This window comes from Calonectris borealis, chromosome Z (genome assembly GCF_964195595.1).
Source record: "Calonectris borealis chromosome Z, bCalBor7.hap1.2, whole genome shotgun sequence".
Lineage (NCBI taxonomy): Eukaryota > Metazoa > Chordata > Aves > Procellariiformes > Procellariidae > Calonectris > Calonectris borealis.
The window spans coordinates 56,079,824-56,368,181 of NC_134352.1; the positions used below are offsets into that span (position 1 = coordinate 56,079,824).

Genomic DNA, 288,358 nt, shown 5'->3' on the forward strand with positions numbered 1-288,358 from the left:
AGGTATTAAATAAGCATTGGCTGTTCCATTTTGGAAAATGTTGATAGATTTTGGAATTTAGTTTTGTAGATAATCTTTCCAGTTCAATGGAATCAATCAGGCAGACTGATACAGATGTAAGCTCCTTTCCAAATATTAATTCTACAGGCTCTCTCTAGTATGATTTGCTTCCTTCTTAATGTGGATTATGAAACTAAATTGGATAATGAATTGTTTTACACCCAAATCATTACGGAAAAATTCAAACTGATTCATCCAGGTGCACTACATACAAAGATAAGAGAAAGAACTCTTGCTTTCTTTCAAACATTTCTTCTGGTTGTTCTTCTATGTTCCTTTTTCTTTCTTGTCATGAAAAATCACATTTAACTTATCCAATAAACATCTGCATTGGCACAAGTTACAGATATTTCCATTTTTAGGTTACTTTTTTTTTTTCCGGTTAATTACCACAACCAAAATTTCTAAGATTTAATTTTTTTTGGACCAACTATTTGTGGAGAAAATACATTTTATCATTTAAAGCTTTTGAAAAAGATGACAAGAATGAAGGAGACATGACTGCCTGGCTAATGGCTGCCAGTTTTGCATTACTACAAAATGTCTTTATGACTGTGCGAGGGTCTTCTGCAACGACAGCAATCCCTATAGCTTTCTGGACTAATGGAACACTGCCTGCCTTCAGAAATGCCAACGATCCAACAGCACCATGCAATATGTGGCGTTGTCTGATTTTTTTCTGTGGACTCCATATCATGACCTGACAGATTGGTGGTCAACAGACCATAGCCTGGAGTGCTGGAACAAGAGCCTGTGCCTAAGCCTAGGTTTTATACTGCTGTACTCCACAGGACGACAGTTCCCAGCTGATGATGTGCCAGCACATCATGAATAAGGCACTGTACCAAAGTAGACTTGGCAGCACCACTGAACCCAGCTCTTGTTATTCATTATGCATTTGAAACACAGTGGCAGCAAGACACTGATGGAGGGATATCAATCGGCCAAGCGGGACAGAGATGCTGGATTTGATTGTGGCTTACCAGAGGCATTTCTGATTTCCTGCGGCAGTCACTCACAGGAAGAGCAGCAATGTGGCTGGGGGTGTGGGAACTGGAACAGGACAGCCACTGTCGCTGGTGAGGTGCCATGAATATTCACAGTATCAGTGAAATCACACGGTTCAGTTTGTATCTGAAGCAGCAAGCAGGTATCAGCAAGGAGAGGCAAGAGCTGCAGCCCCTGTTGCAGATGGACTCCTCCCCAGTGTCTGCTATAGCTCCCCCCATGTCAAACCTGCCTCCCCTCCACATGCATAAACCACGCTGGCTCTTTATGTCCTATGCGAAACTAGCTTCCGTTCTCTCTGCTACTTCTTAAATCCTTAATCCTTTCTTCAGAATCTTGCGCCATTTCCCTAGCAATCAGCCACAGTTTCCCCCCTGTTCTCCATTCTTGTATTATTGAAATCTGCTGCCCCATCATAGAATCACAGAATCATACAGGTTGGAAAAGACCTCTAAGATCATCGTGTCCAACCGTCAACCCAACACACCATGTCCACTAAACCATGTCCCTAAGCGCCTCATCTACACATCTTTTAAATACTTCCAGGGATGGTGACTCCACCACTTCCCTGGGCAGCCTGTTCCAAGGCCTGATCACTCTTTCAGTAAAGAAATTTCTCCTAATGTCCAATCTAAACCTCCCCTGGCGCAACTTGAGGCCATTTCCTCTTGTCCTATCGCTGGTTACTTGGCAGAAGAGACCAACACCCACCTCGCTACAACCTCCTTTCAGGTAGTTGTAGAGCACGATGAGGTCTCCCCTCAGCCTCCTCTTCTCCAGGCTAAACAACCCCTGTTCCCTCAGCCGCTCCTCATAAGGCTTGTGCTCCAGGCCCTTCACCAGCTTCGTTGCCCTCCTCTGGACACGCTCCAGCACCTCCATGTCCTTCTTGTAGTGAGGGGCCCAAAACTGAACACAGTATTCGAGGTGCGGCCTCACCAGTGCCGAGCACAGGGGCACGATCACCTCCCTGCTCCTGCTGGCCACACTATTTCCGATACAGGCCAGGATGCCATTGGCCTTCTTGGCCACCTGGGCACACTGCCGGCTCATGTTCAGCTGGCTGTCAATCAGCACCCCCAGGTCCTTTTCCTCTGGGCAGCTTTCCAGCCACTCTTCCCCAAGCCTGTAGCGTTGCCTGGGGTTGTTGTGGCCGAAGTGCAGGACCCGGCACTTGGCCTTGTTGAACCTCATACAGTTGGCCTCGGCCCATCGATCCAGCCTGTCCAGGTCCCTCTGCAGAGCCTTCCTACCTTCGAGCAGATCAACACTCCCGCCCCGCTTGGTGTCGTCTGCAAACTTACTGAGGGAGCACTTGATCCCCTCGTCCAAATCATTGATAAAGATGTTGAACAAGACCGGCCCCAGTACTGAGCCCTGGGGAACACCGCTCGTGACCGGCCGCCAACTGGATTTAACTCCGTTCACCACAACTCTCTGGGCTCGGCCGTCCAGCCAGTTTTTTACCCAGCGAAGAGTGCACCTGTCTAGGCCGTGAGCCGCCAGCTTCTCTAGGAGAATGCTGTCGGAGACAGTGTCAAAGACTTTACTGAAGTCCAGGTAGACCACATCCACAGCCTTTCCCTCATCCACTAGGTGAGTCACCTGGTCATAGAAGGAGATCAGGTTGGTCAAACAGGACCTGCCTTCCATGAACCCGTGCTGGCTGGGCCTGATCCCCTGGTTGTCCCGGACATGGCTCGTGAGCACCCTCAAAACCAACCGCTCCATGATCTTCCCTGGCACCGAGGTCAGGCTGACTGGCCTGTAGTTCCCCGGATCCTCCTTCCAGCCCGTCTTATAGATTGGCGTCACATTGGCGAGCCTCCAGTCATCCGGGACCTCCCCAGTTAACCAGGACTGCTGGTAAATGATGGAGAGCGGCTCGGCAAGCTCCTCCGCCAGCTCCCTCAGTACCCTCGGGTGGATCCCATCTGGCCCCATAGACTTGTGAGCGTCCAGGTGGCGTAGCAGGTCGTTAACTTCTTCCTCTTGGATTATGGGGGGTTTATCCTGCTCGCCGTCCCTGTCTTCCAGCTCGGGGGGCTGAGTACCCTGAGGATAACCACTCTGAGGCAAAGAAGGCGTTGAGTACCTCAGCCTTTTCCTCATCCTTGGTGGCAACGTTCCCCCCTGCATCCAACAGAGGATGGAGATTCTCCTTGGCTCTCCTTTTGTCATTAACATACTTATAAAAGCATTTTTTGTTGTCTCTCACGACAGTGGCCAGGTTGAGTTCTAGCCGGGCTTTTGCCTTTCTAATTTCCTCTCTGCACAACCTAACGAGATCCCTGTACTCTTCCTGAGTTGCCTGCCCCTTCTTCCACAAGTGATAAACTCTCCTTTTTTTCCTGAGTCCCAGCCAGAGCTCCCCGTTCAGCCAGGCCGGTCGTCTTCCCCGCCCGTTCTTCTTGCGGCACATGGGGACAGCCCGCTCCTGCGCCTTTAAGCCTTCCTTCTTGAAGAACGTCCAGCCTTCCTGGACCCCTTTGCCCTTCAGGACTGTCTCTCAAGGGACCCTCTTGACCAGTGTCCTGAGCAGGCCAAAGTCCACCTTCCGGAAGTCCATGGTAGCGGTTTTGCTGGCCCCCCTCCTTACTTCACCAAGTATCAAGAATTCTACCATTTCATGGTCGCTAAGCCCAAGCCGGCCTCCGACCACCACATCTCCCACCAGCCCTTCTCTGTTCGTGAACAGCAGGTCAAGCGAGGCACCTCCCCTGGTGGGCGTGCTTACCAGCTGTGCCAGGAAGTTATCCTCCACACTCTCCAGGAACCTCCTCGACTGTTTCCTCTCTGCCGTGTGGTATTTCCAGCAGACGTCCAGAAAGTTGAAGTCCCCCACGAGAACAAGGGCTAACGACTGGGAGACTTCTGCCAGCCTCTTGTAGAATATTTCGTCTGCCTCCTCATCCTGGCTAGGTGGTCTATAACAGACTCCCAGCAGGATATCTGCCTTGTTGGCCTTCCCTCTCATCCTTACCCACAAGCACTCGACCTCGTCATCACTACCATCGAGCTCCAGACAGTCGAAGCACTCCCTAACGTACAGGGCTACCCCACCACCTCTCCTTCCTCACCTGTCCCTTCTGAAGAGCTTATAGCCATCCATTGCAGCACTCCAGTCATGAGACTCATCCCACCACGTTTCTGTGATGGCAACTAAGTCATAGCTACCCCGCTGCACAATGGCTTCCAGCTCCTCCTGTTTGCTGCCCATGCTGCGTGCATTGGTATAGATGCACTTGAGCTGGGCTGCCGATTTCTCCCCCGAGATTGGCGTGCGGTCCCTAGGCTCTTCTCTAGAGAGCCTGGTTTTATCCCCGTCCCCCTTCGAAACTAGTTTAAAGCCCTCTCGATGAGCCCCGCCAACTCATACGCAAGAATCCTTTTCCCCCTGTGAGACAGCTGAACTCCATCCGTCCCCAGCAGGCCCGGTGCTGTGTAAACCTCCCCCTGGTCAAAGAAGCCAAAATTCTGCCGATGGCACCAGCCCGTGAGCCATGTGTTGATCCGATGAGTTTTCCTGTTCCTTTCAGTGTTCCGCCCTGCCACTAAAGGGATCAAGGAAAACACTACCTGTGCTCCCGATCCTCCCACCAGTCGCCCCAGCGCCCTGAAGTCCCTTTTGATCCCTTCGGGACTTCTCTCTGCAACCTCCTCACTGCCAGCCTGTATAACCAGTAGCGGGCAGTGATCGGAGGGCTGTACCAGACTAGGGAGCTTCCTAGTAATGTCCTTCACCCAGGCCCCAGGGAGGCAGCAGACTTCCCCGTGGGATGGGTCTGGCCGACAAATTGGGCCCTCCGTCCCCCTCAGAAGGGAATCACCTATGACAATTACCCTCCTTTTTTTCTTAGCGGAGGCAGTCGTAATTTGTGGGGCTGGCTGCCTCGCCTCGGGCAACCCCCTGGATGGGCCTTCATCATGTTAACCCCTCCACAGAAACCAGACCTCTGCGCTACAGAGGTCTACCAGACCTGCAATACAGAGGCCTACTGCACTCTGGAATATCTTTCTGCTCAAGAAAAGACGAAATTTGCGCAGACCAAAATGGTTGCTTGGCTGCAAGGGGCTCGGTGGGTGGGGGTGGATGCTATCTTTGGTAACCTGCTTTGAAGGAAAATTACATTCTCTCAAATTTACCAGTGAGAGACCCATCAATCACAATTTCCTCTGAGGAAGCCTAATTAAAGAAATACCTCACTGGCTGCCAGTGCAGTACTGCCATCTTGCGCAGAGCTGGCGTGTAGCAGGAAATGTCTCCCCTGGATCTCTGCTGCACCACCAGCAGGCAAGACCTCAGGGAGCTGCCTGCCATCTCCGTGTTCATCACACAAGCCACTGCTCCAACGCTCTTGGAGGATGGAGTCACGGATGGACAGGTCTGTCATCAGCAGTGCGTAATTTCATCTATCAGTTATAATTTTTTCTGTCCTACTCTGCCTTCTCACTCTATGATCCTTTCTTACAGCATTTCTCTCTCCCTCCTTCTCAGTATACCACGTTATTAATCTTTTCAGTTCCTTCAGCTCCTTCCCTCTAATCCTTCCCCTCCTCCCATGCTAATCTCCATTTTTCATAACATTTTATACAACAACTCATCACGCATGTATCTAACAGACTTCCATGTATCCCTCCACAAAACCTTACCACCTTCTTGGATCGCAGGCAATTAGAATCAAGTACACGTCGTCCAATGCATCCTCCAGTTCTCTGCGCAGGATTGCCGTTTTGTGAGTCAGCTTCCCTGCTTCCCCCCTCCCCTGGTTGTTGCTGTCATTCACTGTATCTTTATGACAGAGAATGTTTTGATTCTAGATACAACCTTATGCACATATTAAAACCCAGAGAAGTTTGCCAGAACAGGGCTTTTCAATGTTCCTTTCCTACGATGGACACCTAGTTATTTTAGATGAACCAAGACTTATGCAAGGATTTTTATTCAAGTGAGCAATATAATACCTAAAACTACTACTAACTGTGGGCAAACCCCTCGCTTTCAAAGGTGTATGGAGAATCTTGGGTCAGATGCCTTCATCCTTGTAAGTGCTTACATCTACGAGCAGTTAAATCAACGCTTACTCTGTACTGTAAATTGACAGTGGAAGTTTGACATGGGCTAGTCTGTCAAACCTCTGGAGCTGAAAATACATCCTACCCTCATGTTTTTAAAGTTTGCATCTCCTTACAAACTAAAACCACGTGTGGTCAGGAGATTAAATACTTTTAAAAGAAGTCACAGGCATTTTCAAAATATCACAAAAAAAAATTCAAGTTCTTGGAAAGACTTGAAGTAAAATGTTAAGCAATTTTCCACAATAGAAAAAAATGTGGTTTTTCCTTACTTTTCTTCTATTTTTGCTATGCCATGGGGGGGGGGGGGGGAGGAAAAATGGGAAGATAGCTGTCTTCTCAGACATTTTTTTCCAAAAAAACCACTTTTGCAAAAATGTGTGTGTTTAGCAAATGAATTAATAGTAACAACAATAATCACTTGCAGGTCAAGACATTAGCAGAGGTAAGTATTTGAAAATGACACTCACTACATCTGAATCTTGAACTAGAAGACTCTTTCTGGAAAAAGATGATTAATTCTTGTTGTAAGGTGAGATGTCAAATTCCACTATGAGGTGCTGTTTGAGATGCCATATATTCTCATGGACTGGTATTGGAAATTTCAATGAGATGTTCTTCAGTGCCAAAAGAATCCAGGGAATCCTATCCAATATTTGCATCACTGTTTAAAAAGCCAACTGACAGCATAATTTTTGGCTCAACACTTTTTTAATTACGAAAATTTAATTTCTTTGGATTTCAAAGTCATCCTTTAATTATGGATGATGGTGCCATAAAAACATTCCGACACATGATGAAAGGCAGAGTAGGACAAGAAGCCTAAGTGTCAAAGGCACTTAATTCCTTTCTTTGCTAACTTATACTTGGTACCTGGTTGCATCACGCCCGAGTTGTGAACCTGCCAGGGCCTCTGTATACATCTAACGTGGAGAAGAGCCCCTGGAAGTTTCTTGGGACAGGTTCTATAGACAAAACAAAAGGAGGAAAATGACAGGCAGCCCACTGCAGGACTGGCACTTCCCATCCAGCGCGTTTTTAATACCCGCCCAAGCCCCAAGAACCAGCGTGAAACGCACCGCTTCGTCACACCTTTACGTTCTGAAGTTGCCTGAAACCCCTAACGTCATCTCAGCGCCGCGACGCTCCTCGGTTAAAAACACACGTGGTACCAGTCCCACTTGAATGGAACCGCATTTTCGCGGACTGATGGAGGATTTAGGGGGTTTACTTGAAATTGGCTTAAAAAAGAAAATTAAAAAAGGCAAAGCGTTCCAGGTCACGACATGAACCAACGGCCCCGGCACACCCGGGCGACGCCGTTCCGCTCCCCACGGGGCGGCGGCCGCTCTCCCTCAGGAACACCCGCGGGCCGCGCCCCGCCCCGCTGTGCCCCCCAGGAGGCCGCGGAGCAGGCGGCCGCCAAGGGCCCCGGCCGCAGCGAGGCCAGACGGCAGGCGCGGGGCGCAGCGCGGCGGCCGGGAGAGCCAGCCCGGCGCCGGCCCTTTAAACCCCGCCCGGCCCCTCCAGCGCCGGCCAATCGCCGGCCGCGGGGGGGCGGCCCGTTGCCTGCCGCGGAGCAGGCCGCTCCGTTGCCCTCTGCCCGTGGCCGATCGGCGCCTTTCCCGGAGGTGAGGCCGGGCCGGGCGCCTCCGCCTGGCCGGCAGGAGCGGGATGGGGGCCGCCCGCTGGCAGGGAGGCGGGCGCGGCTGGCGCAGGCCCGCTGGGCGTGAAGGGGCGGCCCGTGCAGCCGAGGCGGGCGCGGAGGGCCGGCAAGAGCGGTGGGTCCCCCGCGGGGGCGGTCCGACCCGCCCGCCGCGCTGCCCCGCGGCCTGCCCGCCGCCCCCGCCCCGGGGCAGGCTCCCGCCGGGGGCGGGCGAGGGCGAGGCCGAGGAGAGCCGCCCGCGGCACCGCCGGCGTTTCCCGCCCCGCCGGCCTCACCTGCCTCCTCTCTTCTGCGCTCCAGGGCACGATGGGGTTCGTCTTCTCCAAGTCCATGAACGACAGCCTGAAAGCTCAGCAGGAGTTTATGCTCATGAACTCGCGGCTTCAGGTAACGCGTGCGGTGTGGAGGAAGGTCACCCGCGGCCCGCTGTCCGCACGGAGCTGGGCTTGCGGCTTCACTGCTGAGGTTTGCTCCCCTCCCAGGGTTAAAGGTGCTCCGTTGCCACACGCCGCCAATTCCGGCGTGGTCATCTAACACAGCAGGTTCAGATGTGTAAAGCACCTATTCTCTGGATCTGACAACTTCCTCGGAAGTCTGTGTTAACAAGTTGTGGAGGTGGAAACTCTCCTTACGGTAGCCGGACCCTAAAAATACAGTTTTGGAAACAGTCCCCTGAAGCACAACTGGGCTTCTCCAGTATTAAGCAACATGTATATGTTAAAGTGAATCAGTAACAGCATGGTTACTAAAACATGGATACTGTTCTCCTAAAATACATGAGTTACATATGTTTCAACTCTTCCACTATACAAAATCTTTCAAACAACTCTTTCTTTAGGTTCATTTAGGTAACCCACGTTACTAGGAAGGCACTACACAGCTGTTCATTATTCTAGAAACCTCAGACTAAATAGAGCATAGGGATTGTTTATTCTCTCTCATAAAATAACATCAGAGAAAGAGAAGGAAAACCGTTGGACTAAGGTTCAGAAAGTTGTGCTGAACAGAACTTACAGTGTAGCACTAATTATAGCTGTCCTGGTTCCAGCTGGGACAGGGCTAACTTTCTTCCCAGTAGCTTGGGGGTGTGCTGTGTTTTGGGTTCGGTGTGAAAGGAGCGTTGATGGCCCATTGATGCTTTGGCTGTTGCTGGGTGATGCTTGCACCGGGAGGGGGGAGCACAGCCGGGGTGGTGGACCCAGCTGGCCAATGGGGTATTCTATACCATGTGACATCATGCTCAGCATAAAAACCAGGTGTGTGGGGGGGCTCGCCCCCCGTTCGTGACACGCGGTCGGCGGTCCGTGAGCGGTTGTGTTGTGCATTGCCTGCTTTGTGTATTCTGTTATTGTTGTTGTTCTCATTGTTATTATTACTGTTCTACTTCGTTTTATTTCAATTATTAAACAGTTTTTATCTCAACCCGGGAGCTTTCCTACTTGTGCCCTCCCGATTCTCTCCCCCATCCCACCGGGGGGGGTGATCGAGCGGCTGCGTGGCGTTTATTTTTGCTGGCTGGGGTTAAACCACGACAATAGTTTTCTGATTTGTTGTTAGGTATCTTGTGATCTGTAACTTGTTTCTATACTAAATGCTAGAATGCAATCTGAAGAATTTAGCTGGAGTGTGTCCTTTTAGTTTTGCATTTAAATTGAATACAGGTAAATTTGAAATGTTTAAAGTAGTGATGGATGAACTTCCAATTTATTAAGTTGCCAGTAGATGGCATATTCTTGTTTTCAAAGCAGTGTGCAGATAGTAGGTTTTGTAAGATCACATGTAAACTGAACTCTGGAGGTGACCCTGGAAATGTGACTAGGAAGGAGAAAGGTAGCATAAGGAAAGATGATATAATAAATACTGGATAGCTCTTAACTGTTTAAAGAAAACCAACTTTTTGCAAGGTTTGTAAACATCGTTTTCTGTCTGCTCTGGGTTATGTGTTTCTCAAATGCAACCGCAAGTTTTGTGTACAAACGATTTAGATTTTTTTTTTTCCTATACAGAGGGGCTCCTCCCAACCCCAAAGTTTTTGGAAATCCAAATGACAGGAAAGTTTTCAGTTTGAGGGAAAGATGATGAAATTGAAGTGGAGGGCTTCATGATCTGCTTCTCTGCTGTGCAGAATGAAAGAGTTGAGGAAACAGCTTGAATTCAGGCTAGCATTTGTAGGGTGCTTCAGGCTGTGAATGGCACAGAGTCTTTGGCCTCTTGACCCCAGATGCCAGTTCTAGCCCAAATGCTCAGGCTAACGTCAACAATAAACTTCTCTGAGGACAGTTTATTAAAGCCTTTTAAAGACTGCATACAAAATTTTTGCAAGTTGCTCTTTAGGAACAATCCCTGTGTTGTATTTCTTTTTGACAATAGTAATAGTCAACGTAGTAGGTTTCTTTCTAACACTACAAATGCCTGATCATATCTGATTTGTACTACGTTTGCAGACATAATGGCCGTGTTAGAAAACCTGCATCTTTGAAAAATGCATAAAGTGTGCAGTTATGTTACGTGCGAAAGGCAGTGGGGGCAACAGGAGGACTAAATTTTGTGTCATAAGGGGGTGGAAGAAAATAGCTCTGTTCTAAGCTTAGCAAGAGTGTAGGGAAGAGAACACTGCCCGTTGTCTGTGATGCCTCTGGAGTCTAGTGTTAGACAAACTACTTTCAGGTTATTTGCGGAAAATGGTATAGCCTGATTTATTTGCTTTTAAACAGAAATTATAACTAGAAATACCTGGATAAGTTAGGTCATGCTAGGACCAGAATGAAATAGCTTAACGTAAAGCATTAGATATTCTCTTACTGGGATTTGAATGCTATCAGTTCTCCCATCTTCCTCTAAATATTTATTAATATTTATTAATAAAATAGAAGCTTCCACTTCAAGCAATATGATGTATTTGCTCTGAGAGATTAAAAAATACTAATTTGTTTTAAACGTAAATCTATCCCAAAATAACATGGGGAATCAAAACCTCTTGAGGCTTTTCATAGCTTCTGAATGTACGTTGGAGTGCCCCATGATTACAGTCGCAAGGGAGTAGGGTACTATTTTTACTCCAAGCCAATTGGTGTGGATCAAGAAGTCATCAAATTGTTTCTCCTAGAATGGCCTTCCTAGTAGCAATGATGGTGTGACACTGCTCAGAAATGAACTAGTAAGCCTTTGGGTTGACCTGGAGCAAAACACAGCAGGTGTTGGTAACACAGTCAGAATCTGTGAAGGCTTCTCCTGTTCCTCTTTCTAGATGAAGACGAGTCATAAAGTTACTGTAAATTGTTAGGAATAGGATTTTTGTGCTATCAGTTTCCATGCCAGAACATTTTTTTTTTTTAAAGCAAAAAAAATTAGGTATATGCTCTCTCTGAATGGAGGGAAGATACAAAGCTGTTCAGTCACTGACTTATCCTCTGTGGAGGATTGTAGTTGGAAGGAGACCGTTGCAAAACTAGGAAGGCGAGTAACATGACAGAAGTTGATAAAGACCCCTCCAAATTCCAAGCCTTGGTGCATGCTAAAGCTCGGTCAGTTTTAGAGTCGCTGTGATGTGTGCTAGACACCCAAACCAGCTCGTCTACTTCAGAATAAGAGCATGTTAAAAGGTATTGTAAAGTTGTGTGCATATTTTTTTCTTTATACCCTTCTTGGGATAAGTCTGAAAAGAAGGATTGTGGCCTTGTAAATTGTATCTTAATGCTTTTTGGAAGAATAATAAAAACTCAACTGTCAGTTTGCCTTGATGTTGAAGGACTTGCCAGTTGTTTGTGTTGTCTTGGTATGGCTCCAGAATGAAATACCAGTCTGTATCAAGTGGAGACTGTTTATGGTAGAAGTTTGTTGAGGCTTCATTTTTATCATGAGCCCGCTCCTTAAAGTGTAACTTGCAAAATTCTTTCCAAACACTTGATATATCAGATCTACAGCTCAAGCAAGTAAACGGCCTTGCTAAGTGCTTTTAGCGTGGCTGAATGGATAAGAGGAGGTTCCAGGTCTCAGAGCATTTATAGCAGATTATCTATTTTCATGAGCTATGTGGGTATCCTTAACACAATTAAAAGCAGGAATTTAATGATGTCTTTTGTAGAAGTGCTATATTCTGTACTTTCTATTATGGCTAGACTTTTATTTCTTGCCATTTTTTTCAGCAACCCAAATGTATACCTTGAAAAAGCTATTTCAATAACTATTTACTAAGAAAGCCATTTTCAAATGAACAAAGCAACCTGCGAAAAAATACACATTTTGAAACGGGCAACTAAGAATGCAGCAATATTTGTGGCTGATCGTTCATTCCTCAGTATGGAATAGAACACTTTAAATATAACTTGGTTTATGTGGTATTTCTAGACAGTGACATTCCTTGACCAACAGGTGGGTCTCTTCATAAGAAATTGGCTGAATTCACATACTTTGAAGCTGGCTAAAGACGTTATTGTGATGAGACAGGCTTAACTATGATTAGTGCATAATATAAGGACATTATCTTAAAATAATTTTAAAAAAATTTAAAACCTTGTATACTCTATAAGTAGTGTTATTTAGAGTGATAGGCAAAATCACGGTAGAAGGTCATGGCACAGTACAGATTAAAACTTGAAATTTAATTTCTTACTGTTAATAAATTTGATTCTAGGACTACATAGAGCAAAGCTTACTAAATTAACTTTGCACCACAGAAGAATATTTCTGTGCTGATGTGTAAAAGACATTCTAAGTGCAACTTAAAAATTTTTACTTTAGGGTATAGACAAAAAGCCAAAATTCTCCTGTGAAATTTTTGCCAAGCTTTCTCATGCACATAGAGGAATCAAAAACGCTTTCTTTTGTTTTGAATGGAACCCCACCAACTCAATACTATGCCACTCCCTCCTCATCCCTCTCCCCACCCTACCCCCACCCCAGTTAGATTTTAGTTTATGCCCTGCTGTTACTTTTATAGAGGTAATACTGCTTTTGGCTCTAAAAAGTTGCTTTTCCTTGCTTTGCTTGAGAAACTCTACACAAGGGAAATCAAGTAAATTCCCAGGTTTCTTATATATAATCTGTGTGTAAGTAGTCAGTGAACTACCTGAAAGGTAACCCTTCAGATGAGGAGGCTGAGATCTTGTTTTATAAGGGTTTTTTTGGATTATTTTTCCAGTGGTATTATGAGAGTTGAATGACATGAAGATATCTTGATGTGTGTGTGAATAATACTGCATAGTAAACAGTGGTTTCTAGTCTACAAAATTAAAAAATTTAAGTCCTTGTAGCATTTGAAATCCTTGGTACCTGTTTTCATTAATATCTCAATGTATAAGGTGTTTTCTTACTTAATGAGAAGAAATTTTTAATTGGAACGAAGAATTGGTGGTACACTGAGTCCTTTAATGACTAACCTTTTTACCCTTTCATATATTAGCTTGCAACATCATTAATAATGAGATCCGAATTGATGACTAGTTTATGGTTTTGTTATATCACTCTTTTTTTTAACATGGGATGATCAAAATGGGAAGGCAGTATCTGACTGATTTGTTTGTGATATCTTTATGTATAACAATCATACCTAAGGGATTAAGCACTCTCTTTATGTTGCCTAGTTATTGAAGTTTTCACCGAGATACTTGTGGGAAAACTGTACAAAAAAGCAATGAGGAGAACGAGAACACTGATTTTGGTCAGAGAATGGAAGAGAAAAATCTGTTGTATAGGGGATTATAGTGAAGTGAAGTAAATGAAGGCAGGTCAGCTCAAAAAGCAAGAATTGTGTGGCTAGAGTTTAAGCCATGTGGAAAAGATTAACTCCTAGTTTTTGAATTGTTAAATGTGATACTGATCAGGTTCTAAATAATTAACTACTTTCTCCAATAATTTAGAGCACAAGGAATTCTCTAAACTATCGCAGAGCATTTTTACTCTGTTTAAAGAAAAAAAAAACACAACAGAAAACGAAAAACCTCTGTGTTTTCTCCAAATGAAACAATAAATCCCATTTCCCCATCCTAAAAAATTGTTCCTAGTATAGTAGCACAATAGGAGCATTTTGCTGCCATGGCAGATATTAAGTAAACAAGTCTAGAACACATCTGGTCCTTGCAGAAGCTTTTATGAGTGACAACATGCTGGAGTTTCTGCAGTGTTGATGGTTCTGGAGAAAGGAGGTCTGTACATGCGCAAGTACACATGTACACAGCCTGAGAAACAAGCAGGAAGAACCAAGAGCTGTTTCTGGTCACAAAACTGCAACATCACGGGAATGACAGAGACGTGGTAGGACAGCTCATGCCACTGGAAATCTGTAATGGGCAGATACAAGCTCTTCAAGAAAGACAGGTAAGGAAGACAAGGAGAAGGGCTGCCCATGATGTGAAGGAGTAGCTTGTGGGTTAAGGTCAGAGGAGGGGCCACAAAACATGACACTGGTGGGAGTGTGCTGCAGGCCACATATCAGGGTGATGAAGTACATGAAGCCTTTGAACAACTGAAGAAAGCCTCTGGGTTACTGACTCTGGCTCTCATGAGACTTCAGTCTCCCTAACATCTGCTGGAAGGGCCATAAAGCAGGACATAAGCAATTGAGTACATTTCTGGAAAATGTGAGCTGTAACTGATACAGGGAGGTACTGGATGAGCCATCCAGGGCTCATGCGCAGTGGGATTTGTTACTCACAAATAGGGAAGAACTGATTTGGGGATGTAATATCAAATACAGTCTTGGTTGTGGTGGTGAATCAGGGTCCTGAGGGGACTGAGGAAGGCAGGTAGCACAGTGCAGAACCTGGACATTGGGAGAGGAGGTTTTGTCTTATTCAGGGAACCGGTAGGTGAGGTGCTATAGGAGGCAGCTCTGGAGTTCAGGAAAGCTGACATGTTTAAGGACAGCCTCGTCCTAGTGTCCCTGGCAAGACAGAGCCCCTGGCAACAATACAGGCTGGGGGCTGACAACTAGGGAGCAATTCTGTGGAGATGGAGGGGACACTGGAAGACAGCAACCAGAGCATAAGCCGGCAGTGTGCCCTGGCAGCAAAGGGAGTCAAAAGGACCAACAACAAGGGCTTTATAAGCAGTAGTGCAGCCAGTATGTTGAGGAAAATGACTGTTGCCTTCTGCTCAGTGCTTTGTTAAAAGCATTTAAATACTGCATCCAATTTTTGCCCCTCTTCTCCTCCCCTAATACAAAAAAAAGGTAGATGAAAAGGGGCAAGTTTAGCAGCAGACCATCAAGATGGTCAAGGCCTGGAGCACTTCTTGAGAGGAGGCCAAGTGAGCTGGACTTACTCAGCCTAGAGGGGGATGCCTGCTGGGGTGCAGGATCCAACAGCAGCCCCCCAGCAACTGTGAGGAGATTATCAAGAAAGCAGAACCAGGGTGTTCACATCAGTGGATTGCAGGAGGGTGAGAGATAGTGGGTATACATTGAAACAGGATGGTGGGAGCAGTTCAGACTGAATATAAGGAGAAACCTTTTCTCCAGCAAGAACAACCCAGCAGTGGAGCAGAGGCCCAGTGAAGCAGTGCAACCTCTGACCTTGGAGGTTTTCAAGACCTGACTGGATAAAGCCCTCAGCAACCTGGTCTGATCACATAGCCGACCCAGTTCTGAGCAGGACCCGATGAGGTCCTGTCCAACCTCGGTTATTCTATGATGATGTGACCACTATGGAAGCAGGTGCAGACTGTGGCCCCCTGTATTTTGTGGATCCTGTGAGGTAGGATTTCTTCAGTCTGCTTCTTCCCAGACTGAGAATTATGACAAGTTACCACTTGATGTCTGCACTCCTGTGGAGCACCACATGCACAGCAGCAACCTGTTGAAACAAGCTGTGACTTGGTCTAACTTTTAACTGACAATTGTTAGATAGACTTCAGGTATGTGTGAGTGATACTGATACAGAAGTAATATTACAAGGCAGGGAATTCAGAATTGAAGCCTCAGTGTGCCCTGCACGTCAGATTGCAAAAACTAAGCAAAAATCTGGTTGTCTGTGGGAATAATTTGCTTGAAAAAGAATTGTACAATTTCCTGTATATTTTGAAAGTTTTATAATATATATTGCTGTATTCACAGGTAAGTTTCCCAAGCACTGCTTAATATTACGTATACAGCAGTAGCAGTCAGTCAAAATCAGCAATTCCAGTAAAAAGCTATAACCATTATTTAAGCAAAACTCGTTACAAAAGTCTTGTTTTAAGATTACAGCAGGTTGTCTCTGCCAGACTTTCAGGGGCAGATCAGACTGATAAGAGTGGAAGACTGGAGGACTGTAATTCTTGAAAAATGTAAGTTTTAGGAGAAAGTAATACAGGAGGAGCCAAATATCACTGAAAGTGCTGGAAATAAAAGAGACTAGTTAGTACTTAGGGTGTATCATCGTTTCTGTGGCTAACAGATTTTTTTTGTTGCTGTTGTTGTTTTGGGATAGCAATTCAGCGTGATTTGGAGTTTTGTTCGGTTGAGTTTTGAGGTTTTTCTCCCAGCAAGAGAATTCCTTATCAGACAAAAGGATAATCTTCTCTGTAGGAAAGCATAATTGCATTCAGGAGTCAGAGATAATCCTCCAAATTAATCTTTGATGGGAGCCACATAACATTTGAGAAAATAAACAGGCTAGGAAAATAATATACTTCTGACAAATCTTGTATTTACCCATAATAAAAATGTTTGATTATAACCTCCTGTTTGCAATATGAATCTCTGGATAGTCTCAATCCCCTTCTCCTGCCATCCCTCCTCTCTCCCTATTTTATTATGTCAGACTGTAAAGTGCATTCTTCTCCCCAGGTAATATTGGATAGCCAGGAAACAGTCATAGATCTGCTTTCATAGCAGTTAGTCTTTGGGAGTTTATAGACTTGCTCCCTATGTGGGCATGGGAAAGGGTCCATACTCCTTGATGAAAAAAATGCCAATATTAAGTAAAGCTGGAAAAGTAAGGGGTTTATTTTTCTATTTTGACAATGCAGTGCAATTACATCTTCTTTTCTGAAAATCCATGCCAGCCTAGAATCATAGAATCATACAGTCCAACCGTCTGTAAGATCGAGTCCAACCGTCTAAGATCATCGAGTCCAACCGTCAACCCAACACCACCATGCCCACTAAACCATGTCCCTAAGCGCCTCATCTACACATCTTTTAAATACTTCCAGGGATGGTGACCCAACCACTTCCCTGGGCAGCCTGTTCCAAGGCCTGACCACTCTTTCAGTAAAGAAATTTCTCCTAATGTCCAGCCTAAACCTCCCTTGGTGCAACTTGAGGCCATTTCCTCTCGTCCTCTCGCAGTTACTTGGCAGAAGAGACCAACACCCACCTCGCTACAACCTCCTTTCAGGTAGTTGTAGAGCGCGATGAGGTCTCCCCTCAGCCTCCTCTTCTCCAGGCTAAACAACCCCAGTTCCCTCAGCCGCTCCTCATAAGACTTGTGCTCCAGGCCCTTCACCAGCTTCGTTGCCCTCCTCTGGACACGCTCCAGCACCTCCATGTCCTTCTTGTAGTGAGGGGCCCAAAACTGAACACAGTATTCGAGGTGCGGCCTCACCAGTGCCGAGTACAGGGGCACGATCACCTCCCTGCTCCTGCTGGCCACACTATTTCTGATACAGGCCAGGATGCCATTGGCCTTCTTGGCCACCTGGGCACACTGCCGGCTCATGTTCAGCCGGCTGTCAATCAGCACCCCCAGGTCCTTTTCCTCTGGGCAGCTTTCCAGCCACTCTTCCCCAAGCCTGTAGCGTTGCCTGGGGTTGTTGTGGCCGAAGTGCAGGACCCGGCACTTGGCCTTGTTGAACCTCATACATTTGGCCTCGGCCTCTCCTTGTTTTTCAAATCTTTTCCCTCTTTTGGGGTCCCCAACATCATACAGGTTCATTTTGAGCCATGGGAAGACTAATTATCCTATTCCTTTCTCTTTTTTTTTCTCCTTGGTGGTGTTCCCTTCCCCCCCCCCCCCCCCCCCCACTTTGTTTTAACAGCTGCTTTGGAAGCTTTGGCAGTCATGCAAAATAATAAGGGAAATAAAAATTGGAGGCATTTTTTCCCCAGTTAGTAAAAATTGTTAAGTTGAATAGCTGATAGTATAAAACATTGCTAGGGAAACTCATCCTCCAGTGCAATAATGCATAGTCTGACTATGAAACGTTCTTTTGGACACAGCACAGAAATGCCAAAAACATATTTGACTTTTTCAGATTCTGTACCTGTCGAAATAACTTACTTAATTCATTCAAATTATAAATTACAAGATTTCTACTTCTGAAAATGACTCTTAAGTGTTCTGTGCTTTCATCTGTTCTTCAGCTCTCGCCTATAGAGAAAGATGTATGCATTTTACACTATATGTACAAGCTATGGCACATGCATTCATGATTCAGCTTGAAGTGAAACTGCTGTTGAGTGTTTTCCATGTCTGCAAATGGCTCTAATGCTCTCGGTCTCATAAGAAAATGCGTTGGAACATTATTTCATCATAATGTTAATGTAAATGTTAATTTCATTTAGACTGTAATTTGATGTTATAATAGATGTGTGACAAAAGTATTTGTATTTGGAAAAATTATCAAAAACTCAGTGAAAGCATAGGTAAATGCAACTTAATATCTTATTTTTTTCTTTCCTCCACACTGTCAGCACTTGGTTAGAGGCAGAACAGCATGATTGCATTACTTTTCTGCCCAGGGTTGTATTGCCTTAAGAGGTTTGCATTGAATGGCAATAAATGAAAGGAATGAGGCAGTTTTCTCTCTATATTCAACAATTTGTCCTTAAATCTGAAATGAAAGTCTGGAAGTACCCTGTAGCAAGCATCTTAATAGACCATGTCTTATGGCTAAATTATATTGGATTTTTTTCTGAATTAAAATAATAATAATAGTAAAAAAATAAAGTCAGACCTATTATAAGTGACGGAAAAGGACCAGAACATTTCAATTTATATCCAGACACTCAGCAGTTTCTCAAAATAAAATCTGGCCATAATTCAATGAAATGTTTGTGTAAAATTTTAGATTGGAGGATTGGTTTAGTATTCTGATTGTCTTGATGAATTGGAAAATGCCTGAAATAATAGACAATGGTATAATAGGTAATAGAATAAATACCAGTCCAGAGCATTATATCCAAGAAGGAAATGTTAAATAGATTAACCGAGTACAAGTAATTAGACTTCAGGAGCTTAAAGACGACCTAGGTTTTATATACTTGTGCATAAATATTGGTGGGGTTTGTGTTTTTTTGTTTGTTTGTTTGTTTTTTTTTTAATATATATATACTAATATATAAGCTGAGTCAACAGCACAGATTCTTGTAAAAAGCAAATGTAATTGTGGATTTATTAACCAGGGAATAAAATTACTTAATTTGCACTACTGAAGGCTTTGCTGGGAAAAAGATTTTGATACTTCTTTTAATGAACAGACAAGCTGTGAAAAGTTCAGAGGATGGTAGTAAGAATAATAAAGGCATTAGAACCTATGAGGAAAGAATGAAGAAATCATATTTGTCTGATGCTATAAACACGTCTATTATGAATTTTAAGTTTGTGTGTGTTGGTGGTGGTTATTTGATCCACCTATTTTGCTCATACATCCTTCTAGAGATATTGAGTCTTTTCCATTGCAAAAGCAAGCAAGCAAGAATTGGGATGAAGGTTAGGAGACCTTGAGTGCTTAACTGTCATTATATGGGTTACTAAGAAAGGCAGTGAAATCTGTCACTGGTAGTCCTGATTGGAATAAATAAATGTCTAGTTCAGCTCTCTGCTTTCAGGCTAACTTTAAAGGACCTCTGAGTCTGGTTTTTAGCCTTATCCTCATGACTAAGCAAACACAGAAGCTGAAGTACCTGAACAGAATGCAGGTCTAGTTAACTGAGGACTGGCTAATACGTAACGACTCTTTCTTCTACATTCACTTTGCACTTAATACTCTTTCTTCCTTGGCAGCATCTCTTTCCCAACCTCACAATTTCTAACCAGCTCAAACACATAAGTGAATGTGATAATTTTTTTTTATAAATACAGAAAATACCTGTTTTTCAGGACTTAATATGGATTTCTGTGTGAACGCTATTATATTATATTGTGTTACCAGTAAAATTTTTACCTAGCAAAGATTACAAGATGTTGTAACTTCAATTATACAGCTGTTTGTTATTGGTGTTTGGTTTTCATTTCAATGTCTTTTTGAAAATGTACACAATAATCGTAAGGTTTATATATGCCCAGTAAGACATAAGTTTAAAGCTTTCAACAGGAGTTTTAAGTCTGTTTCTTATTGGGAAGTATCTGATAATCTAGTTATCCTCCTACTGTTTTTTTAAGCTCTTACTTTTTAAGAAACAGAAGTTTCTGTGGTAACATATGTGACAGGATATAGTGAAAGAGACAGCTGAAGCATTTTAAACATTCGTTCAAGTGAAAAATGAGCTTACTCACTTAGTGTAGATAACGTACAAGCAGTATTTGTACCTGCATAGTTAAGAAGATAAATGTTTTTTATACAAATACAACTTCCTTAAGTTATTGTTTTTGTGAGATTTGAATTGAATAATGGATTCTACTGTCCTTAGGATATATTAAGACATAACGCTTTGCTGAACTTCCTTTACTCCTGCAGATACTGAGAATTTTGTGAGGGAGAGATGAGGAAAACCTGACTTATTTATCAGGCAGCTTGATGATCTCCTCTGCCCTCCTCTCCCCAGTTAGTTTTAAACTGGGAGAGAATTTGTATTTCAGGTGAAGGTTTTAGATGCCTAATTTTTATTTCAGTTAAATTAAAAATGTATTGAGAATGTAAAGATGCTGTTACAAAACAGGTCAGTGAGAGTTTTATGACTAACTAGATATTGGGCCACATTCTGTCTTAGTAATTCAACTTAAAGATAAAATCAAAATGTTAATGAAAACCAGAGGAGAAGAAAACAAAACTTTTGAAAAGGGAAAATATTAATGTCTGTTCGATATGTAGTAGACTTAGAGTACTCCATCTTAGACAGGTAAGACAAATTGACCTGATAAGCCTATCATTTTGTAAAAGTCTGTATCTTTTACATGTTCTTGTCCTTATCCTAGGATGCTTTTTGAGTGATGAGCTAAAAGTAGGAATGGAAAAGAGAGTATAAGAAAGTATGAGTAAGGGCAGGGGGAGATGCTTTCTGTTCTATTTGAAGTATATTTGCAAATAGTGTTGTGGAATTCTGGTGGGCTTTTTCGTAATAAATTCAATTAACCCATTACTCAGTCAACATGCTATTGATGATTTATCAGTTGTTTATAAAACGAGGCCGCTGTTGAAAGGCATACGTGTGCTATGTTTTGACTCTTGGCAGGAAGAAGAATGGCTAATGTTAAAATGCCAATGAGTTTCTGAATAATAAAACTTATTTTCATGCTTTATCACTTTCATTGATCAAAAGAGAACTGACACATGCTTCTGCATAGGCTGCTTTCCATAGAGTCCTTCCTGTGCCTAATAAAACTTTGTGTGATGACATTCTTTCCATCTACAGATTTGCCAACTTATCTGTGTTAGTAAAAGATCAGCCACCTCCATGATGATGCCTGAAAATTTTAATTTTTGCTAATGTCTTAGACACTGAGTAATTTTCAGCAGGGTTCTGCAAGTCCATAACCTTTTCCTCCCTAAAGTTTTCACTGAGAATTAGTCAAAAGAATTTTTTTTTAAGTTCTATTACAATGAAAACAATTGTTCGCTTTCTTCCGTATGAAGTAAAATGTAAGCAAGCTTTCTCTTTCCTGACTACTACCATCCTTTTCTGTTTGGGGTGGGAAATAGCTAGATTTGTTTTCTATTGACAAGATATTAGTAGCGCTTATGGCATCTCTAATGCATTTGTCTTGAAGCATTGGAAAAATTGTTTTGCCCCTTAGGTGATCTGGGCTTAATTCAGGAAATAAATGCTCTCTGGTAACAATTCTATATCCTTATTAGTTTGCGTGCATCAAACGGAACAGAACAAGATGAATGATATCTGTACTGAGGAAGATTAGAACAATCTATCTCGCAGGAAAAAAGCCAGTTTGGTTGGTATTAGCTGGGAGATTGTATACTCTGGGTGATCACTGTAAAGAAACAAATGCAGTGGTTTACAAAGAGCAGATTTTAATAGCTATTTCTAACATGCAAGCACTACCAGCAAAAGATGCAAAACAGACTGATTGCTCCACCAGTAATGAGACAAACATTAATTAAATCCATTTAGTGGAATCAGTTCTACCAGTCTTTTTGCTGGGGAATATCTGTGACTAGTACATATCATTGTGAATGCAGCTTGCTTAAGTAAAACTTTTGTCTTGCTTGGAGGTGCACCTGCAGCTAACCCTTACACATTAGTTAGGTGTAGTTTGTTGGGGTCATTTAACTGACTTCAAAGGAAAAATGCCTTCTGAAGCTGCCTCCTTTAACATTATGAATTTTCCATAGTTTCTTCCTTCTTAGTAGAGCAAACCTACCATTTTAGTCTTCTGCTGTTAAGTCCAGTGAAGTCGAATCTGGCCATTTTTTAATGAAATACTGTTTCTTGAATGCTAAGTTTTAAAAAAAAAGGGGGGCGGGGGAGGCAGGGGAGGAGCCCTGTATTGAGCAGAACTCACAAGAACCCAGGAGGTACAATGGATAAGTGAAGAGATCTTATACCTATTTTAATTCATAACAAAAATGGTGTAAGGAGAGCCACAGTAATTTTGCAAGTCAGAATCTGAAATGGATAGAAAGAAACATCATATTTGCAGGTTTTGTTGGTATTATAACACCCTTTCATACTGCAGTATCATTTTACAGCCATTTCTTCTCATTTACATTTTTGATTCAATGCTCTGAGTCTTTATTTCTTTTTTAAAAAACAGGTTTATGAGGTGCACAAGGAGCATACCTAGAGGCATTATTGGGGGATGGAAATAACAAATTGAATAGTTCTTACTTATTCAGTTATTTGTCAAATTTCAAAATTACTTGATATTGTAATGATAACTTTTTGTCTTATACTGCTTGATCTATTTTACTATTCCTACAGCATGGATACCTGATTTTTACATAACTGGCTATCCAATTACTTTGGTTTGTCTTTATAGAGCTTGTATAAAAGTCCTGAGAATTCTAAACACTGATAACAGTACCTTAAAACTTTGCTTACTCTGTAGATAAGATTATTAAATGCAGGTGGGGGACACCCTTCTTTACTGTTGCATGTTCGTTGCTCAACAGCCACACAGCAGAAGCATGGAAATGCTAGGTTACTGCCAAGAAATCTTACTTTCATACCACAGTCCATTGGACTGAGCCTCTCCTTTGCTCAGCTTAAAACATCAAATGGGTTTAGGTGCTTTTGATGTTATTTTCCTTTTATATGGCATGTAATGCCAGTAACTTATGACAACAGGAATATAAAGGATTTTTTTTCAGTGCAGTTTACATTCTGGCTTGTGGCTAATATTGTAAGACCACTGTTTTTTTATGATAGCTCTTAGCTTGTAAATATTTTGTAATGTGTCTTTGCACTTGGAAGCTTTAAAAATTGAGTTTTCTTTTTAGGGAGTGTAGTTTTCTTGCAGTGGTAATAATTTTAATTGCTCTGTGTACTTGATTTGAAAAATATTTGCAAACAAGCTTTGAAGCGGCAGGATAAAATACCTAAGTCTGATTTATTTTAACTGTTTGATCTAGAGGCCCATTTCCTGACACTTCTGTGTGCATGCTGGTCATAGAACCAAGCAGACACTGCGTAATTATTACAAGTTATCATCTCTGTATTGCACCCTGGTGGCTTACAGTGGAGGTGTAAACATAGGTATCACTATTCTATTTTCCATTTATTTTTGCTAAACAACCATTTGCAGCAGCTTCTGGTTTTGCACATTGATTAGGAAGGATGACACCTAGGACGAGTCACATAAGCCTTTAATCTTTCGTCTGTTTATGAAATGCTGGGTGCGTTGCTACTGCAAGGGGTTTGTGCAGTTACTTAGCTATACTACCTGCACACCAACTTTTATATGTTTTGTAGGTGATTTGCAGATTTTTGTATGTGTGACTGTCACATTTTTGAAAAATTAAGCCTTATTTTCGTTGTGCATCTGAGTACTCAGAAGTTAGAAGTACTAGTTGTTTAAAGAATGCTTTCAAATCTCTGATCACTGAAAAACTGTAAGTGAAAATAACCTTTACTATAGGCAGAGTAGCCGAGGCCTGTAACGGATGTGCAAGAGATTAGCTTGTGACAAAACTGGAGGTTCTTTTAACATGAGTGTAAGGATATTCCAACAGTTTCTTCATGTTTCTCTTTTCTTAGATTTAGATAGTGAGTTTCAGAATTTAAGCAGAGACGGTGTGTAGTTATTCAGCTGATAATTCCTTCTAAGGTAGATTAATTCCTTTTCTGTCTGAATATCTGTTTACCAGGCTATCAGCATAATTATGTCTTAATATCGGTAACATGAAATACAGTTACCTAAATAGGCTTATTGCCACGACCATGCTCAAGCCAAGTGTTTGTCCTGCCCGCTATTTCAGAGGGGTTGGGGAAAACAGCGTATCTGCCAGGAGAGCCACTAAAAATACCAGGTTGCAAACAGAGGCTTTATCCAGGGGTCGTTACTATGTCTTCCCCTCTCCAGATACATCTTGACCTGCATGAAATACATAAAAGAAATTGTATTTAATGTATATGGACAGTGAAGAGAGAGCATTTTCCATTTCTGTTGAGCCTTTGTACACCACCTTGCATCCCACTTGTTTTGCTTTGTGCATCACCTTAATACAAAACCAAAGTAGCACCTGTTCCTTCCTACAGGATCTGAACATGAAACAGAACTGTTTCTGTCAGAACTGTTTATTTTTTTGCAAGTTGTCAAAGTTGATTAAATTATTTCAGATTATAATTTTCTCATTGGACTTTAATCAATGAAATGATGGTATAATTGCTCTTTTCTATGGTTTGACATCATTGTGATAGCCTGAAGAATAATCAATAGAAAGGATAAGAATGGTCACCACTGACTAGTTTATTACCATTATCAGTTTCACAGTAACTGACCTTTTCCCTCTCCGCTTCACTTCTCTTTATCTGTCATGTTTCATTTTGTCAGATCGATTTCTTTTTACTATAACAGTTGGTATGTGGCAGACCTCAAATGCTAATTAGCCGTTAAAGTTTCTCACACGGTGTTGAGAAACTACTAGTTGTATTTAAAGAAAGATGAGAAAGTTATTTCTAATTGGATCCTCCTGAGAGTGTTATGAAATATAAAATGTTACTTGCTACTAGTACCCATTTTATTTTGAAATACTAAACTTAAATTTTAAAATTACGTGATCAATATTTATTACCAGTAAAGAAGTTGCTACTGTCATTTAAGAAAATCTGTTCATTATGAAATTAAACTCGCAGAAATTTATGTAGGTTTTTTTAGATTATGATAATAACTGTACTTGTATATGCGTCTCTAAAACATGATCTGATTGTTGTAGGACGTGATTTCTTAACAGTAATAGAAAAGCATGTTTGGATGTGTACCCATGCATCCATATCACAGCTTCAGCTCTCTTGTGCTGTGCGCAGCAACCTGGCTGGGAAAACTACAGCATCTCCCTTCCTCCCATGGTAAATCTGCACCTGTGACCCTTTGCCTATAGTTTTTATGCAAGCATAGTCGTGTAAATAGTCCCTATTGAAGTTTTTATGGCTATATAGATGTGAGGCTTATGTATTTAAAATGAAATAGAATTTATTCCCTAAGACATGGCACTTGGATGGTGAACTGTTGTTCACCTGATGGGTATAATGTGCACCTGTGGCTTGTTTCCTCAATAATCAACTTCTTCCATCAGTGAGATTATTCAAAATCAGCTACAGCACCCCTCTGCTAAGTTTGAATGATACACATTTTTTTATCTTACCACCTATAAAGTTCTATGTGTAAAGTTGCGGTTTGCAGTAAAATGAATACCTACTGTTCTTAATTCTTGCTCCTGATCTGCCACAATGGGAGAAGAGGTAATCTTAAACGTCATTGCAAAATAAGCCTTAAGGGAGTAGGATTTGGCCTTTGTCATAAAATCTGCATGTTAATAGGTGAAAAGTCTTCTCCACCCTTTCCCTACCCCAGTGTGGCTGGCATTTTCAATAGAACACATGTGGAGGAAAATAAGACACAATTACTAAGAAATTAACAGCTGAAAATGGGATATTGATTTGAACTGCAGTCAAACATGATTTGGTTTTCTATCTTTCATCTAATTTGGAATCGTCTTTTGTGGTGGACTCCTGAGTCTTTCCCTATATAGAACTGCTTTCAAATCCTGACTTGCTTAAGGTTAACGTAATCTTAATGTAATAGTTTCGCCTTATGATTTACCAATAGTTGTTTGCCAGTGTAAGGTCAGCGTATCAGGCTATCCTGGTTGTTCAGAACTGTCAGAGCGCAAGATGTTCAATTCAGATTGGCATGTTAAATGGGTAAACATAAGGATATTGCCCCTGATGGGTTTTTTTGAAATTTTGAAAGATTGAGGTACATAGGAGTTGATTGAGTGCCCGTGTAGGTGCTTCATTTTGCAACTTAGGGCATCCAAAATTAATTTAAATGCATATACTCTTTTAGTGTCAAACATTGCTCATAAACCTATTTAGCTGATCAGATGTCCAGTCTGGACATGTTAAAGCAGTCTTTGATGACACAGGGTAGGTAGGTGCCCTGCCTTATATCTGCTCTGTCAGGGTCTGCCAGGGGCCCACGTGTGGAACGTGACGGCAGCATTGGCCCACGTCATTCAGCAGCGCAGTGGCTACGGTGCTCTCTGAAAAGAGCTCAGGCATACTCCAAACTGTTTTTTCTACAATTATTCCAGTGAGTTTAAGTTGTGCAATGAAACAGTACGTTCTGGGACAACTTTGGCCATAATTGTTGCTCAGTTTCCCCTTCCCTTTTCCTTAAGAAAAGCTTGAAATTCAGTGAAGTCAGTGTGGCATTGCCCTGGAACACTTTGACTAAAATGAAGATTTTTTTTTCAGAATAAAGGAGGACAGAAAAAAGGGCATTTCTGATGTTTGGGAGAGGTATTCCTGCATTTGGCATAAGATTGCACAGGTTCAGAGAGATTTTGGAGCACATTTAGTGATGTTTGTGTGTTGTTATTAGATTTTCTCCATATAACTTATGACGAAATAAAAATTGATTTAAAAACAAACCCCTGCAGCAGTACTGTAGATTACTTAGCATCCCTAAAAACATCTCAGTGCTTTTTTGGTGCTACATTGTAAGTTTATGGACAAAATAGATCTTGTATAGTAAACCGTTCATTGTAACATCATGCAACTTCAGTAATAGCAAGAATGAAATTATTAAATTAGCTAAATATCATTACATATACTTTTTACTGCCTTTTCTGCATCAAGATTCTTCTGAAACCTCTTCTTCTTGGCTATGCCACATTTCCCCATGTACACATACAACGCTTATCTTTAAGATTCATCAGTCTAAAGCTTCCTTCCAACACATCTTTTTTTAAAGGAATTAATTTAAATACAGTATTGTGTTTCATCTAGATAAGATTTTACATCCACATTGAAGAAGTTTGCTCAAAGGAAAGGAATAATGAGCATTTTTCTATGCATTCCCCCCCACTCCCCCTTATTTTTGGATGGAGTACCATGTAGAAAGTTGAGGGTTGTTTTTTTTAAGTGAAAAAAAAAATCCTTCTGGTTAGAAAAGAATATGAAAAATTGTTTGATTATGTTATCTGGCTGCTGTTTATAATACACAAAACAAGTTGTTTTCATTTATACTAAGTTATTTATATAAATTACTTGTAGATATACATGACAGTATCCTTGGGCTTCTGAAATTTGATATGACAGGCTCCTACAGAAAGGTATTTGTTTGACCTTAGTGTCTGTGACTTAGTAATTATCTTTTTCTTTGGGTTTTAAAGAGCTATCAAAGTATAACTTGTGTGAGGGTTTTTTGTTGGGTTTTTTTGTTTGTTTGTTTTTAAAGAAAGCATGTTAGGATCCTTTAGTTTATTCTTGTAGATTTAAAATTACAGCTTTCTTTTTATTCTGTTTTTCTCTTCTCCATTAAGTTTCCTTTTTGCAAGACCTATATTCATCAGTGTATTCTTGTCCCACTTCCTCCCCATGTACTTCTTCAAATTGAAGCTCTTTTAGGGTAATACTGTGCATCTTGGAAGCGTAGGCTCCTTATCTGTGCTGACAGGCAAACAAAGGATCTCTTAATACTTTTCACACGTGTGCAAACTACAGACATAATCAAATTGAAGGGGAAAATAGAGGTCATTAAATTGATATTACCTATCATTATTTTATCTTGTCACGTCAACCCTCAGCAATTTACCAGGCTTAGGATATTGGGGACCGCAATGGGGCTAATTAACAGACAGTGTGCTTGTTTATTTTAGAATTTCCAAGTGTCTCATAGGTTACAAAATCTAACTCTTTTGATATTTCATTAAGTGGTTTGTCAGCCATTATATAATTACTACTTCTGAAAAAAGCGATCTGAAAATTATGGATATCAGGAAGGTAGAGCCTGTTGATATTTTTTGTGAGAACAACAATTGCAATGTAAGTCTTGAGGAAAGAGAAACAGATCAAACAGTATTGTGAGACTACAGTGAATGTTGTTTTTCCTACTGTGTACAATTATATGTAATTAGATTTGTCCTTTTTTTATTATGCTGTCTAAAAAATTAATTCTACCTATCTAGGTACTGAATGAGCTTGTAAATAAGATAGCAAGATCAACATAGTCTGAAGAAATAATTAGTAACAATTTAACAGAAATTGTTCTGTTCAGGCTAAATCAATAGTAATGGAGATGAATAAATAGGTGGAAACCTTAAATAATTACAAATCCTTTAAATTATTCTTGAATTAGAAAGCAGGAGAAAAGAACAGATTTAATTACTTTTGTAGATGCATGAGAAGAGAACTTTCTGAATTCTCTTTGTTCTTTCATTTCTAGAATACACTTTTTTAGGCAGCTGGTATTCTGTTTCCTGTAGCTTGTTGGACTTTTTATGCAACTCAGTTAGCTAGGCTAGACATACCAACTCAGGTACTCTGTTTTTTCCCAAAAAATGCGTTACAAATATTAATGGGAAGAAGCAGATTTCTTATGGCATTAACTAACTTCTGTACTCTGGTTTCAGGCTGCTTATTTTTGGCACAATTCTGATTTTTTGCATCACTCTAAGGAGGAAAGACCATTGTTCTTTTTGGTGCTCTGTACAATAGAGAGGAACTTTTAAGAAATACTAGATTTACCTTTATTTAATGGAAATGTACAAGTATGTTTAGATGGGGCATGTAATTTAAAAAAAAAAAAAATCTAATAGTCTGCTTTTTTATTCTTATGCACCAGAGAAAGTTCTTTGATATATGACTATACTATGTAGATTGTTCTTTTTGCATTATTGTTTTTAATTTTAATTACAGAAGTATTTTCTCATGGACTTTTGATATGTATTCCAGTATCTTTTAAAAGATCTGATATCTTCACAGCGTTTTTTCTATATTTGTAAACAATGGTGTTTTCAAAAGAGTTATTAGCTTTATGATGCGTCACAAAGAAGAGAAATCCTCAAACGGCAAAGAGGTATCAAGAGTGATACCTATCTAAAGATACTATCAGATAAATTAAAATCAAGCAGAATAAATTGGAAAGCAGATAGATGGTACCCTTTGGATCACCATGGAAATGCAAAGGTCAGAGAACTTTAACCTAGGGAGTGCTGCTCAGATTTGGGGACCTCTCAAACACCTAATGCTGGTATTTTGGTTTTCTTGACCTTGAGAAGCAGCATTAGAAAGATTTTGCATTGAGGCATTTGCTAATTGACCTAAATGCTTTCTTGGTATAAACTATTCTGAGTTACTACTGAAGAAGACCATTCTCAATCAAAAGCTATGAATGACTGAGGTAAAAGAACAAAAAAGAAACCTTCTCAGTTAGTATTTTGGATTTATAGACCAATGAGAGATTGACTCAGTCTTTAAAATAAATGGATGACCTAATTTTGTTTAACCTCTCTCCCTTTAGCTGGAAAGGCAACTACTGATGCAGAACCAGATGAGAGAGAGACAAACAGCCATACAGATTGCTTGGACACGGGAATTTCTCAAATATTTTGGGACATTTTTTGGACTTGCTGCTGTAGGTTTAACAGCTAGGTATGACGTTTATTTCCTAACAGAAAATATAAATATATTATGTGTATAATTCTATGATGCAGGATCTTCCTTTTGCATTATAACAAGTAGTTATTTTTATCCAGTAACTGCTCAGAGGTTGATTAGATGACAAAGTGACTCTGATTTCTGTCTGCTTCCAGATATGTTTTGGTTATGTCTGTACTGCAGACTTACATAAAAGCAGAGACATGTGAGCTGACAATAAAATGATACAGCTAAGGTACCAAAAGTTCAGTGTAAAATAAAAGTTGTGTGTGGAACAGGAGGGATTGTTTAAAAGAGATGCTATTTTCTTGTCTGTATTGTAATTTAATGAACTATTAATGAGCAACAAATCCTCCACCATTTGGGTTTTTTAATATGTCAGTGAACAAGTGGACATATTCTGAAATCTGTTCACTTAAAATTTGAATCAAGAAACTCACCCAAGGGGAAAAAAAAACTGGCTAATAAAGCTATATTGCATGGGGAAGAACTTGTCTTACAGGATTTTGTTTGGTAACATGTTTTTCTTGTGGTATAACATGATTAGATGGAATGTAGGAAATATTTGTGAGTTTATGTACATAGTACAGATTAAATGCACCTTATGCATTATGTGTTCTCTGTGGACTCAGATGCATTTGGAACTGAACATAATATCCTGATTGCTACATGTTGCATGTGGCTGGATGGATATATGCATGTGCACATGCATGCTACATGAGTTAGATAATCCCATTTTTGTTAGATATATTCAAAACTCACTTGAAGCATTTTTTTTAATACCCTTGGGTTGAGAGTGGAGCAAGAAGGCAACCAGAAGACAAATTCTTCTGAGGAAATTAAGACTTGTTTTTGTTTGATTAGAGAGTGTAGAAGGATACACAAGTCCTAGACAGTCAAGGTCAACCTAAACTAACAGTGCCGATGTGCCGAATGTCCTAAATAATCTTATTTCTTCCTTCTTTTTTTTTTTTTTTTAAACAGGGCAATAAAAAAGAAGAACCCAGGACTTATACTGCCAATAGTTCCCTTAAGTTTTATATTTGCCTATCAATATGATATGGGCTATGGGACACTGTTGCAAAGAATAAAAGGTATGTATATATAAGTCTGTCTGGTTCACACATAGAACTAAGCTTAATATTTCAGATAACCTCTTATCTTTTTAGAATGGCTGGGAGAAAACTTCTGATTTTCTCTTTTTTCTGGACAAGATTTTCTCTTTTTTTCTGGACAAAAATCTTACTCTCTCATTTCTTTTCTTCTCTGTTACAATCAGATACTTTCTCAGTCAAGAGTACTCACTCTACTTTTACAGACTTTCCCTCCAATTAAGACTGTTTGTTAATTTCTCCTCTCTTGTTTCAAAAAATGTGAATTCTAAGGCTATAAATACAGCTGAAGTAAGCACTGCATATTTGGGAGAAATGACAGATCTAGTGATTTCCTTCCATATTCCACTCCGATGCTGCTGTTTTGGCAAGAGGTAGGGATGATAAGAGCAAATAAAGGGATAGAGACAGGAATCATGCCCTTATACCTTCATGACCAAACACAGTCGTCAGCTGATCATCTTGCCACAGTGCTCTGCTAAGATGGAAAAAAGAAAGGTGAGTCCCAGAAAGTGGGGTCTCGCCTCATAGTTGCCAGTGGCGGATCTGATTAAGTGATGGGTGTTGAGGATTACGGAGGTGCATTTATGTTAGCTCTGATTCCTAGTGAAGGAGACATGCTAAGAGAGTGTTCACTGTAACTGAAGACAGCATTGGGCCATGGCTTTTCACCTTCACAAATCATCTTAGTTAACTAGCTTGATTTTCCTGTCTGCTACTGACACAAACATACTGAAACAAAATAAAAATTTGTTTCAGCTCTTGGTCTTAGCCTCCAGATCTAAGAGCTAGGTTTCCTAACTGTGTACTCCATTGAAAATAATGATAGATTAATTAGACAAACTCTGAGATCAAGTGCAAATATATTTAGGTGATGCAGCAATGTATATCTGCGAACATTTCCCAAATCCCACTAAATACATTTCTTTGGATTTTAGTATGAAGAGGCAGCTAAGCACAGGGAGAAAAACTGGGTGGCTCTTGGAAATCAGTGTTTTGAAAAGGAGATTAGTACATACAATGCAGAAGGAATGCTTGGAATTTAAGATTTGTTAATAATTTTCTTTTTAAAAATGAGTTCATTTTCATGCCAGAATTTTGAAAGAGTAAGCATATCATAATGCAAATCCTATGGCGAGAGTATGTAATGTGTTTACTGAGGACCATGTGGTCGTGTATAGGTTGAAGAGGGGCAATGTGGTATCCTATTGCTTTCCAAATAGGAATAGTCATCTTCGTAACTTCAGATCCACTAGGGCAACTGCAGCAGTATGCAAGGCTTGTAAAAACATTCCGGAGAATAGAAGCTATGCAGCCAAATGGACAATAAGATAAAATGAAATATACCAACTTAACTCTGTCTTTTCCAGGAAAATAATTTCTCTTTTCCAAAAGAAACGTGGTAGATCTACTACAAACTCATTTAGTGTGGTATCACATGAAGATTAAGTTAGCATGAAGCACATGGAAATTAGTAGACAGGTAAGCATTGGAGTAAAGAGAAGATGTCAAAGGTTTGTGCTTAAAGAGGAAGGCTAGGCTTTGGCAGGGTTAATAGCAATATTCCTCAAGATTTGGTCTGGATCTGCTTTTGTTTCTTATTTGAAATCATGAGCGAGTTATACCAATCAAATCTGTGGATGACAAACTTGATTGGTGTCATCAACAGAGAAGAAATAAACTGTAGTACAAGAAGAACTGATGACCTGAAAAACTGAGATAATAAAATAGGATTCAATTTGATAAGAAGGTCAACGAGAAGGTAGAGACTAATAGGGTTTTCTACCATCAGAGCTCACCAGCTGGAAATGATAGAAAAAGGGAAAAACGTGAATGTATTAGGTGATCACAGAATTAATATAATCCAGTAGTGTGATGAAATTATGAGAGTCAAGCAAAGTCTAGAAACATCAAGTGAGGTTTCCTAGGATCACAGCATGGTTGAGGTTGGAAGGAACCTCTGGAGGTCCAATCCCCCTGCTCAAGCAGGATCACCTAGAGCCAGTTGCCCAGGAAAATGTCCAGATGGCTTTTTAATATCTCCAGGGATGGATATTCCACAACCTTAGTAAAACTAGAGAGTACAGATAGGAAGGTATTGATGCAGGAAAACAGTGCTACCTTCCTTGGAAATTTATATATAATTTGGATCACTTCTGTGTAAGGAATCTAGAATTACCAAAAAGTTAAAATTATCAGGGAATGCTGAGCTGCTTTGCGAGAGAAAACGAAGTGATTAGTCTTGTAAAAAGACCTGAGACATTTGGGTTTACAGATCTTACTTACAGGGTAGGATAAAGGAAAGTAAGAGAAGGAAATTAAACTAATTACTAATATCAGCACTAGAATAAAAGGCAGTGGACTAGCCTGAATGAATCTGGGCTGGAAATCAGGAGAAGGTTCGTAATTACGTGGAAATCGGGTTCAGGAGTTTATTTTTATTTTAAGATTAAAATTAAGTAGTTGAAGAGAACATTTTATGACACAATTGACTTGCAGCCATAATGCTTGTTCTTATTACTGAGCTGATCCCTGTGTCCACTCCCATACTACTTTCTCAACCACTTCTCTGCTTGCCCACGTGTTCTGTTGGTGCATGTCATGCTTCATCTCTGTGGTGTAATAATGAACGTATACACCATTCCCTTTATTATTCCCACTTTAACTGGTCTTTTTCCTCCAGGGTACACCTATCTCCAGCCTCAGGGCCAATTCCCTAATCTAATCTGCAGTTATGTCTGTGCTGCACAATCCTCCTTGTATCTGAACCACCTTGATCAAATAGCCCTGCATCTGCTGTCCATTTTTTGGAATCAGCTTACACCCCTGGAAGGTTTTTCTCTTTCTCTTTCACCAGGCATTTTGTCTCTGATCTTGCTTACAGTTCATTTTTTCTTCTGCCTCTAGTCTACTTGTCGAAACATTTCTCATGACTTGCTTATTCTCCCATGTTGAAATTGGAAGGGTTTTTTCGTGCTTTATAGCTTGCACTAATTAAAGCAAAAACTGGGGACATAGGGGGAAATACCTGTTTTGAGTTCTGCTTGTGCTGCTGAAAAGCCGTAAGTGTGCCAGGGCCATGTGTCAGAAGTGAATCTTTTGGGGATGGCAGGGTTACAGAACAGCCCTCAGGTGCGCCGTCTTTTCTGAATGGCTGAGGACACTAAGAATCAGTCATGGACCTGCTATCTGTGTTCTTGGCCTTGCTGTTTTGCTTTTCCTCCCAGTCCAGGTACATATTTCTAGTGTTTTCAGACAAATTATTAGAGGAGGGGAGGGATTATGCACAGAACTTCTCCACTAAGCAATGAAACTCTGGCTACCGTTTCCAAGATTCAGATAGCTCACTGCTTGTATCCTGAGCAATGTGAGAAGGATGGTGACTGAGCAATCTGCTCTAGTGCATGTGAGTGACAAGCATGGAGATTTGACTATCTATAACATCTCTCTGTCACCTAAGATCTCTTGCTATTCCATAATCAGATGCTATATGCAACTGACTGATATTGTGTTATTTCCAGTTATTGGGAGTTGTAACCAGTGTCGTCCTGTTGGATATTATTGGTGTGTGGAGATCCCAAGCACTGTAATATTACCAAAATTGCAGTTGGAGACTTCAACATTCAGGCTTGGTTTAAAGAATAACCACAATCTTGACTGCATTACAATATTCAGTCAGGTTTTTTGCACACAAATACAGTTTCAAATCACTGCCGTAAGGTTCATTAAGCTGGGAGTTAAGGCACAGGTAAACAAGGTTGTTGGCATTGTAGCAAATGGCATCAATCAAAACAAACACATTCTTTGCCTAATCTTCATCGTTTCTTATATCACAATCAGACCACCACATAGTTATGTATGATGTTCAATCTGTATCTTTGTTTTTTGGGTTTTCTGTCCTAGACGTTTTCATTCCAGCTTTACCCAGAGCATTCTGCACCCCACAACTTTTCCCTGTTATGCTGTTAAAACTGCCTGTTTAGGTAACTGTCTTAGCAAATCTTTTTGTGAGCAGTATGCTTTGACCAGTGCTTCTTCAAGTCCTGTGCTACCCACTTTCTGCCTGTAGCCTGACATCTCTTAGCGTAGGCCTGAGACAAGAAGAAAAATTGTGCCCAAATATGGCATGTCTAGGATACTGTGTAGCGGGAATTGTTAAAGCTTATGTATGCTTTTATGCGTATGTTTGATCTGCCCTCTTCTCAGACTCCTAATTGGTCAAATACAGTATGGGGTAGGTACAAAATATATGGTGATACTAAGTCCTTGCTGTGTCTCATGCCTCCATTCCAAAGCATGTGTGTAATAAATGTCTAAACAAAACATGACTATAACTCAGTGTAGTTTTTAGGCTAACAGAAATGGCAACAACAGCAGCACAATTGATTGTTTTGGGCTGAAGTTCTTTCAAACAAATACAGCCTGAGGCAGATATTCACTTCAGAACAAACACTTCCGTGTGCAGTTATCCCACCAGTCCAAAATTCCTTAAAGACAACTTTAATGCTAGTGGCTCATTTGTAAAATACATAGTTGTGACCTGGTATTTTGTTGTTCTGGCCCAAACAAGAATAGCTTAATCAGTTTCTTTTTTTTTTTTTTTAATTCCTTTGCTTTCTCACAGTAAGGGTGAGGAAATTTATTTAATTTCTTTATTTTTTTAAGGTGAAGCAGAGAACATATTGGATACACAGAGCACTTTGCTAGAATTGCCGAAAGGACCGCTCACCTATGAAGACCTGGAGAAAATCAGAAGATCTCAGAGCAAGTTCTTCATAGAAAAATAGGGAGATGGTATTAAAGCTTAATATCTGAAATTGATTATAATACTGGTTTTGGACATAAATGAATCATTAAAATTTTGAGAAAATTATGAGCTTTTATAAAATCAAAATATAATTCTTTTTTTTAAATCAGTACTTTCTAAAGCAATGATTTTCATATTATATGTATCTCTTGAAAATATCCATTGTTGCTGTAGTATATTTTTCTTGTTTAGAATGAAATACTGAATTTCCACTGTCTATTTAGAGTCTGAAAATAACTTTCACCTGTAGTAAAAATGGCTGGTACTGACCAAACTCACTATAATCAACAAAAATAAGTTAATTGGTAGTTACAAATTTGTATAAATATGGTCATAATTTTCAAATCTATTTAAGGATGCACAGCTCAATTTGAAGTCAGGAATAGAGAGTCAACTTCTTTGAAAAATAAGACTTTTTATTTGCTGTTCTTTACGCAGTAAACTCACCATCTCTGCTTCAAATTCTGAAATAAACAGCTTTTATCAGAAGTAGGTTCAGAAGTAAACACGTCACTTGCTAACTGTGTGTTTTACTCCTAGGAAAAACTGTATTAAAGTATGAGCAGAGATAATTTCTCAAAAAGAGAAAACAAATTATGTAGCTATTTCCTGAATCTTTTTCATGCTTGTCTGACATTCTGAAACTCAGGATAATTTGTTTACACGAAATCAGAGTTTCACTACTAAGATGAATATTAACTTAGGCTAACAGCAAGCAAAATTATTAATGTATGTTTTTGTAATGGGTAGATCCAAGGGGCCTTACAAGTACTGAAAAACTGAGGGATTTTTTGCATGCCTTTACTCTAGCATGGTATATACTGAGAATATAATTTTAGTATATTTTAGTGTTCTGATGTTACACTTGGAAAAAAAAATACATCTTTCTGTATTGGAAATCTTCTTTAAAAACGGATTATTTTGTGTTTTGGATAGAAACTTTTCTAGCATTAGTCTAATTGTGGAATGAAAAACAAATGCTCAAAAAGCATCCAATAATTAATTAAGCCAAGTCTGTATTTACAATTTGTTGAGTTAAAAATTAAAATTCCAGCTGAAGATAATGCCACGAATCTGTTTTTGAAGACTACTTGACTAAAATTAGAATATTGTTACAGTTATAATATATAACAGGTTACAGGTGAATATATAACAAAAAAAAGCTTCTCAACGTAGAAGAAATTAATAGCACAGTTTCCATAGCTGTGTAAGGTTGATTTCTGAAAGTGCATTCACTTCTGCATTCAATCACTTCTGTAATTGGTTCTGTCATCTGCATACTAACGATGCATACAATCTGTAACAGATTTCAAATGTGATACATTTTAATGTGCAGAGTGATAAAACAGGTTATAATAGCTTGTTTGGTTATAATAGCTTGGTCTACACTTTGGGTCTTTAGGATTTAAGGCAGTGATTTTAATTGTCTTGGAAGGTGTGCCTCAACTCAGCCTATGGTGCTACCCATGTTCTGCGAGCTCACAAAATGCAGCCCAAGACCATCTTACGTTTTCTGCCTGTCCTATAACATAATCCCTCACCACTTGCTGCTATATTATGTACTACTCTAAGGGCATATGTATCCCTGCTTCCTTGTTTTGCCTTGAATAACAGATCATCTACTACCTTTCCTCCAAGTTCTGAAGTCTACCTTGCTTTAATTTTGAAGAAGTTATAATAGCTTTCTATGCTTTGATCTCTGCCATCTATTGATACTCTTTCTTCCAAGGAAGAAAAACAATTAAACCAGCTTGTTTTGTTATTTGTATGTCTCCACCTGTGCCTTTTAACCCACCTTTTAATCCTATGAAGGACATTTTTACAAGAGGGCGGTTTTAATAGTCCATACAGCAGTTTTACTTACAAATCCTAGAAAATTAGGAAATACCCTAATCCCGTCCACTGTGAATTAGGAATTAGTGTCTGTGTTTTTGCAATAGATTGCTGGCTGTGGTGTTGGATCAGGAGGCAGTTAAAAGAAGCAAGCAGGTTAAGCAAAATCATGACCCAGATAGCCGTTTTAGGAGATAGTAGGATAGCTATTTATTACTCCATCCTAGCAAAGTTTGAATTTTTTTTTCTCCCAAAGGTTAAACTTAAATCAATAATGTTAATCCATTGCAAGACTCCACACTAAAAAGTGATGGAAATGCGGCGGCAAGTTTAATTCAGTGTTACACAGTGAGTATCAGTGAAATTTATAAGGGAAAAGCAACAGGCTCTAAGTAGGACAGTCTAATGCCAAACCCAGAAATGGATTTAAACAGGCACATAGAATGTGCCAAAGATCGTCAAGAAGTTAAGGGTTAGTCACCTTTACTGCCTTTATTTTTTTACTGTTTTTTGTTTTGAAGACGCTCGTTCTTTGTTACTGAGTAATTATTCTACTGCCGGTGTATTAATCAAAATGCTTGCATGTGCCAAGCCCGGTCACATAAATGCAGAGCTACAGAGTTGAACTGTATGATTTCCTTCAGAGAACAATGAAGGAAGGCAGGAAGGCTTACCTCTGACAGGGTCTACTTCAGGGAAATAGATGTTTACAGCACAAGTTGCCCATAATCATCATACCAGTGACTCATAGAAATAAATAAATAAATCCCCTAAACATCCTGCTCCCTTCTGTCATTGGTGCTCAACTGGCTTCATCTGTAAGAGTTACTTTAATGTATCACAGCAACTGTCTTTGTTTTCATGAATCATTGGGGAAGAGAAGGAGAATAACTGCAGGGGGAGCTTGTTCTGACATGAGGGCACTACTCTTACCATCTTAATCTTGTTGGTTTTTCTGGTCGTGATGTCTGATAGCCATGTATCCTGAATCAGTGTCACTGAAAGCAGGATTCTTCTGGGAAAGTGAGAAGTCAGTCATGATTAGGATGTCAAAATTAAACTCCTTGTGTTCTCATTATGGGTATGTCTCATTTAGAATCCAAGAAAGTGCACGCTACTTCCGAGCCACAACTGCCTGCCCCACACTTCTCTTAATCTGTTTTTGATAGGATACGTGAGTGTTGTTGAGAAAAGCAAGCAAAGTTACTTTGGGGAGTCCATTTTGGGCCCCTTCCTTTATTCCTTGGATGAATGATTTAACTTTTCTGAACCTTTCCTTATGATAGGGAAAGTTAATTCTTACAGCCCCTTCCTAAATGCTTTGAAGTTATGACTATGACTGCATATCACTGCTTTTAAAAGAAGGGGAAAGCACTTACGTGGACACACACAAATGAGATCATTTCTGCATTATTATTTAATTGCTTAATCAGTCTTGGAATTCATTATATAAAAATGCTTGGATTCCTTTATTTTTCAGCTGTTAGCTTTCTTAAAGGTGAACTACTTTCTAAAACCCATAATCATCTTCTGATGAAGCCCTGCATAAGGTAGCTGGATAACACTGGTACTTAGTCACCAATCACATGCATGCAGTGGTATTTCACATTCTTGCAGAATCCTGTCTAGTCCTAAGCAAAATTAAGAAATATTTTAAATTCATGTTTGGGCAACTTTCAAAAACTAAGTAGTTCTTGCAGCAGTGAATTGCATGAATTTGAAATGAAGTCTCTGAAAAAAGACTAATGAAGTCTGTGCATTTCTGTCCTACATCTGATCTTCTGTGTAGATTGTCTGACATTTAACATATGAATAAGCCTTTCAATCAAGGTATTTGAGGCTATCAAAGTATTATTAAAGTGTATCTTTTTTATTTAGCCACCTGTTTTCATGAAACATCCTCTACCCTCTATAAACTTCGATTGCTATTGGCCAACAGATTCAAAATTTAGTGCCAGGGAGAGAAACAGTACAATCATCTTTACCTTATTTTAGTAAACTAAAAAATAGAAAATACTTGCCTTGAGACAGTACACTGGAGGTACCCATCTTGCGAGATCCTGCAGATCACGAATGGAATTTCACTTCTTTGCTGTGCTTTTGTGTGCTCTTTATAATTCAAACAGTAAGAAGGTGGATAGTTACTTCGGACTGGTTGTATTTAAATTATTTATTTTCTTTTGCATGTATTGTTTTGAACAGAAGTAGTTTTTCTAGCTATTATGAACAGATAAACAAACCTGGCCTCTGACTTGATTTAAATTCATGGCAAATTACTGAGAGATTGCCAGTTAGGCTTTTCTGTATAAAATCCTGTATGATTTAAAGTTATATGACTAACATACTATTCAAATCACAGTAGATGTAGTCAAAAACCCTAGATGCAAAGGCAATGTTACTGAAATATGGCTGGAGGAAAAATACTGAGCAATACACCCTACAAGGGAAACTGCATTAAGCATAGTAACATTAAGCAATGTCAAACTACTGCCAGCTCATTCAGATATGATCCTTAATAAAACTCATTAACTCGCTGCCTGTTGTTGCAGTCTTTAATCCTAGCAAGAGAGCACTTGTAGCCTATGCTTTTCAACAAGAAGAGTGATAAGAGTGCTGCAGTGTGGGCTCCCCTGAGGAATTAAGAATGTCTTGAAAAGATATTCCCTCCAAGGCCTCTTTGACAACTCGTGCTCTATCCCTTACCAACAAGTACGACGGAAAGCACAGAAAGTATTGTTTTTCATATTCAGTAGCCCTGATAAAGAAGCACGTGAGGTCAGGAAAACTGTTTTGAACTACTCGTTTTCCAGTCTCTTCAGCACTTGCATTTAGCAGCTGTAGTCAGGAATTATGTGCTTCAGACAGTTGCAAAAATTATGTTCTTACAAAAAAAAAAAAGGTGGCCATCATAATGCCTGCTTTTGCTTAGGGAGAGTTAGATGTGGTGCCACAGTAACAGATGGTCCAGTTAAATTTGAAACTAACGCATGTGGAGAGTCAGGAGTTTTCCAGCTAGACTGACAAATCAGCCTGCTGCTTGGGGACCTTTCTCGAAATTCCCTGATAAAAACTCTGAGAAAGACATATCTGACGTTTTGGTGCTTTTAAAGACCGGATCCAATATTGGGCATGGGCATCGAAGTAGGGTATAAAATAAATTATGTAAGTTTACACGCTAAATAAGTCACCAGGTCAGTCACTGCCCAACTCAGGAGGCACCTTCCTTATTGCCCTGAAAGTTCTGGTAGTGCTCTTGCACATGACTACAGCTCTCCAGTCACCGAAAACAATTCCCTTGCCTAGAAGACTACTTGCAGTCCACGAGTAAGTTCACCTGATGTGGTGGGTATTTTCAGAAAAAGTCCACAACACCAACAAGATCAAGCTGCTGCTCTCTTTAAAAATGCAAGTTGTGATCACCCCTGCGCAACTTGTTTGTAACAGAATAGCAGTTAAGACTTTAACTGCAGGAGAAACAGATTGAGGTTTTGTTCTTCAGGATTGGCAGCCTCCGCTTCTGCAGATTGCATCCTAGTAAATATGGATGATAGTTGGTGTCTACTGTTGAAGTGGTACCACCATCTAAAACATTTAAGACTGGACCAAAAAAGAAAGTTCCAGTATAGACAACTTTGTAGTTGCTCACTATTCCAGCTTTCCACGGCCTCTTTCTAGATCCAGCTCAGTGTAAAACACCAAAGTCCTCCTTGAAAAGGTGATTGGAGTCTATGTCTTCTTTGCCAGCACAGGTGAGTCATTTACCTTTGTACACTAGGGTGTCGACCCATGTTTTCTTTGTGTTCTCCTTCTACATTGAGTTCTGAGGGTTTTTCTCTATACACAAACAGTACTCAAGGGATAGAAAGCATAGCTCTGATGCAAAAGGATCTATAGACAACAGCTTCATGGTATTTTTAGAGAGATTAACTTTTCTGGTTTTCCACAGCATGACTGTTTATGAAAGGGGGCAGCAGCCACTTCTTGTCCTATTGTGCTGGAAAAAAAGCCCAAAAGCAAAGTTTACTTTCACAGGGCACAAAGTTCTGCTTGGTGACTCCAAAGAACGGCAGCTTTGGTGGCGAGAGCCTGCTGGGGGCTGCTGGCGAAACACACAGGTGTGGAGCTCCACATCCCCAGAACGCACATGTCGGAGCCGAGGTGTCTCTGATGCTCGGGTGCCTACAGCGGCCACTGAGCGTGGGTCTCAAGAACGACAAACTTGAGAGGAATTTGGGCTTTTAAATCCCACCTCAAGTGTTCACAGCTTAAGTAGGTCTGCGGAAGTGTGTTTACTTCACTTTCTTCTGTCTTTTTGCTTCAGCCAACGTTTTTAGGATGTAGGAGTACTTATGCAGATTCTAGACCTGCAAGAGCAAAAACAGATGAGCAGAAGCGTTTCACATTTTAAGAGTCATTCGGGAGGGCACCGGCAACTGGTACTTGACCACAAACAGGAAAAGCCGAGGCGGAGACGCCGTGCTCGGCGGCAGGGACAGAGCCTGTCCCCGGGTCGGTGGGGAACCGGCAGCCGACGGAGGGAGGCCGAAGGTGGGGTGCACCTTCACCGAGGCGTGAGGAGCCGCGACAGCAAGCAAGGGGCAGAAAGAGAAGGGAATCCTGCCCCAGGGAGCCTCGACGCCGGTTTCAGGCAGAGGGACGGCCCGGCGAGGGAGCTGGCGGCGGGTCCGGGGTGGGGGTGGGGGCTCGCCCCGGCGCGGGGCGCCCTCGCCGTGGCCGAGGCCGGGGCCGGGTCGGTGACTCAGCGCCGCCCTCAGCGCATAAAAGGCGGGAGGCGGGCAGGCAACGGCAGCAGCGCGCGCGGCACGCGGGGCGGCGGCGCTTGGGCTCGAGGCCGCGAGCGCGAGCGGTTGGGCGGCCGGCGGGTCCGCCTGGGAGTGCGCCCGCGGGAGCGGGACGGGGACGGGGAGGACGGCCGGCGCCATGGGGGCCAAGCTGCGACTGCTCTGCGCCGCGGCGGTGCTGCTCTGCGCGGCGCCGCCGGGGCAGCCCAGCGCCCGGGGCGCGGCGGGCGAGGGGGACGGGTACGGGGTGAAGCTCTGCGGGCGGGAGTTCATCCGCGCCGTCATCTTCACCTGCGGCGGGTCCCGCTGGAAGCGGCTGTCCCTGCTGGCGATGGAGCCGGCGCCCGCGGCCGGTGAGTGTCCGAGGAGCGGGTGGGGACGGACGGGGCGGGGCGAGGCCAGCGGCCGCGCCGGGCGGACGGGGCAGTCCTCCCGGGCTGCCTGCCAGCCCCACGGGTGGAGGTGGCTCTCGAGGCGCCTCGCCTCGCCGAGCCCGGGAGAGGTCCTGTCAGGAGACATGGGGGGAAAATGGGAGGGAGCAGGGAAGGGCGGGCGCCCCGCGGCGCTTCTCGCTCCCGCCGCCCTGAGCCGCAGTGGGAGCGTCGCCGTCCCTCTCCTTCCTTCTCGCTCCCGAAGCTGGTCGGTTTTCCCGTGACTTCTGATAGGAAACCCGCAAATTTAAGAGGAAAAGACACGGCAGCCGCTGGGGCGTTACTAGCCGGGATAATCTGCGAAGTTTTTGGTCTGTTCAGAGAGGTTGCTCTGCACAGGGCTGAGCAGCCCTGCCGGCGGCCGAGGCTCACTGAACTCTTTTTATTTAAAAAACCCACAAACAATAAATCACACTTCTTGGCCATGCAGGGAGTCGTGATGCACCCTTAGAAGCGGTAGGGAGTGCCTTTCCCTATGGCTTCGCTCCCTTCCCAAAGCTCGGTAACTCTTCGGGCTGAGGAGATCTGGCTTGGTTTTCCCTCTGCCAGGCGCTTCAAAGCTGTGCTCCTCGCCTTTCTGGGCTGTGCTGGGGGCGGTGGTGGACGTGGAATCGTTTGGGTTTTTTGTCAGTCGCTTGTGCTGCTCTGTACAAAAGGGGTGGCACATTGGAGGACGGATGGGACGCTGGTGCTTCAGGTTACAATTTGAACAGCAAGAACTGCTTTAGGGATCTTTGGTGAAACAGTTAATAGGTAAAATATTCCTCAGAGAATTCTAGTGTCGCGTGTTCCGATATACTAAGAAAGTGTAAGCAGATGTTTTTTGGGCTGTGTTCTCAAACTACAGTAATGTAACAGTAATTTTAAGTAATGATTCTCATTTGTGTTGATATTTGGAATAGTGAAAATAACATTTTTAACAAGGACAAAAGTTGGAATTATGGCTAAAATGTGCAATGGAAGAGATTCTTTTTTCTTGCTTAAACATGCTGTTAATGAAATAAGATTGGACCTTAGGCAGTTAACGAAGCCAGTATTTTGGGTTTCTTGGGAGTTTTTTGACCGGTTGAGTAGAAGATAAAAATTACCTTTGTAATTATGACAAATTACATATGTACAGCCGCTGCTGGGATTGTGTTCTTTCCCAGCAAACTTTTCCTTTTTATTAACAGTAGCTTCTGAGAGCATCAGTCACCAAGGAGAACCCACTGTGCCGCATGCTGTCTAACTAAAGTCTTCCCTGCCCCAAAAGGCTACTAAATAGCAGTTACTGTCTAATTAGTAAAGTAGCTACAACTGCTTTTATTTTTGTACATATTCAGGCAGCTGTTCTACCTGAAAGTTATCTTCTATATATTAATTAGCCATACTAAAGTAAATATAACATTCACTGGATGTTCTCATGTTCTTTCAGCTTTCTGAAACAAAAAACATTAACAGCATTAAGACCACAAGACAAACATTTGTTTTGGATTTTTTTAACTTAAGAATTGAAGGAGCTGCTTTTCTTCACATTAGCTGAAGTAAGCAATGCCACTTGCCTTGCAGAAATAAAACCAAGAAAAACGGTATGAGGTGAAATGAAGTAGAGCTGGATTTTTGAGAACACTTCAGTCAGTGAGACAAAGTGTGTTTCCAAGTAAATTCTCCAAGCCTCTGCTATGCCTTGAGAAATTAAAGAAATGAATGGAAAGCATCATCTGAAAATAGCTATAGAAAAATACAATCTATAAGAAGCAGTTGACATACAATATTTGCTTATTTAGTCCAATATTTGGTCCTCCCTACATTTGTTCTTCATATGATGCTAGTTTGTGTGATTGTGCATGGGAGAGGAGTGGTCTAATCTAATTCATGAGCCACATCGCATAGCTCTGTGTGGTTTCTGGGTATGTGTCTTTACAACAAAATTTTGTTTCTATAGAAATTTTGAGACTTCTATATCTAGAATCTACTATATCAGTAACACTGCAGTTGTGATAGGATGTCTATACCTCAGTCATGGTTGTAGCTGCGTACTCTCCGTGTCTAGCAGGCAGCATAGCCTTTAAAACACAAAGATTCCTCTAAAAGTAACTTACAAGTAAGTCATGGGGTGGAGACTGCAGTAGTGACAGTTCTCCTAGGTAACAGTGCTTTGCTTATTACTAACTGAGTGGGTTTTATTGCTATTTCTTAGAGCTAGGTGCTCCTTTTGATACTCCTTCTACAGTCTGAGCTTAAAAAAAAGTCTTCTCTTTAAACAGATTCTGCACTAACAGCAAGTAACAAACTACTGGGAAACTTCAAGCTGCAGTCAATTTTGGGTCCTGAAGTGGAGCAGCTGCAGAGAAGCAGCCCGTTTCTTGGATGGGAGACGTTTAAGGACTTGTATAGTTTAAATGACAATAATGAATATGTACCTGTGGCAGATGACTTCAAAGAACTTCTTCGCCAGGTAGAAGAAGCTGTTCAGAAGGACAGGGGAGGAACAGGAATTGCAAACCCCATGGGATCAAACAGTTATCTTTGGGCCAGGTATCCCAGAAGCAAACGGGAATCTCTGGGTTTGGCAGGAATGTGTTGCAAATGGGGCTGTACAAAAGCTGAAATTAGTACTATATGCAGAGTTTAAAATCCTCTCTGCACTTACGCATGAAATCAATGTTTGTTGCAGTGCTACTTGATTGAATACTGTATGGAGGAAGAAAACTCTCACTGTATTTTATTTTGTCTGTATGTGCCAGTCAATACTGCCGGTTTTTTTGTTTCGTTGGTTGGGTTTTTTTAAAAGATCCACAAGTGTAATTGTAGTGACTTTGTTTTGCTGCAGTAACTTTTAATCTATATTTTTTACTAATTTCATTTTAATGTCGAGCCTTTACACATATATTACAAATGTATTATATCTTTGTAACACTTTAGGAAGAACTTCAGTGTTTCATTAAAGTGTAATTATACTAAGCGTTACCGAATTGTTCTTTCTCTGTCAACAGAAAGAACATCCAGCGATGTTCTTGAAATGAGATTCAGGGTACAAAGCTGTACAGAAAGGATACTTTGCCAGTTGAAACTCCACTCAACACTGACTCAGCTTGCTGATTATTTTGAACACACTTTTTCCATTTCCTTGTAATTGCAGAATTGTTTTATGCAATATTGTCTTTCTAGAAACTTTACCACAATACAACACTTGCAGCCTAAATATTTCTTCATATTCACAGATGGACTTAAATAATCAGCGGGTGAAGTATTAACACTTTTATTATTCCTTGTTTACCTTTCTTCCCCATTTTTTTTTTCCTACTACTGCCAAGTGAGTGTGTTGGATGTGCCTCCAGTTAACTTATTCTACAGACACTCAGACATCTTCCTGTGTGTTCTTATGGTATGCTGGTCTACACTACAGATGTATTTCTAAGTTGCCAATTGCTACTGTATTTATAAATAGCTAATTTAAGCTTTGTAGTTTCTAAGCTTTTTGCCTTCCTGGCTGTTTTTCTCAGCTGTAACAAGTTATATTTCTAGCTATGTTGTTGATGACTTGCGGTTTTTGGGTTTTTTGATCTTTTATGATGCTTGTAGTAACTTAATGTAGCTTTGTAGCAGAGGTTGACTCAGAGTACACTTCATACCTTAGACTATACCGTTGTTACCTTTGGCTTCATTCTTCAAATTATCTTTTGAAAAGTGTTCTTTGATTGAGCTACTGCTTAGTGACATTATTGCATCATTTCTTTATCCCTTTTCCTAAGATATTATTGTTATTTCAGCAATTAGGTATCTATCAATCCTTTTTATTTTTTAAAACCATGTCAATTTTATTCAGAATGGGCAGAATAGGCATTCACTATGAATGCTGTTACCTTCCAGCTGAAAAGCATCATGTCTTCTGTCATTGTGACAGTAATGTTTAGCAAGAAATTAATTGTCATCTTCCACACCATTGTTGTAGTGACGGTAAGATGCTTTTTGTCACTCTGAGTGCAGAAGGTAACTGTGTAAAGCTCTGCTATAGTTTTCTTTGCAACAGGCTAGCTAAACTTCTATAGCTTAGCTTCCAGCAACTTCACCTCACAAATAGCTTTGGTTTTAGAGACTCAGTTGAGATCAGGATTTCCTAGAAGAATACAGGAGGAGTTTGAGGGGAAATATGCCGTATTTTTGAGTAGTAAGGTGAAGACTAAATGCTACATAGAATCCCTAAGAAAAGGGAAAATGTGAAAATGCCGTGCTTGATGAAACTGAAAATTAGCCTGTTAGCATTGTTCGTTTTGCTAGAAAACTTCTTGCCAAGCTTTTGAAAAGGAATACTGGGAAATGCGACTATGGTGTTTATTCTGCTTGCTTGCTGCAGTAGCGCTCGCCTGTCCAGGGACACAGCTTGCATGTATAGCAAGTAGGCTTTCTTATATCCTGAGTGAAACAAAGACGTAGCTAAAACCTTAAACTTGTGAGCTTCAGTCTTGAACAGAACAATCTGGAGTTTAACTTGCCAGGTTAGACCTATCCCGTCGGTAAAACTATAAATAGTTTAAGTGGAAGTTAGTGTTCGAGATGAACCATTCCATGCTGAGACAGAATTATAAACAAATATCAGTCTTTATCTGACATAAACAGGCGTTTTTCAGAGGTATGAGTCAAGATACATCAGTATGCATAACTAAGAGAAATGGTGACATTTGTGTTTTCATCTGGTTTCTTAATAGGCCTCATCATAGTCTGTAACGGCTTTAGCAGGTCAGCCATGACACAGATACATGGCACAAACTGAAATTCAGTCTGAATTTTAAAGTAAGGAAGTATTTGACTCTGGGTATACACTAAAGAGTGTGCAAAGGTTTTCTTTGTTTTAAAGCAAATGGAGTTTTCAAAGACCTCTAAGGTTTTCTGTGTGGCTAGGCCATATAATGGTTTCTTTGCAATGTAGCCAAAGGTGACAATTACATGTCACTCAGTTGCAACAGGTCTAGAGGATGCAATCTGCTCCTGCTCACATGACGCAGTGTCCAAACACACTTTTTTAAGACTAGAAGCAAACCTTTTACGTAAAATGAGGTGTCTGACTAGTTACATGGGGGAAGCAAACACGTTTTGGAGCAGACAGGTCAAAATGTAAGATAATTACTGAGTTGGCATATTGATCCAAATAGCAGACCAAAGGGACATTGTCTCTGCTGAAAGCTCCTCTGGGAGTACGTGTGCCATATGTGTATAGCAGCATAAACATGAGCGCAGCAGTAAAAAGCAACACACTGTGCTTACCATCACAACTGTTCAGAAAAATACACTTTTTCACAAAAAATAAGCTGCTTTTTCCCCATTTCATTCACAGAGCAATTAGCTATTGAGAAAAGCATTGTTTCAGCAGCTTGAAATTGCTGTCCCCTTGATGTAGTCTTAACCCACAGGAAGTGTCCAATTTCTGGGTAATCTATTAAGATGTGTGAGCCATCTTCTGAACAGTTGAGTTCGTGAGTAGAAAATGATACATCAGCGTGTTCCCATATTAACACTAATATTTGCATCTGCAAGAGTTTATTATTCTGGATGGTTTGAGGATTTTTTTTCGCTGTGGGTGTAGCCTGATTCAGGTCTGACTATGAACTCCTCGAACAATGCCCAAAGACATGGGAATAATCCACAGCAGTATTTACAACAGGTTTTCCAGCTCTATTCCCTGCTATTGCCTTATTCAAAACCTGACAGAACTCTTCATGTAAAACATTAAGCAATGTGAAGATGGTGATATAGCTAGAGCTGAGTGCCTCAAATGATGATAAGGTGGAAGTTTGACCATACGTAGAATGCTAAATGTGCTACAGAGAGCTATCTAACAAATCCCAGGGACCTAGAAGACACGGCTCCCTTCCATGCCTAGTCCTATTTGGTCAGTTGCTTACTTTGCCAGTTGTTTAAACCATACAGGAAAAAATCTGAATTACTGGAGTAGATGTGCTCTCCTCTTGGTTTTTTACCTCTGCTGATAGGCAGGGAAAAAAGTTAACCTTTACTTCTACATTCTGGCAAAGCCAGAGACAGGCCTGGAGTTAGCACTCTGAGTTTTTGGAAGACTTTCTGAGACTACCCTCTTTCCTCCTCAGCAGGCAGCAGAGACCCAACAGTAAATGCAAACTCCTTTCCTACTCAGCAGGACAGAACCTGAATAGATTTGTATCCCATCTGCTGCTCTGCAGTCACTCACCGGTATCAGCAAGTAGCTGAAAGAGGGTCCTTTTCTCATTTGTGCCACGTTGCCATCACACGTGGAATGAATTTTTTCTTCACACCGTTTTTCTGTGTCGTCGGAGCAAACACCTGAGCTGTTGGCTCCTTTCCCTGGATTTTAGCTCCAACACAGTGACTTGACTGTTACTCTGGCTGCTTTGTGCCACCTGCTTTGTGGTCAGGTCTTGGTATCAAATACTGCACCATCACAGTGTGCTTGTCCAGTACTGCTTTTTGACCTATATACTCTAGAGAACCAGCACTAATAGGAAGGAAAATAAATTCGCTAGTCTGTGCAGAGCCTCTTTTCTAACCTCCCTGCTATCTACGTTTTTCCTGGAAGTTTCCTATACTTGATTTGCAATGCTCAAAGTTCCTCAACGGCAGCCTACTCTGATGTTTTAACCTTCAAGAGTGTAAAGCCAGGTGTGTATCTATGACTCTTCAAGAGCATATCATTGTTAGGTCAGCTGAGTGAGGTAGCATATTTCTCACATATAGAAACTTGAGAACCAAAACCCAGCTTCCAGCCTTTGTGCTTTGAAAACTTCCGGGTACTGCCCTTCAAAGTAGGCCAGCCAAACAGGCCCCAGCAAGATAGGCCTCTTTGCCTTCTCCGGATCGCCTTCTCTGGATTATACTCTGACCTGACACTCTCCAGGTCCTTGCAGTTTCTGTGAAATCTCAGCCAGCAAGTGATGCGTCCCTTCTGGCACCGAGGAACTGTTCTGTCCAGACAAGCTGAAAATGAGGTGCAACAAGATCAAGCTTTCTGCCTCTGCACCAGAACTGGATCACCATGGTTTCAGCTCTCCCAGTATCATTCTTCAGTAGCTTATTCAATGCCAGCATGAAGATGTTCCCCATGTCAGCAACCTGGTGTAAAGTTTGCCTGCAACTATATGCTGCTGGCACTGCAGAAGTTATTGGGCTCAGCAGCAACTAGTCTTGGCACCAAAGGTCACTGTTTTAAGTCCCTCTCTCTAGTTTTGCATTTTTTGTCCCTGTGCCAAGAGATGGAATCTCCTGAGGTGTTTCCCATGCAGCGACACAGTGTGACGACACGCTTTTTCCTCCTGCCCTTTTCTCATTTGAGCTCACAACGCTGGGCTGAGAGCTCCAGTGCAGCGCCATGTTGATCCCAGCAGTCTTCTGCCCTCTGTGCAGAGTTCCTGAGAGGCAGAGACATCAGTAAGCCGGTCAACCTTCCTGTCCTGCTGACATGTGATAGCTGTTGGTCTTGGAGTTTTTCAGTAACATAAGTAAGGGGCTGGTGTGTTCTACAATGGGCTGATCATAGCTGACATTTTGCTGGTTTGAGGAGTGGGAAGATTCATCCTGCAGATCCTTCCAGCCCTGATACAAGGAACAATGTGGGCCAAATTACCTGAAAAACTAGGCACCTTTTCAGAACCTCTTAAGGTTTGTAGCAGTATTGCTGCACAGAATCACAGAATCATTAAGGTTGGAAAAGACCTCTAAGATCATCGAGTCCAACCGTCAACCCAACACCACCATGCCCCCAGCTGTTTGTCTGCATTGCCTCTTAGAGATGAGGAGTGCAGATATCTTCAAAGACATACACTCATCTTGGAGAGTACTTTTTATTCATTGGAGCCTCATCCTTTAAGGTCCACACATCCTCTTTTCAAGGATTTTTAGACTACCCTGCAATTCCTGGAAATCTTTCCAAAATTTATGTGAGGAAGCACACCTTCCAAATTTTTGCTGTCCCCCTCAGACGCTCCTTTTGGCAGACCCTCAGTAATTACAGCTTTGTCAATCCACCTTCAAGCACACACAAGCTTTTTCTCTTACTGTGGTTCCAAACTTGTCCAAAACTTTACTCAGGCACCAGCGTCCATCTCAAAATTTGTCAGTAAGGTGGGTTTGAGCTTGCATAGGGTCTCAGGCCACACAGGAAGGCCATATTGGAAGCTAAAAATCATTGTCAGTCAGGAGACAATCTGTTAAAAAATAGACTCCAGCAATGATCAGAGCTGTGTACCTATTCTAAATTCAAGCCTTAAATCACAGTGACTTGGGCTTCAAAAAAGTACCTGTCCTGCTCATAGTAGAATCCTTTTGCTTGGATGTGTGTGTAAGTAAGTGAACTTCCACTGGTGTGCCTAACTCGACTTAACTATTCCCTCTTTCACATTTGCAGCATCCAAAAATCCCTTAAATTTTTCCTTTGAGACTAAATTTAACCATAAACTTAGATTATAGCTAAACTAAATTAGTTGACCTGACTAGGTAGTTGGAGGATCCAAAAGAACCCCATGACACAGCCCCCTGCTATCTCTGAAGGGTCACCAGGGAGCCAGGCTTTTCACAGCAGTACCTGGCGAGAGGATGAGAGACAATGGTGATAAAGTGAAACACCAAAGGCGCAGGCGTGAGATAAGAAGCCGTCTGTTGCCCATGAGGACAGCTCGGCAGTGGGGCCAGGAGACAGAGGGGTGGTGCTGCCTCCAGCCGACCTGTGTTCCCCTGGGATTTCCCCTGCAGGAGTGCAGCCGGGACTGGCTGCAGAAAGGATAGGAACCAAGGAGTCACGTACAAGAGAGCAGTCGGTATAAAGACTTGGATGTGGAAGGAATTCTTTTCCTGTTGTGCTATTGAAAGAGGTAAGCAGAAACATCTTAGTTCATTACATAGAAATATATATACATCATATGCTATTGTTCATTATATACTAATATATAACTAACATATATATACACACACTATAATTGGTTTACTACATAGTAATGCGGAAGGATAGGAAACAGGAATGGCTAGATGTCTTAAATCATATTCAAAATCATGTCTTAACTGGCATGATAACGATTTGGTTGGATAGTTCATACAGACAAGTATGGTCTGTTCAGGGAAGATAGCTAAGATTAAAAGGCTATTTCAAAGATGTGTATGCTTATTCTTTAGTCCAGAAGGGCTGTCGGAGGCTAGAGTGACTAAACATTTCTCAGTAAAAGCAATATTGCTGTCATGTACGGGACTACGGTAAGCTGTAAATAAAGAAGATAATGGAGATGAGTCTTTCTTTGGGTGACCAAAGGACTTATCAAAAGCATAAAAACTTCATACTAATGGGAAATTTCAGTTATCATTTTGATGAGAAAGCAATATAGAAGGACACAGACTACCCAGAAAATTTTGGAAAGGTCTTGAAGCACTCTGCAGAAGATGGAGAAAACAACTGCAGGGGAACGTGCTGTTTAATTACAACCACTACAAAAGATCTGGCTGAGAATGTGGACACAGTGGGCATCATAAGAAAGAATGAACATGATATAGTCATCATTTTTAGAAAAGAAAGGAGCATTAAAATCATGACATAAAGACGAAAAAAAAATGTATCTCATGCCTCCCCCCCATGCTCCAGTCTTTGCTGACATTACCAAGTGCAATTGACTAGCACAACCGCACCAGTGATCCAGGGCTGAGAATTGCGATCAGCCTTGTGTCACGGACGAGTGGAATGCACCTCACTCAGAAGAGAGAAGCAGCAATGTGTTCTGTTGAGGTAAAATAATTGTCAGATTTCAATAAATTAGATGGAATTTAACAAAGTTTAACTGTGGTTTGACAAGGTTCAATAAGTTTGATGGCAAGGTTGACCTTATTAATTACTTCATGGAAGAAACATACAAAGGAAAATCGAGTTAGAATGATTCACACGGAGACAGGAGATGCAAAGAGTAAGGAGGACCCTCCTGTTGAGTCATGAGGTTCGAAGCAGATCCCCTTGCTTTTTAAACTCCTTTCGAAGCCTAGGCGCGGCTAGGTCCAATCTTGGTCTCAGACTTGGACAACGGTTTATGCCTAATGGAATTATCTATACAATGTTTATAACAATATTGAGTAGCTACATGGATTAGTAATGTTTCATTAGTATTAATCCAGCGTGCTATCAGTCACTCACCGAGGATCTGTCTCAGGTAAGGGATCTCTCCGCCTTGGGTAAGGAAGGATCTCTTAGCCTCAGGTAAGGAACCTCAAATCTTGAGAGGTGTCCCTGCTCCAGGGGGGAGTCACCTGGCATGCAGTCCAGCTGCAATTCAAGGACAGCTCCAGTTGGGCCCATCCTGATGGTAATATTCATAGGGTGAAGTAGTTGGCTGCTAGTCAGTATTATAGACAAGATAGATCTTCATTTTAGCTCTGGAATCTTGTTCTGTACCTTGCTTATCTTGCATTTTTGGGTTTCGAAACCACCTTTCGAAATATTTTTCCAAGGCACCTTCATTCCCTTGTACGTGAACCAGGAGCTTTCCAGCTTGCCAGTTCACCACAGGGCATGAGGCCTGTGGCTCCTTAGTCCGCCCGAACCGAAGTACGGCGGGGGTCAAGTGCGTCCCTCACAGCTAAGGAAAGAACGATTCAGAGCAGGCTTGTTAAGCTGGGTGTTTGCATCCCCCAGCCTGGGACCGCAGAATCATTGAGAGTTACCTGTGGGAATTCAAAGAGAACAAGAGACCTTTCAGGTAGTAGGAAAAAATATATAAACTCTGTTTAAAAAGTGGAGAGAGAATTACAGATCAGTCAGTCTGACTGTAATCCAGGAGGCAAGAGGAAATGTAGCAAACAGTCAAATAAACAAAATGCAGGTACTTAGAAGATGATGAAGAACAACCATCATGGATTTAAAAAAAAAAAAATTATCAAATCTTGTGGTTAGGTAAGATGTTATATATCTTGGCATCAAAACTGACAATCCTTGCAAATAATCCAGGGTAACACAAACTGATCTAAACTATTAAGAGGAGTACTGTCAGACCCTCTTAGTATGGTGTTCCAGCCATTTACCAAAGGTGTGCTGTCAAGGAGGAGAGACAGACCAAACTGAGTTGAGAGCATCCTCTCTTTGGTCTAGTACTAGTAGACATTTTCATTAATTGCTTGCATAAAGGAAGAGAGACAATGAAGATGCAGAAAGAACTAGAGGAAAGATGCAGAGGAATTTGCAGACGGCATTAAGGAGGAAGGGACTGGAATTATTTTGGAAGAGATCAGACTGATCTTCAAAAATTAGGGAAATTATTTCCTATGTTTAGTAATAATCAAAAGCATAAATACAAGTTATGCCTGGCTATACAGAAGAATCTGGCATTGTAGATGATCACAGAATGAGATAACAATATTGTAAAAACAGGCAAACATCATACAGGGATATATAAATGAGAATTTTAACTGTAAGGTATGTGAAATATTTCTTCTGCTTGGAACAAATAAGGCCGTAGTACCATGCCCAGTTTTGGACACCAAAATTCATCAAGGAGGAAGTCTGTAAAAGAGTAACAAGGATTATCAAAGATGGCTTATAAAGAAAGAATGTAGAAATGGCAGTTGTTTTATATAGAGCAAATAAGACTGAGGCAAGAACTTGCAGAAGTCTTTAGCTATGTAAAGGTAGCAGTAAAGATGAAAGACAGAAATTTTACACAACCAGTGTAAGACAAGGAGCAATGTGTTTAGACCATAGAAATGTATTTTAGAGTCAGAAAAGACTTTTTAAGAGCAAGGAAAAGTAATCACTGGAATACACTTCCCATAGAGGTTATGGGATCCTCACTGCATATTGGATAAAAATCTGTCAAGAATAACTTCAGTATGGCAGGAGAGGTAGATCTGCAAAGATACAACGCCCCCCCTAGTCCATTTTACAGGATCTCATAATTATGACCTCTTTATAAACAGCAGAAAACTATCAATTTGGGGTGCTTAGTAAGTGGTATGTGGTATGATAAAAGGACTTGATTGTGATCACCTGATTCAATCTCCCCATCCATTAGTCTAAACCATACATTTATACTGTTCCTTTAAAATCCACTTGACAGTCCTCACATCCAAGGAATTTGGTATTCTCTCACCTTAGGAACTTTCCTGTGATTTCTGAAAGATTTGCCAAATTTTTCCTTCCTCTCTCCCATTTAGGAATTCAGTCTGCAGGGGGATTCCAGCCTGTTCAGTCCTTACTGGAGAAGTTCTTTTAGCCTTTGGAAACCATTTTTTTTTTCATCTGCTGTCAAAATATCCTTTAAATAGCAATATATTTGGCTAAGTGAATAGAGGGATTCATGTCCTTATGTCAGATGCTCTTCTGTTGAAGGCTGAAGCTTAGGCTTAACCTTAAATTTTATTCAAGGTCTTTTCAGAGATCTGTTCAGAGGTAAGAGGTAAGAACTTGCATGTGCTTATTTGTAAGCTCCACACTTCCCATACAGAAGCTGCTGTACATGGACTAGATGTTGATTTACCTTTTTAATTGATAGATCATTATTTCTGAGGAGAAGCCACTTCTAATAGTGACCTAACTGAGAGTTTTTAATGATATAGTTAGAAAAGCCCATTGAGCTGATCAGAGCTCAATCAGCTGTAGCTCAGGCAACACATCTATCCACGTTTAATAGCTGTTCTTTTCAACGCCTCTTGATGTAATTGATTAGCTTTTGTTGTTTAATCGTTCAGGCTAGATGTACTCAGTAACGCACTAGATGATTTCTAACTGGAGTTCTTGTTGAGGGGAAATTACTGCAATTTTAAATTAATTGCAATACACTTGAGCTATATACTCAGTTATATTTATCTTATTTAAATATCTGATTTGTTAATATTTAATTTATTAATACAGTTTTACAAAAGCTCTATAAAAACTGTTATATAGATATAAAGACTAAAGTGAAAATGAGTTGTCTAGATTTAGTAAAACAGTAGACAAGATTATAGCGGCAAGGCAAAATCACTAATAGCTATTACATTTGCAGGATATTTTTTTTTTTCTTTTTAAGAAATCAGCAATATGATGGCAGCTGTATTACAGAGGGAATGAAATACGATGTTAATTTTCTCCCACCATGCAGCATTCAATCACACACCACCCAGCTAAAGTTGATTGTATGTACCTAAAATATATACTGATCACACACTTTGAACTCGGATTTTTTTGCTATGCTTGTTTAGGTAGTCTGACTTGTGGCAATTCTGATACAACTCTGCAATAATATCCTTTTTTCTTCTGGCGTACTTAATCCAGCTGTTGATTATCCTCACATGTGCCGGGTCCTGCACTTCGGCCACAACAACCCCAGGCAACGCTACAGGCTTGGGGAAGAGTGGCTGGAAAGCTGCCCGGAGGAAAAGGACCTGGGGGTACTGGTTGACAGCCGGCTGAACATGAGCCGGCAGTGTACTCAGGTGGCCAAGAAGGCCAACGGCATCCTGGCCTGTATCAGAAATAGTGTGGCCAGCAGGAGCAGGGAGGTGATCGTGCCCCTGTACTCGGCCCTGGTGAGGCCGCACCTCGAATCCTGTGTTCAGTTTTGGGCCCCTCACTACAAGAAGGACATGGAGGTGCTGGAGCGTGTCCAGAGGAGGGCAATGAAGCTGGTGAAGGGCCTGGAGCACAAGTCTTATGAGGAGCGGCTGAGGGAACTGGGGTTGTTTAGTCTGGAGAAGAGGAGGCTGAGGGGAGACCTCATCGCGCTCTACAACTACCTGAAAGGAGGTTGTAGTGAGGTGGGCGTTGGTCTCTTCTGCCAAGTAACCAGCGATAGGATGAGAGGAAATGGCCTCAAGTTGCGCCAAGGGAGGTTTAGATTGAACATTAGGAAAAATTTCTTTACTGAAAGAGTGGTCAGGCCTTGGAACAGGCTGCCCAGGGAAGTGGTTGAGTCACCATCCCTGGAGGTATTTAAAAGACGTGTAGATGAGGCCCTTAGGGACATGGTGTAGTGGGCATGGTGGTGTTGGGTTGACGGCTGGACACGATGATCTTAGAGGTCTTTTCCAACCTGTATGATTCTATGATTCTATGATTTCCAGTTCTTCTGAGAACCTTTTACAAGGTGGCAGGTGTATTTATTGAAGTCATCTGACAAGTCTTTCAGTACTTAAAGGGGGCTTATAAGAAAGGTGGGGACAGACTTTAGCAGGGCCTGTTGCGACAGGACAAGGGGCAATGGTTTTAAACTAAGAGAGGGTAGATTTAGACGAGATATAAGGAAGAAATTTTTCACAATGAGGGTGGTGAAACACTGGAAGAGGTTGCCCAGAGAGGTGGTAGATGCCCCATCCCTGGAAACATTCCAGGTCAGGTTGGATGGGGCTCTGAGCAACCTGATCTCGTTGAAGATGTCCCTGGCCATGGCAGGGGGGTTGGACTAAAAGACCCTTAAAGGTCCCTTCCAACCCAAACCATTCAATGATTCTATGATAACTACATTCTTATTATTGCTTATTACAAAGAAACAAATTCTTTGAGATCTCTGTATAATCAGATTTATCTCCACAGATGCACTAGTTCAAGACCCAAGATTGACCGAAAATTTTAAGTTTTCCGTTCCATCATTTGTGATGAAGCAGAGTATGTTTGACATCTTCCTCTCTGTTCAACCATGCAATTGAAGATCTGAAAATACAGACAAAAGAAAGCAAGGTAAAGATGATAATTTCAATAAAAAGGTGTTTCAGAGAGATCCAAAAGTTTTGCCTTGGTGCCTGAGGGAAAGGTACTTATAAAAGATTGGTAGAGTTTTCAGTCTAAACTTAAAATCTTTAAAACTGGTTCTTAGTTGAATCTTAATTTTAGCCATCTCAGTTTCATAGGCAGTCCTGTTTCTTAAGTGCCTATGCACTCCTGTGGCTCTTGTTGATGCCCCTTTTATTAGTGAGTGGCCTGGTGGCTGTTTCAGATGGCAAAGCCCAATTCAGTGCCAGGGAAGTGTTTGTTTTCCTACATGGCACCTGATGGGTGTGCCTCAGTAGGCCCTCAGTCTGGTGGCTGAGGTTGGTAATGGAAAACTGTTCGGGTAGAGGTAGGTAACGTCAAACCATCTGACATTGCTAAGCTTAATGTGTTAAGCAAACCAAGCATGGGGCAGGCTTTTCACTCGCTCGTCTCACACACCCGTGACCAGCCCTGATTATCACCCCCATGCGCCAGCAGTTAAGCCCAGGGGACCCTCACTCCTTCCCCTCTGCCTCACTGTGGGACTTCTAAGCGGCAGCTCAGTTCCAAGGCGGAGCAGCTCCATCTCAGCCACACCCTGCCTCTGTGCAGTGCGGGACTTCCACATTCCCTTCCGTACGCCTCTGTGCTGGATCACAGCCCAGCGTGCTCATGCGCTGCTCCCCTCCCACCCTAAAGCAAGGCTTCACTGTTGCCAGCGCGGTCACAATCCTGGCTGGCCTGCTCCAAATCTTTGTACACTTACCAACCGACCACACTAGTGGGAGATGCTGATTGACCACCTCCGTAGCCACAAGTCCCCAGGGGCCCAACTGTCCCAATACAGGAGGCAAAAGCTTGTCTAGGGCAGCCTCTTTCCTACCTATCGTATTGTTCCTGTAACAGCATGGTTGCCCAGACACTTGCAGCATGGGCTATCTCAAACGCCTTTGTAAAGAGGCCGTGATATCCCCATATCAACTTCCTTGTAGCGTTACTTCAAATGTAGCTCAAATACTTTTATGAAGGCATTTAAGTAGTACTACAGTTTTACAGATACTCTAAGAAGGAGGAGTTAAAAAAATGACCTGGTTTATGACTGGGTCACGTCTTTCAGATCTTACTGCTTATTGCAACATTTTCCAGATTTAATTCTTCCAGTCCTTTCTTTTGACCTGTTCACATCAGCAGTATTTGGCTCTGTGAATTGCATGCATGGGGTTATTATACACCCGGATTTCCCCAAGTTTTATCTTGCAGTCCAATTTTGTTCGGCTTTAATATGAGAATTTTTGCTTTCTAGGCTGCTGTTTGCCTTCAAATGCCTGTTTTCTGGAGTTAATACTGTGTAGTACATCACATGCTTCACACAAGTGCGAGTCAGATGTGTAGTGCAGTCACAAACAGGTTGTATGGCTTTCTGAGCGCAGCTACCTCCTGTACAAACACAGGAATTAACACAAACAGGTATCACGCCTGCCTGTAGCACCAAGCTTGTTACTCATGTGCTACACAGTCCCTTTATACATTTCAGGTGAGAAACTCTGGAAAATATATGGTAACTCAATGTGTGCATGCACGTACCTTCTCAAACCAAAACCTTAATCTAGTTTAACCCCAGAATAGGAATAGGATTTGACAGTTTCAAATCTGTCAGGGCGCTCAGCTTTTTTTCGTAGAGTCTCAGAATAAACTTGACAAATGGAATAAAGTTGCATTGGCTGAAGAATTCCCCTGAGTTAAATCTTCCTCTAGAAAAATAGTGTAATTCAGAGGAAAGGTAGGTTGCTTAAACAAAAACAACAACAACAACAACAAAAAAACCAAAACCATGTCTCAGGTAAGACTTGGGCAGAATGCAAATGTCAAAATTGGATCCTAAAATAACAGCTCCGTGACCAGCCAGACTTTCAGTAGTGATCTTACTTTGTTGCAGAGACCACTATTTGGCTTTTTTTTAGTCAGCTTATATGGATGTGACCTCCTTTTTTTTTGGAAGTTCACTAGAAGTTTCACATCTTTATAACATGGAAGGGAAAAATACTTAGAGGAAATGTAAGTGATGCACAGTTGTTTTTACATGAGTTGCTATGGTTTTTTTGACTGATATTTTTCAATGAGCTGAAGTTTTATGGCACAGGTCCATGTGGAAAGTGCAACTGAATACACAGAAAACCAGATACACAGCAAATTAGCAACTGCAGCCTTGCAGAAGTTTAAGGTAATAACTCAGTTTAGTATGTTATTCAGTCTTTCTCATTCCCTGGAAAAAAAAAAAACAACAAACCAAACCCAACCCAACACAGTTCATCAGAATTCAATACTTGCTGTGCTGCAGTATTAATTTAGCTTAAAGTTCTTGAATTCTTTCCACTCCTGGGTGTTTCTGCATTGCTCAAAATAATTAGTCACATAAAACTTGAAGCATTTTAAGCTTTACCTTGTTCTTCTGCTTTTATTAGTATTAATTAGCTATAACTTTAACGTTTCTGCACTTGCTCCTAGTGATTGGCGTTACAAGAATATCTATTCATTTGTCTGCATTTCTAGGGCAGACTCAACTGTGTCAGTACTCTACAATAGATAAATATCTGAACTAGTATCTGCTGCCTTCGTTGCTTTATACAATTAACATGATTAGTTTCTATTAATTTTTTCTTTCAAATGCCTTCCTGAATCCTTCCTAAAATTATGACATAATATTTTGGGATTATCTTTGCAAACACCGGACATTCTTATTTCTTTTCTTCTTACTGTCCACAAATAATGTTTCACTTAGTCTGACTGCAGTTTGACAGGTTTTTAAACCTGAATTTCAAAATTCATTAAAACCACTATGAATATTTATCACAGAGTACAGGCAGAGCATCACACTATTGCATAACATGACAACGAATTGAAGGCTATATTGTCCCACACTTTATGACACGGGGACAACATGCTTAATGACATTATTACATCTCCTACAGTATTTTCTGCTTCAAACTTCTTCATTTTCCCAGAAATTTGTTCTCTAGAACAATTAAAGATCCCCAATTATGTCAGGAGGTGTTGGGAGGAACAGCAGGAACACTACCTATAATAACCTTTAAACTTCATCGGGATGGTATTTTGTCACATAAAAGAAAATAAAATCTTCAGGCCATCTGCTCTGAGAATAAGATGCCTTTTATGTGCAGGAAGTGTAACTGAACTAGCTTAATTTTTACTTCCACCACAGTAGAGCAGCTTAAGTATATATTTGCATGCTCATATTTATACACATATTTTCCGTTTTGCCATTGTACTTCTCAAAATTAAATAACAGCATTCAACTCTGTTCAAGGTAAGTGGTGGTAATTTTCATGTAAAGTTACAGGAAAGTCATATGAAAAGACGACAAAGTAATGCAAATCAAGAAGTGGTTTCATAAGAGTTTGTGTTAGAAATTCTAAAGAACTGTAGTCTGATAACAGGCAATCTGTTAGTGGTCCCTGTCTTACAGACTTGCTTCTCTCTAAATACTGAGAGGAAAAGGGGAGTGCTTCTTCATCCCAAAATAATTAGCTTAATGAAAACTTAAAAAAAAAAAAATTAAAAACCCCAGTCTTATCATTAGGAAGCACCCAGTATACCCAATACTTTACTTTGGTACATGTACTTTCCTTCCAAAAAATAAACGCTACATATGGCCCTTCTGGGAAGGTCACAAAGTTGTATGCGCTGTATTCTATCCCTTTAAACAGACCAGCTCTCTTCAGTAGCAATTTAAACACCAGTAACTAGTTTTAGGTATTATATAAAAGAAAATCTTGGCAGGCATGTGCCATTCATTGTATTTAGTTATTTTATTTTCACTATCCAAACTCAAAAGAAACGCGCAGTTAAGTTTCAGGTATCGATACAGAGTTTTCTGAAAAATATCCCTTTCATGTTCTCTTCAATAAACCATGTGTTCAAATGTTTGCAGTCCAACCATAAGTAGCAGGTGTCATTTTTTTTATCCCCCCTCCCTAAAGGGATTTTTTCTACTTTAATATAAAGTATTGTAAACCTCTTATTCAAAAAGCAAAATTCAGAAAAAACTTCTTAGCCAAATGCAAATTGCTGTCTGGCACGGCACACCTTAAGCAATTTCTTTTGGTATAGTAATTCTTGTATTTTTCAGTCAGGCTAGGTCTCTGAGAGTATTTTAGATTTAAGGCAGACAATACACAGTTTAGAAATATATCAGCACATATTTGTCATGGTATGGCATTTTCAGTAGACATCAGTTTTTCATAAATCATTGTGCATTTCACATTTCAGAAAGTTTCTTCAGTGTTGAACATCAGCCTTTTTCCATCAGTCTTGTTATTCTACGCTTCTACTTTTGCTCTCAGAACTCTATCCTCCAGGCATTTGTGACCATACATTCCTGAAAAGCTTGCTTTCTTTACACAAGAGTTACATTTCTTCATACTTCATACAATAACATCTTTTCCCACACATTTCAAGGCAATTGGTCAACATCTCAACTAAATGCAACAATTAAAAACTTAATTTCTGGAACAAAAAAATACATATCTTTTCACAGTTATATTCATCTCTACGTTTAGGAACAATTATCTCAACTATGGAAGCTTTTAATCAATCCTAGGACTTGACAAGAACATGGGTTTCTTTTCCTGAAAATTCATTCCTCCTCTGGCTTATTACATGACTATTGCAAGGTTGTGGAATACATATTAAAACTCATTTTGAAACTTAACATATTTATACTAACAGACAACAAAACAATATTATACTAGACAATACTTGTTTGCAGAGATTCTGTAAGATATATTGTGCACTTACAGAAAAATTATTTCAGTTCAAATATAAGTGCAAAGCAGTAGTTAATATTTTAATTCTACATTGTAGCAGCAGTCATGTATGCATAAAACTAGCACTTTTTCTACAAAAAAAAATCACAGCATTTTGAGTGGCATAATAATTACACTAAAGTAGGACAAATGCAATGCCAACTGAAGAAAGTTCCTGAAACAAAGAACTAAGTCTGTTAACACAAAGGCTATACAAAAATATGGCATTATACAATGCTGCTGTAGATCTGAGAGCTTTCGAAATGCAGTGTTGTTTGTTTGTTAAAAAGGTTACTACAATTAGCAGTAGCAAATTCAGCAAAATCATTGCATTTACATCCTCAACAGCTTTTTGGGAAAACCATTTGGTCTGCTCCAGGACCTAAACATTGATGCTGCAGAGGATCACACATCCCCAAGAGTCCTAAGCTCTACTTGGTCCTACTCACCTAGCTAAGAATACTCATCCCCAATGATCAAGCCCTTGGCACAGACAGACTTGTTACAAAAGACTGTATGTTCCTGACCAACAGCACAAAATTATACTGCAGTGTAAAGATATGGCTTTCTCAAAAAATTAGAAAGTATTAAAAGTAAAAAAAAAAATCCACAAGACACTTAAAAATTATCCTTGAGTTCAACACTATATTTATGCAATCAAATAGACTAGGTAATCAGTCATACTGTAGTAGAACAAGAAAAAGACTTTTTATTCACTTGAAAAAATAGCAGACTGGAAGATTTCTTCATTGCATTACGCAAACTTCCCTGAGATTTTTACATAAATTATGTTTAGTCTACTATATATTGGAACCCAGTTAGCTACTGAGTGTCATACACTGCAAATTTTACATAATTCCTGCATATGTTATCCAGCTAAAATGCTGTTTCAATGCTTTAAAGCTTTATCTTCTTTTGTTACAAAAAACACGTACACACAATTAAGACTACACATGCAGAGACATTTTTTGCACAAAATTTTAAATCTTAGAGCAATGTATAGAAATGGAGAAAACAGATGTTAAGTTGAACAAAGCACTTTAAAGTTCTTTGCAGCTTAAAAACTGATTGTAAAATTAGTTTTAAAAATTATCTATGCAAGTGCTTGGTGGCAAGAAAGTCAACAGAAATATTATTAAATGCAACGGGCAGAAAGAGGGCTGATGCTGCCCTCCCTATTTAGCAATCTCCCGTATTATAAAATCATAATTTTGTATGAGCGGTTGTGGGAGAGAAACATTATAGTGGTACAAAACGTTGCTATACTGGCACTATGTTACACTAAGTAAGGATTTTTTTATTTTTTTATTTTTTAAAGTTGAGGTACTTAAACTTCTGATAAGATGGATATAGTTAACCACAAATCTTAAGGAGGCCTCACAGTGAAAGTAACTCCTCTGTTTCACTGACACACTGCCACAAATTTTAAAAATGAACACTTGATTTTAAATACAAATCTGGATGTCAGGTCAGTTTGCCAAGTTTATATCCCCTTAATTGAACTTTCAGCAAAAGTCCAAGAAGAACAAGCATTGTACTTTGCAAAAAATAATGCTGAATAAGTAAAAACAACAAAAAAGATTATTTGAACTAAAAATAAACAAAACCTGCAACTTTACTGCTTTGAGATATGAGATTATCCCCAAGTTTTATGCCTGGAGGCATAAAGAGTTGTCTTGTCCATGAATTTTTGTTAGACTTATTTCAAAAGCCAAATTATACAGCATAAGTAACCTGTTCAGGTAGCTCTGATATCTCCTTCCGGTTCTCAGTAACTGGGATCATGCCCTTGCCCTCCGCTGAGGGTGGAGCAACTGCATTTGTAATTCCTCCTTCCAAAGAGTCTTATCTTGGGTATTACCACAGAAAGAAATAGGAGGTAACTTGGGCCACTTCATTACAAAATAGACATGATGTGGTTGTGACTGGCCATATCAGACACTAGGCCATAAGCATTCTTTTCTGTGTACTGGAAGGAAGGTATAAGGTGACCATCTTAACAGGAAAGTGAGGAACTGTGAAATGGAGGGCATTTTCTAGATTTTTAATTCTGCTTTAAAAAGTTCCCAATTTATAAATACACTTATGACTGCATGAAAATTACAAAAATGGAAAGAATAAAAGAGCAGCATTTAAAAGCAGTATGTTTAGCTTTTTCATACTCAGAAACAAACTGAAGACAGTGTCTTGTATAAAATGGCTTCGTTTCTACTTGTTATCACCGTATCTTCAATTATATAAAGGAAATCTAATACTTACTCAACAGAGGAAAAGAAGAGTAAGAAAAACTGGACAACATGTTTGCTTTTTCATTTTAAATTAAAGTTTTCACACAGATGAGTAGGTTTTCTGGCTCTCCAAATTAAGAACAATTTGCTCCCTTTTCCTCAAAATGCTTACAGTACATCACACAGCCTACTGTATCTCTTTGCATATATTGCTGGCTGATAACTGATTCAGACAGGCACATTAAAAGTTTCTGGGTTACATAACCACTTCTATTTTGTTATACAGAGAAGCCATTTCTGCATCAACAATGAAAAAATTATAAAACTGTATTAACAAACACAAGCCCTTATGCAACACACAAAACAGGGTGCCAAGTCACTATATACTCAGTGTGAAAAGACTTCTAGAAATCTTTTCTGTGCATCTCCATTTCAACAAGGAAACACAGTGTCTTTTCATCTCTTAATCTCATGACATTTTAAGTCACCTCTTTTTTGCATTGCCAAGTAAGGCAAATAATGGTGTTGTAGACTGACCATATATTAGGTTATTTTATTTAGAAAAATAATTTCTCTCCCTATTGAGAATTTCAGCATGTTCTCATAGTAACAAATATATCCTGATAAAGAAAACCAGCAGAATTCCTCAGTATGCAGATTGAGATAGGATATTTGCCACACAGATTTTACTTCCAGCAAAGGTAAGATGCACATGTGTACATATGTCAATTATACACAGCAGACCAAGTACATTTTGTTCTGCATTCCAACGCATCCTCTGAAGGAGGGACAGTCTTCTCATCCACCCATGTTGTCCCTTAAATGATCCACTCGCTGAGCAAGATCCCTGAAGGTGGGGCGCTGGGTAACATTATTGTTCCAGCATTCTTTCATGATAGCATAAATCTGGAGAAGAAACAAAGAAAATTGGTAGTAGGTAAACAGATGCTACAAATAGTTAATAGTTACTTTGAATTGGTCCAAAGAACATCCAACTTAACTTCATGCTTCCAAGCAACAGTGGCACAAGAGTGTGCCTAAAGTCTTGCTATACCAGTCAGTTTATCTGCTTGATCCCAATGACAGCAAGAAGTGAGGATAGCTAGCTCTGCAAAAGCCCTTATTATATAAAAGGAGATTTTTTTTTTTCCCTAGTATGGAAATTCAAGTCAACTAGTTTTTGAAACTTTCAAGAGACTTACGCTATTTTGCTAAGTTTTTATCTTCTTGCTTGCTCTTATTTTTTGGAAAGCTCAAAAATGTTTAAAACGACAAATGCTTTACAAGTCTGACCAAAAATCAGATTTACAAAGACAGCAATTCTAAATTAAGCTTCCCCTGCAATGTTAACATACACTTCTCCACATTTGTATATTAAATTCTTAATTATTCTTCATATACAATCAGAAATAAGCCAGAAAAGTTACTGTGCAAACTGAACCCACTTCTAATAGAAGTGGATTTAAATGATTTTTGGAAGAGATTTCCATTACAATAGGCATTTGGCAACAGTTTTCTCTTTTTCTCCTAGGAAAAAAAGTAGCATCAGTTCCTTATTTTTCAGCAAATCTAAAACTCCTGCATTTTCCACGCTGCTTTAGACCCAAGCCTCAAGCAGCTTGTAAGCCACAGACACCTGCAAGATTTAATATCTGTGATAACTGGCCTTTCAGAATCAAAACAGGAAGAGCACAGTTACTGACAAAAGAGAGACATTTCCATCTTGCTTTGATATCTGAAGAAATGTCAGACATTGAAACCTTTGCATTAGTTTGGACACAGTTTCAGTGAAACAAATTATGTATTATCTTATACCTATGACATTCAGGTTACCTACAAAAAGCCAAACCTTTGCAATTCAACAATTGTTGTACTCATACATATAATGCAAGAAAGGTTACTTCAGAGACTTCTGATTCTCTAGAGATTATTTCTTCCCCTGAGGCTTCCCCGCCCCACCAGTACCGTTCTTTCTCTTCTCTGCTAGACTACTTGACCCTGATCTCTCCTCTGTCTCCAGGTTTGAATGGATTATTTCTCAAATTATTGCCAAGTGTGCTTGATTTTAAAGAGAAGCAGTAATTGATCTGAGCTGGAAGTTGTACATGTTAAAAAGCATAACTATTTTACTTACATTCTTTCCCTACTGATTCACCTACCCAGCCCTACCAGTTTGGCTTAAGCTGAAGTGCAGAGAATAGAGAAGAATAGAGAACTGAATAGAGAACAAGACTTAAAACTAGTATGAAAGTATTTTTTAAAACACCTGGAGTATTAGCAAAAACCAAAGAACACTGAATTGATTTGTGTGCTCTCAGGATGGCTTTACATATATACACATTTCAGTATCTACGAACAACGTGATACAAATCTGAAGGCCCTGAACATACAAAATCTGATTCATATACTTAACTGTGCCTACAGTCTGCAGGTAGCTCTTGGCTGAAAATGCTTGACAGTGAATAATACACATAATAAACATGGGTATCCCTATGCTTAAGGAGGGAAGAGCAAGAGAAGGAAAATAATCAAGATAAGGAGTTATTTAAATCTTGGAATTAAATGTGAAAAACCTTACTTAGATATTAAGATACTTCCACTAAATGTTACAGCCCTCAAAAGAATCCACAGTTCACAGCTTTGAACAAGAATCTCTATATAGGACTTCCATGGAACAAGTTCTATATACTAATCTCATTGCCTTAATAAATTTTGAGATAGAAGCCTGGGTGCCCCAGTATAGCAGTCAGCCATAATAGTCCTACTTCATATATTTAGAAAGACTACACTCTAGGCTCCTGAGGGAATGCAGTCTAAAGAATCAGAAAAGAAATGTGATTATACTCATCATGCAACTGATAAAATAACAGCTCAGCCATCCTGCTTGTATAAATACTTCAGTAATCCAAGCACAACGAAACACAAGGTTTGCATTTACCAGGTACTCACCCTGACTGAGCACCTTTCAGACTATAGTGACATATTAATACAATACTTCACCTCATCAGGGCATCCATCTGGTCTCGGTAGTCGTCCATTATTCTTCAAAAGCTCTATCAAATGAAATACAATCATCTGCCCTTGTTTGTCATTGCCAATCATGCGCATGAATTCCTGAAACAGAAGGCCGACTATCGTAAATAATTTTTAAAGGAAAAAAAGATGCTGCAATATTCTTACCAAGGGAAATTTTTTTATAAGAATAATAAATAATAATAATAATAAATAGAATAGTATATAACAACGATAAAATTATAAACTACAAGTCCAGAGAATACATCAATAATTACAGATTTTTTTGTGTGTGTGGATAATAGGATGATACATACACAATTTAAAACAATAGGTGAAAAAACTTCTTAAAAAATACTGATCATCATCTGATGATTAACTAGTTTTAGAAGGATAAACCTCACAGCTAATTCTAAAGAGATCCCTGAAACATTTAAACAAGATCTTGATGCTTTGAAAAATCCCAGTCAAACAGAAAACAGATATCATCATACAAAAGATTAACAAGATTAATCAGTAACTACAGGCCAGAAACAGCAGCATAATTAAAGCCAGCAAAAATGGCTTAGATAAATCTTGCTATCTAAAAATCAGCATAACCCAAAGACGTGATTAAAATCTCACTCAGATTGCCAGAGATCAAAAGTAAATGAGGAAGTACTATTAACTGAAAATAATTTCCAAGCACAACATAAAGGAATTGTGTTTCCTCCAATGCTACATAAATTTCTTAAATGATCCTTGACATGAAAATGTGAAACAACCGTTGGCAGAATGTGCAAATGGCCAAAGTTGGGGAAACAATGTATAATTATAAAGACCATGACAGCTAAACAGACCACTTTCGCTAATTGGTAAAATTAATTTTTCTTGATACATATCAATAGGATAACCAACCTGATGAAGTGGTGAATGCAGATGTAGAGTTGATTTATATTCCACCTAAGCCCATGACTTACTCTATCACTTTCCATTTCATAATCCTTCTGATGAAGAACTCCAGGTGTCTGCAATGTTTATGTTATTATGCAGGAAGAGCTGCCCCTACCTTGAGAGTTCTTCCTTGATAGTAATTTGATACAATGATGAAGCTAAGAGGTCCACTGAGGTCAATGCAGAGATCTTCCAAGTACATTTTTGCCTATCATCGTTGTTCAGCTCTTAAAACTACATTTGCCAGGACTGAGATACTGGCCAAGGGTGAGGACAGCTCCAGTAAATATATAAGGCTCAACTCTCCTCTGTTATGCCTGCAGAGGACTGCTAGATATAAGTAAGATCGTGAATCTCATTTCCAATTGGAGAACTGTTGTTCAGTGTGCAAGTAGTATTTATCTTTAAAAGTGCCTGTCAACAGTCTGCAAAAAGCCACTCCCTTTCTTTCTTGAACTTCAGTAACTTACTAACTTGGGTTTTGGTAACATAACAAAATAAGTTACCTTATTTAAATCAACTTAATGTTTACGTATTTGTTTGGCTCAGCCTTAGATTTGGAATAGCATTAAAAATACATGTCGTGTTGCAGTGAAGCTGTTGCATCTGGGATTACTCTCCACCAGAGATGAGAAAGAACAATCTATAATGAGAGATTTTAAAATCTTTTTCAAACAGTTAGGAGTTACAGGATGGATAAGATCTGTACAGACTATCAGGTAATTTTCAGATCTCCTTTCCTTCTTATAGCTTGACACTAATACTTTTTAGCATCTTGCTGCTTCTGATTGGATGCTGCCTCATAAACACTAAGGTATCCCAGAAAAGGATCCGTAAACATCAACCTATTTAGGTATAGGAACAAGCTATATCTTTTTGAAAATTTAAATAAACAAACAAAAAACCTCTGAGAACCATTAACTGTGTACTTACAGCTGGTGGGCTTTTGCTCTTGTCAATATACGTGAAGAGTTCATACAAGACCACACCAAAACTCCACACATCTGAGGCCACAGAAAATTTGCTTTCTGTCAGAGATTCTGGAGCATACCTGCAACACATGGTAAAAGGAATATTGTTCTGTGTAACGTGTTTTTCTGGTTTTGAAGAATTTTTTTTAAATAAGACTGATCTTTTTAATGAATAAATCTTCTTTGTTCATAGGCATTTGTTCTCATTTCCTTCCACTACCTTCACTAGTAACTATTCTTTTAATAATACTTAATTGGTATTGAAAACACAAACCACCTTAAACAAACACAGTTAGTGATAACTATATCTAAGTTTGGTTTTTTCCAACACAGTTGTAGATATTTTTCTTATATGTAGTGTGAGTAAACAAGATTTGGATGTGATAAGGCCTGGAAAGAAAGACAATTACAGCCAGTAAGCATCTTTCCATCACTTTCAGTGAGCCTTGAACTGTGTCCCAGGTACTTCTGGACTTAACTTTTACAACTCCCAATAACATCTACTAAGATGCCATTTTGTATTATTTATCCTTTAGATATGACATTTTTACACTGCCTAAGGCAGACTAAAATATAGACCAAAATCACGTGTACAGAAAGGCATTTTCCTTTGCTATCAGGACATAAAATGGTTTTTATCAGTTATCTGCCAGTGTATTTTCTAAGGTATTTATGTCTTTATAGAACAGAACTGAAGTACGTACTTCGCATTCTGAATATAGTCTATCACTTTCCATTTCATAATCCTTCAGTCTCCCACAGGCTACACAGAGTGTTCTTTTGCTTTCCAAGCTAAGTGCAGCTTGCTGGTCCATTACTGTATTTTGGAGTAACTTAGACCTTCTCTGGAAGCCCAAATACAGACATCTACCTGACTACTCAACCCAGCACTTTATCCTTGCTAATTACAGTCTGCGGGATTTAACTCCACCTGTTCAACAGAGATCTCTACCCAACAGATCTCAGCTAGAAGATATGAACGACCAGTGTTTAGGGAACTGAAAGATCCAAAACTTTGAAAGCATCCTGGGGAGTAGGCCCTTTTGGATTTTTTTTATATTTGAACATCTACCCTGTTGCATACTATTTCTTTTAAATATTTTGGTAATTTTTAGGGTTTTTTTTTTGAAAAATATGTTGAAAAGTCCTACATGCTGTTCTGTGAAGTCAAACATCATGCATGTGACTTTACAATGCTGGGCAACTGACTTGGAGTTTGCACTTAAAAATTCCACAATATGCAAAACAATTGGCTGAAACTGCAAAAATTGAAAACACGCCATGATTTCATATACCAAAAGAAGACTTACCAAAATATAGGGCTTTCACCAGGTTCTTTTACTTTGTAGTATTCTTTGTCTTGCGGCAAGACTTTTGTCAATCCAAAATCTCCAATTTTAACTCTGTTCTCATTCTCCACTAAGATATTTCTTGTTGCTAAATCCCGGTGAACATATCTTTTTGTACCCAGATACTCCATGCCCTAGGTGTAAAGTTCATAAACACAATAGGAGAAGAGTTACTTTTACCATTAAGTAGCTGCACTTCCCCTAAAGGGATGAATTAACCTCAAAGTTAAAACCAAACACAGATTGTTACCAAAATCGGTGTGCTTGACCATTTGTCTTCTCTGAGGAGTTACTTCTTCAAGTGCAGGGACTTCCCTTAACTGAAGGGAGATAGACTAAGCACCTGTCAGAGCCAAGTGGTTTTTTTTGATTATGTAGCTGGATAGCTGTTACAGCTCCTTTCTGTGGCCAGATGCAGTTTGCGGAAGAAATATGGAAGAAGCCAGTGTGTGTAGTGGCATTACTAAAAAAAGAAGGTCCTGCTCACACAGCAATAAATGGTGGACAGAAGTTGACACTGCACAATGTCAACAAATACGCGACTCATACGTGAAAAGAAACACAAAGCAAGCTGTCAGTTCCAGAGTTTCATAAGACAGCACCTCACTCCATCAACACAATGGAAAAGCAATAAATTATTCTACGAGCATCGTTGAACCCAAAAGTTTTGAACATCAACGCGATACTATTAATGCCAAAATATTTCTTTCTCTCTTTTTCTATCTTCTCAAGTGAGAAACCTGAGAAACAGTTTCACACCGAAGTCTAACCCTCCCCTCAGACTCTCGTTACCCGCTCGCACCCTAGGTGCCACGGCTGCTCCCTGCGCCCCGCCCCGCCGCGGCCCGCGCCCCGCCAGCAGCAGGCCCGGCTGCTTCCCAGCCAGACTCCGGGCGTCTGATACAACCAGCCTATGTACGTGCTGTAACTTTTTATTACTACCACGTACTGTACTGAAAACAGTCCTAAAATTTCTCTGGTGCTAGAAATTTTTCTGTTAGTCTGGAAAACACCTATTCTAAGAGAGATACTTAATTGTAATCGTGCAAATTCTAAGTGGAAATCATAACCCTGCGGCACTACTCTAACAACGCACTTGAGTTTAATTATGTGATTTCAAATGTTTCTATCATTAAAGTTGGGCTCTCCAGCAAGGACACCTGAAGCACTTTAAGCGTTAAGAGATGGAAAAATAAATTTATTCTTAGCCTCTTCTCCTATCAGCCAGCATAAACAAAATGCAGGGCCCAAAGAGCAAAAAAGAACATCCAAAAATCAGATGCATGGGAAGTTAACCTCCTTATTTGCCATCCTATTGTCAGGATTCTTTAGAGTTGAATATAGAGTCCTATTGCTTGCCACCAGACAAGCTGTACTAATAGCACAAGTTGCATCAAATGACAGCTTCACTAATTTGCATCTACAGAAACATCACCACTAGCAAACGCCATCTCTGAAAATGCTGCTTTTCACAGTATGAGATATGCACAAAAAAAAATCACCTTTAAGTCAGGACCCTTTTCCAGTAAGTAGCAAGGAACCAAAACACAGCAAGCAAGCAAACATACTTATCTTAACCCTCAGGTATAGGCATGCCGTCATTTCTCTCACACATTTAAGAGAAGAGCAGCAAGGCAGAGGGAGAAAAATTTTTGATTAAAAAACCCAAAATAACAGAGTGACAGAAACGCACAGCAGAAAGAAGAGATGCGAGATGCTGAAAGACCAAACATTGCAAGAGAAGCAAAAACAGCTGAAGGGGGAAAGTGATCAGTTAAAAGAAGCAAAAGCATTCAGATTCCATTTTTGTAATCTTAAGTGTTTTTAATTAAGGTGAAGTAACAGAATGTTGCAGATTAGAGTGAAATCTTAAAGCAATCAATACAACCTCTGCTTTGCAGGTTGTACAGCAACAACAGTGGAAAGCAAGACACATACACTGTAATTCTTAGACTTTGCTTCCCTTAGAAGTGAAAAAAGATACTTCTTTAAGAGCAAGTCCTATATGTGGACTCCCCACATTCCTATACTGTGTGTACCCATGCTTTGTCCCAGGAAAGCAGGCTGTCTTCCCACTTAAGTATCTGCAGAAGGCATATTCTAGCTCCCTTCCTCTCGGTTGGTGCTTGGTACTTAGGAAGCAGTCATTTCATCTGCTATTGTGATTTTTCATCACCATCCTGAAGACCTGTAATATTTTGATGCTTCTTTTGTATATGTGTATGTACACACACATTAAAACCTTTTTCTTGTACCTTCTGAATACAGTTCATTTCCCAAAGTTTCCTGCCGTACTTGCACTGCCTTCAAAGGCCAAAATCCACCTTCCAGTCCTCCAATTAGATACCTCTGTCTCAGAGACCAGGGTCCTGAGATACGTTGCCACTGTTGTTCCTTCAGGCTTTGGATAAAGCTTTGGATAAGGCCTGAAGACTTACATATGCAGGCTTCACAGCTTCTTATGAGAGTGAACAGGGCAGGCACCTTACGACCCTTCAGGTCACAGGCTGAGATGGCCACAGAATAGAACAGGTAAGTGGCTGCAGCCTTTGCGTGTTCAAAAATCCCTGTCGCATCTTCATTCTATGAAAGATTCACTGTCACCATCCTCCTAGGTGGTGCTGAGCGTTAGACCCTCTGCTTGAAGGAACATTGTTTTCAGCGAGGTACTAGCACTCATAGTAACAGTTACTTTGTTGCAGAAGTAGTACTGAGAGAATTTCTTACACCTGTTACTGGAGAATGACTTATTGTTTTGGAGACACAGATCAGAGGGCTTTTCAACCTCTCTGAGTGTGTGGTCACATGTTCAATCCCTCCTCTCTGTGAAAAGACTGACACTTGCCACAGACTTGTGAACATTTTGTGTTTTCCATTGCTTGCCCATCAAGGAGTCTTTGCTGGAGTCTACCCACCTAGCCTTGCTTCTGTGCAGCACGTGAATAGGTGGAATCAGCTGCGAAAGGTGCACGCAGTGTCCTTCTGTCCATGCCCCAGGTTCAGTAGCTAAAAGGTTTACCCAGTCAGTCCAGTTTCAAGGAGGGAACGATCAAGCTCTATTCACCAGGTGAAAGTTTGAATGTCTGGAAGAACTTCTCGGCCCTGGCAGAGACTGTCCTGCCTAATTCTTGTCAGGCCTTTTCTGCGAATACTGCAGAAGGAAAGTCTTCTGCTCTGAATGTGGCAGGGCATAATTACCAAAAATAAGAGTATCTGTGGGCTACATAGCCTGAAGAATACTCATTAATTTTAAGTAACCTACCATTTCCATGTCTTTGATGTGGTATTGGGGAAAGGAATTTCAAAATATTTTTGGTACATGCCTTGATGAGGTGTGTGTGTGGGTTGTCTCTTTTTTTTTCCTTTTCTCTCTTCCCCTTGCCCCTTCACCCTTTTTGTTTTTCCTTTTCCTTCCCCAAACTACCGAACATACAATGAAATCTAAAGTGTCTGTAGTTTCTTGTATCTAAAGTATAATAACAGAATAAAACTAGGGTAGGCATAAGCCCTTTTTCTGTGGAAATGAGATATCACAATAAAGATCAGATGTTTTTGCCCCTTTTCAGAATTTTGTGAAGGATGTTCAGTACCAACCCTTGAGACTAGCGACTAATTAATTACAGCTTTGGGCACTTCTATGGCCTCTAGTTCTTCATACAGAAATCATATATCTTTGCTCTTTCTACTAAATAAGCTAATATTATTTACAGTTTAAAGTAAATTTCTTAAACATATCCATGCTGTTACAGTGGTTTTATAGCTGAATGTCCAAGTTCTGAAAAATCAGTTATAGTATGTCACTAACAGTTTGCCTGGGTGAGTATATTAACTCCTGCAAAATTTTATTTCAGCTCTTATTAGGGAGAAAAGAGGTTCTAATTCTTCTGAACAAAATATAAGCTAAGCAAACTATAAAATAAACAAAAATAAATGCAGTATATTCTGCCTCAGTCAGCAAATAGGCCAGACTCAGCATCCTGTATTTTGATACTCATAAGTTTGTCCAGTTCTTGAGTATGTGAATATGTATTGCTAACTTTTTTAGGGTTATGTGGTGCTAGCAGCCGAACAGTATTACAAAAGATACACCAAAACAACCAATGATAGTTGTTTTGAGACAAATGAGACGAGATCAAAGAGACAAAAATTTGTTGAAAAATATCAATCGTCTGAAATTTCCTACCTTGCATATCTGAGACGCATACAGCAAAAGCTTCTTGTGGTCCAGCCTCTCCTTGTGTTTCTGCAGATAATCTCGTAAACTTCCATATGGTAAATATTCCATAATTAATCTTAGATTCCTACGACCTTTTACAACAATAACAAAAAATACACTTAATTTTTCTGTCATTTTCCAATGACAAGTTTTGAAATATAAATAATTACGAATGTCTATGAAAAAAAGTAATAGAAGATAGTCTTAATACCAAAAAACTAATTTATTATATGTATATCACGATGCAATTTTTAGTTAACAATATATTAGTTAACCGCATTTGTTCAGGAAATGCCATTTATTTAAACACAACAGTAATGTGGATATGCTTGATACACAGAGCATCAGTAATCAAGATCATCTCATCAATACTTCAGCTACTATTGCTAAACCAAAGCAAAAGTGCCACGTCTATTTTCTGTGTTTATGTAATGCCTCCTCATTGCTGAGATGAAACTCAGAATGACAACTGACATCAACTGGTCAGCAATTTTACCATCTTTAAAAACTTAGTCTGATTTTGAACCCAAGATTTTTCTTTTTACAGTAAGATCCTGGGCAGAACCCAAGCTTTCATTTGTCAACTTCAACAGCATCAACAATTTACTCAAACACATCTGTTTCTGAAACTTTTTCCTGTCTAGTCTTTTACTGTATAGGCTGTACAAGAATTCGTAATATCCACTCTGGAACATTACATTGAGCAAAAAACAACAACAGTTACAAAATGGTTGCATTTTCCCACTTAACTCTAAATTCTTTTCTAGGAAGACTTTTATACTTTAAGATAAAGAAGCTGGGTAACTAGTCAAAATGATACTTTCTCTAAATCAATCAAATTGTGCAATGAGCTGACTGAATAAAATGTCTACCTTGTACTGAGAAGTAGTATATGTCAGACACTACTTTCTTTGATTCGTATTGTGTAAGTCCTGGTAAAGTTAGGACAAGCCAGTGACTTTCATAAACACTTAACCTCTCTGAATTTCTCAATATGCATACTTAGGTGTACACCTGAAGGTGTATTACATACAGTACATACCTGCGCTGTAGCATACTCCTTTGTATTTAACAATGTTATCATGCTGCAGAGATTTAAGTATTTCAATTTCTCTTTCAAAGTCCCTAAGGTGCTCTTCTGTGCTATGTTGCAACTTTTTCACAGCCACCACCTCCCCGGTATTATCCTGCAGTGGGTCATACCGGCACATCTCAACACTGCCAAAATTTCCCTAGATCACAAATGGAAATACTTGAATTAAAAACAAGTCCACATCATTGTCTCTTTCTTAGTGTTTGTTCATACTGCCTCAGTGCTCACTGTATTAGCATTAATTATTTAAGTGAAATGCCACAAAACCTCTCAGAGAAAAAGAGTGCAGGATCACAGGTAACAGTTCTGTAAGAATAAGAAACATGTTCTATGAAAGGAAGCAAACAGTATGGGAGGAAACGAGGACAAGGAGAGGCGGTGATGTCCATTTATTTTCTCTCCCTTCTTCACAAATTTCCACTTGCACTTCCAAACGGTCACTTGGCATACTCCTTTTCTCCTGCACTTGCAGAAACCCCTTCATTTAGATTCCTTTTGGCTCTTAATTCTTCTCTGTTTCTTGATGGTTCTTCCCCCATTTGTTTCAATGTTCTACCTTCTTCCCTTTCTCTGTTTGTATCTTCTTTATCTTCCTTTATGCACTCATCACCTACCACTCTCTTCCTCTCCCTATGCTATGCTACCATTTACAGTCAACAACCAACCATCTGCAAATAGAAGTAGTTCTGCTACTTCACTTTCAGGCTTGCTTTCACCAGTACTTTGAGTCGCACAGCCAGGCTGCAGTGACTTGCAAAACTAATAACCAAATGCTGATTCCTAAAGCCTAAAAAGTTCAAGACCTACATATATCTCAAAGACATTATTGAATTTAGGGACTGCATATTCAGACTTCTCAGCATATGCATGCACAAAAAAACCCAACCCCGCTAGTTCTATGCAAGACTGCTCTGGAGCATTTTTAAATGAATACCAAGTATATAAAAAAAAAGATTATGTCAGATGCAACTCTGCATTACCGAAAAAGATTTTAGCCTTTCAGTGTGACTGGAATCATTGTAGAGGTCAGCTATCTTTCTTCTATCTATTGTGAAACTGAAAAAAGATCTAAAAGGAACTGCATGTTGTGGTCAGATATGACTGAAATTATTAATTTCTGTAACAGAAGTTTCAATGTAAATAATGTATATGGGGTCATCAGAAGATAACTGAAAAAGATAGTTCTTTCCTAGGCAATGAGAGAATTTCAAAACATCCTACCTTGCCAAGTTGCTGTAAAAACTTAAGATGTCTTTCTTCAAATTGTGTTGGGTCCCGATCTTCAAAAGCGCCAGAAAATCCAAGTGCTCCAATTCTCATATTTGGCAACATATCACTTTCTGTCAACAGCTCGTAATCTGAGGGGTGGGAGGAAGAAGGGAAGAGAGAAAGGGAACAGGAGGCATACAGAAGCAAATAGGAGAATGAAGAAACTTATTACAATCATGGCATGTTCTATTTTTCCTTGGCATACCTCAAGCTCAGTAGAATAGTAACAACCACCTTGATTTCTATATAGTAATTTGCAGTCAGAGACAAAAATGTATCACAAAAAAGCCAAATGATTTGTCTTGACTCATAGCAAGTCTTGCTTTAATTTCTCAATTTTCTTTTTTGCAGGCCTATTGTACTTCAAATTTAGCAATTACTCTGCAAGAACTCCACTACTGCAGAGGGGAGAAATGTAAACTTCACAAAAGCTTGTGATAACATGTGTCTTCCATTTGGAAAAAAGAAAGATATACCTATTTATTTTATTGAGAGAAAAAAGAAAGACAGTCACAAACATAACATACTTGGTTAAGAGCCCAGAATGTTTGGGATAGACATTAATCAAACCAGAAAACTGCTTTGAACGATAATGCTAACTTTTAATTTGTTTTCTTTTAGAACAGACTAAAAAATAGTAACATAGTGTCCTTATGAACTTAGTTTTCTGAGGCTGCTTTGAAGAGTGGTTGTGGGTCAACGTACCAAAAAGGAAGGCACCATATGAAAATGAACCAACAGGAATCAGGGTTTTTTTTGTCTAGTGCGTTCTTGTTGTATTACAGACTCACCTGGAGTGAACAAACTATTCAAGTCACGTATAATTGCTCTAAATGAAGGCCTGAAATCTGGCTCATAATCCATACAGTTGTTTATAAGGTTTGCTAGTTCCGTCCAGTTGGGGGCAGGAAGCTGGTGCCTATCTTCATAAAATTGTAGTTTCTGGAATTAAATAGATAAAAGCCATTTTAATATACAACCATGAAGAGTTGCAGAAGTCTTCACATTCTCACCAGAGCAGCCAAAAAATACAGCTCTCAACCTAGAATTGTTATCTCACAGAACGTAGATCTGGCCAATTTATGTCAAAAGCAAGGCTCACAATGTAGCAAGACTGGCGTAATTTACAGTAATCAGTTCAGAAATTCCCAGTCAGCTACTGATGGAAGATAAGAAAATAGAGAAAGATAATGAGAAACGTGTCTCCTTTATGGGTAATTTTGTAAAACCTCAACTGGATGGGCCCAGAAGAAAATTCTATCCACCTGTGAGCTGGCTGAGCCCCTCCAGTTGCAAAAAACTTCATGAGTATTATGAAAGAATGTGGATTAGTACAGGAGAGGAGGGCAACTTCTGAACTACATAGATATCTGTAAGGTAGATCTAGGTAGACCTTGGAGCTTATTTTAAGAGCAGATTACAACACCTGAGAAATCAGATCAGGCTTTGTGAGAAGGTAACAGTCCATTTATAATAATAATACTACCAATCTTTTTGTGGCTTAGTAAAGGAAATAATCTTTTTGCTTCCAACTAATGAAGCAAATATGTAAGAAATAATATTTTTATGGAATGTGTTTCCCCTCCACTCCCTGTCCCTAGTTGAGACAAAGTTAACATTTCTGGCTTAGCTAAAATACTAGAATTGTGTGCAACACACAGTGTCTTACAGTATTTAAGATGTTCAATTACTAGAATAATGCCAATTAAAATCCATATACATTTTTAGGAATGCTTTTTGTTTAAAGCGATACACTGTTGCAACAAAGCAAGAGAAACATGAACAAGATAATGCTGGCAACGCTGTACTTTGTGCCCATAAAAATCAAAACAAACAACATAAAAGCAAACCTCAAATCATCACTTCTGATCATTATCTACCAGTAAAAGTGTCCTTTTCCTACAGTGGTCATGGGCCACACCACTTTACATGCTATGTAGTTACAACAGCAGACGTTTTAAATGAGAAGTGTCCAAAGAACAGTTATGACTGCAGACCCAGTAATACTTACTCTTGAAGAATCCAGTGCACTCAGAGGTTTGTCTCCTCCACTGCAGATTTCCCACAAAGTAGTACCAAAACTCCATTTGTCTGTGGCCAGGCTTAATTGTTTGGGATTCTCAACACATTCAGGTGGAACCCATGGTATTCTCTCAAGAAGAACTGTGCAATCACGCAAACGAAACATCATGTTAAGATGAATAATAAAAGCAGAAAATTCTATAACGTATCTGATTTAGTAAAAATTACTTTAGTATACATAGGTATTTCATTCTGTAATGTGCTTTTAATACCTTTCCAAGTTTTTGTTCCTGCCTAAAAAAAAAGCTACAGAATATGTACAAAAATAGTATTTATGAATCAGTGTGGCGGACTATTAGTTTCATTGTAAAATAAGTCTAATGTAATAAAACTTCCTTAACATCATTTCCACATTATATTTTTGCTCCGACTCCTGTATTTACCCCAATGTTACCAAGATTTAGTAGCCACCACAAAGGAACTAGATGGCAAAGAGTAAAAAGTACTTTGCTAGTGGTTGGCACATTATGGCACAGCAAAAGGCGCCATAACAAGCCATTTCATACTATTTGATCTTTAAACTTTTGATACTGATTGTAGTAATAAGTTAAAAGATGGTATTGTCTGATGTAGATTTAGAGCTCCTTAAAATGAGATCTCGTAAGATTAATGTAGGCTTCTCATTTAAAAAGGGAGAGTTTAAACAGTTTATTGGAAAAATGATGACACTGCATTGCTTATAGTCTCTTAGATGTGTTATTTCTTTTCGCGTGTATAAAATTACCAAGTATAAAGTGTGTTCATTTTCCCAAAATTATTAAAAAGACTAGATAAAAAATAGTAAGTTTAATTCAGTTTCATTAGCATAACAATCTTGCATACACTTTTAATTTCTTTTTATTTAATTAATTTTGCTGTTTATAAAGCATTAGAACAGCTTCAATGGCAGATGATAAACCAGTATTTTTAGCATCATCAAGTGGCTTCAAGGTATTCACCAAGAAATGCACTGAAGATGATTTTCAACTGCCACGCAGCATTTTCAAAAGTGCATTTACTTTCAGCTCTGAAAGCTTCTCCAAACTATAAAATATAACAATTTAATCTTGATCAATAATAGGATACTAAGTCCAGCAGCTACCTGCAGATGCAATAGACTTACTCACGGTACATTATAGCATACTAACAGACTACCAGAGAAAAAAAAAAGTTGAAAATGAGAACAGCAGGGGAAAAAACCTCACACAATGGAGAATTGTGGCTTCAGTTCCTGTAGCTATTTGCTGATAAAGAAGACACACTCAAAGCTGCTGACTAGGACTGCAGAGATTATTTTAAAGTGACAGATGGATGAAGGAACTTACTATAACTGAAGTACCTTAGATGGTAGTCAGAAAAAAATGAAACAAACAAACTTATTTTTCAACTCAGAAGCATTAAATAAGAAAGCTGACATGAAGACTTACTCTCTCTTGGCAAAACAGTAATACTGATGCCAGGATCACTTAGTTTTATAAACGGAAGGTTTCCAGACTTCCTGTCTTCCTCTCTGATAAGCAAGATGTTTTTTGCACAGACATTCCCATGAACAAGGCCTTTATCCTCCTACGAAGAGAAGTGCAACTTTTACATACTGACAACAAAATCTTAAGGTTGAAGAGGTATTTAAAAACCAATACTTTACAGCATGAGGGAAATGTCAGCAAAGAAAATAATGATCATAGATTAAGCTGATCAAATCTCAGACATTTCATCAGTTCCTCTCAGAGTTATAGTTTCTAGCCAATTTTCATTCATTTTAATTACCTACCTAAAGTTTTGAGTTTAAAACTATTTGATGTATATTAATTCAGAAGAATACTGATCCATCAGTATGATCCATTTAAAATGAATATAAGAACATTTAAGCTCTGTTAAAGGGAACATTCATCTAATCACATATCACATTACATTTAATTCAACGTAAAGGCCAAAAAATAATGGCCTTTACGTTGAATTAAACAGACTGTAAGGTTGGGACCTAATGCACAAAAAGAATGTACCAGCAGTTTGAACAGTACAATGTTTTCCCCTCCCAGAAATAGTTTATGTTCAGCATCATGAGCTGAGGTGGGAAAACCAGGAAGGACTGATTCCCAGGGCAAAAAAAAAAAAAAAAAAAAAATTTACTGGAAATGTGTTTTTATTCCACACTAAAACATAAAGCATTAAAAAAGAATGAGAAATTCAATTACACTTTGTGCATGATACAAAGGTCTGTCCTTGGCTATCCACTAACTACCTGATATATGCCCAGCCTATTTTCAAATACCCTCCAGAGTTTCAAGAAGTAGGGTAACAGCTCAGCCATTCTACATGTATTAGCCTGAAACACTTGAATTCAGCCATTAACAAAACTGAAGAATAATCTACTTACCAGAAAATGCATGGCTAATGCCAACTGTTTGGCTACTTCCAGCTTCCACAAGATATTGATAACATTTTTGTTCTTTTTCAAATATGTGTCCAAGGATCCAAATTTTACATATTCTTGTACAAGGATGTCTGATTTAAAACAGTAAAAAGAGTAACAATTAAAACCAACAACAAATAATGGAATTTCAGGACAGATTCATTGCTCTAGTACCACCCATCTCTTTCTTTGACACTTTGTTGGTTAACTAACAAATAATTCAAAGCTATATGACATCTGAGTATTGCCACAAATATTCTATGTTCTTTATACTTCTTCAGGATGTAGAAGTTCACCTAATTGCTTCTCAAATGCAAAATTACTAGATTTAATAGTTTTTTACAGAAGAGGTTTCCACCTTAACAAATCCAGTGAGCATCCTTACACCCTCACTTGAAAGGCACAATAAATAACGTAACTTCTGATAAAGCATAGTAGTATACAGCAGTATGAATGTAGTGAGTCGAGTAACATTCAAGTCATTCACTTCACAGTTGTTCACAATCTGTACTCTTAGTGAAAAATACGATGCTTTGCTGACAAAAGGTGCTCATCTTGAAAAAGACTAATATTTGCACTAAAAAAAAAAATTGTGTATATATATGATATATATATATGCAGTCGCTTCCAGCGACTAATGCAAGAAACGAGATCCATTTCATAGGATCAGTGGACATGGGAAGGGCTACCGATGTCATCTATCTGGACCTCTGTAAGGCCTTTGATATGGTCGCCCACAACATCCTTCTCTCTAAACTGGATTTGATGGGTGGATTGTCTGGTGGGTGAGGGATTGGTTGGACGGTCGCATCCAGAGGGTAGTGGTCAACAGTTCAATGTCCAGACAGAGATCGGTGACGAGTGGTGACCTGCAGGGGTCCGTATTGGGACCGGTACTGTTTAATATCTTCATCAATGACATAGACAGTGAGATCAAATGCACCCTCAGCAAGCCTGCAGATGACACCAAGCTAAGCGGAGCAGTAGACACACCTGAGAGGTGGGATGCCATCCAGAGGGATGTGGACAAGCTCGAGAAGTGGGCCCATGTGAATCTCATGAGGTTCAGTAAGGCCAAGTGCAAGGTCCTGCACCTGGGTCGGGGCAAACCCCGGTATCAATACAGGCTGAGGGATGAAGGGATTGAGAGGAGCCCTGACGAGAAGGACTTGGAGGTACTGGTGGATGAAAAGGTGGACATGAGCTGACAATGTGTGCTTGCAGCCCAGAAGGCCAACCATATCTTGGGCTGCATGAAAAGAAGCGTGGCCAGCAGGTTGCGGGAGGTGATTCTGCCCCTCTACTCTGCTGTGGTGAGACCCCACCTGGAGTACTGTGTCCAGCTCTGGAACCTTTAGCACAAGAAAGACATGGACCTGTTGGAGTGGGTTCAGAGGAGGGCCACAAAAATGATAAGGGGGATGGAATGCCTCTTCTGTGAAGAAAGGCTGAGAGAGTTGGGATTGTTCAGCCTCGAGAAGAGAAGGCTTTGGGGAGACCTTATTGCAGCCTTTCAGTACTTAAAGATGGGGACAAACAATCCTTTAGCAGGGCCTGTTGCGACAGGACAAGGGGGAATGGTTTTAAACTAAAAGAGGGCAGATTCAGACTAGATATAAGGAAGAAATTTTTCACAATGAGGGTGGTAAAACACTGGAAGAGGTTGCCCAGGGAGATGGTAGATGCTCCATCCCCGGAAACATTCCAGGTCAGGTTGGACGGGGCTCTGAGCAACCGGATCTAGTTGAAGATGCCCCTGCCCACGGCAGAGGGGTTGGACTAGATGACCTTTAAAGGTCCCTTCCAACCCAAACTATTCTACGATTGTATGATTCTATAGTACTGCACAGTCTTCATCAGTTTCAATACAACAATTTCAAATTGCATGACTGAACTCTTGCCTTCAGCTGCAAGATGCTTACATTACAGTGCTTCTCATTTAGACTCTAAAGACACTAGTAACTACTGGTATTATCTTTGGTTATTACAAATAAACTAATTTTTATAACAAATTCATTTTACAGACAGCAAACTTTTTTTTTTTTACAATTATGTGAAGCCATTTTCATCAGATCTGTAAATTAAGTGTGTAACCCACAGAAAAAATAACAGCCTCTCTTCCTATTTCTCAGTAACTGCCTCCTACTAAACTGCAATAAGTTTCTTGCCTTCAGAAATAGGACTGTCTATAGAGGGCAATTGTGATCTAAAGGAGAAATAAGTAACCATATATATCTTTAGCTAATTTTGTTTTGTTTTGTTTTAATATTTTTTTTTTTATTTCTAACTGAAATTTTATATATCGTCCCCGTGTATGGTACAATGAATAAACTAGAAAAAACACTCGTGGGCATTTTTGCGAAGAAACTGGCTTAACAAGTTCTTGGCCAAACATGGTGCTGTGCCTTTTCCAACCTCCTAAGAGAAGCAACTCCTGATACAGAATCCACCCTCCCTTTTGCAAATTCCTTCTCTCTTAACGCAGGCAACTGTCTACATAATATGCTTATACAGTTATTATAAAATGCTTGATTTTATTACACATTTCTAATCATAGGAAAAAAATGATTTTAGGGCAAACTGACATTTCTACCCAAAGACTGCATGAAGAGGAAAAACTGCCAAAGTGAGACCCAGCAGCGCAGGTTCGAAAATAGCACACATAAGCATATGACAACCATCCAAAATTAAGATGTTATAAATGTATTTCAGGTGTTTTTACAAAACCTTATTAATAAATAGTCACAATGCAGTGAGCTAAACTGAAAACACATTCTATTTCTGTAGACAATGCAAAGATTTTACCTTTGTTAACATTTTGTAGTGTTTTTGTTGAAATAATGGGACCTCGTGTTTTCAGAATGCGATCTCTAAACCAAACCTCCCAAAGCTATATTAGTGCTCACAAAGTCAGCAAATGGGTGGGAAAGGGTGGCAGTTTCCATGTTCCTGATCACAGTAAATGAAGATTTTCTTGGGTAGCCAAGCACTCCCCTTTCTAGCTAACCACAGTTGATAGAATGTAAGGGTGCCATTTTTCTGGCATTTCAAAAGGTCATTTCAGAAGTTCAGCAAAACTTTTCAAAGTGAGATTTTCAGATAGAACAGATATGAGTCATTTACAGAGGTCAGTATTCACACTGACTGTATTTACATAATTTTTCCATTTTCTTTGTTATCACCATATTAACTAGTTCTCAGACACCAAGACTAATACTACTGCAATGTGAACACATATTGGGTGTCCAGCTGGTGTGACAGGTTGTTTTGTTTTGGTTTTTTTCCCCACAACCAATGGCAAACTCTAATGACAGCTGTATAAAATTAGTACAAAAAGATAATTAATTTCTACTTACTCTCCTCTCCACATACGCAGACTCCATAATTTAACACCAAATGTTTGTAAGAAAGCTGGCTCATCATACTTGCTGCCTCAAAGAAGGACTTTGAGGAAGGAGGGATTGAGAAAGAATAAATATCAGTGAAAACAAAACACCAAAACATTAGAGAGAGAGATTGAGAAACAATAAATATCAGTGAAAACAAAACCCCAAAACATTATGTGATTTCTAATAAATTTATTAAAACCATGTGCGTTTTTTAAAACATTTCAACTTCCATCTCATTGCAAAGACCCTGTGTAACATATTTTATATTGTTTGTGGTTGGTTTAGGTTTGGGATTTTTTTTTTTTTTTATATGACTGATAATCCACATTCCAGACAGGTTAGCAATCTCTTTTTCTGCAGGCAGGTGTATCTCCACATTTTAAAAAGAATCTTTTCTTCCACGTCAGTTAACTAAGTAAAGTAAACAGCAGACAAATTCATGATGCACTACTCAGTTTCCAATTTATTCTTTCATAATGCACCATTCAGTTTCCAATTTACTTCTTCATAGTACAAAAGACAAGAAGTATTATATCACTTATCCTTCACTGTGAGACCTTACCTAGCCTTGTCAGGAAGGTTTCAGATGCTTTTATTTGTTTAGTAATTTTTTTTATTCTCTTCAGTGGCATCTCCAACTACACTTGCTTGTGTACTGACTATTAACCCAACACAACAAGGTCAAAACTAGCACATTTTCCTTCAGGTGACTGTATTTGTATTTCTGTACTCTTAGTTCCTTTAACAACTGATTTTCACTTAACTTTAGAATGTAAGTATATTATCCAGCTTATTAAAATTAAAATATGGGTTATAGTTTCTTTATTGTTTTCAGTTGTCCAAAGTGTATGCCTACATTGCTTACGAATATTAGCTATTCAAAATGTCGTTGCCTTTTTTGCTTACATTTTCACATTTGTCTTAAGTAATCGGAAAGTTCAGTAAACAATGGACTGGTTCTCTTGGCTTGCTGTAAATATAGCTAGATTAATTAGTAATTTGATACAATTATATAATCAAAATAATCAATAAACAGCCATATAAAGTTACGTTAATATATTAAACACTACAAAGTTTTTAAAATTAAATTCTCACATGCACAATCTTGGGCTCAATTACATTACCAGTTTATTAGTTTTTGCACAAAGGCATTTCAGGTTTGCACATAGCTTCACTCAAACAGTGAAAAGACTAACTGAATATGGATGATTCTACATGTGGCAAGTGTTTCTCATACATAAATACTGCTGATTTTTTATGACTTGATGTGAAATGTTGATTTTAGTGGAGAATCAGTAGGACTCCAAAACATCGAAGATAACTCTATCAAAAGAAAGTAATTTTCCATAAATGTTGGTCTTTCATCTGTACATAATGAATTTATTGGTAAAGGTAATTCTGTGGCCATACTACCTCTCCTGCGGTACTTGGATCGTACAAAGAAACCATTCTCTGGCTCTCAGTGGGGAGCTCTGAATTTTCTGACAGATGGTGCGGAGAGGGGAAATAAAGTACATAGGTGGACTTCCCAAAGCCAATCTCAAATCCACCCTCCCGGCCAAGAATGAGCTTGGTTCAACATACAACCCTCTACCATATAACAAACACTCATTTATTGTAAGAAAAGTAATGCTCAACGTAGCACAGACAAACATTATATAGCGGTCAACAATCACACCAACCTCAGAGTAGTTTCTATGCACTTTATCCAGCACCTTTAAAAGAACTTCAGTTTGATGGAGCTGGCCATAGTCTCCCACTTCTTTCCTTACACCTTTGAAAATCTTAGTAAATGTGCCCTGTCCAAGACTCTCCTCCTAAAAGACAGGAAGGACAAAGATGGGAAAAAATCAGAAATCTCTACCTGTTTTGCAAAAGATCTCTTAAACAACAACCCTAATTAACGCATATGCAAATCTTTACAGCTAGCACACCTCTAGAGTCAGACTGAGAGGACAAGGAAGCAACTACATCAGAAAGAGCTTAAATCTTTGCTTATTTTTTATTGACTCCTCAAGGATCTCAGAAAATAACTTGCTGCAAGAACCAGAGAGGAAGGAATTGCTGTTATTAAGATGTATTTAGGCATCCCTGGAAGTAAAGAAAACAACTGCTATTGCAGTCAAAAGGACACTTCTTATTTTAAAAAAACCCAATTATTTGTATTAATGGAAAATCTTAAAAAAATTCTTTTCTCTCACAGCTCTAACTACGGAAGGATTACAGCAATCTCTCCTAGCTCAGATAAGGTCAGATAAGGCTCTTTTAAACATATACTGAGTTTTTTAAAACTTAGGGTGTATTAAACGAACCATCTGCAGTGGAAGAAGTAACTAACGGACTTACGAATATCAAGTCCTCATTCCGGATTTTGTGAAAGACCATCTGGTTGACATTATTGTGTCTCTGTAGTGTAGGTGATGAAGGTACATCAGAAACACTATTGCTTCTGAAGACTAGGAGATTTGATTTATCTGGGAGAAGAAAGAGGGTGGGGAAAAGAAAAACAAAGTAAATTTTTAAAATACAAAACTAAACCAATATTATTTCAGAAGGATTATTAATGAGGAACTGTTAATCCAACAAAAAGACGATATCACATTGAGATCAGTTTATTCAAACAGCCACACAGTATTTCATTAAACAAATTCAAAATCTGATTTTTTCTAACCAGCAAAAACACTTAGGTTCACTCAGCTATTTTAAGTTTCTTAAGTACTCCTACTTTTGAAAACATTCTGAAAACATTCCTGCCTCCTCTCACATTTTAGCTTCTGCTGTATTTGTAGCAACAATCAGGGATGGAAAAAGGGGATGTAAGTCACCTTCTTCTTTTATATTATGAAGTCACTCTGTTAAAGACGTGTATATCTTTCTGATGCCTCTTTAAAGCTTTTACGTATTTTTGCCCTGGCAGCGCTTCAGTGATTCTCACTGCCTTATGTTTACCAGGGTAATTATTCTTTGAGTGATTTTGAAAAAAGGCTCTCCACAAAGCAGAGCAGGTCTGTTAGTAAAACTAAAGCTGATAGGTATATATTTGTGGGTATATGGGTGCATACATGTGCAATTATATTTATTCAATAATTTATAATTCTGATGCATATACATTTTTCTTTGATTTCGATGGAAATAAGGTTACAAAATTATTCTCTGTAATGTGCATATGTATTTATTTGTCAAATCTTTTCTAAGCTTTTTAGTCCATTGGCTAATTTCAACCAAATTTGAAAGAAGTAAAAGTGATTTCAAATAGTCTGTTCTCCCAAGTTTTTGTTTAAATAGGGACTTGAATAGAGACAAAGACTAATATTAACTGTAAGTAGTACTACTTATAATAAGCAAAAAGAGCAGACGTTATCAGAATTCATAAAGGAGAAAGATATTATGAATATCAAAGCTAGGCAAAAACCTTTAACGTAAATTCAAGAAAAATCCGCTCCTCAGGCAGGAGCTCTATTCCATGTGTATTTTTCAGTGTCAAAAAGAAGCTGAAATCACACTGCAGCCTTGGCATAATTCAGCTGATATGTCAACAAACAATGAAGGCAATTCACTGGCATTGTTGGTTCCATTGCTTATGGAACTACCCTCAGTGAGAAATGATACATTCAGTAGCTTTTTCCTTCTCAAGACATGCTGCTGCACACAATCCACTGCAATTAAGAAACCAGTTTTGCTTCTAATCATGAAACTGGCCACCATGATTCCTTCTGGAAGACCATCTTATAACAAAGTAAAATTTGGCAGACACTAGGACTGAAAACTATGACGAAGAAGATGAACAAATAGGTCAGTGAAATTTAAAAAAACTCACACAAACATATGTATCTACCTACCTGAGAGTCATTTAATGTTAACTTATTTTTAAATCTTTAATCTAAAAGTTGGAAATCCTTCTGCTTAGAAATAATCTTTCTCTTACCTTTTGGTTTTGGAGGACAGCATTTGATGAATTGGAAAATTATGCTGTCTGAACGGACAGTTTCCGTCTGGTAACAGGTCAACAGATCCTTAAGATTACCAAAACTTCTCTTGGTTCCACTAAGATTATATTCTCCATTCTCATTCTTTGTAATTAAGCAGTGTTTATAATCAGTGGTATTCTCACGCTGCAGAGATTTTTTCCATTAAAAATAAAATTGATCAATATTTAGTATTTAAAAGCTTATTTAAATGTATGGCATTCTATTAATTAAAGAAAGAATGCTTCAGCAAAATATTACCATAATTTGTTATTTTGTTCTCACTATGTAACATTGATTCTGAGAAAACATGATTCTACTCCCACCACTAGAATTAGCATGTTGATGCTAAGAAAAACAAATGTTACGAAATCTGCAAAGGTGGAGCTGAGAAAACAGATAATGGATCCTAGGAAAAATCCTTCAGAGTTAGTAATGAAAGCTTTTTCACCCTTACATGGGATAATATCAAAACAAAATTTTGTTGGAAGCAACAGCCCAAACGCTCATGTTCCGTGTTCTTTTGGCAAGCATTTGGAGATCTCAGCTGTATTTCTATTTTTCTGTCATCTACAGTACGGTTGTTCCTAGCACAGATTTTCGATATGCACTGAATTATTTTTACAATGAGTCTTGAAAAGATCCCATTAAACATTTTTAAACAAGAGGAGCTCTTAATAGTACTTTCATGGTCCTTCACATCAACACTGCGGAAAATGTTCCAACAAATTCTGAATCTCAAAAGCCTTCTAACAGCTTGCTGAGAAAGAATCAGAACAAGAAAAAAAAAAAAAAGAAAATGCGGCTAGGTCAGTTAATGGCAGGCTTAACTCACAAGTTTAATTCTCAGACTTTGACTCTCTTAAGCTTGCTCAGGGACTGATATCTTAGTTTAAAAAATTCCCTATCAAACACACTTCACTGACTGGACATTTTGTGAATTTTTGTGCAACTGATCTTAAAATGGCTGTTTACTTCTCCATCCACACATCAACACTATTTTGTAATTTTCAGAGATGTACATATCTCTGACAGTATTTAGTGAACTTGCTAGCTTGCTGCAAACCAGCAGGAAAACCCATGTATTACCTTCCCTAACTAAAAACCCAAACATAGCTCTGATAATTTAATTAGAGAAGCCTACCCTTGGAACAAGATCATGCAATTATGTAACAGCAAAATTAAGGTACTGTATTATCACTAACTACAATCTCACAGAGGAGAGGTACATCTGGTTCTTTAGCTGCATGAGAACTGCAGGCATTTCAAGGGTGGCTCCCACTCTAGCTAACACCAGCTACCAGCAGGCCATCTGTGTTGATGTAACAGCTGCCAAATAATCTGGCTGGCCCAGCACTGGGGATGGGGACAGGACCCAAACCCCAAAGAACCTGTGAAGGAGAGAGACTCTCAGAGGGCTGTATACCCAGTCTAACTAAGCCCTATTCAGGGCGGGGCAGCAAAATCCCAGGAAAAAATCCAACTTAAAAAAAAGAAAAAAAAAACAAAACAAAACACTCCACCATTCAAACATTTATTGAAGTCCCAAGAGCCATGTCACCATCCCTAGAACTCCCACGCCCTCTTCCCTCCACCTATATTGTTCTCCTAGGCATATGGTATGTGTCATTAGCGATTCTTTACCATAAAAGTATTTTTCTCACACGACGCTGAAAGATGGCCAATCTGACAGAAATAGCTATAAAATATACACATCAGACAAACATTCTGGAGAGAAAATTCAAAATCACTTACTGAACATTCCAGGCTCATTATTATAATGCAATAAAGATTATACAGGTACTATCTAAGGCAGAATACAAACCTCTATAGCAAAGGTGAGGAAGTATTTTTTAAAATCTTTAGGACTGCAACGAAGAACGTAGAAACCAGTCTGATTACCCGCTTTCTTCAGTTTACTGATAGCAAAGTCCATGCTATAGTAAAAAGAAAATGTTTAATATTGCATAATTTCAAAATCCAGGAACATCAGAGATTGGCCAATGAGCACTATTATCAGATATCTAATACAAGGACAATTCAAACTCTTAATTTTTTACGGCTTCCTTTAAGTTAGTCTTTTTGTCCTTTTATTTTCCAATATTCAGGGTGGCTACTTATGTAGAGAGCAGTATATTAAAAATTCTTAATACTGGAAACACCACAATTATTTATTTGATGAGAAATCTTACAGCCTAAAAAAGTATATTCCCCTAGGCTTATGATATGATGTTCAACAAGCTGTAATAAAACTGCCTAATAAATAAGCTAAAATTAGCAGAATATTTGCATGGGTGAAAAAGGCGGGTTTAACTTGGGAAAGGGCTAACAAAAAAGAGGAGTTGAAATAAAACATCATTTGTTACTACAAGAACCAATTTCCCCTTAAACAAGGCTTGCTAACTGACTATTTCTATCCATTTCAGGGAATGAGGAATACAGTGGCTTAGAAAGGTCTAGACTCATTGCACATCCTTCTAAACAGCCCTAAATAAAGGTCAATATACAGCATTAGTCATTAGTGCAAGAAAGTGATCAGAACTGCATAGGTCTCCATCCCTCTCCTTCTTCATCTCTTCTGCAGGTGATAGCACCTATCCTCTTTTTGTCATTGGGAAATTTGCAGAACTATTCTGCATTAGATGAGTAAACAGTGCTAGTTTCATTCAACATATCTTGCATGTATCAGCTTTCAAGCTTTCCGTAGCTAAAGCAAATACCCATTTTATTCTGCCTAACAAAACATTTCTAAGCTCCCATGTGTGCTTCTGCCAACAATAAACAATACTACATGAACTATTAAAAAAAAGTTTAAAAAAAAACCAATGAAGGTACTAAATTATTTCTTCCTCTAAAAAAAAAACCAAAACCAAAACAAAGAAAGCAAACAAGGAGACAACATTCCTTAAAACCAAACAAAACCTCCAATTTATATGGCTAGCAGTTTACTGCAATCCTTGCTCAAATACTGACGAGACTGTTATCTGAATTTGCCTTTTGCCCCTTCGCACTCAGATAATATAACTGCTAGAGGTGCAGTGAAAACATGAGATCCTCTGTCTATGACACTGTATAGTAGCAACCATAATTCTGTAAAATCAGCATCATGACTTCGCTGCCTGTCTCACTTAAAGAAAAAAGAATTCTAAGGGAAGAAAATTAAAACCAGAATTTTTCAATTTATTTTTTATAATATGTCAAGAAAGCATTGTATTTTGCAAAATGAAAAATAAGAAGAAAAATGTAAAGCATTTTATGTTACGTAAGTGTAATAAATACACATTTCAAGATGTCCATCATGGTTCACAGTCAACTAAAGTTCATCTTTCAAAAATAATATCACCTCGTTATATGGCTAAAAAATTGCTTACAAAATTGGTCCATGGCAGTTACTTTGGATATTTTCAAGGACTGATGGTGGTGCTACTTCTTTACAGAGATAATGGTGGGCATCCGCAGTTAATCTGTAATATCCATCAATTAATGATACAAAGGAGAGCGCTTCTCTTAATGACTGAAATTCAGCCTCCTGTTAAATTGCCAGGGGACAACAGGGGAGGGGTGTGGGGAGAGAGGAGGGGGGGAGAGAGAGAAAAAAAGAATTTCAATTTTTAATAGGCAACACAAAATTCTTGGATATGGTAATGATATAAAAGATACAAATATATGCACACATTGAAGACATCCAGATTGTTTTTAACTACTATTTGTATAGTTCTACCTTCTACCCAAAACTTGTTAGCAATCTTCAATGTTCAAAATTAAACCCAAACGAAACAAGTCTGTCATAAAAAAAACCCTTACTCTAAATATATGAAGCAGCAGAGGAATGCTGACAAGAGCGAACATTTGGAAGGGAAAAACTGAGCAGACACCTACTGCACTGGCATCACAGTGTGATTCCTAAAGGAAAGCCTTCGCTTATCAAAGATTTATGGGGCTGCCTTCAAGTAGCAAAGAAAAATCTCTAGAAAAGTACCTGCCTGAAAATTTAACTAGTAGTCAGCAAAAACTGGCATTCTGAGCTGGATCATAGACAGAAGCTGACTACTATGAAAAGAGGTGCAATGGATGGAAGCAGGGAGAAGAATAACACGGTCAAAGGAAAACGGGGTGTGGAAAAGGTCTATATAGAATACGTTGAACAGGTAAGAGCAGGCCAAAATTAAACCCATCTGTAACAACATATTTATTACTGCCAATAAAGGAAAACAGAGTCTATTTTTATGTAATTATTTATATTTTCTTAATATTTTGACAGTTATATGAGAGCATTAAAGGCTGTCTTTACTTCAACAGGGAAGTGTTACTCTACCATCTAGGCACACGAGATTTCATTCAGTAGCATAGCCCAACAGAACAGGCTTTAGTACGTGCTGCACAAGTTTGCCCATGACACTGGGGACACACTTAGTAGCTGAACACAATTCCTTGGAAAGTTCTTTGCTAGACAGCAATTAAAAAGCTGGTGCTTTTGATCACGTGCAAGAATTTGTTTGGAGTCTTTAAACTCCTTATTAAAAGAGGACCTGGAAACAACTATTTTTCCAGTTTTTTCAAGAAGATCAGAAAACCCATACAAACAACAGACCTAGAAATCCAGCCATTTTAATCAATCCATGTATCCTAAAACTGTGTAAACTACATTTCTATAATGAATTCTACTAGCTGTGTAACAGGTTAAACTAAATCACAAATTCTAATTTACACATCAGCTAATTCTGGTGTGTAAAGGGCCCACACACAAATCATAAGCAAAACTGCATAAGCAAAAAGCTACGGCACTTTTTCCTACTCTGCCATACCTACAGCAGCTTTTTTAAACAAGCTCTTAGAAAGTCACTTTTACTCTCAGAGGCATATGGAGTCAAGTACCTAACTACCGCTACTGAGAATTTTTAAAGAGAATTTTAATGGCTCAAGATTAAGGAAGCCTCCTCCACCAATCTGAAATATTGTTAAGCTCTCAGCATCATAGGTGCACATCACAGATATTCCAGCTACTCTTATGTTTCAATAAAAAGCCTTGAAATAATTTCAAATTCTTAACAGGTCATTAATTCTGTACCATTAATGCAGGAAATGAATGTGAATCACAATTCTACTATAAATGAAAGTAAATCATATGCCTTTTTTTTTAAAAAGCACCATTAAAGAGACAATAAAACTAGTTAGTGCTTACTGAAATATTTTTGGAATTTTAACAAATTATTTTTACAGAAAAGAAGGACATAAGCTGTACACAGCTTTTTCACACACACAGAAGGAAGTTCTCCGGGCACACAAATGCCTGAGATGGGGAGCCCTGAAGGCCCACAGATTAGTCACGGAGATAAAGGAAGAAACAACTTGTATTGGGTTTGCGTGGCAAGGTAGCAGGGGGGCTACAGGGGTGGCTTCTGTGAGAAGTTGCCAGAAGCTTCCCCCATGACCGACAGGACCAATGTCAGCCGGCTCCAAGACTGACCCACTGCTGGCCAAAGCTGTCCATCAGCAACAGGGGTAGCATCTCTGTGATAACATATTTAAGAAGGGGAAAAAACTGCTGCGCAACAGCAGTCGGAGAAGAGGAGTGAGAATCTGTGGGAGAAACAACTCTGCGGACACCAAGGTCAGTGAAGAAGGAGGGCAGGAGGTGCTCCAGGCGCCGGAGCAGAGATTCCCCTGCAGCCTGTGGTGAAGACCATGGTGAGGCAGGTTGTGCCCCTGCAGCCCATGGAGGTTAACGGTGGAGCCAATATCCACCTGCAGCCCATGGAGGACCCCTACACCACAGCAGCTGGATGTGCTCAAAGGAGGCTGTGACCCTGTGGAGAGCCTGGGCTGGAGCAGACTCCTGGCAGGACCTGTGGACCCGTGGAGAGAGGAGCCCATGCTGGAGCAGGTTTCCTGGAAAGACTTGTGATCCCGTGGGGGACCCATGCTGGAGCAGTCTGTTCCTGAAGGACTGCACCCCATGGGAGGGACCCCACGCTGGAGCAGGGGAAGAGTGTGAGTAGAAAGGAGCAGCAAAGACAGCTGTGATGAACTGACCGCAACCCCCATTCCCCGTCCCCCTGCGCCACTTGGGGGAAGGAGGGAAGAGAAACTCAGGAGTGAAGTTGAGCCTGGGAAGAAGTGAGGGGTGGCGAGAAGGTGGTTTTAAGATTTGGCTTTATTTCTCATTACTCTACTCTGATTTGATTGGCAATAAATTGAATTAATTTCCCTGAACCAAGTCTGTTTTGCCCATGACAGTAATTGGTGAGCGATCTCTCCCTGTCCTTATCTCAACCTACGAGCCTTTTGTTGTATTTTTCTTCTCCTGTCCAGTTGAGGAGGGGGAGTGATAGAGTGTCTTGGTGGGCACCTGGTGTCCAGACAAGCTCAACCCACCACACAACTATGTGACAATTATACCTGCTGGAAAGGTTGATTCAAGTGCAATGCTGGAGTTCAAACTGAAACCACTTAACTTTTTACATTCCTGTATAAAATACTTTCTTAAAATGTTCTTCCAAGAATTTTAAACAGTAAAAGAAATGACATTAATTTTGTCCCAATACTCATTTTCTGTGTGTCCGGGTGCCGGCTGGGACAGAGTTAACTTTCTTCCCAGTAGCTGGGGGGGTGTGCTGTGTTTTGGGTTTGGTATGAGAAGAACGTTGATGGCCCATTGATGCTTTGGTTGTTGCCGAGTGGCTTGCACTGGGGACTTTTCGGCTTCCCATGCTTTGCCAGGTGCAGGGGAAGCTGGGGCGGGGGGGAGAGCATAGCCAGGGCAGCTGACCCAGCTGGCCAATGGGGTATTCCATACCATGTGATGTCATGCTCAGTATATAATTAGGAGGCATGGGTCCAGGAAAAGGGGGCTTTCGCTGCTGGGCGTCAGTCGGCGGGTGGTGAGCAGTTGCGCTGTGCATCACCTGCTTTGTATATTCTGCTGTTGTTGTTCTCATTGTTATTATTACTGTTTTACTTTGTTTTATTTCAATTATTAAACTGTTTTTATCTCAACCTGCGAGTTTTCCTACTTGTGCCCTCCCAATTCTCTCCCCCATCCTACTGGAGGCGGGGGGGGGGCCGAAGGGTGAGTGAGTGGCTGCATGGTGTTTAGTTGCTGGCTGGGGTTAAACCATGACAGTCCTTTTTGGCACCCAACGTGGGGCACGAAGGGTTGAGATAACAGATTAACTACAGCATATTAAGGAATTTATAGCTGTTAACAGTTGCTGGTCACAATATTGATTCTTCTATTCTCGATACTAACTTTCTGCACCATGCTCTTGTTTTTGCTGTACCTGCTGAAGATTGGTGTTGGTTTTTACACTTTGCTGTGCTCTGCAGTGATTAGTGATGGTTTGCCTGGGAGATTTGTTATTAAAACACTGGCATTGGGGGTTATTTGGGATTTGTAATGAAGCTGTTACTGTATTTTGGGTACCACCTCATGGAGACAATTAGCAATTTTACCTCTTCCTCTGAGAGATCTTTTATGGAGGAAATAGAGAATGGCACCCTCGCTACCTTCCTCTATGATATCGTCTGCTTCGTTAAGATAACTTGTCAGTACCTTGAACATCCCTGGGTAGTTAAGATACACTTATTGGTATTCCTTGGGAATATTGTTTTGGTTTTGTCCAAGGTTAATAAGCAATTTAAGAATATCATCCAGAGATCTGCCCCAAGGCTAGATAGTTAGGAGTGGCAGGGTGAGTGGGATAGCACGGGCAAATGCCTAGGACGGTGGGCACTGCCAGTGCTTTGGAACTTCACCCCTGAACAAGTGCAGAATCCTGAAAAATTAGTAGAATATTTGGAAGAAGTATGCTGTCACCCTGGCCATTCTAGGGAGACACAAATCACTGCAATGTGCTGGGGCCTGGCCCACGCCTACCGAGCCCTGTTTAACACCACTCAGAACCCCCAAGGGGAAGAAAAGGTCTCTGCATCTGATGACAAAATAACAGGCACAGCGGCTACCCCACCCCCCACGGCAGGCACGGCGGCTACTCCGCCCCCTGCAACAGAGAACCAACCCATGCCAGTGTCAGTGGCCTCTATACCAAAAAGAAAATACACAAGAAAATCAACTCTTTCAGTAAGGGATGAAGATGAACCAAGGCCATCAGCTGCGAGATATGCGAAAAGATTTCAGTTGTCGTCCAGGCGAGCACATTGTCACCTGGCTGCTCCGATGCTGGGATAACGGGGCCAGTAGCCTGGAATTAGAGGGTAGGGAAGCCAAGCAGCTGGGATCCCTTTCTAGGGAAGGGGGCATTGACAAAGCAATTGGACAAGGGGCACAAGTCCTCAGCCTCTGGAGGCGATTCCTGTCAGGTGTGAAGGAAAGGTGTCCCTTCAAGGAAGATGTTATATGTCACCCCGACAAGTGGACCACCACGGAGAGAGGTATCCAGTACCTGAGGGAATTAGCCATGGTGGAAGTGATTTATGATGACCTGAACAACAAGCAGTTACCCAAAGATCCAGATGAAGTCAAATGCACCCGACCCATGTGGCGGAAATTTGAACGGCGTGCACCAGCATCGCATGCAAACTCATTAGCAATAATGACCTGGAGAGACGGAGAGGAACAAACGGTGGATGAATTGGCTGGTCAACTCCAGCAATATGAAGAAAGTCTCTCTTCCTCCCTACGGGCCTGTGTCTCGGCTGTGGAGAAACTGTCCCAGGAGGTCTAGCAACTCAAAGAGGGTATGTCCTGCTCCCCACCTGCACGGGCCAGTGTCTCAGCCATTAGGAGCAAGCGTCCCTCTGCTCAAGAGAGAAGATACCGAGGATACACAGCCCAGGGCACCCTGTGGTTTTACCTGCGTGACCACAGAGAGGACATGAGGCAGTGGGATGGAAAATCCACCTCGACCCTAGAGGGTGCAACGTGAGTTGCAAGGAAAAACAACCACAAAAGGGGGTTCTTCCAGGAAAACTGCTGCTCCAGCCTCCAGTGAGCAGTTCCCCAGACAGAGTAGAAGGGCTGATTCCACTTCTGATTTTAATAAAGGGACATTTGATTCATACTTACAAGAAGTGGGTAGCGAATATGATGACCAGGACTAGAGGGACCCTGCCTCCAGCCAGGTGGAGGAAAGGGACAACCGGGTTTACTGGACTGTGTGGATTCAATGACCTGGCACATCACACCCACAGGAGTATAAGGCTCTTGTAGACACCGGTGCGCAGTGTACCCTGATGCCATCAAGCTATGAAGGGGCAGAACCCATCTGTATTTCTGGAGTTTCCCAACAGCTAACTGTATTGGAGGCCAAAGTGAGCCTAACTCGGAATGAGTGGCAAAAGGCCCCCATTGTGACTGGCCTAGAGGCTCCGTGCATCCTTGGCATAGACTACCTCAGGAGAGGGTATTTCAAGGACCCAAAAGGGTACCGGTGGGCTTTTGGTATAGCTGCCCTGGAGACGAAGGAGATTAAACAGCTGTCCACCTTTCCTGGTCTCTCAAGGACCCTTCTGTTGTGGGGTTGCTGAGTGTCAAAGAACAACAGGTGCCAATCACTATCACAGCAGTGCACCAGTGGCAATACCGCACCAACCGAGATTTCCTGGTGCCCATCCATGAGCTGATTCGTCGACTGGAGAGCCAAGTGAATGGTCAGCAAGACTCACTCACCCTTACAGTCCCATAACATCAAAACAACCAGCAGGTGGACCAGGCTGCTAAGATTGAAGCAGCTCAGGTGGATCTGGACTGGCAAGATAAGCGTGAATTATTTATAGCTCGGTGTGCCCATGACACCTCAGGCCATCAAGGAAGAGATGCAACATATAGATGGGCTCGTGATCGAGGGATGGACTTGACCACAGACACTATTGCACAGGTTATCCACGAATGTGAAACGTGCGCTGCAATCAAGCAAGCCAAGTGCATAAAGCCCCTCTGGTATGGAGGATGATGGCTGAAATATAAATATAAATATATATTTCCGGGGAGGCCTGGCAGATTGATTCTATCACACTCCCACAAACGTGCCAAGGCAAGCGCTACGTGCTCACCATGGTGGAAGCAACCACCGGATGGCTAGAAACATATCCCGTTCCCCATGCCACCGCCCGGAACACCATCCTGGGCCTTGAAAAGGAAGTCTTATGGCGACACGGCGCCCCAGAAAGAATTGAGTCAGACAACAGGACTCATTTCCAAAACACCCTCATAGGCACCTGGGCCAAAGAGCATGGCATTGAGTGGGTCTATCACATCCCCTACCATGCACCAGCCTGTGGGAAAATCGAACGATACAATGGACTGTTAGAGACTACACTGAGGGCAATGGGTGGTGGGACATTCAAGCATTGGGACACACATCTAGCAAACGCCACCTGGTTAGTCAACACTAGGGGATCTGTCCCATGCCCAATCAAAACCCTTACGTACTGTAGAGGGGGATAAAGTCCCTGCACTGCCCATAAGAAATATGCTGGGGAAGACAGTCTGGGTTATTCCTGCCTCTGGCAAGGGAAAACCCATCCGTGGAATTGCTTTTGCTCAAGGACCTGGGTGCACTTGGTTGGTGATGTGAAAGCATGGGGAAGTCCAGTGTGTACCTCAAGGGGATTTGATTTTGGGTAAAAATAGCCAGTGAACTGAATTGTATGATGTTAATTGCTAGTAATACTGTATGTCATCACTTCAATGGTTGCTATATGTCATATCAACAGTATTGCAGTAAGAATCATCTGGATTAATGAAGAATGAACTCTGATGAAACCGAGAAAAGTGCAACGATGATAGAACCGGACAAGCGCAGTGATAATGGAACCAGGATGCAACCAGGCTTCAGGATGCAACAATCCAACACCACACACCATCTCTCCTGCCCTGAAAGACTGTTATGACAGACAGAGCCCAAAGTCATGGGCTAAATAAACTCAATGGACATTTTAGAGGGATAGCCCATAGACTAAGGGAATGATTATCTGTGCGTATAGGAAGGAAAGGCAGGAAAAGTGGTGATGATTAATTGGAATGTATTGGAAAATGCGAGACCTGGGCATGACGTAGATGGTACAGAATAAGGGGTGGATACTGTCCTGGTTCCAGCTGGGACAGAGTTAACTTTCTTCCCAGTAGCTGGGGGGGTGTGCTGTGTTTTGGGTTTGGTATGAGAGGAACGTTGATGGCCCATTGATGCTTTGGTTGTTGCCGAGTGGCTTGCACTGGGGACTTTTCGGCCTCCCATGCTCTGCCAGCTGCAAGGGAAGCTGGGGGGCGGAGCATAGCCAGAGCAGCTGACCCAGCTGGTCAATGGGGTATTCCGTACCATGTGATGTCATGCTCAGTATATAATTAGGAGGCATGGTCTGGGAAAAGGGGGCTCTCATGGCTGGGCGTCGGTCAGTGGGTGGTGAGCAGCTGCATTGTGCATCGCCTGCTTTGTATATTCTGCTATTGTTGTTGTTACCATTGTTATTACTACTGTTCTACTTTGTTTTATTTCAATTATTAAACTGGTTTTATCTCAACTGCGAGTTTTCCTACTTGTGCCTTCCCGATTCTCTCCTCCATCCTAACGGAGGGTGGAGGTGAGTGAGTGGCTACATGGTGTTTAGTTGCTGGCTGGGGTTAAACCACGACACTGTGTATCATCATTCCTTCAGAGCACTTTGAAGCCTTTTGCAATGTTTTCGTCACTGGCAGACAGCTTACCATGACAGCATGGAGACAGTGTGCTCGACAGCTAAAACCACAGACTCAGGTTTAAGACTCCCATAAAGAAAAGAACCCAAACTGTGTATCAGAAACTACCTTCAGCTATGAACGTCTATTTCTATTTCAGTCCATGCACAGAGCTTTGTATGCAAAAGACCTTTGGTGTTCCGATACACCGCTTATACTGCTGAAATGCATTTAGTTTTACCTCATGCCTAATTAACATGGTAATTGATTATACAATACTATAAATACTACCGCAATCACAGTCTGCTCAAAGCAACATCTATTTGAAAAAACAGCAAGTAAAGTAAACAGACCAGATTCTTGCTGTCTTGTTTGTGAATGGTGACAATTCTCCTCTCACTGGAGCCTTCTTGGCTTGCTTGTTTAATGCTGACATCAATGATATCAGGAAAATCACAGTATGTTTGTAAATCCTGCAATAAATATTGGTTATATAATGTCAGTGATAACATAAAGAGCAACTTAAAAACCCCACCTATTTACAGCATTAGAATTCCTACAACTCTGAACTTGTAAGCCAGCAACAAAGAGGATCATAAAACCTTAAACATGCCATTACAAATAAAGAAAGGAGTTTTGTGTTTACAGGACCATCATTAGAGGCATCAATTAAAAAATGCACAAGGAACCATGAATGGAAATATCCATATATGGGTTGGGTTTTTTTTATTGTAGATATTTCTTTGCTCTGTAGTATTTTGTGAGGATTAACAATGGAACATTTTGATTAATCTTTTAGGGGGGCTTTTTTTTTTTTTTGAGAACTTATTATTAGCATCCTGATTAAAGAGGTTTAGAAAGCCTGTTAACAATCCAAAATGTCATGGTTTCGTTCACAGTGATACGAGCTGCAAAATCTGCTACCAAAGAGATGGATGTAGTATGAATGAGCAAAGGGTCTAAGAAAAGGTTCAGCCACGGTCATCACTGACAAGGTAACTTGAAGCACCAATCCTAATTACATGGGAAATCCAAGACACATTTTCCTTTGATAGCAAGTTCAGGTAGTTTTTGATACTATGATGTTCTGTAGCACTTCCTTCAGTCTTTCACAAGTGAAATTACAATGTCATATAAATCATACTTCGTTTTGTTTTCAGTAGAACTTCAGATGCTAAGTAACATCCTTAAATAAAGGTAGATTTATCTATCTGAAATTATTCTTCCTAAGCAAATAGATTTTATTCAAGTCAGAATACCCCATTAATATGGCTGCAAGCGTATCCTAACACATAAACAGGTGTAATAATCAAGGCTGTAAGACTCAGTTGGTATCAGCTAGAATAAATCAGCTCAAATGCACTGAAGTCCCTGAAGCTCTATTTGTTCATCTGGTTGTTGGAAATGTGAACTGGCAAAATAAATTTCTCCACTATCTACCCCACATACATCATTCCTGCCTTCAAAAAAATAAAAATTTTGTTTCAATTCAATATCTTAATAAAGATTCATCAAAGTACAGTTTGCTGAGTTATTATCACACTTACAAGCAGCCTTATTCATTTACTAAGTTTTCATAACCAATTTTATAAACAGTTTCTGTACCAGTGAAAATATATGCAGCCTACATTGTGTTTCTGTCAGTAAGTGGGATGATAATATTATTAAGTATGAAAAAATAATTTAGCAATCTCTGTAGGAAATATGATCAGTTTAAACACTATTCTTACTAAAGGCTTGGTTGCCAGGCCCAAACACCATAGTATGCGTAAATTTTACACACCTAAAACTAGAAATTGCAAAATCTCACATTTAAGTTAGCTCCTGCCAGAGCAACTGGCACTTACAGGCAACTTAGGAAAGGCTAATACATAACAACTATGAATGAGGTAACTGGACCTAATATAAATCTACAAATATTCTAAGAAGAACACAGTTAAAAAATCTGGGTATGTAAATCAGATTTTTTTTTTGTTAAGTATTACCACAAAAATCACATTTTTACAAATTATTAGAGCACACTGTAAAAATACAATCTCTTGTAGTTTGGTCTTGACTGCTATATATTATGCACCAAAACTACCAAATTAACAGATGCAATTATTTTGGAAAACTGACATGTGCTCCACTTTGCCTTTAATTTTATCTCTGGAAAATTCCCACACTTTCAGTGTATACTGCTATGAGTTTGTATCAGATTCTGCTAAATTTGACAAAATGAATAGTCATGCTGGGAAATCACACACAAAAGAAATAATACTGATAAATAAAAATGCAACAGCACATGATTACTAGCATTTATTGGATCCATTTAGCATCTAATTCCTGAACAAAGGGTATATGGACTCTGCAGTCACAGAAATGTTACTTTAAATTTGCTAGCTCAGACACCAGTAGGAGTCTAACTGCAGCAAGAAAGAGGTATAGGGAAATTTACCTGGTTTTTGGAGTCCTTAAAATCCTGCTTTCAAAGAGAATTTGAGGATTTGTGCATTTTACCTATACCTATACTTTTCCACATTGCTTTTTTTACAGTAATGAAGGCCCAACACTGAATTTTTAATTTGTCAACCAAAGAAGTATTACAAGTTCAAGTATTGACTTTCTTCTAATACTTCAATAAAAAACGAATTTTAAAATCCTGCACTGTTTAAGTCAATGCATTTCTGTGAGCCTTAGCCATACAGAAATTGCATCATCACTGTGAAGTAAAATTTACCTACCAAATTTACTTAGGGCAAATCAGGACTTCTAATGTAAGCTAGTCACTCTGTTATATGATAAACTGCACAATTATTAAAATAATAAAAGAAATTACCTGCTCTGCCAGTGTCTCACAGTCTTTAAGTTTTCCTCTTGAGCACTGAATTCCACCATTTCCAGTTATTACAATGGTTGCAAAACTTTCCTCTCCAGAAGGATCTCCACCAGGTTCTTTTACTTCAAAAACCTCTGAATAGAAGGCAGACTGAAGGGTTTCCAGATTTATAAGATACTTAAGTTTCAAGTTTCTGGCAGTAGCTTTGCATTGGCCAAACTGTTGTATAAATTTGCGGAACCTGTACCTTATTCTTTTTCGCGTCAAAATGTGGTAGTCTTGGATTTTTGCTCGCACACATTTAGGCAAAAACATTTTGTAGCTGTGAACACATAAGCAGCAAAAAACCTACTAGTTTTAGCCATTAAATCCAGAAAAGATAATTAGTTCTGTGCTAAACAAGTCAACGTGAAAATATCTTTTCCTCTAAATGTAACCTTATTCTTTAAACTGTAGGATAATAAGGATCCTTTCTTCAATCTCTAGTATGTTCTTTCAAATACAGCCCTGTCTCTTCTTCCGTTTTCCATTTTTTCCCCTCACTCAGTTTCAACATATATTATATAATGCATTTTCCATAAATCCAGGCATGTCTGTTGCACTCATTAGTGAAGTTTTGAGGTAAGGCAGCAGAAGTCACACAGTTGCTTTGTTTAGTGTAGAAGTTAGAAAGAGGATAGAGGCACGGATAGAGGACAGATTCCTGGCTGAAAATAAAGGTGGTAGAATATAACACTGTGGTTGGTTTTCACTGAAGTTCCTGTATCTATCAAGGGGCAAAAGAGTAGTTTGTCACCTGCAATCACCTGGCGAATTCATTGTCTCATTTTGTTTTTTATCCTCCTGCTAGGTCTCATAAAAAGACAAACATCAAGGATTAAGTACTAAGCAGGGACAGAATTAACTCAACTAAGTGGAAACCAATTAGGTTGATAAACCAAAGTGAACTGAAACTCAAGCAAGTTCAGCAGGGATCTGCCTGAGATTGTTAAGAGCCTGGGGCACAGGACATGACAGAAGAGGCATAAAGGAGCTTGATTTGTTCAGCCTCGAGAAAAGAAGGCTCAAGCAGGGTACTCTAGTAACTGCCTGCAACTAGCAGATGGTTATGGAGAAGACTGAATTAGACTCTTCTCAGACATGCACAGTGAAAGGACAAGAGGCAACAGACACACAGTATCACAGAGGAGACTGGTCAGACACAGAGAAAATCTTCCTCAGTGAGGGTGATCATACACACGACAAAGCTGCCTAGAGATATGGTAGAAACTCCATCCCTGGACATTTTCAGAACTTGACTGGAGTAATTTCATCTAACCTTGAAGTTGGCCCCGATCTGAACACGGGGTTGGATCTGATGACTTCCAGAGGTCTCTCCCAACTCAAATTATTGCTTATATGCTTTCCCACATGAGTAACTGCTGCCTTACCTCTCATTAAAAGAACCAAATCCATGTACCCAAAACCCTGAATGGCCATCATGATACAAGCTTTCTGTTAATTTCTAGTTTACACTACAGGTAAGTTTATGGAATCATTATGCTAGAATAAATCAATTGCCAATAGCTGAACATCTCTGCCCAGATGCTAACGTGCAAAAATACTGGTTTTAGGTATCAGATAGGTGTGATACAGTTATGGAGTTACCTGATTGAATTGTAAATGGCCAGTGGGGTTTGGTCCTTTTCTTTGGCCACCCTCATCATATCCAGAACAGCCATTCCAAGGCATTCTTCTTGCGTTTCGTGAGTAACAGGCATCTGTATCCACCCATCCAGAAAATCATCTCGCCACTGAGAAACAAGAAAGCAAGAAAGCAAATTAAAACTGTAGCACTGCTGCTCATTTAATAAAGGTTTTTTGGGATGTGGGGTTTTTGGTTCTTTTTGTTTGTTTGTTTGCAGGTTTTTTGTTTGGTTTTTTGTTTGTTTGTTTTTTAAGACTGCGTTCTTCTGAATGAACCCCTTCGTCCACAAAAAGATGCATGTCTTCATAATGGATACCAGCTACCATCATGCTTAGAAACACTGTTTTCAAAATATTTTCATTTCAGATCTCGAAAAGGTCCATATGGGGAGGATGTTGTTCTACATTGTGTCAGTCCAAAACAAAAGTCATGCTGAAAGACTTCCAGATGGTAGTGGCACAAGAAAGGAGCTACACACTCCCACTACTCTCCCCACAACTGCCATTTGAGCTTCATCTCTCCAAATACACAATATGACATGAATTTAATTTTCATCTTGAGTGGGCTTCAAGCTGTCAAAAGAGCCTACACAGTCACTATCAGAAGACATGAAAGGGAATAAATACTAACAACCTTTACCAATTAAAAAATAATCAAGCAAATCGTACCTGTGCAAATAGGTAAGACATGACAAGATCATCAAGAACAGGGCTTTCTGCACCTCGGAGAATGCCATACCGATATGCTCTGTTGGTGCCATTGCAATACCAGTGGGGAAAATAAAACCTGTTAGGAAATATTTAAGCAAACATCAATAAACAGATACTTTCACTTACCAACATCAGACATTATTGCTTTCATAGACATGTAATTAGTGTTGGCTGGTTTGGAGGACTAATATGAAGCCCCAATCAGTCAACGGAAGGCTTTGAATCCAGTTCTTGGCGTCTCAAAGTACTACAACATTTAAGTAGAGTGATAAGCTGTACTGGTAGGAATGAGGAGCTCTTCAAAGTTATCCTCACTACTCAGAATATAGAGAATTTTGTGTTACTGTCTTCCAGTTTCCTTTGAGACAGTTCCAAAGGCAACACTCAGGCCACATTATGCAATGTAAATAAACAAAACCTTTTACATAAGGAAAACTGTGACTGTACCTTCAGATGTCTACATTCAAAAATCAGGTTAGAGAAAAATGGTTCTATTGCAGACATCTACCTGACTACACAGGATATTTACTCTGGATTTCAGAACTGCCACTAATTTTAAACAGGCAAGCACAGTGGAGATGAGATGTTATCATTATTAAGAAAAAAACCATTTTTACTTCTGCTACATTTTTTTATTGTTTCTTCAATCCGACATGGCAAACATATGGTATATAGAAAATCAGTAAAATATGCTATTCAAACCTACTTCAATAATTTTGATTCTTTTACCTCTCTCTTATACAGATATCACCAACAATCTGTCCATAACTTCTTAGAGAAACTATGGTTCAAGTAAATATCTTATTGGTTGTGTTTTCTCAAATAGTTTTGTTTTACCATGAAAAGTGCATAACATTTGATTTACATTACCTTATCCGGTAAATTAGGATAAGTCTGGTTGCTTCATCTACATGGAAGATGTGATTTGGGGGATACCACATTCTCTCTGTTTCACTCATGAGTGCAAACAGGTTATGATACACTGGCATGATACCTAAACAAAGAACAGAGAAGCAAACATTTGCAGGAAATTGCTTTCACAAAGAATCAATCTCATTAAAAAAAATATTGTGGGTTAAAAGTAGCAGATTGGCACATGTTCTCCAACTATTCATTGCACTGCATCCCTGTCAACAGCATTGCAATCATCACCCCATAACCTGCAGACTGTTTTTGCTGGATTATTTTCTCATTCTTCCTTTATGTTCTGACTGCAGACTGTGTTCACCTGTTAACCTATACTTCACTGTTCAATTACAAGATTTTCTCTGTACGGCATTTAATACAATGGCTTCTTAGCCTCTCAGTTTAATAACAGCAACAACAGTACATTACCTTTTTCCTTACCTTTTCCAAAAACAGTTGATTTTAAGATTTTAGACTGATGAAAAATTAGAAGTACAGCAATACAAAGAAAGTCATCATGACTAGGACAACCACCTGCTATTTACATTCTAGTAGCTCAGTTGAGAACAAACCCAAACATATATTGTTAATTAAACAAAACTGGAAAATACTTTTTCCCCCTCAACAATTCAGGATTGTTTTAATGAGAATTGACAAGCAATCCTGCTTAATCACAAACTATGGAAATCAGGTGAGCATCAAGTCTTCAGCAGCACCAGAATTTTAATTTGGCTTTGAGGCTCCCAGCTGAAAGTACAGCCTAACATAAGACAGATGCCACAGCATTGTACTATGCTGCAGTGTTATTCACCCATGCGATGCCAGTGCTATGATTTGAAAAACAGGTTAAATGCCTGAGAATTGACAGCACAAAAGGATGAACTTCAACCACTGACAAACATATTCTGAAGACAGGAAGAGATACCTGTCCAAAGTCAGGTCAGAGAGTAGGATGAAAATTACAGTGTGAAAGTCACAGTAGGTCATAATGAAAGAAAACTACGTTTACATTAAAGTAAGACACTTTGGGGGAAGAAGGCAAAAAATATTGAAAAAATAGCAGATAAAGACAACAAAAGTAACTTAAAATTACATTAAGAGACAAAAGAATTCTGGGAAAAGGTGAAGTACTCAGAGACTTAGAACGAAATCAAAGCAATTCACAGAAGAAACCAGGAGGAAAAAAAAAAATCCCTTATTTATTTATTTCTGTTCTGAACAACGTCTAGCTAACTATTGAAGGAGGCAGACACAAATTTCTTTCATCACATCTAAAGTGCATGTAAGACAATCAGTCAGAAACAACTAATCAATTCAACATATGAAACTCCATAAGCTTGTGGAACAAAAAGTAATTCAGTCTTAAACAACAACTAGCTTAAATTTGTTACAAAATAGGGTTTGTCTCTGTAGGGAGCCAATATGAGGGCTAAGAACAAGACGTCTATTGTGCAGATGTCAGATTAAACCGCTGAAATCTACAGGCTAATCATCTGACACTTGTTTAAACTAAAGCTTACCAAAATATACCAGAACTACAGGTTCTAACACATGATCTTCTATGAAAAGGAGTCATAGACTTATAGGAAACTACAGAAATGGGAAGAATTATGTAAAGTAACCAAAGGGAAACCAAAACTAAACAAAACCCCCAAACGAATAACCCTGGAAGGATTAGTAACTGAAGGACTGGCTGTAAATCTAGTTGTTGCGAATTTATGGTGCAGGAAGACATATTTGATTCATTTTATGGAGTTAAAAAGAAATCTATCCCAAACATGGTTCTCATTTGATCTGCGAAGTGGGATCAACTAGATTACGTTACAGATCAGTTGTCTACAAAGCAGTAACAACTGATTTAGCAGTTTTAAGGCTGCGTAGTGACTGTATCCCAAATAATTTCAGATCAACTATAGTGTAATGCATATGAATCACCAGCCTATTTCAGGATTCTAGCCAGATGCTAAACACCATTCAAGGCAATGCTGAATATTTACCTAGTCTCACTAATGCATTTTCCCCACTATTAACAATCTCACGTAAGCACACTGAACAAGAAAAAATTTCCAAGTCATATTCTTAAATTCAAATGTTAAGCTGCTGCATTTCACCAGATACATTACAGACACCACCACCCACCCCGCCTCTCAAAAAAACCAAACCAAAACAAAAAAACCCACAGATATTTCAATCCAGATTGTATCATTGCCATTCTGAAACTTTAACTAAGCAAGGAACATGACTTTGGAATTCCCCCTATGAATCAGAAATGTTGGCATTAACAAAAAAAATCCAAAAAATCCTCTTTGTTGTCTTCCTATGTATGAAAAGTAAACTGTGCACTCATCCATCGCTCATACTTTAGCATTTATAATTCTGAATGGTAATTTGTACCTTTCACTGCCAGTACTCAATGACATATAGATCATATGTGTTTTTCAAGAAAAGGAGTTATACCTTTTTTCTTTTTCTCACCCCCTTAAGAATTATGCATTTGTGCCAGAATACTGCTACACTTGAAAAAGTTCAACGATTATACAAATAGAGCAAATCCCCTTCTTAGAGTCTCGAAAATTGTCTACAAAAGTCTGATGAAGCAGAGAGGCCAGAAACATCTCTTTTCATGTAATTCTTACCAGCGCTACTAATGGCGGGGACTTTTCAAGTGAATGATAACTGCAGTATTTAAGTGTTTTCTCCAGAAACAATGAAAACCAAAAGACTGGGCATGGGGGTGGAGGCGTTGTGGGGTGGGGAATCAAAGTCTTCTGATGAAGCCTAGACATGTCTACAATATTGAAAACTTCTGAGAAATGTATTTTCAACACAAATAAAATCAGAAAAGCTGTTCACAACAGGTAGTAAAAAACCTCCCCTGGATTTCTGCACTGCATTAACCATGCTATCAAATCAATCAATGATTAATTAGGAGAGGAGACAGTGACTCAGACATAATAAAGAGGAATTGTTCTCCATTGCTTCTCCAGCAAGGGCTATTAAACAAATTTTCTGGACTATTGCAAAGATAAAAACATGACTATCTCTTGGCAACTATTTTATTTAGTACATAAGGCTAAATAAAGGAGCCTCATCATGCTATCAGACTGTCAAGTAACATCATGAAAGGCTGTAAAACCGCAGAAGTTTATTTCTCAAACTTCTACCTCAAGCCTAAAAAAAGGATGATTTGCATAGTGGTTTCTTTCTTTCCTCATTATGATTTTAAAGCTCCACATCCAGGTAAGTCACACTACTTCATTTACCCTGAAGCAGCTAAGGAAACATAGTTTTTCTGTATTTTCTGCTTTGTCAGCATTAGGTACCCCTTCACCCATACAGTATGTTTTCCATTATGTAATGTCCCTCTGTAAAGAAAAAATAAAACCCAGAAACTGTAAATCACAAAAAACCATGACACCACTATGAAATGTGGAAACCATGTATAGTCTACAGTAGAAACAGTGTCTTATGAAACTGTCAATCCAAGCATATTAATAAGTCACTAGACATATACAGATGAAAGCAATTAGTTGCATGGAGTTAATGATTAAAAACAATTAAAACTCTCCAATTTTCGAAGTCCAATACAAACATTAGTCAGTTCTCACACACAACTGTCAAGTAAACTAGCTAAAACTTATGAAGCCTTGCACGTACCAGATGGAAAATTACTCGGCTTTTCTTACATAAAAATAATATCTTACCCTCATCTTTCATACCAACTGGAGGCTTACCGAACTCCGACACCACATTCAATGTCGCTATCCTGTCAACAAAATGTTTTCTGAATAGTTAATCAAAGCCCATGTTTCCTTTCTTGGCGAAACAGAATTGCCCGGAGTTCTGACTAATCCATTCCTCACCTTGCAGGGAGGGGGGGGCGGAGAGAGGGTGTTGTGTGCAGATTTTCAGGAAAGGCTATCACTTAAGAAAAAAAACAAAACAGAACACCAAAAAAACCCCCAAAGCCCCCCAAAACCCACAATGGGCAGTTATAAGCAATGACAACTCTGAGTCATATTGTCCTGGTTCCAGCTGGGACAGGGTTAACTTTCTTCCCAGTAGCTTGGGGGTGTGCTGTGTTTTGGGTTGGGTGTGAAAGGAGCGTTGATGGCCCATTGATGCTTTGGCTGTTGCTGGGTGATGCTTGCACCGGGAGGGGGGAGCACAGCCGGGGTGGTGGACCCAGCTGGCCAATGGGGTGTTCTATACCATGTGACATCATGCTCAGCATAAAAACCAGGTGTGGGGGGGACACATATGAATTCTGGAAATTCAGCATGTGAAGGATAAATCTGCTTAAAATTCTCTAGCTACTAACAAGGTATCTCCCTTGAACCATACAAGTAAAGAGGTACTACAGATCATCACAATCATCACATTATGCAACACAGTCACTCCCTTGAAAATGTTTAATTGACTGCAGACACTATCAATGCTTAGTCACATTAAATGCTTTGAAACAGTGTTTTTACTTTGGTATAATTAAAAATTCTCTGCTATCTTACGGCTTTCTGGGACGCACCAGCAGTTTTCAAGGAAAGTACTATGGAACTTCCAATCAATTTCCAAATCAGATGGGTGAGAATTAAAAGGTTCCTAGGTGGAGTTTCAGGATATCAACACACACAAAAAAAACCCCCCACAAACACAGAATCCAACAAATTCAAGATCTTTTTTTAACTGCTAGCTGCCTGTAACTCAGCAACCTAGTCAGGATTATCAAACTGGTTCCCTCTTGGGATACTAGTTCCATTAAAAAGTTAAGACTTCAGGGTTTAACAATCCTGAAGGGGAGGGGGAAAATCCAAACAAAAGCCTGTCAGAAAGTAGATAAAGTCAGATCAGTCCTACAGAAATTTAGGGTTCAGTACACCAGGGGGACAAGCCATGCCAGAAATGCAAGATGCTAAACAAAACTATGCTCCTTGGTTGACTTTGCCAAAACATTTTTCAGTGTGCTATTTAAATATTATAGTTACATTTAAAGTCACTAGCTCTGCATACTTTACTACTAATTTATTAAGATTTTCAAGAACACGGCACAAATTTATCTGGCTAACACCAAAGCAATGCTTTGCGCTTATAATTGTAACTGTTTTACCTGTGATTCACAAACTTACTTGCCTAGTGTGACTTAAGATACCTTCACTTTGTCAACTTTAATTCAGTAACAATTTGGATTATACATACAAGTGATGCATGTCTTTTTTACTCATATTATTCAGCCAATAGAATAAATCAACAAATTGCTAGTTTAAAAATTAAAAGAAAAGGTTTTTTCCATGTAATACTGGTCTTGTGTATAATGTATTATTCTGGTAAGTTACCAGTTGTTTTTTGTGTGGGTTTTTTTTTTTATTATTTTATTTTATCTGATGATAAAAACTCTTAAATCCACTTACAGGAGACTGGACAGTATCTTATTGCAAAATTATTGGTATAGCATAGTTACACTAATATAGTATACAAAACATCCTTCTTTCTGTATACAAATAAATACATCCACGATTCAAATTCAAAGATTTCAAATGTTCCCAGTAGTCTGTATCTGATTTACCTACACCACAACAAAATTCAGTTCATGTTATTTTCAATTACACCTGCTAATTTTTAAACACAGATTTCTAGATTTTTTCATAATTTACACTTCAAGTAAAACAAAAATTATAAACAAAGTTTATAGATATTCTGTAAACAATCACATCTATTTATTCTGTGAAATATCACATCAGGCTTGCGTTACGACTCTCTCGCATCAACTCTGGTGGCTTTCCTGAACCATTACTACTACTTGTGTTCAAATGGCCTTGTCTGCTTAATATTTTTACGAACTGAATGTAAACGCATTAAAAACAGCTTAAAAGAGAAAATTCATTTAAGATTATTTGAGAGAGAGGAGAACATGAAAGGGCTTAAGGTCATGATTTGGGAAAACAAGTCTCTGATACCGAATTTAGAAGACACATCTAACACAATGATTCTGTAACCTCCAGAACAATTTCTCTGTTGTATTTAATTTCCACCATCAGTTAGTTCCTCTACTACACTTTCTCTCTTAGGCTAAGAGCAAAGACACTCCTTGTTTTTGGTGTGACATTTATAACTTTTTACATGGCAATTAGCATACTAGTTAACATTCAAGAGCTGAACCACAACACTGACTAGTCAATTTAAATCTTATTTCAAGACACTTCATTTATTCTTGCATTTCTGGTTAGATATGCAGTTTCATGTTCAGACAGTTTTCCATGTAAAAAAACAAACCTACAAAAAGTTTCATATTTATTATATTTTTCAAAAAATGGAAAGTTGTTTTTAAATAAAGTAAGAAAAGGCTTACTTCTGCATGCATGCCTCAAACTGGCATGCAATTACAGAGTAATATTTAGACAGACTAATATTTATATAGCCAATACGTGCCATATACAACAGATCTAAAGTCAAGTCAGCACAGAGTGGAAAACCTTCAATTGTTTGAACTGTGTCAAAGGTACATAACAAGACTGTCTCTGTGACTGCTGATGTTTGCCTGGATCCAGTCCTGCTTGCCATCAATAACGAACAGTCATACTTTGATGCAACCAGCTCTGCTATCAAGAGATCTAACAATTGCTCAGATCACAGAGAAATTTCATTAACAATTACCAACTTCGTTATACTGTTTTTCATATATATATATATTGTTATATATATTGTTTTATATCTATATATAGATAGGACATGCCTACTACCTGAACCACTCTCTTCTTTATGAAGTATTCCGATTCATAGCTAACTCCTGAAAGACAAGTCTTGCCAACATAAACATTATTTGACTGTATAGGCTTTGCAGACCTACGTGTTCTGCCGTACAACTACAAAACCCCCTAGAAAAAAACAGAAACTAGTAAATGGTACCTCATGATTTAAACACTAATAACTGTAATGAAAGAGTACAAAAACCTGCAGCCATCTCAGCCTTTTCCACCAATTTAAAAAGAAATGAAGTTACAAATTCCTTTGAGAAAAAGGTTGTATAATACTGCTGTAGTAGCTGCCAGGCAGAAACCACTCTTCAGAGGACTTTGTCCACCTCAGCTCTACCAGGACAAAGGCTCTACATGATAAAACATTTTATTTATACAAATAAGTATAAATCACTATTGATATGCTTAGAAACTCTGGTGAAGAATGCTGAAACAACAGAAAGAAGTACAAAAACAACTTAATAAGGAGTACTATTCATACAAAATTATTTTTAATTTACATCTAGGAGCAAGGTACTAGCCATACCAGCAAAACAGAAGCTGGTACCCCAGAAAGCTAGAAGCCTTGAGAAGGATTGGTGAGGTCTGACAAAATAAGCAATAGAGTATGAAGTCTTCAGATGATGTCATGGGAAACAAGACTAATTGGATTTGCGGATTAGCAGGAATTGGGTTTTGTATGTTTGTGATGTGGGTGAGAAGAATATCATTCGTGGCCTGCGCTGCACATTTTCCTGGGAAACTGGAGATAGTGCAGAAGACAGCCAAAAAATTAAAACAGTTGCGACATTCAAACTAAAGGAATCAATCAATTTAAGTTTTATCAAAAAGAAGACCTAAAGATAATTTGATTATGGCACATAAATACCTCACTAGTGTTGGTGATGGGGAAAGGAGAAGAAAAACATAATTTGAACAAACATCTGAAAACTAAACCAAGGGAAGTTCAAACCAGAGAAAAAGGAAGAAAAAAGTGGACAAACCAGCAACAGCAGTAAGCTAATCAAACTACCAAGGTAGTTACTACTCCAGTGAGTTCAAACTACGTTGCGAGATTTTCTGCAAGGTGAGCTTTAACTAACTGATTCATTAGAAAGGTAACTGAAAAATTTGTCTTCAGATGACTTGTTATTCCCTTGTCACAAAAAAAATCTTAGTCAGATAGGAAGCAAAGGAGGTAAGGCACCTGATGTCATGGTTGATGATACAGTATATTCTTTCAAAGACCACGTTATCTGAACATACTGAATTTGATGGATACAAGCCCTGATCAGTTTAATATTCTGGCAAGTTGGTACATGAATATCTAAGTTAAACAAAGAAGCATTTTCTCCCAGCACTATCTGGTAAAATTGTTCTCTATTTCACTCCCTCAGCAATACCTTCAGTGACTACAACAAATTTTTTTCCATAAAAAAATATTTAACTATCACCTAATGTAAAAATTCAATACCACTTTAACACTCAGAAAGTGAAGAAGCTCCCCCCTGCCCCACTAGCCTTATACACCTTTAGATGCTGTACCTCAGGATCTGAACTAAGCTGACAAACCTAACAGAGGCAAAACTAAAGCCCCCAAAACATGGGCACCAGTACTAAGAAATCTATCCTTATTACAGAAATGAGTATGGGCATATTTTCTAAAGCTGGGAGACAATACTTTTTTTTCTTTCCTTCAACTGGAGGGAAGAGACTACAGAACCTTGAGGACACAGTGGAAGATACCTGGAAGATCTTGATTTGAGTGACCATCAAAAAGATACCTTAACTTCCAGAACACCCCCAGATCCATTTGTCAAACTCAGACCTACAAGGTCATTAGAGCAGCGGAATCTCACACAGCTAAAACTCTGCAAACCTCTAAATACCATACTACTTCCTCAGTCTCCCAGAATGAATCCCAGGCAGTGCTTCTGCTGAACTCATATGGGCTTATCTGCCTAAAGCTCTGATATTACATGAAGAGCAACTCTACAAACTCGGATCTTAGTCAGACTCTGCCAGGCCTGAAGAACTCCAAGGAACAGTGGGGCTTAAACCCAGAAGAATCTTTGTGAAACTAGCATATAGAAGCAAATTACCAACTCACAGCATGCAACTTAGTCAGTACAAGTCATTCAACAGCACAGAAAAAACTGACAGATCCCTCCCAAAAGTAAAGTCATTAAAACCATATTTAAAAACAGTATAGCAATCAAAAGACAAAAATCACAAAAGTGTAAGATGTTCGGAGATAATAAAATGTACAGTCAGAGTCAGCAGCTTCATATTTGTGACCCACTGGAAAAGAAAGATTTGGAATTACGAGCCTTTCTTTTAAATTCATCTGCATCTAAATGTGGCACATGGAAAGCTAAAAGACAAATCCAGCCTTGTACCACTGACAGCCCAAAAGAAGATATGGAGAGCCTCTGTATACATGTGTGTGTGCACATAAGTGCATGAGGAACAAAAAGTAGTCAGTTTAATATCCAAAGTTTATTGGAATTGATTTTTTTTTTTTTATTCACAAATTCAACCTACTTTTGCAATGAAAGAAAGACACACGTACAAAATGCATGCTTGAATTATTTTACTACCGGTCTCAGCACCTGTCATGTTAAATTCTGGGAAAACGTAACAATTCAAAGGCTTTCTTAGAGATAAACATGTTTTATTTATTTATTTCAAATACACTATCCTGTCATTTACTCACTTTATTTCCTAAATAATTACGAAAAGCATTAACCACACACACACAAGCAGATATGTTATATCTAATAGAACAGTTTCCATTTGCAAAGTGATTAAGCATTTATAATATACAATATAGGCACAACTTCCAGAACCAATCTGTTTTGCAGAGTTGCATTAGAAAGTAATTCAAGCTATTTCCAGCTCCTGCTGTGATTTAACTATCCAAACCATATCTCAGCTCAATGAAAGACTACTTCCAGGTAAAGGATAGCATACCCTCAAACTATTTGAAAAAAGATGGCAATCACCCAATTATGATGTCAGTTTCACAACCATTCCGACAGGAACAGTTTTGCAGCCTGGTGGTAATTACTTCTGATACTGATTACTTCTGAAAACAGAGAGATTAGTATTTCAGTTAAAATGCCACCATTTTGATGAGCTCTGGATTATTAAAAACTTTCTGAAAGAACAGAGAGATTAGCATTTCAGTTAAAATGCCACCATTTTTATGAGCTCTGCGTTATTAAAAACTTTCTTGCATTAAGTTGAATTTCACTCCTTCATTAGGAAAACCGTCATGTATATACTTACCACAGGCTTTACAGGCAACAGTGCAAATCTCTTCTGCAACATATTCTCCAGCTGGAAATTGAAGGTAATCTCCTCCTGTTTTCCCAGGAAAATGATAAAGGTACACTTGAAGCAATGGTTCTGTCTGCTTGGGTGCACTCGTATTCCCATGGATGTCACCATTCTGGTGGACAGTAGAAGTTGCTGTACCTTCCATATTTGTCATTGTAAGACAGGCCATTGTTTGTTTTGGTTCTGTTCAGAGCATTTGCCTAAAAGAAATGTAAGGAGTACTTCTTGACTAACTGTATTTGGTTTTGCTTGTAATACTCCTATTTAATGATAGTACCGTTCTGATACAGGAAAAAACATTAACAGCTGAGGACAAGAGAACGGCTTAGAAGGGTTTACCAAAAGTTGAGTTTCTCTTTGATTTTCTATATAGCCCTAGTCTGAAAAATAACAGACACTATGAGAGGAAAAACAAAGATATTAGCTGGGAGTCCAACTAGAGGATTTATTACCGCCCACTGGATTTTACACAGTGTGTGCTCACCTGTCCAACTGAAACATGCTAGTTAAACCTGAAAGCCAAAATAAGCCCTTTAATGACATCTATGCAACTCATTATAATCCCAGTTTAAACGCAAAGATTGCACTGAGAACTTAGAAGACAAAACAACTAGCGAGGCCACAAACTGGCACCGATGAAGCAAAGTGTTCATTCTGAGCACTATTCATCTGAGTTTTTGTCTTAAGCAGACACTTAGAAGAAAACATGTGCTAACTGAGGTGAGAATCTAAAGCAAGCAGACTTGTTTTGTATCTACAAATGGGAGGATTTCCAAGACCTCCTCCTTTCAGAATAATCATTTAAGTCTATTCATAAGGAACTCAAGATAAAAATCCTCTCTGATAAATGTAATCAAAGAAAAAAAGAGGTTAATAACTCAATATATAGCCACATGTAAATTAAATAATGAAAAAAGAAACAAGTTTTTTTTTTTAAAAAGTGAGATTGACAGCATATTCCAAAAGCCAGTTGAAGAATATCTTTGCTCTTCTGTGACTTCATCATAATTTTAATCAGTATAATCCAAGCTTATGATAAAAGCTTTGACCACAGTCTATAAGGCCTGCTTTTATTAAAACTGATTCCAAATAACTACCATCTAGAATTCAGCATTTCGTATTTTGAAAATGCAGAACAGGTCTAAACAAGCCAGCAGTCAAAGATTTGATTTTTTAGAATTACAGCATGGTTTGGGCTGCAGTAAGGTGTCCTTGGAGCTTTCCCTTCTTCAGGCTGAATAACTCCAACTCTCTCAGCCTTTCTTCATAGGAGAGGTGTTCCAGCCCTCTGATCATTTTCATGGCCCTTCTCTGGACCTGCTCCAGCCAGTCCATGTCTTCCTTGCGCTGGGGACCCCAGAGCTGGACGCAGTACTCCAGGTGGGGTCTCACCAGAGCAGAATAGAGGGGCAGAATCACCTCCCTCGACCTGCTCGCCACGCTTCTTTTGATGCAGCCCAGGATACGGTTGGCCTTCTGGGCTGCAAGCGCACACTGCCAATTCATGCTTCATTTTTCATCTACTAATATCACCAAGTCCTCCTCTGCAGGGCTGGTCTCAAACCATTCACCCCCCAGTCTGCACTGATACTCAGGATTGCTCCAACTCAGGTGCAGAACCTTGCACTTGGCCTTGTTGAACTTCATGAGGTTCACATGGGCCCACTCCTCAAGACTGTCCAGGTCCCTCTGGATGACATCCCTTCGCTCAAGCCCATCAGCTGCACCACTCAGCTTGGTGTCATCTGCAAACTTGCCGAGGGTGCACTCAATCCCACTGTATGTCGTTGATGAAGATATTGAACAGTTAATAAAGATATCGAACATGAAAATGTTATTGTTTAACTTAAAAGTATATTTACTGTTTTGCATAGGCAGATGGGTGTTACATTCTTAAAGTGCAATTTTCAACAGCTTTTGTTTATATTGAACTATGTTGCTTTACCATAAAAGAGCTGTTTGGAACATGATTTTTTAAAATTTTCTGCTCCTAACTACAATTACTGAGGAAAGGATGAGTGTATGATTATTCCTTAATGTGGGCTAAAGATGACTTGTGCTACAGAAACGGATCACAACAGTTAAGTCAGCAGAAAAGAAGTCTGAACACCTTAAAGGAGGAAAACATTAACTTCCATGAGCTATGTGACAGACAAAAATATTCAATTACACATACAGGAGGATAAAACTATGCTACCATGATGGTAATTCTGGGGGAAAGAAAAAAAGAAAAAAGACACCATCACCAAGAGAAAAGTGCATCTTTTTATTTCCCAAACTAAGCAACATGAAGAGCCAGTGTATCACAGACATATAAATCTGAATTTCTAGGTGCACGTGTAACTCACTACATTCCTTGGGCCCTGATCTAGGGGGGCATATGGATTCCCTATTCCTCATGCATAGAGCCAGTCACCTTTAAATGAGAAGATTTGTGCTTTCAGCCGCAAAGGCAGCACACAGGTAACAAGTGTTCAATTAAGGGAAAAAAATGCATTTCTCTTAATCCATCAAGGAATTCATGTTTCTTAGAAGAAAATAACCACCACATCACTAGAAACATCATATTTAAGACTTCTCACTACTTCTGTCAACAATACGTTTATGCTTTACCACTTGCTTATACAAAACATTCACAGCTTTAATCTCCAGGGGAAGATTTTTAATTACCACAGTAATTTTTCTAAAATACTCTAATATTAATCCTCTGTTGAATACAAACCTTAACCTGAACCGACAGATCATATTGGTCACTTGGTATTATGTCTACCCAACACTGAATGGAAATATTGGTTATAGAACTAACTGAAAACCTGGCCAATTTCAAAAGTGAACTAAACAGACATGCTTGTCCCTACCTCTCCTTCATGAAGTTTGTGTATTTACAAACACATTTGCCACTTCAAAAAAACCTCACGATTCCCTCCTTGTTTCTATATTAAAAAACTCCATAAACCAAGAAAGGAACCTTCCTTAATCATACCTAAGAACGTGAAATATCTCCAAAGTGCAGTAAAAAATGCAAAGTAAATACTGTAACAGAATAATCTACTCTGTGCTTTTTGTTGCACTAATTTCAAAGGTTCCATGCAACAATGTGAAAAATCTCCAGAGATACTATTTGTATATTTGTGTCACCACTTCAATTTAAATAATTTTCAAGTTTGTCTATTATGTCAAAGTGCTGATGAAACAGACAGGTGAAAGCAAGAAATATCCTTAAATCAGTTTCTTCACTGAAAAATAGAAAACACATTTTCTTCGCCTTTGTCCTATACGTCCAAGTAAACCAGTTCTATGGACAGAGCTTCACATGTGCAGTAACTGAAACACATGGTCACCCCACCATTATGAAAGAGCTCATCATTCACAAAATTGCTTTCACCTGTATTTCTTAGCAGATAAGTCTCCAATTGGACACACTTGGTTTTCCCTTCTTTGCTCCATCCAGAGACCATTGCAACAGCACAACAGAAACATTAAACATGGCAAAAAAATTTAATTGATTTAATAGCTGTTCATCCAGAATATTTAAAATATGACCTATTCTTCTGACCATTGTAAAAGTTGAGCAATTTGAGACTAAATATACCGGGAAACATTAATCTACCTGTTTGCAGAACCTATTTGAGTATCATTTTGCTGGATATACAGAACAGATTTGTTATCATACTGCAATTCAAAAGAATTTCTGTGTTCGTGTAGAGAATGTAAACAATCGTGTAAAGAATTCCCATAGTTATATAAAAGGATTTAATACACCCAGAATGGGACTTTTGTAGGTAAGTTACTTACAGTACCACAGAGGTATTGGTTTGCCAAAAAGGAGCTATGTACCAGGTCCACACACATCTGAAAGTGGATGTCTGACATAATCAAGACTCAGTGAAAGTGAAAAATGGCCCGTCCATTTATACACATAACAAGAATGTGTAACAAAATCTGGATGGAATATACACATCTTGATTTGGAGATCAAAGCTAATAACTATAAAAGATCTGATTCTGGTACTGATGAACAGAGGATTTGATCCAATAGGATTATTTTAATGTTCCTAATTTGGATAATATTTCAAGTCGCAGCTTCTAAAGCATGAGATTCATCATTCCCCATATTGCTCTAACCACAAGCACCAGCATCTACAATGGAACATGTTTACATGCAATTCTCTGTGCTGTCTGTACCTCCAATGTACCTAATTGAGGATTAATTTTACCAGCCACACTGGGCTGCACTAATTCATATGGTTCTTTTTATGGCAACCAGGAAGAAATTAATTAATGACATTGAAAACCACCACTTAAGCAAAAAATTTCATTAGAATGTGGAGGACATACAAAATCCTCATGATTTAATAATATGCAGCATTCACAGCCCCATTCAGAACAACATCTTTTTCTTCTTACAGCCAATTTGAGCTATGGGCTCTACTAGTTTTGCGAAATCTAAACTCTCTTCTTGAAAATAATCCTCCCCCACCTTCAGTTTATGTCCTTTTTTTTTTTGTGGGTTTCTAGGGAAACCTCCAGGGCTAGGATCTTAAGCCATACCACTTCAAACATACAACTTTGGAGGTTGAAAAATCAGAGCATTCTCTCACTTCAAATAAATCCCCGACTGTTAATTACCTTTTATCACTTGAGAAATCTCCGTATGAAACATGAGAGTGATGAAGCCCTTTAAATAAGCGCATCACAAGTCACCCACTTGCTGCTGGTATCCACAGGAGCTCAGACAAAGCAGGCACACAAGCAGTGGTGGAACATAATGTATCTGCAATAAAAACAGACTTAATATTAAAAAAAGTTAATGGCTGTGAACAATACATAATGCATCATTATTTAAGAATTCAAATCTGTGTTTAGCTTCAGACAGAGTGATCCACTCCTATCTAATTTGCCCAAATTCCTGTCGTCTTTGCCAAGAACTTTTTAAATTTATTTTTTTTAAATGCAAAAGTTTTTAAAAAGACATTTTTAAAAACACATTTTTGGTACTATCAGAGACAACTACTCAGTTCTAGAAAAAAATTGGTGTATGAAACAGACACCTGACTTGAAATATAATTACCAATATTTTTTTTTTGCACTCACTATGTTTTTCTTTTCTGTGAATACAGCATCAGTTTAAGAACTGATTGATGGTCTTACATGAAGAAAAGAGAAATGAAAAAGGAAAGTAATTACAAAACGAGATATGTTACGTTCACTTCATGTAGTAACACTCCCTTTAGCCAGAACAATTAATTCTATTTAAAAAATGACAACAGCCACTCATTTCAATTCAGTGGAAGTTAACACAAAGTGTCTTGTGACGAAGGACACGGGCACACCCACTCTTGCTCTCTTTGCACAACATTTCTGTGGTTGCAAGAAACACCATTTGAAAGCACTTAACACAACAGCAGCTTCCTGCACCAGTGAAAAAATGATAAATTCCCTGTTGTGACTCTCCCAACATAGGAAATGGCCTGACAGAGAAGCAAAAATTAATTTTAAAACTGAATAGACAGAAAAAAAATACAATGGAAGTTCAAAGGGCACAGAATTGAGAATAGGAGAACTCTGGAAGTTTTATATTTGATGACTCTTCTGACAGAAATCTCCCTGGACAGGAGAGAAGAGAAGGTAATCAACACAATTTCCTCAGCACCATGTGATGTGTCTACTCAGTCTATCATCAATACCCCAAGAAAAAGGAACCCATCTCAATGAGCAGTAAATTCAGCTTCTCTCCCCACCGAAGTCAGACTGTTACGGCAACGATTAGCATTTCTCCCCTTGCAATACCGGCTTTAGAGATAAGCAGTTTTGCCTTGTTTGGACAGCTGTGTATTTTGTATGCACCTCCAGGGATTCTCCTTCAAATGCTGTCTAGCCAGCCAATTAAGGTCTGATCCAAAGTCCAGTACAGTCAGTGCAAGTTTTCCAGTCCTGTATTACAGTGCCGGAGGTGGAGAGAGGGGCTTGTTTGTGGCAGAGCAGTCTATCACTGACCTACTGAGCATGCATTGCATGCACACTGATCTGAGAGCACTGGCTTCAAACGAAGCACAGGACCACCACCTGCTCACGCAGGTTTCAGACCGCGGGGTGTTGCTGAGTATTCTAAATAATTTTCTATTTTAAAAGTACTGTTCCATGCTCAGAACTGCCTTGCATTCATCATTCCCAGTCGGGCACTTGACTTGGAGCAAAACTGCATGAAGATTTACCTAACTGTAGTTAATTGCGTAGTTTTTCCATAAACTCCGGATCAATTGCATAACGTCATTAGCTATATGAGACAGCTGCTGATGAACTAATAGGACAAACCAGGTTAAGCTAAGAACTCAAGCCACTTCTACTCTCTGCCTAGCAGACCCCAGTGGAATAAGGGTTGCAACATTTTGAATAAGCTCAGTGACATTGCAGCTTGCATTTCAAATGCAAAAATTGGATAAAGCAGCCTAACATCAAGTCTATCCTTCTTCACGTGACAGAAAAATGATTGCTTTGCTTATGAAAGAGCAGCTCATAGCTCTGGACAAAAAGCAAGGAAATTTGGAGATGAAAAACTCTAAGCTGAACAGGCTTGTGGTGATAATAGTAACATATTTCTTTTGCCTTTTTTCCCCCTCCCCCCAGGAGAGACTCAACCACTTTTTCTTCTGCATATATTTACAGACGTACCTATTTATAGGATCTGCATCAAGACCTCGCAAAACTATCTAGTTTACATACTTTCAGGCTGAGTAAGTCCCATCTGACACAACCTGTTCTTTTAGCAGGAGAATTGCAAAGAATGTTACCTACATTCCTGGCTGTACCAATCTGACAGTGCACCATCTTGCCAGTGACCTAGCTCCCCCATTTCCTCTTTCCCTCCGATTTGTTCAAGTCTACACCAGCTTACATTTCTAGCAGCTGCAAGAATTTAAATGCCCAATTCCGAAATAAACTTAGAGTCTAATGAAACTCAGTCAAAATAAATCAATCACCTCCAAATTGCCATTACCTGCAAAGAACACAATACAGAATTCATTATGCAGAGGAAGTTCCACAATCTGAAACAGTCACTTCTCAGCAAGCCTTCAGAATTCCTATAAATACAATTAATTTTTATTGTGCCTGTGTCACTGAGTACATTGAATACTCAATTTACTAGCAAGAGAGGAGAAAGATCAAAATAATATTTTCTATTGACAAGTAAGGCCTTGAAGACATAGGTTGTCTCCCAACAACTCAACATGTTTATTGCCAGTAGCCTATGACATCTTGTGTAAACTGAAGATGACAAAAAAGTGTACACTTACCATCTGCTTATACACACATCCTTCTTTCAAGGAATTTGAATGAACGTTGTAAACATCAATCACGAAAGCCCTCCCAAGTAATGGTAGGTAGGTGGTTAAGATTGTAGGTGAGAGACTAGAAAAGTCTCACAAATGTGCTAACAGGTCTTACATTAGTCAGTAGTAATGGGAGAACATCAGTAAGTTCTAAAGAGTGTTATGCGTCTTGTTACACGACCAGCAAAGTAAAACTTTTACCTCTAAAACCAAGATTAGACTAAGAAGAAAAGTCAGTCAGTTTCCCACTTCTAATTGTTTTGGTTAGCTTGTTTGGTTTACACTTAATACGTATACTTAATATTTAATTACAGTCTCCACAGTTCAGTCTGAATATACAGACAAATGGAGCACAACTAAACTTCCTCGTAACATTCATCCACAATGGCCTGTTATGCTACGAAAACTTTAAAATCTAGAAAGATAACAACAGTATTCCTATTCTGCAGATAGCATGCAGTATTCATTGCATATCTAGTCTGATTTGCTTTGTGTATGCAGGCTTGTTTTGGTGGTTTTTTTTAAACACAAAAGCATACTAAATTCAAGGAACCCAATGCGTACACTACTTTGACAGGCAATAAAGTATTGTATTTTTAAAACATCAGCATGTGCAGAAATGCCACTGCTCCTTAATGAACCAACAAGAGATTCTGAAGTCTTTGTTCAGTCGGAACACACTACATCAGCTCGTATTTCACAAAAAATTCACAGCAACAGATTCACATCTTTCCACCACATACTCAAAAGAAAACATTCTTCTGAGTAACTTTATCAAAGTACTCAACAATACCTTTAAAAATACTAAGCAATCTGGAAAATCTGAGAACTTCTTCCATTGCTTAGACAACAAATGCCAAATTTATACATAAAGTTAATCTGTGCTTTAAATGCATCATCTTCTGCAACAAGAAAAGTCTGTTGTCTTTTCCCAGGTAAAAAACTTTAAAAACCTTGTTCTGACTTTAAAAATAGCTTTCACAAAAACATAAAATATTGTCTTAAAACATATTTAAAGATGTTTTGTAGAGAAAGAGTATGTCTTCAGTTTTCATGGTCTTCTTCTAACATGCTCTGCCTATTGGGGGACCTAAAAGTTGCTCTGCCACAAGGTAAAGCCACTGACACGAGAAAACAATCGTTCATACAAGAAACAACTGCAAAATATTAAGTGATTCCAAAGGAATTTTTCTGTTTCATCAGCTGTGCATTAATATCACACAAGGATTTTTAATGTATCAAAATTTGAATGCACATGGTAACATGCAGATACAGAAGGAAGATGACAGACTTACATATCAATGACAAAACATATGCTAAAAAAAGTGGAGAAGCAAAGATAACATTTGCTTACAGTTTTCACTTGGCAAACCACTGCCTGTATCAGCAATTCAGCAAGAGTCCATGAACTTTTGCACAAGGAAAGAGTAATGATTCTGGCCTGATCCCCTTGCATGACACACAGGGACTGAGTGGATAGAAGCTGTTAGTATGAGGATTTTAGCCTTTTAATTCTGATTAGGAATTAAAAAAAAAAAAATATTGGGATTTTTAAGTTCTTCACAACAGAATGAAGCCCTTGCTCTAGCTTATCCCTGGAAGAAGGCTACCTGGGGATGCTGTTGGAAAAGAATGAACAATACATCCTAGAAGCCTCAGCACCACAGTAACCTGCCAAGTAGGTGAGTTACCAGAAAAGCAATCAAATCAAAGACCTACGCACAGGCAACAGCTCTGCTTAGGTTCCATCAGAACTTTGGCAAAAGTCGGTCCGTATCTGCAAAACATTTCCATTTCACCATGCTGATAAATTTCAGCAAAGGACTATTTCATCAGAAAATTTCCAAGCAATTCAAATGGTTGCCCAATTGTTTTGGCAAAGATTAGTTCCCGAGACAGTGGCATCTGAGGATCCTTAGTCCATTCAGAGCCACCATTATCTGCACAGCTTTATACGCACAGAGGACATAGGAAAAGTAACCACAATAGATCAGAAAGACCTTCTGCATGAAGTATGTGAAAAATGTCACCCATTTCCCATGATTCCCTTACACATATCTCTCAAATTCTTCTGAAGTGATGCAATAAAAGATGACAACAGCAAAATTAGGACTAAGTGATATTTTCACAAGTACGCCACATCATACTAGACTTTGTTTCATGCACTGTACTGAAAACTGAATTCTGTTTAATAGCTCAGACCATGAAATAAGGGTTAATTAGTAGAACATAGGTCTTCCTTAATTGATTCTTTGATTTCTTTCAAAAAGACATTAAAAAAGAATTGCCAATGCTCCTGTGTGCACAGAGCAAATTAACTCAAAGTAAAGTGTTTCTGAGGATTGCTCGCTACTAGTCTCATTTTGCCTGGTGGCTTTTGGTTACAAAAAAAATGAAGAACCACTGTCCTACATTGAACAATCAAAGCACTGGCTTCTATGGAAAAAGAGCTACCAGTGAATTACCAAGAAATTAAGAGACAATAAAAAAAGGTTAAAAAAAAAAAATCACATTTCAAAGTGGAAAAAATATTCCGACTCACCACTAAAACAGAAAGAAGTATTCTTCCACTAAAAGGCATTGTTGTTGAAAACACCGTCTAGGGGAAAAACCCTTCAACAATGTCTAGAGAATACATGACAGTTATAGCTACACTCACAGCTTAAAGTAAATATTGAAAGTGCAAACAAAAGCAAAAAGTACAACAGCAACAGCAGCAAAGTAGTCTGTCAAATTGCTTAGCTTTCTCAAACATCGCAAGATTGAGATAGTGGGGAGATGATGCTGGAAGAGACTTTTGAAGAAAGCAAGCTATCCTTTCCAAATGCAATTCCCAGTGTCATAATTGAAGAGGCATTTGTGAAAACACGAACCAATAGTTGTTGCTACAGTACTGTATTGCCAAAGAATAGCATTGACAGTTACAAAACAGATGCCAGTTTAGCAGATGCTGTCAAGAACCAAGCAGGCTACCCTAAGCTATCAGAAGTCGCACACATTTCATGTTGCAGCCTGAGAGTGCTGAACAGTGGCACAGCAGACAACACCAGCTGTACTGAAATGGAAAAGGTTTCAAAACTGTTACTCTTCTCTCAGCCTCCAAAGACCTGTCCTTTTTCCTGTGGCAGGCAGGGATTTCTCAGGTGCACGTTTGCTCTCAACAGCCTAACAGTGGAAGAAAGAGACAGCCAAGACCCACCACTTGCTGTAGCTTGATACTTCTGAAGGGTGTCAGACCTTCGACAAAGTTCTTTATCCTCTCCAACTACAGGAGTGCTCTGGAGCTCCGAGTCTACAAAAAAAGGTGTCTTCTAGGCACATTACAACGCAACAGTTTCATCAAGCGGAGTTATATTCTGGTAGAAAATACAAGGTTCTCTTCCATCACAGAAGACAAAGGGTTTCTCACAGCAAACATTTCTGTGAGGAAAACCAGTCATAACTCTTTCCAGTTGCCCAGCTTGTGGTTGTTCCGGAAGCTGTTCCCAAGACCTGGATTTTAAAAAGTTAAACCCTTTTGGACTTTCCTTCTGAATTCTGTCATCTCCCTTTTCTTGCCCTTTTATCTCACTTCCCCAGTCTGGCAACTTCCCTCCTCAGAGGTTAGTAAAACTACTGCCTCTACAGTAACTGTCGTATGTGTTTACACTGTGTGCAGAAACTCACGAGGGCTGAAGAGCTAAAATTCTCTTCCTGTGAACCAGGAGCAGAAGATTATGTGGCGGGGGGAAGGGCAGCGAGACCGCTAGTCTCCTGTAGGCAAGTAGGAGGTACACAGAAGGAAGAAGAGCCAAAGTAAAGACAAAAAATGTCAAAACAACATTTAAAAACCTTCTTTCCCCTCTGTGGCTTAAGCCACTTTTATTTTGTGACTTACTCTCTTCCAACACAGCTTGAATTCAGTAGCATCAAAAAAAAGGGGAAAAAATGAATGAAAGATCTGGATTACTGGCCAAATATTAGAATAGCTTAAGAAAAAACTGTTACTCCAACCTCGAAGACAGATTAAGGAAATTTGCAGTCACCTTATGTATAGTGAGAAATAATTGCACAGAACAGTATTGCTATGCCTCTTTGCTATATTGTTCTAGATGAACAGTTCCAGTTTCAACAACCAGAATATCATGACTGAGATCACTTTTCTCTGTCAAACTTCTAAATCTCTACCTTTAGAGATTAAAAGCACACTTTTACACTTTACCATACAGGGTAAAGTACCATGGCAAATATAATCACAGGCCCAGACACCTCTTCTGCCTACAAAAGGAGAAAACAAAAAGAGATCCATTACATTCTTCACAAGATTATATTTATAAGATGTCCCCCCTGCTGCTCCCACTTTTGTGGGATCTTTGGTTTCTTTCCTCTCCCAGTTTTTACCACCTGATAAAAGCAAAGGGTAAAGCGGTCTTGGACAAGAACATTGCATAAAATGCTGCATGATAAAACATGCATGCCCTTGTTTCCTCTAACATTTTTCAGTGAAAAATGTGGGGGAGGAAGAGACTACTAAATCTGAGAGTCATCAAAAATGTGAAAACACCTGGATGAATGAAGTTATCCCCTTACTTCTATCCCAGCTTTTACACGATCTGAAGAGAATCTGAAACCACGTGCGTCAACAAATTAGCCCTTTGCAGAAATAACTGTCAGCATGTAAACAGGATAACATTTAAGTCAGAGTGAATCAGCAATCTCAACCGAAAAGGCAAGAGCAATAGATGCCAGTGTCTCCTTTGGATTCTCCAGAAAGACTCTCTTCATCTTCAGCCTACCCTGCTTTTTCAGCTTTAGTTTAGAAATTGTGTATCAATAGGCCAGACCTGATGCAAATTTCATATACGAATTCCCTCCTCAAGATGCAGGGGTTTCTAAGGGATTTTGGGGTTGTTTCCCCCACGCTTAGAAGTGGGGGAAAGTGCTTAAAGTGTTGCAGAGGAAACAAAGCTAGCTCTTTACAATGACCCATCAGTTATAGAAACCTGGAACACTAATATTATTTAGAAGTGCTTAACTTCAAATTACCTTTGTTTGTAGAAAATGGAATTCCATACAATGCAATCTATATAAGATGTCTTGCATTTTTATTTAAGTTTTGCAGGAGCAGCTAAAAACCTAGGCAAGATTAGAGTCTGAAGCTCTAAACCAGTTAATAAAAAACTTGCCTTAAAAAACCCAATAACAAACAAACATCCCTCACCCCCACCCCCCCAAAACCACAACACCTCCCTCCTTGCCCCCCAACTTAGACCTATACAGATTCAACAAGGCTACAAATGGGCATTGTGCACAAACTAAATCACATTTATAAATCCTTACAGAATCAGGGCCAGGTCACATAATGCAATACAACAAAACACGAAGATGACCCTCTAAGGCATCCAAGCAACAATCTTGTGAGACAGTGCCACAGAAATATTTGAAATCAAGTGATTTCTGTAAATGAAAGTTTAATTAAATAGTAATACTCTAAAAAACAAAACTATATAAATGCATTCACAAGCCTATCAAATAATGATTTAGAGTTCAATCACCATATATATAAATATTGCAGTTTCTGTTATTCTTTGACAGAAGGATTGAAGTATTTTGAAAAAAGAAATACGTTCTCTTTTTAAACCCTATTTTAATGCTTCACATTGTTGAATAATTTACGTTAGCAATGTTGACATTTTAGCTTTATAATTCAGGAAAATGTACTTGCTTGATAGTTTACTTAATGCTTCCTTAATCATCAATGGCCTGAGAGCTGTCCACTTGCTCCCTATCTAAAATACCAGCCAGCTTTTGCGAAGATACAGCACTACATGCTTTGCCAAGATCACGTTATCTCTATAAACACAGATTGTCAGAAAAAAATGGAAGCCAAAAACCCGAGGGCTCTGAAAGTAAACAAAGGTTCATCATAAAATGTACCATTAGCGGAGATTCTGCAAAAATCTAGTGAAAATGACAGGGAAAAAGAAAAGTTTAGTTAAGACAACCATATCTTCACAATGTAACATTTCAAATATTCTGTGTTCTTTTGCACATTTAAAAACAACTAAACAAACAACTGGTGCTTCCCCACACACACTGGAGAAGAGTCAAATTATCAACATGCGTGTTCAGTACTTACAGAACTCTGTTTTGAGTATGACTATGCAATTCAATTGTATGCTTTACTTTTAAAGAGAAAGAAAATATTCCCAATTAAGAGACACTTTCAAAGAACTCTCTATATTCATATTGCATATTTCCCCAAGTTCTGAAATAAGAATGACACAAAACTTTTTTCATGATTCTAGATATTATATCCTGAAAAAGCATAAAGAAATTGCAGAAAGCAACAGCATGAGAATTGTGCCCCAATAGATCAATAAGCTCCAGCAGACTACCCGACACGGATTCAAGAAAAAAACATAATGCAAAAGCAAATAATGATTTATATAGGGGATACAATGGCTGTAGAATAAATACCTATTTGAAATACATTTTTTCTCTCTCTCAGAAACAAGAATATCAAACTACTGGAACAAACAGTTAAGAAAGCAGTAGATTCTGTATTTCTTGATGTGAAACATCAAGAGTAGATGCACTGTTGCAAAATAGGCTTTTGATAAACCCATGTTACTTAACTTGGTGGCAGAGGAAAGCTGAAATGTAACTGATCTATGATATATAGAAGATCAGATAAGAAGATACAGTGTTCTTTCCTGGATTTCAAAATGTGCTGCTACAGATTGTGCTATTATCAGTTCCTTTAAGAAAAGGCATTATAAAATAAAGATGAAACATTTTTAGCATGACAGTATTTTTAAACTGATAAGTTGTTTATCGAGAAGTTACATTACAAAATTCCCACTGAACAATTATTCAACTCCTTTTAAAAGTCTATCTGATGACAGAAAACTAGAAAAAACTTAAAACACTCAAGTCTCTCAGTACGTAAGTCAAATTCCAACACAAGCTTTGCCTCTGAGCAATTAATTCTAGGGTTTTCATCTACATGTTAATTTCAGGTGAGTTCTTACTACTCTAAAGAAAGTTCTGCAGATGTACCCACTCAGTAATGCAAACCAAGACACATCAGTTCTTCCTGCTAGACCCCACTCCAAGTCAGAAATCATACTGTTTCAATGTTGCCTAAAGGGGGTATTTTTCCACCCATTTTGAATGGAAAATTCAAATCTACCTAAGGTAATCTGCTCAAAATTTAGGATACTCTATTCTCTAAATAACAGAGCAAGATGGGCTTTTTCCTAGATCAACCTCAAACTCACAAATCAATTTTGTACAGAACTTTTCAGCATACTATACATACTTATTTGCAGCTTCACCTCAGCTCTGCCAAACTAAGAATTTCAGACCTCTCTGCCAGGGTTTGGAACAAGCTGCTGCAAAGGAGTAGACTTTCATGGACCTCAAGAACCACTTCCCAAGGCAAAACAGAAAAAGATTAAGTATTCTACACTACTTAACATGTGGCTAACAAAGAGATGCCAAAAACAAGCTATGACCGTGATGCAATGAAAAACCCAGCTAGCTCCCCCCAAAAAGGCCTGTTAAAGATACTGCAAACGCTTTGACACTTTTTATTTCATTGAATAGAATTACTTTTAATTAGATAAGCTGGAGCTAAGTCTAGAATACAAGAGAAAAACAGTCGAGTTTTTTTGTCGCTTGCAAACGACACCGAATAAGCCATGACTCCAGCTGAACTAGTCACTCTAAGAGGTTTTTGCACATACATTTTCAGGTATAAGACAAATTGCTGAAACCCACTGAAATCAACCAGAAGTTTAAGACCGACCATAGTCTCTCCTCTCTTTATGCACGCTTTGAGCTCCTGAAGATATACCCTAACAAACTACAAATTACTATAAATACTATTAGTTATTGGATTTGTTAAATTTATATCCCAATTAGCAAACTAAATCCAATTAAAAGTCCTAAGCAGGAATTAAAAATGTCTGAAAGGACGACTTCTGACCAGGCATTCCAGTATCTATATATGGATATCCCTCTACCCCCTCCTGCCTTTAAGCGTTTGCCACATCTGCTCACCTACCAGTAAACGATCTTTTAAATAGATTTTTTTTTCCTAATTGGTACATAGTAAGGACTTTGACCGCTAGTACATGCAAGAAACAGTCTACCCACACCTAGATCCAAACTAAACATCACGATATTTGTCTGCCAATTCATCAAATAATTGAATTGAGTTTCATTTTGTTAAAGCAAATAAGGTCATGGTGCAATTACATCCCTCTGACTGGCACACAGACAAAAAGAAAATGTAAAAAAACCCCACCCAAATAACAGGAGAAGCCAGACTGTGGCCTTAATTTTTTTGATCACTGACAGCATTCTTTGGTATCAAATTTATTTAAAAACAAAACCCCACAATGCATCTTTGCTGTAGAAGACAGAGCATGCTTCTGCCAGTGACAAACCTAGCCTTAGTGCCATCAGATTACTTCCCCTATTCTAAGCAATCTTTACCTATTTGTACAACTCTAATTATGCATAGTAAATCTTCGTATTTTCAGTTTGCATTGCACTTCAGTACTAGCGTACTTTACATAAAACATTGTCACCTTTCTTATTTTCCAGACGTAACACAAGTACAAGGGTCTAAACTATGCGCTTAAGTTCATGCTGTGAGCCACTGATAGATCAGATATAAACAAAATTCTTTGTTTTACAAAATAATTAATAGAACAAATTTCATTGTAAAGAAAGAACTACCTCGTAATTCCTTTCAAGGAAGGTAAATAGTTGAAAAATTAAGTAACACCATTAAGGAAGTGCTGTTGAAATCTCCAAACTGCTTAAACACTGCAAAATGAAATCCATTTTAAAATTCAACCCTTACCATAACTCTCCCCATACACAGTGTCTCAGTTTCATTTTTCAGTTTTAGTATACACAGGAAGCCTCAGGCAGGGGAAAGAAAAAGAAACTCTCCTGAATGCACAGAGTTCAATACAAAGGGCATGTGTAAGAAAAAAACAAACCATACGAGGGAAAAAAAAAGCATTAAGAGGGAAAGACATAGATGCAATATATTTAACACGACTCAAAGTAACACAACACAATGATTCTGCAAACGGTTTAAGATTTCCATTCTCAATTACTCTTTAGAGTTCAGTAAAAAGAGAATTAGGTAACAAATGTGACACTACCATGAACATCTCTATCAAAGCCTGTGGGTGTATTGTTCAGTATGTCGTCGGCAGTACGTCGTCGGTGACCAAGATATCCCTCATGCCTTCAACAGAAACAGGATTCTTAGTGGCTCTGTGGTACTGATCCAGTCTAAATGCCATTAGTGTGTAGACTTAATGCCTCTGCATTATTCCAAGCAATAAATAAAACAAGTTCACAGAAGTGGGCTCTTGTTATTCTTCCATCCCCATTCAGGACTGATGGGTTCTAAAATAGGTGAAGTTTATTTCACTTAGCAAATGCTTCCCCTCCCACTCCCCTCAAAACCGTTCAAAGACAATAAGATTTAACACTTGACCTCATCAACCTACCGGCATAAGCAGCACACATCACCATGGCCACATGTAAAGAGTATAAGCTGGGACAGATCCTGCCAGTCACTTCAGACAGACACAGAATTACAAGAAGTGGTATAGTAGTTTCTTTTTGAGAAAAGAAGTTAAGGTAGTTTGATGACTCTCATAATTGATAAAGGATGTTAGACACTCCCTAAAACAAAAATAATGTAAGAAGTGATAGAGCATAACAAAGTCTTCCCTTGCGCTTCCTTTCACCAGCCACATGCTTTTGTTGACAGCAAGACAGTGTAATGGAAGGATTCATCCTGCGGTGAAGGATGCCATCTCATCTCATGTGGAAATTTCCGAAAGCCAAATTATCCCTCTCTCAGACTATGTCATGTTAAGCAATGTATGCACAGCAGCTGAGTCACACCTGAAGACTTCAGCCCACTTTATGTGTTATATACAGTCTCTGCCAGGAAGAAGAAAAAGAGTGGGCAACAGGAAAAAGAAGCAAATCCTTGGGCAAAAAGAAGAGAGAATCAAGAGAGAAGAGAGGACAGGATGACAGATATCAGAAACTGACAATTACAGCAGAACACAAGATGTTCTACAAAGATTTGAGAATCCCTTACTCTAAAACCTGGACATTGCTTGAATAGTCCTCAAGTTTGGAACGCATTATTAGGTCAAAAGCACAGATTGGTATACCAAGTCTGAGCCCAAAGGTCTCAAAAGACAGCTCCTTTTTCTCTTCCCCCATCCCCATTCCTCCCCTCCACCAAGCTTCTCTAATACAGGGAAATTCTCCTCTTCCCTCTCACCTCCCATCCACAACCGGGTACAGAACCGGGTTCGAATTTTAGCTGAAATAACCTCAGTCACTTATCATTTACTCCACCCTGTTTAAAACTGACTAAAATTGTTTAAAATGGATTAAAAGTTAGTGGATTGCTAGCAGGCATAACCTTAATAAACGCAAAGTGAAACAGGTGATTGTTCATAGGCAAATGAAAAAAACTAGCAGGTTGGAACCTGCTTGATCTCAGTAGGTACAGGAAAATACATAGTAACTACTGAACATGACCAGAAGTCTGGACTCCATTTGATTCCTAGAAAAATCCAAAAAGAGGAAGGAAATTAAAGCATCCTGCCACAATCAACTTCTGCCAAAGTATTCTGTTTTGTTTTAACCTTTGGAAATGTAATTGAATCAAAAGAAAACTTGGGAAGAAGTTTAAACTACTACTGAGAAGAAAATACCTTCTCACAGCGATTATTTGCTGGGAGGCAGTGACAAACACCAGAGTGATGATATACTCCACAATGGGAAAGGAGTGAAGTAAAAGCAGGAGCCTCAGTTCAAATGGAAGATGGATACAGCACACTGAGTCATACATCAGATAGAAATCAAGAAAACTAGGAAACGGGTAGATATTTGTCCTACTTTATCTCTTGCACCTCTACATTCTTGTCTTGTAAGAGAAAGTATATAGGACTCTCATTCCCCTCCCATCTCTGGCAGATACAGTCTCTGGTAATCAGGTCCCAAACTCACCCAAGTAAACCAATTCTACATGACTCCCCACCAAGGACTCTCCTTTCCCAGTTCCCTTAGGTTCTGAGAGTCTGCCCAGCATCCCCAGGCTACCAAATCAGATACTGCAGAGCATACAGTAAGGATCATACCCCATAATACCACAGGGTAACAAATTCATTAATTTTCCATTCCCATGGTGTCCAAATCATAGCTACATGTAAGCAGAGAAAAGAAGCAGGAATAGCTGCTGTTAAAAATATACCACAGGTGGTTGCGTGGGTTTTTTCTTCCCTCTCCTTTTTGGAGAGAAGGAGAAATTATTATCTTAATCTGTATCAAACATTTATTTGATTCTTCCATAACTCTCCAAACAACATTTACTTATTCCTTTAGAGCGCCAGAAAAAGTTGATGGAGGAGGATGCAATCACATTGCCGAGCCTCAGAGGGTGGTGATTAGGATTTTTAAGCCAAGGATTTCAGTCATTTCTTCCTCTTCAAACACAGGAAGTAAATGGGAGGCACCTCAAAGGCAGCTAATGCCTTTGCACATTAAAATTACAAGTGCCACCCTCCTGTTGCTGACATTTGCGGACCTTTTTTCTTATGAAGGTAGAATAAATGAAACCTATAATATAATATTTTAAACAGACAGAAAATGAGAATAAGTGGGAGAAGAGATCTTTATGGGGAAAAAAAGACCATCGGGGTGATTCATGGGAGAAAAAAAAAAAGGAGAAGGTTAAGGAGTCTTTCAGTAGAGCACTTGAGCAAGACCAAATGAACACAGATGTCCAAATCACCTTTTGAACTTCCTCATTGTTTGAGCAGTGTATAAAAATACAAGTAAAAGTGACCATTATTCCTCAACAAACTTGAGCCAGCATGGGACAAGAGGACATATTCCCAATGACTACACATATTCCCAATGACTGAATAAAGAATGTTTAGAGTCTCAACTATTGACAAATGTTACCTGTTGCAGAGCCAACTAGTCTTACTGAAAGAAACCAAAACAGTTAACACTTTTAGCAACATGCTCCTCCAGAACAAGGCAGCTCTAGTCCCTGTGGTTCCAGCCAGGTACTCTGTGATCTGCCACTCTCAAAAGCAGAACGGAGAGACAGGGAAGTAGCTGTGTTATTTTCTTATCACCTGGAACATATAATGAGCCAAACTAGAAATGATTATGAGCATCTGGCTGTCTCCCAAGTGCATACAAAACAGAACTGAAGAAACAGTTCTGCACAGTCCACCAGCTCACATATGTGGACTTCATAGCTGTTCAAATTTTCTTGGGCAGTCTATGCAAACATCTGCTCAGATAAATCAGTTTTGCCTCTTCCTGGACACAAGAAATTACCTGGTTTTCCACAGAGCTTTTAAAATACCCAGCCTAAATACGAACAGGCTTCAGCATGATGTGCCAACTATTCCAGTGACTCTACATAAATCTTTGAAAAGGTGTATAAAATACATCAATGTCAGCCAATTTCTTCTCCAGCCAACAGACATGCAATCAGTACTATGAGTTTCAGTGCCCTACTCACTGGTGGTCTTGATGGACAATCAGCTCCCAGACAACTTTTGAAGCAGCTTGTCATTTCCTGGTTTCTTGCCACAGGGCTTCCCCCCGCAACACACCTTGTTTTTGTAGTACGAGTCTGAAGGTTTTGCAACCACACAGAAGTTGAAGAGGCCCAAGCACAGACTGAGGAGAAAGAAATCTAGATGTACAGAAGCAGTAAAAGCAAGGGCAACACAATTAGCTGATCCTCACCTGCCGCTGGTAAGTTAACATCGGTCTTTCTACTGCCTGATTCCTCAGCTGCCCTGTTCATTTAGGTTTGAGAGGGGTTGTATGATATCCAACACACAGCAAACCCTCCCACAATGCATGGTGTATGTTTTATCTGTTCACTGAAGCGGCTGTCAAAGTTAATTAAATGCACTTGTGGTACACCTCCTTCTCTCAGCTGCTTTACATGCCATTATCATAATATGTATGATGGATTTATGGAAAATTAGAGATAGGTATCTGCCTTTCAAGTAGTTCTTTTTTTCAGCCTTTGGAAAGAATTCAAATTAAAGATAACTGCTTTTTTACTTCAAACACTTGCCTAAACTGCAAGACTAGTGTGGGTTTTTTTAATTAATAGTATGTAGTTTTTACGATCAGCGAAGTATCAGTTTTACGATCAGTAGATATCACAGCAGGAGATGATTCACCACAAATGATTTTGTGATTATTAACAGTTTTCCTAGACTACCAATGTGATGAGCTTGAAAAACTTAATTTCCTTTCCATCACCAGCACATGATGTGAATTTCTTACTGACTACCGCGCAGATTCAACTGTCTATTGTACGGGAAAAGTAACTGGCAGAGTGATGCCCAGTAAGTTACTAATTAATTATTACTACTTAGTACTTCTTTAGACGTTGCTCACAGTAGTTGCTTGAAGCCCAGTGGCCACTGCAGACATACCAGACAATACAACAGCTTTTGACCAAACCTCTAATCGACTGATATTCTCTACTAGCATAGACAGTATGAGAGAAATTAATTAGTGCTTATGGCCATGTAATTTTCAAGTATGTGAACTTACCAACAAAGGTAACAAACATAGGCCATATTTTTTGGACAGACATATCATCAAAAAGCTATCTTGTCGCATGCATTTTCCACTACAGCAGGTGCCAAACTGCATTCCTTTCATTCTTTTTCATTGAAGACTCAGAACAGGTATCTTTATTGATTCAGAAACTGAACTCCTAAATATTTGCTTCCTTCCAAATACGCCCCATTATCTGCTCCTTAATGTCTCTTAATCCTCATAGTCCTACAATGAAGGAGTATCACTAAATACTTCTGGAACATCTATACTCCATGATAACTAATGAACAATGAAAGAAAGGCTCAATTCTTCACACTCACTAGTTATGAAACACTAGTTATGAAACACTTCATTAGCCTATCGATTTCTTTCAGCTATATGAAGCATTCATTCCTCCTTTTCCTCAAACTGCTATATAACAACCATTCTGACACTTGTAAATTCAACCTCTGTTTTGAAATATCTCTAGATAATTTAGCTACAGCAGCTAAGGTTCTTTTATTTCTTTATGAACATACATTTATAGCAGTTTTGGAGTGGTTTTGACTTAATGCACACAAAGCTTACTCCATATATTTAGCCATCTTTTGGTTTTCTAAGCATTCCGGTCTAAATGCGCTTTTTGCTTACTAGCAGAGATCCAGTAAGCATGTTTTGGAGTCACCCATAAGACTAAAAGGTAGAGGTCTTTCCTCAGCCAGCCTCAATGTTTAGCATATTGTGTGATTTCAGACTAGTTTTGCTTTTTAACTGCCCACTCAACAATTATGTAACTTGTATTTATTCTGTTCCTAAACTACAACAGGAGAACACGATTTTGAGAGTTAGTTCTCTCCCAATATGGTTTTTTCAAGTCATTTGCTTGTTTGCTTGCTTCAGAATAGGCATACAGGATCAGACCAAAGGCTCATCTAGCTCTTCTAAGCTCTTCCAAGAATGAGTGCCGAGGAAAAAGCTTAGGAATAGGACAAGCCTACAACAGTACTTTCCCAGTGTAGTTTCCCAGTGATTTAAGATTCACAAACATCTTAAGCCAGGATGAATACAAAATCATCTTCGTGTTCTTTACAAACAACACCTGAAAAGAGGTAGAACATGCGCTTGTTTGTTGATCAGGCTCTTTACAGTACAACTGTTGTAGTCCTTGTTAATGTCACATTCAAGACTTCCTTGTATTCCTGTATTTTCAGAAAATCTCTTACCTGTGATTAAGACAGAATGGTATTTAATCACTTGCAGGGATTGCCTTCATACATTCTACTCCTTTCCTTCTCTCCCAATTTTAGAACAGTCAGACTTTCAACATCAAAGGTGTTTTATTTGAGGGTTTCACTCATTATTTCTTCCCCATGTATTTTACTCTAACACCACATTACCTTGTATCTTTAATCCTTTTCCCAGCAGCGTTGGGAAACTGCCAAAAACACAGCAGCGTTTTGGGCACTGATCAAGACCAGCAAAGTGTAACAAGGAAAGAGCTTTAACTGCTCGGCAGAAAGATATTGGCAGCTGATAGGTTAAAAAAAAAAAAAAAGAGTTGGCATAGTGCACAAGGGAAGAAAGTCACGACCACATTTCATTTTAAGTCAGTTCTGAGTGAAAAGTGACTGATTGGCACCATTATACGTCATCTGGTTATAACATACAAAATCTTTTAAAAGAAGAAAAAACCTTCATTGTATTTTTGGAACAAAGTCAAATAAGTTAATACATATGCCTTACTCTTAGCACCTATCATAATACACATTCGTCCTCCACCTCAGCTTCCACTCATTTCAATTCCTTATCACAATATCCTCATTCGTAAACAAACAGGTCTCTAGCTCTCCTCACAGCCCAGAAAACTTCAGCTTCTGACCCTTGGGTAGCTTTTGTTGCGTTCCTGTCTTTGTCTGATCGCCCACTGAGCCAAAGGAGGTATTAATTCTCATAGTCAGTCAAAGGACCCCTATCAAACAACATTCCGCGCTCTGATAATGCACCTCTCCTCTACCATCTTCAGCCCCACAATGCTACCTGCCACCCATTCCACAACTTCTCTCCATCAGCACTGGCCACTTCTCATTTGATTTCCTTTCTGTTCTTTTCTCAGACTACTCACATGATTAGTGAATCTCTCCGCTTACCCCTTTATTTCTGCCCCCTCCATTCTGCCCACCCTCACATCTGCTCTCACTCTATCTTTCTCTCACCTCACTTCAGCATCTCCACCTGCTTCTGTTTCCACTCAAGCTGAGGACCACCTTGCAACTGATCAGCCCGAACTTCCAGTACGTATGATTCTTTTCTAACATTGTGATTTTACTAGGAAAAGAACATTCCCTCCAGCATAACTGAACCCCATGCTGCTTAACTTGCACCTCAGACTCCATTCTCCTGCCTCTACTTCTTTCTGTCCTGATTTCTTCCCAGGGCAAACAAACTGCTAAACAGTCCTACCTCTGTGTACCCTTCTCGCTCTTTTTTTCCTTCCACCACTTTTCCTCTACTTGACGATGTCACAAATTGACATGTCTGATCCCATCTTTTTCCTCTACTTGATGATGTCACAAATTGATATGTCTGATCCCATCCTTTGATCTCTGTATTTCCACTAATTCCATTCCATTTTCTGACCTTGCTCATTCTTTCCTCTTGTTCTACTCTTTCATCTTCACAGGCAGTTTCTGTCTCCCATTCATTCCCCACCTGACAAATGCAAAAACCCAGCCTCCCTGTCCCAACTACTGTTTGAAATAAACCTCTTCCATACTGCTTCTCTTGCCAAGAGGTACTCTCCATAAAACATCCATCATACCAGTGATGCATTTGCATTCAGCTTCCATTTTAAGGTTCTGACACCCACCAAAAAAAAAAGTAAAAGAAAAAAAACTAGAAAGATTTTGAAGTGCTGCCTGCGAACTTGACCATTATTGGCCCCTTGCCCTTCCTCCTCATCTGGCTATATTTGCTCTATGCTGCCTTGTGTGCAGTGTCTAGGCCAATTTTTCTGTTCTGCATTTGTATATCGCCCATGCAGCAGAGTCCTCAGCCAAGTTTAGAGCTTCTGAAAAGTTGGACAAACATTGATTATGCCTAGGAAAATACATTATAAGGAAAATACTGCACAATTAAAGCTACCTAATGGGCACAGGGAAGTCTTGTAGTACAGACACAACTGCTTGAGAGCAGCAACTTGAGAGTTACTGTTTTCTCCTAGGTAAGTATATTTGTTAAGTCTTAGGTTTGTGTCTCACAACAGATCAGTGGATGAATCACCTATAAATCAATCCATTCTTTTAATTATTTGACTTTACAAAGATGCTTTCCTGCTAAGTGATAAATGCTAACACCGAGATGAACTGGACTTTTTTATGTGAACATTTAAGATGACTAACACTTACTTTTCTTCCAAACACATATGAATTGCCACATGTCATTTACTTCTACAGCACCTTGACAATATTTCAGTTTCCTACCAACCATGCTTTTTTTTTCTTTCCTTTTCTTTTTTTTCCTCTCATGCAGTTGAAGCAAGAAAGTTTCAACTGCATGAAACATTCAGTTCTAATTTCTAAGGCAGATGATGATTACTGGCCTTTTGAGACCAATAACACAAATCTGAGCACTACTAAGTTTCTGAAATGTATGTTTTCCTGCTTACAAAGAATGAAGACAGGGAAAAATAAGAGCTAACACACTCTTATTGGAATACTTCTAATTTGCAAAGTAGATTCAACTTTTTCGTCCATTTTCCTGATACAGAAGAATTACAGCATTTGGCAAACTGAGCTTACAATTCAAATAAACATAAACTAAAATATACAAAACATGCACAATGAAGTACGTGGAATGTGACTGAACTCATTTTGATTATCTGCCTTTATAATAACGATGACATATAAAAGGGAACAGATTCTTAGAAATCATATGTGGTATTATGATAAAAGAGAAAAACATAATGAGTATTATGGGTTTTTTTATACCTGCAAAACTCCCAGGCCTCTGTCACCACTATCAGACTAATTCAATGTTCATTTCTCACACAAAACTAGTATTAGACTCAGGATAAAGAAGACTGTATTGAAATCACCTCTGGGGTACGCTGGTGGGAACAAAAAAATCTCAGTAACACGTTTTGTAGGAATATGCAGACAGGTGATGTTATCTGCTAGATTAATATTCCAGATGGATATTCATCTATTTTGTCAACTGTATGGCACGGATTTGGGCTGCTTAATGTTCTGGACAACTTCTGCCATGTTTTCAAAGGTTTACAAGGATGCACTCAGCTGAATTAAAATATAAAAATAACTCAAAAATTAATTGATTTCGATGGGTGTTAGGCAGGTCTGACAGTTCTGAAAATCCCTCTGGCCTTCAAACATATCATCAGACCGGAAGATATTTGAGTTCTAGCATTAAGTTAGAGATACTTCCCTTCCCCCCCCCCCCCCAAATTATTAACCTTAAGATCCCACATCATTCCTAATTTCCATATAATTTTCTTTCTCTTCTAATGTTTCCTCTCTCCATCTTTTCTTGTCACTTTCTACCGTTTTTTTCTCTCATCCTACTGACAAGACAATCTGTTTTTTCTGTGACCCAAAAGGGAAAGAGAATCATAGTATCTTAGCTAACTTAGAAGACACAGAATCATTATCAGCCACTCAATAAGTCAACTTCCAAGTAATGCAATCAAACTCAAAGCAGCACATCTGACAGATATTTTCAGACATGAAGAAAATACCTACCATGAGCAGTCCTTGCATCACATAAGAAAGACAAGCCATTATAAAATAACAACTCCATACTAAAATACCTAGGTAAACAGGGCAAGGAAGGAAAAGAAAGAAAGCAGGCCATTTCCCGCTCAAAGGAAGACACAGAACATGACAGCAAGATTAGGCAGGACTAGAAATCCATTTGGCAAGGACAATGACTCACACTGGAACACCACATGGGGTGAGGCAGAATTATACAACTTAAGTATTCAGAGATCTTGCAAGGACTTGAAGAGGAAGGCAACTCATCTTCTCCAGTGACACCCCCTGACCCTTAAGTAGGAAAAGACAGGCATATACTAAAGGAAAAATCCTGACTGTGCTTTTATTAAGGCACATCTGATTATACAGGTTGACCAGCAGAGAGAGCTGCATGTACTGGAAAGCCTGCATCTCAAACAGGGCACTGGTCAACACAGACTATCTGGAACAGCAGTAGGGGTGGCATTTAATTAATAATGTAAGATAAGGATATTAGGTATGCATATGTGGTACACACAAATTGACAGACCACAGAAAACTGACCCCCCCACACGCATTCATTCAATTCTCATAGACAAATGCTAGGCATCTTGCTAAAATATGAGAAGAATGCAGATAGTTCTGAAGAGTTGCAGTTCTGAAAAAGTTATAAAGTGGCGTTCTTGAAACCATTTCAGTACTGTAAGTTGTGCTGATAAAGTGAGCTGTTGGCAAAGCTGTTGATAAAGTGGAAGTAGGGGAGGTGTTACCATTCCTGCAACTTCAGACAAAATCTTTTGAACGCATGGGGGATCAACATGTAATTTATAAAGTCCAAAGGAACCTTACCTTGTATTCTCTATCTTTCAGGATGTGTTCCTGATTAACTCTTCTACATCCTAGCTTTTCAGTACATAAACAGATCCATTTAAATCCCACGAAAAAGCAGAGAAACTTTTAAATAAATAGAAGCAAGTATACTTAAATATCAGGATTTTATCCCTAAAAGAATTGTGTATGTTGGCTTTGGATATCCACAATTTCCATCTCAAATTATAGAACTATCTAGAACAACAGCAACCAAGAGCTGACATCAATCACAGACCAACACAAACAAAATGACAGAAGGCAAGACCCATACTAGCCTGCTTTTTCTCCCAGTTTAAAGGGTTTAATAAAGCTACACATTTCTTTGAGAGATACCTATTGTACAAACATGTTGCAGAAATAAAAATCCAGTGAACCAAGTGCATTTACTTGCAAATTTACCTGCCAGAGACAGCTACATTTTGAGTTGAACAAGCAGCTCAAGCAATTTTGAATGCCTACAAAAACAGCCACACTGCTATTGTATCATCACCAAAACTTAAGATTACTCTAATTATTTAACTATTTAACTAACTCTAGTACCAAATTCACTAGAAAAAAAGGAAGTCTCAAGTATGAAGGTTAATGCAGCCTGATTTCTCCCTGGAGGAGAGTGGTTTCACACTAGCTTTAATCTGTGAAAATCTGGAATGCTGAAGTCCCACTCTCACCTGGTATTCCTACTTGCTCCCTTACGTCAGCACTTGTATTTGTACTGTGACAACATTCAGCAAACCAATTTCAGTTAGGACTATTTTAAAGTTTTCATCAGGATCAGTTCTCTCCATTTTTTCACTCCACAGACACAGGATTGCTAGCACAGGTGCAGAGAAACCTATTGGAACATACCCCAGTCTAACACTGACATACACTAACATGGAACTGTATCCTCAATGAATGCACCACTGAAAATCGAAGTTTCTCTAAATCTACAGGAAAACCAGCATGGTTCATGGCTGGAAACTTACATTCTCTTACAAAGAGACTCAAAGAAAATCTGAAAATAAAAGATTTCATACAGGAAAAAGGCCATGAGCATACTTTTTTCACAGTAATACACTTCAATTAATCAAAAATATCTGTACAGGTTCAGCAGGCTTTTGCAAGGATTTTGACTTAGTATTCCATTACATTCCACTTCAAGAAACAAGTGAAAAACATACTTTTGAGAGGTTGTTATACATACTAATCAGCGTCTCAAAGTAATTATCAACAGGGAATCAAAACCAAGCAGGGTTGTTTACCCTGGGGTTATAGTTATTCATGCACAGGTGCAACTCAAGCAAACATTTTCTTCGGTGTGAGACAATACACTGTTTTCATATAGCAACAAAACCAAAAGTCACAACTATTACATGTTGTGTGACAAAGGCTGATCTAAATTATAATTAATAATAAGAAATCACTGATTAATACAGTTGGAAGGGATCTCTGGTGGTCATTTGGTCCAATACCCCTGCTCAAAGCAGGGTCAAATTATGCCAAGTTCAAAGCCTGTCTAGTGAAGTTTTTACCATATTCAAGGATGGATATTTCACAACCCCTCTGAACAGCTTGTTCCAGTGCTTGACTGCCCTCCTGCTGAAAAAATTTTCCTTAATACCTAGCAAAAACTTCCCATGTCTTCACTTGTGTCTGTTGTCTCTCATCCAAACACCATGCACCTTCAAAAAAAAGTCCAGCTCCATATTTGTTATAGCCTCGCATCACGTAGCTGAAGACAACAAACAGATGTCTCCTCACACTTTTCCAAATGGAAACACACAGTTCTCTCAGCCCCTTGTACATCATGTACTCCACCCCTGTTCATCTTTGGCGGTCCTTCACGGGACTCATTCCAGCATGCCAATGTTGATCCAGTATTAAGAAGTTCTGAACTGGAATAGCACAATCAGACAAAATAACTGCCCTTTCAAATAAAACGTTCTTTCAAAAGAAATATATTTTAATGATACAAATGCAAAGTTAGATACCAAGAAAAATGCAGGCTACACCTAGGAAACAACTGAGTATGCCCTGAAAAGTAGTAGTTACAATAACTACTGGCATAATGAGAATGAATTCAATACAAATTTTCAATATAAGTCAGCAGTAAACATATCTTATAAGCACCACCCATACATATGGATCAGATTATGTCTTCTTTATACATACACACATATAACATTATGCACATTCCATTTTACTTATATACTTTATATATAAAAATGTATATATACATCAAGGGACTTAGTCATCAAGGGTAGAGACAATTTTACCTTTACATACCACCTGGCTGCAATCGAAAAGAGGAATACAGCTCTACAGTCCTTGCAGGAGTGACATTTATTTACGATTATTCTACTTTGAAGACTATCTAGACAATAAATTACAAATATTAAAATGCTTAATAATTGCAAAAATTCAAGACTAAATCAAAGAATAAAACTGTCACTTATAAATATTTGCGGTCACCCTTGAAGTTGTACATATTTGACACAATGACTGAACTTGCTGGAGCAGCTTCTGACTCACAGAAGTCTGCGAAACAATTGCAAGATCTGCATGAGAAAGAAGGAACAGTAACCCAAAATTCTACTCTAACATAGCAACTTTGCTATGCAACAAAAACAAACACAAAGTGGCTGGTTCAGTTTTACACTTTCTTTGGGCTAACATGATTTAATAATTTTTTTTTCAAGCAATGCAGTCCAAACTTTACAATGAGATAATCCCTTTCCTCAAACTTGAAGGATGCATCATAGTACTCTACAATACACTTTGCTAGACTATGCGAGAGAAACTCATATTTTACTCGACATAATACCAATGACCAGAAAATTCAATCTGCAGATGGAAAAAAAAGTTAGCACAGAGACACAGAATAATTCCTGAAAATGCACAGCACCTTTCTTGATTCTATATCAAGGTAGAAGAGGATTCAAAAACACTCTTTTCACTGGGACAGGTCGTGGGATGGCTACATCAGCTAGCAAGTAAGTACTCTCAATTTGACAACAAAATGAAATCATTTCAGAGAAGACCCATTTTAGTGAGGAAGAGATGTTCCTAATTGTAAAATGTTTGGAGATTAAAGGATCTTCTTCCTTTTGCAACTGCAATAAAGTATTTGTCTATCTGCAATCTGGTCTGCCAATAAATACAAGCAAGGACTATAACCTGCTTAGTGCTGTCCACTCTCTGCCCTCCTGTCCCCAGCCCTCTGTTACCTTTGGAAGGTTCAAGTCAAGTGGAAGTCAGTGTGGGAGTTTTCCCATACCTCTTCTCAACACTTAACTTACATTGCAAGAAAGATCTGGGACATGAAAGCTTGTTAAACTTATAATAAACAACAGGACCTGCTACACAGAAATGTTCTCAAAGTAACAAGTCCAGTGGGCGCTAAACATACAGCCTTTTGGAGGCAACCACCAGTATCTTCTACCTAGAACAACCTTTTAATTACATCAGCAATAACTCAGAAATCAACCTTAATTAAAAAATAAACTCTTGCTACAAAAAACCTGCTTAGATTTATTCAGCTACTAGCTGAGTCACATATTACTCAAATATTTTTGTTCATCATGTCCACATAGTTCATAATGAAAATGGAGAAGCATTCAAATTAATTTTGTTGATTTCATAAGGCTTGACTGAAAGCCCAAGCAGTGAAACAATATTTGAATCCTGACAGCAAAAAAATCAGAAATCAAATTAAACAAACTGCAGCTCAGTCAGATTAAGGAGTCTAACACATTTGATTGTTGACTTGCTTTTTGCATATTAATCTAATGCATTTTGCAATTTGAGTCCCAAAAGAGCTGGGTACTTTAAACTAGGCAAATATCAGAAGCTAGGTTTTTAGTGATAATACTGAATCTTTTGAACAGAGGTGTTTGGTTATTTGTAAATACACAAAAAAGAAACAAAAAACCATGATCCAGCTGCGGATCCTCTTTAAAGGCACTTGAAATTTGTCTGCTTCAAGGGCTGTAATCATATATGCAGTTATGATTGTTCTTTTCTTCTTAACATTTTATGGACCTTACTTTATACTGAACGAAATCAAGTAACAGAATCAGTGCTTTGCTGAATGCCACCTATATGTGTCTGTAAAACAGCATTTCTTTGAACTCCTTCAACTACTATAACAACACTGTGCATCTAGGTGCAAGGATTTTGTCAGCTTAATGCCCACCCCTTACCACTGCAGCAGCACTACTAGAAATAAAACAATGACTAATACAACCCGATTAGCCTTCTGCATCTATGTTACTCAACTCCAGTTAACTCAGTTGTCCTTTGACTCCATCCACAGAGGATCCTTGCAGCACTGAAAACCCCATCTTGTGGAGCCCTTCAGAACAGGAAGTCTTAAAGGCGCAGGATCGGGCGCCGTACGAAGAACGGGCGGGGAAGGCGACCGGCCTGGCTGAACGGGGAGCTCTGGCTGGGACTCGGGAAAAAAAGGAGAGTTTACCACTTGTGGAAGAAGGGGCAGGCAACTCAAGAAGAGTACAGGGATCGCGTTAGGTCGTGCAGAGAGGAAATTAGAAAGGCAAAAGCCCAGCTAGAACGCAACCTGGCCACTGCCGTACGAGACAACAAAAAATGTTTTTACAAATATATTAATGACAAAAAGAGAGCCAAGGAGAATCTCCATCCTTTCTTGGATGCAGGGGGGAACACCGCCACCAAGGCTGAGGTACTTAACGCCTTCTTTGCCTCAGTCTTCAATTGTCAGAGCAGTTATCCTCAGGGCACTCAGCCCCCTGAGCTGGAAGACAAGGACGATGAGCAGGATAAACCCCCCATAATCCAAGAGGAAGAAGCTAACGACCTGCTACGCCACCTGGACGCTCACAAGTCTATGGGGCCAGATGGGATCCCCCCGAGGGTACTGAGGAAGCTGGCGGAGGAGCTTGCCAAGCCGCTCTCCATCATTTACCAGCAGTCCTGGTTAACTGGGGAGGTCCCGGATGACTGGAGGCTCGCCAATGTGACGCCCATCTACAAGAAGGGCCGGAAGGAGGATCCGGGGAACTACAGGCCGGTCAGCCTGACCTCGGTGCCAGGGAAGATCATGGAGCGGTTCGTTTTGAGGGTGCTCACGAGCCATGTCCGGGACAACCAGGGGATCAGGCCCAGCCAGCACAGGTTCACGGAAGGCAGGTCCTGCTTGAACAACCTGATCTCCTTCTATGAGCAGGTGACCCTCGTGGATGAGGGAAAGGCTGTGGATGTGGTCTGCCTGGACTTCAGTAAAGCCTTTGACACTGTCTCCCACAGCATTCTCCTAGAGAAGCTGGTGGCTCACGGCCTAGACAGGTGCACTCTTCGCTGGGTAAAAAACTGTCTGGACGGCCGAGCCCAGAGAGTTGTGGTCAATGGAGTTAAATCCAGTTGGCGGCCAGTCATGAGCGGTGTTCCCCAGGGCTCAATTTTGGGGCCAGTCTTGTTCAATACCTTTATCGATGATCTGGATGAGGAAGTAGGAAGCGTTGAGCACAGTAACACTATGTTTCCACACACCTTCTCATCCCAGCTTTGCCAAATCTCTTCCCCTTAATGCTGTTTACCTCACCTTATTAGCAATTCTACTCTATAAGCAAACAAAACCACGAAACACTTGTGCTGTTGTCCTCCTTTACACTCTGCTTTTATGTGTTTGTGAGTAACTGACATAATGGATGGGAAACTTCTGTCACATCACTAATACGGGAGGTACAGCTAGACAGTCAAAGGCTTCACATGCCACTGCCCACATCCTGGTGAATGGACAACATGCTCATTGAAACAAGTATATTTTCCACTACGGCTAAAACAGCTGAAATGCCATTACATCTTTTTCCAAATCCAAAGCTGTTCCATAGGTAGTTCAACTGTCTTCCTAGAGCTGCAATTGCTCTCAAATCAGTCCTTTCTGTATTGCCTTTGCTCAGCTGCTGAGGACCCCTTTTACTGGCCCTTCATTTCCCGAGCTTTTCCAATGTGGTAGCATGACTCAGACAAGTGACTAAATATTTTTCCCTTTACCACACAAATGCAAATATACTGCCTATAGTGGGCCTGCAAAGCCTCAAAATACTTTCAAGCTGAGCCTCCAGTCCAGCAGTACTATAATTATGCTGGCAGCTAAATACCCTTCAACTTTTTCCTCTGGTTTTATGTTCTTCCCTTCGCTTTTATACATCATAATCCCCTCCCTGCCCTCAAAAAGACAAAAGGGAAAAAAAAGGGAGGGAAAAAAAGGGGGAAGAAGAAACCCCACACCCTCTTCAGTTCTTTCCACTTTCATCTATACCCCCACTCTTTTTTGTAGAAGTTCCCCACTTAAATTCTCTTTCCTTTGTTTATTTTGGGCATTCTCCATTTCCCATTTCCTCCTTGCTTTCCTAGCAGCAGGACTCCTCAAAGGAACTCATTCTGCCCCTTTGAGAGGTTTGGGTTTTTTTTTTTTCCTTTCTGTAGAAGACAAAAAGCCAGCTCTCTAGTATTTCGTTTCCTTATCACTCAGGAGCATACAAGTTGCTTTTGGAGTTGATAATCTGCAATGTCTTCTCTTGTAACGGCTGTCAAGTTATTAATTAGAAATAATCCATTAAAAGTATAAATTATTGATCAGGCTACTTATGTGACCAGTGAACTTTACAAGACAGGATTATCTGCAAACAGGCTGCACTCAGAGACTGACTTCTAATGGGGAAACAAGTTAACTTAGAAATTTATATAAACCCTAGAAATATATATAGAAAATATATCTAGAAACAGGTTCTAGAAAACTCATTTTTATGCTATCATGAAGGGTAGCGTTGCCAAATTTTTCTTGCTCCTGCACTGCAAATTACTTCATTTCTCCCAAACCATGATCAACTTTAGGTTACAGTGTTACTTTCCGCTAATAGTTCCAGCACTATTAGCGAGCTAAAAGTCACACAAGTTCTTTTTTCATCTTCTACTTTTTGTATGAAAGAAACACACAACTGCAGATATCAAATGATGCATTCCTGTTATTGAGTCTAGATACCATGCATTTGTCCCAAATAAAGAGTCTAATTATCAGAGTAGTCTTGACAGTAAACTATGTTCTTTACTCAAGCAGGATTTCCAGGTTACAAGGGCAAAAATGAAAAGACAGACAAATTAACAAACTGACACTCCCACATACAGTCTGTGTAATCCACAGCTGACCTGCCATTTCTTTCATTACTTGTACACACCATTTAACACTTTAAGTATGGCTGTAATCATATAATAAGATTTGCTAAAGCCAGACTTTGTATGAACTAGTCCAACATCTAGTAGATCATGAATGATCTACATGCTAAACACCGAGAATACTTTTCAAATGTTTTTAAACTAGCAGAAACAGTAGCATCAGTAATAATATATTTGCAATGCTCTAATTGCATTTTGAAAGCACGTGAAGTTTTCTAATCATGACCTTGATTAACTCCCATGTTCCATAAAACAGAGGCATGTTATAATTTTAAATACAGTGGTAAATGTATATTTATGCACGATACTCTACTAAAGATTCCCTCAGAATTTTACATCAGAATTTTATAACATTTTACTGTAAACATTGCATGTATAATTATGTATTTATGAGTATAAAATTATTTCAGTAACTTAAACAGTTCTAGTCTTATGTCGCAATTCACTACGCATGGTTAGTCCTGTGATCTGATATTTTAATTATGCTTTCAAAAGCACCTCACCCATTACACAGATGAAAGAAAAGGAAATAAAAGTATATAGGAACAAACAGGAAAGGAGAGATCACAAACTGCGATTGCAAAACTAATCCTGTACACCATCTGTGACTGTAAAACAGATGTGACAAAACAAAAAGGAAAGGACTGTTAAGAAATGTGCATGCACGTGTGTTAGATACAGCATTTGCTGCAGGAATAAACTCTAGTTTATTTTAGAGTTAATTTTAGTCCAAATTATGAATTTTTTAATGCTCATATATAGCCAGAGTGTCTGGCCCTCCACCATGGTGAATCAAAAGTGAGCAAGACACTCAAACACAGCAGGAACAGCAGCCCCAAAAGCCTACCAGCATCAATCTTTTTCTAGATCAATTGTCTATATTGAGGTTACAAAAGAAAATTTCCAAAGTCTTATCACAAAAAAGGACTTCTCCATTCTCGACATATCAGCCTCACTGAAATTTGAAATTACACAGTACTTTTCAACAGTTATAACTGCTGGATTAATTAAACATGTACATTAACAGTTAAGGTTAAAAAGATACATACAAGGACTTGCACTGTCTGCATTTCCAGTACAGAACCACTCATCCACCCACACTTTCTTGCACCTTTTTACCCAACTCTGTCATCTGTTTTTTTCCCCTCATTCATAATTCCCTCATTTTGACTTCCTCTGATTATCCCTGTATTTCAGACTAAACATCATCAGTCAGACTAAACACCTGCCAGTCTCTTTTCCTTCCAGACAAATATTGATTCTTCTCATTCCCCACACTTCAAAATTCTAATCACAATACCACGCCCTTGCCCACTGAGGCTAACAGAACTGAGTCTTCTCACAATCTATTTTTCACAAGCAATTTGTTTCTTCCACTAACAAATCAAAACTAATTTCCTCTTCAAAATCAGCAACAGTTCTCCTCCAATTGAAAATCAATTTTCCAACCTCCCAGACAATTCTAAGTTTAGCCCAGCTTGTAAATATATTTGGCGTATAGTTTCTGATCTTAGTATTTCTTTTATGTAATGTGCTTTTTGGTTATTTTATTTTCTTCCCATTTTCCCATCCAGAGGTGCTCAAAACTTGACTGGGGAGCTTGCTCTAGCATATCTGAGGATGACAATGGATCCAGATAGACAAAATGTTGTTTCACCAATGTAAACTGAAAAACGAAATATTTGGCTGGATCTGGGCCCTGAAGTTTGGTTCCAAGTAGGTCAGACCTTGACTACTGTCAAGACCAAAAAGCGATCTTAAAACCTATTTGGCTCTGAGAACAACAACACAGCTAATGGCTCTTTTATTAATGATACTGGAGGAAGGAATGTAAGAAAGCAACAATGCCACAATAGAAGAGACATGACTGAACCTGACAGAAAAGTTCTGAAGAGTAAAGAGATGGTAAGAAGGTAAAGAACAGAGAGACATCTGGAGGGATGAAGAGACAAAGCTGTTTACATACTTGCTCCGTCCTTACTTTAAGCCATTTTGTTTCCAGAATCCTATTGAGTTCCTGCTTCTGCCTGTAAACACACCTCCTGCTTCACTACTGCAAGGAAGGAAAGCAACAATATTTTTACTGTTGCGGGAAAAGAAGAAAATTCCTTTTCTTACAGCACAGGAAACATCACCGTTCAGAAGCAGTAAGGATATATTATGTTCTCCCCACAGTGTCTTTGACTGAGACTGTTTTTTTTTTATTTGCAGGTTCAAAACAGTTATCTTGTGTGTGGTGCAATATCATTCATATTAGAAATTCCACTTTTACAATTTAAAACACTTTTTTTTTCCCCACCATCTGCTGTGTAAGCTTACCAAATGAGTCTACAAGTCCATCTAACTCTGTTGCTGCATCTTCTATGTTTTCGCCAGGGAGACTTTTACATTGTTCTTGCTCCCTTAGTCTCTCTTTCTTCTTCTTAATGTGTTATCAGGGAGGATGATTTCCCATCTTATTTCCCTGATAGCAAAAGGATGTCCATCAGTTTTGTTTGCTTTGTTTCTTTCTCTAAAGGCTCAGTGAGTAACCGGAAATTATGTCAAGATGAGAAAGATACTGCACCAAACAATAGATAAGTATTTTAAATTCACTGTAATGGATTATAACAAATTAACTATTAGATGAGAATTTATATTTGCTTTTGAACCAGAAATAAGCAAAGATAGTTTCAGCTAATAACACCATGGAGGTAATACATGCATGCTTACTGCCTCCGAACAGATATATTTCTCAAACAGAGGAAAAGAATTAAGACAAAGATATTTTGCTTAACAATTTGGGATTTCTTAAAATCTATTCTTTCCCTTTTGAACTAATCTTAAATAATCAAGTAAACAGTTTAATATTTTAGCTCATCTTAATTTGATAATACAGGCAGCAACATGAAATTTAAAAAGCAATATAAAACAAAAAGAAGTGGAAACAGAAGGCAAGTGTTCTAACACGTCATACATAATTAGCTTCTCAAGTACAAGAGTAAATCTCAGTAAGAAATAAAATAATTTTAGGAATAAATAATACCAATAGTACAAGCTCTTATTGAACAAATTTAGATATCATTAAATGATGCAAAAAGTGACATATTGATTCATCATACATTTATGTTCCTCAAGGGAAAAAACTTACATTCCACAATTAACTTTACTAGTAAGAAAAGAGGTTACAGAGCAACTGTTAAGAAAGGCAAAAATTAAACCTAACTTGACTTGTGAACTCGTACTCAAGAATCCAGCTTGATAAAGGAAACAAATCCCACCGGCATACCCTTGTAACTAGCTCCGGAAGACATTCCAGCAAAACAGAACGCATTGAACTCAACTGGTTGAAGTTTAACAACTTGAGAAAAACAAAAGGCCATAATACTCCAAAAGTTCCAGTCGGTTTAACAGTCCATAATCTTACAGAACCAAAGGGAATTAAAAAAAAAGACAATCAATCAAATATAAATATATGTTATATTTATATACAAAAATGTTATATATAATATGTTATATTTATATATATATTTATATACATATAAACTATGTATAATTAAGTATTCAGCAATCTGAGGGCAAGACAGATTGATTTATTCAAATTAATTTAAAATAGCTTCTTTAACTTACAATCGAAATTGAAGAGAACATTTAATATAAATCACGTTTTGCACATTTATTTTTTAAGCTGTTGTTCTGCACATTTAATTACTGAAGCAGTCAAACAGTTCTTTGTACTGAATTTTTTTTTAATTAAACAAGACACATTATGTTGCATTTTTATGTAAGAAGCGAGAGAACTTAATATGTTCTATCTAGACTTTGAGTTTTAATTAATTACATTATGCTAGCACGTTGGCTAGGGTTTTCAAGACAGTAATTTTTAACTTATTTCTGGCATGCTGCATTTAGAAAATTGAAGTGTAATGAAAACACATACAAAACTGAAGAAAAAATCTACAGTTGACATTATTAAATACAACACTTTTAAAGAAATGCTAGTTAACCAAATAAATTTATCAAAACACATTTTACATTTCAAACTGAGCAGTTCATTAAAGAAGGGAAGCACTATAATTATATGAACTGAATAGATTGTTTCTGGTCACAAGTCCTTTAAGGGTTTAAAACCAATGTATCTCATCATCTTATGGTTATTTTTATACATAAACTGGGAGAGGAAAATGTTCCCAGTTTGGTTGTTGAAAAGTCTCTGGCCGCCTACTGTCCTGCTTTTCTTTAGAAATTTGCCAATATTCAGATCTTATTTGAATTTAAAATTCCATGTCCAGGCCCCATCCCATCCCCCAAATACAGAAAAAACACTGACAAACAGGAACACGTTCACAGCAGAGGCCACTAACAGTTGGGGACTATAGCGCAGACCCTGTGAGAATAACTGGGGAGCAGGGCCTGTTCCACCTGGAGAAGAGAAGACTTTGGGGGAACCTAACAGCAGCCCCCAGTACCAACAAGGACGTTATTCAAAAGACAGAGCCAGGCTCTTTACAGCACGAGAGGCAAGGCAGCAGGCATAAGTTGAAACACAAGAGGTTCAGAGAGGATATGAGGAGAAAGTTTGTCATCCTGAGGACAGCCCAGCAGCAGTGGATGTGTTGTCTCCATCTTTGGAGGTTCTTATGAACTGACTGCATACAGCTTCGATACCCGTTCTGACCTCATTACTAACTCTGCTTTTGGCAGGAGTTTGGAGCAGACACTTACTGAGGTCCCCTTCACACTAAATTATTCTGTGACTCTATGAATATAGTATTTAATCAAAAGTTACATTATTTGACTAAATTTAGGCCTTAGCAAAATTGTAATAATAACCTCCAAATGGTTGTCTTTAAAACAAACAGTAATGTAAAGAAATCCTTTTCATCTATAGTGACTGCCTGTCGACCCAAAATCAGGGATGATATGCTCGTTTTCCTTCTGTGTGTCCCCTTAGCGTGAAAAGAGACCACCACTTTTCCTGGCTCCGTGCATATTTAACCTATTGTTTTAACAGCATGATAAAGGGCACTTGGGGTCACTTCCCCTTAGGCATTCTAAGTCAGAAATACTTCAGCTACATTGTGGCAAGTCAAAACAATACTGGGTTTCTTAGCCAAGACAGACTTGTGGGAGAAGGAGAAAAGTAGTTTGACACATTAACACAAAGCACAAGTGCCCTACATACTGTTTAAAAATAAAGCTTTTCCATATTTCCAGAAATGGCTTCAAGTAATCTAAATACAAAGCTGCTCAAAGATATTTCACAGAAGTTGGTAGCGCAGTCCACAAGGCAACTGGAGGAATAAGAAACCAGACAGACAATGCCTTCTAGCGCATTATGGTATGCGGTTAACTTCCTGTAACATCAGGCAAATCAAATTTCCTTCTAAAAAGTCTGACTGTAAGAAATGTTATTTCACCACCTTGCACAGTCTTCTAATCACAGCATAATATCTTAAATGATAAAAAGAGACATTGTGTATTACCAGCTTACCCAAAAATTTTTACCTCAGGTTCAAGAGTTCCAAAAAATTATGTGTCAAAACTCACAGAACCACAATAAAACTGACAAATATTACAATCTTTTTTACAAACAAAGTAAAAACATTTTAACATTCTAAAGTTAGTTTAAAACTCAGCTTTGCGAGTTCACAGGCAAAAATATTGATAGGCTATCAGTCTGAGCAAGTGGCAGAGCTCTTAGAAAACAGACCTGGAAAAATACCAAAGCCCCGGAAAATTATGGTATGGCTTAAGTCTGCTGCAGTCTAAAGATATCCTTCTAAACACTGTTAATATACCTGAACCAGCTTAGGTAGCAAAAGCAACATGAAACTTTCAGTGTCCTGTGCAATTTACACTGCTGTGGCTTCCAGCCGCTGAAATATGAGCTCGTTCAGGTACAAGCCACGTGTGTTACAATCACACACGCAACCCTATTGCAGACATAGCTTCAAATTGATTTGGTTCTGACTTACACTGGTGTAATCTCATTAACCTCAACCAAATAAGCCTCCTGGTTTATTTATTCTCCACTTTGACCTGAGTCTATTTCATCACACCGCCTTTAGGTCTGCCAACGTATAACAATGAAAAGTGAAGATTCCAGCTCATTTTTTACACCCACCTCGTACAGGGCCCGTAAGTCCCACTAACAGTTTTGCATTCTCATTATCACAAACTTAAGTCTAACATGCTTCTCCCCAACTTCTGCAAGCATGCTTCCAAAATACTTATTGGAATTCAGTCCAACTCCATCATCCTTTCAATGCCCAAAACACTACGTTAGTGTGTTAAGCTCCAGTTTTAGGGATCAAAAGACTCATCGGAATTGAATGTCCTAATGTTAGCTAGCTACCTTGAAATCACCTTTAACTGAAGCCAGGTTAAAATTAAAGCAACCAGAAGTATTTATTTACAAAACCCCTGATAGACAGCATAGTTACAAAGGTTTATGAAGACCCAGGTACAGAGCAATTGAAAGACAACCATGCACCTATTTACACAGTTGTTAGAATAGTTCCAAAGTCTCAACCTTTTGGGAGCCAGCTGTTGGATTGACACACGCTTTATTGCCCACAGCTGAGGATCTGGGTCTTGTGCAATCCCACGTCCTCAAATTCCACTGGGAACCCAAAATTTCTTTTGTAGCTCGGTCCATCTTTGGGGTTATCCAGGATGTGGTTACACAACATTTTCTCTGGCACTGCAAGCCAGCTTAAGAAGTTATCCTGTCCGTTCCCCTTCCCTCGTGCCACTTCTTCCAAAAGAGAAAAAAAAAAAATTTAACTTAGGTCACAGTTGTGATACCGTTTACAGCACAGCACTACAAAGAGCTGTTGTGTTTACAAAATCGAGGGAGCAGCGAATTCCAGTGTTTGTGAGAGGCTGAGGAAAGAAACATCTTGTGCGCCAGAGAGAGTTCAAGAGAACACTTAACAGCCATCATGAAACTACAACTTCTACCTTACTCTTAGATCTCTGGAACTTCATGGTTTGTATTTCCTGACAGAAAGGCCAAAACTCTTTCTCTGCTTGGATTCCCACCCATTTTCCCCAGCATTAGGAATTCTCCTGTCCCTTGGCCATCAGTTGCTAAGTAGATAGAGTCTGCTTTCTACTGCTCCAAAGAGCAAAACCTTAAGGCATCAAAATATAAAAAACCCAAAGGAGTGTCACTGTTTTACTCAGTGCAGAAATCTGAAGACAATGCATAGCAGACAATTTGTCAATATAATAAAAATAAATCTGTTGCTTAAAAACTGCATATTAACACTGATCTTAATATACAGAAGTGGGCATTCAAATCTCACACAACTAATCTGAGACTCTTTAGAGTACAAACTTGTAGAACTGGCTTAAATCTGATTTTACAAGGCAATAAAAACCGAAGACATTTCTGTGTACATATTATTATATGACTAGAATATATTCCATATTAAAATAAAACTTCTAGTGGTTCAAAAAAGAATTCAAAGAGAGAACCTGTACTGCCAGTGTGGCAAAGTATGGCAAAATAGTGTCAGAAGTAAGATCAGAAATGCCAGTTATAATTTCCAAAATCAGTTTGTACGAGAAGCAGTTCTCTCCATGTGAGGAACATTTCATAGTGAGAGGAAATGGCTTTAGTAGTTTGATGATAAAGTTGAAAAACATGCAAGCTTTCAGGTTCACCAATCCTCTTGGCAGTCTTCACACAACTTATAAAATGGAAATAGTTTGGCTTTTGTCCAATTTTGATTCCTCAACTACAAGGAAACGGTTTTAAAGGTGTCACTTAATTTGATTCCTTTTACTCCCTCCATTTTCTGAGGATAACATTTTGCCTTCTTTACCTCTGTAGACTATAGGGCTGGAATAAGAATGTTTTTGATTCTGTTTGTCTCTGAGGGGATGCCCCCTCCTACAGACCAGTTGCTATTTGGCCCCAACTCCTGATTTCCAAGCACACAGGAGTACTCCTTCATATAGACAGGATGCAACAAACACATAAGTGGTTTATTTCCCCTCTGCATTTTGGCAATCTTTTGCTCCTTTGCTTCAGAGAGAAGTATAGAGACAGCTGGGGATTGCTGTCCCTTGCAACTGTATTATAGTTAACTTAGGAACAAACATACAGTACTGCTACATTTTGCAGAACCAGCACCAAACATTAGAGAATGTTGGAATTCCCCACAACTGGGAAATGCTGGCTTATACTGCCTACTGTAGTATGCAGTACACCAACTATACCACATAAAACAGACTTTATATTTTTTTCTGAACATCATTCTCCAACACAAACCCTCACTTGAAAGCTCTATTTTTGAGAGGCTTTTGTCTTTATAACCTCACAGCCTCCTATGTTATTTGACTATCTCAATAGGTTTCCAAAGCACCTTTTTAATGCACAAAAAACCCGCTTTTATTAGGAATTAATGGTTGTTTTCCAATAGCGTTTGTCCTCAAATGCTCTTGCGTTAGTCTCGTAGTCAAGTTTTACCTAATATATTCAGTAAAACTCAGACACCACCTGTGGCCCTCTCTCTGTAACTGAATCCATGCAAGCAAACATAATTTCATGTTGAAGTTAACAGGGCTCCCAATCTAAATGCACTTAAACAACTGAGGTCTCTAAAAATTGTTTGAGAAATACAGGTACCAAATTTACTGTGTATTTATACGTAGCAAGATTAGACATTTAAAAGTCGAAGTTTTTCTTACTTTAAAAATATCTCACAGTGCTGGAAACCCAGGCTGTAGCACAACACATTGAAGAATGATGAACATTTTGCTCCTAACTATGAAATCCTAGTAGGCAACCAAGACTAATGGAGAACAAGGACGGAAAATATTCATTTAAAGCATACTAGACATGTCCTTAAAGATCCATTTTATATATACAAAGTGTCAGTGCCAGACTAAGAAATGTTAACACTATTCCTCTAAAATATTAAAAAACAAAAAATCTCGAAGTTCTTGTCCCCATACTCTGTTTTTGGGAAACAGGATGACTTAGTACAAAAAAAGTCTCACAAACTGATTTCAACTGATTTGATGATTATTCTTATTAAAGGCTACAAAAAAGAAATCATTAAGACCAATAAAGTCACACATAAGGAAACATTTTATACATGCAAATAACTTCAATCACATCACTTTGAACAGATATATTTACTTATTTAAAACAATTGTAAAAGAATTTCTTAAATCCTGAAATCTACTGCAACTGCTTAAGCACATCAGCAAAATGATAAAGGGGATATCAGCTAAGATGGCTCCACTAGACTGTCAATAAAAAATTCTTCATCACAAACAACACATAGTTCAACAACTAAGGTAAATATCAGAAAAGTTTTCTACTTGGGAATGCAAACAGAGCAAGAAATACCACACTATACATATTTATGCAAGTATATAAGCACTTTCAAAGTCCCAGCCTAAGTAATCAATCTTCAGTTTAATAAGTCCATGAAATGCTCCAGCTTTTTTTTCCTAGGCCTGGCATTGAATGTTTTCAGGTTTCTAGTAAGTATTGAACAGCAACCTAAAAACAACTTTGGTGATAACCGGTTAATACAAAACTTGAGCTTGATCAAAATTGAGAGCTAGCCAAGCGAAAAAACAGACGACAGATAACATTTGATGTCAATACAAAATAATAAACTCCTGAAAGAATAACTTGCAGCAATTCCCACATGGCGTTGAATTTTAAGCCAAATGTAAGCAGATAAACAAAATAACCATGCACAGGATGTGCAGCTCAACAGAATCTCTGCTTAACACAGGCACACACTAGACAGGCAACAAAGTGTTCCAATGAACAAAGAATGGAATCGAAAACATTCTCATTTCACCTGGAATATTGTCTTTTGTGACATCACAGAAAACACAGAAAACCAGAATCAATTCATAGATTTATCTGAGCTATGGACAAATACTAAGTATGCTAGGGGAAGGAAAAAAAACAAAACACCACAACCAGAAGAAAGCCCAGAAGAAGGGACAGAGGTACAGAAAATCAAAACAGCAAAAGCTAATGCCTCTCTTCCTACTACAAGGAAATGTTCAACCATGATTAAAAAGCAATCTACTAACAACAAAAGGAACTGTGTTATACTACTGTGGAAGTCACTGTCAAAGACACAGATGCAGAGACAACTCACATCAAAAAAGGACAACGCTTGTATTGATTTTAAATCAATAGTTGGCTATACACATTGGATTTTTCTTTCTACAAGTCAGATTTAAATATTCATGTTTCACTGTCTGATACAGTGACTGCATAACCAAAATTAGATGGACAATTATCTTCCAGGCAAATCAGTCTACTTGCCTATTCAAGAAGTACTTAAGACTTTCCTCCACAGAAAATTGCTTTCTAGTTCAGGTCAACAGGACAGAAAGAAAGCTAGGAATTACTTTCAAAGATCAAATCAGCTGTACCTCAATACCGACGATAACACAAGGGGATTACATCACTGTCCATGTGAATCAGATCTCTCTGCATTCAGTACTGCATAACCCAGAGAGCTTAACACTGAAGCGAGGCATCACCTTTTTTCTTCCAGCATCTCACAGTTGCAACTGACAGAGACAGTTGCACTTGTACCTTGCAGCTCTCACTGTATGGCAAGGTGTATAACCCATTTAAGTGAGAGATATAATGTACTCTCTAGATCAACACAGCATGCAGCAAAAAGCACCTATTTGTATGTGGCAAATAAAACTGATTACAGTTCTTTCAGCACAACTACTACAAAGAAGCTTCATTGTATATACATATTTTTGTTTTGTTTTTCAAGTCTCCATAAAGACAGATCTACCTTATGGAATAATCTACAAAATCTCATACCCAAAAATTCACAAAAGCTCCTCATTTACCTTCTGATAATGAAATCACATCTGAAACAAGTTAGAGAAATACAAATGCAAGCATGAGCTCAAATGTTGACTCAGATCTTGCTAGTCTTACTCATATTAGTCATCTTACTGGGCTCATGCTGAGAACACTGTGGGTGGACGTATGAATTCATACAGAACCAACTGAAATCAGTGCACAGCCGGGTCAAAGGCTTTGAAACAGCAGCTCTATTAAGTTAAATGGAAAAAACATAACTGTGTATTGCCTAATAACAGTGTTAATATTTGCATACAGACCAGGTAAAAAGAAGCAGGGGGTGTTATAACAGAAATGCTAGCCTATAATAGCATACTAGAACTAGGATAAGATAATTCAGGTTGAAAGGCACCTCAGGAGGTCATCTAGTTCAACCTCCTACTCAAAGCTCCAGTTATTTTTATAAAAAAGCCACAAGGTTTTGGTTGCCTTCTTCCACATCAGTTGTTTTTTCAAAACACCATTAAAACAAATATTTTTTTAATTATTGCATGTTCAATTATGTTAATCTGCTTTTTAATGAAAGTTTTGTAACTTTTGATAGTAGTTCCCTTTTATCCATAACTAACACCATTTAATTCATGTATCTGTTTAATATTATTACATTTCTGAATCTTGTTTATTTCTCTTTTAAGGTTCTTTCAGCTGAGATGCTAGATTACTTCCTGTAACTGCAAACATCATCACTTAGCTTTTGGTTTACATAAGGTCATATTGTAAAAATGCCCCAGAGCTGAGATAAAGAGACCAATGGCAAAATGACAACCCCGTTCACTAAGTGCTCTTCTTAGAAGTTCAGCAAGAAGATGCCATTGCTAGTACAAGATGGCAGTGACATTCACTTTAGTAGTATTCTGTGGTCATGCATAACATTAACTCCACATAGTTTGGAAATGGTTATTCTACAGAGATTTCAACTTTTTTATTAGCCCAATCACCACTCTTAAGAGCTGCGCCGGAGAAGCAGCAGCAGTCTCCTTTCATTTTCCATTCTGCAGCTCCCCTCAAACTGATTTGATCAACAAGAATGTCGAACCATTTTCTGCATTCTGTAAACTTCTTGCTCATTAAAACTTCCCCTCCAGCAGCAAACGCTATTTCCTTATGTTGCTGTCGTTGGCACTTACGAAAATGAAAAACTCTCTAAGTAGCTCAGACTTAAGGCTTCTCTGGAAAGCGCACCACTGCTTAAGCTCCCTATCATTTCATACTATAATACTGAAGTTGTTTACTACAAAATTGTCCATTTACATCATTGAAGTCACTTGGGACTCATTCTCATCAAGCAGAAGACAGTGATGGCTTCTGTGTTCCTACTGAATCCTCAAATTACTGTCACTAACCCTAAGCAGGGAAGATAAACGGGCATGCCTAAGGAACATAAGACAAACTTTAGAAATATTTCTCTCTCACCTAATCTGCATATATATTAAATTTGACTAACAATGGAACCAATGGAGAAGTAGATGATAAACTGGAAAGCTGTACAGGGCTAAGATGTCAGAAACAGTGACCACTAAGCAACTAATCTGCAAAATCACATTTGAAACTATAAGTAGCCATCACAGTCTTCCCAATTACGTTTCCTTCCGCCCAACGACCAAAACGAATATAGTCTATGTCTCTCCAGCAACAAACAATTTACGAATAACCACAGCAAGGTGTTATTTTCTCACCTGTCACAGACTGCAGAGCTGAGAAGGGGAAATTTGAAGACAGAGACAACCAGGTTCTATTTAGACTTCAGTTGCACAAAAAAAAAAAAAAAAAAATTCTGAAGAAGTTTTATCCGCAATTCTTTTCTAAAAAAAAAAAAAAATTTTCTTGGGAAAATAAATTAAATTCATTAATTCATACCCCACATCTAAGGGAACATTTCCGCACCCAGAAGCAAACTCAAGACAGACATATAGAGAAAAAACACAGATGCTTCTGTGACTGTTTGCCCTCCTTCTGCAATGAGAAGATTTTTTTAAAAAATTTTTATTTTGTTTTAGCGGCACAAGTAAGTATTCTCGAGGAAGTTCGCCAGCAAAACACACCACCTTCACCGAGGCGCGGCGGACTTCCAGGTGCCCTACCGGCCAGGTCAGACCCGCGCCCGGCCGGCCTCCTGGGAGCGCTGCCTACGCGGGGGGGGGGAACACCGCCCTGACCGGCGCACACACCCCCAGCCAAGGAGGGCCTTCCGTGCCGACCGACAGCCCTTCCGCCCCCCTCCCTCCCCAGGTACGGCCTAGAGAGGGGCGGCCGTCCCGCCGAGCGCTACCCGCCGTGGGGCCCCGCCGCCGCGTTGCCTAGCGCCGGCCCCGCCGCGCACCCCCGCCCTCTCGGCCCCCCCCACTCACACGCCGCGGGGTCCGGGCAGGGGCAGCCGCCACACGCGGCTCTGGGGCCGGCCGGCGGAGCTCCCCGCCAGCGGGGCCGGACGCGGGATACGCCGAGGTGTAACCGCCACCCCGGCCACCCGCCTCCCCCGCCTACTCACCCCCCCGCCCCGGCCGCGGCGGCCAGTGGGCAACGGCCGCCGGGCGGCGCTGGCCCCACTCACCCCGGCGGCGGCTGGGCAGCCCGGCGCGCAGGCAGCTTCCCCCGCGGCGCCCGCTCCCTCTCCATGCACGGCGCCGGGGGACGCGGCGGCGGCGGCGGCAGCAGCGCGCCGAGCCGCGCTCCGCCCGCTGCCTCCGCGCGGCCGCCCCGCCCTCCCGCGCGGGGGAGCGGAGGGGCAGGGGCGGGGCCGCCGCCCTCTCGCTGGGCGGGACGCGAGCCGCGAGGCTCCCGCCGCCTGCGTCATCACGCAGCGGCCAGGCGGGGCGCGGGCCGGAGCCTTGGCTCCGCGCAGCGCAGCGCCGCCCCGCCCCGCCCCGCTCTGCTCCGCTGCCAAGGGCGCTCAGAGGGGGGTCCCTCGACCCGCGCGCCGGCGGCCCTCGGTGGGCCTCCGAGCGGGGGGGTCTCTCGCCTCGGGGAGGCCGGCCCGGGGACCGGTTGTCGGCGCAGAGCGGCTGGCCCGCGGAGACGGCAGCCTGCCTCGTAGGCGGTGGAGCGGGCACCGGCGGTGTGTAAATGCGGGAAGGGGAGCCGCTCCTGTGCGGGCGGTCGCTGCTTTCTGCTCCCCGCGGGGAGCAAGGGGTCTTTGTCTCCCACAAGCTTCCGTCTGCCCTCGGCGGTGGGAGCCGCTGCGAGGTAGAAACTGAAGTGAAGTGAGGCAAAGGGCCTTGGAGCAGCGAGCGCAAGTCTGAGGGACAGACCTTGCCTTGTTCCGCCGTGGTAAACAAAAGCAGTGCATCTTGCTGCGGTCTGGCTGCGCAGTGGTGCGTGTGTTAGCTGGGCCAAAGGAAAAATGCACGGTTTTTTAAAGTGTGTGTGTGCTCGTTCTGTCCCAGCTCCCAGGATTTATTCCACAATTCCAACCTCGCAAGTGTACGCTTTCCTGTAACTTCTTACGTGATGAGTTTGTTCCTTATTTTCTTGTCCATGCCAAGCAAACGTGCTTCATCTGAAAGCTCTGGAACTTACTTGTCTGTTACAGATGAGCAAAAGGAGAAAGAGCTTGACTGCTGACCTGAAGAGATGGTGAGTTAAGGAAAGAACACCAGAGTCAGAGGGCTTGATCTACAGATACATACCGTCAAGTCTTTATCTAGGAAACGAAGGAAGAACAGGAGTTGGGACAGGGAAGAACTAAAAAACCATGTAAAAGTTTGATAGGTGATGAGTCTCAAAACTAACAACAGGCTCATGCTCATAACTTCCAGTGATTTCAAAGCAAGCTGTTAGCTGTCAGCTAACAGTTGGTACTGTCAAATAAAATATTTTTTAAGGGTAAGCTTATCACTGTCATTTCTACAATGTTATATGTGTTATTCTACTCTTTGTGCAGAACAAAAAAGTATGCCCGTGTCATATAACATCACCTTACAGAAAAACAAAACGTAGGCCAATTCAGAACTAGAATTCAACGCGGTGTGTACATTGTTTTGCATATTTGGTTTCCTTGAACATGCAGTTTAAAGGATACCTGGTGTTTTTGAAATGAAGTCAATTACAGCACGTTTTCTTCTAGTATATCTAGTCCCTGATCTCACTGAAAGTTTCTGTGGTATTACATCCTCTAATAATTTGCTTTTCATTTTTAATGTCTCTCTCTTTCCAGGGTGCAAAGCGGTAAACTCACACAAGCGTGTACTGCACTAACACCGAAACCTTTTCGCAAACGGGATGGAAACAAACTGCAAAATAAAAATGTTCTGATGCCTCCCAAATATAATCACCTAATATAGCACTGGTATCCAGACCACTTAAAAGACTAGGAGAGTAGTGTACTATGTTGGTTGTGCTCACTGCATATCTAAGACTCTGCACATCAAGATCTCTGCGGACAGAACCCTGCAAATGCAAAGAATTCTACTGAAGTAGATGAGAAATCCTTATATTACTAAGTTTCAGCATTTTGTCAGGGCCAGGTTTAGTTGGACCTGCAAAACTTGCCAAACTCTTGACTGATAAAGCACACCATCACTTGACGACATTGTGAAAGTCAATCTGTTAGGACTCCAAACATTACAGCTTGTCTAGTGATGCCAGGCATTTTTACTTTTGTTTGTCTTCTATTATAATTAGTTTAAACACATTTTAGCATTGTATAGCAAAACACACTATTGACCTATGAAATACCCTTTTTTACTAGTCTGTTCAGGGTTGTCCATGACTTTCAACAGGGCTCCTGCTACTCTCTTAATTTTTAACAAGTCCTTTCAAAGGCATCTGCACCCAAAACCTGTCAGCATCTCACATTTGCATCTTATTATCACTTAAGCATCCCCCTTTTTCTTTGCTAAATGACCATACACAGTCTCCATACATTTGCATGTTAATACGCTTGGGTACCAGTGTCAACTTAAAAGAATTGAACAGGATCTACATCCTGTTTACACATTTCATTTCACATATTCACACCACGTCAAACACAAATATGTGCAGCGTGTAGTAGCACAGGCATAACCACAGAATCCTAAATTAAACAGGGATGTAAAACACTAAACTTAGTAAACATACACCCAAAAAATGGACAAAAATACCACTAGTTATACACGAAACGTGATTTTTACAGCTGCTGTAACAACTTCCCTTCAGAGTTAGTTTGCTTTTCAAAGCAAGTTACAAAACTTGCCATCTGTGCAAAAGGATTAGTTGTACTTTCTTGATTACTTCCAAATTCTGAGATTAGCACACAGACCAGGAAATAGATTTTGTTTCATTTTCATATTCAAACAGCTAAAAGTTACAGAAGCAGTTTTGTTGTAGTTACTTCAGAAATTCTCATAGTTGGGTTTAGATTTATCATTTTCAGCTGAAACTAAAATCAAAGCACATTCTGTATTCAGGATGGGAGGGATTATTTGCAAAACCTTCACAAATTAGAACAAGGCTAAGGAAGGTACTCATTTAAGTTAAACCTATGAAGTCAGACTGTCTGCATGTATTTCACTTTTCCTTCTACTTTTGGAGTAGGATGTAAAACTCTTAATGTTCAAAGGTAAGTGCATACGTTGTAATAGTTTTTCTCCATCTCTTTGTGTAGGCCCAGCCTCGGAGGAAAATGTATTTTGGTTAAAAAACCATGCTTTTTCTTTAAATATAAGGCACAAAGAACACTCTTGAAGGAAACTTTTTCATTATTTATAGTCATTCTCTGAAACCTATTTCCTTGAGTGATACAAGTGAATAACTCCTTCTTGGAGGAGAAAAGAGGAACAAGCACCTGTAAATACAGGTTTGCATATGATTCAGCTCCTGAAAGGACACACTTCTAATTCATCCACTTTGGGAAAAAAAAAACTAGGGAAAAAAGCTATCTCTTGGCTTTGAGGGTCCTACTGGTAAGCGTAAGTTTGTCGCCTTCTAGACATTCGCTTGATAACTGTTCCTCTGAGAGACAGTAGAGCGCACCTAAAAAAATGCCATAATGCATTTCTGCAAAGACTGCTTTTGGAGCATATACCTAAGAATGCAAAATGTTCTTCCCTAGACAGTAAATTCTACCCTGAACACCACTCCTGGTGGAAGATGCACTTCGTTGACACTACCTTCTCTAACAGCCCCCAGTGTTCTTGATCAGGTACAAAATGCTGCATCATACAACAATCCCAGAGGAAAAATTAAAAAAAAAAAAAACAACAAACCACACAGGAATAAAACCCGCAAGAACAGGGATCAGTTCAATTGCTGAGCCACTGAAAAGCACTCAGGCACTGCAGTGCCCAAGGCAGTACAAGGACTTCTATAAAAGAGAGGAATAAAATCAGATAAATGTTCCCCCTCCTCTGTATCCGTAACTGCCCTGTTTCCTTTCCATAGCATTCTCCAGGGGCTAGGTAAGCTGCTGCTTTCCAACAGCTCTCTGGGATTCCCTCCAAGCGGTACAAGGAGAAGACAGTGAAGAAGTCCGCTTTATAGCCTAGAGCGATCAGGACTAGTGCTCTGCAGGTCAGATTCTTGGTTTGTGTGATGGGGGGGTGTGTGCCGGCTGTGCAGTGGCAATAAAACTTGCATTAAAAAAGGCGACATAGTGGTATTGCTGTATTGCTTACCTATATTGGTAGCATATATACGGATCAACCACATGTAGCGCGTAAGATTTTCATCTGTCTCTTTCAAATTGAGTTATTCTGGTTTTGTTGGTTTCAATAGTTTCTATAGGTTTTCTGCAAATAGAGAAAGATTAAGTAATTTTTTTATTCACTCTTTAATGAAGCTGATTGCCTCATGTGAACAGCAATGCCCGCACAAATCTCCGCACTGCCCGTGGCTCTATTAAATGTTCCAAGCCTTTGAACCCTCTCCTCCATGTGGCTCAGCACAGGTTGGTGTGGATCTGGTCTGGAGATGGAGTAAATTCATTTCTTGCCAAGTTAGTTGAGTCACAACTGAGCAGCAGCATGGGATTTCCTTTTATGGAACATGCGCCTTTCTCCTATTATAGGATAAAACCTAGCATGCAGCCAACAGTTATGTAGCTGGAAAAAGCAGGCAGGCAAGTAAGTGCAAGCAATTGTCTTAACTGTAGAACTCCTTGAAAATAAATTTTGAAATACAGTCCACTGATGGGAAATGGCTCAGTATAAACAGCATTACAGGGAGCCACAAATTTGCTGTCACTCTGCGACTTTCAGAGCTTTATGCTTAGTGTTGGAGTAAAGAGATACATATGCTAGCACCGTCCAGTGAGGAAAAGGGTCAGTAAGAAAAGTCTGAGGTTCTCCTTTCTTAGCAAAATCTGCTAACAGAATGAAACAAAACAAAATTAATAAAACTGCAACCTGAGTTGAAGGAGAACCTTGAAGTGTAGACACTGCAAACCTCAGCTTGCAACGTTTGCCAGGGGCTCTGCAGTCAAAACTCCTAGTGATTGCAATCCAGATGCTTCTGGAGTCCATCAGTATAGGTCTCCATTAAGTTACACTTTATTTCCTAATCAAATTTTGCTTGCGTAGGTTTTGTTTTGTTTTGCTGTGTTTTCCCCCAAGACTCTTTAAAGGAGGATATCCTCTGCATAACTGGTGCCTAAACACAATGATACGTGATTTCACATGGGTTTTGGTTATACTGTTATACAAATTGAATGTATTTATATTCATAATAAAGAGGAGCTAAAGTTGTGTCTTGCTGGGTCTACCCATCGCCAGGAAAATAGATTCTAACTCCCCAGAAAAGGTATTTGAAAATCCCTTGGGAGTAGGGAAGTCTACCAACTTGAAAACCTCTTGTAACAGATTTTGGAGGGAGCGGGGTTCGGTTTTTTTCTTTTGAAAAAATCTAAGCAAAATCACCTCAGCCTTTCTTACGTTAGTCAAACATGGGAAACAGCCCACTTCCCTCATATACACAAATTAATATTTCTGCTTTCAGCCTTGGAGTTTACATTTAGAGGGACTCAGAAATAGACCAGAAGTTCTCTAATGCAAAATTAAAAGTTTCCAGCCCAGGTTCATGTAAATACCTTCTCCAGCACTTCATTCTGTGCAATGTTAGGACTGCATAATGACTTGGGTGGACCTGGCATCAGTTTGTGAAAAGTAAGTTTGTTATTTGAAATAGGTATTTTCACACGTGTGCATATATTAGAATTCTTTTTTATGTTTCAAGGTATCTGTGGACCTTAGATGGAAACCTCTGTTAAGGATTCTTCAAATTAAGGTTTCTAGAAGTTAAACATGTACTGGTTAATGATACCTGATTTTAAATGCAATGCACTGCGGCTCTGTCAAGGTGCTTTTGCTTTGCATTATTGTGGAAAGTTAACCTTCCTTAACTTGTTTGGCAGCACTTCCCTATCCGTGAAAGTCAGGAAGCTTCAAAAGTTAATGTTTATATAAATTCATTTCAGTCAGTAATTTCTTATCCTGTTGGGTTTTTTTATTATTATTTAATCTGTCCGTGTAATTTAATCTGGTTTACCCAGTGTGAGGATGTGAGTGTGATACAGCTAGAAACTAAAAGGACAAAAGACAACAGAACAGAGTAACTAAATCCCTTTCAGGTTAACTGTTGAAATTTAGGAATTTCCTCACTGGAGAGCTCAGCCTCAGTGATATTTTTGAATGATTTTTTTTGTATGATTAAGATACAATTACTAGACTACTTGAATGCAATGCGGAAGTTAATGTCATAAAACTGAACCAAGTTTATCTTGTACATTTTCCAAACTGCCTACTGTATTCACTTCAGTCACCAGAGACCTCAAAGAGCAAGAACCGCTAATACACACACAAATATATGAACAAGAACCTTTTATGAACTGTTGCTAAAACTCTTTAAATTGCTTACAGTAAATTCAAAGTGAAACATTTCATTTGTTTGTAGTTAATTTTTCCACTTGGTATTCTCATCTTTGTATTACACAGCAAAGCAAAGACACTGAGTTTCGCTTTTGTCTCTACTCAGTTTTACTTCTGGTTGATAGTACAAAGTAATAGCAAGTTGTGTTTTGATTCACAGTCCTGGAAAAGGATGAGCAGAGTTTAATTTAAAATCAGGAACATATTTCAGTTTGAAATAAAATTATAAAAATATACATTGTGCTGATTTTTCGAAAGTTCTAAGTAATTCTTGCTCAAATGAGAGTCAGTATGAGATGCTTTGCTTTATCAATATTTCTGAAAAGGTAAGTTACTTCAGGAAGCATCTAGATATCAACATTGCTATCTAATGTGCACACTGGCAAAACTGTAACATCAAAACATTTTAGGTTAAAAATAAATTATTAAGTATCTTTAGCATAGCTGTTTTGCTTTTGAATCTTTTGGCCAATTTCAGTTAAAACTAGCAGACGCGCAGGTGTTTCACAAAGAAGTAAATTTTCCTGTCTGGATTCAAAAAGGTACCCTGCTAGGTATGTGGGCAAACCAGCTAAGAAGCACTTCTTATAAAGAGAGAGGTCTGTCCCACAGGCCACCACTGGGGTTACACCGCTTTAATTACTTAATTGTGGGGTCAGACTCTACATAATTTTAATTAACTAATAACTTTCACTGTTGCTCTGGAATTATATTGGTACAAGCAACATCAAACCTGTGTCAGTCTTTTTCTCCTCCTTTATTTTTGAGCTCCAGTCACATTGGTTAGGTCTTTTCTTTGTAATTAGAAGAATAAATCAAATTCAGCTGTTTTCATTTCCTATTTCCCCCAAAAATGGCACCCAGCAGCTATTACGTTTAAAAACATTGGTTCCTCATTCCAGTTTTTGTAGCGCAATGGAAATAAACCACATATTTGAGCTCTCAGGGAGAGCGTTTCAGGATCTAGAAATAGCTTCCACAAACTCCTTGTCTTGGAGGAGGAGGATTTTTAGATAAGCAGTTCCAGCAAGTGTTCCCTCACACCGAGGCAAACACGCAAAATAAAGCGTGAAAGTTCTCCCTTAGGCAAAGGGATATGTATCACCAGCTATCGAGCTTCCTAACCTGCCTTCTGTGGGATTGTAAAAGATACCGCTGGGGTAGCTGTATGTGAGGCAGAAACAGTACTTAACTCAGTTTGATCCTTGCAGGGAGTAGCTTCAAAATATGTCATTCCCAAGGTAAATTTCCTGTGAAGGACCAAACTAATTAGAAGTGTTTACCTAATTGCTTGAAAGAGTACAACTAGTTCTCATCCACGGAAGTGAAGGAAAGCTATTTTTCATCGGTTTTGCTAAATGCCCTCTCTGGTGCCCGAGCACTGTTGAACCCAGCATTCCCGGGGCCCGAGAAGCCAGAAGAACGCCCTGCAGCCCTGCTGCCGGCTTTGGCACAGCTAGACCACTTTTGGGGGGCAAAGCCGGTCCTCTGAGATGAGCCATGTGAGTCCATCCCTCCCGGTTTTGAAGGTCTTCTCTTCTGCTCCCTCTGCCGCCTCACAATCGAGTCAGCCATAGGTGGAAAGCCTAGAGCTACCAGCAAACCCAGCTGGAGATATTTTTGGTCAGCAGAAATTGTGAAAATGGGAGCCAGTTTGTGTAGAAGGGATGCTGCAGCAGGCAACAGAAAAAAATATTCTACTGATCTACGGATGGGCTACCGTTCAGTAAATGGCAGAGGAAGCAAGCTGAAAAGATTGCAAAGGAGGCTGTTTTTACTTGGAACCGCCACTTTTTTGCTTCCCCCCAAAAGTGAAACTAACGTATTATGCCAAGCACACAGCTTGCTGAGTTTAATATTTGGCTAGCAGCTGCAGTAACACCAGCAGGAGTGGATTGTCATGAGAATGGTGGGGGAGATGCAGCTACTGAAATCCTTAGCATCTGCATTTCTTGGTTTGTTGTATGAGCTACTGCTGCAAAAATATTCTGGCAAGGGTTGTGAATTTTTTTTTATTCCCTATAAAATGTTACTGGCATAAAGGACAATATTTAAAAATAGTTTTCAATATTTTAAATATAAGGAGATAATTGAAACACTAGCACAGTTACAGTCGTTTCTTCCATTGTGTGCTTTTGTATCTCCGTGACTTTTTTTCCCATTTTTTTTCTAATTTGTATGCCCTCCCATGCTGCTTTGAAAAGCAAGGCGCTAAAAAGTAGTGTCTAGTCCCCAGAACTCCTACTCTTAAGCCAGCTCTGTCTTTGTGTTGGAAATAGTCTTTGGAGTAGCAGTGATAGACACCTCATATAATGAAACACAGTCAGGGCTTTCACCAGTGGAAAGTTAATGAGAGAAAACCCCACAATATTGCTAAGTAAACACAACACTAGGTCTGCTTCCTGAACAGAGGGTCCTAAAAGAATACAGTCTTTCAGCTTCATAAGAGTGGAGCTGTATGTCAAGATTTTCTCTTGTGCAACCCATAGCCCCAGGACTTTATAAGAACATGCCCATTGTCCATTTAGTAGCATGATGTGCCACCGGTTTTAAAGCAGCCCGTACATTTTAATGCTGATCAGCAAGAAACTTTGATTGAGTGTTAGTAAATGGTTTGCTTTCTTGCTCCACTTGAAAACTCAGAGGATTTAGCTAGAAGACCATTACTTTACCTTTGTGTGTCCGATAAGGCTTTCTGATCCCAAAGCAGAAATCTTTTTCCTTTGAGGTCTTTCACGTGTTACTCATGAGGTGGAAACGTGTTGGATCCCACAGGGCTCTCTGTAAGAACCAGGAGCTGAACGCTGACCAAGTAAAGTAAGTACTTGTTTTTAAACAGCAAGTGATTAAATGGTAGAACAAAATTCACAAAACTGTGTAATGGAAATACCGTATCTCAGTTTTCCTGGTGAAGACTGGAGGCCCTTCTGAGAATTGTCATTTCCCTTGAAGGAGGAAGAACGTACTAATATACAGGTCAGACTCTGTGTAATTAGCAACCCCTCTAGGTCCTAAACTCTCTGACTTCAAGATGGCGAGCCTTCAAGGAGACTTCTGAGATGGGAGAGACAAGGACAATGCTTTGTTTCCACAGCAGGGACTACTAGGGCACATTTAGTTAGAAGAACTCCAATGTATCTATTCACTTTTCCATTTTATAAATCCTGGATGAAAGTCCCTGCAGTGAGGCAGATCAGTGGCTGCTGGACAAAAGAGAGGGAAGTTGTCTGGGTGAGTAGCCAGGGAGACAGCCTGCAGATAAATCCGTGTACATGCCAGGGAACAGAGAAGGGAAATAAATGATCCAGCAACTCAGAAACCCACAGCAGGATGGTGCGGGCTGTTCTTCCAGCTTGTACGACGGAGGGAGGGCCAGGGAGCTAACAGGAGGGAGAACAGATCAGCAGAGAAAGGGATGTACCATAAAGGAAATCTTTCTCAAGTAAAAATGGCAGGGTTTAGCCTTTACAAGAATCTAATTTAGACAAAATAACTCAAACAAATCCTATGAATAAAACAAATTAAAAAAAAAAAACAAACAGAAAAAAAGAGCAGAAATAAGCCAGGGAGATTTGGACTTGTAGAGCCACAACATGCTTATAGCCCTCATAAGGTGAGGGAAATGTTTGCACAGACCTGAGAATCTGTGGATGTCAATACTTTCTAGTCTTGCTCCCTGTGGGATACAAATGAGTCACTTCATTCTCCTGTACCACAGGCACAAAGGCAGTTCTCCAAAACACAGACTTTGGAACAGAGGATAAAAATCCATAAAGCCAAGAATTTCATTACATGAATGCAAACAATGCACCTTTTTATATTTATATGCCTATGACTTGGCAAAAACAATTCAAATAGTTCATTAATTAATAGCATTGTTCTTGCCCGGGGAAGACATAAGGCAGAGGAAATCAATGACAGATTTTACTGAAATCTGAAAAGGTGAGAAAACAGAAGTTTCAGTCAAGTTCCCCATAGCCGCTCTTTCTTCGAAAGCTGAGTCAGTGAAGAAAATGCCATGAACAAAAGCATTCCATGTTTCAGTCAGGCGAGTGAGGATTTTGATAATTTCCTGTATTTTCCTTACAATGTCACAACAGCTATTCAGCAATTTCTGACCAAATTGCCCTTTTCTGTGTAAACCTGTGAGGTTGGGGAGGGAAAAGAAGGGCAATAGGATTCTGTAATATCCATCTCCTTGGCTATTAGTTTCACCCTTTTTTCATAAACACTTTTTACCGTAAATTTCAAGTCTTAAGAACCATCTGCTTACAATGCTTATTTAACTCTGCAAGCTGAAACAGATGTTCATTCTTTATTTGTACTTCGAAACTGAAAATTAAGAAGAAAAACTACTTAGGCAGCTGCCACATTCTTCCTGTGACAAGGCCAGCCCCAGATGGTGTAGATTTAGATTAGACCCACCCCCCCGCCCATCACCCTCTTGTTGAGTAAGAAGCTGTTAAGGAGCCTGTGCGCTGTGAAATAGCCTGTTCTTCTAAGATGCTCTACATCCCGTGGAAAAAGCCAGATCTTTTCAAATCAGCTCTTCTTCACTTTGAATCCATACCTCATTACTTAGAAAAGACTAGAACAAGATCTTGACACTGTTTCAAGGGAAAACTCGCTACTGACATTAATAGTGAAGGATGAGGAAACAGTATTTTTATGAACAACCTGAAAAACACATTTCCAAAAGAAATGGGAATAACATTTTCTAGGCTGCCTTATTTAGCCTTGATTTATTGTCAATGTTTTCTTTGAAAGTACATTACATACGTTATTTAAGTCACAAAGAACAAGGTGAAAATAGTGGATAATACACTTGTGGCATGAATTATGATGTAGATTTTTACATTCAGTGCTCAGAAACATTCTGCAGTAGAAACCCTTTCCCCCAGACACATTCTGAATCTGTAGCTGTGTTTCTAAATACATATATTTAAACAAATCTCTCAGGAAACCTTACTGAATCAGGCACCTTCTGAATGCTGACACACAGACAAGCCATAAGGTGGATTTTTTTCTCTTTTATTCACTTTGGTGATGTGCAAAAAAAAAAGAGAATAATTAATCAAAACTCATACATATTCTGATCTAGACCCAGCTTGCAGGTGCATAGTATTTTGTACCTAATCAAAACTACATTTCCAGACACATCGAAGAGAATTGCCTGCCCTGATGGGGCTGAGGGATGACCGTTCAGAACCACGGTCTTACCTTACAGAATATATCTACATTCATCACTGGCTAAAGCAAATTTTTTCCTTATCCATGGAGAGAGTCTGGGATTGGAAAAGGTGTAAGTAACTTTCGAGGAGCAGAGTGGTTACAGTTTAGAAGCAAGGTAGGAAGGAGCAAGACATTTGCTCTCAAATGGTGGGACTTTCAATGCAGCCTGCAAACACGGGTGCCCTACTGAACCTGTCACATTTTGTATAATGGGATGTGTCACTGACATGTGGTGATGATCACTGGAATCAAGCCCTTAATTCTACTAGCTCATCCATAGTTAAGCACCGGGTACCTCACACGGATCAGTCTGCACAAGGACCCTACAGATTTTCACCATGGGCTCACTGTTGAAGGAGTAGTGATGTTTGTGGTGTGAACAGCACAGTGGAGGCTGCCAGGGAAGAGCGGGGTGAGTGTAGACACTCTGGCAGACATACAGCATGAGGGCAAATGTACAAAGACATCGGTCTACCCCCGGCGTGCACAAAGGGCCCCCCTCAACAGCTGCACAGTCGTGCAGAGGGGTTGCCAGCAGTGGCAGGCTCCTGCCCACTTCGCTGCTGTGGGCTCCCAGCCACTGTTCACTCTGATGTAAAGAGTTGCTTTTGGCCATTGTTTTCTTGTGGTTATATTTTTGATCAATACCAGTTTATAACAAAACATTTTCTCCGTGGGTCTTCTTATTGCTACCTCCACAAACACAGTTGTTTCTATACTCTGAGGTACACAGGGAATATAGGTCTGGGCATTCTTCTCGGTTTGTATATATAATAATCTTTACTGTTCCAGGAGAGAGATTAGCACTCACACCTAACATCTATTGCTATAGATTACTATAAATCCTCCTAACAAATGTGTCTTATAACAATGTCACAACTTAATTTTATGTAGCACAAGTGCTATTTGGACATTGTGATGCTCTGATGCAGTGCATGATTTACGTTCATTACACATACAATGCTGTCAACCACAGAGTTCAACCCACACACTCTTCCCTGCAGGACTTTGTCTTTTTACCCCTCTCACTGACAACAGGTAATGTGTGTTTTTCAGAGCTTGTCAGTGCTGCTCCTAGATCAGACACTCGGAAAACTGTACATATCCCACCAAGAATGATCTGTTAAGACAAAGCTTACTAAGACCTAACCAGTAACTGTAAAAGGTGCCCCTTCCACCTTTTTCTTTTCTTTAGAGTTGCCCTAACACAGTTGCATGTCTCACTTGGTATCCCTTAGGATCTAGACTAATAGAAATTATTTAATCAGACATACAAAATAGAAGTGTGGAGATGGCCATACAATATCAAAAAATGAAAAAGAAACTCATATGCCTCCTGAAAGCTGGTACTTTTCTTGTCTTTTTTTCCTCCTCTTGCTGTCTCAAGAGCATGATTGAAAAACAGAGAAGTGAATGTCAGAGCTTGCAAGCAGCAGAATAATGCCTCAGTGGCTTGAAACAAAATCCATTTGACTCATAATATCACCTGTGGGGAAGGAGAAGAGAGAGAGTATCTATGCTCTGGCAGTAAAATAATCACCATTTTGAAAACATTACCCAAGACAGCCATGTTCTTACTGTTTTGGCCCTGCTAACTTACCTACCGTGTGCTTCCCCAGACAGTTAATGCACTGGCTTCTAGTCATATGCCTTCAGTAAAGTGCACTGGCTTGGACTGAAGCAATTTCACCTTCAGCATAATCTCTACCACTCCAGAACCTGTCCTGTAGCAAGTTAACATGAATTTTCTGACACAACCACAGAAGGTGCAGTCAAGTTACCATCATAGCTTAGAAATGGAAGAGAGTTTGACAACAGATATCACAAAAGTGGAAACGGGTGCAAGGTAAAGGCACATTTTGCAAATACTTTGCACATCACCACTGTAGCAGCCTTTCCTATTAGGCAAGTTTAAAGGAAGATTAAAGGAAGAGATTCTCCATTTAATTAAATTAGTTCTCCCCCAAACCATTTTTCTGTGCATTGTTCAATGTCTCCCCATATGTTAAAATTATTGCAATTAAAATGTACATTACAAAATACTTCTGTTAAGTCCCCTCTCACATTTGTACCTCCAGGACCTTTAAGGTCCAGCCTTAAAGCTTTCTGCAAGCAGAGAAGTTTCCAATTACAGCGGAAGGGTATTACCAGAGTTGTCCACCCAAAGGGATTAACTAAATTGCTGATGGGTAACTCAAAGAGTACAGGATTATTCATGTACAGCTAATCAGTTCAAATTCAAGTCATCTGAGTATTAAATCTGCCATGATGGACTGAGATCAAAAATGCATCTTGAAGTAACTAGCATCCTTACTATAAAATCTGTGGCTACAAAGAGCATGAATTGTCTTCACCAAAAATTAATTTCTTCTGTCCAGCTCTAAAATGGGACTATCTTACTGCTTGTGGCATCGGTTCACCAAAACAGGTGTTAATCGCTGTTCTGCCAATAAACAGCTTTTATCTGCAGGATCTCCTCCTAATAAGTACTTTTCACAGAATGTGAAGGTCAAACAATTTTAAGAAAGCTCTTACCTAAGACCTCCTCTGGAATTGTTCCTGTTTCTCCAGAGACCGGCTGTTTGGGAAAAACATATTCCCTTCATATACATACCTTTTTCTCTGTAAAGCAACAAGCAATTCTGAGTCATAGCAAGTGTTGTGCTGTAGAGCTATGCTATTTGCAGCAGGGCTAAGGGTTAGCAGTCTAACTTTAACACTGAGGTTTAGTTAAGCACTGGTAATTTTATGACATAATTACTCTATTGCTAAAGAATCTGCTACCTGGGCAACACATTGCCCTTTCTAAGTTTGGTGCAACTGGAACATTTGGAAAGGCTATCACAGCTTCAAAGTTAAGAGGTTTAAAAGTTTAAAGATAATAAAGCTTTTCATTTTTGAAGTTGTGACAATACTTCTAAGTTTTTACTTAGGCCAATTTTGGAAATCTGAGCTCTGCTACAAACTTGTATCTTTAATTAGTGTAAGCTTTGTATTTTTATTCTAGTGGCTATAAATCTCAGCTTGTACATTTCACCTTTTGGATCAGTGGCTCCCTGTATTTAGGGCGATTTTAATTTGGAGAGCTTCTAGCTTTTTCATTGCATAGGTGACAGAGGAGGGCAAGGTAAATTCTTCCTTGCCCACATACTTTTTCCTAATGTAACTTGAAATTTAAAAAATATAATCAAAGAATTTTATTTCACATTCTACTGTTTTATTTAGAGTTTCCTTAGGTGCAAATCAAATTTTGGAAAGCTAGTAAATTACAAGGGCCTCGCCCTCTCCCTTCCTCCCACCCTCGCAACTCCCAAAGCCGTTCTTTTGATGTATCAGTTCAAAATAGCCATTTATGTTTTGAAGTCCCATCTTATAGGGCTGGTGAAAAGGTTTTGGGGGGTTTTTTTTTGGTTGTTGTTTGTTTTGTTTTAAAGGGAAATAAAACCTTATTTAGGAAAAAATACTTTATTTTTCCAAAACATGTTTAGACAGATTGCAACAAGAACAAAGTACAGTACAAAAATGACTCACACAGCCTGCAATAGTTAATAAAACACTAATCAAATACCTAACTTTTTTCCAAAGTCCTTTTGGGTCCAATATACATTTTGCATATTACAGAGGTAATGCCCACTTTACAGTGGCATCAGGTAAAGTTTGTAAGACCATTATAACACAGTCACTAGTATTTGCTCTCTCTCTATATATACCAGCTTTTGACATGGTTTTATTTTACTCCAAACACATTGAATGTAGTCTGAAGTCAAGTATAAATTTCTTTCCTTGTGTCAGGAGTTCAGCATTAACTTCAGCAGGTTTGCCTGGAATCTACAAAAGCCTTTATTGGGTAAATACTTATATCCCAATAGAAATTTTTTGCACCTGTCAATCCAAGCAGTGCCCATACACCATTATCCCGTCTTTCAAAAGGGAGCAGCTGCACAAAATGTGATGGCATAACTGAATATATTTTTCTCCCTCAAAGCCCACAGCTTTTTTTTGCTACCTTTCACAACTAATTGTAAACTGCAGTATGTGGCGTGCCAAACAAACCTAAAATGCATAGATGTGGTAAGTCAAAAACTGTGAAGGAGGTTTCCCCTCCCATGCCCATCTTTGGAGATGAGGCTAAAACAAGTCAGTATAGGCTGTGTTCTCTTCTGCAGTATTCCAACATGAAGCAAAATTAAAGACAGATTTTTTTTTCATCCTGAGAAAATGTAATTTAGTCAATGTAAGCAGGAGGGAAGCATTTGACAAATTCTATACACATGCAATGTATAAACAAAAAATTGTTGTCACACCTTTACTTTTATTTCCATGCCAATATTGTCTCTGCAATTACCTCAAGAATCCAATGTTTCTGTTGTGATCATTTGTTTTGCACTTCAAAGCTCGTTTTGGTCAATCTTGTTTTCCCTCTCTATCTAAACCTTTCAGAAAAAGCTAAGAGTGAAGTCTGTAGACACACAAAACTAGAACACCCGCCGCATTAAGGCTTGAGGACTCAGGGACATAAGAGGCACGTGTGTCCCATGCAGTGGAATACAGTGCAAAGAGTCCCAAGCCAGCTGAGACTCCTGCCAGCCATTCCACGCAGCACAGAATACTGGCATTGCATTTATAAACAGCACAGGTCTAAACAGCCTGAAGTCCGCTTTATTGTTTACATGCAGCAAGCTTGGGTACCTCTGCACTGGAATCATCACTGGTTTTCCTGTGCCAGAATAAGCACAGGGAAAGGCAGGTTTTATCAGATCTTTGCAGTGTTTTCTGTCACCCCATTTCATGAAGTCTGCAGATGTTTCTTATCTTATAGTTTTGCTAAGGTTGGAAAATCCAATGCCAACACACGTCATTAAGACTTTCTCCCCGCCCACGTGCTCTTCCTCAGGGGTCTTTGTTTCAATTTTAAACATGATCTGGAAGAAGCTTCTCAGGTGTCGCAGAAACTCAATTCTGAGGGAGAGAAAACAACAGAGTTTAAGAAACAAAACAGAAAGCCCATTAGCAGTATGTACTAACGCTGACTCCAGCAATGAGCACAGTGAATAGAACATTAAAATATTGCTTAGTAGACAGAAACAAGCCTACAGGCTCCAAACATTGTTCTCGCTTGTGTTGTAGAAGTGGCTAGTGACCCCTACTGCAACGACTGCACTCTCTGTATGAGCAGAGAGAGAAGGTATGCCTCGTAACAGCAAGACAAAACAGTGAGGGAAGAAGAAAGGAAGGAGAAAGAAGAGATGTAGCCAAGCAAGGTCACTTATTCATGATGCTGACTCTCCATCAGGGCCATATGAACCCCACACCAATCTGTGGTACTCCTCCCACCCTCCCAATGTTTGAAGCAGAAATAAAAGATAAACAGGTATAGCCAAAAGGTTGGCCTCGGCGCATATTAAGAAGAGAGACATCAGATCCTAAAGCACATGTTTGATTTGTATTAGTAACTTGTCCACTTAGTTAAATGTTTTGTTAGAATCACATCAAGACTCAGAGTTCTCCCTGTTTTCTCTCCTCGTCTTCAGAAAGAAAAAAAGTAATTTTCCTTTCATCATTTTAGAATGAGAGACACGAAGAGACTAAACAGACACAGTGCTCCTAAAAGCATACTGGCTGGAGGGCAAGTGACAGGAAAAACTACTGAAAAGTATAAAAAAAGAACAAAAACAGCCAAGAAAACATTCCTACTGGCTTCCCCAAAACAGGGAACAAGCAATTACACCAAAAGGCTACAAATATAAAATTGGTAATTGCTCCTGACAGAAGTCTAGTCTCTTTGAGTCATGACCACAAACAAGCCTGCAGTCTTGAACTAAGGTTTAATCTCCTGCAGCAATTGGTATGTGCCCTTCTTAGGTTAAGTTTAACCTTTAAAGAAAGGGAGTGGGCACATCCAGTCCACACATTTGTTTGGCTGGCAATCTGGAAAAAGCCTCTGCTCTGCATGCTGAGAGCATAATCGCAAGCTACTCACGCTTACATCATTACACCAAATCAAGAGAAAGTACCCTCAGGAAGGGAAGCAGGAGACCAAGAAGATAGGATAGGACTGTCCCCACTGCAACATCATGAGGCTGCTGAAAGGCTCCTGGCAGCTCCTATTCATAGAAATTGTGAATAAGCACAACAAAAGTTGCAGGAGCAAGAATTGCCTTATCCACTTCAGTTGGGCATGCTCCTGTGCTCAGGTACGTGTATGGGGAGAGGAGGGAAACAGCAGGAGCCAGACAAAGAGAGGCTGCTGTCACCTACACTGGTCTGTACTTAGCAAGATCTGAGAGTTATCTCTGGGGCAGTCAGCTGAACACCTCTGCAGGGTGAATGTGGGCACATGGCTCCCCATGCTATGTACACCTTTCCACCTCACCTTCCAGGGCTGGTAACTGGCCTCAGCACAGACACCAGCTCTCTCATCTCTCAAATGGATTCAGTTGAAAGAAAGAACTGAAAAGCGCCTTTCCTTCCATGCCTCCCCAACTGCAAGTTTTCCGGTTGCTACTATAACAGGCAAATGGACATATGCTGGCACAAATGCTTCAGTAAAGCTGATAGGCAACAAGCTCTCTACCAGCCCCCTCCTTAGCTGGGTCCTTTCCCAGAGCTCTGGCAGCGTGACAAGAAAGCAGCCAAGCCCAAAACAGCAGGAGGGGCGTGCTGTACTGCAAGGAGGGCACAGAATAAACTGTACAAATGCCAGAGGCAAACTCTGCAACATGTTGGTGGGATCAGTTCAGTCCGTACCTCTCTTTGCACATATGTGGACTACTGTGCCCCTCTACCTCATCTCCCTTTCAAGTAAAGGCAGAGTAAGAAAAAGCAAGAGGGCTTTGCCACAGCCCCCAGCTACATGGGAAAGGCTCACAGGAGTGGGAGCGAAGGGGAGGCTGCCTGGGGATGTCGGGGAAGAATTTGGGAGCAGCAAGAGGCCAGCTCTGTCTTGCAGCAGTAGAAGCACAAGTGGTAAAAGCCCTGGAAACAGGACAAAAAGAGGGGGAAAGGCAAGGGTATGTGACAGCAGCGCAGCAGAAAGCAGGTTTGTATTAGCTTGAGGCTGATGTGGGTCAAGTGTGGGAAGGTTTGCACCTCAAATAACAGTGGAGGATGCACCAAACATCCACGTACAGACTGGAGGACTGAAGGAGGGGGTGTGAGGTATAGAGAAGTTTTATTTTGCTGGAAATTTAGACTGTGTGTTCAGGCAAGAACAAGGCAGAGCTGAACACTTTTCCTTAGGCCCAGGGACAGCTACATGAGCCACACTGGAGGTTTTCCTCAGGGCCAGCCGCTTTCAAATAAAAAACCATTGTACTACCGGAAAAAAAAAAAAAAAAGGTAGAACGTCTGTTTATCTAAGTACTATCTTTTCCCAGAAGCCTGCTAAGCAACACCAAGAGGTACACAACCACCTCACACATCTTAGCTCGCTGTCAGGGCAAAGCGACCAACTCGCAGATCGGTGTGAGAGAAGACCTGCGCACCAGCAACGCCTTCTCGGTTCGACTACCCCGGGAACAGCGCAGGGCACAGCCTGGCAGCGCCAGCGGCCCTGGTATGGCTCCCCAGCGTCCCGCCGGGGACCTTCCCCGGCCATTGCGCGGGGGCAGCCAGGCCCGACCTGCGGCTGCTGGGCGCGGCCTGCGGCCAGTGCCCGGGACGCGCGGGCCGCCAGGGGGCGCCGCGCTGGGGGGAGGTCCCGGCGCCGGTCCGAGGGGCAGCGGGGGGGCTGCCGGGAGGAGGGAGCGAGCCCGAGGGGCTGGGTGCGGGCGGGGACAGACACCCCCCACCCCGGGCAGGGCTCGGGGAAAAACCGAAAGCGGCGGCCCGGCCCGAGGGAGCCCCATCTCAGGGGCTGCGCCTGGGCCCGTCCTCTCCACTTGAAGCCCCTAAATCGTTGCAAAACCAAGGGCCAGGGCTTTCCCGTTGCTCTCCTTCACATACCCCGGCTCACGCCAGTTCACCTGCACGCAGAGTAGCCCGTCCTGCAAGACTGATCTCTGCAAGGCAGCAACACAGCCAGCACCCTGCATTTGATTTTAGGCTCAGCTTGACAGAGAGGCGCTTACTTCTGTGAAACCTGGAGCGTAAGACGAGAGGAGGTAATCCAGATGGCCGCAGGCCAAGTGGTCTTTTTGGGACTGGTGTCCCCACTGCCACTCAGGATAGCCCTGCTCACAGTGTTGCCCATCCCCTCCCTCCCAGCCCTCCCATGCCATTAGCAGGGGCAAAGGATGTCTCTTGTGGAAATACACAAATTTGGGAGAGGTTTTGTCATTCTAATGGACGTATTCCAAAGCACCGTGTCCCCACACGATGCTCTCAGCCACCAGCTGAACTGTCACATTCATGCTACATTGTGCTAGACAGGGAAGCCAGTCTAGCGTAACATGGCTTACAAATAGCTTCGGATTCTGCAGGGTGAAAGTGTTAAACGCAGAGATGTCACAGCCCCAAGAGAGAAAGAAGAGACAGTGAAGTGGAACATGACAGTACTGCGATTTACTTCAAAAGCCTGTGCATCTGAGGATGCTCAGGAGCTCGGGAGCCAAATTTCCCAGCCCTTTATGAGCTGCCGTAGTGAGGGCATGGGGGTGCTGCAGACCGAGCTGCGTGATCTCTGAATAGATCCTCATAGGACTGATGAGTTGCAGATTTTATGATCTCATGTGACATGCTGCTTCAGGATCTCTGCTCCTAACCTTCATCCCTGCTGCGCACTCCTAGCTTGGAAGACGTGACAACCCACCCATTTTAAATCAGCCTGCTGACAAAATAAACTAGTGCACTTGCATGATTCTCATAGCATCAAAAAAAAAAAGACAAAAAAAAAAGACCGGACAATGACAAGGGATTGGTTTGTTTCACATGCTTAACTGTGCACTTCAAACACTGATATCTACTCTTTGTAAGCCCTTCACATGGATACTTACTTTACAGGGGATTACTTTACCCCTGTGCAATAGGAGGCTTCCCTGTCTTCCCCTCAAAATCTGATGAATGTTGTTTCCAAGATATCGGGGTTGAGAATAGCAGTTAGGCAATTTCTAGCTCTCATGTGATGGCACCACCATTCTTCAGTTATCACAGTACTGTACCTTTCACGTATACAGCACCGGTACCATGATAACCGAAAAAGGACAGTTCATAGTCTTATTATTTGATGCCATTGTCAGATAAACAACACTCCCTCCATTTGATTAAAGGAAAACTGCTCAGTCTCTAGGAAAAACTGTGATCTAGTCAATCACTTGTCAGTCTGATAAATTAAAATGAAATTTTTGATACTGGATGCCCTTCCTCTAACCTGTGTGTTGCAACTAGCAATGTAAGAAATTTAGCCTTTTATTATCCTCTGAATTATGACCAGCCGCAGACAAAGCATCAATAAAAATTGAGACTGAAGGGCTAGATAAAAGACCTGATAAGGCTAAAGCTTTGGAGTTATACGTAGCTCCATGAATTGAACTCTTAAGCTGTTTCCTATGGACAATCGCAGCTTTAGCGTTTGGCTAGCTATTTGAAACATACCATGTAATGCCCCAGCTACACAGAGATCACTAGGAAAACAGGGTAATGTATGCTAGGCAACAAAAAGCGAACTGATGTACACATACAATCCAAGAGCAAGAACTAACAATAAACCCCATCTCTGCAATTCTCAGAACCAGGAATAATATAGAACAGTAAGGGAATCACCTTCTAACGTAGAAATAAACACTAGGTAATTTACACCACCTGTCTCATTTGAAGACGGGTACAAGTTGTTCTATTCATAGTCACAGGCAAAGTCTCCCATATACAAAAAATAACTGTGCAATAAAACTAGCGAATTAAACAAGACTGAGTATTTAAACTGAACAAAACAACTTACGTGTATGGAGACAGAGGTCCTAACAGGACTTTGGAAACATCCCGTTGTCCAAGGGTCATGAGGAGCAGAGCAAGGCTCTGATTTGTTGAATCTACACAGCCTCCCTGCAAACCAAAATGTTTTAATAATTAATCTCTCTACAAACCAGAAATTGGGATGGGAGGAGAGTAATGAAGGAAAAAGATACACTTAAAAGGCTGAATTATTGCTCCCAATTTTCAAGGGCCTAAAAGATAAAAATCTAGATTTTGTTACAATGACAAATTAATTTCATGTGGCAGGCTGGCAAAGGAACAGAACTAAAACAAAACCCAACAACAAGGTCACATTAAAGATCTCTCCCATCTCTCCCCACCTGTTCTCTTCTAGCATCACAGAATGTAAGCACTGAAGAATTTCTTTGCGGTAAACTGAAAATAGATATTAATTATAGTTCATGTGCACTTGAAGATACTATGAATTGCAGCACTTTATGATAACTATGAAGTTACATTCAGACAAACAGTTCAGTGTCAGCAGGTGCAAAACAGCAAGTTCAAGTTGTTTCACACACATCCACCTAAGGCCTTGCTGCTAACTTTTGTGGTTTTACATTTGTAAAACATTTTTCCCCCATATTTAAAACGGGAAGATTTCTTTTTTTTATTGCTATGTGGAAGAGCCATGCATAAAATTATGTAGAACTACACATAGTCTTGTATATATTTGACTGTAGTAAGTCATACATGCATGGCTGTTTTGTATGTGGAAGGTGTTAACTATGACGCATACCTAAATTAGAATAGGGAGGCTTTCTTTGTGCACAAAGCTTGAACGTAAATTAAAAGCAATACTTTCAGTCAAGACTGCTGTAGAGAGAATTTACCAACTATTACTATGCAAACACATTGAAAACAGAAAAAATATCTGGCATAACATTATTTCGGACTGTCCTCATATTCATCCTGATCCACAGCCACATGAAATCTGTGAACAGTTTCCTGCTGGATCAGGCCTAATCCTAAACCTTCTGAATAGGCTCTCTGGAGAGAGCAAAACTAAAAATTCATCCTTTTAAAACCAAATTCTCTAATGAGGTAAACTGACAGTTACCTTTGTGGGCAAGGAGTAGCCTGTGATCATTTTAAGAGATAATACCATCCAAAATGACAAGGGAGGGGCAAAATAAATTTTGGACTACATAGATTAAGAAAACACAATGATGTGACAACCTCAGCACATTTACTCAGTGAGAGGGCAGAAAGCAGGACCTTTCCAACGAGGGTGTTCTGGTTTAACCTGGCAGGTAGCCAAACACCACACAGCCACTCACTCGCTCCCCCCCCCCCCCCCCCCCCCCCCCAGTGGGATGGGGGAGAAAATCAGAAAAAACAAAGTAAAAATTTGTAGATTGAGATAGACAGTTTAATAAGACAGAAAAGGAAGGGAAAATAATAATAATAGTAATAATAATAGTAGTAGTAGTAGTAGTAGTGATAGAATAGACGAAATAAGTGATGCACAATGCAATTGCTCACCACCGCCAACTGATGCCCCAAGCAGCGATCGCTGCTTCCCGGCCAACGACCCTCGGCTTATATACTGAGCATGACATCATATGGTATGGAATACCCCTTTGGCCAGTTTGGGTCAGCTGTCCCGGCTGTGCCCCCTCCCAGCTTGTGCACCTGGCAGAGCTCGGGAAGCTGAAAAATCCTTGACTATGTAAGCACTACTTGACAACAACTAAAATATCAGTGTGTTATCAACATTCTTCTCATTCTAAATCCAAAACACAACACTATACCAGCTACTAGGAAGAAAATTAACTCTACCCCAGGAAAGAGGGTTACTGAACGTTTAATTTTCAAGATGCCCTTGCTTCAGCGTGACAAGTCTCAGCTCCATTCTTCTGAAGAAAGCCTCTGCACTTCATGCAACAAATGATACACCACAATGAAGGAAACATCTTCATTACGTTCACTACCATGATCTAACTTCTAGCAACATGCTCTTACAGCAGCCCTTGCCCTTTTAACTGTGTGAACCTGCCATACTGAAGTGAAGTTCATGCACTCAACCTAACGCCTTCTACAGGACTGATAAAAATTGTGCTTTATCTTGACCAGACAGGGTACCTGCCAAATTTACTGGTGTGATCTAGCGCCACAGCTCTCACCAGCTACATTTGTTAATCTGAAACATGTACAAGAAGCAGATGAGAGTTTGGTAAGGAGTATTCCTGACACAGGACTTTCTGTATTTGTAGTTTGGTTAACAATTCAAAATGCTCTTTATCACTTGGATGAAAACTTCACATTTTCTGAGCTTGTTTTTGTTTTTCTAAAGCTGAAAACATTATAAAACATCTATTTTTATGACCAAATTTATACAAAAGCTTCAATCAGCATGGAGACAACCACATCCTAAACAATATAGAAAAACATGATGCATCCATCACGTCCTAGCTGCTTACATAAGCTCTCTTGCTGCAGTGAGTCAGTCGTCCCCACTAGTGCATTAGCAATGTGCTGTCATGCCCATTCCCACATAGGCAGTTGCCAGACAGGGAAATTAAGTGATTTGCTTGTAATCTAATGATGACAGAACAGTAACTTGTGCCAAATGCAGGACATGCCATTCCCAAGGAGGCCAACTTTCTGTCAACCCACCTGCCACTTACTCGAGAGTCCAAAACCAAAACCAACCCTTCCAAGAGAAATAAGACGGGCAAAGCCAGAGCCAAAGTACTGACATTTGTTCCAAAATAGCTGGCACTCGTTACCAACCTAGGATGCAGCTTCTAGTCCATATTAATTCAGTTTATGGCAGTTTCTCCCTTATTGTTTCCATTGACAACAGAGCCAGACCCAGCTGGATGTGACAATCAGAGACACAGATCACTTAAAATCCCGTCCATTTTGAAATGTTGTTATACAAATACTACAGTTGACATGCCCATCCAAATATCACAACGCTGGGTATTGGACAACAGTGTTTAAAAGAGGGTTATTCTTCTCAGCTTGACCCCAGCTTTGATTTAGTCTTGGTTATATTTTGGCATACACAGAGTTTCCTCCTTTACCGGTGCAGTACATACTTGCATGCCTCAATAATTTGTTAAGTGAGGTGCAGAAGGGTTTTTTTGTTTGTCTGTTCGTTTTTTCTTCCAGAGGAATGGAGAAGAGCCTTGTCACACAGAAGTAAGGCCATCTCGAAAATTAAGCCTTCAGTGAAATGCTTCACTCATTTTAGCTCTAGTTAAATAAAACAAACAGCCTTACCCCTCCAAGCCCCCCTAACAACTCGACCTTTCTTCATTAAAGAACTTAGCCTTAAACAGGTATTGCATCCTTCCCTATTTTTCATGATCACAAGGCATATAAACATTCAATCCTTTCCCAAAGTTCTTCCAGGCTTTTCCATTCTGCCAATCACCTGCTATATAAAGCTCCCGTAACCAACGCCTTTCAAAGACAAGAAGAAAATCCTTATTGGCCTTCTACAATTAAGCTTAGGTAAGAACTGCATATGGATTTGTAAACACAATGCTAGCCAATCACTCCATGCCCCCTCTTTCAGGGACACTGTAATTAGCATTGTGTCACTTATTATTAGTCAATTAACTCTGACATCTTTCCATCAATAAATGTACATAAAAAAAGCTCCACTGATTCCAATAATCACCCAACTTCTTTCATTTCTTTTTGAAGGCTTAGTAAAAGGGACCATTTAGCACTTTACATAGCAAGACTCAAATCCTTAGATTTCCTAGGTGGTAAAGTTCACATAATAGCAAGCATTAAGCAAGCACTTTAAGAGATGTCCTTGGACCCCTTTGAACAGTAATGAACTCCAGCAGATTTGTGGGTGACCCCGACAGCTAAAACCCTTCTACAGTGAATTATCTCCAATGCTCCCAGGATGCCCTTTTCTGGTCAACCCTCCCTGGCTCCTGCAGCACAATACCTACAGGCAAAGACACAGATGAAGAAACAATCTCATAAAGAGAGGATCTAAACACAGGGAGAGAAATTCTCCCTTGAGCCCAGTATTCAGTGAGTAGCTGGTGTAAAGAGAGTGGGACTTAGAGAGTGCCCGTTCAGAGCAACCTATTCTTGCTCCATGCACAGCCTCCCCAAATTTTTACTGTTTCACTAGACATCTTATCTAGGCAAAGAAACTTAAAAAAAAGTAGTATCTTCAAACTAAACAAACATTGCATGCTTCCCGACATGTGTTTATATCGTCTCTGGGGTCAACACTAGGTCAAACCGACATAATCTCCAAAAAAAAAAAAAAAAAAAAAAGAGAAAGCCCATCTTTCCAAATTCCTGGCTAGCGCTGTGTGAGCATGTGTGTCATACATAAATTCAGGTGTGCATCCTGAAAACTACAGAACAAAACCCACTATGTTGCCTATGACAGAGGGAACAGGGAATTCATGAACATTCAATAAGGACTAAGCACTCCAGTGGTTAAGCAGCGCAATAGCCAAAAATGTTAACAAACAAGAACTCTTCCACCGTGAACTGCTGCAGTGGAGGACCACAAGCAGTCCGTACACTGCTCAGCACTTGTCTGTCACCATTGGACTGAAGCAGTCCACACATAAAAGAGCGTTCCAGGAGCACCAGTGGTACCATAGCAGGCCACAGCTAACAACCTCTCATTCACTCAGAATCTGATCTTCAAAGACATTGAAACCTCATGGCCTATCACTTTATCATTCAAAGACTTCCCTGACCCTGTTTCCTTCTCAAATGCTTTTTTTTCTGTTGTCCCAAGATCCTTACTACCCTGGTGCTTTGCAGAATTTGACTCATCCCATTCAAATGGCTGCAGAAAGCAGAAAGCAGAAAATTACCTGGTTCAGGTCTTTCCAGCCCTCTTAATTTCAGAAGTTCTCTGACATCTGACTCTGAAGAAAGTATAATATCTGGACAAATCCCGTCACTAGTTTCAATCTGTCAAGTGCTGGATGGTTTTCAGAGGAAAAAAAAACCTATTGTTGCTGATAAAACTATGTGGAAAACGGATTTTTAATACCTCCAATCATCTGACTACCTGAAGATGTTTTCCAAGGGGTTTACACAATGAAACAAAGGTACCAAATTTTAGGTGTTTTTTGGTTTTGTTTGTTTGGGGTTTTTTTGGGGGGTGGGGTGGGGGTGGGGGTGAAAGGGAAGCTGAAAGATTTTACAATTCACCCCTCAAATAAAAATAGCTACCTGTTACCACATAATTGTAGAAACAGACAGATGTTTCAGTCACAGTTGTGACTGCACTCTCCATGCATGCTGGACTTGCAAATGCAAGGGGTGTGGACTGTACCCAGGAAGAGTATTTGTTTGTGGCACTTCTATGAGATAAGAACCCTGGGCTAGAAAGGGGAAGTCCTCTAGCAACACGGTGCATATACTGAATAAACAAAAAGAAAACATTAATGGAAGACTGGAACACGTGGGCAAGTTGATAATTCAGACAGATGAAGGGTTTGCAGCAGGGAAAGGAAAATGTAACATGGGCACAGGTGAACAATCTGCTACAGGCATGGATGTGATTTGAGGTTAAGGTGTATTTTTATAATTGACTACATTACCTAATACAGAATCTCATTAATGGCATTTTTAATACTTTGCAAAGTCCTATCAGGTTATTCCAGTTCAAAGCAATTACTTTTTTTAAAAATAGTGAGTACAATTTGTAGATGAGTGCCTCCTAAAGGCCAGATGTGTTTTGTCAAAACTAACAGCTACTGATTTTAACATTTGTGGAGATACACAACCAAAGCAGGTAGGTTCTTTATTAAATCAGAAACTCACTATGATGCTAATTGCCAAATCATTTGTAAGACTGAAAGCTGGTCATCCACTAAAAGTCTCACCACAAATGAAAAACATTTTAATACAAAAAAAAAAAAAATTTACGCTGCAGAAGACTCTGATGCACTTAAGATTCCTATGCAAACGCTGTCCTAGCTCCTTTCCGACAAACCATTCAGTCAATTCCTCATACAACCAACAGATCTCAGATCTCAGCACATTTGCCTTTTCATCATCACCATAAAGCAGCCACCATTGAGGCTAGCTGCTTTTTTTTTTTGCCTTCTTCCTCACATGTTCTCCCACTCATAATGCCCCATTCCAACCACTAGTTTAAGAGCATTACGCCTCCAACTTAGTATTAAAAAAAGTAACAGCCCATATGAAGCCAACTGAATTCTATTGCAGACAGAAAGCAACGAAAGAAAAATTTGCCACTACCAAGACTCATAGTAACATCTCCTGGACACGGGAAATAACATGGCCTAGCAAGTCATTACACTGTTAATGGAACCATTCAAAACCACTCTTCACCTAGATGAAGACGACACTGGCAGCATCAGATCATTTCTCTGTTTGGATCTGAGCCTGTCTCATGGTGCCTCCAAACCACCTCTTCCTTTACCAATATGTCATTACCTTCTTCCACTACAGCTATACACACAAAACATATTGGCCACTTACCCTGTAGACCTCCTCAAGCAACAGCTTAGCACAATTCTGGCCAAGTTCCTCGGGAAGCACAGCTGCTCCCTGGCCCTGAGGGTTTGAGGCTAGCTCAGCACTGAGAATAGTGCCATTGATGGTTTCTGCAGTAAGGCACATACCAAAACCTGGTGATCTGGAAGAAAGGGAAAAAGTACATTTGATTTAAGGACAAAAATCAAGTAATGAGCCAAGAACTATTCCCAGCCAACCTTCTCCTCAAGTCACAAACAGCTTCTCTCATAGGACAATACTGGGAATATGGACTTGCTGACAAATTTCCTCTTCTATACATTTGATTCACCCTGGAAAATATATTAACAACAGTATTTAAAAGTTAAACGCAGTACCACTTACCCCAAACCCACTGTGCTGGCTATTCCTGGCACAAACTTTTTAAAAAGGAGAAAAAGGAAAGAAAAAAAAAAAAAGAATAAAACACCCAAACCTCAGAAATAGCCTCCTCTATTAAAAAAAATAGTGTCTTTCACATTTATTTAATTCACATTTGATAAACATTTCAAAAGTACCTGGATTTTCTTCTCTGCCACATTCAAAACCAAAACTAACTTTCTTTAGGGATCGAGCTCTTTCCCGGGAAGCTTCAATATTTAGCAAGATTGAACCATAGCCATGGTACCAAGCAGGAAAATAAAAAAAAAGTTTGATCCATATTACTTGTATTTCCAATCGTTTCTTTTCACTTTCAGTTCAATATCATCCAAATCATTACAACCGTGTAAGAATTCTGAACACATGATTTGAAAAAAGAAACCCCCCCCATAATTTTCTCAGAGCTTAGGATCCTACAAAATGCTACGGTGAGAGCTAAGAAATATTTTTGCTACAAGAAAGTCACAGATGGCTGAGTACAGCTTGCTGAGAAATCAGAAAGTTGTAAGGAAGGGAAAAAAAAAACCACCTCACAATACCCTCTTATTTATAGGCTCTGGAAGAGCACCAATAGCTAGCCATTCAAAATAAGGTTAACTTAACTTCCCACAGTTCTGGACTCCTGCTGCCTCCACCACCCAAACTTAATAGTCCCACTGATCCAAAACTGTAAGGAATGTCACCAACATCAACAAACCACAAGATCAAACCCCAAACACCAATACACACAAACTCTCCCAGTGCCAGAAAAACAACAGTTCCTCCAGAGGCATTTCCAGGGCGGGAATGAAAAGATACCAGTGGTTCCCACCCATGTTTAACTGCCTGCACTTGCTGAGCAACACAGAAGGTATGCTAAAGATGTTTCTCTTCTCCTTCCCTTCCTCTGAAAGAGAGACAGAGATCTAGACAGCAAGACAAGAACAGTGTCAAAGATGCTATTTTTTGGACAAGTATCCTTCAATAACTATACCCACTGGCAGATTTTTTTAGTGTTCAGTAGCATGTGGCAATCTGCCTAAAAAAAATTAAAATCATCCAGTGCCTCATGTATGAGCAGACAGCATTAGGAAGCATCTGCACAAACTTTTTGCTGCCAATGCTCACAACAGAACTGGGAAGTTTCTGTTTAGAGAGACATTACAGGTGGCAGAAGATGCTCAAATAATGTATTCCCTGGAGCTTTTGGCACTGTGGAAGGGATATAGTCCAACGCTTTATATTCTGAAATCAGGACTTGGGTTGGGCTGGGCACAGATGGGCTGAACTAGTCCTTGCTGGTCTTACTCATGACCAGAGGCAGCACTGGAAACAACGAGGCATACTACTCTCCTTCCTTGTCCTGCCAAGATACACACACACACACAAGCACTAGGAGCCAGGTAAAAAAAAAAGCTTTGCCAAAGTGGCACAGCTTAGTATCGGGTATACTGCAATCGTACTGGCACCGTACTTACGCTGAATGGGACAGCACAGCAGCATCAGAAAGCCACATGCAACCAGCAAGGTGCAGAGGCATTCAGTTCCTCTTCCCGTGCTATTATTTCTCTGTCTGCATGGGCTACCCATGCAAGTAGTAAATGTAATGCTGTTGCCCCATTTCATTTGACTTTTCATTTGACTTTTCCACTTTATAGACAGATAAAAATGAAAATAAGACCCCCAAACCTCACAGCTCCCAGAAAAGTTTTTGAAATTCTGATCATTGTTAACAGTCTGGAGCCACAAGACTTACTAACCTGGGATATTAAATATGATGAACGATTAGAAAAGAGGAAAAATACTTAAAAGTAAGTAAACAATTTTTAGATTTGTAAACTTGCAAACCTAACAAGTTTTCTTTACGGTAATATTTCAAAAAGCAGAAACAGTGAAAGAAAATGTGCATGCTTGGATTTGAGCATGCAGACAGAAGACAAACAAATTAGTTATCCAGAACTCCTTCAACTTCAACAAAAACTGAAAAGAGGACAACAAAGCTGACAGATATCAGTAAAATTGTCTGAATCGCATCCATCACTTCTATGTTCTGCTGACAAACAAAATCCGTGGAAATACAGTAAATCAACGTCTCAATTTTCCAGTCCTCACTAGTGAAAGGACAGTCTTTCAGCTATTTATGTAACGGTAAAGCAGAAGACAATCCATGCAGCTCAAACACTTTCTAAAACAGTTTGGTCCCATCCTTAATACTACCATTTCCATCAGAAAGTGTACAGTCAAATTTGAATGATAGTTTTCACAACATACCATGGCACCTCTGATCTTAATCTCACGTCAAAGCAACAGGTTTAAAACTGGAGAGAGCTCAAGTTGCCTTTAGTGGCAGTAATGATGTATTACATTCCTTCTTTAAGAAAACACAAAACTTCTGTCCCTGCACCCCGAGTAAAACAAACGTATCTACTGTATCATTCAATTTTTTCTGTAAGGAATATTTTTTCAAGTCAGCAAAATAGAAGAACATGGTCTAAAATTCAATAAAATTACACATCAGAATACAGATGAACAAATGCAGAATTACATTTCTGTTCCCTGTGAATACTGGATACTCACTTCCCAGAGCTGACCCCCTTCATATGATCTGTGTAGATATAAATGTCTGGGAGGAATTTATTCAGGATGCTCCTTGCAGATTCCACCATTCTGTTTGCCATCTGTGGTGACACTCTGACAGAGTATCTATATTTCCGAGCTCAGGAATTCATTGTGGTCACAAAAGAAATTTAAACCAGTGACTGACAAAAGTGGCCATGAGGTCCCAATACATTATTTCGGAAAACGCGGTTTTGTCCTATACATCCATTCATGAGCGCTGGTCCATTTTCCTGTACTTAGAGAAGCACATATGCATAAGTACTTTCTACAGACTTTTCACTGATATACCTTGAAGTGACGTACACAGAACACGTGCAGAAGAACAGCTTATTATGATTAGGTAAACACCTATTTTAAAAATGCCTTTCAATAACTTTAAATTGCTCTTCTGTCATCCTGTGCTTTCTTATGATGGAGGAAGCCCTGCGTGCTCTGCTCCTCATATACGATTAAAAGATGGTGACAGATGAACTTTCTCTGAATTAGCAGCAAGAAATCCTGGCTTTCTATTTCTATCAGGGAGAAATCGGGTAGATGAAATTAAAGACAAATGTTTTAACAAAAGAAAACATTAGTTTTAAAAGGCTAAAAAAAAATCTTTGCTCTCTCCAACTATTTTGCAGTGCTGTAAGGCTATCAACTTCATTGGTTGTCTCGTCACTCAGCATCTGAAGATAACGGTTCCAGGGAAGAAGAAATGACCACGTTCCTGCTCACCCCAAACCACCTCCCCACCGTACACAAGAGATGAACTGCCTTTGTGCCCTTTTACTCCGGCGCTGCTTCAGTGATATTCCTGACAGATCTTCAAATATACAAAGCACACTGTGCTCCAAATTCCATCCCAACTATAATGCAGACTCACACTCTGCATGTTTAACCACCCATCTGCACCCATATGCACATAGCAATGCATAGAAACACACTCTCAAATCTGCCAGCTGGCAGAAGGGAATTTCCTTTTCCACAAATTTCTATTGCATGCTCTCGTGGAGTAGGTAAACCAAAAGCTTTAAGATCTTAAGGGCAAACCCAGTAAATAATAATCAGAACACTGATCATTCTGCACAGTTGGTGCACTCAGTATTTTGAATGACTATAAAAGGTTGCTGCAGCACAAGGTCCCCAGCTGTGAGGAAGCAGAATTGCTCAGTTGAATCTTGAAGGGACACAAATGCACATACAAAAGACCCAAGCAGTTATCCTTCCAGATGTTTTGTTTTCTACTGGCTTGAAGGACACTTAATGGCCAAACTGAAATGAGACTGCCTCTCACAGGGCTTACTAAAGGCAAATATTTATCCCTGAAAAAAAGCCCAGGAAAACCTAAAGGAAAGTGGAAGTTCAAAAACCTGTAGTTCACATACATCAACCAAAGCCAGTCAAAGTGGCCCAGAATGTCACGGTGCATTGATGTCAATTTAGAAAGATGGCACTAAAGCCATGATCATTGCGTCCTCCTTCACACAGAAACAGAGGATTGAACTACTTACTACAGAGGTGGACGGGGGCATAAGGAAATTACTTTCTTCATGGAAAGACCATGACAAACACCCCCAAAAGCACACTGAGCTGCCTCCTTTGTTATTCTACTGCACACGCACCCAGTAAATTGCTCTCACTTGGCCATGCTGCACTCATTCAAATGCCACAGCTGGAGACAGAGGTCAAGGCATGCTGTTCTCACACACAACTATGATGATTCGCCATACAGTAAAAGGAGGAACAGGCTGCAAGTCTGCACCTCTGGCAGGAAACCTGCCACCATTCCTGCTTTCCTTTTGAGTAATCAAAGCCAGATCATGTTTGGGACTCTCATAATCAAAAATTAAACTACAAGTTAGCCAATGCTCAAGAAAGAGCAGAAGCTCATGAAATACAACCTTTAGTATACCTTGCCTGTAAGGGATTTCTGCCTTCTTCCTATGGTAACAGCAGATTCATGACAGATACCACATAAAAACCACAAGAGAAAAATAAAGAAAAACACCCCAATCAAAACATAAACTGTTGCAGTTCTGTTTGCAAAAATGAGTACTCCACAACAATATTTTGTGCCCTTATCTTTGTGCAGAAGTAAAACCTCCTCCACTTCCATTTCCAATGGTACTACTGAAGGTGAAGAGGTAACAAACTTCTTCTCATAATACAACAAAAAGCTCAGTTCAGATGTGTGCAGTGAGGTGTAAACTGAACTAAAATTTAAGCTCCCACCCAACATTCTGCTAGACTCATTAACAGCCAAGATGCCACCTATTTAATGCATAATAAAACTACATTTGTTACTACTGGATTTACACAAAAGGTAACACTTTTGGTGCTCCTACATTATGTGTGATGGAAAGTATTTTAACTTTTTCTTGCTATTGAAGATTTTAAATAGTGCTGTTCAGTTTTAAATTTATTTATTTGTCTACTGATGCTTTTTGAACAGCAATGTTCTGAACACAGCAGTTTTGAGACATGGTCCTGAAATCTAGTTGTGTGATCCCTCTGTGTAATATCACCCTGTGTTATCCGGATACACGCTCAGCAATGTAGGTGCATTTCTGCGATTTCAAGCTGGGAGACTTATTTTTTTTTAAGGCAAACTCGTTTAAAAGAAGGAAAAAAAAAAAAGGATACGCAGTTCCTCTGATGCGCTTGATTTTGCCAGGGTCTGTGAACTGAATAGGCTGCAAGACTTTTCTCACTGGGCAAGCAAACAGTACCTCTCCACCCCCTTTGGGAGGCATTCCTCTCCGGTTGATCTAGAAACAATAATGAAGGAAAAAAGCAAGTTAGTAAAGAGCACAAAGAATGTACTTACATACTCAAAAATGATAGCTTTTATTTCGCATATAATAAAATGTTATCAGTAGGGGTATTTTGTGAACACAGGCGAGAAAGAGACATCCTCAAGGCAGAAATGGGTTTTGCACCAAACCTATGAACAAAAATTGATTTATTTTTTCTGCCTCTCTCTCAAGTACAGTAGGGAATGGCTTCTCAAAACAAAACAAAACAAAACCAACCAAACAAAACCCAACACCTTTAGCAGGAAGGCAACCTCGGCTTAAGACTGGTGTCTAACAGCAAATCTGTACCTCACTGCTGAAGAAAGTCTAGAAGTGTTTGATGCTTAGTATGTATATGGGGGACCAGAACGAACTCATTCCCACAAACAGGCCTGGCCAGCCCGAGCCTGTCCCACCGCCCCAGCCAACGCCCACAAGGATGGGGATGAGACGTGGGCCCGTGGATGGGTCTGGCTCAGGGGGCCCATGGCCAGGCAGGCAGGGCAGGGCTGTGGGGAGCTGGAGACTGGCCCTGCTGTGGGGTCGCTGGAGCAGGGGCTGACAGTCCTAGGGGGACGACATGGGGTCCTGCGCCGTGGGCAGGGTGGGTGAAGGTGCCTGGAGGGGCTTGGCAGACAAGCAAAGAACATTTGTGCAGCTAGGGCCTTCACACATTTTAAATGAGCGTTCTTAACTTTGAAAGGCTATAGTTTCTTTCTCCAACCTAAAAAATCTATTCTACATCCAGATTTATTGGGCCTGTGAAGAGTGTAGTCTTTAAAGAAAAGTTTCTTTCCTGTACTTTCCAAACTGGAAGCAAACCTCAATCACCCAAACACAGATCCAGCTCCTCTACCAGTGAAGGAGGCAAAAGATTCCACTATTACTCCTTAGTCCTATGCATGGAGCAGGAAGAGCAAGTGGAAGGAAAAAGAAATTAGATGAACTGAAGAGGAACAGGAAAGCAAAAAGGTTTCTCAGCTTGCAAAGATCTCGGAGACTAAGAAAAATCACTACTTTCTCCTTACCCTCTCTACCCATAGCCTTTGCATCCCTCTTCTACCACATCTTCAATCACTGTGTGGCTGGTATGCCATTTAAAACATGCCAAGAACAAGAGGCAATTTTAGAAATGTGTGCAGCTACAACTAGGTATCTGCTAGAGACAGATACCAGCAGCAAGCATATGGCCCTATGAAGCAGTGCAAAAGTATCATTTCAACATGTGCTACAAAAAAAAGGAACAAATTGATTTACCTTGATTTCCAGACTTTCTCCATCAATTCCAAACTTCTTCAGTAGGGGTAGAGCTGTTGCCTTAAGGACGTCAACCTATAGTACACAGAATTAAAAAAGCAGACTCTTTATTGGAAGTTACAGAAGTCAGTAATTTAAAAATCATTGCATTATGATTTTTAAACAAAGACAAGGCTTCTCCATACTAGGTATTCTATGGGAAGACATGGAACGCAGCATAGAGAGCTTTGGCTACTCTTAGACTACCACAGTATCTCACTACTCAAAAAATTTGCCAGAACAAATTACTGAGAGATGGTATTTCCTATTCTGGATTTCTTCCTCAGCCTGATTTTTATTTCTATTATGGTTCAGCTAAAACAGCTCACTTGTTTCTCTGAACACAGATATTGCAAAAATTTATTTTTCTGTTATTGCTAAAAAATTCCTACAGCTAAATAAATGGTGATTGCAAGAATCTTTGCATGTTGGAGCAGGCCCTTGATTTGTCAGGAAGAACCTCATCCTTTTGTCAAGAACTTCTTTTCATCTGTTTCTGAGAAACAGAAGCTTCTAGGTAACTTCTGTTGAAATATTTAGAAGAATCTCAAGTGGGTGACACGTCATCTATGTACTCCCTTTGAGCCAGATGCTCACCAGATCCAGGTCTGAGCAGGATTTTCCTTGCCATTGCTCCTCCTAATTGCTGACCTAAGACAACAGCGACTGCTGTCTTCTTCCCTCTGCTGAGACTTCAGTAGCATTGTCGAAGGTGACAAAAATGATTTAGGGGTGCAACAGCCCGGGGAGTTACCCAAGACAAGCAGGTTGCGAGAGACAGGACCAAAAAGGAACTAAATTCAAGTGAAGAAAACAGGCATGTGGTAGACAGCAGTTGAGGACGCAGAAAAAAAGCACCCTCCTTCCCATGCCTTCAGCCAGAATCCACAATTCTTGAGTTTTATTCTGTCTGCTTTGTACAGAGTGCAAGCCACTGATGAAGTAGTAGCACATACCTCACCTACATACAAAGATGTGAACAACCTGTTAGAGCCACCTGAGTGGCTACAAGCGTATGCTGCAGTTCCCATTCTTCAAATCCTGCTGGCCAACATACTTCCTTTCTTACAGAGAGGCATTTGGTGTTGTTTTTAATGGTAGTATCAATATTTGAATGTCTTCAATAAAAAAACCTGTAAGTCAATGATTAATTTTTTGTATTTACATATTTGGTATTTTTTACAGCCAGGCTACCGTAATTCAGCCCCTCAGTAGTATTCATTAATCACACAAATTTGACTTTTGGATCAAAAACCTTTACTAACAAGCATGTGCACACACAGAGACACATGTGAATACCACTGGCAGAAGTGCCAACAAGCTGATCTGGTTCATATTAAAGTTACACAATATTTCTCCCTCTTTCTTAGGAAAAAAAACAAGTAAAAAGTGAAAATAAAAAAAGAAAAGCTTCACTGTGTAGGTTAAGAACTCCCTTTTCCTCCTCCATTTCCACTTTTGCAATTTTGGACTGAAGTCTGTATCACTGGAGAAAGCGTGTTAGGCCAGCATTAGGAAGCTGGACCAAGTTTGAGTCTGGTTTGTCTGTTTCCAAGACTTGTCATAGTTTTTAGTCCTCAGACAAATTCCAGCCATCATACTTATCAGGTTCCAGACAGACACAGAATGAAAGACTGTCTCTGTTCCAAATTTGCAGCCTAAATAGAGAAGGTAATCGGCAGTATTTGAAGAAGTGGAAAAGGCTGTTCTGCTTAGGAGACAAGTGGGAGTTCAGGCAGGAGAGGGTAAGTACTTCACCAGAAATCACAAGATGGTAGCCGAACCGAGACCTAAAACCGAATTTCTAGTCTCTTCCCTATACTCAGCCATAAAACCATCCTTCAGCTCCCTTGAAGGGCAGTTATTCCATTTCCAGAGCAGATGACACAACACCAAGTTGTACCAAAGCAAATGCATCATACAACCGAGGGCATACCTCACCACAAATGCCCACAACTTGCTAAGTCCCATAGACATTGCTTGTTCACAAACTAGTGTAAATACAAACCTTTTTTCTTTAAGGAAATCGACAACAATTGAAAAAAAAAAGAAAAGTAACTTTTAGTGGTTTGCAGAATCCCTTAGCTAGTGCAAAACTGCAAAAAACCAGACACAGACCCTACAGCACATAGCTGCCTAGGAAAGGGGCAAGCATCAGCTGGCTTGTGTAGCCATTAGCACTGCACAGAAGAGTATTTATCCCTGCCACACACACAGCATTTTGTTTTGGGGACAAGAACCTAGACTGGAAGCAGGGGGCAAGAGCAAAACCAGAGTTTAGCAAGTAAAAAAAAAAAAAAAAAAAAAAAAAAAAAAAAAAGAAAAGTCAGGAAGAAAAACTTCTTGTTTTCCTGGAATTACAGACAACTGCTGAATTTTGATTAACATTGAAGATTACTGCTCCCACACCAAAACTTCATACGCTAGTCTCATGCCATCGTGGAAGTCATTTCAGTTGAAAGTCCCACAGCATAACAGTAGAAAAACTTCAACACTTGCAAACCCAAACGTTAAGAACGATTACTCTAAAACTAGGTTACTGCAGTACTACGTATCTGTCAGAATAACAACACATAGAGAAGAAAAGGAAAATAAGAGCTATCATGTGCGTGCCACCTCCATTCTGTTCAAAAAGGCACTTTACAAAGACACCCCCCTTTCTTTCAAGAGAAACCTAAAACTACCTCAGGTCTATATGCCAGTCCCACAAGCTATCCATGGGCAGTGGTTGAGCCGAAAAACATAACGCAAATACAGGCTGCCAGTGAACAGTTCAGGCTGGTATACCAAAGCCACATCTCTTCCCGTCGTGCGAGCAAAGTAGTATCCCTCTCACTCATTGAGGATGTATCACTCACACAGTTATTGTCACCACGGTCCAACCTGAAGCAAGTGCACATCACCTTGTATTCCAGTGGCCACAGCTCTCTTTCGGAATGGCGCCAGCTTTCCCTTGCACCCCACTGGAGGGCTGTTAATGTATACAAACAAATGCTAACATAAATACACAGTGTGTGTGTGTCACAGCCTGACCTGTGCCTCACTGAAGCCTTTCCTTCCACAAGCCATCCTTTAGAAATGCCCTTCCTCTTGCCTTGACCACTTCCACTCTCCCCACAGCAGGAGATCTGCCATGTTCCCTTTTGTCCTCCTGACAAGGGGATCTCTGGCAAAGAGCATCCTCAAACCCCCAACACAGCAATCACATCCAACAGGTATTTTTGAGGCTGTGTAAAAGCTGAGAGCTCAGCGCCGAGAGTGGATTTCAGAAAGCCCAGTGGGTCAGATTACCTGCTCACTGCTACCATGAGGGAAAGGTCCCACTTCTCTGGCTGCACGCACGTTCCTGCCACTTACCTTGTGGATGCCTCCATGAGAAAACGCAGGGGTACAGCTCTTTGCCATTTTGCCAGTTAGTTGAACTGGCTTAGGAAGGGCTCTGAAAAGTGTATTGGAGTACCCAGGACTGTGTGGCTGAAAGCAGATCTGGAGGGAGGACTACCTCCTCCTTTCAAGCACAAAGGCGGTACTGTAGGATCATATGCGTGTCTGTGTATGTGTATGCACATACATATTTTCACACACACATAAGAATTTGCAGATGACAGATGTTGAATACACTCATGCAAGGATACATCACGCAGAATTCATCTAGCTCCAAAATAAAGACACATGTTCACAAAACATGATAACCCTTTTACAAATAAAAACAATAAAAATTCTCCAAAGCAGATGAGCAGGTGCCTTGCCTATTGTACCTACTAAGTTGAGATGGAGAAGTTCTTACATGAAGAGCAGCAGGGAAAACTCCTTGCCCATTTTAAACTACCCACACTACTTTTACTTTGGTTTGCCTTTCCCCCTTCTCCTTGGAAAGCCAGAAAGTGTACAGATGGGTAGACAAATTTAAGCATCCCTTTTTGGGCAAGCATAGGTAATAAATGTTCACCCAGTTTCTAAATACCTTCTGCCTACTGAAAAATAAAAGCCCACATCAATTTAAAACCAAGTTTCCATTTACTTAAGCACATAAATCACTTAGGGTAGCACTTAAACTTGTGCTTTTGGTCTCAGCAACCTGCAGAGCCATATGCTATACAAAACATCTTGTAAAAGTCCTTAGTAGTTTATTGGTGTGCACCAGGTTTACCGTTTACTCAGGCAAGTTAAACAGACATAAACCAGGTTTAAACCAGTTTTAGGAATTGGTATTCAGTTATCACCACTTAAAAAGTTACTACATATGAGCCGAGTCACAGTAACTACAGTTATGCTTCTACAGCATAATGAACTTAAGATGTAACTCCTTAGCACGCACATCTGCATTTTGTTTATACTTAGTGTCAGGTACTGTGATTCAGCTGATGTATGCCAACACCAGCCTTTGTCTGAGACATCACAGAGGCCAAAGCACTGTGGCCAGTGCAACCCCCTTCAAGCACAAACTAACTGGCTCAAATTCTCACACCCATCTCAACTAGAATTGTTTTATCTCTATTGGCCCACGTGGCTGATGCCTGAAAAGGCATCAAGACTCAGTTGCTTAGATGAGTGTCCAAACTCACTTGAAAGCAACATTAAGACTGGACTGCTCTTTGTCTCCAAATTCTTCAAGAATTTCTCCATTGTGATTAAAAAGACACAGTCAACCAAAAGAGACTTCTTTGATTCTTACTACTCACCATTTCTATGAAGTACTTTTAATCACAGTGACTGAAAGGTTAGCAAAACATGCTTCCCATTTTATTTTTTTTTTCTTTTCCTTTTTGGTCTCCCTCTCCTCCCCCCCCCCCCCCCCCCCCCCCCCCGTGCTGTGTATAACCCACTTCAATCACCCTTTGACTCACGTGGGTGTCTCACAGAGCCACAGGTGAGAGAGCAAGTTTTTTAAATGACAAGAGAAGCACAGTTGAAAAGCCATAAATATCAGCAGGACTGAGAGGCTCTTCTAATACCTGCAATTATACTTCATAGTATTTGTATTCATTTAAACTGGTTAAGTTTTCAGATGACAAGGTTTCCTTAATCCACTCAGAGTAAAACAGGCAGTCTCCAATCACCACTCAAAAGATAAACAGCTGTGCTGTTCTCCAAAAGCCATTATGTTTGGCTTTTTGGAAGAAAAAAAAACAAACCATAATCACTAACTATTACTTCAGTATTTTAATCCCACATTATCCATAGCTCATTTTTGTAACAAGACTGTTAAAACAAAGGACTGTAAATCAGCAGTAATAGAAATCAAGGCAAGCATTTCATAGTCATTTGATCTACCATACCTTCTAGCGTCTTTCTAAAGAATCAGAGAGTTATTATATATTTTTGCTACTGTAATTTCATAGTTGTCATGTGACTTCTGTTTCTAACAGAAAGAAGGCTTCACAGCAGCATTGGTATAACTATGTCCAGCATCCAACAGAAGAGAAAGATTCTTTCCTTGTCACGCCCAAATTTTAAAGAAAATTTCCTCTTTTTACAGTAAATACCTATGTGGGGTAGGAGAAACAACCAATCTAATTTCTAAGAGAACAGGAGAAGCAAACCAGTGGCAGGACCTTACACTGCATTTAAAGGGAGTTTCCAGGGGAGAAGACAGACACAGTACAGAACTGAAAGTCAAAAGGTGGATGACAAACTGCAGTTTGGAGTGTGATGCAAAAAGGGAACAGTTTGGCAGATGCTTGTTTGGTTCAGAGAGTTTGCTGGCAGATGCAGTAACACTGGATACTGCTAGATGTGAGGGATGATAAATACGTAACATGTTTTAGAAACTTCTTCCTAACCCTTTTTTTAGGAAAAAAAAAAAAATCCTCCTCCGTAACTTAAATTTTATTACTTACCGAAGGATCTACTTGATCATTTGTTACTCCCCTCAGGACAATCTTCAATGGATGTTTCATGAAAGGTGCCAAGCAGAGCAGACTTTCCAAATAGTAGCCAATACTACGACTGGGGCTGCAGTCATGTTCCAATGAGCCTCCATACAGAAGACCAGGCTGATAATACAAGGTAGTACCTGGGGAAGATGCCAGGGGAGCAAACCAAATGAGAGTGCGGTCAGCACACTGGCCATTACTACAGCATAAAGACACTTTGCAACGATCTATAGAGGCAAATTGGAGACGGAAGAATTGATGGAAGATAGTAGTACTTCCAGCACGCGATTTTTCTGTCTGCAGTTAATAAATGGGCCAATGCACATAAGTGTCTGTCTTGCACATCATTTCTCCTCCTTTCCCCTTCTCCCCAAAAATCAAGGATCTCTTAGCAATCCCCAAAACACTGATACAAGCAATTATTATCCTCCAGAGCAGCTAAATCTTCACTAGACCATCAGGTCATCGCTATATCTGGTGGTAGTTCAACTGCTTTACTGACCAACCACAATCCTTTGGGGAAAAAGAAAAGAAAAAAAAGAAAAAAAAAGGACAAGAATCAAGTGAGGTTTTTACGTGAGATGCTTCTTGCTCAAACCAACCCCTTTTCTGACCATGACTAGGCAAGCAGTTTTGCTCCAAAGTTTGCCTCTGTAGAAGGCAAACCTTGCCTTCTACAAAAATCCACTCTGGTTCAGAAGGACCTTCCCCTACTACGAAATCCTGCATACCAAACAAAACACTAATTTTAATTCTTGAGCAATACAGTTTTCTTAACTCTCTGCATTATGGTGGAGCGCTGATCTTCTTGCATGCCATCGATTATTACAAAACTTCTCAGCTTGGTTACTTCTGATCTTCTCAGTCAATGATATCTGAACACCGACCTCTGTCAAGCCAAAACTTTGATTTCACTGCAGCAACTGATAGAGCCTGGAAGACCAGAACAGAGGAAGAAGAGAAAACAGATCTCACCTGTTTGGTTTATTTCAATCCGAGAGCCATTGGTCACTTTGTCCATCAGGCGAATAAAACTTGCTTCAAAATCTAAGGAGTAGAACAAAGACAGAATTTTAAAGTTCCTTAAATTTATTCCTGGAAAAAATAAGAAACTTCAACACCATACTTGTACATTTTCCCTTTCTTGCCTTTCACGACAGTAAGGCTACCCTCACTCTTCAACCTGTTGTGGTGTACTTCTACCACATGAGAAAAGGCAATTCACTATAAAAACAAAGATGTTAATTTGAGCCACCATGCTTATAGGCATCTCAACTCAACTGGGATGCCCTCAGATGTGACCACTGAACTAGCCACACTCCTCTCCCTGGCACACAGCGAGTGACACAAGTTGACACTTCTGATCACAGTGGCCTGAGAGATCACTCAAGCTCAGGGTAAAACCTTTGACAATTTATATCTTGCTCAGTACAAAGCAAAACATACCAATCCTAGCAAACAGGAACCCATATATTTAAGCACGACAAGTTAATAACAGTTTCCCATTATTCTCTCTAAAAGCCTTAGTTTAAAAGAAGGGGACATTCAGATGTGAAGTGCTGCTGCTGCACAGCCGTTCCACAAACACAATTAGCTATCTGCAGACTTTCAGATTTTCCATTTCCAAAAGTGTCATTGACATCATAAAGGCTAGAAAAACACAAGTCTCCCCAACGCCTCTTTTCTTGCTTACTGTGTACAATACAGCGGTTCGTGTGGAACTAATTCCTCAGTTTCGCTTGTTTGTGTGGACTCTCGTTCAGAGACATGGGAAAGGACAAGCATATTTAACCAAAAAAAAAAAAAAAAGGAGGAACATGCTAGTATTTAGGTATCCCAAGCTGGTACATACTAATATCAAGGAAAATATGTGAACATATGCAGAGTTCAAAATCCACATAGTTTTAAGGACCAACAGCATGTGCATAACGGTTGGTAGGTTGCAGAACTTCTTTAGCAATAACCCTATGTTACTTCTTAAAGAGTAATCAGATTCTTCCTTCTATATAAGCTTCTAAGATGCAATAAACTTTTAAACCAAAGAGCTACATGCAGAAATTACAGTTTGTTAATATTTGCATAATACAGTGGATGCCCCAGTCACACAATGCTGGTTCTGCTCTCTGTTAAGTTTCTAAACTTAAAGTTTATATGACAGCACTGTCCAGTGCAAGAGTGCATCCTTGCAAATACATATTTCCCTCGTGGAGAACAAACCTGTAGAAGAGTTTTCACTGCAAATGTTCCAGTCATGAAAAGCGGAAAGAACTGCTTGTTGAATCATCAACACAAATCAGTGTTTGTCATTATTATTTTTCTGTTACAGTCACAGTTTACATTTTAACCCATACTTGAAAAAGGAAGTTCAAACACCTTTTAAAAAAACATGGCAAAACCTACAAACTTCACCACTGCCAAACATCCCATGGTAATAATAAATACTTTGGGTCACAGTAAATGTTAAGTCAAGCACACGAGAATGTTTTGACAGTTTTGGAGGAGAATTTCTAGCTATAAACTGAAGCCTCCTCAGGAGGCAGAGTAGTGTCTATGCTGGTCCTACCCCTGTTCTGAAACTCACACCTTGCCCAAAAAATAACTGACCACCACAACGATGTTTCTTCCTCGATCTCTACCCTACTGTCTTCTCACTTCACTAACTGAGGAAGTTAACTGAGGGGTGCCAACAGGCCTCTACAGGAATGAAGAGGGTCCTCCCTAAGCCAGGTTTCCCTCAAAGGGCTCCGCAGTGCCGAAGTTTTCAGAAATGAGAAGTAAATGGATTTCACGTTTTTCACCTTTGCTACCATGTGGGCAAAACCCAAATAGAAGTTAAAGCATAAATCCTGGCCCATTAAAACGGTGGTAACTCGGGCTCCCGCGAAGAGATGGGGAACTCGTCGCCGGGCGCGCGGCAGCAAACGACGGCAAGTCCTGCCACTCGTGACAGAAGCGCCCGCTTTTACACAGACACGGACTCACTCCGGGGCTGCCAGCAAAGCTCACACGCAACCCAGCCGGGGGGTTAGACCCGCGCCCGGCCTCTCCCCCGCGCTCCCCCACCCGCACGGCCTCACGCCGGGAGCAGGGCCAGCCCGGCTGCCCACCGGGTCCCACCGGCCAGGGCAGCACCAGCCCCCGCCGCCCGGTGCGCTCTGTTTCGGACCGGCCCACGAGGGCCCACGCCGGAGGAAGAGCGTGACCGAAGGGGGAAGGCACAGCTGCGGAGCCGAGGGGAAAGCCGCACCGCCCCGGCGCCAGCTCCCTCCACGGCACGCGGGCTCCTACCAACACCGGGGCGGGTCAGCGACACCCTCCTTGCTTTGGCCCTTCCGCCGCCCCGCGTCGCCCCCACGCCTCCCCCTCCCAAAGCCCCGCCACCCACGCGTGCCAGCCCCACCCGAGACGGCGCCGGCGACTCGCCGCCCGCAGCCGGTGTGCGGGGCGCCCAGCGGAGAGCTTTTCCACAGGGAGACACCGGCACGCAGCCGGCCCCCCCGCCCTCGTGGTGGGGCCCGGCGAGCAAGGGCCGGGGCTGCCCCCGTTCCCGCTGCGGGGCTGTCCCCGCCCGGTAGCGAGCCCCCGGCACAGCCGGCGCCGGTGCCCCCGCTCACCGCGGAGGCCGGGATCCTCCTCCTTGGCGCGGATCTTGCGGATTTTCAGCGGCCGCCCGCTGAGCGTGGACAGCACCAGCCGCTGCCGCAGGAAGTTGCATCCCGCGTAGCCGAGGCACTGCGCCTCGCCCGCCATGCCGCCGCCCCGCCGCTGCCCCGCCGCGCCCACGTGGTTGGGAACAGGAAGCGCTGGGACAGCGGCGAGGTCAAAGGGCAAGGGGCGGGGCGGCAGCGGCCGTTAGGAGGCGGGCGCCGGGCCGGGCCGGGCGCGGTTGACGGCGGCGTCGCCCCCGTCCTTCGCCTCCGCCGGGGCCGCGGAGCGTCGGGGAGCGCGGCGTGGCGTGCCGGCGGCAGGCAAGGCCCTGCCAGCGGGCCGGGTTTGTCGCGACAGCGAGTGCGCAGCGGGCCGTTCTCGGAGAGGCGGGTGGGGTGACGGCTGAGCGCCGGTAGTTGGTGCCCGTGCGCCTGCTCGCCCTGCCTGCCGGGTTTTAACTGAAGTGGAAGAAGTTCGCAAGTACCCGAACAGTGCCGCTGCCGCGGGAGGAGCGGGCTCTTCCGTCCTTGGCGGGTGGGCGGTGCCGTCCCGCAGCGGAGGGCGGGTGCCTGCGCCAAGGGCCGTTTCCACGTCGGAGCGACTTGGTTTCTGGGAGCACGTTCCCTCAGACAGTGCGGGTCGGTGACTTACCCCCGGTTGTCCTAAGGGAAACGACGCGGGGGAATGAGCGTGATTTCCAGTCTTAGGGCCGGGCTGTTCGCTTGGTGATAGTGGCAGAGCCCAGCTGTCCTTAAGAAGACACTGAGCGAAGCTTTCGATCTGTATTTTAAGAGAAACGTGGATTATGGTAGAGGTGTGACAGTGTCAATTGCTAGACTACATTTATGTGTACAGGGAAAGAAATTTCTTAGGGTAGAATAGACTATTTCATACCGCGATCATCTAGCCCAACTGCCTGACCACTTCAGGGCTGACCAAAAGTTAAAAGCATGTTGTTAAGGGCATTGTCCAAATGCCTTTTAAACATTGGCAGGCTTGGGGCATCGAGCACCTCTCTAGGAAGCCTGTTCCAGTGTTTGACCACCCTCTCGGTAAAGTAATGCTTCCTGATGTCCAGTCTAAACCTCCCCTGGCGCAGCTTTGAACCGTTCCCACGTATGCTATCACTGGATCCCAGGAACAAGAGCTCAGCACCTCCCTCTCCACTTCCCCTCCTCAGGAAGCTGCAGAGAGCAATGAGGTTGCCCCTCTGCCTCCTTCTCTCCAAACTAGACAAGCCCAGAGTCCTTAGCTGCTCCTCGTGGGACGTGCCTTCCAGCCCTGTCACCAGCTTTGTTGCCCTCCTCTGGAGGCATTCAAGGACCTTCACATCCTTCTCAAATTGTGGGGCCCAGTGAGGCCGCACCAACGCTGAATACAGCGGGCTGATCACCTCTCGTCGGGCTGGTTGTACCATGTTTGATGCACCCCGTGATGCCAGTTGCCCTCTTGGCTGCCAGGGCACACTGCTGGCTCATATTGAGCCCGCTGCTGACCAGCACCCCCAGATCCCCTTCTGCAGGGGCTGCTCTCCAGCCACTCCTCTCCCAATTTAGACTTGTGCCTGGCATTTCTCTGACCCTGGTGCAGAATCCAGCATTTGTTCTTGTTAAATTTTATGCCATTAATGATTGCCCAATGCTCCAATCTGTCCAGATCCCTCTGCAAGGCCTCTTGTTGCTCAAGAGAATCAACAGCACCTCCTAGTTTGGTACCATCAGTCATGAACAGAAAAGGTCAGATCATTTTCCTTACAAATAATAACACTTTTTTTTTCTCAATAAGTTGTTTTCCAGAGACTAAAACATTTTTTTAAAAACCATGATAGGGATGCTTTACAGGAACTATGCAAGAACTAGACCTCCTTTTGTTCGCTGGTTGCTGACTCAGGTTTTTTGATCAGCGTGCGTAAGGATCATTTGTTGTTTTGATAAACCAATCTGCAAGCTATGTATCATGGAATAATAGAATGGTTTGTGTTGGAAGGGACCTTTAAAGATCATCTGCATGGCAGGGACATCTTCCACTAGATCAGGTTGCTCAAGGTCATACCCAACCTGATTTTCAACGCTTCCAGGGATGGGGCATCCACAACTCCTCTGGGCAACCTGTTCCAATGTGTTACCACCCTCATCGTAAAAAAGTTCTTCCTTATGTCCAATCTAAATCTACCCTCTTTCAGTTTAAAACTGTTGCCCCTTGTTCTGTCACTACAGGTCCCGGTAAAAAGTCTCTCCCCATCTTTCTTATAATTGAAAGGCCACAATATGGTCTCCCCGCAGCCTCCTCTTCTCCAGGCTGAACAACCCCAGCTCAGCCTTTCCTCTGGACTGGCTTTATCAGGTCCATGTCTTTCTTGAGCTGGAGGCCCCTGAAATGGATGCGTTACACCAGGTGGGGTCTCACAAGAGTGGAGTAGAGGAGGACAATCATGTCCCTCGACCTGCTGGCCACGCTTCTTTTTATGCAGCCCAGGATACAGTTGGCTTTCTGGGCTGCAAGTGCACATTGCAGGCTCATGTCCAGCTTTTCATCCACCAGTATCCCCAAGTCCTCCTCTGCAGGGCTGCTCTCAATTCATTCATCCCCCACTCTGTACTTATACTCAGGATTTCACTGACTCAGATGCAGAACCTTGCACTTGGTCTTGTTGAACTTCATGAGGTTCACATGGGCCCACTTCTCAAGCCTGTCCAGGTCCCTCTGGAGGGCATCCCTTCCCTCAAGCCTATCAGCTGCACAACTCAGCTTGGTGTCATCTGCAAACTTGCTGAGAGTGCACTCAATCCCACTGTCTATGTCTTTGATGAAGATATTAAATATTATTGATCCCAATACGGACCTTCGTGGGACACCACTCATTACTGGTTTTCACTTTCACATTGAGCCATTGACTTTAATTTGTTGGAGAAGGCCAACCAGCCAGTTCCTTATCCATCTAACAGTCCATCTGACAAACCCATATCTCTCCAATTTAGTGGCAAGAATGTTACGTGGGACTGTGTTAAAGGCCTTACAGGAGTCCAGGTAAATGACATCTGTAGCTCTTCCCCTGTCCACTGATGCAGATACGCCATTGTAGAAGGCCACTAGATTAGTCAGGTACGATTTGCCCTTGGTGAAGCCATATTGGCTGTTTCCAATCACCTCCCTGTGTTCCATATGTTTTAACATGTCTTCCAGGAGGATCTGCTCCACTATCTTACCAGGGACGGAGGTGAGGCTGACTAGTCAGTAGTTGCCAGGGTCCTTCTTTTTGCCCTTTTTAAAAATGGACCTGATGTTCTTCTTTTTCCAGTCACTGGGGACTTTCCCTGATGGCCATCGCTTTTCAGATATGATGGAGAGTGGCTTGGCAATGACATCAGCCAATTCTCTCAGGACGCTTGGATGCATCTCATTGGGTCCCATGGACGTGTATGTTCAGGTTCCTCCAGTGGTCTTGAACCTGATTTTCTCCTACAATGGGAGGGATTTCATTCTGCCAGTCCCTGCCTTGAAGTTCAGGGACTTGAGAGATGTGGGAAGAGAGATAACCATTGAAAACTGAGGCAGCCTTCTCCATGTTGGTTGTCACCAGCTTTTCTGTCTTATTTACCACAGGGATACATTTTCTTTAATCTTCCTTTTCTGGCCAATGTACCTGTAAAAGCCATTCGTATTTTTCTTTGCATCCCTTGCCAAATTCAGTATAGTGATATCTTTCACAATTTGACTAGTATGGTCCTCAAGAAAGACACTTTGTCGTAGTAGCTATGGAAATTGCATGACAGTTACCTTCCTGCAGAGTTTCATGTTGTGAAATGAGCATTAGATTGGATTACTAGTTAGACTTGGATTATTACTGAATCTTGCAGTAAGCATGTATCCCAAATCATGGACTTGTCCCTGAGTGAAAATGCTGTGATAATTTTAAAGGGATAACTTCTGTATTTTAACATTTAGCTATATATTGTATTCTGCTTTCGAACCGACAAAGGTTTTTCATACATCTATTTATTTTTTTGTGCTTTGTTCTGGATTGCAGGTAAAATATGCCTTTGAATCACAGCTGACTCATAATAAGCCAGTTTCGCCTTTCTGTAAGCTGCTATGATAGATGAAAGCACAGAAAAAGTTTGAAATTATATTTTTATTAATGTTTCCTTCTGTCCTTTATGTTAGCTGCAGCCTAAATCATGTTTCACCTGCTTAGTCACACATTTATTATTGTAGTAAGGAGAATTTCAAGGCTATAGTCACCATCATAGTAGTCACTCAGGAGAATTTCTATCTGTTTCACAAAGGTCTTCTTTGAAATAAGATCGAGACTATATTTGTGCAGGCTTTTTAGCAGTGAGAGTTCACATCAGATAATTGGTGCTCACCCATGAGAGGTTCACAAGCTATTCATATCCCCTGTGATACACTAATTTCCACAAGAACTGTGAAGAAAGTTGCTGCATTTTGTTTGTTTGTTTGTTTGTCTTAAATAAACTGGAGTGCTGTTCCACACTAGCCCGCTCTGTTTTCTCTTTAGCTAGCTGATGCAAGGAAGCAGCAAACTGAAATTCCTTGGCTGAGCAAGGGTACTAATACAACACTACAGAAGCGTTAAGTCTTTATGTCTTCTGCTATTATTTCTATTACCGGCGCTTTTAAGACCTCGAACAAGATCTAATCTTGATCTGTGCTCTATGCACATAGTGAGAGACTAGGTGTCCTCCCTTGAATTCCATGATGAAAGAAATTTGAGAAAAGGCTTAGCCAACATCAGTAGCAGAGCTGCTACAGGTCAAATCTTACAACTGTCAGGCCTTCCAGTCAAACGAAGGAGGATCAAGATGAGGTCCTGGGTTCTCCAGCTGGATCTATTTAGAAGAGGGTGGGGTGTGTGGCAAGGAGATAAATTAAGAAATAGGCAGCGGAGGGAAAGGTAAGTGGATCTTCCCAGGAATTAGTTGGGAAAGCAGTTTTGGAAGAGCACGATGTGTTTCCAGAGTGGGCTGAGGCAGGCTGAAGATTGGGAGAGCAGTAGAGGGGGTCATGCATTCATTTTCCCTTGACTGAACTGTGGCCTGGCTTTGTGAAGTTCCTAAGAAGTCCCTGGCTATCTATTTTGGGGCAGAGTTTAAACAATGTAGGGAAAGACTCTCTGTTTTCTTTTCATTAGCTACTGTATTGACCTCCAAGGTAAATGTTTGCAAACAATTTACATTACAAATAAATGCCAGGTTGACCAAACACCTGTCCCAGGTTTTACACATTGTGTGTCCACAGTCACGAAGTTCCTTTGCCAAGGCTGCTTGTTCTAGTATCACCAAGGCGAAAAAACAAAACCTTCTTCTGATTGCATTACAAATTATAGGGGGATGAGGATGCAAAGTATATGACAGCAACTGACAGGAAGAAAGAATTATTCTTACTGCTCACATGTGAGTCTAGTTTTGCATTAAATGCTTGTCCCAATGAATAATGTCTTTTCAGGCTGGAGATAAGAAGTGATACACTTCCTTTTGGTAATCTTAAGAGGCAACTAGACTGTCAGGTGTGATCTTTTGGACCAACTGAGAACAGACAGGGCAACATTTGGAAGACTGCCATTTGAAGTTTTTTTAATACTTGGAGCCATGCTATAAGCCAAACTGTAGTAAAATAGCTCATTCTTTAAGCATGCTGTCTGTCATGTGTCTGCATTCTGGTTGCTTGCTAGACAACGTGAGATATAAACATGGAGGTTAGGTAGACCTCCTGTGTTTCAGTCAGTGCCCATTGCGTGACTCTTTTGTGCTACTCAACTCCTGCTCAAGTTTCGGCTAACACACAGCTCGTGCTAAGGCCTGATGCGTGCTAGCAGCAGCGCCATTAGGTCAAAGTGAGGGCAACATGTAGGCAGAACACAGTGGCCAGAAGGGGCTAAAGGTCACTATCACTTGCAACTTGGTGTCTCCTGCAGCCATAATCCGTTCGTACTGGTTGTCTGGCAGTTTCTTCAGGATCTACTAACTCATGGAAATGTTATAGACCAAACTTCCAAGCTGGAAGGTATAAATATGTCAGCTTACCCAAAAAGTTTTTGAAGTGGATCCAACAGCAGCTGGACTTCTGAGGTTTTTGTGCTTGCTGCTATGATACAGGGGATGCCCACACTGTGATGGAGGAGGAAGCATGAACCTCTCACCATTGGCTAGGTAACTATTTTGCTCATAGGTGAACGCATTACAAGTTATGAGTAGCAAGTTATGAATTAGAGAACTTCTGAGTGAGAAACCTCATGACTTAAGTGATGAATTAGTGAATTCATATGCTAGACTAGTCTGTACAAAGGGGATTGAGCCCTTCTTTGTCATGTTTGTTTGTTTTCTGTCCTAATGAACTCTTAATATAACGTTTAATTTACAGAGTATGTGCTCTTGTAAATTTGAGAGATCCAAATGGACTGTGACACCATTGCCTCTGGTACTGTCACTGGGCACCACTGAGAAAAGCCTGGCTCCAATTGCTTTGCTTCCTCCCTTTAGGAATTTCTATACATTGATGAGGTCCTCCCTGAGCCTTCTCCTCCCTAGGCTGAACCGTCCCAGCTGTCTCAGCCTTTCCTCATAGGAGAGATGCTCCAGTCCCTTCAACATCTTACTGGCCCTTCACTGGCGTATGTCCATGTCTCTTTTGTACTGGGGAGTCCAGAACTGGGCACAGCACTCCAGGTGTGACCTCACCAGTGCTGAGGAGAGGGCAAGGATCACCTCCCTCAACCTGCTGGTAGCACTCCTCCTATTGCAGTGCAGGATACCATTCGCTGCCTTTGCCGCAAGGGCACACTGCTGGCTCCTGTTCACCTGGTGTTGAACATGAACAGGAACACCAGCACGTACTGGTGCATGGGGTTGTTCCCCCCTCAGGTGCAGGACTTTGCCCTTCGCCCTTCGGTCCTTGATGAACTTCATGATGCTTCTGTCAGCCCATTTCTCCTGCCTGTTGAGGTCCCTCTGGAGGGCAGCATGGCCTCTGGTGCATCAGCCTCTCCTCCCAGTTCTGTGTCATCAGCAAACTTGCTGAGGGCACACTCTGCCCCATCATCCAGATCGTTAATGAAGATGTTAAACAGGAGTGGACCCACTATTGACTCCTGGGATATGTCTCACCCCAGGAAAGCATAGGATGTGCTCAGCTGTCTCCTGCAATGGGTCCGTTGGAGCTGGCTGGGACTGGTCGTGTCTGGCATGGGGCAGTCCCGACTTCAGCCCACAGAGGCTCCCTCGGCAGTCCCGCCTCTGCCAACACCCGGACACGGACACCCAATACACCAATACACTGGGTGAGGGTGTCTGGAGCAGCGCAGGTGCCTGGGCAACGACGGGCAGCAGACTAGGTGGAGGGACTGTGGCCAGTGCAGGAGCTGCGGCAGGGACATCTGCTGAGAGGCTTTCCAAGGCCTGTCTTCTGGCCAGGGCCTCTGCATCGGCGGGTCCCCCCTCTCTTCACTCGCGTGGCATGGAGACAGCGCACAGCAGGGCTCGGTCTTTATCCTCTCCTAGCTGCTCACTCTCATCACAACCTGGCAAGGCTCTGCAAGCTGGCTCGTCCCAGAAGGAGCCGTTGCGGTGCCCAGGGTGCTCATGCCCCTTGTTGAGGATGGAGGCACGCAGCAGCCCCTTGGCACCTGCCTGAGGCCACTTTGGCGGCCAGAGCTCCCCATGACGATGTGGAGCCAGAGGGGCTGAGCAAGGCAAAGCCCCACGCAGCCCCAGCCCCTGTCACCCAGAGCCAGCGCCCCCTCCTTGCCCCACGGGACCTCCCCGTCTGGCAGGGCTGGCCCTGCCCAGGCAGGGGAAAGGCAGGGGGCCATGCTTGGGATCCTCCCTAGCCCTGTGCCCCCATGCAGGGACCTTCCTGGTCCCCCAGGAGACTACAAAACACACAGCAAACACCCTCCTTTCTCTAAACAGGCTGTGGTGGGTTGACCCCAGCAGACTGATGCCCAGCCAGTCCCCAGGCAATGGCTACTCTGGAAAGACCAAAGGCCCAGGCTTTACTGCAGAGCATGAGGTTACATGGCATGGAGTACCCCTTTGGTCAATTTGGGTTGGCTGTTCCTGCTGTGGTCCCTCCTCTCGCCCAGCCTCTGCCTACTCGCTTGGGGACACACAGAGAGAAACCCTCTGTCAAGGGAGGAGATTCTGCCCCTCTGCTTTGCTCTGGTGAGACCCCACCTGGAGTAGCGTGTCCAGCTCTGGAGTCCTCAGCCCAAGAAAGACATGGACCTGTTGAAGCGGGTCCAGAGGAGGGCCACAAAAAAGATCAGGGGGATGGAATGCCTCTGCTGTGAAGAAAGGCTGAGAGAGCTGGGGTTATTCAGCCTGAAGAAGAGAAGGCTTTGGGGAGACCTTATGGCGGCCTATCATTACTTAAAGGGGGCTTGTAAGAAAGATGGCGGCACACTTCTGAGCAGGGCCTGTTGCGACAGGACAAGGGGGAATGGTTTTAAACTAAACGAGGGTAGATTCAGCCTAGATATAAGGAAGAAATTTTTTACAGTGAGGGTGGTGAAACACTGGAAGAGGTTGCCCAGAGAGGTGGTAGATGCCCCATCCCTGGAAACATTCCAGGTCAGGTTGGACGGGGCTCTGAGCAACCGGATCTGGTTGAAGATGTCCGTGCCTACGGCAGTGGGGTTGGACTAGATGACCTTTAAATGTCCCTTCCAACCCAAACTATTCTATGTTTCTATGATTCTATGAAACAGGGGAAGCCTTGGCGCTCTGCAAGCGCTGTTCAGCACCAGCTAAAACCCTGGTGTGTTTTCAACACTGTCTAGTCACAAATGCAAAACACAGCGCCAAAGGGGCAGCAGGGTCTTTCTCTGCACCCCTACCCTGCTGTAGCTCTGTTTGTGATGTCACAGTCATGACCTCACACTGTGCGGGGCCAGGCCTCTTTGAGGTCGGGCACTGTGGGCCACAAGCTGTGGGCCTGGAAGGAGCTTGCAGTGTGCTGGTGGCTGTGTGCCTGTGGGGGGTGTTCTGCTCCCGGATATCTCCAGGAGGAGATCTGCCCGGACAGGCAGCACTCCTACAGCTGAAGGAGGGCACATAAGCTTCCAGGAGAGCTTCATTTCTCACCAGCATGAGGAGGAGAAAGGCTCCTCCAAGAGCACAAAGGGCTGCCCTGCCAAGGAGAGGAGCCAGCAGCAACCCGGCAAGACCTCAAGAGGCCCAGGGCACCAGACAGCAAGGGCCTGCATGCTGCAGTGCTGCAGAAAATGAGGGTAAATTCAGCATTGCCTTTCACCCCGTGCTTGGGACCCACGGCCCTGCAGAACCAGCATCATCCTGCCCCGAGGGAGGCCTGGGGCCACCTCCCCTACGTGACCGTGTGGAGCTGGCTGCCACGCCCGTGTCGTTGTGGGATACTCTAGGAACTATGGGGTACCCCAATACTGAGGAGGCCGAGAGGCCAAAGCCTCCTCCACCCTCCCTCCCCAGGCACGCCGTCAGCGCCCTGCCTGCGAGGGGATCCTGCTCCCCGGCTCCCAGGGTGCAGCCAGCACCCCTCTCTCCAGGGCATAACGCTGGCCCTGGCCCTGCCCCACGGGGAGGGAGTGCGTAGGACCAGCACCCGCCTCCCCGCAGGTGTCTGGCACGCTCCCTGTCGGGCATCCTCAGAAAGGGTCCTCAGGATTTTCTCCCATTTCTTTGCCCAGGGTTGGTCTTCAGCATTGCTGGCAGCCTGGCAATGACCACGTTCTCCCTCCAGAGACGCCTCAGCCTAAGCATCTCCTCCCTGTGAGTACGCCACGTGTCTGGACACGGAGACAGTGGGTGCTGGTGGGTCAGGGTGAGCAGGGGGAGGATGGCAGTGCTCCCCACAAGGAGAGCCCCTGGCTTCTCCAAGATGGCTGCTCCTCAGCTTGTCAGAGAAAGTCCCCCTGAGCAGGGCTCTGCCCTTGAGCACTGCTAACACCAGGATTCCTTCTTTTTCAGGAAGAGCACCCTGAAAAAGGAGAGGCTCTTCACAATCCTCTTCTTGATGAGCCTAGCTACTTTCGGTGAGAATTTGTGGACTGTCAGCAGAGGTACAGGGTGCGAGCTTCAGCATGAGGCAGAGGTGGTGGGGCGCCCGTGGGGCCCTTCCAACCTCCCAGCTTTGCGGGTCTGGGAGGTCACGAGATGCTGGCTCCATGTGGGGGAAATGGGGCAGAGCTGTGGGGTGCCAAGCGTGCCCCGGCAGCCAGGGCTGTGCAGAGCCCCGAGGCCCAGGGAGAGGGTCCCTGCTTGGAGCTGCAACCTCTCTCTGCACCCCTTCCCCGTGTCCTCAGCCAGCCTCTTGCCACCCTGGCGTGGGAGAAGACCGCATGACTACAGAGTTTGTTAGAAACTCCAGCCAACTGACTCTCTCTCGGTGATGTGAATTACAGCTGGTGCCTGCTGCGGGACCTCGCTGCTCCTGTGGATGCTGTGGGCAAAGAATGTGCCACAGGTCGGTGGGACAGGAAGGTCCTGCACAGGAGCACGGCTGGTGGTGGCTGGGCGGCTGGGTGGGTAAATGGCCCAGTGCTCCGTTTCCAAGCAGTGACCCAGAGAATCAGCAGCAACTTCTGCCGAGCCTTCCTAGAGCCGCCGGCTCTGGAAAGCCTGGGCAACTCTGGGACTCAAACGGGGAGCCTTTCCCTTTCAGGTGCTGCTGGGGCAGCCTGCAGCCGACCTGAGCTCGCTGCGGTAAGAGCCCTCTCCTCTCTCCTGACCTGCAGCACGTTTGGTGGGGTAGCGGCAGATGAGCCCGTGCTATTTGCACTCACTTGCACAACACCCAGGGCTTGTGCTTTTTGCTCCTGCCTGGGCCTTTTGCTAAACCTGGAGGGGAAGGGAAGCACTCGCAAACCAGGGAAAGACAAGAGGGCTCGAGCACCTCTGCCTCTGCTCCTGCCGCGCTTGGAGGCTCTGGGAAGGGCTGGGCAGCTCTCTGACAAGATGTGCTTTCCCGGTGTCTGCAGGAACACGCTCGCTGTGTGGGGGGAACAAGCCCAAGAGATGCAACAGCTGAGGGATGAGGTGGCGCGCCTGGCTGCTGAGATCCGCACTATGAAGAAGGTGATCCTGCACTTTGGGAAAGAGGGCTGGGACGAGCAGGGCCCGGTACAAGGCCCTTCCTGGGCCACTTGGTGGGCTTTTCCTGCTCAGCCCACACACTCATCCCTTGCCAGGGGCTGCTGGTGGAGCTTCTCCGCTTCTCTTGGCCTGGTCTGACGTGGCCGTTTCCCCTATTCCTTTGTGTCTTTCCCAGGAAGTTCAGCAAATTAAAAAAGCAGTGTCTGCAACCAAAGAGACGTCTGACTGGGCTCTGAAAAGCGCAGGTACGGACGGACGGACGCAGGCAGGCAGGGCTCTCATCGCACTGGGCTCCTGCTTAGCACTCCCAAAAGGAGGCTGCGCTGCAGATGCTGCTCTCCAAAGCATGGGGAGATGGGAGGAAACCACAGGGCCCAAGAGCACAATTACGGCCGAGCGGCTCCCTTGGCCTCACCCCAGCCGTGCCTTCGGGACCCTCGCTGGAGCTCCGGCCATGCCCCCGACAGCATTTCTGCCCTCTCCCACTCCACGGAACTTTCCTGGGGAACGAAAGCGAGCGCCTAGGTCGTCCTTTGCTGTCCACACAGTGGGACAAGCAGCCTCGGCTTGGGTCTGCTGCCCTTCCCGTTGGGGCTTGCTGTCTCCCAGGACGCGCAGACCTTCTCTTTGTGCGGCTGGGAGAGAAAGGCCATCACCAGGCACAGGGATCCCCTCCTTTTCCTGAGGCACCTCCAAGGGCGCGGTGCTGTGTGCAGAGCTGGCAGGCAGCCTTAGAAGTCACCTGCAGCCACCAGGTCCTCTGAGCCTGGGGCCTCTTGCAGTCAGCTGCTCTCTTCTCCCTTCAGGGGCAGCCATTGACCTGCAGAGATCATTCAGCAGCTCTGCGTGGCTCTGCAGGGTGTTTTGGTTCCTGTGTGCTCCCCCGCTTCTGGATACTTTTGTGCAGGTACAGTAGCAGAAACTGTCAGTGCTGCTCCTCTCACCTCTTATCAGGTTGGGGGCAGGCCTGGGGCGTCTCCCCTCAGGCCAGCAGTATTGCTGAAGGCCACAGCACTGCTCCGGTGCCTGACACCTGAGGTTTGGATACAGGGCTTGGCTCCCTAGAAAAGAGCAGGTGCCCTCAGAAGGGGCTGAGCTGAGCTGAGCTTCATGCCCACCATCCCTGGTCACTGCTGGGTGAAGGAGCTTCTCCTTCGGGACCCCGTTTCCCTGCCACAGCTCTGATTGTCCCTTTCCCGATGGGGCAGTGGAGGGTGGGGGGAAACTGCAGAGCTGCTGGCCAAAAAGAGAGGTTTCTTGAAAGCCCTGACTCTGGTGCAGGGCGTCAGATGTTTCCCACTGGCTGGCTGTTTTCCTCTTTCCGGGCCGGGAAGACGGCCGGGCGCTTCTGTTGGCTTCCCAACACGCCGTTCATTTTGAGCACAAGCCCAGCCCACAGGCGCAGTGCCGCCTGTGCTTCTGGCTGCGCGGGAGCGCAGCGGGCCCCATCACGCCCTCGCGTTCATTGCTCTTGCCCTCTGCTTTCAGCCGGATGCTTCCCCAGGATACTGCTGGCCTTTCCAAGGGTCTCGGAGCGAGGTGTTAATCCGGTTGCCCACACAAATACGACCGATGGCCATCACCGTACAGCACACCCGAAAGAGAGTCTCTCCGCTGGGGACTGCCAGTAGTGCTCCCCGAGATTTCACTGTCTCTGTAAGTCTCTGCTGGGCACTGCGGGCTGAGATCTGGCCACGGGGAAAAACCTGCTGCTCTCTGCGCATCTGCCGAGATTCGTGTGCTCCCAAGCCCTGCCGTTCCCTGAGGGGACATTTCGAGGGACATGCGGGGTGGCGTCACCCCTCCTAAGACTTGCTCAGTGCGTTTTGGCCCAGCACCTCCGGAGCCCTGAGCAACACACCAGGAGGAGGCTCAGCCCCGCCGCATCCTGCACCAGACCACGCTGGAGCTGCGGGAGCTGGGTGCGGATCTGGCATGAGTGTTTCCCTGTGGTCGGGTCGAGCCTGACCTGCTCCCTGTGCTTTATCTCCAAGGGACTGGATGAGGAAGGCGAGGAAGGAACTCTGCTGGGGGCATTCACCTACGCCGTGCAGAAAGAGCTGACCCAGACCTTCCCGCTGCAGGTACAGTGAGCGCGTGTGGGCAAGAGGCCAGGGCAGAAACGGCAGTTTGCCAGCAACGGACTGTGGGCGGTCCGTGCTGGGGCAGGGGCCCGACCCTGGATGAGAGAAACACTGGCAGGATCGGGAGGCAGAGTGGCATCCGGCAGGGCGGCAAAAGCAGAACAAGGGCCGCGTTGGCCCCACCGCCGTCTGGGTCCCCAGAGCTGCCTGGCTGCACCCGCCGGGCAGGCAGTGGCAGGGAGGACGCCCAGCACCTTGCCCCGGCAGCAGGACTTCCCCCGGGCCCCGCTTCCCCAGCACCAGCGAGCCTCGGGTTTCCACAGCTGCCCGCCATGCTCTCTGAGGCCGGGCGTTTGCTCTGCCCGGGCACAGGGGTCCTTTGCCACCTGGGTGGGAGAAGGGATGGAGGGAGAAGCTGCCTCTCCGGCCAGGGCGGGAGCTGGTGCTGGAGCAGGGGCCGGGCTGGCAGGGGAAGACGCGCGGAGCCTGCTCTCACTCTTTGCACCCCAGGAGTGACGCTGCTTTTTGCCGTGGTTTCTTTGCAGAATGGGATCCCCGGAGCCTTTCGGTTTTTGAAACTTGTCATAGAGAGCAACTGGGGAAAACCAGGATACACCTGCATTTATCAGGTGCAGGTGCGGGGGAAGATCGTGTGAACGCATGTCATCGGCCAGACACTTGTGGAGACCTTCCCTCAATAAGAATTAAAGAGGAAAATGGAGGAACAGGCCAGAGGGATGTGGCTGTTAGTCTGCTGCAGAGCAATGTCGTTTCAGAGGCCCTCTCAAAGCTGCCAACTTCTGCCTTTCGCAGGCTGAGGCCTTCCTCTCAGGCTTTCCGCTTTCCCTCCACCACGGGGATGTTTGCAAGCGAGCAAAAGGAGACGACCCTCCCGTAGCCTTGCCTTGCCCAAGGTCCTTGACGAACTCCTTTGGCACGAGGACCATCCCTCCATCTCGCCCCAGGAAGGTGTTGTCGAAGCCTGGCAGTGTTTGGGGGTCATGGTCCCCAAAGCAGTGGCCCATTGCATTCAGGGGGCAGCTTGGCTCTGGGGACTGGGTCTAGTGGGGGCCCACATGGGGTGCAGCCATGTCTGGGACCCTTGAGGGGTGTCTGAGATGTGTGAGGAGGCCTGAGCAGCCTGACCGCTGCGGGGGGGCGGATCCTGGCTCAGCTCCCCGTGCCCACGTGTGCTCCCAGGCACAGCCCTCTGCCCTGCCAGGACTTGGCACCCCAGACACTAGGGTCCAGGCCACAGCTTACTTGTGCAAAGGCACACGTGTGAGGGCCTGTGCAACGTGCGATGGGCTGCGGGTGGCCATTGTGGCAGTGTACACGCCTGGGAACAGGGCATCAGTGTTTCACGGCACCAGGAAGCAGTCAGGTGAGGCAGGAGAGGGGGCACAGCCCCCTACGGTGCCCTGCAGACCCAGTTATTCGTGTATGGGCGGCCACCAGCTCCAGATCGGCCCGTCACTTGGGATCTACAGGCCACCAGCTCCAGATCTGCCCATCACTTGGGACCTACAGCCCAGCTGAAATGGGACTTCTCCGACGCACCATGCAGGGGGACGGAAGGAGAGGTCTCTCTCCCAGCCCGTGGAGCCTGGCATTGGTGCTCACCACAGCAGGGAGGGGAAATGGGGAGCAGTGCTCAGGCACCAAGCACTATCTCACTATCTGTTGGTGATGTGAAGTACAGCTGGTGCCTGTCAGATGACTGCTCAGACTATTCCCATCTGGGCAGCTCTGCCAACACCCTTCCATGGGGCCACTTTGGTGGTACCAGGTGCTCACTTTGTGCAAAGGGCTGCCCTTTCGTGCTGAGCACCAGCTGATGTCCCTCTTGGCCACCCACTGCTCCAACAAAAATTGTCGCTTGGACTTCCCAAGCCATCCTGGTGTCCAGGTGCTCCACTCAGAGCACACGGCAAGCCCTGGCACTCCACCACAGTGGAGCAGCACACGTTTCCCCAGGGGACATGCCTCTGCAGCTCCTGGGCTGATGCTTCAGCATGCTGCCCATGGTGACAGTCCGCGCTCCGGCTCACTGGGAGAGGGGCTTGAAGCAGGACCCATCCCAGTTCTTCCCCACACGTCTTCCATCCATCCAGAGTCCTCTGGGCTCTCCTCCGGCTCTCCGCTGCCCTCCCCTGCTAGCAAACCTGCTAGTTATTCCCAGGGCACCGGGATTTTTGGCTTTTGCACTTCAAGCTCTTATTCCCCTGCTGCTCTTTAAAAGAGCCACCATTCCCCTGCCCTGAAACTCCAGCACACAGCCAGCTCCCAGCTGAATGCTGTACACACAAACATCTGTCTTTGTCCCGGGGAGACTTGCCCCGTTCAGCTCTATGTCCTCAACAGCCAGTACACAAGGGTATGCACCTACACCCGTTCATCGCAGACTGATGTCGTCTCTGAAGCCTCCAGCTGACGGTTCCACCGTCACCCCTGTTACTCTGCTAAGGATAGCAATAGGAGGCCTGAAGACCAGGGTAATGTCCCTCACACTCCAGTGGGTGCGGCTTTGTGGGGAAAGCTTGGATACCTCTGCTCTCCGTCCACCTTGCTTTCCTCATTTGCCTTTGAATGTAACGTGGAAATAGGCAAGTTCAGGTGCACAATTACATTGTTGTCAAGGTGATTCACGGGACGGGGTGGGGGATATTGGTGGGCTACTGCCCCTCACTTCCACCGTCCTCTGTTGGCAAGGAGGTGGGGTGGCATTTGTGCAAGCATCATTTTCCATGGAAGTCTCTGTCAGTAGCGGTGGGAAGAAAAGCATCTGCTCAACTGTCTGCAAGAGGACAGCTGTAAGCTTAGAATCATAGAGTGGCTTTGATTGGAAAGGACCTTTGCACATCACCCAGGCCACCGCCCCTGCTCCAGCAGGGCCACCCAGAGCCGGTTGCCCAGGACCATGTCTAGACGGCTTTTGAATATCTCCAAGGTAGGAGACTCTACAACCTCTCTGGGCAACCTGTGCCAGGGCTCAGTCACCCTCATGGTAAAAAAGTGTTTCCTGATCTTCAGAGGGCACCTCCTGTGTTTCAGTCTGTGCCCATTGTCTGTGGTCCTGTCACTGGGCACCACTGAGAAAAGCCTGGCTCTGCCTCCGTTGAACCCTCCCTTCAGGTATTTCTATACATTGATGAGGTCCTCCCTGAGCCTTCTCCTCCCTAGGCTGAACCGTCCCAGCTGTCTCAGCCTTTCCTCATAGGAGAGATGCTCCAGTCCCTTCAACATCTTACTGGCCTTTCACTGGCGTATGTCCATGTCTCTTTTGTACTGGGGAGTCCAGAACTGGGCACAGCACTCCAGGTGTGACCTCACCAGTGCTGAGGAGAGGGCAAGGATCACCTCCCTCGACCTGCTGGTAGCACTCCTCCTATTGCAGTGCAGGGACCTTTAAACGTCCCTTCCAACCCAAACTATTCTATGTTTCTATGATTCTATGAAACAGGGGAAGCCTTGGCGCTCTGCAAGCGCTGTTCAGCACCAGCTAAAACCCTGGTGTGTTTTCAACACTGTCTAGTCACAAATGCAAAACACAGCGCCAAAGGGGCAGCAGGGTCTTTCTCTGCACCCCTACCCTGCTGTAGCTCTGTTTGTGATGTCACAGTCATGACCTCACACTGTGCGGGGCCAGGCCTCTTTGAGGTCGGGCACTGTGGGCCACAAGCTGTGGGCCTGGAAGGAGCTTGCAGTGTGCTGGTGGCTGTGTGCCTGTGGGGGGTGTTCTGCTCCCGGATATCTCCAGGAGGAGATCTGCCCGGACAGGCAGCACTCCTACAGCTGAAGGAGGGCACATAAGCTTCCAGGAGAGCTTCATTTCTCACCAGCATGAGGAGGAGAAAGGCTCCTCCAAGAGCACAAAGGGCTGCCCTGCCAAGGAGAGGAGCCAGCAGCAACCCGGCAAGACCTCAAGAGGCCCAGGGCACCAGACAGCAAGGGCCTGCATGCTGCAGTGCTGCAGAAAATGAGGGTAAATTCAGCATTGCCTTTCACCCCGTGCTTGGGACCCACGGCCCTGCAGAACCAGCATCATCCTGCCCCGAGGGAGGCCTGGGGCCACCTCCCCTACGTGACCGTGTGGAGCTGGCTGCCACGCCCGTGTCGTTGTGGGATACTCTAGGAACTATGGGGTACCCCAATACTGAGGAGGCCGAGAGGCCAAAGCCTCCTCCACCCTCCCTCCCCAGGCACGCCGTCAGCGCCCTGCCTGCGAGGGGATCCTGCTCCCCGGCTCCCAGGGTGCAGCCAGCACCCCTCTCTCCAGGGCATAACGCTGGCCCTGGCCCTGCCCCACGGGGAGGGAGTGCGTAGGACCAGCACCCGCCTCCCCGCAGGTGTCTGGCACGCTCCCTGTCGGGCATCCTCAGAAAGGGTCCTCAGGATTTTCTCCCATTTCTTTGCCCAGGGTTGGTCTTCAGCATTGCTGGCAGCCTGGCAATGACCACGTTCTCCCTCCAGAGACGCCTCAGCCTAAGCATCTCCTCCCTGTGAGTACGCCACGTGTCTGGACACGGAGACAGTGGGTGCTGGTGGGTCAGGGTGAGCAGGGGGAGGATGGCAGTGCTCCCCACAAGGAGAGCCCCTGGCTTCTCCAAGATGGCTGCTCCTCAGCTTGTCAGAGAAAGTCCCCCTGAGCAGGGCTCTGCCCTTGAGCACTGCTAACACCAGGATTCCTTCTTTTTCAGGAAGAGCACCCTGAAAAAGGAGAGGCTCTTCACAATCCTCTTCTTGATGAGCCTAGCTACTTTCGGTGAGAATTTGTGGACTGTCAGCAGAGGTACAGGGTGCGAGCTTCAGCATGAGGCAGAGGTGGTGGGGCGCCCGTGGGGCCCTTCCAACCTCCCAGCTTTGCGGGTCTGGGAGGTCACGAGATGCTGGCTCCATGTGGGGGAAATGGGGCAGAGCTGTGGGGTGCCAAGCGTGCCCCGGCAGCCAGGGCTGTGCAGAGCCCCGAGGCCCAGGGAGAGGGTCCCTGCTTGGAGCTGCAACCTCTCTCTGCACCCCTTCCCCGTGTCCTCAGCCAGCCTCTTGCCACCCTGGCGTGGGAGAAGACCGCATGACTACAGAGTTTGTTAGAAACTCCAGCCAACTGACTCTCTCTCGGTGATGTGAATTACAGCTGGTGCCTGCTGCGGGACCTCGCTGCTCCTGTGGATGCTGTGGGCAAAGAATGTGCCACAGGTCGGTGGGACAGGAAGGTCCTGCACAGGAGCACGGCTGGTGGTGGCTGGGCGGCTGGGTGGGTAAATGGCCCAGTGCTCCGTTTCCAAGCAGTGACCCAGAGAATCAGCAGCAACTTCTGCCGAGCCTTCCTAGAGCCGCCGGCTCTGGAAAGCCTGGGCAACTCTGGGACTCAAACGGGGAGCCTTTCCCTTTCAGGTGCTGCTGGGGCAGCCTGCAGCCGACCTGAGCTCGCTGCGGTAAGAGCCCTCTCCTCTCTCCTGACCTGCAGCACGTTTGGTGGGGTAGCGGCAGATGAGCCCGTGCTATTTGCACTCACTTGCACAACACCCAGGGCTTGTGCTTTTTGCTCCTGCCTGGGCCTTTTGCTAAACCTGGAGGGGAAGGGAAGCACTCGCAAACCAGGGAAAGACAAGAGGGCTCGAGCACCTCTGCCTCTGCTCCTGCCGCGCTTGGAGGCTCCGGGAAGGGCTGGGCAGCTCTCTGACAAGATGTGCTTTCCCGGTGTCTGCAGGAACACGCTCGCTGTGTGGGGGGAACAAGCCCAAGAGATGCAACAGCTGAGGGATGAGGTGGCGCGCCTGGCTGCTGAGATCCGCACTATGAAGAAGGTGATCCTGCACTTTGGGAAAGAGGGCTGGGACGAGCAGGGCCCGGTACAAGGCCCTTCCTGGGCCACTTGGTGGGCTTTTCCTGCTCAGCCCACACACTCATCCCTTGCCAGGGGCTGCTGGTGGAGCTTCTCCGCTTCTCTTGGCCTGGTCTGACGTGGCCGTTTCCCCTATTCCTTTGTGTCTTTCCCAGGAAGTTCAGCAAATTAAAAAAGCAGTGTCTGCAACCAAAGAGACGTCTGACTGGGCTCTGAAAAGCGCAGGTACGGACGGACGGACGCAGGCAGGCAGGGCTCTCATCGCACTGGGCTCCTGCTTAGCACTCCCAAAAGGAGGCTGCGCTGCAGATGCTGCTCTCCAAAGCATGGGGAGATGGGAGGAAACCACAGGGCCCAAGAGCACAATTACGGCCGAGCGGCTCCCTTGGCCTCACCCCAGCCGTGCCTTCGGGACCCTCGCTGGAGCTCCGGCCATGCCCCCGACAGCATTTCTGCCCTCTCCCACTCCACGGAACTTTCCTGGGGAACGAAAGCGAGCGCCTAGGTCGTCCTTTGCTGTCCACACAGTGGGACAAGCAGCCTCGGCTTGGGTCTGCTGCCCTTCCCGTTGGGGCTTGCTGTCTCCCAGGACGCGCAGACCTTCTCTTTGTGCGGCTGGGAGAGAAAGGCCATCACCAGGCACAGGGATCCCCTCCTTTTCCTGAGGCACCTCCAAGGGCGCGGTGCTGTGTGCAGAGCTGGCAGGCAGCCTTAGAAGTCACCTGCAGCCACCAGGTCCTCTGAGCCTGGGGCCTCTTGCAGTCAGCTGCTCTCTTCTCCCTTCAGGGGCAGCCATTGACCTGCAGAGATCATTCAGCAGCTCTGCGTGGCTCTGCAGGGTGTTTTGGTTCCTGTGTGCTCCCCCGCTTCTGGATACTTTTGTGCAGGTACAGTAGCAGAAACGGTCAGTGCTGCTCCTCTCACCTCTTATCAGGTTGGGGGCAAGCCCTGGGGCGTCTCCCCTCAGGCCAGCAGTATTGCTGAAGGCCACAGCACTGCTCCGGTGCCTGACACCTGAGGTTTGGATACAGGGCTTGGCTCCCTAGAAAAGAGCAGGTGCCCTCAGAAGGGGGCTGAGCTGAGCTGAGCTTCATGCCCACCATCCCTGGTCACTGCTGGGTGAAGGAGCTTCTCCTTCAGGACCCTGTTTCCCTGCCACAGCTCTGATTGTCCCTTTCCCGATGGGGCAGTGGAGGGTGGGGGAAACTGCAGAGCTGCTGGCCAAAAAGAGAGGTTTCTTGAAAGCCCTGACTCCGGTGCAGGGCGTCAGATGTTTCCCACTGGCTGGCTGTTTTCCTCTTTCCGGGCCGGGAAGACGGCCGGGCGCTTCTGTTGACTTCCCAACACGCCGTTCATTTTGAGCACAAGCCCAGCCCACAGGCGCAGTGCCGCCTGTGCTTCTGGCTGCGCGGGAGCGCAGCGGGCCCCATCACGCCCTCGCGTTCATTGCTCTTGCCCTCTGCTTTCAGCCGGATGCTTCCCCAGGATACTGCTGGCCTTTCCAAGGGTCTCGGAGCGAGGTGTTAATCCGGTTGCCCACACAAATACGACCGATGGCCATCACCGTACAGCACACCCGAAAGAGAGTCTCTCCGCTGGGGACTGCCAGTAGTGCTCCCCGAGATTTCACTGTCTCTGTAAGTCTCTGCTGGGCACTGCGGGCTGAGATCTGGCCACGGGGAAAAACCTGCTGCTCTCTGCGCATCTGCCGAGATTCGTGTGCTCCCAAGCCCTGCCGTTCCCTGAGGGGACATTTCGAGGGACATGCGGGGTGGCGTCACCCCTCCTAAGACTTGCTCAGTGCGTTTTGGCCCAGCACCTCCGGAGCCCTGAGCAACACACCAGGAGGAGGCTCAGCCCCGCCGCATCCTGCACCAGACCACGCTGGAGCTGCGGGAGCTGGGTGCGGATCTGGCATGAGTGTTTCCCTGTGGTCGGGTCGAGCCTGACCTGCTCCCTGTGCTTTATCTCCAAGGGACTGGATGAGGAAGGCGGGGAAGGAACTCTGCTGGGGGCATTCACCTACGCCGTGCAGAAAGAGCTGACCCAGACCTTCCCGCTGCAGGTACAGTGAGCGCGTGTGGGCAAGAGGCCAGGGCAGAAACGGCAGTTTGCCAGCAACGGACTGTGGGCGGTCCGTGCTGGGGCAGGGGCCCGACCCTGGATGAGAGAAACACTGGCAGGATCGGGAGGCAGAGTGGCATCCGGCAGGGCGGCAAAAGCAGAACAAGGGCCGCGTTGGCCCCACCGCCGCCTGGGTCCCCAGAGCTGCCCGGGCAGGCAGTGGCAGGGAGGACGCCCAGCACCTTGCCCCGGCAGCAGGACTTCCCCCGGGCCCCGCTTCCCCAGCACCAGCGAGCCTCGGGTTTCCACAGCTGCCCGCCATGCTCTCTGAGGCCGGGCGTTTGCTCTGCCCGGGCACAGGGGTCCTTTGCCACCTGGGTGGGAGAAGGGATGGAGGGAGAAGCTGCCTCTCCGGCCAGGGCGGGAGCTGGTGCTGGAGCAGGGGCCGGGCTGGCAGGGGAAGACGCGCGGAGCCTGCTCTCACTCTTTGCACCCCAGGAGTGACGCTGCTTTTTGCCGTGGTTTCTTTGCAGAATGGGATCCCCGGAGCCTTTCGGTTTTTGAAACTTGTCATAGAGAGCAACTGGGGAAAACCAGGATACACCTGCATTTATCGGGTGCAGGTGCGGGGGAAGATCGTGTGAACGCATGTCATCGGCCAGACACTTGTGGAGACCTTCCCTCAATAAGAATTAAAGAGGAAAATGGAGGAACAGGCCAGAGGGATGCGGCTGTTAGTCTGCTGCAGAGCAATGTCGTTTCAGAGGCCCTCTCAAAGCTGCCAACTTCTGCCTTTCGCAGGCTGAGGCCTTCCTCTCAGGCTTTCCGCTTTCCCTCCACCACGGGGATGTTTGCAAGCGAGCAAAAGGAGACGACCCTCCCGTAGCCTTGCCTTGCCCAAGGTCCTTGACGAAATCCTTTGGCACGAGGACCATCCCTCCATCTCGCCCCAGGAAGGTGTTGTCGAAGCCTGGCAGTGTTTGGGGGTCATGGTCCCCAAAGCAGTGGCCCATTGCATTCAGGGGGCAGCTTGGCTCTGGGGACTGGGTCTAGTGGGGGCCCACATGGGGTGCAGCCATGTCTGGGACCCTTGAGGGGTGTCTGAGATGTGTGAGGAGGCCTGAGCAGCCTGACCGCTGCGGGGGGGCGGATCCTGGCTCAGCTCCCCGTGCCCACGTGCGCTCCCAGGCACAGCCCTCTGCCCTGCCAGGACTTGGCACCCCAGACACTAGGGTCCAGGCCACAGCTTACTTGTGCAAAGGCACACGTGTGAGGGCCTGTGCAACGTGCGATGGGCTGCGGGTGGCCATTGTGGCAGTGTACACGCCTGGGAACAGGGCATCAGTGTTTCACGGCACCAGGAAGCAGTCAGGTGAGGCAGGAGAGGGGGCACAGCCCCCTACGGTGCCCTGCAGACCCAGTTATTCGTGTATGGGCGGCCACCAGCTCCAGATCGGCCCGTCACTTGGGATCTACAGGCCACCAGCTCCAGATCTGCCCATCACTTGGGACCTACAGCCCAGCTGAAATGGGACTTCTCCGACGCACCATGCAGGGGGACGGAAGGAGAGGTCTCTCTCCCAGCCCGTGGAGCCTGGCGTTGGTGCTCACCACAGCAGGGAGGGGAAATGGGGAGCAGTGCTCAGGCACCAAGCACTACCTCACTATCTGTTGGTGATGTGAAGTACAGCTGGTGCCTGTCAGATGACTGCTCGGACTATTCCCATCTGGGCAGCTCTGCCAACACCCTTCCATGGGGCCACTTTGGTGGTACCAGGTGCTCACTTTGTGCAAAGGGCTGCCCTTTCGTGCTGAGCACCAGCTGATGTCCCTCTTGGCCACCCACTGCTCCAACAAAAATTGTCGCTTGGACTTCCCAAGCCATCCTGGTGTCCAGGTGCTCCACTCAGAGCACACGGCAAGCCCTGGCACTCCACCACAGTGGAGCAGCACACGTTTCCCCAGGGGACATGCCTCTGCAGCTCCTGGGCTGATGCTTCAGCATGCTGCCCATGGTGACAGTCCGCGCTCCGGCTCACTGGGAGAGGGGCTTGAAGCAGGACCCATCCCAGTTCTTCCCCACACGTCTTCCATCCATCCAGAGTCCTCTGGGCTCTCCTCCGGCTCTCCGCTGCCCTCCCCTGCTAGCAAACCTGCTAGTTATTCCCAGGGCACCGGGATTTTTGGCTTTTGCACTTCAAGCTCTTATTCCCCTGCTGCTCTTTAAAAGAGCCACCATTCCCCTGCCCTGAAACTCCAGCACACAGCCAGCTCCCAGCTGAATGCTGTACACACAAACATCTGTCTTTGTCCCGGGGAGACTTGCCCCGTTCAGCTCTATGTCCTCAACAGCCAGTACACAAGGGTATGCACCTACACCCGTTCATCGCAGACTGACGTCGTCTCTGAAGCCTCCAGCTGACGGTTCCACCGTCACCCCTGTTACTCTGCTAAGGATAGCAATAGGAGGCCTGAAGACCAGGTAATGTCCCTCACACTCCAGTAGGTGCGGCTTTGTGGGGAAAGCTTGGATACCTCTGCTCTCCGTCCACCTTGCTTTCCTCATTTGCCTTTGAATGTAACGTGGAAATAGGCAAGTTCAGGTGCACAATTACATTGTTGTCAAGGTGATTCACGGGACGGGGTGGGGGATATTGGTGGGCTACTGCCCCTCACTTCCACCGTCCTCTGTTGGCAAGGAGGTGGGGTGGCATTTGTGCAAGCATCATTTTCCATGGAAGTCTCTGTCAGTAGCGGTGGGAAGAAAAGCATCTGCTCAACTGTCTGCAAGAGGACAGCTGTAAGCTTAGAATCATAGAGTGACTGAGATTGGAAAGGACCTTTGCACATCACCCAGGCCACCGCCCCTGCTCCAGCAGGGCCACCCAGAGCCGGTTGCCCAGGACCATGTCTAGACGGCTTTTGAATATCTCCAAGGTAGGAGACTCTACAACCTCTCTGGGCAACCTGTGCCAGGGCTCAGTCACCCTCATGGTAAAAAAGTGTTTCCTGATCTTCAGAGGGCACCTCCTGTGTTTCAGTCTGTGCCCATTGTCTGTGGTCCTGTCACTGGGCACCACTGAGAAAAGCCTGGCTCTGCCTCCGTTGAACCCTCCCTTCAGGTATTTCTATACATTGATGAGGTCCTCCCTGAGCCTTCTCCTCCCTAGGCTGAACCGTCCCAGCTGTCTCAGCCTTTCCTCATAGGAGAGATGCTCCAGTCCCTTCAACATCTTACTGGCCCTTCACTGGCGTATGTCCATGTCTCTTTTGTACTGGGGAGTCCAGAACTGGGCACAGCACTCCAGGTGTGACCTCACCAGTGCTGAGGAGAGGGCAAGGATCACCTCCCTCGACCTGCTGGTAGCACTCCTCCTATTGCAGTGCAGGGACCTTTAAACGTCCCTTCCAACCCAAACTATTCTATGTTTCTATGATTCTATGAAACAGGGGAAGCCTTGGCGCTCTGCAAGCGCTGTTCAGCACCAGCTAAAACCCTGGTGTGTTTTCAACACTGTCTAGTCACAAATGCAAAACACAGCGCCAAAGGGGCAGCAGGGTCTTTCTCTGCACCCCTACCCTGCTGTAGCTCTGTTTGTGATGTCACAGTCATGACCTCACACTGTGCGGGGCCAGGCCTCTTTGAGGTCGGGCACTGTGGGCCACAAGCTGTGGGCCTGGAAGGAGCTTGCAGTGTGCTGGTGGCTGTGTGCCTGTGGGGGGTGTTCTGCTCCCGGATATCTCCAGGAGGAGATCTGCCCGGACAGGCAGCACTCCTACAGCTGAAGGAGGGCACATAAGCTTCCAGGAGAGCTTCATTTCTCACCAGCATGAGGAGGAGAAAGGCTCCTCCAAGAGCACAAAGGGCTGCCCTGCCAAGGAGAGGAGCCAGCAGCAACCCGGCAAGACCTCAAGAGGCCCAGGGCACCAGACAGCAAGGGCCTGCATGCTGCAGTGCTGCAGAAAATGAGGGTAAGTTCAGCATTGCCTTTCATCCCGTGCTTGGGACCCACGGCCCTGCAGAACCAGCGTCATCCTGCCCCGAGGGAGGCCTGGGGCCACCTCCCCTACGTGACCGTGTGGAGCTGGCTGCCACGCCCGTGTCGTTGTGGGATACTCTAGGAACTATGGGGTACCCCAATACTGAGGAGGCCGAGAGGCCAAAGCCTCCTCCACCCTCCCTCCCCAGGCACGCCGTCAGCGCCCTGCCTGCGAGGGGATCCTGCTCCCCGGCTCCCAGGGTGCAGCCAGCACCCCTCTCTCCAGGGCATAACGCTGGCCCTGGCCCTGCCCCACGGGGAGGGAGTGCGTAGGACCAGCACCCGCCTCCCCGCAGGTGTCTGGCACGCTCCCTGTCGGGCATCCTCAGAAAGGGTCCTCAGGATTTTCTCCCATTTCTTTGCCCAGGGTTGGTCTTCAGCATTGCTGGCAGCCTGGCAATGACCACGTTCTCCCTCCAGAGACGCCTCAGCCTAAGCATCTCCTCCCTGTGAGTACGCCACGTGTCTGGACACGGAGACAGTGGGTGCTGGTGGGTCAGGGTGAGCAGGGGGAGGATGGCAGTGCTCCCCACAAGGAGAGCCCCTGGCTTCTCCAAGATGGCTGCTCCTCAGCTTGTCAGAGAAAGTCCCCCTGAGCAGGGCTCTGCCCTTGAGCACTGCTAACACCAGGATTCCTTCTTTTTCAGGAAGAGCACCCTGAAAAAGGAGAGGCTCTTCACAATCCTCTTCTTGATGAGCCTAGCTACTTTCGGTGAGAATTTGTGGACTGTCAGCAGAGGTACAGGGTGCGAGCTTCAGCATGAGGCAGAGGTGGTGGGGCGCCTGTGGGGCCCTTCCAACCTCCCAGCTTTGCGGGTCTGGGAGGTCACGAGATGCTGGCTCCATGTGGGGGAAATGGGGCAGAGCTGTGGGGTGCCAAGCGTGCCCCGGCAGCCAGGGCTGTGCAGAGCCCCGAGGCCCAGGGAGAGGGTCCCTGCTTGGAGCTGCAACCTCTCTCTGCACCCCTTCCCCGTGTCCTCAGCCAGCCTCTTGCCACCCTGGCGTGGGAGAAGACCGCATGACTACAGAGTTTGTTAGAAACTCCAGCCAACTGACTCTCTCTCGGTGATGTGAATTACAGCTGGTGCCTGCTGCGGGACCTCGCTGCTCCTGTGGATGCTGTGGGCAAAGAATGTGCCACAGGTCGGTGGGACAGGAAGGTCCTGCACAGGAGCACGGCTGGTGGTGGCTGGGCGGCTGGGTGGGTAAATGGCCCAGTGCTCCGTTTCCAAGCAGTGACCCAGAGAATCAGCAGCAACTTCTGCCGAGCCTTCCTAGAGCCGCCGGCTCTGGAAAGCCTGGGCAACTCTGGGACTCAAACGGGGAGCCTTTCCCTTTCAGGTGCTGCTGGGGCAGCCTGCAGCCGACCTGAGCTCGCTGCGGTAAGAGCCCTCTCCTCTCTCCTGACCTGCAGCACGTTTGGTGGGGTAGCGGCAGATGAGCCCGTGCTATTTGCACTCACTTGCACAACACCCAGGGCTTGTGCTTTTTGCTCCTGCCTGGGCCTTTTGCTAAACCTGGAGGGGAAGGGAAGCACTCGCAAACCAGGGAAAGACAAGAGGGCTCGAGCACCTCTGCCTCTGCTCCTGCCGCGCTTGGAGGCTCCGGGAAGGGCTGGGCAGCTCTCTGACAAGATGTGCTTTCCCGGTGTCTGCAGGAACACGCTCGCTGTGTGGGGGGAACAAGCCCAAGAGATGCAACAGCTGAGGGATGAGGTGGCGCGCCTGGCTGCTGAGATCCGCACTATGAAGAAGGTGATCCTGCACTTTGGGAAAGAGGGCTGGGACGAGCAGGGCCCGGTACAAGGCCCTTCCTGGGCCACTTGGTGGGCTTTTCCTGCTCAGCCCACACACTCATCCCTTGCCAGGGGCTGCTGGTGGAGCTTCTCCGCTTCTCTTGGCCTGGTCTGACGTGGCCGTTTCCCCTATTCCTTTGTGTCTTTCCCAGGAAGTTCAGCAAATTAAAAAAGCAGTGTCTGCAACCAAAGAGACGTCTGACTGGGCTCTGAAAAGCGCAGGTACGGACGGACGGACGCAGGCAGGCAGGGCTCTCATCGCACTGGGCTCCTGCTTAGCACTCCCAAAAGGAGGCTGCGCTGCAGATGCTGCTCTCCAAAGCATGGGGAGATGGGAGGAAACCACAGGGCCCAAGAGCACAATTACGGCCGAGCGGCTCCCTTGGCCTCACCCCAGCCGTGCCTTCGGGACCCTCGCTGGAGCTCCGGCCATGCCCCCGACAGCATTTCTGCCCTCTCCCACTCCACGGAACTTTCCTGGGGAACGAAAGCGAGCGCCTAGGTCGTCCTTTGCTGTCCACACAGTGGGACAAGCAGCCTCGGCTTGGGTCTGCTGCCCTTCCCGTTGGGGCTTGCTGTCTCCCAGGACGCGCAGACCTTCTCTTTGTGCGGCTGGGAGAGAAAGGCCATCACCAGGCACAGGGATCCCCTCCTTTTCCTGAGGCACCTCCAAGGGCGCGGTGCTGTGTGCAGAGCTGGCAGGCAGCCTTAGAAGTCACCTGCAGCCACCAGGTCCTCTGAGCCTGGGGCCTCTTGCAGTCAGCTGCTCTCTTCTCCCTTCAGGGGCAGCCATTGACCTGCAGAGATCATTCAGCAGCTCTGCGTGGCTCTGCAGGGTGTTTTGGTTCCTGTGTGCTCCCCCGCTTCTGGATACTTTTGTGCAGGTACAGTAGCAGAAACGGTCAGTGCTGCTCCTCTCACCTCTTATCAGGTTGGGGGCAAGCCCTGGGGCGTCTCCCCTCAGGCCAGCAGTATTGCTGAAGGCCACAGCACTGCTCCGGTGCCTGACACCTGAGGTTTGGATACAGGGCTTGGCTCCCTAGAAAAGAGCAGGTGCCCTCAGAAGGGGGCTGAGCTGAGCTGAGCTTCATGCCCACCATCCCTGGTCACTGCTGGGTGAAGGAGCTTCTCCTTCAGGACCCTGTTTCCCTGCCACAGCTCTGATTGTCCCTTTCCCGATGGGGCAGTGGAGGGTGGGGGAAACTGCAGAGCTGCTGGCCAAAAAGAGAGGTTTCTTGAAAGCCCTGACTCCGGTGCAGGGCGTCAGATGTTTCCCACTGGCTGGCTGTTTTCCTCTTTCCGGGCCGGGAAGACGGCCGGGCGCTTCTGTTGACTTCCCAACACGCCGTTCATTTTGAGCACAAGCCCAGCCCACAGGCGCAGTGCCGCCTGTGCTTCTGGCTGCGCGGGAGCGCAGCGGGCCCCATCACGCCCTCGCGTTCATTGCTCTTGCCCTCTGCTTTCAGCCGGATGCTTCCCCAGGATACTGCTGGCCTTTCCAAGGGTCTCGGAGCGAGGTGTTAATCCGGTTGCCCACACAAATACGACCGATGGCCATCACCGTACAGCACACCCGAAAGAGAGTCTCTCCGCTGGGGACTGCCAGTAGTGCTCCCCGAGATTTCACTGTCTCTGTAAGTCTCTGCTGGGCACTGCGGGCTGAGATCTGGCCACGGGGAAAAACCTGCTGCTCTCTGCGCATCTGCCGAGATTCGTGTGCTCCCAAGCCCTGCCGTTCCCTGAGGGGACATTTCGAGGGACATGCGGGGTGGCGTCACCCCTCCTAAGACTTGCTCAGTGCGTTTTGGCCCAGCACCTCCGGAGCCCTGAGCAACACACCAGGAGGAGGCTCAGCCCCGCCGCATCCTGCACCAGACCACGCTGGAGCTGCGGGAGCTGGGTGCGGATCTGGCATGAGTGTTTCCCTGTGGTCGGGTCGAGCCTGACCTGCTCCCTGTGCTTTATCTCCAAGGGACTGGATGAGGAAGGCGGGGAAGGAACTCTGCTGGGGGCATTCACCTACGCCGTGCAGAAAGAGCTGACCCAGACCTTCCCGCTGCAGGTACAGTGAGCGCGTGTGGGCAAGAGGCCAGGGCAGAAACGGCAGTTTGCCAGCAACGGACTGTGGGCGGTCCGTGCTGGGGCAGGGGCCCGACCCTGGATGAGAGAAACACTGGCAGGATCGGGAGGCAGAGTGGCATCCGGCAGGGCGGCAAAAGCAGAACAAGGGCCGCGTTGGCCCCACCGCCGCCTGGGTCCCCAGAGCTGCCCGGGCAGGCAGTGGCAGGGAGGACGCCCAGCACCTTGCCCCGGCAGCAGGACTTCCCCCGGGCCCCGCTTCCCCAGCACCAGCGAGCCTCGGGTTTCCACAGCTGCCCGCCATGCTCTCTGAGGCCGGGCGTTTGCTCTGCCCGGGCACAGGGGTCCTTTGCCACCTGGGTGGGAGAAGGGATGGAGGGAGAAGCTGCCTCTCCGGCCAGGGCGGGAGCTGGTGCTGGAGCAGGGGCCGGGCTGGCAGGGGAAGACGCGCGGAGCCTGCTCTCACTCTTTGCACCCCAGGAGTGACGCTGCTTTTTGCCGTGGTTTCTTTGCAGAATGGGATCCCCGGAGCCTTTCGGTTTTTGAAACTTGTCATAGAGAGCAACTGGGGAAAACCAGGATACACCTGCATTTATCGGGTGCAGGTGCGGGGGAAGATCGTGTGAACGCATGTCATCGGCCAGACACTTGTGGAGACCTTCCCTCAATAAGAATTAAAGAGGAAAATGGAGGAACAGGCCAGAGGGATGCGGCTGTTAGTCTGCTGCAGAGCAATGTCGTTTCAGAGGCCCTCTCAAAGCTGCCAACTTCTGCCTTTCGCAGGCTGAGGCCTTCCTCTCAGGCTTTCCGCTTTCCCTCCACCACGGGGATGTTTGCAAGCGAGCAAAAGGAGACAACCCTCCCGTAGCCTTGCCTTGCCCAAGGTCCTTGACGAAATCTTTTGGCACGAGGACCATCCCTCCATCTCGCCCCAGGAAGGTGTTGTCGAAGCCTGGCAGTGTTTGGGGGTCATGGTCCCCAAAGCAGTGGCCCATTGCATTCAGGGGGCAGCTTGGCTCTGGGGACTGGGTCTAGTGGGGGCCCACATGGGGTGCAGCCATGTCTGGGACCCTTGAGGGGTGTCTGAGATGTGTGAGGAGGCCTGAGCAGCCTGACCGCTGCGGGGGGGCGGATCCTGGCTCAGCTCCCCGTGCCCACGTGCGCTCCCAGGCACAGCCCTCTGCCCTGCCAGGACTTGGCACCCCAGACACTAGGGTCCAGGCCACAGCTTACTTGTGCAAAGGCACACGTGTGAGGGCCTGTGCAACGTGCGATGGGCTGCGGGTGGCCATTGTGGCAGTGTACACGCCTGGGAACAGGGCATCAGTGTTTCACGGCACCAGGAAGCAGTCAGGTGAGGCAGGAGAGGGGGCACAGCCCCCTACGGTGCCCTGCAGACCCAGTTATTCGTGTATGGGCGGCCACCAGCTCCAGATCGGCCCGTCACTTGGGATCTACAGGCCACCAGCTCCAGATCTGCCCATCACTTGGGACCTACAGCCCAGCTGAAATGGGACTTCTCCGACGCACCATGCAGGGGGACGGAAGGAGAGGTCTCTCTCCCAGCCCGTGGAGCCTGGCGTTGGTGCTCACCACAGCAGGGAGGGGAAATGGGGAGCAGTGCTCAGGCACCAAGCACTACCTCACTATCTGTTGGTGATGTGAAGTACAGCTGGTGCCTGTCAGATGACTGCTCGGACTATTCCCATCTGGGCAGCTCTGCCAACACCCTTCCATGGGGCCACTTTGGTGGTACCAGGTGCTCACTTTGTGCAAAGGGCTGCCCTTTCGTGCTGAGCACCAGCTGATGTCCCTCTTGGCCACCCACTGCTCCAACAAAAATTGTCGCTTGGACTTCCCAAGCCATCCTGGTGTCCAGGTGCTCCACTCAGAGCACACGGCAAGCCCTGGCACTCCACCACAGCGGAGCAGCACACGTTTCCCCAGGGGACATGCCTCTGCAGCTCCTGGGCTGATGCTTCAGCATGCTGCCCATGGTGACAGTCCGCGCTCCGGCTCACTGGGAGAGGGGCTTGAAGCAGGACCCATCCCAGTTCTTCCCCACACGTCTTCCATCCATCCAGAGTCCTCTGGGCTCTCCTCCGGCTCTCCGCTGCCCTCCCCTGCTAGCAAACCTGCTAGTTATTCCCAGGGCACCGGGATTTTTGGCTTTTGCACTTCAAGCTCTTATTCCCCTGCTGCTCTTTAAAAGAGCCACCATTCCCCTGCCCTGAAACTCCAGCACACAGCCAGCTCCCAGCTGAATGCTGTACACACAAACATCTGTCTTTGTCCCGGGGAGACTTGCCCCGTTCAGCTCTATGTCCTCAACAGCCAGTACACAAGGGTATGCACCTACACCCGTTCATCGCAGACTGACGTCGTCTCTGAAGCCTCCAGCTGACGGTTCCACCGTCACCCCTGTTACTCTGCTAAGGATAGCAATAGGAGGCCTGAAGACCAGGTAATGTCCCTCACACTCCAGTAGGTGCGGCTTTGTGGGGAAAGCTTGGATACCTCTGCTCTCCGTCCACCTTGCTTTCCTCATTTGCCTTTGAATGTAACGTGGAAATAGGCAAGTTCAGGTGCACAATTACATTGTTGTCAAGGTGATTCACGGGACGGGGTGGGGGAGATTGGTGGGCTACTGCCCCTCACTTCCACCGTCCTCTGTTGGCAAGGAGGTGGGGTGGCATTTGTGCAAGCATCATTTTCCATGGAAGTCTCTGTCAGTAGCGGTGGGAAGAAAAGCATCTGCTCAACTGTCTGCAAGAGGACAGCTGTAAGCTTAGAATCATAGAGTGACTGAGATTGGAAAGGACCTTTGCACATCACCCAGGCCACCGCCCCTGCTCCAGCAGGGCCACCCAGAGCCGGTTGCCCAGGACCATGTCTAGACGGCTTTTGAATATCTCCAAGGTAGGAGACTCTACAACCTCTCTGGGCAACCTGTGCCAGGGCTCAGTCACCCTCATGGTAAAAAAGTGTTTCCTGATCTTCAGAGGGCACCTCCTGTGTTTCAGTCTGTGCCCATTGTCTGTGGTCCTGTCACTGGGCACCACTGAGAAAAGCCTGGCTCTGCCTCCGTTGAACCCTCCCTTCAGGTATTTCTATACATTGATGAGGTCCTCCCTGAGCCTTCTCCTCCCTAGGCTGAACCGTCCCAGCTGTCTCAGCCTTTCCTCATAGGAGAGATGCTCCAGTCCCTTCAACATCTTACTGGCCTTTCACTGGCGTATGTCCATGTCTCTTTTGTACTGGGGAGTCCAGAACTGGGCACAGCACTCCAGGTGTGACCTCACCAGTGCTGAGGAGAGGGCAAGGATCACCTCCCTCGACCTGCTGGTAGCACTCCTCCTATTGCAGTGCAGGGACCTTTAAACGTCCCTTCCAACCCAAACTATTCTATGTTTCTATGATTCTATGAAACAGGGGAAGCCTTGGCGCTCTGCAAGCGCTGTTCAGCACCAGCTAAAACCCTGGTGTGTTTTCAACACTGTCTAGTCACAAATGCAAAACACAGCGCCAAAGGGGCAGCAGGGTCTTTCTCTGCACCCCTACCCTGCTGTAGCTCTGTTTGTGATGTCACAGTCATGACCTCACACTGTGCGGGGCCAGGCCTCTTTGAGGTCGGGCACTGTGGGCCACAAGCTGTGGGCCTGGAAGGAGCTTGCAGTGTGCTGGTGGCTGTGTGCCTGTGGGGGGTGTTCTGCTCCCGGATATCTCCAGGAGGAGATCTGCCCGGACAGGCAGCACTCCTACAGCTGAAGGAGGGCACATAAGCTTCCAGGAGAGCTTCATTTCTCACCAGCATGAGGAGGAGAAAGGCTCCTCCAAGAGCACAAAGGGCTGCCCTGCCAAGGAGAGGAGCCAGCAGCAACCCGGCAAGACCTCAAGAGGCCCAGGGCACCAGACAGCAAGGGCCTGCATGCTGCAGTGCTGCAGAAAATGAGGGTAAATTCAGCATTGCCTTTCACCCCGTGCTTGGGACCCACGGCCCTGCAGAACCAGCATCATCCTGCCCCGAGGGAGGCCTGGGGCCACCTCCCCTACGTGACCGTGTGGAGCTGGCTGCCACGCCCGTGTCATTGTGGGATACTCTAGGAACTATGGGGTACCCCAATACTGAGGAGGCCGAGAGGCCAAAGCCTCCTCCACCCTCCCTCCCCAGGCACGCCGTCAGCGCCCTGCCTGCGAGGGGATCCTGCTCCCCGGCTCCCAGGGTGCAGCCAGCACCCCTCTCTCCAGGGCATAACGCTGGCCCTGGCCCTGCCCCACGGGGAGGGAGTGCGTAGGACCAGCACCCGCCTCCCCGCAGGTGTCTGGCACGCTCCCTGTCGGGCATCCTCAGAAAGGGTCCTCAGGATTTTCTCCCATTTCTTTGCCCAGGGTTGGTCTTCAGCATTGCTGGCAGCCTGGCAATGGCCACGTTCTCCCTCCAGAGACGCCTCAGCCTAAGCATCTCCTCCCTGTGAGTACGCCACGTGTCTGGACACGGAGACAGTGGGTGCTGGTGGGTCAGGGTGAGCAGGGGGAGGATGGCAGTGCTCCCCACAAGGAGAGCCCCTGGCTTCTCCAAGATGGCTGCTCCTCAGCTTGTCAGAGAAAGTCCCCCTGAGCAGGGCTCTGCCCTTGAGCACTGCTAACACCAGGATTCCTTCTTTTTCAGGAAGAGCACCCTGAAAAAGGAGAGGCTCTTCACAATCCTCTTCTTGATGAGCCTAGCTACTTTCGGTGAGAATTTGTGGACTGTCAGCAGAGGTACAGGGTGCGAGCTTCAGCATGAGGCAGAGGTGGTGGGGCGCCTGTGGGGCCCTTCCAACCTCCCAGCTTTGCGGGTCTGGGAGGTCACGAGATGCTGGCTCCATGTGGGGGAAATGGGGCAGAGCTGTGGGGTGCCAAGCGTGCCCCGGCAGCCAGGGCTGTGCAGAGCCCCGAGGCCCAGGGAGAGGGTCCCTGCTTGGAGCTGCAACCTCTCTCTGCACCCCTTCCCCGTGTCCTCAGCCAGCCTCTTGCCACCCTGGCGTGGGAGAAGACCGCATGACTACAGAGTTTGTTAGAAACTCCAGCCAACTGACTCTCTCTCGGTGATGTGAATTACAGCTGGTGCCTGCTGCGGGACCTCGCTGCTCCTGTGGATGCTGTGGGCAAAGAATGTGCCACAGGTCGGTGGGACAGGAAGGTCCTGCACAGGAGCACGGCTGGTGGTGGCTGGGCGGCTGGGTGGGTAAATGGCCCAGTGCTCCGTTTCCAAGCAGTGACCCAGAGAATCAGCAGCAACTTCTGCCAAGCCTTCCTAGAGCCGCCGGCTCTGGAAAGCCTGGGCAACTCTGGGACTCAAACGGGGAGCCTTTCCCTTTCAGGTGCTGCTGGGGCAGCCTGCAGCCGACCTGAGCTCGCTGCGGTAAGAGCCCTCTCCTCTCTCCTGACCTGCAGCACGTTTGGTGGGGTAGCGGCAGATGAGCCCGTGCTATTTGCACTCACTTGCACAACACCCAGGGCTTGTGCTTTTTGCTCCTGCCTGGGCCTTTTGCTAAACCTGGAGGGGAAGGGAAGCACTCGCAAACCAGGGAAAGACAAGAGGGCTCGAGCACCTCTGCCTCTGCTCCTGCCGCGCTTGGAGGCTCCGGGAAGGGCTGGGCAGCTCTCTGACAAGATGTGCTTTCCCGGTGTCTGCAGGAACACGCTCGCTGTGTGGGGGGAACAAGCCCAAGAGATGCAACAGCTGAGGGATGAGGTGGCGCGCCTGGCTGCTGAGATCCGCACTATGAAGAAGGTGATCCTGCACTTTGGGAAAGAGGGCTGGGACGAGCAGGGCCCGGTACAAGGCCCTTCCTGGGCCACTTGGTGGGCTTTTCCTGCTCAGCCCACACACTCATCCCTTGCCAGGGGCTGCTGGTGGAGCTTCTCCGCTTCTCTTGGCCTGGTCTGACGTGGCCGTTTCTCCTATTCCTTTGTGTCTTTCCCAGGAAGTTCAGCAAATTAAAAAAGCAGTGTCTGCAACCAAAGAGACGTCTGACTGGGCTCTGAAAAGCGCAGGTACGGACGGACGGACGCAGGCAGGCAGGGCTCTCATCGCACTGGGCTCCTGCTTAGCACTCCCAAAAGGAGGCTGCGCTGCAGATGCTGCTCTCCAAAGCATGGGGAGATGGGAGGAAACCACAGGGCCCAAGAGCACAATTACGGCCGAGCAGCTCCCTTGGCCTCACCCCAGCCGTGCCTTCGGGACCCTCGCTGGAGCTCCGGCCATGCCCCCAACAGCATTTCTGCCCTCTCCCACTCCACGGAACTTTCCTGGGGAACGAAAGCGAGCGCCTAGGTCGTCCTTTGCTGTCCACACAGTGGGACAAGCAGCCTCGGCTTGGGTCTGCTGCCCTTCCCGTTGGGGCTTGCTGTCTCCCAGGACGCGCAGACCTTCTCTTTGTGCGGCTGGGAGAGAAAGGCCATCACCAGGCACAGGGATCCCCTCCTTTTCCTGAGGCACCTCCAAGGGCGCGGTGCTGTGTGCAGAGCTGGCAGGCAGCCTTAGAAGTCACCTGCAGCCACCAGGTCCTCTGAGCCTGGGGCCTCTTGCAGTCAGCTGCTCTCTTCTCCCTTCAGGGGCAGCCATTGACCTGCAGAGATCATTCAGCAGCTCTGCGTGGCTCTGCAGGGTGTTTTGGTTCCTGTGTGCTCCCCCGCTTCTGGATACTTTTGTGCAGGTACAGTAGCAGAAACGGTCAGTGCTGCTCCTCTCACCTCTTATCAGGTTGGGGGCAAGCCCTGGGGCGTCTCCCCTCAGGCCAGCAGTATTGCTGAAGGCCACAGCACTGCTCCGGTGCCTGACACCTGAGGTTTGGATACAGGGCTTGGCTCCCTAGAAAAGAGCAGGTGCCCTCAGAAGGGGCTGAGCTGAGCTGAGCTTCATGCCCACCATCCCTGGTCACTGCTGGGTGAAGGAGCTTCTCCTTCGGGACCCCGTTTCCCTGCCACAGCTCTGATTGTCCCTTTCCCGATGGGGCAGTGGAGGGTGGGGGGAAACTGCAGAGCTGCTGGCCAAAAAGAGAGGTTTCTTGAAAGCCCTGACTCCGGTGCAGGGCGTCAGATGTTTCCCACTGGCTGGCTGGTTTTCCTCTTTCCGGGCCGGGAAGACGGCCGGGCGCTTCTGTTGGCTTCCCAACACGCCGTTCATTTTGAGCACAAGCCCAGCCCACAGGCGCAGTGCCGCCTGTGCTTCTGGCTGCGCGGGAGCGCAGCGGGCCCCATCACGCCCTCGCGTTCATTGCTCTTGCCCTCTGCTTTCAGCCGGATGCTTCCCCAGGATACTGCTGGCCTTTCCAAGGGTCTCGGAGCGAGGTGTTAATCCGGTTGCCCACACAAATACGACCGATGGCCATCACCGTACAGCACACCCGAAAGAGAGTCTCTCCGCTGGGGACTGCCAGTAGTGCTCCCCGAGATTTCACTGTCTCTGTAAGTCTCTGCTGGGCACTGCGGGCTGAGATCTGGCCACGGGGAAAAACCTGCTGCTCTCTGCGCATCTGCCGAGATTCGTGTGCTCCCAAGCCCTGCCGTTCCCTGAGGGGACATTTCGAGGGACATGCGGGGTGGCGTCACCCCTCCTAAGACTTGCTCAGTGCGTTTTGGCCCAGCACCTCCGGAGCCCTGAGCAACACACCAGGAGGAGGCTCAGCCCCGCCGCATCCTGCACCAGACCACGCTGGAGCTGCGGGAGCTGGGTGCGGATCTGGCATGAGTGTTTCCCTGTGGTCGGGTCGAGCCTGACCTGCTCCCTGTGCTTTATCTCCAAGGGACTGGATGAGGAAGGCGAGGAAGGAACTCTGCTGGGGGCATTCACCTACGCCGTGCAGAAAGAGCTGACCCAGACCTTCCCGCTGCAGGTACAGTGAGCGCGTGTGGGCAAGAGGCCAGGGCAGAAACGGCAGTTTGCCAGCAACGGACTGTGGGCGGTCCGTGCTGGGGCAGGGGCCCGACCCTGGATGAGAGAAACACTGGCAGGATCGGGAGGCAGAGTGGCATCCGGCAGGGCGGCAAAAGCAGAACAAGGGCCGCGTTGGCCCCACCGCCGCCTGGGTCCCCAGAGCTGCCCGGGCAGGCAGTGGCAGGGAGGACGCCCAGCACCTTGCCCCGGCAGCAGGACTTCCCCCGGGCCCCGCCTCCCCAGCACCAGCGAGCCTCGGGTTTCCACAGCTGCCCGCCATGCTCTCTGAGGCCGGACGTTTGCTCTGCCCGGGCACAGGGGTCCTTTGCCACCTGGGTGGGGGAAGGGATGGAGGGAGAAGCTGCCTCTCCGGCCAGGGCGGGAGCTGGTGCTGGAGCAGGGGCCGGGCTGGCAGGGGAAGACGCGCGGAGCCTGCTCTCACTCTTTGCACCCCAGGAGTGACGCTGCTTTTTGCCGTGGTTTCTTTGCAGAATGGGATCCCCGGAGCCTTTCGGTTTTTGAAACTTGTCATAGAGAGCAACTGGGGAAAACCAGGATACACCTGCATTTATCGGGTGCAGGTGCGGGGGAAGATCGTGTGAACGCATGTCATCGGCCAGACACTTGTGGAGACCTTCCCTCAATAAGAATTAAAGAGGAAAATGGAGGAACAGGCCAGAGGGATGTGGCTGTTAGTCTGCTGCAGAGCAATGTCGTTTCAGAGGCCCTCTCAAAGCTGCCAACTTCTGCCTTTCGCAGGCTGAGGCCTTCCTCTCAGGCTTTCCGCTTTCCCTCCACCACGGGGATGTTTGCAAGCGAGCAAAAGGAGACGACCCTCCCGTAGCCTTGCCTTGCCCAAGGTCCTTGACGAAATCTTTTGGCATGAGGGCCATCCCTCCATCTCGCCCCAGGAAGGAGTTGTCGGAGCCTGGCAGTGTTTGGGGGTCTTGGTCCCCAAAGTAGTGGCCCATTGCATTCAGGGGGCAGCTGGGCTCTGGGGACTGGAGTGCAGCCGTGGCTGGGACCCTTGAGGGGTCTGAAACTCCAGCACCGAGGCTCCTGCCGGAGTTTCACAGCCCTGATGTTACTCGAGTCTGGGGTTTGGCCATATTGTCCACGAGCATCTGTCACAAACCCAAACCAACTTACCGCTTTGGGGAATTTCTCCCCATCTAACTGAATTGCCTATGAGCAACCTATCAACTACTGCTCCTCGTATTGAAGGAAAAGAAATGCAAACAAATCCCTTAGGAGAGACAGCCCTGCTCCCTTCGGACACCCCTCTCCACAGCCTGCTCCACGGCAGCCATGTTCTTTCCCTCTCTGCCCCCACCCTGGCATGTCCGCTCCTGTCTTTCAGCCCTCGGTGCCCTTTTGGAAACTCCTCTGATTGGTTCAGAGCCACAACACCCTTCTCTGATTGGTTCTGTTGGGCACATGGTGGGCGGGGTCTGTTCTGTTCCTTGCTGAGCCGACTGGAACCGGCTGTGAGTGGCTCAGGGCAGTGCCAGATGTCCTCCTGCTCAGCTTGGTCTTCAGCCCCCCAGGGCACTATGAGCCACCACCTCCAGGCTGGCAGGAGCTCGCCGTGTGCCTATGGCAGGCACACTCCTCCCAGGAATAGCTGGGCCCACACAGCTCCTAGGAGCAGGCTCGTTCTCCCTCGGGGCATCAGCTGGCAGATGGGACACACAGAGCCTAATGCGCGGCTGCGGAGACAGTATGGAAAAGCCAGCAAGGGCTGTGGGCAAAGCAACAGCCCCAGAGCTTGAGAAACGTGCCATGAGTGAGGAAGAGGCTCAGCTGAAAATGCTTCTGACCCCCCTGGTCCAAACCCTGTGGTCCTGCTGCTCAGGATCCCAGACAGGAGACGAGGGAAATCCCTCCTGCTTTCCTGCACAAGATGTCTTGGAGCGCTTGCCACAAGTGCAGGTGTGTCTCTGCAGCCTCCTGCAGAGATGACAAAGGCCATCAGACTGTAGTGCTGGAGAAAATGTGAGTGGGGCCCTGCCCAGCCCCATGGCACTGTGAGCCACCGCCTCCTGGCTGGAAGGAGCTCGTGGGTGTTCTGGTGGCTGTGTGCTTGTGGCAGGTGCCCCCACCCCCCAGTAACGCTTTTGGAGCTCTTCCCTGAGTGGCCTCCCCTGGGCAGGCAATGCTCCTGCAGCAGAAGGAGGGGACATAAGTCTGCAGGAGAGCTTTGTTTCTCCCCAAGATGAGGAGGAGAAAGGCTCCTCCAAGAGCACAAACAGGCATCAACAGCTCTCTGAAGGAGAGGAGCCGACAGCATCCCAGCCACATGTGCAGAGGGGCCTGCACAGCTCCTAGAGAAGAGGTATGTGGGTTTATTCCTCCTGGGGACGTAAGCTGGTGCGTAGGGCACATAGAGCCTAATGCCGGGTCGGAGGCACACAACAGGGAAGATGGGCAAAGCAACAGCCGCGAGGCTTGGGAAACCCACCATGAATGCAGAAGAGGCTCAGCTCTGCCTGAGCCTTGCCTGAGAAAATGAGGGTACGTTCAGCGCTGCCTTTCACCCCGTGTTTGCATCAAGCCTGCTTGGCTCCGCCCGGCCCAACAGCCCTACAGAACCAGCGTCATCCTGCCCTGAGGGAGGCCTGAGGCCACCTCCCCTACGTGACCGTGTGGAGCTGGCTGCCATGACCATGTCTTTGTGGGATACTATAGTAACCACGGGATACCCCGATATGGAGGAGGCCGAGAGGCCAAAGCCTCATCCACCCTCCCTCCCCAGGCAATGCGGTCAGTGCCCTGCCTGCGAGGGCATCCTGCCCGGCCCTTTGCCCCTGGCTCCCAGGTTGCAACCAGCACCCCTCCTCTCCAGGGCATAACTGTGGCCCTGCCCCACGGGGAGGGAGTGCATAGGACCAGCACCTGCCTCCCCGCAGGTGTCTGGCATGCTCCCTGTCGGGCGTCCTCAAGAAGAGTCCTCAGGCTTTTCTCCGATTTCTTTGCCCAGGGTTGGTCTTCAGCATTGCTGACAGCCTGGCAATGGCCGTGCTCTCCCTCCAGAGATGCCTCAGCCCAGGCATCTCCACCCTGAGAGTACAACACGTGTCTGGTGTGGACACGGAGACGGTGGGTGCCGATGGGTCAGGGTGAGCAGGGGGAAGCTGGCAGTGCTTCCCACCAGGAAACCGTGACTTCTCCAGATTTGCTGCTCCTCAGCTTGAGAGAAAATCCCCCCCATGTAGGGCTCTGCCCTTAGGCACTGCTAACACCAGGACTTACTGTTTTTCTGGAAAGAGGTCATCACTCTGGAAAAGGAGAGGCTCTTTACAATCTTCTTTTTGAAGAAATTAGGTGCCTTTGGTGAGTATTTGCCCGCTGTCAGCAGAGGCACAGAGGCATGGGGTGCGAGCTTCAACGTGAGGGAGAAGCGCTGGAGCGCCTTTGAGGCTCTTCCAACCTCCCACTTCTGGGGCTCAGGGAGCTCCCGAGATGCTCGCTACACCCAGATCCCACCCGGTCCCAGAGCTGACACCGTGGGTGCAGGTTTGTGGGAAAAGCTTTGACACCTCTGCTGTCCTTCCACCTTGCTTTCCTTTGCCTTTGAATGTAATGTGGGAATAGGCAAGTTCAGGTGCACAATTACGTTGTCATGAAGTTGATTCACAGGACGGGGTGGGGGAGGTTGGTGGGCTACTGCCCCTCACTTCCACCGTTCTCTGTTGGCAAGGAAATGGGATGGCATTTTTGCAAGCATCATTTTCCATGGAAGTCTCTGTCAGAAAGAAAAGCATCTGCTCAACTGTCTGCAACAGGACGGCTGTAAGCTTAAAGTCATACAGTGACTGAGGGCTCAGTAAAAAAGTGTTTCCTCATGTTCAGAGGGAACATCCTGTGTTTCAGAATGTGAAAGAATCACAAGTAGGGAGACAGGCTAGTGGTGCCAAACGCTCTTTGCAGCAGTGCCAAAGGACATCCAACAGCCATGATACTCCTGTTGCTGTGGCTTTTTCCTTCGCTTTCTGTAGAAAAGATGTATGAGAGTGGGAGAGACGAGGTGCCTGCAGCTCTCCCCCAATTTGCAGCAGCCATAAAATCAGGGCCAGTGGCTGGCTGCAGGAAGCAGCTGACTGTCTGCTGGAGGCTTCACAAATGAAATGGGGGTAGTCATGACACCAGGGCTACCATGAAGCACGAATGCAGTTAGTGAAAAGTACTTTGTAAGTTCGAAATACTTTCTTCCTTCAACTCCTATTGTGACACCATGGTAGCACAAGTATAAAGGCCCCTTCCTCTCTCCCTCTCCCAGTCAATTTCCCAAGTTGGGAGAAATCAGGGTTTTTGAGACTCTGCATAGGGCTATTTTAATTGATAATGCAGATGTCCCTATATGAGAGGGTAAAGGTCACCTGCAGCGATCCCCAATATCCAATTCTGCTTCAAAGCTGTGCTCTATAATAAATACTTGTGTCAGGGAGGACAAATTCTCTAATAGGATAGCCCGCTCTCTTCCAAAGCCGCTTCTATCCGTAATCCTTGAAAAAACCCACAAAGTTTCTTCATCAGTTGCGTGCTAAGAAAAGAAATTAAGACAATCACCTAATCATACTGCCTGCAGATGTCTATAGCAACAGCATTTTAAAACTCATTTGTAGAGGTGAGTCCCTGCCTCAAGTGGCTAAACCAGATCATACCACACCAAGAGATTTGCAGCAAACTGAAATGGTTCAGCCTGAAATATTTCCTGTCTTCTCAAATGTAATAGTAGATTTTTGAGCAATGAAGGATGTGAAACCACATGGTATAAAATGGCCAAAAATCCCTTTTATATATTTACATTACAAACATTGTTTGTTTCAGGTGCTGCTGTCGTGATCCACTTTCAGAGTATGTCAGGTTATTCAGTACAGGAGAAACAGGAAGAGAGACCCATACTGTCAAAAGCGGATGAAAGGAAAATGAACAAACAAAAACATTGAATAACATTGTCACCTTCCCTGTTCGGCAATGCAGTACTCTGTACATCTGTCTGAAGAAAAACATAGGCTGGACTGCATGCTAGTCCCTTCTAGGGCCATGAGCTGAGACCACTGGCCTGGTGATCCAGTACCAAGTCTGGATCAATCTTTTCATGCTCTTATTCTGGGTTAAGTGTGCAAGCAAGTGCTTGGAAAATATCTCAGTTATCCCTGCAGCAAATATTTCCTAATCAGTGACCAGTTTTTCCTAACGAGGCTGTTTTCACATTCCAGCTTTAGCTGTGTATTGAGGCAGGGAACAGCACTACCATCTGGGCAACATTGCAGTCAGCCACTGCAATTTACTATATGCATAGTAATACTGGTTTCAAAACCTGCTGTCTGTGGAGAGAGCTTAAAGTGTTCATTTTTTTATGAAGATCATGCTTCATTTCTTTTTATCCTTTTATTTATTGTGTGCACCCTAAACTTCATTGCAGTGAGTAACAAGTGCTACCTTGCCTTCAGAGGCATCACAACACAGGTTTGGTGCGGGTTGAGTTGCAGCTTTGTCACAAGCTCTGGGACTAGGCAAGTGGCTTTGCAGTCACACTTAAAGGACAAAATAATAGGAGTGAGCCCTAGGCAAGGCGCAAATAATCTCCACAGACTCTGAGGGTCCCAAGCGGTAGCAGTACATCTCAGTGTCTTATACCAAATTTTTCCTTCTGCATTCAATTAGCTGGGCAGGAAAGGCAGGAGCATGCTTCTGGGAGACAATAATCTCTGCAATGCAGGCAGACCCACCAGGAAGAGGCATTTCATATACTCCTTACAGTCTACAAGTGAGTTCCTAGGTCATCTCTGATCTTTCATCTCACTCCTTTAATTTCAGAAATTACATCCCACTTATTTCAGGTTGGGTGAAGACTCTGTAATACAGGGATTTCCCAAGGAAATGAAATGGAGATTGCATACTAGTCTTTGAGGTTGTACACCATTAAGCGACAGTACAGCATTTTATTACAAGCATTAGAGAAAGCACTTTTTTTTTATGTGCATCAAGTTTTTATGAAATTCTACTTAAATAAAGACCAGTCGTATAACGAACCTTTTCAAAGAAACAACTGTCTAAGCAAGGACTGGCTTTTCCCAGCCTTTAGGTACCCTGTTTTGTACTGGCATGACATTACACACAGAGATACAAAAAAAAAAGTATGTTGGATCATTGAGTCAAGCCTTCAAAAGCCAGGAAATAACTAAATTCAGGCTGGTAGCATTGGCAGCCATTTCTGGAAAACAGTGATGAAAGATTTGAGATCAGGTGCTTAGTTGATGCCAGGCTGCTTGTATACAGGCTCCCACAGTGATGAAGAATTTTGCGTTGAGCCAGATTTCTCACCCACTCTGACTGTCTTTACTATCATACACTGGTCACATGCAGAGTTAAATCTTTTTGGAATTTGTTTATAATACGTGAGAAAATATGGCAGTATTGTAATTTGGAAGGTTTTATGTTGCAACATGAAGTATGAATATTGTGCTTATGCACATTCTGTTCTGGGATACAGAATGCATGACTTAGGGCTTTGCCATTGCCCTGCTTTTGTGCTAATCAGCACAAAGATAAAGAATTAGAGTAAACTGTGATGTTCCAGACAGTTTTGTACTACAATCAGTGATCAACATGCAACTTCAAAGGTATTGTTGTGAATATCTAAAAGTGTTAGCAGTGACACAGTGCAGTGTGTTGCTATTGGGTTCTGTTTCCTTTCTAAAGATGGTTTCAGCATGTCTTTTTGTAGTGCCGATGTGACATTACGGACCAGTTCAACCACTGAACAGAAGCAAAAACCCCTACATCAAAAGGGTTTTGAGATGTTAATCTCAAGCACTCAGAAGTCAGGAAATGCCCTGATTATAGTTACCTGTATGGTCTTATTCCCCTTGCTGTGGGTGTCCACACTAAGGAAAAGCACCACATCTACACTGTGATTGAAAGCACAAAAATACCTAGCCTTTCCCCCCGGGTTGCAGCCTCCTTTCAAACCCCACACACTCCTCTGAGAATGTGGGTGTGGAAGTGGCCCAGCATGCCAAATACGTTGTGCATTTTTCTGTGCACCGTGTGCAATGATCCACAATGAACAACTTCAACAAATAAGCAAACCTTGACAGCGTCACCTCTCTCTTATTTTTCCATTAGCTTTGTAGATATTCTGGGAGTTGTCACTATAACATATTAACAGTTACTCAATGTTTAAAATCACAGTATACCATTGGTTTTGTGGCTCCCCATGAAGATAAATTTTAGTTTTGGCTGAATTTTGTGGACTCACTTAATTGCCTTCTTTCACACTGGACAGCACACAAAACATCCTAGTGTTAAAAAGTTGCTAAGACCTCCAGACTTTCTTACAAAAGTTTGGAAGAATAATCAGCCCCCATGCTGTTTTCTGTTCCTAGAATTAACAGTCATGCATGGGAAAGCCCTTCCAGTTCTCTTCAGCAATCATGCCTCCTCCCATTTTCATATCTGGTTTGCATACCAGTGCAGGAGAGGTGGATTAGCCAAAACTAACATTACATTGCAAATGTCGGCTTCATATGCCATTCACAGCCATCTCAAGAGAATTGCAATACCATCTAATTTGATCCTTGCACTACCAAACTATAATGGAAGGCTACTTTCCAATGCATCTTGTGACAGCAGGAGGTGATGACAAAGTTATATACAACAAGTGGAGTTTGCTTTCAAATAATAATACTGCTTGATTGTTGTCTGCTGCAGAAGAAACCTGGAAGAGCTAGGGAGGATTCCTCACATTCTTGTGCCTTCCAAGGGCACTGCATCTAGAATGGAGGTGTGACAGACCACAAAGCTGACAGGGAGCTCAGAAGGTCATGCAGTTCCCCCTCCTGCCCAAAGCCAAGATCACAGTGCCTAAACCACAGGTGCCTATCTTGAAAATCTTCAGAACAGGTTCAAAACTGAGCTATCACAAAGGGATGGTGAGGGACCCAAAATTGAACACAGCATTCGAGGTGTGGCCTCACCAGTGCCGAGTACAGGGAGACAATCACCTCCCTACTCCTGCTGGCCACACTATTTCTGATACAGGCCAGGATGCCATTGGCCTTCTTGGCCACCTGAGCACACTGCCGGCTCATGTTCAGCCGGCTGTCAATCAGCACCCCCAGGTCCTTTTCCTCTGGGCAGCTTTCCAGCCACTCTTGCCCAAGCCTGTAGCATTGCATGGGGTTGTTGTGACCCAAGTGCAGGACCCGGCACTTGGCCTTGTTGAACCTCATACAGTTGGCCTCAGCCCATCGATCCAGCCTGTCCAGGTCACTGCAGAGCCTTCCTACCCTTGAGCAGATCAACACTCCTGCTAAACGTGGTGTCATCTGCAAACTTACTGAGGGTGCACTTGGTCCCCTCATTCAGATCGTTGATAAAGATATTAAACAGAACCAGCCCCAATACTGAGCCCTGGGGAACACTACTTGTGAGCGGCCGCCAACTGGATTTAACTCCATTCACCACAACCTTTTGGGCCTGGCCATCCAGCCAGTTGTGGGGTTTTTGGTTTTTTGGGAGTTTGGTGTTGTTTTTTTCTTAATCAGAAAGAGAAATATTTTCCACTTTATGGTTTTACCCTTTTCCTGCATACAAAATAGCTGTCTGTGTTCTCTTGCTGTGTTTTCAAAGTCAGAAACTCTGACCTTTTTCATTGGTATACACAGTCTCAAATTGTTTGTTGGCACAGCTGGCTGATGGGTTACACTGGGGAAAAAAGGGACACCGTCAAACAGCCTCAGAGTAGAGATCAGAAAAACTACCATCTCCTGAGGCTAACTCCTTAACTCTGTCTTGTTAAAGGACAGCGTGTTGGGAGCATTCTTGCACTATACTCATCTGAGCTCCCAGGCTGTCTCAACACCAGTACATTTCAGGGGGTGGAGTAACTTGCCTTTGCTAAATTGAGACAGTACTGGAGTACACTTGGGTGTTTTTGCGACTCTCTGATGTATCCAGGTGCAGACATGTTACATGACTGTGCATGGATGGTTTGTTCATGGTCAGAGAGCACTTATATCTGTCATTGGCATGTAATTGGCATTGCAATGTGAATGCAATGGTCAGGCATATGTACACAAATAAGATTAGTATGGGTGTATGTCCCATATTAATAAATTGAGGGGGTAAATTTGCCCTCCTGGACCCTGAGAAGTCTTAACTTCTGAAACTTCAAAATGCTTTTGCCCCAACAGGTCCCTCAGAGAGGGTGACGCAGGCTGTTCCTCAACACCTCTTCCATGAGGAGTTCCCCAGCAAGACTGTCAGCTGCATGCAGGACTTCCTGGTAGAGCAGAAGGGATGGACACATTAAGCTGCCATAGAAAAGTTCTTTGCCAGCCCTGTGTTATGAAACCAAACTCTGTCTTGTTAAAGGACAGTGTGTTGGGAGCATTCTTCCTTCCCACATAACACACATAACAGGCACACATAACATCCTCCACTTTTAGTGCAAATTGGATACAAAAAGAGCTTGTTTGAATATGAGGCTTAGAGTACAGATTCGTTGACCAGCTACCAGGAGTGACATCAGAGCATACTAGTCACTGTGGCAGCAGGCCCCTATTAAGCAGCATAATTAAGCAGCATGATTAGTGAAAAATGCATTCAGTTCCTACTCCAAATATTCAGTAAAAATCTAATCAGCACTTTAAAAATTACGTCTCATGATTTCTTACATCTTAACACTGCTCTACAACAAACTGTCCATTATGAAAAAGACACAAACTCATCATATACAGCCAATGTTTACATGTTCTTAATACTCTGATTTTAATTCATAGCATGTATGTAATCACTGTTAGAAAAAACATAAATGAATTAAAATAACATTTAGACTACTAACAACGAATCTGAGATCCCGTGCTTACTCACCTCGCTGGATACTAAATCTAGAAAATGGCTGCTAACTTGGTTCCCACTATCTGGCATTACATTCTTTCCTGATATGTTCTCACTTACAGTATTCATCTCCTACACAGCACGTTATTTATTTTTTGTTCCTTTATACAGTCTTATCACCTTGCCTTGTAACTTCATCACCCAGAGACATACAGCCCAGTTTGCACACCCTGAGTGCAAACTGAGGGCGGAACCAGAGCCCCAGAAGCCGAACCAGAGCCCGAGCAGCGGAACCAGAGCCCCAGGAGCAGAACCAGAGCCTGAGCAGCGGAACCAGAGCCCCAGGAGCAGAACCAGAGCCTGAGCAGCGGAACCAGAGGCCCCGGAGCAGAACCAGAGCCCCAGCAGTGGAACCAGAGCCTGAGCAGCGGAACCAGAGGCCCAGGAGCGGAACCAAAGCCCCAGCAGCGGAACCAGAGGCCCAGGAGCAGAACCAGAGCCCAAGCAGCAGAACCAGAGCCCGAGCTGTGGAACCAGAGCCCCATCAGCGGAACCAGAGGCCCAGGAGCCGAACAGAGCCCCAGCAGCGGAACCAGAGGCCCAGGAGTGGAACCAGAGCCCCAGCAGCAGAACCAGAGCCTGAGCAGCAGAACCAGAGCCCCAGCAGCGGAACCAGAGCCCCAGCAGCGGAACCAGAGCCCGAGCAGCGGAACCAGAGCCCCAGCAGTGGAATCAGAGCCCCAGGAGCGGAACCAAAGCCCCAGCAGTGGAACCAGTGCCCCAGCAGCAGAACCAGAGGCCCAGCAGTGGAACCAGAGCCCAAGGAGTGGAACCAGAGGCCCAGGAGCGGAACCAGAGGCCCAGGAGCGGAACCAGAGCCCGAGCAGTGGAACCAGAGCCCGAGCAGCGGAACCAGAACACACACTGAGTGCAAACTTTCACTTAATAGCAAACGATTCCTCTGCTGTCATTGCATTGGGATGTTATGCTGTCATCACCTCTCCGATTAAGAATAAAACAGGTTTTCCTCCCTTCTCTTCACAATTCTGATGTTGTATCAAGAGAGTTATATTCTGCATACGTAAGGGCCTATTATCCAGTCTGAACTTAGGAAAATCCCCACCTAAATAGCTTGCATGAAATTTGGGATATCGTCTCCTGCCTCTCCACCCTGCATTTCACCCCTTTGCAGAAGGGTGTGGTGCAGCCACCTTACTGAAATGGGACGTTGAGGGTCAATGCCAGTGACCAGCCTGGTGCGCCAGCGCTGCCTGGACAAAAAGGACAAAAACCAAAAAGGCTGATTGTGGCTCTGGGCCATGAGTGAGGGCATGGTACATATGAGGACCTACATTCATACAAACCCCACCAGAATACTCATTGCCAAGGTGTAGCCTAGCTCCAAGGCACAAATTCAGGCACCAATTTTGCCGTACTACTCTGTATCATTAGTAGAAAGTGGTTGTCGTCTTTCTCTTCTAGCAGTGGCAGCTGTATGGGCCAGTGATGGGTGGTAGCATCCCCTCCAAGCAGCAGCCAATCCTTCCAAGCACAGAGAGTAGACTCATCTTTTGGGAAAAAAAAAATTAAATATAGGTGATGACATTTGATTGACTCTAAAAAAAGCACTGGCATTCCCAATCATATACACATAACAGGAAAAATCCTGTCCATAAGCTTATCAGAAAGAAAGATTTCTAAGAAGTGACCTTAACTGCAAGTGCATTTTTTTCCATGTCTGCGTATACGAAAGGGTTAAAAGATGGGATTTTGGTCCGTGGATGGACACTGGGTGAGAAATAGATAGCTAAGAAAACCGAAGTCAACATAGAAAATAGACGGTTTATTGTCTATTGTGTGAAAATGCTGAATACAGGAGGATAAGGAAGGTTGAGTAAATGTTAGGGGAGGACGTGAAGGATGTGAGAGACGTGCAATAATGAAGAAATATAAACTACAATGTGTAATTTTTCTTGCTTTGTTACATTTTGCTGTTGGCTTGAGTATAGGTTAATACATAAATGCTGGACTATGGTAATATGTCGCGTGAACAAGGCCTGCGAACCAACAGACGGGGTGGCTGTGGCTCGTGCAGCGCGCCTGATCGGCGAGCTCATGCGCCATAGGCTCCCTATGTTCCAATCAAGGCGTGTTTCGGCACCTGCCAGCCACGTGTGTCGGAACCCGTTTCCTTTGCAAATGTATAAATACCGGGATTTTCCCGAAGAACAGTGGGCCGGTGTACAGCGAGGTCACCGTTGCCTCCGTGGGGTCGCCCACGTAAAGCTGGCACCTACCGACTGCTGGGCTGAGTTCGCGGCACAAGACAATACAAGAATGTATGGATGGTTCATCTTTCTCCTGGGCCTCGGGTTGGTAAGACAATCGCTTTGCAAAATACCCTTAGTGTAATGCATGATTATAGTTAATATAGTGCTTGCTTTTTCCCCTTCCTTATAGTCTGTCTATGTGTGCTCACCTTCTAAAGGAATCCTCGAAACCCACTCTGGAACATAAATTGGTGACGAGGGTGGGATTCCTGTGTTGAAGGAGGCACATAGACACAATCGGGTGGGACGGGGATAGTGGAGCCGATACCTATCTGTCGGTTATGCCACTCGGATGCGGGAGGGTCGGTTGAATGGGAGATTTTCTGCATGGATCTGCAGAGTTAAATTTGTTAACAAGGCTCACCGCTAGATGGAGTTTTTGTTGTTCTGTATAGAATTGTCCGTGCTTTGTCAATTTATATTGTGGTTTGTACAGCTGGCAATTTAGTGAATGAGCGGCCGTTCAAAAGTTAGGAAAATATATTTGATGTCAAGGTCTACTGCTGGTCCTTGTTCTTTTGTGTAAATAGTGTGTGTGTTTTGTTAAGAAGTGTAAGAGACACCTTTTGCCCCGAGATTTGAGACTAGATAGAGTCTTGGATTTCTTCTGTGATTTTTTGTCTGTTTGCTGTGGGATGGTTCCTATTGCTTCAGGCACAATTAGCATACTACTATTGTAATTTCTACTGAAAGTCAATTTTTTGACTACCCAGTGTGGCTGCTTTTTGGAAATCTGGATCAGGGACAGGTGGGTCCCTACAGGCACGCCCAGTTGAGCGATCAGGTTGGACCCTGGAACCTTGGAATACTCTTTGGGATAAGTGGGAAACCTGTACTAAGGTATGCCCAGAACCATGGACCAATGAATCTCCTATGGAGGTTTTAAAGTATTGGGAAGTGTTCATACAAACTTCACATACGAAAAGGAAGGACCGCCTTAAGCATGCTGGGCGAATGGGGGGAGCCCTCTTATTTGCTTATAAAGTACAATGGGGGCGAACACAGGAACTGGAGGCAGAAGTTACGCAGCTGAAGAATCAGTTGCGGGAGCTTAAAGCGACTACAGTCATACAACAACAAGCTCTTCTTAGTGAAACAAATCAGCGGGAGGAGTTGGTGCAAAAATGTGCTAATCTCGCTACCCATTTTGCGGTGCGAGTAGCCCGTCGGAGGAAAAAAGGATCCCGAAAGCAGAAGGGTGGCCCTCATGTCCGGGCGATTGTAGCTGACCCTGGGTGGGATCCAGAGACATGGGATGGAAATATATGGGAAAGTAGTGATGATGATTCCACAGAAACGGAGGGGGAGGAGGCAGTGCCCTCAGCCCCTGCAGTGCCAGAGTTAGGGAAGCGAGCTGCCCCCATAGTAAAATGAAAGGCGGTGGCTGATCCTACCAGTGTATTTATCCGACGGGACCAGATGGAAGATTATTCCCCTGAGGATGTTAAAAACAGAACTGGCTAGTACGACTTATGGAAGAAGGGGGAGATACAGTATTGTTAGACCACGAGGATGCTAGACAATTTTTGGGGCTTACCACTGACTCCTATGTCCAATCGGCTTTACGCCGTATTCCTCCAGGAAATAATGTGTCCCTGGTTGCAGTAGTGGCTGAGGGGTTGGGAGACACACACTAATGATGGAGCCTGGCCCCCGGGAGCAAAGAGCTGGGCTACCTTACAACAAGCTGCTGCTTTACTAAAAGCAGAAGGAATGAAACTAGCAGTATCTATGGGGGATCCCCATCTACATCTTGATCAGCCCTTGCTCCCAGGCAGCCGTAATGCTCTCCTTGAAGGATGTCCGACATGTTGGAAACCCTATTTGATTCCTCTTTTAATGTCAGAGCAAGGAAATCCCATATCACAGGTAATAGAGAAGCTGAGCCAAATGGGGGACCTTCCAGGTATTATGACACCAGAGAATAATACTCCCCGACCAAACAGGTGAGACCCTCGTCCTGAGCAAGGACAGCCGGGAGAACAAAATCGTTTATTTAAACAGCTGTTGGAGCAAGGCATTTTTAAAACAGAGATAGGTGGACAGCCTCTATCTGTGTTACGACGTCTGGCCAACCAAGGAAACCGGCAGCAGGTCCATAAACTCCAGAGTAATATACCTGGTTTTGATGATCAACCCCATCCCGAACTCGGGCCTTCACTGGCTCCGCAATACCCATAGAAGGATTTAGACAAAACTGTAGCCCAGTTCCACTCACAATCCGACTGAGGGTCAGACCAAGCCCCGGGTCTGCGTTGCCTTGTACAGTGTCATGGCTTGCGTCCTTTTGTAGCTTGCACAATTTGGTGGTCCCCTACAAATAAACAGCAAGTGCGAGCTCTAGTGGACACTGGGGCGGAGGTCACGATTATACATGGCAACCCAGACAAACATAAAGGGGAAACAAGCCCCGTATGGGGTTTGGGAGATCAACCAGTTATTGGACGATTAACGCATGTAAAATTGCAAATTGGGGAATGGTCCCCCAGGTCTTTTAAAATCATGATAGCTCAAATTGGAGAATATATTATTGGTATGGACATACTGTGGGGCCAAATTCTAGAATTACCTGATGGTCTGTGGGCTTTCGGTTCAGCACGACGACTGCATATTTGGGCTATCCAAGTAGGAAAGTTCCCTGATGAGGCAAATATACCTTGGCTCACACAGTGGTACACTTAAAGCAATACAGAATTCCAGGAGGGAAGGTTGAAATTGAGCAAACAATACAAGATCTGCTACAAGCAGGTGTGGTGTGTTATACGCACTCTCCATTTAATAGTCCTATCTGGCGGGTAAAAAAGTCAGATGGAAGCTGGAGAATGACTGTAGATTATGGAGGGGTAAATAAAGTATCCCCACTGATAACCGCTGCTGTTCCTGAAGTAGCCGAATTGGTGCATCAGATCCAGGTGCACCCAGGCACCTGGTATGCTGTAATTGATGTAGCCAATGCCTTTTTCACTGTTCCTATTCCTGTAACCGCTCAGGAGCAGTTTGCCTTTACCTGGGACGGGACCCAGTACACTTTTACCAGATTACTCCAGGGTATATACACAGCCCAACATTTTGTCACCAAGCTATTCACAAAACCCTAAAACAGGCCAGTAGAGAACCTGAAACCCAAGTAGTACAATATATTGATGACATTTTTGATTCAGGGACCATCTCAAGAGCAAGTGCAACCACAGCTTGATTATATTCTAGACAGGCTGAAACAAGATGGGTGGGTGGTGAACCCCAAGAAAGTCCAAGGACCCTCAGACACTGTTAAATACTTAGGTATTATGTGGCATCAAGGGAAACAACAAATTCCTGAATCTGTGTTGAAAACCATACAGGAATGGCCACAGCCAACCACGAAAAAACAAGTGCAACAATTTTTAGGGGTACTCGGCTTCTGGCGATCGTACCTTCCTTGCCTAGCTGTTATATTGAAGCCCCTGAATGTTGTGACCTGGAAGAAGGCCCATTTCCAGTGGGAACAAGCACAACAGGAGGCTTTTGAGCAAGCAAAACACATAGTCCAAGAATATTTGGAATTACACCCTGTCCAAGCCGGGCCTGTTGAGCTATGTGTTTCACTAGAGCGAGATGTGGCTCTCTGGAGCTTATGGCAGTTACAGGATGGTTGCAGACAACCTTTAGAGTTTTGGTCCCGCCGGCTTACTGGGGCCGAATTGCGGTACACTGTATTTGAAAAACAGCTAGTTGCTGTATATTGGGCCCTTCTCCACACCGAAGCCAGGACCCTTGGACATGATGTCTTAGTTCGGACTGAAACACCGGTGATAGCTTGGGCAATCACCCTGTCCACAACACATAAAATTGGTCATGCACAGGAAGCCACAATTACAAAAATGGGGTGGTATATACAGGAGAGAGCCAAGCCAGGTGCAAAGGGTACACACCAACTTCATGAAGCAGTGAGCAATGGGGTGTTCGAGGAAGGGAAAACCGCTAACGATGTGGTAAATTATCAGCTGGGTTTGTGGGGTGGGCCATATGAAGAGCTCACAAAAGAACAGAAAGAGTTAGCCTGGTTTACTGATGGCAGCTGTTCTGCAAAAGGCCACTGGAGGGCCATCGCCTATAACCCCGCCTCTGGCACAACTCTCAGTACTGAGGGTGTAACAGGCAGTGCTCAGCTAGCAGAATTAATAGCAGCTTGGCAAGCTGTAGGTGCCACCCCACCCAATCATATCTGTTATCTTTATACTGACTCTTGGGCTGTAGCCCAGGGCCTTGTACATTGGTTGCCAAAATGGCATGCTGATCAGTGGCACATTGGAAGTAAGGACGTATAGGGCCGTCCTTACTGGGAGCGCATTTGGGCTCTCCTTCAGGATAGAGATGTCCGTGTGTTTCATGTGGACACACATACAAAAGAACAATATGAGACACATTTGGGAAATGCACAAGCCGATGCCCTTGCAAAGGTTCAGACAGTAAAACTAGAGGAAGAGAGTAATGCTGCATTGGCACGGTGGGCTCATGAAAAGGCTGGCCATGGGGGAAGGGATGCCACTTTAGCATGGGCTAAGGCTCGAGATGTTCAGCTATCAGCCAAAGATGTTCAAACATGTATCGCCCAATGTGAGACCTGTCAGTTACTGAAGAAACATGCTTATTTAGATCAGCCAGTAGGGCGCATACGACGGGGCACAAATGGAAGTGAAGTATGGCAGATCGACTATGTTGGACCGCTACGGGAACATAGGCGACAACGCTATATCTGTGTAGCTGCGGACCCATATTCAGGACCCGTAGTAGCAGTTCCTAGCCGCTATAGCAATGCATACACCACAGGACTCTATTATGGTACCCCTGTAGAGATCCAATCTGATAACGGGACGCATTTTAAAGATGTCAGGGTAGCGCAGTGGGCCAGTGACTGAGGAATTATGTGGACATGGCATCTCCCTTACCACCCCCAGGGTGCAGGATTAGTAGAGCACACTAATGGATTATTGAAGGAACAGCTAAAGCGCTTGGGAGGTGGCACATTCACCGGGTGGGTAGACCATCTGACTGAAGCAGTACGCATCCTGAATAATCGTATCATTGGTCAGAGCTCGACTCCCATCTTACGCATGAAACAAGGGCAGTCAGAACTACAAAAGTTGCAAATCCAGGAATATCCATCTTACAAGGGACGGCCTACACGGCTACACCCCAAGGAGGTGGATATGCAGTGCAAAGTACTACAGACATAACCATGGCTAGTCAGGAGACGCGGTGGTTTCGTACTGATGTCACGCTGTATCCAGTCTCCGGCAACTGTTTGCGTTTACTGTGCTTAACCCCAGGGCTCCTGGCCCAGGGCCTTGTATTACTGAACCCAACTCAGGAATCTGGACAACGACCACTCATACTTGGGATTAAAAATACCTCCTTGCGGGCGGTGGTCTTGCCTGCCGCTCCATGGGTTTTAGTATATCATGTCCTGAGTACACCACCGGTTACAGAGACCACGCGGTGGTTTGCTGGAGCGCGGGTATGGTATCGACCCCCGTTGGGACAACCAGTTGCGGCCGAAGTTATAGCCGCTGATGACTCACAAGTTGTAACTATTGTAGTGCAGGGAGAATCTGCGTGGCGGCGTGTGCCAGCACAGCATTTATCGAGGCGGGAGTAGGGTATAGAGTTTTCCCCCCCGCTCTTGTGTTCACAGATGGACACAGTCAGGGATACTGCCGCAACCCAAGGAAAACATCTGGGTAACCCTGGCTAATGTGACCGGACAAGATTCCTTGTGTCTCAGCACAGCAACACCAAACAACCCCTTTTCCACGTGCCTAATAGGAGTTCCGCTGTCATCAAAAGAGTTCAAAGGTTTGTCAACAACTGCCGTACGAATAACCATAAACTCAATGGATTGGAATGCCTGGTTCTCACGAATCGGACACTCGCCTTCATTGCAACCCCAGGAACTGCAAACTTTAGGATCCATGAATGCAGATTGGTGTACCTATTTCAGGTACGCCAAAAAGGAGGATGAGTCGTAGTGGGTTAATACCACCCTACCAGGATATTCCAACGCGGCGCGATGGTGTAACACCACCTCCAAGACTGTTACGATGAGCTTTTCTATGCATATGTCTTTGCCATCAGGACTGTTTCTGATATGTGGTGACTGAGCTTGGCCAGGGATACCACGGGCCATCAAAGGTGGACCATGTACCCTGGGCCGACTCACTTTGCTAGCCCCGAACATCACCTTTGCGATTTGGATACAGAAAAACCGTAATCGAAAAACGCGGCAAATACATGCTTTTGCTCCCAACTGCAAGGACAAAGTGGAGTTTTGGAAGGCTCCACAGATTATTGCAGCATCTGTGTTCTCACCTGGAGTAGCAAGTGCTGCAGCCCTATCTCAACTAAACAAACTGGGATGTTGGCTAGCTAAATATAGTAATTCCACTAGTTTAGCATTATCTGACTTATTGTTAGATGTAGACAGCATTAGACATGCAACCTTACAAAATATACCTGCAATCGACTTTTTGTTACTTGTTAATGGACATGGTTGCCAAGACTTTGACGGACTCTGTTGCACGAACCTGAGTGACCACTCCACATCTATTCATGCACACATACAGGAGCTACAAAGACTGAATCACCAACTTGTTGAACAAACAGGTTGGAACCCCTTCACGGGATGGACATGGGGGTGGCCATGGTTACGACAACTCATTTTAGGTTTTGTTATTTTATGTCTTGTGTTTCTATGTATCATGTGTTTTGTCCCTTGCATTATCCAATTAATATGACAAATGATTGATGCCTTGCTGCACCAACATGTAGTACAAATGGTAGAATATCATCGTGTTCCAACCACGGACCACGCAGTGGCATGTATACGGAAGGGTTAAAAGATGGGATTTTGGTCCGTGGATGGACACTGGGTGAGAAATAGATAGCTAAGAAAACCGAAGTCAACATAGAAAATAGACGGTTTATTGTCTATTGTGTGAAAATGCTGAATACAGGAGGATAAGGAAGGTTGAGTAAATGTTAGGGGAGGACGTGAAGGATGTGAGAGACATGCAATAATGAAGAAATATAAACTACAATGTGTAATTTTTCTTGCTTTGTTACATTTTGCTGTTGGCTTGAGTATAGGTTAATACGTAAATGCTGGACTATGGTAATATGTCGCGTGAACAAGGCCTGCGAACCAATAGACGGGGTGGCTGTGGCTCGTGCAGCGCGCCTGATCGGCGAGCTCATGCGCCATAGGCTCCCTATGTTCCAATCAAGGCGTGTTTCGGCACCTGCCAGCCACGTGTGTCGGAACCCGTTTCCTTTGCAAATGTATAAATACCAGGATTTTCCCGAAGAACAGTGGGCCGGTGTACAGCAAGGTCACCGTTGCCTCCGTGGGGACGCCCACGTAAAGCTGGCACCTACCGACTGCTGGGCTGAGTTCGCGGCACAAGACGATACAAGAATGTACGGATGGTTCATCTTTCTCCTGGGCCTCGGGTTGGTAAGACAATCGCTTTGCAAAATACCCTTAGTGTAATGCATGATTATAGTTAATATAGTGCTTGCTTTTTCCCCTTCCTTATAGTCTGTCTATGTGTGCTCACCTTCTAAAGGAATCCTCGAAACCCACTCTAAAACAGTCTGCAATATAGTTTAGAAATGTTGATGATTTAATCTTATATAAATTATAATATCACATGAATTATAATGAACGTTCCTTACATGAAAGCAAAATTTATGAAACAAAATGTTTTGCAAGGTAGGGCAGAGTCAACATAGCATGAAGCAAAACTCTGCAGACCAACACTTTCGTAAGCTGCGCAAAGAACTCTGTTTACTTCACTGAAATAATTTTTAAAGATATAAATTACCACAAATTAGGGGTTTGCATGTTTATATTGAAAAAGAGATTTGAATGTCTGAACAGTTTGAGTTGAGCATTTCAGCCAAAATAATTGTTACTTCACCAAAAAAAAAATAATGCTGAAGACAAGGAAAATGTTTAAGGCAAGACTGTCATATTGGAAACAGTGCTTGGAGGAAAAAAATGAACCCCACTCTAGGATCACATGAAGTTCTTCAAGGGTGAAGAACTTCACCCTATTCAAGGGTGAAAGTAAACCACTAAGGTGATGCCACATACCAAGGACACTCCTCTTAATAGAGTAAATCAAAGGAGAGAAGGGGATGCAACTGACATATCCAAAACCAAGAAGTTCAATGATCTGAAGTCTCATTTCTTGTGGATCTGTGTCTTACACTGTTACTCAGCAGGGCTCTGATGATGTCTGTCTTACACAGACACACAGCATCATGACTCTTGCAGGAATTTTGTATCCTGAGACTGTCTTGGCATGTAGCTGGTATCCTCAAGGTGCAAAAGTCATTCCAAGAAGAGACGGAAACAAACAGACATACAGACACACACAAACACATTCACAGACAAGAATGCAGGATCAGATAAGCCTTATCCTCTAGGAAATGAAAGAAATCAGAAGCACAGCAGCCCAGATTCTCAGAATAACAAAAAATGTTCTGGTGATAAGCTCCACAGAAGCTCTTTTAAATAAATTAAACAGATGAGCTCTTCTACCCTGATTTTGGTCAAAAACTAGTCCAGTTGTCATCTGATACCTGTTTAGTAGCCTCCAGCCCATTCCTAGGAATTGTGGGTGCTGAGCTTCAAAAGTCACAATAGGTATCCTGTTAACAGTTACGGCACAGAAAAAAGAAAATTAATGCAATGAAAACTCAGCTCTCCTTTGCCCCAGCAACATGTAACCATGTTGCTTACATTGGTTGATGTGCGTGTTGGACTTTTTTGTTGTAGGTAGAGAGTTCCAGCTTCCAAACCTGTCTGCCTGGTATCTTTCATGAGAACTGACATGGAATAAAGAAAGAAAAGTTTGTATTTGTTGTTGAGCAAAATGAACGGCTCACTATCTAAATGGCATCTGCTGAGCAGTAGGTAGAACGAATGAACAGCAACATATGAGGAGCAAAGGGAGAAAAGATGTTCCTATTTCCATTCTTTTCCCCTCTTCCACTCTTTCCATTAGCACCACATAGTACGGCAGAATAAAGCCTTGTAAAAAAGATGACAAGTTAAAAACAAGAGAGTAGAAACAAGAGACTGGAAGGTAAAGCAACTGCATACTCCAGGGCAAGAAAGACTTCACAGGAATGGGAGGCAAATAACACTTGTTCATTTCCATGTTGCTTCTGGTACTGTCCATTACTAGAGAAAGGACACATTACTAGAGGAAGGCCTAAATGGACCTCAGCTCTGACCCAGAATGGTAATTCCTGTGTCTTAACACAACCACTGACAGGTGGATACAGGGGAGGATTAATTTCTACCTGAGGAATGAAAGGACACACAGCATGACTAATCACTAAACCAAGACCAGGGAGGTGATCACTATAATGGTGAATTTACAAGAATAAGAAGGAAAACAACATCAGCCCTAATGAAAATGGATGGCCTGCCACATTACCTGGGAAGAGAACATCTATTTTTCCAAATATGAGATCCCTTACAAAATCTTGTTGAAAGGACAGCTTCTAAGTAAAGAAGAAACCAACATGTGCAAGCATCAAGTTTTTATGCAGGGTAAGAGATAAAAATAATTTGTACCTTTTGAGACACAGCCATAGCTAACCAGTACCTTAGAAGTTCAGCAGGAAAATCTAACCATGGAATCATTAGTTATACTCATTAGATGAGTGTTCTGGCTTCAGGGAGGTCAATGGAACTTTGCTGTATGATGAAAATTTTTAGTTTTGCATTTAATGGCTGAAAGAAAAATGTTCATTTAATTTATTCATTCTCCATATGAAAGAAATCAGAAGCACAGCAGCCCAGATTCTCAGCTACATCAGAAAAAACCACACAATACAGCTCCTAAGAGTACAAGTAATCTCTGTGTTCAGCTAATAGCAGACCACTCTGAACCAAGCCAGAGGTGAATGCAAATTTTGACAGAAGCAATCAAGCACAAAATTTCAACAGAAAGCAGTAACTGTCCCTGCCATGCCCCCAAAAAGCAGCATAGAGATTAGCATGCGATCTGCTGAAAATCTCTCACAACAGATGATCTCTGTCCATTAGGAGGTCTTCTCTTGGCTGAGTTCAAGGTCAGAATGTGCTTTGAAGGCAGAATAATTGACCACACAAGATTTTTCTTCTGATGCTGTTATAGCTTTCATTAAATAAACTCATAGCTAAATATATTTATGATATTTGCATATGACTGTGCACTTGGCATCACTGGAGATTTTTACCAGCAGCTTAGATAGACATGCCAATAATGATGACAGCCATAACTAGAAAAGGGAAATGGACTAAATGATTTCTAAAGGTCCCTTCTATCCCTAATTTATCTTATTCTGTGAACTTCTTGAAACCACTCAACTCTGTTCCCACCGGAGTTTTATTTTTCATGCTGTAGTGCCCTGACAATAACAAATACATTCTAAAATTAATTTCATTAGGCCAATTTGTTCTAAGTTGCATTCTGTTTTCAGCACCCTGTAGTAAATGAATGCAGTTTTAGGCTGGAATGTGCCACATAAACAACTTGATCAACACAATTTGTTACCTCAATATTTACTATTATTCAGCCAGTAGGAGCCAGAGATTCTGTTTTCAGATGTATGCTCACAACCCTCAGGGCAGTGATTACAGCAACGAGCAGAATGTGACTGCTGGGAAATATGTGCCTTTGAACTTTTACTGCATTTCTGTATGCGGTAACAGGGATGATGCCATGAAACATATGTTTGTTCTGGACAGAGCTGAGCATTAAGTTAAAATTCTGCCTCTTTAAAAATATCAAAATTAGCTTCTGTCAAGAATCAAAATGAAAATGTGAAGTAGCTAGTTCTTTGCATAGCAAAACATTACAAGTGTGATTCAGAAACCACAGGTCATTTATGTTTCACAGCAGATCTGTACAGAGGTGTATTTGTGTCAGACCAGCCCTGCGACCCAGGTACTTCTGGTACTTAAGCTCATCTCCACAGACAGGGATGTCTGCTTGGATTCCAGCTTCTGTCCTGCAGCATGCGGCAGCCACTGAGTCAGGGAAGCTTTCCTTCAGCCTGTCAGCAAGCAGCAGACCAAGCGGTGCTGCAGGACACACAGGCCAGCCAGAGAGCTTGGCACATACAAGGGATGAGCGGTGTCCGGACTCAACTCCAATTCCCTTCAGTCAATGCATGAAAATAGGGACATATCAGATTGACTTGAGACAAAATATTTTCTTACTTTTTTTTTAATTTAGCATTCCTTGATCAGTATTTTTGGGAGGTAAGATTAACACTTGCAAACACTTTCTCTCACTTTGTAGAAACTGTAATGATAATAAAAGCATTCTGAAGGAAAACGCCTTGAGAGCTCTATTTCCAGACCTGAGAGTCTTTTCACTTACAGAGGCATGTTAGACATTACTTCAGACAAAATCAAGAGAACAATCTTTAAAGGAAAGAAACAGGGACTTGAAAGTTTTCATGCCTGTTTTAAGTTGTTCTGTGGCTTAAAAAACTGAAAATTTTTAAAAAACCCACATTTCCAAGGATCTGCTACTTTTGATGGAATTGAACTATCAAAATAGCACCTCCCATTGTATTTTGTCTGAGTGTGCTGGAGCTAAATGGTTCTAAGTTGTATGATACTGTTCAGAAAAGCAGAGCTAGAAGCTGTTTTTCTTAAGAATGAGCAACACATTCCTACAAAAAAATTTTGTGACATCAATATCACAAACTGAAACAAAAATAGACTTCAATGGGACAGAGCTAAATCTGGATGTAAAAATCAATGCCTTGCTTTATAATCACCTGCAGTCAAAAGAATAATTCACAGTTCTATCTTGTCTGTTAACTGCCAGATAATTGACAATATTTTTCCAGATCCAAAAATTTTTGATTTGGGACCTTTATATCTTTGGAGAAGTTTACAGGCTGGTTATGGCACACATTGTCAATCCTTCATACATTCAAAACAAAGAGCCAGCAATGTGGTTCTGGAACAAGGAGAAAATAAACACCTTTCCTCCATGCTTCCTCTTCCCTACATTCAAGCAGCACTAAAAGACCTTGAGCACTGAATCATTTTGTCAGCTATGTTAACAGCAAAGATTTTCTCCCCTCAAACTGGATGTAATTGGAGAAGTCCAAGTCTCCCACCGCAAACGAGTGCATGCTGATGTTTACAACAGGATCTAAGCACAGGATGCATTTGCTGCTGCTGAGCATACATATTTCAGGAGTTCAAACTTATTAGGCAAACACTTTTGCATGCTTTTCTGCATTGGGGAAGGGTAAGTTTATTATTATCTAGAAAATTTTTCATGATTTTGATCTGGAATTTATAACTTCTGAAATAATTTACATTTAGATGAAGGCTATATATTTGCAGAATAGTTTCTTCCCATATAGATAACCACCTTAAAACAATGAATTAGACTTTAAAGAGCTCTTGCTGGTCTTATATTCACCATGATGGAATTTTATTTAATGGAAACATCAGAAGAATCTGCATAGGATTTCTGAATTGGTTTCCCTGGCAAATCAGCTAAAAATACTTTCCATATGATACATTAAAGAAGCAGTAAAGATAAAGATAAATATATCCTTGGAAGAGAGGAGCCATAAGTGGAAAACTTGCTTTCCAAGACTTGTGGTTGCCATGCTGAAAATACTGGCTCTCAGTCTACGCATTCAATTTGTTCTCAGAACACCTGAGCCAGCAACAGGCAGGAGAATCTATTTGTCACTACCGAATTGAGCACTGCTACCCTTTGCTTCTTTTTTCCTTCTTTCTCTGAAGCACAGAGACATTTAAAATGCAGAGCCTCACCCAGTAGTCCTCATTCAGCTGACTTGGTAACAGAAAGCACAGGATGCAATGCAGGAGGTGGCAGACAAAGAATATGTACCCAGGTCTGTTTTTCCACGGTAAAGGTAAGCTGACCTGGCTGTGCATTATTTTCCCGTCCTGCTGTTTCCTCTTCAACATCTTTCTGAAGTGATCATATTTACAAACAAAATATTGAAAACCCTTCCCACTCCATAAGTTATCATTCAGCTGGGTTAAGGGGATCAGGAAATCCAGCTAGGACACTAATACCTCCCTCATCACATAGATTAAATTACAGCCTTCAGACAAAGCAGCATGTTGCAAGGTGATGCCTCCTTCTAAATGCTCCAGTGCAGAATAAGCCTGCCCGCCCACTCTAAGCCATTATAGATGGCAGGTAACAGCCAAACATCGTTGAGACAGTATCCGCTATTCTCCTACAAGTAAAAGAACCACAGTTCTGCCTTGACCTTATGGGATCCACACAAAGGCAGCTGAAGGATGCAGAAGGGATGCTGTAGACTCTCCCTCGCTTCCACACTACACACCTACCTGTGGCTTAGAAACAAATAGACTGAAGTTTACCAAGTACTGGCCTTTTCTCCTGCTTTCCCATCCATGGAATTTTGATCAGTGTCTATAAGTATGAGAAAAGTTTACCTCAAATAAAGTTGCAAAAGCAATATTAATTTATGTCAGCCTGAGCCAAAGTCAGCCATGCACACCACTCTCTGGTACAGTGTTTTCTTACTAGATTAAGAGTAATTGGTGTAGAGAACTGAGCAGAGGCCACTGCAATGCCAGGGGATAAAACAGATGTGCATCCTCTAACCATCAGAAAATGTCTTAGTAAAGTCCAACACATCTGTATCCAGCTTTCTTTAAGTAGCTTTGGCCCAGTATTATTTTCTGTCAAATCATCAGCTCTTTTAAACAGCACAGCTCTCACCTGCTACTCCTTGCACTTAAAGCACTTTACCACTAAGCTAATAATTCTTCTTGCCACAAGCCCGTTCCACAAAATAAATTTTAAAATGCTGTAAGGACATTAAAAGAAATAATAGTGGCCAAAACTATATGCTGGGGACTGGTACATTTGCTAAGTTAGCATGCTTTTTCCCATTCTGGTGACCTGACTTTCAGCTTTTCTAGTTTTATTTAAATTTAATCACTCAAACTGAAACTGTATACCAGCTGTCTGTCAAGGACTGATAATGTGTCTTAATTTTAAGACAAAATTTTGTCAGAAGTGTTCTGTTATTTCTAAGAGCGGGACTAGAGAATACATTTTTTTGCTGAAGTTAAAAAATGCTGGCAACACGTCCATGAGAAACCTCGAAGTCCCCCTTAAATTGGGTAGAAGCTTATTATGTCGTGGGTAGAAGGGCATCAGAAGAGAGGGCGGATCACAAAAGAACGGTCAGTCTGTTTCCCAGTCCTGATGGCACGCAGTGGTGAGGCAAGAGCTTCTCACATCTGCTGCTGAAGAGCCTAACCAAGCTGTAGGCACAGCGATTAGACTGGTACTCCAGTAAGGAAGGTAATCTTCCCCAATCCAGCCAGTCTCAGCAGGTTCCTTTTCTAATCCTGGAAGCTACTGGCTTTTGAAGATTGATTATGCAGCTCTAACAAAACTCTTGTCGGGTTTGATTACATAGCTATAATTGACAATTTTGGAAGTACAGTATTTGATACATTTGAAGATACATATATATAAACTGCTTTATTGTAGTAATTGAATCTGTAGAAACTATGATTTTTCTTGTTAGCGATAAGCGTACATACACACATACACACACTTCCTTCATTAAGCCCACTTAAACACTTCAACAGCAATAAAACCAGATCCTTTATCCCAAGTCCACCCTTGAAATCCATATGCTTTGTGACACAATGGTCTTTCAATTAATTGTCATTCCCTTATCTACTCAGAGCCTGAATTCATCCCTGGATAAGCTTGTTGCACTGCATCTTGTTTCTGAGGAATCTGCTCCACAATAACCAAATGTTTAACGGTGTCCTACAAAAGGATTTGGACTCATGGGTTTTGTCCGCATCCTAATTACATGCTAAACACTGCCTACAATTACAGCTTTGTTTCCATAGCACAAAAATGGACACACCTCTGTGAAGTCAATTCCTTACTAGATCACATCATTCACAAAAAGGTTAGATTGTCATTTACTCACAGAGTAAATGGAGAGATTATATGTTTTGGTGCCTTCTGTTGCATCTGCCTAGCAATATGTTTTGGTATTATTTAACAATCAATTTACTGTGTCCTTCATGTGTCTTTATTTTAAAATCCCTCATTCTTTTCCTTTATGAATTTACACTTTGCTGTGATTATGGGTAAAAAAAGAATAATTATTACTTGTTTCCAGCATAAGCAAAGCAATTTAGAGCACTGCTAATATCATTGTCAAGCAAACAGTTCCTTTTCTCCACACGCATTTGATGTAGTCAGAAAATGACATAGATTACAGTTCATTTATATTATTAGAAAGCATGAAGAAAACTCTGTCAAAAGCTTCTTTAACGATTGTTCTCTTTCCCTTCTCACCATCTCAATAAATAACATAGTCCAGTTGCTTTAACATCTGTCAGTGTGATTCTGTATTCAATGCCCAAGAGAAAACAGAATGCACATTGAATAAAGACAACTCTGTTAATCATAACCTACCTTTCGTTATAGCTCTTTCACACTTGTTTTGAGAGCATCTGCTGATTTCTCTAAGTAACAAATAGCAAGTCTTTGACATTTGTGCAAAGAAATATAACCAGTTAGTGAAAATGTACTCAGGAACTCGTAATACCTTTTTTCTTGCCTACTTGGATCCCAACAAAGAGACATATTGGTATAAAAATATAGATGTGGAGTGTTTTGGCTAAGCCACAGGAGGGAGTTAGTGAATAGGCTGACAAAAAAACCACTCCTTTTCACTGCTTTTGCAAGGCTGTGCTTACTTACGCTGCTTGCACAGCCTTCTTTTCAGGGCAATTGCCTAGAATTCCATGGCAATTTGAAGAGCAATGACTGTGTGCCTGCTCATAACCTCCACCTTATTCTGAGTATATGGATCACTCTCTCTGAGCACACCTTCAGGATCACTCTCTCTGAACAGAGCTTCGAGGAAAAATGTAGTTTAAGGCAGCATAGGATAACTTGCACTTACTTGGAAAATAATCAGTTTGGACTGAACTTGATGTTTTCTCACTGTGTGGAGGAATACAGGAAGGAAAACCTGGATGAGACAAAGAGCATCGCTTTTTCTTAATTATGCCCTGTGTATTTCTACAAAGAGATCTATTTCTGAAATCTGGGAACATTCCCATATATGGAAAATATGGATATATGTTTCTTATGGATGGTATATAGAAGATTGTGCAATAAGCACAACTGAAATATATACATATAGAGTAATGACTTTGCAGTTAATGTCAGTCTGATTGTCAAAGTCTTGTAAGAAGGTTGACAATTTATATATCTGAAAACAGTAGCATGACTGACTCATTATTCCCTCTCATTTGTCCTCCTCTTTCAAGTCTGGAGCACGTACAGAGGATACCAGGTCTTCTACCAAAATCAGATGCCATTTTCAAGTACTTTGTAACTGAACACACAGATAATTCACAATCAGATTCCCTGTCTTTCCAAAACAATGTGGATCAAAAATGAACAAAAAGAGGCAAGAAGGCATTGTTCTGTGAAAATAAACTCTTATGTAATTCAATTTCTTTGTAAGGTTCCTACCTCGCCAAATGCAAGCTGCCCAGTATCACCTTAAATAAATTTAGACATGGTTTGTAATACAGAGGAACAGCAGAGATCCTTCTTGAATCTCCCTGAAAAAAGAATTTTACACTATAGGCACTGAAGACTTTGTAGGCCTTCAAAACATAAATTTCTCAATCAGGCACATAAAGAGATTAGAATAATAGTAAAAGTAAAGCACAACCCAGCTTGCTGAAGTCAGAGGCTTCAAAGGGTCCGTGGCAAAATTGAGAGTAGAACTGCCTTGTCTCAAAGACATTCAGAAGACAATATCCCTCTCTTACTTTTTTTAAAGTAGAATGTCTCTGCAATGGTTTCTTAGAACAGCATTTGTATTGTGATTGCTTGTGTAAGCTCTTTTGCGATGCAGTGAAGTGAAACAAGTGCTTGATGGTACAAGGACAGTTTCACCGAGCACGAACAGAGAATGAGACAGACAAATCCATCATGCTTAGCCTGCAGATCCAAGTGCACAAAGCAAAGCATGCTGAAAACCTACCACACATACATAGAAATAAAAGCAACAAATGAAAGCACAATGCATGTACATGGTGAGATAAAATGGGGAAAATACAGCATTAAAGATCATCATCACTGCTCTCAGGAAGGAGTCGAGACACAATGATCAGACTAGCGTCTTCAAAGCTAGAAGTGATGTGGAGCATCCAGTTGGAGATATTGAAGCCTAGGTTTCAAAGTGCTGAAGATGAGCAAGTCAAATGCAGACACAGCATGACAAAATATGAGCCAATCTATCTACTGCTGAGAACACAAAACCCAAGCAATTTTGAACTATTTCCAGTTGAGTCCCTATTTTCCAACTGTCGTGGTTTAACCCCCAGCCAGCAAAAATAAACGCCACGCAGCCGCTCGATCACCCCCTCCCGGTGGGATGGGGGAGAGAATCGGGAGGGCACAAGTAGGAAAGCTCCCGGGTTGAGATAAAAACAGTTTAATAATTGAAATAAAACTAAGTAGAACAGTAATAATAACAATGAGAACAACAACAATAACAGAATACACAAAACAGGCAATGCACAACACAACCGCTCACCGACCGCCGACCGCGTGTCACGAACGGGGGGGGCGAGCCCCCCCCCCCCCCCCCACCTGGTTTTTATGCTGAGCATGATGTCACATGGTATAGAATACCCCATTGGCCAGCTGGGTCCACCACCCCCGCTGTGCTCCCCCCTCCCGGTGTAAGCATCACCCAGCAACAGCCAAAGCATCAATGGGCCATCAACGCTCCTTTCACACCGAACCCAAAACACAGCACACCCCCAGGCTACTGGGAAGGAAGTTAACCCTGTCCCAGCTGGAACCAGGACAATATCCACCCCTTATTCTATACCATCTACATCATGCCCAGGTCTCACATTTTCCCATACATTCCAATTAGTCACCGCTACTTTTCCCTGCCTTTTGATATACACACACACAGAGATATCATTCCCTTAGCCCATGGGCCATCCCTCTAAAACGTCCGTTGAGTTCATTTAGTCCATGACTTCGGGTTCCACCTGTCATAACGGTCTTGCAGGGCAGGAGAGATGGTGTGTGGTGTTGGGCTCTTGCATGCGGAGGCCAGTTCTGGGCGCTCGTCCGGTTCTATCATTGTTGCACCTTGCTCAGTTTCATCGGCGTTCATCCTAAATTAATCTGGGTGATTCTTACTGTAATACTGTTAATATGGCATATGGTAACCATAGAAGTGATGACATACAGTACTATGTAATAACTAACATCGTACAATCCAGTTCATTGGCTATTTTCACCCAAAATTAAATCTCCCTGAGGAACACACCGGACTTCCCCATCCTTTCTCATCACCCACCAAGTGCACCCAGGTCCCTGAGCAAAAGCAATCCCACGGATGGGTTTTCCCTTGCCAGAGGCAGGAGCAACCCAGACTGTCTTCCCCAGCATATTTCTCATATGCACGACAGGGACTTTATCCCCCTCTACAGCATGTAAGGGTTTGGATTGGGCAGGGCCAGATCCCCTAGTGTTGACTAACCAGGTGGCCTTTGCTAAATGTGTGTCCCAATGCTTGAATGTCCCACCACCCATTGCCCTCAGTGTTGTCTTTAACAGCCCGTTGTATCGTTCAATTTTTCCGGAGGCTGGTGCATGGTAGAAGATGTGATAGACCCACTCAATGCCGTGCTCTTTGGCCCAGGTGTCTATGAGGGCGTTTCGGAAGCGAGTCCCATTGTCTGACTCAATTCTTTCTGGGGTGCCATGTCGGCATAGGACTTGCTTTTCAAGGCCCAGGATGGTGTTCCGGGCGGTGGCATGGGGCACAGGATATGTTTCCAGCCATCCAGTGGTTACTTCCACCATGGTGAGCACATAGCGCTTGCCCTGTCGGGTTTGTGGGAGCGTGATATAATCAATCTGCCAAGCCTCCCCATATTTATACTTCAACCATCGTCCTCCATACCAAAGAGGCTTTACTCGTTTGGCTTGCTTGATTGCAGCGCATATTTCACATTCGTGGATAACCTGTGCAATAGTGTCCATGGTTAAGTCCACCCCTCGATCACAAGCCCATCTATATGTTGCATCTCTCCCTTGGTGGCCTGAAGTGTCATGGGCCCACCGAGCTATAAATAATTCACCTTTATGTTGCCAGTCCAGATCTACCTGAGCTACTTCGATCTTGGCAGCCTGATCCACCTGCTGGTTGTTTTGGTGCTCTTCACTGGCCCGACTCTTGGGCACGTGAGCATCTACGTGACGTACTTTTACAGTCAGGTTCTCTACCCGGGCAGCAATATCTTGCCACAATGCGGCAGCCCAGATGGGTTTACCTCTGCGCTGCCAGTTGTTCTGCTTCCACTGCTGTAACCACCCCCACAGGGCATTTGCCACCATCCATGAGTCAGTATAGAGATAAAGTACTGGCCATTTTTCTCGTCGGCAATGCCCAAGGCCAGCTGGATGGCTTTCACCTCTGCAAACTGGCTCGATTCACCTTCTCCTTCAGCAGTTTCTGCAACTTGGCGTATAGGACTCCATACCGCAGCTTTCCACTTCTGATGCTTTCCCGCAAGGCGACAGGACCCATCAGTGAACAGGGCATATTGCTTCTCGTTTTCTGGTAGTTTGTTATATGGTGGGGCCTCTTCAGCACGTGTCACCTCCTCCTCTGGGGATATTCCAAAATCTTTGCCTTCTGGCCAGTTCGTGATCACCTCCAAGATTCCTGGGCGACTGGGGTTTCCTATTCGGGCCCGTTGTGTGATCAGTGCGACCCACTTACTCCACGTAGCATCGGTTGCATGATGTGTAGAGGGGACGCTCCCTTTGAACATCCAGCCCAGCACCGGCAGTCGGGGTGCCAGGAGGAGCTGTGCTTCAGTACCAACCACTTCCGAAGCAGCTTGAACCCCTTCATATGCTGCCAATATCTCCTTCTCAGTTGGAGTGTAGCGGGCCTCGGATCCTCTGTATCCCCGACTCCAGAACCCTAAGGGTCGACCTCGAGTCTCCCCTGGTGCTTTCTGCCAGAGGCTCCAGGTAGGGCCATTCTCCCCGGCTGCGGTGTAGAGCACATTCTTCACATCTTGTCCTGCCCGGACTGGCCCAAGGGCTACTGCCTGAACTATCTCCTGTTTAATTTGTTCAAAGGCTTGTCGTTGCTCAGGGCCCCATTTGAAATCATTCTTCTTCCTGGTCACGTGATAGAGAGGGCTTACAATTTGACTGTAATTTGGAATATGCATTCTCCGAAAACCCACCATGCCTAAGAAAGCTTGTGTTTCCTTCTTGTTAGTTGGTGGGGACATGGCTGTTATTTTATTGATCACATCTGTTGGGATCTGACGACGTCCATCTTGCCATTTTATTCCTAAAAACTGGATCTCCTGTGCAGGTCCCTTGACCTTACTTCGTTTTATTGCAAAACCGGCCTTCAGAAGGATTTGGACTATTCTCTCCCCTTTCTTGAAAACTTCCTCTGCTGTGTTGCCCCACACGATGATGTCATCAATGTACTGCAGGTGTTCTGGAGCCTCACCCTGTTCCAGTGCGGTGTGGATCCGTCCATGGCAAATGGTAGGGCTGTGTTTCCACCCCTGGGGCAGTCGGTTCCAGGTGTACTGGACGTCCCTCCAAGTGAAAGCAAACTGTGGCCTGCACTCTGCCGCCAAAGGGATTGAGAAGAATGCATTAGCGATATCAATGGTGGCGTACCACTTGGCTGCCTTTGACTCCAGTTCGTATTGAAGTTCCAGCATGTCCGGCATGGCAGCACTCAGTGGTGGCGTCACTTCGTTCAGGCCACGGTAGTCTACTGTTAGCCTCCACTCTCCATTGGACTTTCGCACTGGCCATATGGGACTGTTGAAGGGTGAGCGAGTCTTGCTGATCACTCCTTGGCTCTCCAGTCGACGAATCAGCTCATGGATGGGGATCAGGGAGTCTCGGTTGGTGCGGTATTGCCGCCGGTGCACTGTTGTGGTAGCAATTGGTACCTGCTGTTCTTGGACCTTCAACAACCCCACAACAGAAGGATCCTCTGAGAGACCGGGCAAGGTGGACAGCTGTTTAATTTCCTCCGTCTCCAGGGCAGCTATACCAAAAGCCCACTGGTACCCTTTTGGGTCCTTGAAATACCCTCTCCTGAGGTAGTCTATGCCAAGGATGCACGGAGCTTCTGGGCCAGTCACAATGGGGTGCTTCTGCCACTCATTCCCGGTTAGGCTCACTTCGGCCTCCAATACAATTAACTCTTGGGATCCCCCTGTCACTCCAGAAATACAAATGGGTTCTGCCCCTTTATAGTTTGATGGCATCAGGGTACACTGTGCACCGGTGTCTACGAGAGCCTTATACTCCTGTGGGTCTGATGTGCCAGGCCATCGAATCCACACAGTCCAGTAAACCCGGTTGTCCCTTTCCTCCACTTGGCTGCAGGCAGGGCCCCTCTAGTCCTGGTCATCGTATTCGCTATCCACTTCTTGTAAGTACGAATCAAAAGTCCCTTTGTTAAGGTCGGAAGTGGAATCAGCCCTTCTACTCTGTCTGGGGAACTCACTGGAGACTGGAGCAGCAGTTTTCCTGGAAGAACCCCCTTTTGTGGTTGTTTTCCCTTGCAACTCATGTACCCGTGCCTGTAGGACTGAGGTAGGTTTTCCATCCCACTTCCTCATGTCCTCTCCGTGGTCACGCAGGTAAAACCACAGGGTGCCCCGGGGTGTGTACCCACAATGTCTCCTCTCTTGAGCAGGGGGACGCTTGCTCCTAATGGCTGAGACGCTGGCCTGTGCAGGGGGGAGCAGGACATATCCTCTTTGAGTTGCTGGACCTCCTGAGACAGTTTCTCCACAGCAGAGACACAGGCCCGTAGGGAGGAAGAGAGACTTTCTTCATATTGCCGGAGTTGGCCAGCCAGTTCATCCACTGTTTGTTCCTCTCCATCTCTCCAGGTCGTTACTGCCAATGAGTTTGCATGTGACGCTGGTGCGCTCCATACAAACTTCCGCCACATGGGTCGGGTGCATTTGACCTCATCTGGGTCTTTGGATAACTGCTCGTTGTTCAGGTCATCATAAATCACTTCCAGCACAGCTAATTCTCTCAGGTACTGGATACCTCTCTCCATGGTGGTCCACTTGCCTGGGTGGCATATAACATCTTCCTTGAAGGGATACCTTTCCTTCACACCTGACAGGAGTCGCCTCCAGAGGCTGAGGACTTGTGCCCCTTGTCCAATTGCTTTGTCAATGCCCCCTTCCCTAGAAAGGGATCCCAGCTGCTTGGCTTCCCTCCCCTCTAATTCCAGGCTACTGGCCCCGTTATCCCAGCATCGGAGCAGCCAGGTGACGATGTGCTCGCCTGGACGACGGCTGAAGTCTTTTCGCATATCTCGCAGCTCACCCAGAGATAGGGATCGGGTGGTCACCATCTCATTTACGGGTTCTGCCTCCTCCTCCTCCTGTTCTCGTGATGGCCCTGGTTCATCTTCATCCCTTACTAGACGAGCTGATTTTCTTGTGCATTTTCTTTTTTGTATAGGGGCGACTGATACCGGCATGGGTTGGTTCTCTATCGCAGGGGGCGGAGTAGCTGCCGTGCCTGCCCTGGGGTGTGAGGGAGCCGCTGTGCTTGCCGTGGGGGGTGGGGTAGCCACAGGGCCTGTTGCTTTGTCATCAGCTGCAGAGACGTTTCCTTCCCCTTGGGGGTTCTGAGTGGTGTTGAACAGGGCTCGGTAGGCGTGGGCCAGGCCCCAGCACATTGCAGTGATTTGTGTCTCCCTGGAATGGCCAGGGTGACAGCATACTTCTTCCAAATATTCTACTAATTTTTCAGGGTTCTGCACTTGTTCAGGGGTAAAGTTCCAGAACACTGGGGGTGCCCATCGCCCTAGGCATTTGCCCATGCTATCCCACTCACCCTGCCACTCATAACTATCGAGCCTTGGGGCAGATCTCTGGATGACATTCTTAAATTGCTTACTAACCTTGGATAAAACTGCAACAATATTCCCAAGGAGTACCAATAGATATATCTTAACTACCCAGGGATGTTCAAGGTACTGGCAAGTTATTTTAACAAAGGAGATGAAGGTAGCGAGGGTGCCATTCTCCATAAAAAATCTCTCGGAGGAGAAGGTATAATTGCTAATGGCCTCCATGAGGTGGTACCTGAAATGCAGAAACGGCTTCATTACGAATCCCAAATACCAAATAACCCCCAATGCCAGCGTTTTAGTAACAAATCTCCCAGGCAAAACATCATTAATCACTGCAGAGCACAGCAGACTACAAAACCCAACTCCAATTTTTAACAGGTACAGTAAAAACAAGAGCATGGTGCAGAACAAATTAATATGTTACCAGATATAAATTGCTTAGTATGCTCTAAATAATCTGTCGTTATCTCAACCCTTTGTGCCCCACGTTGGGCGCCAAAAAGGACTGTTGTGGTTTAACCCCAGCCAGCAAAAATAAACGCCACGCAGCCGCTCGATCACCCCCTCCCGGTGGGATGGGGGAGAGAATCGGGAGGGCACAAGTAGGAAAGCTCCCGGGTTGAGATAAAAACAGTTTAATAATTGAAATAAAACGAAGTAGAACAGTAATAATAACAATGAGAACAACAACAATAACAGAATACACAAAGCAGGCAATGCACAACACAACCGCTCACCAACCGCCGACCGCGTGTCACGAACGGGGGGCGAGCCCCCCCCCCCCACACCTGGTTTTTATGCTGAGCATGATGTCACATGGTATAGAATACCCCATTGGCCAGCTGGGTCCACCACCCCCGCTGTGCTCCCCCCTCCCGGTGCAAGCATCACCCAGCAACAGCCAAAGCATCAATGGGCCATCAACGCTCCTTTCACACCGAACCCAAAACACAGCACACCCCCCAAGCTACTGGGAAGAAAGTTAACCCTGTCCCAGCTGGAACCAGGACACCAACTACTTAAAATTCTAAGAAACTGAATTTTTAGAGTCCCACTCTGCAGTAAGTAACCTATTAAATGATGTGGAGTAACATATGCAATTGGAAGAAGTCACCTTATTTTAACATGACAGCTCCTAAGAAAAATGATAATACAAATCCTATTCTTGCATAAAAGCACTGGAATTATTTTACTAGTTATTATTATGATCATGATTACGTTTATTATACTACAATTTCAGTAAAATAAATTATACAAACAAAACAATGCTCTGGAAACAATAAGAAATTAATTAGCACAGGAAAAAACAACTAAGATCTTTTCTTGTTGTTGTCTTGTTGTAGTATTTTGTTGTGCAGGCGTAAAAAAAAATATTAGACCTAATATATGTACATAGAAGTTTCTCTAGTACAATCCAGTAATCCCACTGACCACAATGAGATTAGTTCTGTGATAAAACAGGGAATCAGATGAATAGGGTTGGTCCCTAAGCACACACAAATAAAATCTAAGAAAATAAACCAGAACAAAATAAAATAGGACAAAATAGATATTAAGAGATATTAATATACATCTTGTAATAATAAATTATAACAATGCCAAGTAATTTATTTTATTAAATGTGCATATATTCAGTGAATCTGTCCTCTCACCAAGGAAACAACAAAGGAAAAAGTAATACCGGTTTGCGTGCAGTGAGGGAGCTGAGGAAAAACATTCTTCTGTCTTCTAATCTTCTTGTTTAAGCTTTGTATTTCTTTAGTTTTCTCTTCCTTGGCAAATTCCCTATAAGCTTTTACTGCCACCTTGTTAGGGACCACATTGCTTTGCTGCAGCCTATTAGATGCATGAAAGGGGCAAATATGAAAAAGGCATTGAGATCTTGACATATTCAATGGTAGAAGGCCAGCTGAACCCACAGACTAGAGAAACAGAATGCCTGCCAACTTACAGGCACCATACTGATACTTGTACACGGCCACAACTGAGATTGACTTGTCAGTCTGCAACAGACCTGCAAAACTCATAACACATTTACTGATAAGAGAGCATGCAGACAACGCAGCTAAGGACTTCTCATGATGCCAGCAATATTGCTATTACCCAGAAGGCATCTTCAAACAAAAATGTTGTTTTTAATTACACACAACAGCTTCACGAGAAAAATAGTGACGCTGGCATATTTTTAGATTTCAAATTTGCTACACTGGGCCATCCAAAGCATTTCCTCGTTGCACTAGCAGAAAATATTAAACTTCAAAGAAGAGAAAAGTCATGCTATTCATGTAAATGCCGTGTCATTTGTCAAAGCCTTTTTATATGTAAGCAATGATCTGGCAAAGCTGAAGAAGGCTGTGTTTTTTCTAATTAGTTTATAAGGGAATTTCTGCAGGGTTATAATGAGAGAGTCTAGAAAAGATCTCTTCACAACAAGTCTTCTAGCACTGTTAAGTCTATGCCATGATGATTCCCCTCACGGTCCAGGTGTGATTTCCCCAAGAAAATTAGAACCATGTATTCCAACGGTTGTTGACTTCACTTGTAATGATATCATCCCTAGATTATCTTCCCTAATTACAGCTACAAGTTATGGCAAGCATTTGTAGGAACTTGCAATTTTCCTCTGGCTCCAGACAGAGTTTATCATGTCCCACCTATCTTTCTTTGTTGACTTACTCCCACCCAAAATGTTTATCTCACTTTCTACACGTATTGAAGGAACAACATAGTCTGTCTTGTAGCAGAGATGGGGAAAAAAAGGGTTCAATATAATCGATCGAGCTGCCATGGACTTCCTGTGTCTTGGATGATACATGCAGACTGTGCACTCCCAAGTCCAGGCTGCCCCTCTGGTTGTTTGATTCACAGGAATGCATTGGTTTGCCTCAACTCCTTCTGTTTTATATTCAGGCCCTTCTCTTCCAGAATTCAGAAAAACTGCAATAACAAACTTCCAGCATCACACTCACAGCTAAAGTGACATATAATAGTAATTGGAAAAACACTTTAAATAATGAATTGCAAACATCCTTGCCAAAAAATGGCCTCTACTGGATATTTAATGTTTTATTTTTCAAACTGAGAAAAGCCTAGGCAACCAAAAAAAAAAGAAAATCATGGTGGTTTAGTCCGTTCAGTAGATGTTTCATTAAGAGAAGAGTTCTTGCAAATTGCCCAGTTAGGATAATTTCACTAATAATATTGGCATGCGGATCTTCAGAACTTAACTGATTCTTTTAGTCCAGTGTATTCAATTTTTGTCTCACACATACACTCAGAAATCCCATGTTCTGAGATTGTCTGCCTTGTCCTGTCCAGGTTGAATTCTTTGCTGTTTCTTGCAACTTGTGATCACTTGTAGCGCCACTGGATCTGAAAACCAACCCACCACTGAACATCATTTTACTGAACAAGCATCTCCCCATATGTATCAGAATTTCCCCCTTACCTTCCTAGAAAGGTGACATAACAAGCCAGTGGAAAGGATTATCAGCCCCAAATTATCCACATACTTAGTCACCAGAAAGTAAGAAATTGTTAGATGGTTATTTTCAATATACAAGCTCTTCCAAACAAACTTACTTATATACATGATTCATTGGCTTGTCCTTGGGTTGGTGTCACAGTAGAGCTAATAATAAGCTGTATTTCAAGATCCTACTGTTGACCTTCACATTCACAAAATTTGAGACTAGGCCATTTAGTGCTACGACATGCTCTATCCCTGACATTAAATTTTCATTTGCAATGCACAATGTACTTTTATTTTCAAGAAAACAGGTGGTCTCAATCTGAAAATAACAGCATTTAAGGTTAATCAGGATTTCTTTAGACTGATGCAACTGGAATACCCCACAGACACATTAGATGAAAAGCAGTTCCCCGATATCAGCTGACCTTGTGAGGACTATACAACAACATGATTCCTGTGATGTGACTCCTGCTTTGCCAACGAACATGTTTTACTCCTTCCTACTCGTTGATTCCATGAGAATATGAAAGACTACTGCCATGGTCATATCTTTATGTGGTCACCAGATCCAGAGAATCTGGAGAGCTGGACACACCTCTGTGAAAATTCTGAAGCAAACCTACATGTGAATCTATTAGCTTGAAAGATAATATTCTGCTACACATTTCGTCCCAGGTCCTCCTCTGTTCTTTAGCAGGTGAAAAGAGGACAAAAGTAGGGGGACATGCTGGCACAGAGGTCTCCTTATAAACTGAGCCGGAGCAGGGAGAGGGAAGCAGAGTTCAATGTTCACTGCAGCACACACACAAACATACATACATATATTAAAATGAGTTTATATGCACATAAAGGAAAATCTGCAAAGAGGTTCTTGAATACTTTCTGCTGCTGCCATGGGAAGGGGCTGCCTTCTGTGGGCTTCTGAACTAGCCGTGCTGACACTGAGCAGCAGTGCAGGGTCACTTTCACACAGTCCTTTTGCTAGCACAGGACAAAATAAGCTGCTCACTTGTTAAAATACTTTTGTATTTCAGTCAGGTTAAAACCTTACCATGCAAATTTGCTGTACGGCATTTAAGTCTTGATGCATGGAGGGACTTTATGTCCTCTTGATGACACAGAGTTTCCACTGCTACTTCTCAAGTGTTTTGCCTCTCTAAAGGCTATTTTGCGAAAGATTTCTATGTTCTCACAGGACATTTCTGTTAGAACTGTGAAAATATGCTTAACATGCCATGGATAAACTTTATAAAGCTTGCTAAAAGCACAGGTTGAAGTCCTACTTGCTGTTGGTGCCTACAAGTTTCTGTCTGGCTGGAAAAGTCAGCTGCTTCAAGCCCAGCAGCATTTCCATAACCACATGGTGTTAAAAAACTCATGTTTTAACACTTTAAAAAAAAAAAAGCTAATTTCTTATGTTTTTCTTTCTATTTCCTACTTTGTAGTTTACTGATCTTTAGCTAAAGGATTTCTTAGAAGCTAATTATCGGGTAGGATAAAGTTCTAAGGCAAAGCCTCAAGATTTCTCCTTTGGCTACTGTAATTAATAAACTAGAAATCCTTACCTCCTGTACAGCACTGTTCCCCTACCAGTGTTAGATGGACCTCTGGTGAGAAGCAAGCATCATCGTCCTCATTTCACAGGCCTAAGAACTGAAGCACTAGAAGACATAAACAGGACTGAAATAGTTACAAGGTAGAAAAGAAGACACTAAGAATGACAGTAAGTCCCATGTGTCCTGTGAACTACTATCAATGATATCCCTCACATGATATACTGAAACAATGACCATACCACTGTACAAACTGCTTGCATAATTTTCACTAAAATATAGTCTCGTCTATACTAACAGCTGTGTGTAAGATTTACTTACCACTGACCGAGCATTCACCCGGCTCCTCTGCACTGCACTGCATTCATTTCTCCTCCTGGTTCCTAGCAGGCTTTTTCTGCAGCTAACATACTGAGACAGATGCTTGGCCATTTAAGGCTTTCCTACTACCATGAAAATTTGGCCTATGACTTCCAGTGTGGCTGAACCAAAGCCCAATGGCTAAACTTCAAGTCTGAAAATAATATTGCCTCCAAACCATGGGAGATTTTCAAATATCAGCTATTTCCTTACACCTACAGCTGCTGGTGTTCATTTCATTGCAATTCAGGGAGGGCTGTAATTTGTCAGCCATCTCTTCATCTAAGTTTGTGAAGACATTCTAACACATGGTGATCACCCTGTTCCTCCTGGGGCAACACATCTTTTGCTGACTTTCGTCCCCCAGCTCTTGCAGAAATTCTGTCTTTCTCAGAAGAAGTTTCAAAACATGGAGAAAAGATACACAGAATGAAAGCTGTAAGGGTCAGGTTTATCTTCCATCAGCAATGCTTCATAGTTATGGGAAGGTGATGGAAAGGACCCCTTTTATGTTTCAGAAGTCTTTAGAGGAGGGCACAGGTCTTTCCTTAAGACAGAAAAGTTGATCTGCTGCTGCTTCTTGTCCACCTCCCTTCTTTCTGCCATGTGTGGTTCCTCACCACTTTCAGAGTCACAGTCATACCCTGGAGCCTCATGGTATGGACTGAAAGTGTAATACTTGTGAATATCTGTCATCAGAAAACAAGGGTCACAAAAATATTTTAATGAGGAAATGTCAAAGGAAAAATCTGCTTCAGATCCCCCCTATATTTTTGCCCCCGGTAACAAAAGAAAAGAAAAATGGCCTCTTAGTTTTCCACTCATGCAGCCTTTTTAGACAGGGAGGCTGTTTTTAATTCCTATGTGACCCTAATTGCCAGGTAACACTTTAAACTTTCGCACTGTTTTACTAAGCCTTCTAGCCATATTTTGTTTCCCAGTCTTTCTGAAAAATGTAAACAAGTATGACTCAGAGTTCCAATGTGACATCTTATACCCCACCTATGCTTATCCGAAATTTCGAAGATCCATAGTAATCCCAGCATCAAGCAGAGTACTGAGTATGCTGCAGAAGTTAATTATCAGAACCTAATTACACAATTTTTCCCAAATCCCCTAATTTTCTGTCAGTTATAATTGGGCCATTACAGGTATATATTCTCCCAGACGACAAAAGTAAGTAAGTGCATTGAATTGCAACATGATTTTGCTAGTACAAACTAAAATCCTGGGACTCCTGGATGAATTCAGCATCCGTTTTCTTCTGGTGCTCTCCATTTTCTTCTCCAAATCCACTTTCATGTTGTGACTTCCTGACCTCTGCCATTAGTCAGTACTTGTCTATCCCAACAGCAGTGCAAGTAACATATTTTCCTCCATGCTGCAGCCCAAACTGCCTGCCAATCATCCCTTTCAAAGACAAATAATATCTGCAAAATTGTTTCAGGAATTAGGGTTTCCTATCCTCCCCCCCAATTTCTTATGCTGATACTACTGAATAGGTAAGGTATTTGGGGCATAGAGGCCACTGCAAATGGTCTTCCCCTGTTTATTATTTAGAGATTGCTATTATTATTATTATTATTATTATTATTATTATTATTATTATTATTATTATTAAACATTATTATTAACATTATTATTATTAACATTATTATTATTATTATATCAGTTCTGAAAATGCCCCAATAGAGCAGGACTCTATTAGAAAAAGCAATACTTAAAATACAGACTGAAGTGATGTCCCTATGACAAAGACTTTACAGTCTACAAAATAAGACTGTCAAGAATAACTACAATTCCCCAGATTTGTACAGGACTGACTGTTAAAAAATCATGAGTCATTCCCTAGAAAATGCTGAGAAACATCATGAGATTTTAAAAAATTATAAAAGATGACTTCTGCTTGCCTTCAGACCATTTACAGTGCATTACGATTACATTTTTCAACTTTTTCTTCACACTCTTTCAGA

At 43.0% G+C, this 288,358-nt stretch overlaps 4 protein-coding genes across 19 annotated transcripts; 2 read left to right on the plus strand and 2 right to left on the minus strand.

The window, feature by feature from the left end:
• Window positions 1-7,630: 7,630 nt before the first annotated feature.
• Window positions 7,631-37,689, plus strand: PLGRKT (plasminogen receptor with a C-terminal lysine). Of its 4 annotated transcripts, none has more exons than XM_075138498.1 (5): window positions 7,631-7,775; window positions 8,111-8,197; window positions 29,872-30,002; window positions 30,993-31,102; window positions 35,786-37,689. In XM_075138498.1, the coding sequence occupies exons 2-5, from the start codon at window positions 8,117-8,119 to the stop codon at window positions 35,905-35,907; spliced, it is 444 nt and encodes a 147-aa protein (XP_074994599.1). In that variant the 5' UTR covers window positions 7,631-7,775; window positions 8,111-8,116; the 3' UTR covers window positions 35,908-37,689. The 4 variants fall into 4 exon arrangements, with proteins under 4 accessions (XP_074994599.1, XP_074994600.1, XP_074994601.1 ...); XM_075138499.1 differs by lacking the exon at window positions 7,631-7,775 and adding an exon at window positions 7,837-7,925; XM_075138500.1 differs by lacking the exon at window positions 7,631-7,775 and having other exon boundaries at window positions 8,070-8,197.
• Window positions 37,690-42,701: 5,012 nt separating this feature from the next.
• On the plus strand, window positions 42,702-45,937 carry LOC142076102 (relaxin-3-like). The gene is made up of 2 exons (XM_075138502.1): window positions 42,702-42,915; window positions 45,240-45,937. The coding sequence occupies exons 1-2, from the start codon at window positions 42,702-42,704 to the stop codon at window positions 45,605-45,607; spliced, it is 582 nt and encodes a 193-aa protein (XP_074994603.1). The 3' UTR covers window positions 45,608-45,937.
• Window positions 45,938-63,100: 17,163 nt separating this feature from the next.
• On the minus strand, window positions 63,101-164,477 carry JAK2 (Janus kinase 2). Of its 12 annotated transcripts, XR_012670944.1 has the most exons (27): window positions 164,372-164,477; window positions 163,497-163,622; window positions 121,826-121,970; window positions 117,147-117,397; window positions 107,092-107,215; window positions 106,180-106,297; window positions 105,472-105,617; window positions 103,825-104,146; window positions 101,360-101,479; window positions 92,746-92,903; window positions 91,200-91,311; window positions 89,335-89,521; window positions 87,756-87,883; window positions 87,092-87,226; window positions 85,377-85,464; window positions 81,985-82,112; window positions 81,035-81,173; window positions 79,558-79,709; window positions 78,338-78,488; window positions 77,499-77,635; window positions 76,227-76,416; window positions 75,152-75,276; window positions 70,930-71,102; window positions 69,582-69,699; window positions 68,613-68,722; window positions 67,704-67,817; window positions 63,101-65,609 (listed from the first exon to the last, which is right to left on the minus strand). XR_012670944.1 is itself a non-coding variant. In XM_075137146.1 (26 exons), exons 4-26 carry the CDS (start codon window positions 117,364-117,366, stop codon window positions 65,502-65,504), a joined length of 3,393 nt encoding a protein of 1,130 aa, XP_074993247.1. In that variant the 5' UTR covers window positions 117,367-117,397; window positions 121,826-121,970; window positions 163,497-163,622; window positions 164,372-164,477; the 3' UTR covers window positions 63,101-65,501. The 12 variants fall into 12 exon arrangements, 11 of the variants coding, with proteins under 11 accessions (XP_074993247.1, XP_074993248.1, XP_074993256.1 ...); XM_075137146.1 differs by lacking the exon at window positions 68,613-68,722; XM_075137147.1 differs by lacking the exons at window positions 68,613-68,722; window positions 164,372-164,477 and adding an exon at window positions 164,169-164,253.
• Window positions 164,478-179,341: 14,864 nt separating this feature from the next.
• RCL1 (RNA terminal phosphate cyclase like 1) lies at window positions 179,342-209,016 on the minus strand. 2 transcript variants are annotated; one of them, XM_075138277.1, is made up of 9 exons: window positions 208,827-209,016; window positions 206,188-206,259; window positions 205,177-205,352; window positions 199,298-199,372; window positions 197,889-198,013; window positions 195,222-195,347; window positions 192,252-192,408; window positions 185,764-185,867; window positions 179,342-180,848 (listed from the first exon to the last, which is right to left on the minus strand). In XM_075138277.1, exons 1-9 carry the CDS (start codon window positions 208,960-208,962, stop codon window positions 180,698-180,700), a joined length of 1,122 nt encoding a protein of 373 aa, XP_074994378.1. In that variant the 5' UTR covers window positions 208,963-209,016; the 3' UTR covers window positions 179,342-180,697. The 2 variants fall into 2 exon arrangements, with proteins under 2 accessions (XP_074994378.1, XP_074994379.1); XM_075138278.1 differs by lacking the exons at window positions 205,177-205,352; window positions 206,188-206,259; window positions 208,827-209,016 and adding an exon at window positions 202,240-202,450.
• Between the last annotated feature and the right edge of the window lie 79,342 nt (window positions 209,017-288,358).

Coding starts and splice junctions, on each gene's coding strand:
- PLGRKT (XM_075138498.1), top strand. CDS start 8,117: ATGGGGTTCGTCTTCTCCAAGTCCATGAACGACAGCCTGAAAGCTCAG. Junction 30,003..30,992: donor GCTGTAGGTTTAACAGCTAG/GTATGACGTTTA, acceptor TTTTTTAAACAG/GGCAATAAAAAAGAAGAACC. Junction 31,103..35,785: donor ACTGTTGCAAAGAATAAAAG/GTATGTATATAT, acceptor TATTTTTTTAAG/GTGAAGCAGAGAACATATTG.
- LOC142076102 (XM_075138502.1), top strand. CDS start 42,702: ATGGGGGCCAAGCTGCGACTGCTCTGCGCCGCGGCGGTGCTGCTCTGC. Junction 42,916..45,239: donor GGAGCCGGCGCCCGCGGCCG/GTGAGTGTCCGA, acceptor CTCTTTAAACAG/ATTCTGCACTAACAGCAAGT.
- JAK2 (XM_075137146.1), bottom strand. CDS start 117,366: ATGGCCTGTCTTACAATGACAAATATGGAAGGTACAGCAACTTCTACT. Junction 104,147..105,471: donor GCCATTTACAATTCAATCAG/GTAACTCCATAA, acceptor ATGTGTTCACAG/CTACAAAATGTTTTTGCCTA. Junction 71,103..75,151: donor ATGCGTCTCAGATATGCAAG/GTAGGAAATTTC, acceptor CTTTACACCTAG/GGCATGGAGTATCTGGGTAC.
- RCL1 (XM_075138277.1), bottom strand. CDS start 208,962: ATGGCGGGCGAGGCGCAGTGCCTCGGCTACGCGGGATGCAACTTCCTG. Junction 206,260..208,826: donor GGAGGATCCCGGCCTCCGCG/GTGAGCGGGGGC, acceptor TCTACTCCTTAG/ATTTTGAAGCAAGTTTTATT. Junction 185,868..192,251: donor TGCTTGAGGAGGTCTACAGG/GTAAGTGGCCAA, acceptor TTTGGTTTGCAG/GGAGGCTGTGTAGATTCAAC.